At 47.6% G+C, this 268700-nt stretch overlaps 2 protein-coding genes across 4 annotated transcripts; both read left to right on the forward strand.

Moving 5' to 3' along the window:
• The first annotated feature begins 14199 nt into the window (after positions 1-14199).
• On the forward strand, positions 14200-17557 carry LOC144822049 (uncharacterized). The gene has a single exon (XM_078679117.1). The coding sequence runs from the start codon at positions 14690-14692 to the stop codon at positions 16013-16015; it is 1326 nt and encodes a 441-aa protein (XP_078535243.1). The 5' UTR covers positions 14200-14689; the 3' UTR covers positions 16016-17557.
• Positions 17558-125394: 107837 nt separating this feature from the next.
• Positions 125395-243419, forward strand: LOC144822050 (uncharacterized). 3 transcript variants are annotated; one of them, XM_078679119.1, is made up of 7 exons: positions 125395-125517; positions 152893-153019; positions 157295-157405; positions 158066-158179; positions 176223-176330; positions 179586-179690; positions 237527-243419. In XM_078679119.1, exons 1-7 carry the CDS (start codon positions 125500-125502, stop codon positions 238195-238197), a joined length of 1254 nt encoding a protein of 417 aa, XP_078535245.1. In that variant the 5' UTR covers positions 125395-125499; the 3' UTR covers positions 238198-243419. The 3 variants fall into 3 exon arrangements, with proteins under 3 accessions (XP_078535245.1, XP_078535244.1, XP_078535247.1); XM_078679118.1 differs by having other exon boundaries at positions 125396-125517; positions 237524-243419; XM_078679121.1 differs by lacking the exon at positions 125395-125517 and adding an exon at positions 125895-125973 and having other exon boundaries at positions 237524-243419.
• Positions 243420-268700: the final 25281 nt, after the last annotated feature.

Here is a 268700-nt window from a genome sequence, read left to right on the forward strand (position 1 = left end):
CTTTTGACAGAAATAAAGAGCTTATATTTTAGAGTGAAGTGGCACAGAGAGAAAAGACAAATCCAGGACTGATGTGAGTGGAATTCAACTAGTAGTGGAGTAAATGGGAATAGCTTAGGAGTCCCTCAGCGCTGAAAAAGAGCTGTCAGGGAGATAAACGTTTGAGGGCTGAACAAGTCATGGATGTTGGCCAGAATTGATATAATGGCTTTGTCTGAGTAAGTGGAGGGTCAATAATAAAACAATAATGGGTTAGCATGTTGGTTTTTAGTAAAGGTCTAGGGTTTCCCATGATTCTCTGCAGTGAGTGTTGAGCCATGAAAGACCAGAGAAGACCTGGTTTTGTTTAGTTAGATATTGAGGCTCAGACTAAAGTCTGTGAAGGTGGACGAGAAGAGCAGAAGGTTCAGGGACATTTTCAAGGTCATCAAGGATGGTGTCTGGTTTTATAGAGGTCTACAGTGTTAGTCTTGATGGGGTGTCATAGATTGCTATTCGAATGGAGATGGGAAAGTGGTTGCTATTGGAGTAGGGATGACTGTGACTGATTTGTTGAGAATAATTTTTCTCCTCCGCAATTCTGGTTAATGCGAGGTGTGTGCTTTAGAGGGTGGTATATCGGTGGTCAGAGCTGCGTGTGTAGAGGAGTCTTTGAGATCTATCATTGTCTCATTGAAAGCTGTGGAGTGTACTGGAGGGCTCTGAGAGTCGAGGTGGTCAGTGAAGATGGGCGGTTGTTGCAGACAGAGGAGACGGTCCGTTGACCGAGAGAAACAGAGACCTCACTGGGGTTAAGGTACATATAGCCTGAGGCTTCTTTAGTATTTAGTTTAAGGTGCCAGACACGGTAATGGCAGGGTTATAAGAGAGGGTGCCAATGGTTTGTGAATAGTTGAACTGGAGAAAATATGGCTTCACGAACGCACAAGGACGCCACCCACAGACATCACCACCTCATCAGATTAGCCAAGAGATCCTCCTTCAAAGACCGCTTGGACAACAACGCACACGACAGCAAAGAATTCTTAAGCATCGTAAAGGAACTCTCCAACCCCAACGCCAAAGACATCCCGCCCTCACAAGAACTGTGCGACTCACTAGCCATTTTCTTCCACCGCAAGATCGCTGACATCCACTACAGCTTCAACACCACAACCGCCCCGACTACGCCAGACTCCACCTTCCCTGTGAACACCACCAGCGCCATCCGCCTGACCTCCTGGTCCAACGTCAACAATGAGACACGCAAGGTCATGAACTCCATCCACTCAGGATCTCCGTCAGACCCGTGCCCACACCACGTATTCAACAAGCAGATGCAGCCATCGCACCCCAACTATGGAAGGTCATCAACATCTCCTTCAAAACAGCGACATTCCCGGAAAGCTGGAAGCACACCGAAATCAACGCCCTCCTCAAGAAGCCCAAGGTGGACCCCAAGGACCTCAAGAACTTCCGGCCCATCTCCCTGCACCCGTTCCCGGCAAAGATCATCGAGAAAATCATCAACAGGCAATTGGCCCGCCACCTGGAAGTCAACAACATCCTGGACCTATCCCAGTCCGGATTCAGACGAAACCACAGCACCGAGACAGCCCTCATCGCCACCACAGACGACATCAGGCGCCAACTAGACAACGGCGAAACATCAGCCCTCATCCTCCTGGACCTGTCGGCCGCCATCGACACGGTCTGCCATCGCACTCTAAAGACACGCCTCCTAGAAGCCGGAATCCAAGAGAAGGCCCTTGACTGGACCACGTCCTTCCTCTCGGCAGAACCCAGAGCGTCCGCCTCCCACCCTTCCGATCCCAAGCCACCGACATCATCTGCGGCATCCCCCAGGGCTCATCCCTCAGCCCAACGCTGTTCAACATCTACATGGCCCCCCTCGCACAAGTGGCCCGCCATCACGACCTCAACATCATCTCCTATGCCGACGACACCTAGCTCATCATCTCCCTCACCAAGGACCCACACACCGCCAAAACCAACCTCCACAAGGGAATGAAGGCCGTCACCAACTGGATGAGGAGCAACCGTCTGAAGCTGAACGCGGACAAGACGGAGGTACTCCTCCTCAGACCCACCCCCTCAGCCTGGGACGACTCCTGGTGGCCGACCACACTGGGAACAGCACCAACACCCACCGACTATGCACGCAACCTAGGATTCATCCTCCTCCCTCTCCATGGCTCAGCAGGTCAACGGCGTCTCCTCCTGCTACAACACCCTCCGCATGCTCCGCAGGATCTACAAGTGGATCCCGACCGAAACAAGAAGAACGGTGACACAGTCCCTTGTCAGCAGCCGACTGGACTACGGCAACGCACTCTACGTAGGAATCCCAGCTAAACACCTACGACGACTACAACGCATCCAAAATGCCTCTGCCCGATTGATCTTCAACATCCCCCGCCGCAGTCACATCACCCCCCTGAGAGACGTACACTGGCTCCCCGTCAACAAGAGGATCACCTTCAAGCTCCTCACCCACGCACATAAAGCAAAACGCCTCTGCCCGATTGATCGTCAACATCCCCCGCCGCAGCCACATCACCCCCCTGAGAGACGTACACTGGCTCCCCGTCAACAAGAGGATCACCTTCAAGCTCCTCACCCACGCACATAAAGCACTACACAACACCAGACCAACCTACCTGAACAGCAGACTCCGCTTCCACACCCCCACCCGCCAGCTCCGCTCCGCCAGCCTCGCCGCTGTCCCCCGCATCCAACGACCGACCTCCGGTGGCAGATCCTTCTCCTACCTCGCCGCCAAGACCTGGAACAACCTCCCTACCCACCTACGGCAGACCCAAGACCTACCGGCCTTCAGAAGACTCCTCAAGACCTGGCTCTTCGAGCAGTAGCAGCACCACCCTGCCCCCCTCCCCTCAGCGCCTTGAGACCCTCACGGGTAAGTAGCGCGCTTTACAAGTACTCTGATTGATTGATTGATTGATTGATTGATTGAAGTTGAGTAGGTGTGGTTATGTCACTATATGCAGCACTGGATATTGAGAGTGCCTGTAGAGGCCTGTGGTTTTAGGGTGTGCAAGACAGATATAATTAACAGCATCAACACCGTGGATATGGTATGGTTATCAGAAAGCTTATGACTAGCTACACTTGGGTGAATGGTCTTAGTTTTGTCAAAACTAATTGAACTGTTAGGTTTTACTGAGAAGTGTAAAACCAGTCACTCTTAATCATTAGAGTACTATTGTGCAGCAGGCAATGTGACATTTGTCACACATGTTTAAGCGCTACATGAGTAAAGTAAATCTTTGTAAATATGGATATTTGGTACTGATGAAATATTATAGCATCACCTCCTGGAGACGCCTTGTGAACATGTTCAGTCAGTAAACCGTTCAGCTTTGTGCGATGAGTAGAAACAAACAAAGGCTAAATGAATCATGATAATAAAGTAGGGGGCATTTCCAGAGCATATTCGCTATTAAGAGAGCAAGGATGGGTGGACTCTCCTTCAGCCTGCTGGCTGCCCAGCACTGGAACAGACTCCCTTTGTGTCTCCGGATGGAGGCCCGGGAGGGCATATTTAGGATTAAAAAATGTTTTGCGTTTCCCCACGAGCCAGGTACATTTTTAAATCACTCACACATAACCCCACCACTCACTCACATCCAACCCTCACACACACCACACATAGTCTTTGGTAAAGTGCTCCCGCGTAGCAGTAGGTAGTAGCACGCCGCATCCCGTAGCGGGGCGAAGACCCCAATGATGAAGCATGACACCAAGGGTCCTTTTGGTGTGTGAGGGGTATTTTAACAACACTGTGTGTTCCCCACCACTGTAGAGAACACTTGTCACTTACTTGTGGATTCTTTTTGTTTATACATATTGACTAGGGAGAACGAGTCCGCGTGATATTTCTCTCTCTCTCCCCCCTCTGTTATTTATTTCAAACACAACAACATCACAAGGGACAAGACTATTTCAACCCAGATGCAACTGTTGCTTAATGAGACCCTTCTGTATAATGAGACCCTCATGTATAATGAGACCCTTATGTATAATGAGACCCTTCTGTATAATGAGACCCTTCTGTATAATGAGACCTTCTGTATAATGAGACCCTTCTGTATAATGAGACCTTATGTATAATGAGACCCTTCTGTATAATGAGACCCTTCTGTATAATGAGACCCTTCTGTATAATGAGACCCTTCTGTATAATGAGACCCTTCTGTATAATGAGACCCTTATGTATAATGAGACCCTTCTGTATAATGAGACCCTTCTGTATAATGAGACCCTTCTGTATAATGAGACCTTATGTATAATGAGACCCTTCTGTATAATGAGACCTTATGTATAATGAGACCCTTCTGTATAATGAGACCCTTCTGTATAATGAGACCCTTCTGTATAATGAGACCCTTCTGTATAATGAGACCCTTATGTATAATGAGACCCTTCTGTATAATGAGACCCTTCTGTATAATGAGACCCTTATGTATCCTGCATGCCTGTGTAATCATGGGAATTATTTTTGAAATTTCTTTTTCATGTGTCTTTCGCTCTGCAAAACATTAGAAATTCTTTTGTTGATTGGAAACACCTATCTTTGGCGGGTATTAATTCTAATGAGACTTTCAAAGGGGTCTTTTATGCAGGTTTCTGTGAATAAGGTAATTACTTGGCTGGTTGGGTGGCAACTCTGTGCTTTTTAGTATATTTTTATATACTTTATTATTTCATGTACTTTTTATATTATTTTATTATGGAATTAGCTGATAAAATAAATAACTGGCCACAGAAATAGGATTCATTTGTCTGATAAAGAAAGGGCTTAACAGCAATTTCCAAAAATTACAGAAAGTTGGACAAATGACTACAAAGTATATTAAATCATGTAAAAGACAGGAGCATAATTTGTAACTTTTGTCTTAAATAATACCACATGGAGATAAGTTCGTTATTTCTCCAGCTGGTAATCCCCTGTTCTGAAGCTACCATAAAAACAACATTCAGCAGGGTGTAAATTTGCTGTAGAAGAAACGTTCCTCTCATGCAGGGATGAACAACATACTTAGTCAACTGTGTAAACGTACGTAATGTGCTATTTCTGATTCCTAGCTCAGGACTCTCGTATTGCGTTTTACCTGAGTCTTTAGTAGTCATTGATAAGACATTAGATTCAGAAATATCCAACGTTTGCTGAGCAAACTGCAACATTTGGGAAAATGCAATCTATCTTCCTTATCCTGTATAAGAGTTTGGGAGATAACCACTTCTAACCATCCCAAAGGGGTGGGATTAAGGGTAATCAATTATCATATTATCGCTATGCATCCTTTAACTTTTATACCCATCACCGCCAAGTGCAAAGTATGTTCTCAGACAAAACACCTCGCTGTAGTGCTAAGTCGACTTTATGTAGTCAACCCTCCCGGTACTCACGGTCTCTAGAATATCTTTCACCGATGTTCAAGACCGTATAACACCACCACTGGAATCTTGGAGGCATACACCCCGACTAGCAATGCGCTGTGACACGTGCCCAGAGAAATGGAATCGTTCCACTCTGTTAGAATCAGCTCTAGCCCTCTGTGAACATTAGAGCAAAGCGTGCTCACAAATGTGACCTCAAGAAAATACTCTAAACAGGCTTCACTTTGACATCAGTAGGCTACCAGTCCCTTGAAGTCACATGAATCCAACCTCCAAAAGTCATGGTTTCAATTATTTCTTCTAGATTTATTTGCATATTGTGCATAATCTGCCAGTGCAAGTAAGTCTTTTCAGGCCAATTTGTGTTAATGCTTTAGGAAAACTGGAAGTGTAACGAACCAGAAATGTCTGGGTTTGGAAGTTTCTGGAAGCCGCTAACTCTAGTCAGAAGAGACGGCCAATGGGCTCACTTTGATAAATAAGAGCCTAAAATAGTGCTCAGGAATTTCTGTGAATGTGTTGGTAGTTTTTATTGATATTTTTCAGATTCCAAACAACAATATGAAGTGTTATGCATAGATTTATTTTATAATATTAAGGTAAAATGTAAAAATAATTTTACTTACAATTCAGTGTTGTGTGGATGAACTGAGGGTAAATTTTCCAAAGGTGGTGATTCTTCTGGTTGGAAATGTAAACACAAATATTTTAAAATCAAAATACAAGAATATATGATGTTAGAATCATCCACGCCGAAGTGTCTCAACAATGCAGACCCATCTGGTGAGTTTTAGTGGGCGGAAGATATTTGAGGACTGTTTTCATAAGGTAATGTTAAGTGATAGTTTTAAAGGTTAACTTTAGTTAGTAGCAAAATGAATCCTCCCGATAGAATATTTGTAGGCAGATGTCTGGGTGTTCGCTTAGTAAATCATAAAGTTTAATGTTTTATTGCAAGAGTAGCAATCACGGCCATATAAAGTTATTTTTGGTACAACTCAGGAAGTTAGACATTGATGTGTGTATCTCTCCACATAGGGAACAGTCCACTAAAGGAATTTCTGTCAGAGATAATGGAGACATTTTCCCCTATCTTCTATTATTTTCCAGTTATCTGAACACTGTTCTCAGGAAGAGGGAAATACCTCCATTTGAAATGAAGATGAACCTTATGTGGTAAAGGGCGCTGTCGTAAAAGGCGGCAACTCCTGCAAGCCCTTAGAAGTATTTACATTGGGATTCCTTCCCTAAATTAATAGACTGAAGAACATTGTGGAATGAGTTTAAAAGAATCTGTCAAAAAGCAACGAGAAAGAAGCCAGAATGCAGGCGTGGGAACGTATGGTCCGGGTAAATAAGGCGAACAATAGAAAGCATTTCTTGCTAATGGTAACTGAAGGAGGGGTGCAGGCTGAGGGCTGTGTTGATTTGCATATTACAGCTAATTAGTGGAAAGACCATCTTACCAATTTATATGGCCTCACAATTTTGCAAAGAGATTATCCTTACTTAGCCAGTGCCCTTATACCGGAACCAGTATTGAGGCTATGAGTTAGGCCTGAGCTTATTACAGTACAAAAGCGGTGCCACATGGATTTTTTTTTAGCATCTCTGGCAAACGAAGGCAATGTTAATATGATGATAGGCACTCACCTTTTCCTGTAAGGATGTTTACGGATGAGTCAGTTTGAAAACCAGTAAATATCCTGGACCACGTATGGTTAGAAGCATCGGTTATGTAAAGGAAACCCCTGTGGTGTAGGCAGAAGTTCTCCACCCAAATTTAGGGCCTGAGTTAGATCTGGGGGGATGGGTTACTCCGTCACAACGGGGATGGATATTTCTTCCATTAAATCTAAATCCCATTATATCCTAAGGGATTTATATGTGGGTGGACGCCAAGGTCTAAATCAGGGCCGTAGTTTATTATGAAACAAATGTGAATGATCTATTAGTCGGAAGGGCTCACTGATCATGCCTATGCAGGTGGCCCGTTGAGGCACACCGAATCCCCCTATTGTGTGACTGGGAGGAATTCACACAGTCTATCAGCTACACCTAGTCACGTGGCCAAGTCAGGCTATAGGCACAAAAGGGCGAAGAGCAGAAAATGCCAACTTTCTAAAAGTGCAAGAAGAACAGATGGTGGGCGGAATGCTGAATTGTTTAAACATTCACCCCCAGTCACAGATCTGGGTTAAATCCATCTTTTTTTGGTATGCCACGCCATTCCACTTTAGACACAGTTGTATGCAAATCAGTCTTGTTCCTGTTCCGCATGGGAACAGTCCAGCCTGAACTGCCAGTCCAGGTCTTCCTTTGACCAGAAACAAGCAACCTGGGACTGCTTTTGGGGTAACACCCCATATCAGCCAGGCTAGCTTGAATCTGGTTAGCGTAGCGAGCACGCGACCCACGTCTGGGCATACCCTTCTTACTTAGGACGACAAATGCTAAAAAAACAGATGATGGGCGGAATGCTGAATTAATGAAACATTCACCCCCAGTCACAGATCAGGGTTAAATCCATCATTGTTTGCACACCACGCAATTCCAGTTTAGACCCAGCCATATGCAAATCAGTCTTGACCCTGCGCCCAATGGGAACTGTCTAGCCCAAACTGCCAGGCCTGGTCTTCCCTGGATCAGAAACAAGCATCCTTCAATTTTCTTGATAGCTGTTTGCAGTGTTGTTTGGAGACTAAAAGTTCCTCTGAGTACCAGCTGTCCTACTTGTTGCTTTTTCTTCTTTGTCTTTTGGGTGCGAGAATGTCTGCACAGTTCTTGATCCAGTTGTTGAAGTTGGTGATGTCCTCGTTGAGGTGGTCTGTGGGGTTAGGTTGATTCGTGCTGAGGGCGTTGAGCCAGCATGCTTCAGAGATTTTGCCTCTGCTGCGGCTGGATAGGCTGACACTTGTGTTTTGTTTTTTACTAGCAGTGTGTTGATTTGAAAGTGAATGATGAAGTGGTCGATCCATGTGATGAAATCCATGATGAGATTAGTAAAAGTAGCTTGTGGTCCTGGTGGTCAGAAGATGAAAGTTCTGTTCAGGGTGAAGTTTTTGGAGATTTGCAGTTTGAGTTGCAGATGCTTCATAATCGGGTGGTTCGCTTTGCGGACGCAGAGCACTTGACAGAGTCTTTGTAGATGACTGTGAGTCCTCCTCCTCCTGGCTTGTGAAGGTGGTCTTGTTGTGCAATCCTGTAGCCCACTGGGATTCCCGTGGTGATTGTGGGTGCTGATCTGAGGTGAGCCAGGTTTCCATCAGGAACAGGACGTTTGCTGCATCAAAGCTTTAGGAGCACTAGAGTACCAGGTGCATAAGATAGTACTCAAACTTTTTTAATGTGCACAAGAAGGCCAATACAGATGTTAGGAAATACATATTAAAGTGAGAAACCCTGAACCAGTGAACCTGGAATGGTTTAGAACAATAAAGAGGATGAAAAAAGGGACTATTTTCTATCTGGGGGAAAAGATGTGACACAGCCTCGGGCAATTCTTAAAATACCCACGTCTTTGATTTGGTTGGCTAGAGTACAGGGATCGACTGTATGAAATGTGGCCAACAGGTCAAGTAAAATGAGACAGGTGGTGGTAACTACATCAAAGTCTTTTCTGAGATTCTTCTGGGCAGAGATCAAAGCGGTCTCTGTTCTGAGAAGAAATGTAACTGGAACAAAGGTTGGGGGTTTGGGTCTGACTTTTAAACTCTTTTAGCCAATAGGGCATCTGAATTCTCGTTCAAATGCCTAGAACCGGGATAAGCTTGTTTTCATATATCCTTTTGTTGCTGCAGTGCAGATACAGCCTTTGTGCGAGATGTTGGCTCTACAGTAGGTACTGTACGAGCTGGCTCCCTGCAGAAGTATGCAAAATATGGCCAAAATGAAGTTTAAATACAATATACCTTCTTGGTTACACAGTCCATATTATTCCTTGGGCAGAACTCAAGCATAGGTGGATTGCTTTCTCTTTGCTCTTTGTCCAAACTCACTGAAACAAGTTAATTGTTTTGTTGCTTGCTGGTTCTATTGTGCTTTTGCCACCTTCTTCTTCATGGCTTTCCTTCAATTTAGAAGCATTTCTCATTGAAACCTAAAATCCCAGCACTGGGTTTAACTTGCTAACGGTCGGCAAAATTCGATCCAGATTCATCAAACTTGTCAGCAAGCGAGCACTTTAGTGACTCCTCCCACCCCCTTTTTAGGTCTTGCCTAGGCAGCGCGCATGCGCTGTCTCTTCAAGACATAAAGTAATGTATAATATTGGGAGAAACTCCACCTATTGCCGGGTAATTTGTCCCGCCGCTTGGGATTAGTTAACTCAGGCATTACTTTTGTTACCATGCTTATTACTGGCTGTGCATACGATGCGTCACTTCTGTTTATTCCAGAAGCAGCACCGCCTAACTTCAGTGTCCTTCCCTTTTCCAGCAGTGCTTGAAGCTTGTTGTATTTTTAGGTCGAGGATCAAACACACACATGCATACATAATCAGCACAGCGCCCTTTTACGAGCGCCGTGCTGATAATGGTTTCATTGTTTCCTCCACCATGCTCTTCGCTCTCACTCCTTGTTTTTCACCATGGTGCGAGCTTCACAGGACGCCATGCACATAAGTGAAACATGAACGGGCGCCGCGCTTCATATTTGAGTGCAGCCCCTTATTTCATTGTTATTCTTTTTATTATAACCACGGCACCCATTTTACTGAGCCCCCGGTGCCACCCGGCAGGTCCCACGGCACGTCATGGATCAAGGGCCTATCATAACTTGTAGCTTCTGCTCGCCATTGATCTGCTCCGTTCTGCGCTGGCGGTGTGGCCCTGAAAGCAGCAACGGAAGCAGGAGGCTTGGGCGAAGCTGCTCTCTTCTGCCCCTGCTATCGATGGGCTGAGCAGTCACCCTACAGCGGCAACGGAAGTGGGAGGCTCGGGCGGAGATGCTCTCTGCGGCCCATGTCATTGCCGCGCAGAGCAGTCACCCTAGGCGCCACATCATGAGCAGGTGAGGGACCCGTAGGTTTGAGAGCGAGCGAGTCTTTGTCCCTGTGTTGGCCTTATATTTGACCTTTGTGCTGGTGTAAGTTTTGCACATATGTTAGCTTGCTAGGGGCAGTTCAATCTTCCTTTCACTCCCGGTGAGTACAACTCCGGTTCCTCATCCCTTTAAACATTTCAAAATGTACACATTTGCTGAAATCACTTGACTAAGCAACATCTTTAAAATGCACAGTACTGTCTTATTTTTCTCTTTACCGCCAGGTTGCCAACCTCCTCGGTGCCTCTCTCCTTAGTGGAACGCCTTTTGTTAGTTTACCCCTCCCGCTTCGCCTTAAGAGCCCTCCCCACTTGGGAAACACTCAAACCTTCCCCTCTGCTGTATCCGCTGCGGGGAACATCGTTTACAACGCGGTGTTTACACCACGTTGCCTTTACAACGATGCCATTACAACGCAAGTCGTTACTACGACTTGCGCTGGATGGCGCTGTTGTATAAGGAATATTGTAATTTTATATTCCAACACCTTCCCTACTGTTACGTGGACTGGTGTTGGAATATAAAATTATAATATTCCACAATCCACGCCCTACAACGCAAGTCGTTGTAATGGCAGCGTTGTCATGTACCGCGATCTAAAAGATCGCGTTGTACTGACATACATCCATTTGCTGCTCTGGTCGACCGCCTCCCTTCGTCCCGCGGGTCTCCTCAAATGTTACATAAGTATGTAAGAATGCAAGTCTAGGACGGTTTGCAAATGTAGCAACAATAGTTTGAAAACTGCCTTTACGAACGATGCATCTAATGTCCAGAAACTTGTGTTTGTATATTTCTTTTTGGTGTTTCCGATCTATAAATATTGCCTTGAACACATTTATACATTAAAAGGCAGGGATCGACAAAATAAAGTTTGTTACAGTGCAGTTGAGCCAACTAATGAAGTTATTAGCAAGCTGTTTTCCTCTGCCCCCCCCCCACCCTGTAGCCCTCTGAATTCGGACTTTCAGGTTTTAAATGTTCTGTGCGTGATAACAAAGTTGTAGACAAATATTTTTTGAAAGCGTTGTAAATGTTTTGGAAACATCTGCCTGATCCACGTTTTAAAAGTCGGGGTAGTAAGGCGAGAGAAAAAATGCTTTAAATAATTGCAGAGATGTTTGTACAGATTCAGTTGTTTGCTTTTGCACTAAACACTTCCGCTCCCCCTCTTTAAATGGTTGTTTGACCAGATCAGAGTAAATCAATTTGATCAGCACCTGTTGGCGTCTCATTGACATTTATTAACGATGTCCTTCTGGCACGCAGCTGTCAAGGGCTCCAGATGCTTTGCAGGGACAGAACCGATGCTAATCCCAATCACCCGCCGATTGGTGTCACAGCATTAAGCTACTAGACCAACCGAAGGGAAAAGGGGAAGTGGATTGAGAGAAGAGACACTCCGACTGCTGGCACCCTGGTCTGATTATGGAATCTTCTATACTGCTTCTTCTGACTGCTACGAGGGTGTCTAATGCACAGAAGAGGGGTAGGGTTGAGAACACAGAAAATACAATGCTGCTGGATACTACATTCTAATAAGCTTTTATCCTACCAGCTATCTTCGGAGCCTTCGCCTCTCTTCTATTAGTTTTCTTTCTTAACTGGGAAGTTCTATCTAAAAGAGAGGTAACACATTATAGAAACTACCTAAATAGCAGTTAGTTCTTAAGCGTCTAATTACTTCTCTAAATACCTCTTGGACTTCCTAGTTCAGCCTTTCATTAATCTCTCTTTCAGCTGTCCAGGATGTTTCCAAGAAGAATGTGCAAGAATGTCTTGGCATAAATGTCTCCTTCTGTAGCGCGCAAAAAAGGAAAGAGGAAGGAACAGAGGGAAGGGATAGGCAGGGAGAAGCGCAAGAAGGGAGGAATTGCCAAATGCCAACAGTTTAGATTAACGCGGCAGCAAGAGTCTTACTGTTCTCTGAATTGCTGAGAATTCTCGCAGGAACTCTTCGTTTTCCAAGGCGGAGTGCAAGTTGGGCTCTTTCTAGAAAGTCTATTGCACTGAACCAATGTGCTGCTGACGGTGCGCTATTCTCTGCTCTCAGGAACTGCAAACGCTGTCTGGATTTATGACGAACTTGGTAGCGTTCTCTGCAATCCCGCTCTCTCTCTCTCCAGGAGCTGGAATTACACCCCACAAAGCGTATGCAGAGTTTCGTGACAGGAGGATAGACGAACTCTGTAACTCACTCGAAACGCTGCTAAACTACTTTCAAACTGATGAACTGAATTTCGCTAACAAGGATGTGGCAACTTCAATTCGCCACTCGGAACTCCAGGAAAGTATTTCCGATGTCCGTCTCCTCCCGTTATGAAAATAAACGCGGAGGAACGAACATTGCTTCTTTACCTAAGAAAATGTTTGTTGAAGTGCGCAGCTTGAAGGGCTCGCGCTCCCCATGCAAACTATACCGCCCAGAGCGCAACCTCGAACCTAAAACAGACCACAACGGTGGCCATCTTGGGGAGGTTGCGTTACTGGTTACAGTAATGCCAGATATTAACAGTCTTTGGTTTCACCAGGACTCTTGAGCGCTTATGCCCAAGGGAGCCATTAATCATGGCCACAATATGTTTCCTGACAGCAGCTTCCAGTGTGGAACAAACTCCTGATCCCAGACCTGCAGTCGAGCTTCAGAGGCGGGTTAGTTCTTGCCTTTCTGTCCCCCCTAATCGGCCTGCCTTCATCAAGTCTCTTCTGTGTTGCTTCTTTCTAATGTTTTCTACAACCCTTTTCCGCTGTGAACTTTCAACACTTCCTATTTTGCCAGTTTCACCTATCGTCCCGCCTTAGAGTTGCTCCTTCCCTTTTCAAGTAGCGCTCTTTCACCTGGGCCCCTTCTCTGTTTAGAGCTAGTGGGCTCTAGTGTGTTGCAGAACCCCTATAACTATGGTTGTCCACCCTTCTCGGGAACTATTAGTGTGCATCCATCCCTTTTGTTTTCCTATAGAGGTGCCATCCAATACAAACCACATACATCCACCCCACACGAAACAAACATTTGCAATGCAATAGTTCTCACATTTACGAAAGTTTGAGATATTAGCATTGTAAATTACAATGCATTTTATTTTATGTTTTGGTTTTTAAAAGCCAATACCTTAAACTCTTTCAAATGCGCAACCTATTGCATTGCAAATGCTTGTTTATCTATGCCCTCCTTTGATGGAGCTGTACAAATTTAAGTATACCAAGCGTAAGATAAACATGTTAATTATCAGCAAATTGTGCGTGAAAACAAAGAACAAACCTTTTGAATTTCAAGAGAGCTCTACCTTTTATTCCTTTGAAGCCCATCCAACATATTTTTTGTAATGATAACTTCTCATAAACTACTGAGTGGACTTACACGAAACCAGGCAAAGGCACTCCTTTGAGGAAAGTTCTAGTTTTATGCCAAGTTTGATGATGTTTTTTCTGTAGCAGAGTAAAGCTCATATGGGAGTTGTAATGAGAAAATGTGCTTTTTTGTGAGGCCCCTTGTTCTTATGTCCACCCCAGTACCAACCCCGCATCTCCATTGTCAAATGTATATTCTTGCTAATTTTCTAGGACTTTATAGCAGATCTTGTTTAACAGCTAAAGAAAGTTTGATAACTAATGATTTTTTTTCCAGTAGTAGCCAAGACTGTAAGTTGTTTTTTTATCCCTTCTTCTGCCACTGCGCAACCACTTGTATCTAAATACTAAATGACTGATTTTTCATCTCTTTCCATCCAACAGATTGGACCCATGAATATTTCTACCAATGGTGAATTATGAAGCAAACCTATCGGACATCTACGGGAACAAGTAAGGACAACACATTCAGCTGTGAGAAGGAGAAGACTCTGTTGACATCAAAACATTTCCATTCGAGGAGGAGACCACAGCTGGAAGCAAGGAAAAACAATATAGTGGCTATAGGAGTCGGAGTACAGCATCCCTTGGACTTGTGAAAGACCTACACAATACAAACAAGGCAATAACGGGGATGGGGCTCATGCAGTATGAGAAGTTGCCCAACACCAATCTTGGTCCCAAGATCTGTAGAAAGTGGTAATTTCTAAAAATATTCATAACCCTATGCCTGGCCACATTTACAACGCATAATAATAGCCTTGCATGCACTGGCTCTGCAGCAAATTCCTTCATCGCTCACATGACATAGGTTTGGTAAGAATTTGAGTGACTATTAACCAATAATGTTAAGTTACTGAAAGCACATCATAAAATGGCAGGCACGTGCAGCGAATGGGAAAATGTTTTCAGAGTTTCACCAACCTTGATGGTCCATCAGCAAACAGAGCCCTGGGATGTATACAAAGACATACTTGACCACAAGGTTCTACTTCCAAAAGAAAAGCCATATGCCTGTAGTGAATGCGGCAAGAGATTTGGGTGTCCATCAAATCTAAAACGCCACCAGGACACACATACCGGAGAAAAACCTTACAGTTGCAGTGATTGTGGGAAGAGATTTAATCAACCATCGTATCTGAAGGCACACCAGCGAAGACACACAGAAGACAAGCCCCATATATGCAATGAATGTAATAAGGCATTTAGGTCTTTATCACATCTTAAAGTTCATCAGCGAGTACATACTGGAGAAAAGCGTTACGTATGCGGCGAATGTGGAAAGGGCTTTAGTCGGTCTTCAAGCCTATTGCACCATCAGCGAGTACATAGTGGAGAAGAACTTTACTGGTGCTTTAAGTGTGGGCTAGGTTTCAGTGACTCGATAACACTGAAGTTCCATCGACAAACACATGCACAAGAAAATAAATATAGGTGCGGTGAGTGTGAGAAGACCTTTGATCTTCCTTCAAAATTGAGACTGCATCAGTATATACACACAGGAGAAAAACCATACCGATGCAGTGAATGTGGGAAGAGCTTCAGTCAGCCATCCTATCTGAAGGCCCACCAGAGAACACACACCGAAGAAAAAACCCACATCTGCAGTGAGTGTAAGAAGGCGTTCGGATGCTTATCACATCTTAAAGCTCATCAGCGTGTACACACAGGAGAAAAGCGATACATATGCAACGAATGTGGGAAGAGCTTTAGTCGATCTTCAAGCCTATTACATCATCAGCGAATACATAGGGGAGAAAAGATGTACAGGTGCTTTAAGTGTGGTATAAGTTTCAGTGACTCAACAATCCTAAAATACCATCGACAAGAACATGCTCGTGAAAAAAAATACAGGTGCAGTGAGTGTGGGAAGAGCTTTGATCAATCTTCAAAATTGAGGACACATCAGTTTATACACACAGGAGAAAAACCATACGTGTGCAGTGAATGTGGGAAGAGCTTTAAAGTCCCAGCCTATCTGAGTGCACATCAGCGTATACACACAGAGGAAAGACCGTATAGATGCAGCGAATGTGGGAAGGGCTTTAAACTGCCATCCAGTCTTGGGGTGCATCAGAGAATACACACTGGGGAAAAACCATACAGGTGCAGTGAGTGTGGCAAGGGTTTTAAACGAGTAGCCAGTCTAAATGTGCACCGCCGACTACACAGAAGGGAAACAACTAGACCAGTACAGTGATTGTGGTTGCTGTAATCAATCTTCATAGCTACATCGGCACCAACAGCCTCATTCGCATTAGGTCATCTCAGTACCAGACCAACCTCAGGACGTAGAACCAGCCAGTTATTTAAGAAACGCAAGATGTTCCACTAAAATGGAGTAGTGTAACCCATCTGATGAAAGATTGTTATTGATAAACCAGTATGTTATACTAACAGAGGCTCATAAGTTTCTATAATTATCAATTTCAGCCAATTGCTCTGTCATGTGAAGGGAAAGCCCAAGTTAATAACATAAGCAAATAAGGAAAAAAAATCACAATGATGTAGCAGAACCAGAACAGCACAGGAAAATTAAGATGCTAATACTGACAAATGTTGGCACCCAGGTGATAAAAGAGTAAATCCACGTTTTGCCATTATGGTAAATAGTTCGGTGTAAAAGCCAATGATTGTTATTTTGATTGCATATTCCTTCCCAGTGCTTCATTGGAGCCAAAGGAAAAGAGCCATATTAACTTTATGGGATGACACAAACTTAGTTCACAGTATTACCATGCACCCAAGAGGACCAACACATTTTTTTTACTGAGTTTTATGTAGCGCAAACTTTACCCGAAGGTATTGGGTATCAGAGCGCTCTTCATGAGCAACAGTTGCGTTACATGAGGACACATTCATTTTTGTTAGGCACCGGGAGATTAAGTGATTTGCCCAGAATCACAGGATGTTGCAAGTCCTAGCTGAGACCCGAACCTGGTTCCTCAGATTCGATGTCTATCGCCCTAGACATTAGGCCACCTCCTCTCCCCTAATTGACACAGCTATCACGGGTGAGGCAGGAAGTCAAGGACCAGGACCCCTCTGGGACTGGGGTCGAGCTGGAGGTTGCAATGCCTTTCAGCTTCCCCTCCAAAACACAACCATAGCCAAAAGCCCAGCATCCAGCACACTCCCTGCATTGGATGTGGTATGTCCTTCGACAACCCCTCCCCTCCTTTGCGCCTCCCACAGATAATCCTCTTTGACGCCTCCCTTGGATGAACCTCTTGCAGACCCACAACCGCAGACACATAGTCTGCAAATCAAAGAGCCAAGTGTTTGAGTAATGTACTGTTGCAGGCAAAATAAAAACTGCATTACATTTCATTGAAAAGTATATGCAGTAATAATTTGCATCGCTTGTGCATTAAAAAAAAATAGGTAGCCAAGTATGGTCACCTTCGGCATGATATGAGTAGGGAACATTTGATTTAATATACATTTGAGAGATTGTGGAGTATTATTTAAACATATTATGACTTTGGAAAGAAGTTCATTATTGTTAAGGCCTGTCTTAATGTAGTTTTATATATAGTAATTATATGGTGCCAATGTAGCCTGAAGGTAGCAAAGTGCTCTACGGGGAGGCATAAGCAAAGATAAAGTCAGTGAGTAAGTGGAGAGGTACCTGGGTTCTGAGTGTAGAGGTGGACTGTTACTTCGTTGTGATTAGTGCTCTTCGAAAAGGTATGTCTTCTGTTAATTCCTAAATTGTAGCAGGGTAGGGGCGGTTCTGAGGGATGCAAGAAGGTTGTTCCTGATCCTGTGCTTAAATAGAGAAGTGTAACGATATCCTGGCTGCCAATGTGCTCAGAGTCACAGGGTGCGGTGAACGTGTCCGCAAGATAGACAGGGTGCCGATTGTTCTGGGTTGTCGATGGTGCAGTTGGTATTGTACATGGTGCAAGTTGACAAGGCTAGCGAGTGGAGTTCCATCAGGGTTGAGGTTTTGTACTCCTATTTCTTCATGTCCTTCTGAAGCCTGTTGTGGCATCCAGGATGCTTTTAAAGGGAGAAGTGTGGAATCTGAGCGGTATGGATCAGAGCTTGAAAAGCAATTCCGGAGCCACTTTCTGTGACAAGCGGTTTCAATTTGTTTTGCTGGTACTCGGCTGTCTTGGTTTTCTTTGAGATTGAGGCTACTGTCAGGGTAAATCCAAATGAAATGGCATTGAGTGAAAGTTGGGCTTCAAAGTCCAGGAAGGTTAATGTCATTGTGTCAGGCTTGCAGTATAATGTATCTTTAATTTCAGAGCTAAGAAATATTAACACTACATTTGAAAGGGATATAGAGGAACCCAGGAGAAGGCCATCTTTGGTGCAGTGTGAGTACACAGATTAGTACCACCAAACAATGCGCCCAGCCCACCTCACAGTATCACTGATTTGCAGATAGAGTGAGACCAGGGTTTGAATCCTTCACAGTTTCCCTAATCTTGGCGGGCTCATCCATCCTTTGAGCTCTCCTGCTGTACATGATTGATATTTACTGCGGTGGACGGGTGCGTGGCAGTGATGGTCACAACAGGAGATGTGAAAGGAGGCACACGCTGTGGGGCTCCTGGCTTTTGTGACCACCTGTGTCTCCCATGAGCTTTATTAGTACAATCTGCACTCATGACCAGAATAATCTAACAGCTTCACTGTGTCAGTAGTTCTTTATTCCATCCATTAAAGTCTTGATTCCTTTTTTATTGGCCCTCCCGTTTGCGACAGGCCTTTAATGCTGGGGCGGAGGTTTAATGGCTATTATGAGCCGTCCGCAGCAGGTTAAAAGACTGTAACAGATGCATCCTGGAGAGATACAACTCTGTTTGTACTCAAATAATGTATTGATGAAAAGCAATAAATAGAACCAGACTTTGTAGTATTGTAAAATGGCTAATAAAAATATAAAACCTTTTTAATGTGGTATGATAGACACCATTAAAATATTTATTGGGTTGATATCCTTGTAGTTTTAACCCATCATAAGCCCTATTGACAGCCCCACAACAGCTACAGAAGAAGTGCATTAATCACAGTAGTTAAGTGGTACAAATAAGTTGTTCTGAACAATTCAGACTATTATTCTAAGGTTAGTATGTTCTTTACTCAGAATGGGATTTTAATACCCCACACCAGCTAGAATGGAGGGTATAATTTCATTTAACAACTGCATATCTGTAAAAAAAATGAACTTGCTAGTTGCCAAGTAATGTATTAGTAGCAGCGATCCTGAGAACTGCAATAGCAGAGGATCTGTAGTTAGTGGCAGCGATCCTGAGATCTGGGATACTTGAGGATCTGTCATAAGTGTTGCATCGATACTAAGAATTTGATAGGAAGAGGATCTGTAAGAAGTGTGGCATACCTTCAGTTGCAGACCTAAAGCCTCATTCATGGATTTTATGTAAAATATGTTGGATAGGGAAAAAGGAGTTGATGTTGCCGGGTGAAACGTTATTTGAAACTTGTTTTATTGAAAAACTGTCAGAGACATTTGCTTTTGGAAAATTATGACTGAAAATCTATGCTGGCCGCAAATGACTGTTACAGGACATCATAGTTAATTTGGGAAATTAGGATTAAGAGAGCGGTATCAGTGGCACACTTCCTGTAGAATTGTTTGCTAGGTAAACTGATAATCAGGCATTTTTGCATCAGTGAGCATTACAGGTGAGTTTACCCAGAGGAGCAAAAATGAACTAAACTATTGTAAAATATGTGTTGAATATGAATTCTTTCTGTGGACCGAGCAGTATTAATAAAGTTTTATTTAAAATCTCTGTACAATAAAGTAAATAGAAAATAATGTTGTGCAAATTCAAAATGCAAAGTTTTGATTTTGCTAATGTATCTGAGAAAATCAAGTGGGATCCTTTTTCAGATCCAGCAGTGATTGGGGCAACGTTGTAGAACTGGTGCGGTGCAGTCAAATTGCGACAAACACAATCATTAAATCTTTTGTCCTTTAATATCAAAATGCTTAAAAATCTGATCCTATGAAATAACACAGAAATGTATAATTTGCTGCATTTTGCACCAACTACTGTAGGTTTCAGGTCTGTGCTTCCTTGTGGTGCAGAAAGGACAATCCGAATGGATGGAAACTTTAGCATCCTGTCCTAAAATCTCTACTGAATGGTGGTTTTGGGGACTCTGCACATTTTCCCAGTCACACCGGGTGGCATCCTTAGTAGAAGGCATGTGTTTGTTCTGGATATTTCATCTGTTGTGCCCCAGGGGAGAAATCAGCCTCAGGATGCAGCAGACATATTTACTTTATTGTTTTTAGATGGACACTCTTGGCGAAGCTCTAGGAGTTTGCTGTGTAGCACTTTGAGCTGTGAAATGTTGTGCTCATGGACACTTTATCCATAAAGATTTCGCCTGAAGAGGATGTTCCGGCCATCTACACCTCCTCTCTCATCTTCATCGTCCTGCAGTTGTATCAAGCCCAAACCATGGATTAGAACTTCCCATGGACAGTCCACACAAAACTGCACTTTTCCAGAGTGGAGCGTCCACATGGCGACATTGACTGGTCCTTTCGACATACGCTGCAGTGCTCATACTGGGTGTCGTGGGAGACGTTTCAGAGACTGTTGAATCCTCTGAAGATGTGCAAAGGACTCCTCAAGCAGACAAAGGGCTTATGAGCCCGAGCACCATTTAGATGGCAAAATAATGACAGAAAGCCTGAAATCATTCCTCTGGGAGGATAGCCCAGACTCTGAGAGAAAAGGATGAACTGGTTATTTATGTACATTGGTGTTACAAGTTGATATGCTATAGACTGACAGCACTTTTCCATTATTTATGGGTTTTTCATTTCATAAATATACAAAACAGAGGTAAACATGAGGGTGATTCCCACCACTTGGGGGGTTGGGGGGTTGGTGTCTGTGTATTTCGAGTAGATATTTGACCCTGGAGAAGAGGTGCTGAGCGTGAAATTGTGGCTGTTGCTTTTGATGCTGAGACCATTGTTTTTACATAAATAGAATTGTTGACTATCCCGCATCCCTCTGCTCTCTCGTCTTTTATCCTTGCCATCTTCAACGATGCTCTCTCTGCACCTCCCCCCCTGGTCTTCATCTACCACATGCCCCCTCCCTCTCAAGCTCTTTGTCTGTTACTCCTGCTTGCTTTCCGAACCCTCATTTCTCGCTTCCTCCCTCAATTTCTCTCACTTTTTCTCTTTAAATTATTTTTTATGCTATGTTGTTCAGTTTGGAAATATTCCTGTTTTTAAGTTGAACATTGTGGTTCAGTAGGTCTCATGCTTTTGTTAGACAGATAAGTATTTGTTACGCTTTGTGACTCATGTTTTGTTCTGTTTATTCTTTAAAAATTACATCATTTGTTCTTGGCAGTAATTTGTATACTCACAGTCTCCTAATTAAATTCTAAGTTGAGAATGAGGCCAAACATATTTTCCTTGCTGTAATAATGATGTTAAAATTCTCACTTTCCAGAATTTCCATCAAGATTTCTTTCAAGAGCCCATTTTCTATCAAACAGATTAATAAAATATAAAGAATTTCTTTTGGTTTGAATACCCTGAATGGACACTGTCGCTCACCTTTGTATCTACCTCCTAATGATTACTTTATTTAAAGCAGAACATGGGACTGTGTATCGTTCAAGAGCTCCTCGACAGAATCCTATCACCGGTTCCTATTCATGTTCCCAAGTGGCTCTGTTCTTGCTGTGTCTTCTTTGGTTCAGGATTGTTCTCTTCTATGCATACTCTTGATATCTTGTTCTTTAATTCAGGGCCTGCTTTTCTCTATCACGCTTGGTTCTCTCTTTTGATTCAGGACTGGCTTTCTGCTTTATTGGGTCTCTGTGTCGCTCCACCTTTGGCAACTCTCCTTTGATTTAATATAGGCCTCACATTTGAGTTTTTTTACATCTCTTGTTTGGTTATGGTAATGGTTCTCTGCTCTCTGTATCTGTCCTCTGGTTCAGAGCTCGCTCTGTGCCGTATGTGCTCTCTGTATCTCTCCTCTGGTTCAGAGCTAGCTCTGTGCTGTATGTGTTCTCTGTATCTCTTCTCTGGTTCAGAGCTAGCTCTGTGCTGTATGTGTTCTAAGTATCTCTTCACTGGTTCAGAGCTAGCTCTGTGCTGTATGTGTTCTCTGTATCTCTCCTCTGGTTCAGAGCTCGCTCTGTGCTGTATATGTCTGTATCTCCTCTGGTTCAGAGCTCGCTCTGTGCTGTATGTGTTCTCTGTATCTCTCTGGTTCAGAGCTAGCTCTGTGCTGTATGTGTTCTCAGTATCTCTTCTCTGGTTCAGAGCTAGCTCTGTGCTGTATGTGTTCTCTGTATCTCTCCTCTGGTTCAGAGCTCGCGCTGTGCTGTATGTGTTCTCTGTATCTCTCCTCTGGTTCAGAGCTCGCTCTGTGCTGTGTGTGTCCTCTGTATCTCTCCTCTGGTTCAGACCTAGCTCTGTGCTGTATGTGCTCTCTGTATCTCTCCTCTGGTTCAGAGCTCGTCCTGTGCTGTATGTCTTCTCTGTATCGCTCCTCACGTTCAGAGCTAGCTCTGTGCTGTATGTGTTCTCTGTATCTCTCCTCTGGTTCAGAGCTCGCTCTGTGCTGTATGTGTTCTCTGTATCTCTCCTCTGGTTCAGAGCTCGTCCTGTGCTGTATGTCTTCTCTGTATCTCTCCTCTAGTTCAGAGCTTGCCCTGTGCTGTATGTCTTCTCTGTATCGCTCCTCACGTTCAGAGCTAGCTCTGTGCTGTATGTGTTCTCTGTATCTCTCCTCTGGTTCAGAGCTCGCTCTGTGCTGTATGTGTTCTCTGTATCTCTCCTCTGGTTCAGAGCTCGCTCTGTGCTGTATGTGTTCTCTGTATCTCTCCTCTGGTTCAGAGCTGGCTCAGTGCTGTATGTGTTCTCTGTATCTCTCCTCTGGTTCAGAGCTAGCTCTGTGCTGTATGTGTTCTCAGTATCTCTTCTCTGGTTCAGAGCTAGCTCTGTGCTATATGTCTTCTCTGTATCGCTCCTCACGTTCAGAGCTAGCTCTGTGCTGTATGTGTTCTCTGTATCTCTCCTCTGGTTCAGAGCTCGCTCTGTGCAGTATGTGTTCTCTGTATCTCTCCTCTGGTTCAGAGCTCGCTCTGTGCTGTATGTGTTCTCTGTATCTCTCCTCTGGTTCAGAGCTAGCTCTGTGCTGTATGTGTTCTCAGTATCTCTTCTCTGGTTCAGAGCTAGCTCTGTGCTGTATGTGTTCTCTGTATCTCTCCTCTGGTTCAGAGCTCGCGCTGTGCTGTATGTGTTCTCTGTATCTCTCCTCTGGTTCAGAGCTCGCTCTGTGCTGTATGTGTTCTCTGTATCTCTCCTCTGGTTCAGAGCTTGTCCTGTGCTGTATGTCTTCTCTGTATCTCTCCTCTGGTTCAGAGCTTGCCCTGTGCTGTATGTCTTCTCTGTATCTCTCTGGTTCAGAGCTAGCTCTGTGCTGTATGTGTTCTCTGTATGTCTCCTCTGGTTCAGAGCTCGCTCTGTGCTGTATGTGTTCTCTGTATCTCTCCTCTGGTTCAGAGCTAGCTTTGTGCTGTATGTGTTCTCTGTATCTCTCCTCTGGTTTAGAGCTTGCTCTGGGCTGTATGTGTTCTCTGTATCTCTCCTCTGGTTCAGAGCTAGCTTTGTGCTGTATGTGTTCTCTGTATCTCTCCTCTGGTTCAGAGCTGACTCTGTGCTGTGTGTGTTCTCTGTATCTCTCCTCTGGTTCAGGGCTAGCTCTGTGATGTATGTGTTCTCTGTATCTCTCCTCTGGTTCAGGGCTAGCTCTGTGCTGTATGTGTTCTCTGTATCTCTCCTCTGGTTCAGAGCTAGCTTTGTGCTGTATGTGTTCTCTGTATCTCTCCTCTGGTTCAGAGCTGGCTCTGTGCTGTGTGTGTTCTCTGTATCTCTCCTCTGGTTCAGAGCTAGCTCTGTGCTGTATGTGTTCTCTGTATCTCTCCTCTGGTTCAGAGCTAGCTTTGTGCTGTATGTGTTCTCTGTATCTCTCCTCTGGTTCAGAGCTTGCTCTGGGCTGTATGTGTTCTCTGTATCTCTCCTCTGGTTCAGGGCTAGCTCTGTGCTGTATGTGTCTATATCTCTCCTCTGGTTCAGAGCTAGCTCTGTGCTGTATGTGTCTGTATCTCTCCTCTGGTTCAGAGCTAGCTTTGTGCTGTGTGTGTTCTCTGTATCTCTCCTCTGGTTCAGGGCTAGCTCTGTGCTGTATGTGTTCTCTGTATCTCTCCTCTGGTTCAGAGCTAGCTCTGTGCTGTAGGTGTCTGTATCTCTCCTCTGGTTCAGAGCTAGCTCTGTGCTGTAATTGTGTTCTCTGTATCTCTCCTCTGGTTCAGAGCTACCTCTGTGCTGTATGTGTTCTCTGTATCTCTCCTCTGGTTTAGAGCTCGCTCTGGGCTGTATGTTTTCTCTGTATCTCTCCTCTGGTTCAGAGCTAGCTCTGTGCTGTGTGTGTCATCTGTATCTCTCCTCTGGTTCAGACCTAGCTCTGTGCTGTATGTGCTCTCTGTATCTCTCCTCTGGTTCAGAGCTTGCTCTGTGCTGTGTGTGTCCTCTGTATCTCTCCTCTGGTTCAGAGCTTGCTCTGTGCTGTATGTGTTCTCTGTATCTCTCCTCTGGTTCAGAGCTAGCTCTGTGCTGTGTGTGTCCTCTGTATCTCTCCTCTGGTTCAGACCTAGCTCTGTGCTGTATGTGCTCTCTGTATCTCTCCTCTGGTTCAGAGCTAGCTCTGTGCTGTATGTGTTCTCTGTATCTCTCCTCTGGCTCAGAGCTAGCTCTGTGCTGTATGTGCTCTCTGTATCTCTCCTCTGGTTCAGACCTAGCTCTGTGCTGTATGTGCTCTCTGTATCTCTCCTCTGGTTCAGAGCTCGCTCTGTGCTGTATGTGTTCTCTGTATCTCTCCTCTGGTTCAGAGCTAGCTCTGTGCTGTGTGTGTCCTCTGTATCTCTCCTCTGGTTCAGACCTAGCTCTGTGCTGTATGTGCTCTCTGTATCTCTCCTCTGGTTCAGAGCTCGCTCTGTGCTGTATGTGTTCTCTGTATCTCTCCTCTGGTTCAGAGCTTGCTCTGTGCTGTATGTGTTCTCTGTATCTCTCCTCTGGTTCAGACCTAGCTCTGTGCTGTATGTGCTCTCTGTATCTCTCCTCTGGTTCAGAGCTCGCTCTGTGCTGTATGTGTTCTCTGTATCTCTCCTCTGGTTCAGAGCTAGCTCTGTGCTGTGTGTGTCCTCTGTATCTCTCCTCGGTTCAGACCTAGCTCTGTGCTGTATGTGCTCTCTGTATCTCTCCTCTGGTTCAGAGCTCGCTATGTGCTGTATGTGTTCTCTGTATCTCCTCTGGTTCAGAGCTCGCTCTGTGCTGTATGTGTTCTCTGTATCTCTCCTCTGGTTCAGAGCTCGCTCTGTGCTGTGTGTGTCCTCTGTATCTCTCCTCTGGTTCAGAGCTAGCGCTGTGCTGTATGTGTTCTCTGTATCTCTCCTCTGGTTCAGAGCTAGCTCTATGCTGTATGTGTTCTCTGTATCTCTCCTCTGGTTCAGAGCTAGCTCTGTGCTGTATGTGTTCTCTGTATCTCTCCTCTGGTTCAGAGCTCGCTCTGGGCTGTATGTGTTCTCTGTATCTCTCCTCTGGTTCAGAGCTAGCTCTGTGCTGTATGTGTTCTCTGTATCTCTCCTCTGGTTCAGAGCTCGCTCTGTGCTGTGTGTGTCCTCTGTATCTCTCCTCTGGTTCAGAGCTAGCTCTGTGCTGTATGTGTTCTCTGTATCTCTCCTCTGGTTCAGAGCTAGCTCTATGCTGTATGTGTTCTCTGTATCTCTCCTCTGGTTCAGAGCTCGCTCTGTGCTGTATGTGTTCTCTGTATCTCTCCTCTGGTTCAGAGCTCGCTCTGTGCTGTGTGTGTCCTCTGTATCTCTCCTCTGGTTCAGAGCTAGCTCTATGCTGTATGTGTTCTCTGTATCTCTCCTCTGGTTCAGAGCTAGCTCTGTGCTGTATGTGTTCTCTGTATCTCTCCTCTGGTTCAGAGCTCGCTCTGTGCTGTATGTGTTCTCTGTATCTCTCCTCTGGTTCAGAGCTAGCTCTGTGCTGCATGTGTCTGTATCTCTCCTCTGGTTCAGAGCTAGCTCTGTGCTGTGTGTGTCCTCTGTATCTCTCCTCTGGTTCAGACCTAGCTCTGTGCTGTATGTGCTCTCTGTATCTCTCCTCTGGTTCAGAGCTAGCTCTGTGCTGTATGTGTTCTCTGTATCTCTCCTCTGGTTCAGAGCTAGCTCTGTGCTGTATGTGTTCTCTGTATCTCTCCTCTGGTTCAGAGCTCACTCTGGGCTGTATGTGTTCTCTGTATCTCTCCTCTGGTTCAGAGCTCGCTCTGTGCTGTATGTGTTCTCTGTATCTCTCCTCTGGTTCAGAGCTTGCTCTGTGCTGTATGTGTTCTCTTTATCTCTCCTCTGGTTCAGAGCTAGCTCTGTGCTGTGTGTGTCCTCTGTATCTCTCCTCTGGTTCAGACCTAGCTCTGTGCTGTATGTGCTCTCTGTATCTCTCTTCTGGTTCAGAGCTCGCTCTGTGCTGTATGTGTTCTCTGTATCTCTCCTCTGGTTCAGAGCTAGCTCTGTGCTGTGTGTGTCCTCTGTATCTCTCCTCTGGTTCAGACCTAGCTCTGTGCTGTATGTGCTCTCTGTATCTCTCCTCTGGTTCAGAGCTCGCTCTGTGCTGTATGTGTTCTCTGTATCTCTCCTCTGGTTCAGAGCTTGCTCTGTGCTGTATGTGTTCTCTGTATCTCTCCTCTGGTTCAGACCTAGCTCTGTGCTGTATGTGCTCTCTGTATCTCTCCTCTGGTTCAGAGCTCGCTCTGTGCTGTATGTGTTCTCTGGTTCAGAGCTAGCTCTATGCTGTATGTGTCTGTATCTCTCCTCTGGTTCAGAGCTAGCTCTATGCTGTATGTGTTGGATCTCTGCTGTTGCTGCTTTCTCAATCTCTCCTTTGGTTCAGCACGGAGTCGCTGATGTAGCTGTTCTCTATCTCTCCTCTGGCTCAGTGCTGGCTCTATGCTCTATCTATCTATGTATCTATCTGGGGCTAGCTTGCCCCCAAGGTCCCATGGGGGGACCCAGAGGGACCACCCCAACCCCACATTCTAAAAAATAAAAAAGGCAATGTTTGCCGCTATCAGATGATAACTTAAAACAAAATGGTGGTTTGGGCTGTATTCTTCAACTAAGGAGAGTGGGGCGCATGGCCACCCTCCCCAAGCCGTTAATGGCCCCAGGGATCCCATTTCCCAGGGCCAGCTCACCTGCTGTGTCCCTGCAGAGCCCAGCCCACTAGCAGAGAAACATGTGTTTGCTCCTACTTGGCAGGAACATTTCTGAATCACCTGCCAAACTGGAGCAAACCCAAAGTCAGTGCCCAGCGGGTAGGCGCTTTAAAAATGCTCCTGCCAGCTGGAAGCAGACTTGTATTCTCTTTCAACAGGGAAACAGAACAACTTATTTCTCCCGCCCGGAAGGAGCAGCACAAATAGCTGCTCCCTGAAGTGGGCTGGGGCCGCATGGGCCCTGGGGCTCCCCCAGCAGTCCCCAACGTGTGCCTGGTGGAATCCCTGTGTGGGCATCGGGGCAGCCACTTGTAATAAAGGCAGGCCCCAAAGGCTGGGTTACCGGCTGCCATAATAAGTTTGGGGAGTGGGACTACACGGCCCCCTCCTTGCCTTTAGAAAATATATTGCCCTGGGGATGGGGTCGCCGGGGCCTAATAAGCCTCAGGAAGAGGGGCCCTTAGGAAGAGGGCGTGGCCCCTCTCCCCTTTAAAATAATTAGACGCTTTGGGGTTCCTAGGGAGTCATGAGGCTCAGGAAGCGAAGCCGCACAGCCTCTTCCTCTTTAAAAGAAAAAGATTGGGTTGGCTATGGGGCCCCTGAAGCCTGAGAAGGCTCGGAGATATCGGCTGTGTTGCTCCCCCTCCTCTTTGCAAAACAACACATGGCTAAGGGGGATAGGGACCCCTGTCCTAGTAAAGGTTTGGGGAAGGGGCCGCAGAGCTCCCATCCACTTTTAAATAATGCGCGGGCCTGGAGGATGGGGTCTCACGGCCATAAAGGATCGGGGGGGGAGGCCCCCTCCGACTCCTCCCTTTTTAAAATTGTTTTAGTCCCAGGGGATGGAGTCCCCGAAAGGTCGTGTGCATGATGAGGTGGCTGTCTGCGGTGAGATTGGCTGTCTCTTGGTGCGTTGGCTGCAACCAGGCTCTCTGGCCAACCCCAGCTGTGCATAGCCAAAGGCTGTGCGCAGTGTGGGGTTGGCTGCCTGTAGACATTTTGCTGCAGGCCCTGGCCTTCGGACACCCCTCTGCAGCGCAAGCCTACAGGCCATGATCTGCGGACGCTTGGCTCTGTTTATGGTAATAAAACTTTACTTTATCTTTATAAAAAACAGAAATTCACTGAAAAAGTTCAAAGATTAAAATAACTGTAGTTTATTTAAAAGTGGTCTCACATATCCGCTAGACCACACTTCCATTGTATTATAAATGGTCTCGCCTCCTCGCGTGACCACACTGTTTCTTGCCGACATGCACATGTGTATGTTTAAGTTGTGTTCCACGCTCGGGCAGGATCAAGAGCTGCGATGCTCCTTGCAGACGACACTCGCCGCTGCTGGATGTTCCCGCTCATGGGCGTACATTCACATTTGGCAATAAACCCACCTTTCTATCTTACTCTCACCTTTCCTCTTGCTTCATCTTGGCGAGAATAAGATTCTTGATACACCCGCCCCCGAAGATTGGATTTTCCAGGTGTTCCCCATTTCACACTGACATTTCGTGTTTCCCATTCCTGCTTGTTTGCTGTTTTGTCCCCTACGAACCTGTTTCCTGGTCAGACTGGGCGGCTCCTTCAATTAAAGTTACTGTTTTGGGCCCCTCTTTCTTGCCATTACTGAGTGGGCGCTGTCTGTAAGCAACGCGTGCTAGAGCTGACGCGCTCTGGCTTCACCTTCACCTTGACTCTGGGAGGGTTTCATGGCAACCAGTAACGCGCGTTTGAGCTGAGATGCTCCTGCATGGGTCTCAATTTATTTGTGAAGGTTTCCATGACCACGAGTCGGCTATGGCTTGCGGACTGATTTTTTTCGCATGAAAAACTCTTCAGGCCAGCATTTTATGAACAGTACTGTGATTTTGTGTCTACTCTTTACCTTTGTCCAATGCATGTGCTTTGAGAATAAGTTGTTTCCAGAGCCTTCTCTTCAAGTTCCTTTTATACGAAGTTTACCATCTTTATGTTAGTTTTTTAAATGTCTTCCACTCGACGGTTTCAACAGCCACCTCCATTTTCACGAACACTTGGCAAACTTTTAATTAAGTGGCATCAGTGGTAAAGGATCTTTGAAAACTATCTTGTTGCAATGGATGCAGTGAAATTTCCACCAGCACGCAAAGTTGTCATTTTGCCGTTGATTTGGACTTCTTACAAAGAAGCTTTAGCGCGCATAAGCAAGCAGTTCTCTGAAGAACCTGGCATTATGCTTGAGCGCCACAACTTTTCAAATGTAAACAAAGTGCTGATGAGGGTGTGGAGGAATATATTGCCGCTCTGAGGATTTTAGCTGTAACTTGTGATTGTGGCGCAACCACAGACATTTGCGTTCGAGACCAATTTGTTTTTTTCTTGTTTCTCGAAGACAATTCAAGAACGGTAGCTCAGCTGCAGGAATCCTACTTTATTAGAAACTATTGACATAGCTAAAAGATTTGAACGTGCCATGATTTCTTCTAGAGCCCTCCATGAAGGTCAAACACTTCATAGTGTACACATGGTTGAGGGTGAATCTCTGTGCCAGTGAACATTGGCAACAAGTCTTCCAAGCAGCCTGTTAGGAAGTCTCTGGTGTGCTTCAGTTGTGGTCATTAGCAGTGTTTCCAATTGTTCTGCAGTTGGCATAAGATGCATGTCATGTAAGAAAATTGGCCATTTGCGGATGCGGGAAAAAAATTCACAAAGGTCAACAGCATTGAAGTCACTGAAGACATAAGCAGTTGTTCCGAAAAATGTAGTAATGTTGTTCTAACTATGAGAGACAATTCGGTTCATGTATGCAAGGTCAAAGGACCTTGGTGAAAGATGATTTTTGAGGATGTCCCTATTCAGGTTATGGCTGAATCAGGCTCTTCAATAACCATTTTGTCAGATGTTCCCTTACATCAAAATTGGAAGAGTGGAATTGTTCTTACGCAATCTGATGTCAGCCTTTAAGCATTTGGGGAGACGCGGATTTATATGCTTGGGTATTTTCATTCCCCAGATCACAATATTTAGGCAGGCATACAGTCAGCAAAGTATATGTTGGTCTCAGAGGGAGAAACATTATCAGTTGGCAAGATTGGGCCAAAATGGGCGGGTGAACCTGTAGTTGTTGATGAACTTCGGGCTCAATCAATCTATCAATCAGGACATTTGTAAAGCGTGCTACTCACCCGTGAGGGTCTCAAGGCGCTGGGGGAGGTGGGAGGGGGATGCTGCTACAACTCGAACAGCCAGGTCTTGAGTAGCCGCCTGAAGGTTAGTAGGTCTTCAGTCTGCCGTAGGAGGATGGGGAGGGTGTTCAGGACTTGGCGGCGAGGTAGAAGAATGATCTGCCGCCGGTGGTCACTCTCCTGATGTGGGGGACGGTGGCGAAGGCGAGGTTGGCGGAGCAGAGCTGGCGGTCCAGGGTGTAGAAGGTGAGCTGTTTGTTGAGGTATGCTGGTCCGGAGTTGTGTAGTGTTTTGTGTGTGTGGGTGAGGAGCTTGAAGGTGATCCTCTTGTTGACGAGAAGCCAGTGTAGGTCTCTCAGGTGGGGTGTGATGTGGCTGTGGCGAGGGATGTCGAGGATTAGGCGTGGAGAGGCGATCTTTATGCATTGCAGTCGCTTCAGCTGTTTGGCCGGGGCTCCTGCGTAGAGGGCGTTTCCATAGTCCAATCTGCTGCTGACGAGGGCCTTGGTGACCGTTCTTCTAGTGTCGGTGGGGATCCACCTGTAGATCTTTCGGAGCATGCGGAGAGTGTTGAAACAGGTGGTTGAGATGGCATTGACTTGCTTGGTCATGGAGAGTGTGGAATCGAGGATGAATCCCAGGTTGCGTGTATGGTTGGTGGGTTTTGGTGCTGCTCCCAGGGCGGGCGGCCACCAGGAGTCGTCCAAGGCAGAAGGGGTGGAGCCGAGGATGAGGACCGCCGTCTTGTCCGAGTTCAGCTTCAGGCAGCTGTTCTTCATCCATTCGGCGACGGCTTTCATTCCTTCGTGGAGGTTGGTTTTGGCGGTGAGAGGGTCCTTGGTGAATGAGCCGATCAGTTGTGTGTCGTCAGCGTAGGAGATGATGTTGAGGTTGTGCAGTCTGGCGACGTGGGCGAGTGGGGCCATGTAGATGTTGAACAACGTCGGGCTGAGGGAGAATCCCTAGGGTACGCCGCTGGTGATCTTGGTGGCTTCGGATCGGAAAAGAGGGAGGGGATGCTCTGTGTTCTGCCGGTGAGGAAGAAGGTGGTCCAGTCCAATGCTTTGCTTTGGATTCCTGCGTCGTGGAGGTGAGTGCGCAGTGGTGCGGTGGCAGACTGTGTCGAAAGCGGCTGATAGGTCCAGGAGGATGGGGGTCGCGGTCTCGCCGTTGTCCAGCAGGGCCCTAATGTCATCGGTGGTGGCGATTAGGGCCGTTTTGGTGCTGTAGTTGCTGCGGAACCCGGACTGTGACAGGTCCAGGATGTTGTTCTCCTCGAGGTGGCAGGTCAGCTGTTTGTTGACGGTTTTCTCAATGACCTTCGCCGGGAACAGGAGCAGGGAGATGGGCCGGAAGTTCTTGAGGTCCTTGGGGTCTGCTTTGGGTTTCTTGAGCAGGGTGTTGATCTCGGCGTGCTTCCAGCTCTCCGGGAACGTCGTGGTCTCGAAGGAGCTGTAGATGGCTTTGCGGAGGTGGGGTGTGATGGTGGTGCTGGCTTTATTGAAGATGTGGTTAATGGACAGGTCTGATTGGGAGCCAAAGTGGATGGTGCTCATGGTTTTGATGGTATTGTTGTCATTGATGTTGGTCCAAGTGAGAAGGGTGTCGTCGTGGGTGGTGGTCGTGGGGTATGAGGTGTCGTTGGCTGCAGTGGTGGCCTGGTTGGTGAAGCTGTCGTGGATGTCTGCGATTTGCGGTGGAAGAAGGAGGCCAGGGAGTTGCACAGGTCTTGCGTAGGTGGGATGTCGTTGGTGCTGGAGCTTAGGTTGGAGAGTTACTTCACAATATTGAAGAGCTCTTTGCTGTTGTGTGCGTTGTTGTCGAGGCGGTCTTTGAAGGAGGTCTTTTTGGCGGATCTGATGAGGTGATGATGTTGGCACGTAGCGTTCTTGTGCGCTGCTAGGTTCTCCGGTGTCTGTTCGTGGTACCATTTCTTCTCCAGCTTTCGGGAGTTTTGCTTGGAGGTCTGAAGGTCCCCGGTGAACCAGCTGGAGGGTGTTGGCGCAGTCTTCAATCCAGCGTCTGTGGTTGCTGGCGGCGGCGGCGGAGTCGGTGGGGTCTGTGGGTGGGATGCGGGCGAGGGCGGTGTGTAGCTGGTCTTCGGTGATTTTGCTCCAGCAGCGGCTGGGGAACTGGTGGGTGTGGTGGTGTGTGGTAGGCTTCTCGTAGGTGAAGTGGACGCAGCGATAATCAGTCGGTGATGTGGCTGAAGGAGACATGGGAGCTTGCGGAGAAGATGGGATCAAGTGTGTGGCCAGCGGAGTGGGTGGGAGTCGTGATGAGTTGTTTGAGTCTGAGGTTGGCGAGGTTGTCGAGCAGGGTGGTGGAGTTGGTGTTGTTGTTTTTCTCGAGGTGGAAGTTCAGGTTCCCGAGGAGGATGTAGTCCATGGACGCAAGGGCGTGCGTGCTGACGAAGTCGGCGATGGAGTCGCTGAACTGTGGGCGGTGTCAGGGGGGGCCTGTAGATCAGAGTTCCTCTGAGGGTGGTGTTGGGATCAGTGTGGATCTGGAAGTGCAGGTGTCCGGCGGTGTTGAGGGTGCCGTCGGAGTTGGTTGAGACCTTGAGGGAGGATTTGTGGATGATGGCGATTCCACCACCTACTCCATTGGTGCAGTCTCTGTGGGTGCTCTTGTAACAGTCTGGGATGGCTATGGCGATGTCGGGTGCCGAGGAGTCGTTCATCCAGGTCTCTGTCAGGAAGGCGACGTCCAGGGAGGATGTGTCGAGCAGGTCCCAGAGTTTGATGCTGTGTTTGAGTGCGGAGCGGGTGTTCAGGAGTATGCATTTGAGGTGGTTGCATGTTGTCCTGGTGGGTGGATTGGCGGGTCTGCTGCTGGTGAAGCTGCACTTCGACAGGAGATGGGTCCTTTGGTGGGCTTCGGGGCGGCCTGGAAGCAGGAATGTGCTTGTCCGGTGTTGAGAGCGTGGAGGGTGGTGGCATTGTATCAGAGTCGGGTGTTGTGGCGTTTGCGGGGGCCAAGGTTCTGGCGCTGGGCGCGGTCCTGACTGACTATTTACACGATGTAGAGTATAATGTGAATATGGTGACCAACTCTTTCTTTTCAGACATTGATGTTAATAGTATCCTTAAACAGTTTTATTCAGTGTTCAGTGGGAACTGTCATTGGTTGTGAGCATCAGATTTGTCTCAAGCCAAGAACCCAACCTGTGGTGCATAAAGTGCGCCTTTACCCTTGAGCGCCAGGGAGGAGTCGAAAGGTGTTCTAAAGGGCTTGTGTTCTGAGGGCATCATTACACCTTGCAGTTAATCAGAATGGGTTTCTCCCATTGTTTTGGCCCGGAAGAGGTCAGATTGTGTGCTGACTTGCGCTCACTTAATTGCAACATACTAGTGGATTGCCATCCCCTTCCTAAGATTCGTGACCTGGCTAACTTGGGAAGAGCAATATTTTTCTCCATCATAGACCGGGAGTCAGCATACCACCAAATGCCCCCCAGCATTGAGTTCCAGGAATTCACCACTTTCGTGCCTCCTTTTGGTTCATACAAGTACCGTAGGCTACCCTTTGGATTGGCATCCACTGCCAGTGTATTCCAGAAGCTGATGGACATCCCTGGAGTACAAGCTTACCAGGATGATATCAGGTATGTGTTGGCTGTTGGGTAGAACATGATCATACTCTTGTCGGAGTCCTAACTAAACTTACTAAGTCTGGTATGACTGTCTGGCGTGAGAAATGCAAGTTTGCGGTTAAGGAGATTGAGTATCTAGGCCATACGCTTTCCTCTGAGGGTACCAAACCCAAATTCTCGCTTATTAAAGGCATTACGGATTCTGCGCCACCTACAGACAGAGTGGCTATGAGTTCTTTTTTAGGTCTCCCAGAATACTATGCCCTTCTGAGCGTGGTTATGCAGAAACTATAGAACCTCTGCAAGCCCTAAGAAAAAGATCCACGTTTGTATGGACAGATGATCCACTTGTTACTTTAAACGGTGTCAAGAAGCTCATTGAAGACTCTACGGCCTTAAATTCATTTCAAGATCGTCACAAATGTTTTGTGACTGTTGATGCCAGTCTCACTGGTCTTGGGGTGGTCTTATGGCAATGGGTGCAGGTAAAGAACACACAGTCACTTTTGCCTCCAGATCCCTGCAACCAGCAGAAACACACTACAGCACCATTGACCACCAAGCCATTGCAGGTGTTTCAACCTTACATTTGAGGGCGAGAAATATACACTGACCTCAAGTCACTCGTGCACATGCTTAGTAGCAGTGGTGCGAACAAAGCCTCTGCCAGATCAGTTTGTCTGCTGTCTAAACGGCAATAGTATAATTTCATTATCAAACACTTACTTGGCGCAGTGAGCACAGTGGGGGGCATGTCTGTTCTACTCTTCATAGCGTGGGGACACGCCGGTGTGCGTAACCAGGCGCTTTATAAGATTCCCTATTATTATTATTACCTGGTGGAAATAATTTTAGGTCAAACTGTTTGTCTAGGATGGTGTGAAATGAAGAGCAGATGAAACTTAAGATTTGGAGTGTGTGGCAGCAGCTGTTGATGCTGCGTTGGAGTGCGCACCTATATCAGAGAGTGAATTGTGTGATACTTACGCTAAGGATGTGACTCTCTTCCAGGTCAAGAAATTCATTACCAGTTGCTTCTCTTACTGCAAAACTCTTTCTGGAGAAGTAAGAAATTTTGCACATGTGGCTGATGAATTGTCTGTAGTTGAAGGCCTGGTCATGCGCCATGATCTCGTTCTCCCCCCGAGCTTCTACGTACGACAATTATTCGGGAAGCCCACCAGGTACATTAAGGTGCCACCAAACCTTGTCAATGCCTAAAACGGTGCTATTGGTGGCCATCTCTGGAATCTCAAGCTAGAGCTGCCATTGAAAAATGTGCGGAATGTTTCTTGTCTGAACCTTGGTTACCCCACTGCATCCTGTCCCATTTCCTCAGAATCCTTGGGACAAAGTTGGTCGGATTTTTCAGGCCCAAATGAAATGTTGCCATCTGGTAGTAGGTACATGATTCTTTTAGTGGATTACTATGCCAAGTGGATGTACTGCTGTTTTTGTGATGGGGCAACTACTGACAATGCTACTGAGTTTCCGCAAGATGTATTTGTGGTGGAGGGTTCACCTGAGGTCATTGTCACTGATAATGGCACCCACTTTGTATCACAGCGTATGTGTTTATTTCCTGGGCCCGGTCCGTTAGCGTCCGTCCGTGCCTGGACTGGACCCAGGGCCACCCCCCGGTCCCTCACAACCAAAACCCCACACCAACTTCATATCATATACAGCTAACCAACTGAAATACATATCCAACAATTTCTATAACAAACAGACATGTCCCCTCTTCATTCTGGAAGTCTTTCCCACCCAAACTTCAACACACGGCCCTAACGGTCCTTTTACCGTAAATACCGCACAAAGACATCCCTCCACAGGCCCCCCGTCCCCCCCAGCAATCATACTACAATCATATCAGCTCTCATTAACGCTCGCTCCCTACCCAAACACAAATATGAACTATTAAATCTCCTACAAAACCTTAAACTCAATCTCCTTTTTCTAACAGAAACTTGGGGAGACCTATCATCAGGAGCGGTCTTTGCCACAGTAACCCCAGACGGGTTCTCTGTCAGTCGACTCGATAGAACCTCAAAAAAGGGCGGTGGATTGGCCCTTATTTATCGTGAACACTATGCAATAAGAACTGAATGAACCCTATCAAAACCTGTGAAGCTTTTTCCTTCTCAATATCACTTACACACGCATACTCCTTCGGAGGCAAGGAAGAGATATGGTCATTGGACTGGTGGGCTCCTGCTCTTGGAGTTTGTCCTAAGCCCTCCCAGTCCGCTCGAAATCTGGGTGTCATTTTCCATAATAAACTCTCTTTCGACAAACAGGTCAGCAGGACGATCTCCACCTGTTGTGCAGCCCTTAGAACCCTGAGGAAGTTGGTGCATTATCTTTCCCCAGGGGCCCGGAAAACTGTTACAGTAGCACTAATCTCCTCTAGGTTAGATTATTGTAATGCACTGTACCTGGGTATCAATAAACAGCAGGTACAACGCCTGCAAGTGGTACAAAATGCAGCTGCTCGGTTTGTCGCTGACGCCCCCAGACTCTTATCAGCAACCTCCATCAGGAGGGATCTTCATTGGCTCCCTATGCAGGCCAGGATAGAGTTCAAGATTCTTTGTCTTACTCACCGTGCCTTGTATGCCGGTGGATCGGAAGATCTCAAATCCTTGTTAATACCCTATACCCCTGGTAGGGTCCTTCGATCTGCCAACAAAAATCTTCTTGTGATCCCCAGAATCTACAAAGCCAGATGGGGCGGGAGGTCTTTCCACTCCCTTGTCCCCATGATCTGGAATACCCTTCCGGCGGATATTAAAGGTCAGTCGGCTTACTCTCTCTTTCGAAAGGCCTTGAAGACTTGGCTCTTCAGGGAGACTTATCTGTAATTCCTTCCCCCTACCTCACAGCCTATACCATCGTTAGCACCTTGACGCCTATGGGCAATGTCGCGCTGGATAAATCCCTTTTCAATTTCAATTCAAAGGCAATCTCCTTTCCTGCCCACCGGGGCCTCGTGCCAAGTTCCTCTCTTCTATAAGGCATCTCCTAGAACCCTTATCTGGAGTAAGCAACTTCACCATTCTAGGGGACTTCAACTTCCACCTGGAAGCACACAATGAATGTGACACATCACCCTTCTTAGCAGAACTAGAAGCAATGGGACTCTCTCAATTACTAACAAAACCCAGCCACTCAGCAGGCCACACTCTGGACGGTCTAATCACTAACAATAAGCAAATCACTCTAGGAAAAATTCTCCCCTTCCCCTGGACAGATCATTGTGCAATCTTTTTCAATATTCACATAACAAATCACACCTCTAATCAACCAATTCACCCTCCCACAAACAATTCAAGGCCTGGAAAAGCATCTCCCCTACTGCCCTCAAATCACATCTCCTATCCTCCCAACAAGATTCACTGCATGAACCTGAGACAGCAGCTCTGTAATACACTCAATGGCTCCACTCAGCCTTCAATACCTTAGTCCCGCAGAAAAACACCTCGAAAAACACCTTCAGCCCCATGGTTTTCAGAAGCCCTCAGGCTCGAAAAACAAGCATGCAGAAACCTAGAAAGACAGTGGCGTCGGAACTACGACCAAACCGAGAAAACACTATACAAGTTAGCACTTACCAAATACAAACACCTCATAATCACTGAAAAAAGTAAGTACTACCTTAATCAAATCGAAGCAGCACAAGATTCCACCAAACAGCTGTTTCAGGTCGTCACTAGACTATCCGGCCCCAAACCCGTCCCATCCATAAATCTCACTCAACCACACTGCGACTCTAACCACATTCTTTCAAGAAAAAGTTAGTCATATCTATACTAACTTTGCCGCCAATTCTTCTACCAACAAACAGAATATTGATCCTACCGATAACACCAACACATTCCTCTTCTCTCATTCTGGCCTCTCCAAGAGCAGCACTCTTCCTTCCCTTCAGGAATTCACCCAAGTCACACCGGACAGAATCCTAGGTCACATCACCTCCATCAAATCAGGATCCCCCAATAACTCATGCCCCCCCACCATACTAAATATGATACCTGAGATCATTGCCCCAGTACTAGCCAATATCTGTAACTCTATCTTCACCACGGAAACCTATCCATCCATTTGAAAAAAACTGTTATTAAACCACTACTAAAGAAACATAACCTCGACCCCACAGAAACCAAAAACTATAGACCCATAGCCTGTCTTCCCTTCCCTGCAAAAATCTTTGAAAAAATAATCAATTTCCAGATGTCTCAGTTTATTAACGAAAACCATCTCCTAGACAACACCCAATTCAGATTCAGAAAGGGCCACGGTACCAAAACAGCCCTCATCAGAGCCTCCGACGAGATCAGAATGATACTTGATTAGGGAGGATACTTGACCTATCAGCAGCATTTGACACGGTCGATCATACCACACTTATCGACCGTGTCTCATCCACAGGGATTACAAATAAAGCCAAAGCCTTCCTAACATACTTTCTCTCCAATCGCTCCCATTCAGTAATGCTAGGCGACTTCATATCCACACCCTTCACCTTCCCTTGCGGTGTTCCTCCGGGATCCTCGCTAAGCCCAACCTTATTTAACATATATGTGTCCGACTTAGCGAGGGTCATCAAGTCTCACGGCATGTGTATGACTACATACGCCGACGATACACAACTAGTAATAGAGACCCACAATGATGGAGAAAAAGTCGCAGCAAATTTCCAAACTGTAATGATCGCAATAAGCACATGGATGGCAAATAATTGCCTCATACTAAACTCCGAAAAAACAGACGTGATGATCTTTGGAAACTTTTCACCCAGCTGGTCTCCATCCTGGTGGCCAGCAGAACTGGGTCCACCCCCAACACCCGTGCCAAAAGTCATAAACTTGGGTGTCATCTTTGTCTCCTCTACATTTTATACTATCAAAATGATAAAGAAACTCCTATCCTACCTTCCCCCAAATGCCGGAAGAACTCTCATGAGCACGTTAGTCATGTCCAGGGTAGATTATTGTTATGGTCTTTTTCTCAGTGCCCAGGAAAGAGTCCATAACAAACTGCAAATGGTCCAAAACGCAGCAGCAAGGATCCTGGCCAACACTCCGAAATTTAAACCTACATTCAGTCTAATACTTCAACTCGGCTGGCTGCCCATCAGAAGCCGAACAAAGTTCAAGGCCTATATATCGCCTATAAGGCAGTAAACAACACAGGACCAGAATTCCTAAAAAAAACACTATGCCCCTACAAACCTATCAGACACCTTTGCTCTTCTGCAGCAAATCTGATAAATGTTCCCAGAACCAATAAAATCTTCCTGGGGCGACAGAAGATTCATAGTCCCCACAGCCAGACTATGGAACGCACTTCCCCCTCACATCAAAAACGCCCCTAAGGTTGCATCTTATTCTCCCAGTTCCAACAGCCTGAGGAGTCCACCGGTCCTGGAGGGCACTAAGCTCTCCAGGCTCCATGACCCACACCTTCTGTCCAGCATCCAACTCCACCGTCCGAGCATTGGGCTCATACCACTCCTTCATGACGGCTTGACTAGTCTCCAGGTTGTCTGAGGCTTCCTTCCACAACGTGGCCATCAGGCTGCGGAATGCCAGCATGTAGTTGACCCCGTCACGAGGAAGCTTCTTCGAAGTCTTCTCCCACCCCTCCTTCACAAGGCTGAGGGGCCCTCTAACGGGGTGGCCCTAGAGCAGCTCAAAGGGGCTGAACCCGACTCCCTTCTGCGGCACCTCGCGGTAGGAAAACAGCAGGCAAGGGAGGAGGACGTCCCATTTCCGCCTCAAGTCCTCTGGCATGCTCCGGATCATCCCCTTCAGGTCTTGTTAAAGCGCTCTACGAGCCCGTTAGTCTGGGGGTGGTAAGGAGTGGAGAACCGGTAGGTCACTCTGCACTCCTTCCACATGACCTGCATGTAGGCCGACATGAAATTTGTGCCCCTATCTGACACCATGACCTTGGGGAATCCCACTCGGATAAAAATTCCTATCAAGGCCCGTGCCACCACAGGTGCAGCGATGGTCCTCAGAGGTATGGCCTCTGGGTACCGGGTGGCGTGGTCCACCAACACCAAAATGAACCAGTGTCCCGAAGAAGTCGGAGGGTCCATCGGCCCGACAATGTCAATACTGACCCGCTCAAAAGGGGTCCCGACAACCGGGAGCGGTTCCAAAGGGATCTTCACTTTAGTCCCAGTCTTGCCACTCGCCTGGCAAGTCTTACAGGTCTTACAATAGGTGTCAGAGGCAACTCGCATCCTGGGCCAATAGAAATGCGGGACCAACCGTGCAAAGGTTTTGTCCTGACCCAGGTGTCCAGCTAGTGGTATTTCATGTGCTAATTCCAGTAGGAAGGCCCGGTAGCACTGGGGGACCACAAAGGCCCTTGAGGATCCATGCACCGGAGCCTTAGGCTCACTCTAGAGGAGGCCATTCTCCCAGTACACATGGTAATTGCCAGCCTCCTGGTTGGTCGCTTGGGCTTCGGCCTGCTGCCGCATGATTTCAAGCGTGGGGCACTCTCTCTGCGCCCGACAGAATTCCTCTCGGGTAGGCCCTCCTTCCACATGCCACTCAGCAGGGGTCGGCAAGTCCCCCACGGGAACAACATCCACCTCTGTGGACTCCGGGGTTACCTCCGTGGGCTCCCCATTCATCCCATGGGGGTGTCCTCCACAACATCCTCTTCTTGACCAGCATTGGGTTGGGCCTTAGTATCAGGCTTCAACCCGGGTTGAGTTCCTTGCCGGGCAGCCATGGACCTCGTGACCATGCAAGTCCATCCTGGTAACCCCAGCATTTCAGTGTGGGCTTGGAACTCCACTTCCTTCCAGGCGGTAAACTCCAGATCGTTTCCGAGCAGACACTCAACTGGCAAGGCAGGGCTTACAGCAACTCTCAATGGGCCCTTGACTCTTCCCCACTCAAAGGGAACCTGAGCCACAGGATAGTGACTCAGACTGCCGTCAGCCAGTATGGCCGGATGGAATACGTCAGGGATCACTTGCTCCGGGGACACCAGCTGCCTCAACACCGTCGTCATGCTGGCACCTGTGTCCCTCAGAGCCTCCACCTCCTGTCCGTTAACCTGCACTCTCTGCCGGTATTTGGCAGTGTTTGATGGCAAGGGTGTCACTGGGACCATCTCTCTGTCCCCGAGTGAGACCAGGGTCAGGCCTGTTCACTCCCCTCCCTTATCTAGGGACAACTCCTTCCCCAGTGCTACCCTAGCCACCCCGGGGCTCTTACCTCCTGTGGGGGCTGGGGATCTCTTGCGACACTAGGGATCCCCCTTGTAGTGTTCAACCTCCCCACACTCATAGCACCGGACAGTTCTTGGCTGCTGACTCTTGTCAGGGTAAGTGGGCTTTGGGGATCCAGATTGAAGTGGGGAACATACTCCTTTCCCAGGCTGTCTATTTTGTGGGCCTTGAGAGAACTCCTTTCTTTTATCTCCCCCCTCTCTCTTCTGGGGAAAACCCTGTCCACCTTTCGGGCCATCTCCCCCGGGTCCCTTGTGGGACACCCCAAGTGCTAACCCAGGTATCCGCCTCTTCTGTAAGCTCATGAGGGTCAGTCAGCTTGCGGTGCACCAGATGTTGGCGCAGCCATGCACCCAACCATCTAAACCCTTCCGGGCATAGTCAAAGAAATACACCCAGTCCTGTGTGTGCAGCTTATGGCTGCTGCGGAACCTCTGGCGATACCGTTCAGGGGTGAGGCCAAACTTCTTAAGTTGCGCCTCCTTCATGGGGGGGGGGGAGTTGACTTGGTCCGCTTTCTCTGAGGTCTGGAGTGTGTCCCTTACTATGGGAGGTATGTATCGGCACAGGCCACCCCCCTCCCAGTAACTCTCGGGCACCCCATGGGCTACTAAGGACACCTCATACGTCTCCAACCACTTGTCAATATCATCTCCCACACTGTAACTAGCTATCACGTCCTTTGGTAGATAGAACTTAGGCTCTCGTGGAACCTCTGGTACGCTGCCACCATTTGTATTCCCTTGCGCACCTATCTGCAATGCTCGCAGCTCCAACTTTTTTAGGTGAAGCTTGTGCACAAGCTTCTTCTCTTCCATTGCCAATCTCCTTCCTTCCCTCTCCTTCTCCATCTTAGCAAGCTCCCATCTCAATTGCCTCTCCTTCCTCCTGTCCTCATACTCCTCTGGCGACGCACTCCTCCTAGACACCATACTGCCTGCCCAGGAACGTCTTCCTGGCAACATATTTTCACTCATATCAATATTCAGTAGGTCTAGCTCTTCTGGTGTGCCCGCCTCCTCTTGTGCGTCCTGCCCCTCCTGTCCCCATCCCCTCTCCCCTCCGGGTGGGCCATTAACCATGCCCTCAAGGCTTTCCGAAGCTCCTCTCCCTTGGCTCTTAGCCCAACAGACACCCCCATTCCCTGACAGAAGTCCCTCAGCTGCACCACAGTATACGCTTCAAGGTTGGCCAGGTCAAACTCCATCTTGACAGATGGGGACCCGGATAATTTAAAGGAGAGACACTAGGACATAGGTAACAGGTCAAAACAGGAATCTGCGCACTCACTTTCGACAATGGAGGTCAATTTGGTAAGCTTGCATACACAACAGGTGTCAAATTGCGGCGCACACTGACTCAGTGGAGGGTGCTGCACAGCCAAAGGTCCTTATCCTGCCGCTGAACACCAATGTGAGAACTGGGGTCCCCAATTCCACGGGGGAAGCTTGGCGTGAGCAGGAAGGCACCCGAAAGCTTAGGTGTGAAGTAGCAGAGCAGCACACACACCCACTGAGACAGGAAACACACGCAATAATTGACACCACACCAGCTGCTCTGTTAAAATCAATATACTTTTATCTAGATCAAATTCAGGGCTGGCAAATCATTCAGGGTAATCAATTCAGCATTAACTCATTAGCAACATTTCAATGTAAGCACATGTACATCCATTTCATGAGGACTCAGGCAACATTTCATTATAAACGCACAGGTAAGGAATTCATTCAAGGAGAACTCAATCAACATTTCATTAAGCAGGTTTCGGTATCAACGTGGGACCTCAGCAGGATTGATAAAGCAGGGTCTCATAAGCAATTACCACAATACCCTCTGCGGCATAACCTCAGCATGGGCCTAGGCAAGTTCAATAAAACAGTATGGCCTATTCAGCATTTACCTCTCAGCTCCTACTTAAGGGCAGGTTGTTTAGAACAGTCCCCTACCGAGGGGTTAACTCTATGACCAATGCAGTCACCAAATGCCCAAATAGTGTTCTGGCCCAGTTCAGGGGGTTTGTAGGCCTTTGCCCGCTCACCTTTCTGTTCGTGGGCCCACAGGGGGTTAAGCGGGGTTAAGCAGGGCCAACAGGGCACAGGTCCCGCTTTCCTCGGGGGAGGGGCGGTCACGGGACTCCCTCCCGGCTCCTGGGAGGCCCCGCTACCACTCGTGCCTGCCGCCCTCCTCCCCCGGCAGTGCGGAGCAAAGTGGGCCTCTTGCGGCGGGCGCGGCTGGTGAGGGAAGGGCTTCGGCCCTCCGGCAACCCGCGCATGCACAGGGGCACCAGTCCAGGGCCTTCAGGCAGCTCCTGCGGTCGCGGGACCAGTCGGGACGCGGCGGTGGAGGGGAGCGGTTCCTACAGCCAATGGCGGGCCAGTGTTGATGTGGGCCAGGCCCCAGAGCCAATCCGAGGCTGGCTTGCGAGGGGCTCGGCCAGGCAACCAATCAAGACGCAGCGCTGGCGGGGTCTGTGACAACGCCCCCGTCACGTGATGTTGGTGGCGGCTTCGGGGCCTAGCACGGCCTAGCGCTGCCCTACGGCGGCCCTCTCCTGACTCCGGGGGCCTCCCCAGGCAAGCGCCGGGCCGCGGCGGTGACAGTGAGGCCCAGACTGCTTCCCGACGACAAGGGGGCAGCGCCAGCAATCCCTGGACGGAAGCGGTGACAGCAGCAACTTCTCGACCTGGCACCCGGGCTGCGGCTGTGTTCCGTGGCCCCCAGAGGACTTCCAGACAGCGCGGGGCAGTGCAGGTAACCCCGGGCCGCAGCGGTGAAGAAATAGCGCTTTAAGGGGCACGGCGCTTTAGGGGTGCCGTGCCCTGGAGCCACAGCACTCTCACAGGCACAGTTCTCGGCAGGGCGGCGCTCAGGGATCACAGCAGCGCTTATAGCGCTTAGGCCTGCAGCAGTTCTGAGGGGTACAGCGCTTCTCAGGGACACAGCAAGAGAGCGCTTGGAAGGCAGTATCTGGCAGTTAGGCAGTTTAGCAACACAACTGTGGCAGGACAGCACAGGGGGGGCACAGGCTGAGCAGGGGAGCGCGTGGATGATACAGCGCTAATACCTGGTTGATCCCCCAGCAGTCCTTCTTGTAAATAGGTGTTCTCTTGGCGCTTGATGGCTTCTGCGCCCTTCTCAGGTAGCTCCTTGCGGGGATAGATAATAATGGGGGACAGAGTTGGTGGCGTAGGGTCAGGCTGGTTCCCTTAAATCACTGCAGGTGGTTCCCCCCACGCTGGGCCAGATCAGTGGATTTGGTAGAGTCCCTTACTCAACTTAGAAGGCAGTGCCTGGGCCCTGTCACTTCCAGTGGTATAGGTTCCTCCCCTAGGCCCTACCGCCTAAGACTCCTGCGCAGGTTCCCCCAGGTCCAGTGATGCCCCTACTGACAAAAAGGTACAAAAAGGGGGGTGGCGATGGACGGAGCATCTGAACCAATCAAACACTCACACCCAGTCAAAAGATCTGGGTTTGATCCATCACCGTTCTTTAGCCCACTCTGCCACCCCAGTTGTAGCGATTGCTGGGTCCAAGGGGCGGGGTACAGGTCAGCTTGGAAAGTCCCGTCGCTGGTGTGTGCCTGGGAGCGTGTGCAGGACAGGCCGAACGAACTACAAGAACCAGCATGCCAAGGGACAGGTCAGAGGAGTCACGGGACCTAGCTCATTTAAGCACCTCCCTTCCTCCAGAAGGGTGCTTGTCAATCAATCCGGAGGCTGTAGGAATGGCGGATGGTGTTCCCCGCCGGATTTCAGCTAGAAGCCTGAAGACTACCGAAGAGCCGAAGCCGTCTTGAAACCTGTTGTCTGCATTACCGATAAGTACGGAGGCGATTGGAAGCGGGCTCGCTTCCGTTGCAAAAACTGTGTTCGCGTTGTACCATAGTTAGTTAGGGAGTTATTTGGTACAGTGCGACTGACTGTGTCTGGACCTTGTTTATACCTAGGAGGTCTTTGTGGGCGAACGCGTCTGCAGTTAAGACGGGGATTTGCCTTCATTCATTGCGCTTCTCTCCTGAGAGGTATTCTGGGAGACGTGGTTTCCTGTTGTGTCCCGGACGGGATTGCATTGCAAAAGAGACAGAGACTCTTTTCTTCTTTGTTTTTGTTTACACTCACACTTCCTTGGACAACGGTCGTGTTCGGCTTGTGCAGTAACAGCCGTCACGGTATCTGTACTATTTACCGCTGCAGGCAACGGTCCGGAACTCCATAGCTAAAGGGAAATCAGCCATTCTCCGGATTCATTCATGCCTGTGCAGTCAGAGAGCTATCTGTCCCGCAGGAGTTCCGTTGTTTGTTCCTAACCAGCCTGGGTGGTGTGTGATTCTGGTGAGTGTCAACACCAATGGGGGGTTAGCGGTATTCATAAGCACAGAGGGAGTGGTGATAACTATATTCCTTACTCTTCCTCGAACAGGTGGGATGCCCTTGTCTATTCTCTACCACCGCTTGACCAGACCCAGAGGGATCCTGAAGATTCATCACTACCTGTTTTTTATTTTATCCACTTACCCTTTCCCGGCTGGGTACGTGTTCACACAGTGAGTGTTCCTTTCGCTGTGAGATCCGTAGCTGGTAGGGACTGGGGAACTTAGCGTCAGACGTCGTTTCTGCCGGACATCCTGAGCAAAGGTTAGTGGCGATTTTATGCTTGCGCTGCTGCCAATCCACGACACCAGTTCAGACATGGCTACATCCAAATCAGTCTGACCCTGTGCCTCATGGGAACAGTCCAACCCGAACTGCCAAGCTATGCCTTCCCTGGACCGGAAACAAGCTTCCGAGGACCGGTTTCTGGCATTACAGCCGTCCTCAGCCCGGCCCGCTTGAATCCAGAGGCAAAGTGAGCAAGGGACTCACGTCTGAGCATACCCTGCCACCTCTATGGCGGCCAAAGCGGTACAAAAAGGGGGTGGCGATGAACAGAGCATCTGAACCAATCAAACACTCACACCCAGTCAAAAGATCTGGGTTTGATCCATCACCGTTCTTTAGCCCACTCTGCCACCCCAGTTCAGACATGGCTACATGCAAATCAGTCTGACCCTGTGCCTCATGGGAACAGTCCAGCTCGAACTGCCAAGCCATGCCTTCCCTGGACCGGAAACAAGGTTCCGAGGACCGGTTTCTGGCATTACAGCCGTCCTCAGCCCGGCCCGCTTGAATCCAGTGGCAAAGTGAGCAAGGGACTCACGTCTGAGCATACCCTGCCACACTTATGGCGGCCAAAGCAAGTGTTTTTTAGGGCAGGTCCACGGCCCGCCTCTCACATTAGCCGAGCAGTACCACTGGGACCTGTTCTGCATTGAGAGCTCCTCACCCCCAGCGTCGTGACTAAGGACAGACTGACTTGGCTACTGTACAGCAGCTGAGTGTATGCAGCCGGCTGAGCCAGAGAGTGTAACTGACACAGAGAGACTTCTGAAGGACATCGGCAGCTGCATTATTTTTTCCCCACCTAGTCGCATCAGTGTAGTGTTGTGACTTTACTAGACACAAGGTATTATTAAATTAAGGATACCGCAATAAGGTCACACTGAGCAGGGGTTAAATATCCCTGTTAAAAGTACTTGATTGTACCAATGATGCAACCCATATTCCCAAAACTACCATTCATTTACAAGGGCACTAGGTTAGTTCTCTTGGATTTCTGGTGATATGTAGCAGGTTTAAGAATTTCTTAGAGTTTCCTGTTGCTCAAATGGGTGTCATTTCTGATATATATATGTTTCCTTTGTCTTCAGTGCTTGATTTCATTGCTTGATTTTGCTCGTGAAAAAAGTGTCACTCACAGTGGTTGAAATGTCACTCATGATTACATCAATTTTAAGAAAGTGTCACACATAGCAATCTGAAACCTTGGCAGCTATGGTGCCTCTCTCTGTCAGTATCTCTGTCAGGCTCTCTCTCTCAGCCGCTTTCTCTCAGTCAGTCAGTCTTCCAGACAGTCTCTCTCTCCCTCTGTCAGTCGTTCTCTCTCTCTTGCAGTCAGCCAGTCTCTCTCTCTCTCAGTCAGTGACTCTGTCTGTCTGTCAGTCTCTCTCTCTCTGTCAGTCAGTCCCTCTGTCAGTCAGTCGCTCTCTGTGAGTCTCTCACTCTCTCAGTCAGTCTCTCTCTGTCAGTCAGTCTCTCGCTCTCTGTCGGTCAGTCTCTCTTTCTCTGTCAGTCTCTCAGTCTCTCTCTCTCTCTTAGTCTCTCTCTCTCCCAGTCAGTCTCTCTCTCTCCCAGTCAGTCAGTCTCTCTCAGTCAGTCATTCTCTAACTACCTCAGTCAATCAGTCTCTCTCTCTCTGTCAGTCAGTCTCTCTCAGTCAGTCAGTCTCTCTCTCTCTCTGTCAGTCTCTCTCTGTCAGTCTCTCTCCCAGTCAGTCTCTCTCAGTCAGCCAGTCTCTCTCAGTCAGTCAGTCTCTCTCTCTCTCTGTCAGTCTCTCTCTGTCAGTCTCTCTCTTAGTCAGTCTCTCTCGCAGTCAATCAGTCTATCTCTCTGTCAGTCAGTCTCTGCCTCTCTCTCTCAGTCTCTCTCTCTGTCAGTCAATATCTCTCTACCTCAGTCAGTCAGTCTCTGTCAGTCAGTCAGTCTCTCTCTCTCTGTCAGTCAGTCTCACTCTCAATCAGTCTCTCTATCAGTCAGTCAGTCACTCTCTCAGTCAGCCAGTCTCTCTCTCAGTTTCTCAGTCAGTCAGTCTCTGTCAGTCAGTATTCAGTCTCTGAGTCAGTCAGTCAGTCAGTCTCTACTCTCTCTCCACTCTCTCCATTCTCTCTCTCAACTATGTCCACTCTCTCTCTACTGTCTCTCTCTCCACTCTCTCACTATCTCTCTCTCTCTTCTCTCTCTCCACTCCCTTGCTCCACCCTCACTCCCTTCTCTCTCTCTCTCCTCTATCGCCACTCTCTCGATCCACCCTCTCGCCCTTCTCTCTCTCTCTCTCTCTACTCTCTCTCCACTCTCTATCTCTACTGTCTCTCTCCACTGTCTCTTTCCACTCTGTCTCTACTCTCTGTCCACTTTCTCTCTCTCCACTCTCCCCACTCTCTCCACTGTCTCTCTCCACTCTCTCCACTCTCTCTCTCCACTCTCCCTCCACTCTATCTCTCTCCACTCTCTCTCCACTCTCTCTCCGCTCTCTCCACTCTCTCTCTCCACTCTCTCTCCCTCCACTCTTTCTCCACTCTCTCTCCACTCGATAAAGCGCCGGGACACTCCTTTGGAGTAGCCGTGCGCTATAGAAATAAATATATAACATAACATAACACTCTCTCTCTCCGCTGTCTATCTCCCCACTCTCTCTCTCTCCACTCTCTCTCGCTCACTCTCTCCACTGTCTCTCCACTCTCTCTCCACTCTCTCGCTCTCCACTGTCTCTCTCTCTCTCTCTCTCTCTCTCTCTCTCTCTCTTCTCTCTCTCTTTCTCTCTCTCTCTCTCTCTCTCTCTCTCTCTCTCCACTCTCTCTCTCTCCACTCGCTCTCTCTCCACTCTCTCCCACTCTCCCTCACAAAGTAGTATGCGATCCATGGGCGTCCGCAGAAATGTTTCCAGGGGGGGCACATTTTTAACTTCATCACCATCCCCCTTGCACCCTTCTCGCCCTCCCTCTTGCACCCTTCTCACCCTCCCCCTTGCACCCTTCTCCCCCTCCCCCTTGCACCCTTCTCCCCCTCCCCCTTGTACCCTACTCCACCTCCGCCTTGTACCCTTTTCTACCTTGCACCCTTCTCACCTCTGCCTTGAACCCTTCTCCCCTCTGCCTTGCACCCTTCTCCCCTCTGCCTTGCACCCTTCTCCTGTCTGCCTTTCACCCTACTCCACCTCCGCCTTGCACCCTTTTCTACCTTGCAGCATTCTCCCCTCTGCCTTGCACCCTTCTCCCCTCTGCCTTGCACCCTTCTCCCCTCTGCCTTGCACCCTTCGCCTCTCTGCCTTGCACCCTACTCCACCTCCGCCTTGCACCCTTTTGTACCTTGCACCATTCTCCCCTCTGCCTTGCACCATTCTCCCCTCCCCCTTGCACCCTTTTCCCCCTCCCCCTTGTACCCTACTCCACCACCGCCTTGCACCCTTTTCTACCTTGCACCATTCTCCCCTCTGCCTTGCACCCTTCTCCCCTCTGCCTTGCGCCATTCTCTCCTCTGCCTTGCACCATTCTCCCCTCTGCCTTGCACACTTCTCCCCTCTGCCTTGCAACCTTCTCCCCTCTGCCTTGCGCCCTTCCCCTCTCTGCCTTGCACCCGTCTCCTGTCTGCATTGCACCCTTCTCTTCTCTGTCATGCACCCTTCTCCCCACTGCCTTTCACACTTCTCCCCCTCTGCCTTGCACCCTTCTCTACCTTGAACCCTTCTCCTCTCTGCCTTGCACCCTTCTCCCCTCTGCCTTGCACCCTTCTCCCCTCTTCCTTGCACCCCTCTCCCCTCTACCTTGCACCCTTCTCCCCTCTGCCTTGCACCATTCTCTCCTCTGCCTTGCACCATTCTCCCCTCTGCCTTGCACCATTCTCCCCTCTGCCTTGCACCATTCTCTCCTCTGCCTTGCACACTTCTCCTCTCTGCATTGCACCCTTCTCTTCACTACCTTGCACCCTTCTCCTCTCTGCCTTGCACCCTTTTCCCCTCTACCTTGCACCCTTCTCCCCTCTGCCTTGCACCCTTCTCCTCTCTTCCTTGCACCCTTCTCCTCTCTGCCTTGCACCCTTCTCCCCTCTACCTTGCACCCTTCTCCCCTCTGCCTTGCACCATTCTCAACCTTGCATCCTTCTCCTCTCTATCTTGCGCCCTTCTCCTCTCTGCCTTACACCCTTCTCCCCTCTGTCTTGCACCCTTCTCCCCTCTGCCTTGCACCCTTCTCCCCTCTGCCTTGCACCCTTCTCCCCTCTGCCTTGCACCCTTCTCCCCTCTGCCTTGCACCCTTCTCCTCTCTGCCTTGCACCCTTCTCCTCTCTTCCTTGCACAGACGGAGAGAGGCTTGCTTTAGCACAAGCCTCTCTCACAGCTCTCAGAAGAGCTGAGGGGGCCGGGGCATAGACCAACACACATACATTGAATTTCCTTTATACACATACATACAGGGATGCACTACTCCCATGCACAAAGAGAGACACATACAACTACATGCAGACATAGACACAATTCCATACTGAGAGACACACACAGCCACACAGCCACACACCCTCACATATTCAATCTCACGCACATTTACACAGACCAGAACACATACTGTCTTCCACATATGGATACACTTTCCTACACACTCCTCCAGACACACACTTGTAAAGCAACAAATATGCATATTTTTCATATTCAATTAGATCCGCAGATCCACAGCAAGCCTTTATTTAGCCACAATCCTGCCAAAGCACCGGTAACTGGCCTTGTGGCGCATCCGTGGATCGGGTTAATACATAAAAGAAATTGTTGAAAAATAAAAAATATAGTTAGTGTGTTGTGCACACTTCTCGGTTAAACCGGATACAATAATTGATGTTGTTAACAAAGATCTGGCTTCCTTCTGCTGTGACATAAACTCATTCCTTTTGGTACACTCCTGGCATGTTAAAGCGGATATTATTATTGTAAATGGAGCCCAGCATATGGTCACAGAGAAATGCTGAAATTGTTGACATGTCTCCTAGATTTCTCAATCTCAATCTCTGGATAAAACTCCAGACCATCCAGAACTCTGCAGCCAGACTAGATCCTTAGCACCCCACGGCATAAGCACATGACCCAACACCTGCGAGACCTCCACTGGCTCCCTGTAGAGAAGACAATAACCTTCAAACTACTCACCCACGGGGGCGTGGCTACGAGCGCGGCAATGGCGGTCGCAGCTTCCTAGAGCTCCCGCTTGCCCGAGCCTTATCCGTCCACTTATCCTGTCCCCGAGCCTCTGCCACACTCCCTGAGCGAGGCGATTGCTGCGGAGAGCTCTGGCCATCCTCCGGTGCGGTCACTGGAGACGTAGGCGCCTTGACTGCTGCGGGGCGCTTGGCGACGGAGAGCGGCCTGGTGCGGCGCTGAAGCCGGGACCTCAATTTTGGCGCCCCCCGCCCGGGAGACACCTGAGTGGCGCGGCGGCCTTGCCGCATTCCCTGGGCTGCTACCGACCCAGCAAGACAAGCGGGGGCGGGATCAGTCCCCCCCCGTGACCTGACTGCAGTGCCACTGCCTTGAGGGGGCGAGGGTCGCCCACAGCCTACGAGGGGCCTAGCGGACCCGGCGAAGCCGGGGCCTCAATTTTCGCGACTCCCGCCCGAGGATGGCTGGGTGCAGCTCCTGACCGTGGAGGACGCCTGGCTGCTGCCTCTCTGCATTGGAGGCCCACTTCACGGCGGGGTGTCAGTCGGCAGACCCTGTGGAGGGCGGCGAGTTGTGGACGCCCCCTCCTGGACCCCCAGACACCGCTGGCGGGGACGACAGGCCCACGGGTGGGCAGCAAGTGGACGGGCCCCATCGATCGCCCTGAGGCCACGAGTGGTGAGGGGGTGTTTCCCGGTGCCTGCTATACCTTGCCTGGACCGTGACGTGAAGGGGGACGCCGGCTGCCCGCTTCTGGTGGAGGGTCGTGCCTGGCGGACGGAGTCCCCACTGGAGTGGACGAAGGGCGTGGGGATCCCCATTGCCACGGCTGTGTTGATTGTTGGAGGCCCGTGGACAGGCGGCGATCATGACCCGAGGTGGGGGCGGCAGCCAATCCAAGCAACCGACCATCGACAAATACACGGGGCCAACTGGGGGACTGGGCCCGTCGGGTGGGGGTCAGCATCCACCACCCCCCCCGGATAATACCGCGCTCATGGCCGCCATCACCCAATCCCGGGACATGCTGGACGCTAAAATTGGCGCGGTGGGCGCAGATGTTACCCTGATCCGCCAAGACCTGCGGAATGCGGTGCGCGGATTACTGAGGCAGAGTCCAGAATATCTGTCGTGGAGGACGATGTTGGGTCCTTGAAGAAACGGCTGGCGGTGGTGGAATCGGTGCAGAAGAATCTGGCGCTGCGGGCTGAGGATGCTGAAGGTCGCGCCCGCCGCAACAACCTCCGATTTGTTGGTTTTCCGGAACGGTGCGAGAAGGGGGACATGGCGCAATTCCTTACCCAGTGGCTGCTGAGCTGGATGCCTCCGGAGGGCCTGTCCTCGTGCTTCATCATTGAGCGCGCCCATCGCGCCTTGACCCAACGGCCGCCGGAGGGTGAGCGGCCCAGGGCGGTGATCGCTCGGATACTGAACTACCATGATCGCGACGTTATCCTGAGGGAGGCGAGGTCCAAGGATGCCATCCTCTATGAAAATCACAAGATCATGGTGTTCCCCGACTATACCAGAATCGTGCAGCAGAAACGACAATCCTTCATGAATGCCAAGGCGAAGCTCCGCGGTCTGGGTCTCCAATACTCCCTGCTGTACCCGGCTCGTCTGAGAGTGATTTTCCAGTCCAAGACATTGTTTTTTGATACTCCGGAGGAGTTGTTTCGTTGGACGGATGAAACTGTGGCGCTGCGGCCGCATGACCAGCCGGGATTGAATCCCGGGTCCTCGAGGGGTTCCTCACCGGAACGCAGAGATCACCCATCCAAGGGTAAGAGAAACCGGAGATCTAGATCGCGGAAGCGTTCGGCCTCTGCCGCTGGTGCGCCGGGAGGCCACGGACCCGAGGACTCTGACATGTCCGGGAAGTGACACTGCTGCTTTCAGGTACTCTGTGCTCCTGGCTGGGTAGCGTGGCTACTGAGACTGAGTGGAATGGGGGCGGTGGCCCGGCGCCTTGGACGCTTTCCTGATGCCTCGATGTCTTCTTGTTACTATGTTCGTGGAAGTTGAGTGGGGTGGTGGGTACTGGCTCGGGTACAGCCGATTGGGGGCTGTCCCACTCCTACCTTGTAGGAGTTTGTTTTTGGGGGGGGGGTAGTGAGGATGGGCCTAAGGGAGTTGGGATCCATTGGCATGGTAGGTCCTGTGCCCTCTGTTTTGGGCTTGGGATCGCCCATGCCGCGACAGATGCTTCATGGTTCTATGAGGTGTAGGGGAGGGGGGTTGGGGGTGTGGGGAGTTGGAATGGGACTGGCTTTAGCAGCCCCTACAGTTTTTGGGTGTTTGGGTGGCAAGGGGGGGATGCACATGCTTTTTATGAATATGCGGCTGTTGTTGAGTGGTGGGTGGTGTGGACACGAGGGGCCTTCCTGGCGGACTCCATCTGACTATGGTTGATACTACGCACAGGCTCCCAGTGGAGTCCCTAAGAGTAGTCACGTGGAATGTCAGGGGGTTGTTAGACAAGGTGAAACGTGGGGCGGTCTTGCGCTGGGGGAAGAGGGCCACTGCCGATGTGCTTCTGCTTCAGGAGACACATATGATGGGGTCGAAAGCACTCAGTTTGCAGCGAATGGGTTATCACCAGGTGTACCATGCCGGCTTTACCAGGGGGTCCAGAGGTGTGGCTGTGCTGATCCACCGTAGGGTGCACTTCGTACATGTGAAGACGTGGGCGGACCCGCAGGGTCGCTATTTGTTTGTCAGGGGCACGGTGGGTACAGAGCCCGTAGTTCTTGGGAGTGTTTATGCCCCCCCCCCCCTGCAATGGGCCCTGGCTGAGAGGATTTTCCAGGTATGGGGGGATGTCCAAGAGTCCCTGGCGGTGGTTGGGGGTGACTGGAACGAGGTGATGGATGCTTGCATGGACCGCAGGGGGCGCCGAGGGCCGGGAGGGCTAGACCCCCCTCTTCCCCTCTCCCCTCCTTCTACGAAGCTGCGAGCGATGTGTGATGCCCTGGGCTGGATGGATGCTTGGCGACATATGCACCCTACTTCACGTGAATATACGTTTGTGTCTGCGGTACATGGTTCCTTTTCTCGCCTGGATTACTTGTTTGTTCCCCGAGTGTGCATGAGCAGAGTGCGTGCGGTGGAGATTTTGCCTAGGGGGCTGTCTGATCATTCCCCAGTTTCGCTCGACGTAGAACTTTTCAAGACACGACAGCCCTTTCGATGGAGGATGTCCTCATGGCATCTCCAGCAACCTGGCTATGTTAAGCACCTCCGGGAAGCCATTGATCACTACTGGCGGGAGAACCTTGTTGATAATATCGACGCGGTCGTGGTGTGGGAGGCTTTGAAGCCCACGATGAGAGGGGTGGATATCGCTTGGGCCTCTGCGGCTCGTCGGGATCGTCGAGAGGCGATCGTGGCAGCTGCGGCACAAGTGGAGACATTGGAGCGGCGGAGTCGTGGGGGGGGTGACGATATTGGTGTGCGACTGCTACTCCAAGCGCAGCAGTCCTACGCGTCAGTCCTGCTGGACGAGGCCAGACAGGCGTGGCTGGCCACACGGAGCAGAATTTGCCAGTGGGGTGACAAGTCGAGTTCTATGCTTTATAGACTCTGCCAATATAGCATCAACCCTGTCACCCTGCCCGGTCTTCTGGCGGAAGATGGCACAGCCATTACTGACCCTGTCCGCCTAGCGGCGAGCTTTGCCGCCTACTTCGGAGCGCAATATGCCCCATGTGATAATCTGACGGGTGAGGATGTTGCCAAGTTCATCGATGACCTGCCCCCTAAAATGGTGTCTGATGATGTCAGGGAATCTCTGGATGCTCCTCTCACGGCGGAGGAACTTGGGGAGGCCCTGGGACAGCTCAATGCGGGTAAAGCCCCCGGGCCAAGCGGTTATCCCTGTGAATTTTATAAGAAATTCTACACGCAATTGGGACCCCATTTTCGGTGTGCTCTGGAAGCGGCGCGTACTCGGGGCAGGCTGCCGCCTGATTGGCGCCATGCTGAAATCGTGGTTTTTCCGAAGCCGGGTAAGCCCCCTGATAGTCACGACTCGTATCGCCCCATCTCGCTGCTCAATATAGAAGCCAAGATACTGGCTAAGGCCCTGGCAAATCGGTCGCTTCCTTACATAGTGGACCTGGTACAGCCCGACCAATCGGGCTTCATGCCCGGCAGGGCTACACGCCATAATATTCGGCGTGCGTGGGCTGCGATCGGGGCCATGGGAGCCATGGGTGAGCAGGCTGCTCTGTTGCTTGCAGACATTAATAAGGCGTTCGACTCGGTGAGCTGGACTTACCTGTTTGCGCTCCTACCCCGTCTCAACCTCGGCCCTGTTTTTATATCCTATATTAAACTACTGTACACAGACATCACGGCCGCTGTGCGTGTTGCCGGGGCTGTGTCGGAGACATTCCGTATTGGCCGAGGTACCCGACAGGGATGCCCTCTCTCCCCTTATCTTTTCGCCCTGGCTATGGAGCCGTTGGCCGCCTGGGTGCGTATAGATGCGCAACTCCGAGGATTTGTATGGCCCCAGGGTCTCTCCGATAGGATCGCGTTGTACGCGGATGACGTCCTTTTCTTCCTGACCGACCTGCGTCGCTCTGGGCCGCGGGTATTGGAAATAATGCGGGTCTTTGGTGACGTATCCGGCTTATACCTCAACCTCAGCAAATCCACCTTGTGGGTCCTGGGTGGCGGTGCAGTGTCGGACCCCTGGACGCTGGACCTGCGAGTGGCGACTGGTGGCCTGCAGTACCTAGGGGTGTTCCTGTCTGAGTCCGCGACCCTCGCGTGGGAACGCTCGGTGCTGCCGGTGTGGGAACGGGTGCAGACCGACGTTAAAACATGGTCCCGGATGCCTCTTAACATCTTTGGCCGGTCCGCCATCTTTAAGATGGTGGCGCTTCCACGCCTTCTATACCAATTGCAAAATTATCCCCACTCGGTTCCGGCTTCCTGGTTTCGGCGAGTGAACTCGGTCCTGGGGCAATTCCTGTGGGCCGGGGGTTCGGCCAGGGTGGCGTTACGCACATGCTTCCTCTCTACATACTGTGGGGGACTCGCCACCTCGGACCTTCTGTCCTACTACCAAGCAGCTCACCTACTCGTCCTTAATGACTGGTGGTATGGTGATAGAGGCGACCCGGCATATGCATTAGAGCGCGCACTTATGGGCGATAATACCCTCCATATGCTTCTCTACTCCGCCCGGCTGCGTCGGGGCTTGCCTAGTGTTACGAAGACAGTCTTCCTTGTTTGGCGTCAGGCATTGCGACGCATGGGCTGGTGGGGTAGGCTGACGGCGGAAACGCCGCTGTGGCGCAATGGCAGATTGCCTGCCCTGGCCTCCTTGCCGGGTTTTGGTGGCTGGGATGCAATCGGGATATCGTCGCTGGGTGATGTGCTGTCTGGTGCTGCTCTTAAATCGTTCCAGGTCCTGAGTGAGGAGTTCCACTTGCCGCGGACTCAGTTCTTCCGTTACCTACAGCTGCGGCATGCGCTCACACCGTACATTGCCGACCTGGAGTCGCTCCCCGACTTTAGCCCTATTGAGGCGAAGCTGTTCATGGGGGAGCTTGGGGACAAAAAGGTGTCCCGCATTTACCAGACGATGGTCACCCACTGCGCCTCCGACCTTCTTCCCCTGCGGACGGCATGGGAGGCTGATGTCGGGTCTCTGGACGAGGATGACTGGCGAGAGGCCCTGGAATCCCCGCGGGGGACGGCAATCGCGATGAGGCTCAGGTTCATCCAATTTAAGGTCCTCCACAGGGCCTATTTTACGCGTGAACGCCTCTGGAAAGCGGGACTGATTGCATCGCCGGAATGCTTGCGTTGTGGTGCAGAGGTTGGCTCGCTGCTCCATACCCCGTGGCTGTGTCCTAGGCTTGCTGGCTTTTGGAGGGGTGTGTGGAGTTGTTTGTCTGAAGTGTTAGGATGGGACCTGCCCCGAACACATCGCTTAGGTTTGCTTCATATTCTCGAGGGGGTGGGAGGGAATCGCTATAAGCGCCACCTACTGCTGTTGGGGTTGGTACTGGCCAAGAGAGACCTGGCGCCAGCGTGGAAGGATGAACGGGCTCCCCCCCTGTGTGTTTGGAGGGCGGGTCTGGACTTTTGCATGGGCCTGGAGCGCCCTATCTTTGAAGCACGTGGGTGCCCCCGCAAACACTTTCGGATATGGAAAAGGTGGGCTGAGTATAGAGACTTGCCGCTTGACCCCCCCGTTGACCCCGAGGAAGAACTCTGAGCTTCCCCCTTGGTGTAGGCCTGTGTCTGGTGCCAGACCGACCACTCTATACGTATTTACAGCTGCTTCTTCTTCGCATGTGCATGGGGTTAGGGAGGGATTGCGGGGTGGGATTGGTTGAGGGTGGTTGGGTGTTGGGGACGGGAATGGGTGGGGGTAGGTTGCTTAAAAGTGATTTGCAATATGTTTGATTCAGATTCCAATCCTATTTTATGTGATGTCTTCATCTGCGTGGTGGTTTCTCCTGACTGTGGGGTACCACACTCATTGTCTTGCTTGATTATTCAATAAAATTTGTTGTGAAAAAAAAAACTACTCACCCACGCCTACAAATCCCTCCACAACATCGGACCCAAATACCTCAACGGAAGAATCTTTTTCCGCGTACCCAAAAGAAACCTGCACTCCGCCGACCTCGCCCTGGCACCGAACATCCGCAGAACCAGAGCTGGGGGAAGAGCCTAAAAATACGCACCCTGCCGGGAGGATGATGGACCCGGAGAAAATTGTGATACGGTTGTCCCGAATTCTGACCATGAAGGCGGGTTTTCCTTTGAAGGGGAGGGTGTGTCGGAGGGAGATCCCTCCTCCGACGAGGATAAAGACTCGGGTCACCCCTGGCGTCCAGGTTCCAACTCCTCTGAGTCCCCAGAAAGGGATGGGGCCACTCAGATATGTTCGACCCTACTCAGATTTACCACCCTAGGTCGGCAGAGTGGATCCCTGATGCCAAAGTGGTGGAGTATGTAGCGGAAAAAATCTGTCAACCCCTAGAGAAGGAAGTCCGGTCTAAGCTCAGTGGATAATGCCCCAGACCCTCGCCTAAGGGGAAGGTGGCGAACATACCAGACATAGATGAGAAACTTTTCATGTTTTTTTCAAAATACATGAGGGAGCCCAAAAAAGGAATAGATGGGTGCTGGACAAATTGCCAAAACAAGCTACTGGACGGGGGGAGACCCTTGACTTAAATTATACAATTGGCAGAACACTCAAAGGCCTCTGGTTCCCCCTTGTCTACGGTCATAGTTGCTGATTGGTCGCAAAGGGAAATATGCCTCCTCTGCAATGCAAACTGTGCCCTGGCAGCTGAAAGAAGAAGGTCTCTCCTTATTTAGAATGACCCCAAATTCGGATACCTAGCTACCTCTGAGGCGGGGCCCATAGCTCAGGGTAAGATGTTTGGCAAGCCTTTCGTTAAGGAACTTAACAAGTTCATTACCACTTTTTCAGCCCTGGATAAGGCTCAGGCCTCCATAAAAAAGATTTTTCCAGAGCGGGTTTTTGTCGGGGCTGGAAGATCAGGGATCGTTCCTCCGGCTGCATCCACCAGCTAGGCACCTCCAACAGAGGTCAACAACGAAGGAATAATGGCTGGAACGATGGCCGCCAAGGGACCTTCTACCCCAACAGAGGTTCCGGCAGAGGAAAAGGACGGAGTATCAGAGGAGGCGCCAACGCTTCAAGGGAACCTTCCGGTAAGAATTAACCTTTCTTCCCCACAAGATCTAGGGGGGAGACTCCTACACTTCTCACACAATTGGGGAAGGATCACATCAGACTTGTGGGTGTTGCAGGCTGTAAGGGGCTTCCACATAGATTTTTATGGGCCCCCACTCAGGTGGTACGCCCCAGACCCTTAGTCTTTTCAGCAGAAGAAGAGGGCTCGTAGAATCCGAGATTTCGTAACTCCTAAAGAAAGGTGCTATTTGCAGGTTGGTACTCTACCCAAATGGGTTTCTAAGCAATCTCTTCCTAGTATAGAAGAAGGAAAAGGACTTCCGACCTGTCATCAATTTGAGGGAATTCAAAGAGTAGCTGGTCTATCGCCACTTCAAGATGGAGAAGATACACCTGCTCCGGGGCATCCGCCTATCAGGGGATTGGATGGTCAGAATAGACCTAAAGGATGCTTACCTAACAGTCCCCATTTTCCCTCCTCACCAGAGATTTCTCCAGTTCGCTTGGATGGGCCAAATTCTTGAATTTCGGGCTCTGTCCTTCGGCCTCTCTTCAGCCCCATGGTGCTTCACAAAGCTGCACCCAGTGGTGGAGATTCTCCCCGAGAGGGGGGTGAGAATGATCATGATATCCTTTTTACGGATCAGGCTTTGGTACATCTTACCCGCAATGTGAACATGACTATTGCACTGCTCCAGGATATGGGCTTTGTCATCAATGGACAAAAGTCGGACCTACGCCCAGCGCAGCATATGATCTTCCCGGGATTTCTCATTGATTCAGTCTCAGTGTCCCTGAGCTTGCCAACTTCAAAGGTGACCAAGATAAGGAAGGAACTCTCGCAAGTCTTCCGGAGGGACAGAATCTCGTTACGTCAGTTTGCGAGGATAGTGGGTCTTCTCTCCTCTTCGATCCAGGCCTTTTTCCCAGGCACATTACACTACAGGACCCTACAGAGACTGAAAGCTCAGCATCTACGGAGTAGTCTTACCTATTCGGAAATCATATCCCTAACAGAGGAAGCCAGGACGGAACTCCAATGGTGGATCAACCACATGGAAGCCTGGAATGGGAGGGCGATCTTCGATTCGACCCCGGATATGATGATAGAGTCGGACGCCAGCAGACTGGGTTGGGGAGCCCGATGAAGAGAAGTCTCGATGGGAGGCAGATGGTCAGAGGAGGAGTTACAATTACACATCAACTGTCTGAAGTTGCTGGCGGGATCCTTTGCGGTGAAATCCCTCACCAAGGATAGAGTCTCTTGTTGCATCCAGTTGAGGACGGACAACATCTTGGCGGTCCAATATCTCAACTGTCTGGGTGGTCCTTGATCGAAGGTCTTATCCAACCTGTCAAAAGACTTTTGGCACTATTGCCTTTAGAAACAGATCTCAGTAGCAGCGGAGTACCTTCCCAGCCTGCAGAACATGGTAGCGGATTGGAACTCCAGGAACTTCTCAGACTACAGCGATTGCCAACTGGATTGTGCGGGCTTCCTGGCTTTGATGGACAGATGGGGCCCCTGCAATCTGGACCTTTTTGCCTCACAATTGAACTAGCAACTACCATGATTTGTGAGTTGGAGACCAGATCCGGAAGCCACTGCAGTGGACGCCTTTCTCCAAGACTGGTCAATGGAGTACCCTTATGCGTTTCCCCCGTTCATGATTATACCCAGAGTAGCAGCCCAAGTTTGGCGGCAGTCAGGGGAAACACCCTTTAGCACGGAACCATTACAACGCGTAATGGTTACACCGTGGTTTTAACAACGCAAGTTGTTACATCGACTTGCACCGTAGGGCGCTATAGATTAAGGAATATTGTGAATTACTATTTTAACACCTTCCCTACTGTACGTAGTCTGGAGTTGGAATAGTAATTCACACTATTCCTAAATCCAGTGCCGTCCAGCGCAAGCCGATGTAATGACTTGCGTTGTTAAAACCGCTATGTAAAATACTGTGTTGTGATGGTATGCATGGTATCATCATATATTCAGCAGGCAGCGTCCTTAGTTTTGATCACGCCAATTTGGAGAGCACAAGCCTGGTTCCCAACGTTGATGGAGCTGTCTTGGGATTGCCTGATTCAGCTGCCTTCATTCCCTTCAATTCTCAAGGACCCCCATGGTGGCCTTCATACATTGGTCCTTCATGGCATGGAGGATTTCAAGGGGACAATGGAAGGACGAACAACTTTCGTCAGACACTGCAAACCTCATCCAGCAGGCGTGGGCAACAGGTATAGCCATGAGGTATCGCTCGGCTTGGAGACGATGGCACCGTTGGCGTCTGGACAGACATGTGGATTCCATGGGGGCACATTCTAAACTTCCTAGAGGAATTGTCCCAAGCTGGTCTGGCCTATCGAACAGTTAACACTTTTAGTTCGGCCATCTCAGCAGGACACTGCGAGATTGATGGTAAACCGGCAGGTGAAAATCCCTGGGTTTGTAAGTTGATGCAAGGCATCCGGCTGTCCAAGTCCCCAGAGCATAGATATTCGGGCCTGTGGGACGTTAATCTAGTGCTGAGACTTTTTCTTGGCTGGCAGGATAACAAATATCTGTCTCGCAAGGAACTTTTGGCTAAACTAGCCACCCTGCTATGTCTCATTTCATGTAAGTGGGTTTCAGATGTCAGAGCACTGGACATCCCAGCGAGAGTTTTTACTCCGGAGGGGTTCACCTTTACCATATCAAGGAATACAAAGACCAATACCAGGTCGTTCTCTTATCCTTCCTTCCTGGAACATCCGAAGTTGTGTGTGGTGAGGTGCATTAAGGCATATGAGGAGATGAACTTAGAGGAGACAAGCTGGCGGATTAACCCTGTCTCGGCGCACCAGTACACGGAAGAGCTCCCGAGGGTTATGGAAATTAGAATCTGGCATTGATACGAGAAACACGAGAAATACGAAATGAAATGCTGTGAAACGGAGACATTTTTGAATGAATCGCCCTTCAAGCCCTTAGAATCCTCTACTATTGAAAAAAAAGGGAAAGCATCTAACACTAGGATGATTGATAACTTGCTACTACTGGCTATTGGTTATTGGTTGGAAGAGACTCACCACGCCCTATCGTTGAACTGAATGCAGGCGGTTACGCAAATTGGCCTCCAGTGCTTGCCGTCCCCGCGGGTGGCTCTGTGCTTAGCTTCTAGGTGGATTTCACTGGGATTGTATTACCGGTTCACACTTAGCCCGCAATCGTGTGTGACTTGTCTGGGATCTACGATTATGGCCCCTCCAAAGAGCATGTTGAGGTGTACCCTAGCGACTAAATGCCTACTGGCAAGTGCCGCAGGGACCACGCAGGGCGACCCAAAGGCTGAGGCACAGAAGCCCGGCCAAACTACAGGGGAAGGGAGGCTCCGAAAGCCGGTACTACGCTTCTTGCAATCAAAGCAATCCGCTGAGCTATTTTCACCTGAAGGTGCAATTGAGGCAAATGCTGGCAACAGATTAGCAGAGATCGTGACACATGCTATAGGCGAGCAACAAAGTACCGCAGCACCCATGTCTGAAGGCCCATACGAATGAATGGGAAGCCATTGACTATTACTGATTCGGTAAATTTCGAATCGGTAATTTATTTATTTATTTATTTATTTATTTATTTTAAGATTTGTAGAGCGCAACAAATACCACAAGTGGTGTCTCGGCGCTGAGTTAGCAGAGAAAAAGGCAGCACTCCCTGTAAATTATTGAGTAAATAGCCATGTCTTCAGTTTCTTTCTGAAAATCATCAAAGATGGGCTGCCTTTTATGTGGGTAGGCAAAGAGTTCCAGAGTTTAGATGCGGCCACAAGGAAGCGTCTGTCTCCCCATGTGACCGTTCTCACCCGTTGAATACATAGAGCCGCAGAAGAGGCTGATCTTAAGACTCTGTTAGGGACATATCTACACAGAGATTCCCTGAAAAACTCAGGTCCCAAGCTGTTTAATGCTTTGTAGGTTATACATAAAGCTTTAAATTTAGTTCTCTTTCTGACCGGGAGCCAATGAAGTTGGTGTATAATGGGGGAAATGGAAGCAAACCTTGGGGTTTTGGTCAGAATTCGTGCGGCTGCGTTCTGTACCATTTGTAGTTTGTTAAAAACCTGCTCCTGGGCATTCAACAGAAGCCCATTACAGTAGTCCACCTTGGACAACACCAAGGAGGACATGAGGGTTTTTCCAGCCGATAGAGGAAGGAATGGTAACAACTTTTTCACTTTACGAAGCGTAAAAAAGGATGAGGATACCACCGCGTTGGCGTGACTGGTAAAGTTTAACTTGTTATCAAACAACACTCCCAGATTTCTGACCTTCGGAACCGGGATAGGTGGATTACCCATCTCCGAAGGCCACCAAGTTGGAGACCAAGATGGCTGTAGATCTCCAAACACCATTACCTCAGTCTTATCAGTGTTTAGTTTTAAGCAGTTCCTATCCATCCATTGACTAATTGCTCTCCTGCCTGACTGGAAGTTAGCTGCGACCTCCCTCCCGTTTTTTCTCACTGCCAGCACCAGTTGAGTGTCGTCCGCATACGAAGTCACTCCTATCCCAAAAGTTTTGATGACCCTCGCCAAGTCCGACACATAGATGTTGAAGAGTGTCGGACTTAGCGAGGATCCCTGGGGGACTCCGCAGGGCAACATAAAGGTCGGCGAATAGAAACTTCCCATCTTTACCGAATGCTCCCTGTTCGACAGAAAAGAAGCCAGGAGTTCGACAGCTTTGCCCTGTATGCCCATGGCGGTGACACGGTCGATCAGAGTGTTATGATCGACCGTGTCAAAGGCCGCTGAGAGATCCAGCAGAATCAGGACTTCCGTGCCACCCTGGTCCATGATCTGTCTGATCTCCTCAGAGGCCTTTATAAGCGCTGTCTCCGTGCCATGGCCTCCTCTGAACCCAAACTGGGTGTTGTCAAGCATGTTGTTCTGGTCAATGTAGCTCGCTAGCTGTTTATTTATTACCTTTTCAAGTATTTTGGCAGGGAAAGGCAACGCTGCTATCGGACGATAGCTTTTTAGTTCTGAGGTATCAAGAGTAGGTTTCTTCAGAAGTGGCTTTATTATAGCTGATTTCCAGCTTTGAGGGTAATTCCCTGATTTACAGGTAGTATTGAAAATATTTTCCAATATTGGGGCCACCACGTCGATGGATGATTTTATAATGTCCGGTGGACAGGGGTCCAGAGGAGAACCCGACATGGTGGCTTTAATGAGATCCTTTATTTCTAGCAGGGATGGAGGGTTAAATTCAACCAAAGAGGGAGTAGTGGGTGATATGTTGTTCAGTGAGCTCGAGGGTTCCACTTCTGTAATGTTATTAAATTTGTCAAAGATTTCTGTGACCTTAGTCCTGAAAAAATCAGCCATTTTGTCATAGAATTCTTGATTCGTATCTAAGGTTGTGGGAGTTGGAGTGTTTGATAATATTGCCACTACCTGGTATAGTTGTTTGCTGGAGTTCTGGGCCAACTCTATTTGTTCGCAGAAGTATCTGCTTTTTTCCGTTCTTAATGTCTTTCGATAGCCTGACCATGCTCGTTTATATCTTTCTTTATCATTGTTGTCATAGCTGACTCGCCAGCATCTTTCAAGATTGCGGCATTTCTGCCTCTCCAGTCTTAAAGATTCTGAGAACCAAGGGGCCGATGGTGTTACGCGATTCGGGCGCAATTTCTTTAAGGGCGCTACTTGGTTAATAGTGTCTGTGAGCCATTGATTGTAATTATTGACTGCTAGATGAGAATCTGACACTATAGGTGGTTTGTTGTTTTCAAGCTTCTCAGCTAAAGCTTTGGTATTTATGTTTTTCCAGTCCCTACATAGCCTATGACTACTTTTAGCCGTCTGTACATTTTTGTGTTGTTTAACGGGGATGTAGAAGACCACTACTGCATGGTCTGACCACACAACTGGGACAACCGTGGGGGGGTGATAGCTGGATTGCTCGTAAATAGGCCATCAAGAATATGGCCTGCTATATGCGTGGCTGAGGTGACTAGCTGATTTAGCCCAGCTGCCTTAAAATCATCAATGAGATTTGATGTGTCTTTATCTGCTGTATTTTCCAAATGAAAATTAAAATCTCCGAGTACTGTAAAATCTGGGGCTACTAATGCCAGTTCCTGTAGTGTGCCTATCGATTGGAGAAAAGGCGTTCTGGCTGCCGGGGGACGGTATAGGAGAATACCATTAAACGTTTGAATAGGGGATAGAGTGATAGCAAAGCCTAATACTTCAGCAGAAATGTTGTCTGGTATTACTGTTTTCAATGCTAGCTCTAGCCGTAGGATTATAGCGAGGCCGCCCCCCTTTTTTCCCTGCGGTCTATCCTGTCTTACAATATAGTAGCCCTCTGGAATGGCTGCTACCAGGTCTGGGCCCGAAGCCAGATCGGCCCATGTCTCTGTAACGAAGAGGATGTCAAGTTTGTGAGCCGAAATGAATTCGGACACGTCCTCTCTGTGTTTGCGCAATGATCTCGCATTCACGAGTGCACATTTGATAGTTTTTGCCTCTTTAGCAAGCCTTTCAGGGGCAAATGGGTTTTGTGTGTTTGTACGCATAAATTTATACTTGCAGCAGGGACAGATAGCATGGGATAAGTTGGAGTGTGCATCTAAACTAAGGTGTGGGCAATTTTTCAGTCCCAGTGTATTTTTTATATCTAACAGATCCGATTTGGTATATTTTAAAAACTTACTGGTTAAGAATGATGTCGGGCCAGTATTCAGGGCACTTGGCACGCCCTGGGCGCGGACTGGCGCAGACTGGCACCCCTTAGGCGCGGCTTCGGCGCGCTGAAGGCGCGCCCGCTGCGCTTGGTGAAGCGCATTATAATGACGGAGCGAAGCCCCGCCTCCAACTCGAACGCTAACTCGTTCGGTTGAAGCGGGAGCCTGCAAGCTGAGTATCCGCCCTTGCCCGCCACTCAAACGGCACACGCCGCGGTGGATCGGTGCAAGGTAACACAGAGAAAATTACACAGTGATAAAAACGATGCTTCGTGATTTTTTAAAATATTTCTAAAAAGATCTCTCTGTTAGGTACAATTCTCAGTAAAGTCAGGCAAATAGTATTTATATGGTGAATATCCAAGGCAGAGGAGGAGCCCCTCGCAATCTGCCGTTCACCAAGCGTTTACAATGGATCTGCCACCACCCTGCTAACGTTAATATGGGGCACATAGTCAAGGGTGGCAGGGTGTCACATTGACACCCTGTTGCACCCCTGAATCGTGCATGTGTCCACATGTGGCACACATACATGCCCTAAGGGCAGGTATGTCTGCCACATGGCACTGTTACAAAAGCACAAAATTGCTTTTGTTAAGGTATTCGATATTTACCACCAACTTGTAGCTGGTGGTAAATAACGAATCCCTAAAGCACATAAGCACTCTTAAATGTGCTTCATACATACCATTTACCGATTCGGTAATGATTCGGTAAATACAGAATCGGTAAATACAGATTCTGTATTTACCGAATCATCACTTACATCAGAAATGGCTCAATACCGGTCGGTAAGCCTGAAATTTACAGAATTTCGGGTTTACCGACCGGTAATTAGCCACCTACATCGGGCCCTTAGTCTTTAAAAAAAATGGCATAAGCTGCCTATAGGTATTATTGGTAGAATTAATATCATTAAAATGAAGATTCTGCCTAAGTTTCTTTATCTTTTTCGTTCCATTCCATTACGTGTTCCGAACTCATTTTTCAAACGGCTAGGTGGAACGTTAAGTAGTTTTATATGGGGATATAAGAAAGCAAGACGTGCGATAGATCGGCTGAAACTTCCTTTCAGTCAAGGAGGTCTAGAGTTTCCAGATTTTAAAACATACTTCTGGTCAGCTTGTTTTATTCATCTCCACAGTCTTATCAATCCTGCTAGCACCATCTTTTGTCATGAGTTTATGTTAGGGGGTGAAAGCAATGTGTTTCTGTATAGAATCAACAACCCAAACTACTTTAAAAGGGTAACATTTAAGACTATACGGGACGGTATATTCATCTGGCGTGCTATCTTGCTTAGCAATAATATTTCTCTATATCATGATAAATTCCCGCTATGGCATGATCCAGGATTGCCAGAGACATTTCATGATGCTGTGGGTAGAAATTGGGCAAGTTGTGGAGTTACAAGCTTAGGGGATTTGTATGACTACAGTGGTTTTGTCTCATTTGAGAGACTGCAGATCAAGCATAAATTACCAGACCATATGCTGTTTAAATACTATCAGACTCTGGATTATTTTTTAATAGATATAAATTTGGTAAACATAACTGGCTCCGAGATATGGGATTTTTTTGTATGTAGTAGAGCCGAAAACATTGGTCAGTAGGGTGTACAAATGGTTAAGCAGTTATAGATCAGATGACTGTGGGAGATTAGCCGATCATTGGAGTAAGGGATGGAGGTGCCAGTAGCGGCTAGTACTATTGTGATGGGGCGTGCGGACCGAATATGACTATCCCAACGGACTGGTGGTCCGCCACCCCACTCTCACCTTGCCCCTTTTCCCCACAGCTACCACCTTGTCCTTGGAACGAGGAACCTGAGTCGGGCTGGCCGGATGACAACAACACGTTTGGCCCCTTTAAGACCCCGGACCAAGAAGAAGAGGCCCCGCCCCTCGACAGCGTCAACACGTCAAAAGGAGGAAGTAGGAGAGACGAGGAGAACGGCGTTTCCCTGGAGGTAGCTGACAACGAGGACGAAGGACGGCGGTATCCAGAACCAAAAGAGACCGGGAGCGACACGCCAGGAGGCCAACATTTCTACGCTTCGCCCTGCCACGTTCCCACGGGAGGAGCGTGGCTACAAGAGGTACGGGGCCGGGTAGCGGGTTGGGTCGGGCGGAGTAGTCAGCCGCGTGTATAGATATTGTACAGCCCTTTGTAAAGTACCCTGTCCGTTCACGTGCACTCCTACCACACCCTTTGTTTTGGGAAGCGGGCACCTTATCACCGTTGGCTTCCCTCACTCCCGGCCCTTAAGAGTGTTCCCTGGACCACGCAATTATCTGACTCAGACTAGTGGAGAAGCGTGGCTCAGTGGTTAGAGGCGGCAGACCCGGAAGCTGAGATCGGCTGTGGACCAGGGTTCGATTCCCCGCCTCGGCGGGTCTCGGGCTCAAAAATTCCACAGACTCGACAATTCTCGCTCCAGTGCCTACTCAACTCACGGGGTCACACTCTGCGACTCTGGGCAATAGCTTGCTTAATCTCCACTACGGCCCCTCGTGGCGGGATGCCTGGCTTTCACCTTGTGAATACTCTGCCGGGGTATCTCACAGAGGAATACCAGGACGGGTTCCCTAAGCAAGCGCCTTGAGACCCCTGGGTGATTAGTGCGCTATATAAATCGAAATACATTTACATTTACATTTACTCAAGTTTCCTTTATTTTCGGTACCGGAGCGGAAAACTGAGCGGAGAGACGTCCCCTTCTGGAGCGCAACGGCCCCTGTCCTCTTACCGGGAATAGCCAAGCTGGAGCAAGCTACTTTTCCTTTGGACCCTGCAGTGCATACAAGAGAACGAGCAATCCCCTTGATGAAAAAGACATATATATCAATAAAGCCTTCCCTGAAACCTTTACTCAAGGCGCCAGTGTTTCTCTTTACCCCGACACCTCCAGTCAGTCCCAGTTAAGTAGCTGAAACCCCGAACGTCCCGACCCCCTCGGGACAACTATATAACAAGCTCTTAGCACTACAGATAAGGCTGTGCACTGTACTAATTTGCGACTGCAGCAACATAGTATGATATGTCTTTTATATTATACTCCTGAAAGAATAGTTAAGTGGTCATCTGATAATACTACGACTAGTGATCGAACCAAAATGCCCAAGATGTCACTTGCGGCTGACATAAACCACATGTTTGTAACATGTCCGGAACTGGCTATATTTTGGCAGAAGGTTGGGAGTGTTTGTGGAGTGAATTACAGCTGTGGAGAGCATATGCCAAACCAAATTCTCGCAGTGTTCTCCTTCAGAAGCTGGGGATAGGAGCACCTCTCTCAATTAATGAAATCATGATGGGAAATAGTTCTGAGAGTCTTAAATGCAATAGCTTGCTTGGTATTTTACTAGTCTCTGCAAAATTAACTATAGCTAGCGAGTGGATATCATCAAAACCCCCATCTGTCATGGATTGGTGGCTGCTAGCATGGCAAACATATGATATGGAACAGGCGTTGGCTAAGGCAAGAGGTATTCGCTCTATTGCTAAATTTACGGCAATCTGGGGATCTTTGTTTTAGGTGGTATAAACAGCAGGATAGGTAATATTGGAGGTTTAGACTGGTTTAATCAATTATCTTCTCCCCGGCTTACGTATTGGTTCTATAAAATTCTTTTGAGTTTTTTTCTCTTCTTTTGATTCATGTGCTAGCCCTGTGTAATACTGTTCTTTTGTTATGTGTACAATCACTGTGTTAGATAGTGTTGCCTGTATACATTTTTACTGTGTATATTATTTCATATCTGTGCATTGCCCTATCGTTGACAAATAAAAGAATTTAAAAAAAGAAAAAGAGGAGATGAGAGATGACCTCAGAGCTTCGCCCCATGGGGAAAAGCAGTGACTTATCATCATGCAAAAACCTTACAAAGCGGTTTCCTCTCCTTCGATTGCCAGGTGGGTACGATGGATCATGTCTGGGGCAGGTGTGGATGTGAGTAAATATGGCACACACTCTACAAGAGGAGCTATGGCATCAAACGCCATTCAGGTAGTATGAATGTGGCTGACTGGTCGTCTGATTCTACCTTTAAGAGGTTCTACTTCAAGCCCATTTCGGAGGCGGCGGCCCTGGTCGTAAGTAAGCTTTGAACATGCGTAACCCTTGCCTCCGTCCTGACATAGAATGAAACATTTCCCAGCGAACGAGAAGGAAAGTCTCCATTCTATTAAGGACTAGGAGGCGAGGATTATCCCACCCCAAGGTTACTCTCGATCTCAATCCGCCCAAGATGATTCGTTATCAGTAAGTACTTTTCTTCCATGCTGATGCCTTTCATGAAATGTTAATGTCATTAAAATTGTATACAGTTGAGATTTTGCACTCTGAATGGTTTTCCATGAATACTGTTGACATCCCAGTATACTGAAGAATTTGATATCGAGACTCTCTCTGTATTGCAGGGAATGACCAAAAGTTGAAATAAGTCAGCATCCCAGCTTAACATCCTCCAGTGAAGAAGAGGAAGTGGAAGGGACGTCAAATGATTATATGTTATGGACTGTTACATGATTGGAATATGGTTACCGTGGAGACTGCTCCCCTATGGTTCATTTGATGTGTAGTCTGTAACGTTTTAACTGTTTTTTATTTAATGTTCCTTAAATTCTGCGATGCAAATAAAGTGAAGAAAGATATGCATAAACCTCGCCTCCTAGTCCTTAATAGAATTGAAACTTTCCTTCTTGTTAGCTAGGAAAATGTTCATTCTTTGTCAGGAAATAAAATACTAGAACTTGTAAAGTGCACAGCTACCTCAGGAGAGGTGTCCTGGCGCTGGGGGCCGTCGAGAAGATTAAGTGAGCTACTGCCCAGAGTCCCACTGTGCTGGGCGAACCTGCTTCTGGTGCCGGGGATCGAACCGTGAACCCCGTGGTCTGGAGTCAGGCACCCTGGCCGCTGCGCCACCCCTCTTCCAGGACTGGAGGTGAGGATTATGCATAACTTTCTTCACTCTTTATTCATAGCAAGTTCAAAGGTAAAAAGTTTTTTAAAAAGTTAAAAAAACAGCAGCCATACTATAATTCTATTACAGGACCGGAGAAAACGTTTTAACATGTAAATAAACTACATTTCCCATGATGCTTCACTTTAATCATGTCCCATCAGACCCTATAAGAGCCACCATCTACTTCCCAAAAGCCTCTTTCTTTACTGCTCATGTTGGAGATACGTGCTTTCCATATTACTATTATTCAATCAATCAATCGGGGGATTTTAAGCGCGCTACTCATCCGTGAGGATCTCAAGGCACTGGAGGGGAGGGGGAAGAGAGTCACCGAACAGCAAGATCTTAAGTCTCTTCCTGAAAGTGTGCAGGGTAGGGGAGCGTCTGATGGTGGCTGGGAGCTCATTCCAGGCTTTGACTGCGACATCCTTTATATTTGTTGGGCAGCCCCCTCACCAGTGCTCTAGAAGCTGATTTGAAAACTGCCTCAGAAAACTGTCAGAATATACTGGGTGCAATTATGGCAGTCAGCACCAGATGACGCTGCTGTCACCGATCGTGACCGTGCGAGGAAAGGATTCACTGCTTGTGGTGTCAGTGCGACGAGGGTTGGATAGGGATAGGACCGGCCACAGGCTCAGAGTCTTAATTTATTTTATTTTATTTTAAAAGTTTTATATAGCGCTAGCTTGACCCGTAGGTATCAGAGCACTTTACATACGCACTGTAAAAAAGCAGACGGAAATGGCATTACATAGTAGGCAGGCAGTAAGGAAGCAAACCAAAGATAAAAAAATACAGCATGAAAAATAAGGTGGTTAACACAGTCCGGTCACCAACTATCCTTGAATGTGAAGAGAGAGGAGTAAACTTGGATATTGAAGTCTAGGTTAGTTGACGTTGGTCAGGAAAGTATTTGTTAAGGAGATGGAGTTTGAGGTCCCTCGTGAAACAGGAGAAGGAGGGGTTGCATCTGAGGACTCCAGGGAGAGTGTTCACATCCTGGGAGCGTTGCCAGAAATAGATCGGTACTGGGTGTTTTTCTTTTTTAGTTTTGAAGGAATAAGAAGGAGTGAGTTGGAGCTTCTCAGTGTTCTGGATTGACCTGCTCTTACCAGTTTGTTGTACAGGTAGTTGGGGGCCGGAGAGTGAAGGGTTTTGTGTGTGATGCGGGCCAGCTTGTAAATACACCTCCCTTCCATGGGAAGCTAGTTGAGGCCGTTGAGAGCTGGAGTGATGTGTTCAAATCTTTTTACTCCAGATACGAGTTCAGCACTGCCCTCAGAGGGGCTAGGTGAGCTTTTGGAGTCCCTGTTAGGATGGCGTTTCCGTAGTCGATTTTAGAGAGAACTAGGGATTGGACTACTGTCTTGAGGTCATCGTGGGGTAGAAAAGGTTTCAATTTCTTGAGGTGTTTTAGAGAGAAAAGAGCTCTTTTTGCAGAGTTTTTGATGTGGGCCTCCATTGATAAGTTCTTGTCAAGGGTGATGCCTAGAGACTTAACTGAGTCGGATAGGGTAAGGGGGCCGTTTAGGGCGACCAGATTCTAGAGCCACTCTTGGATTGGACGATGGTTGCTTTTTGGAGAGAATAGGATTAGTTCTGTTTTATCTGGGTTGAGCTTTAAGAGGTTAGCATTGAACCAAGTTTGGATCTCGGTTAGAGTGGCATCGAGGTGTCGGATGTCGCTGGGAGACTTGATTTTGAAATAGATTTGGGTGTCATCAGCGTAAAGGTGGTAATTCACTCCAGCTTTTTTCAAGATGATTGTGAGGGGCTCCATGAAGAGATTGAAGAGGGACGGGGAGAGGATCGAGCCTTGCAGGACCCAAAGTGTGACTTTTGTTGGCTTCGAGAGACAGGAGTTGATTTAAATTCGTTGCGAGCAATGTTGAAGGGAGGAGGTGAAACATTTTAGTACTGTGCCATTGATGCTGGAGCGCTTCGACAGGGTCTCCAGAAGAGCTGGATGATTTACTGTGTCGAATGCCGCAGATAGGTCAATGAGGATGAGTAGGCAGGCATCCCCTTCGTCTAGGGCCTTCTGAATGTCGTCGGCGACGTTGAGCATAGCTGTTTCCGTGCTACAGCCTTTCCTGAATCCAGATTGAAAGGCGTTGAGGAGGTTTAACTCATCAATGTGTTTGTTGAGTTGGTGGAGAACGCATTTCTCCAATGTTTTTGCAAGGAACGGGAGGTTGGAGATAGGTCTGAGGTTGTTAATATCATTAGGGTCAGCCCCTGGTTTCTTGAGAATGGGCGTGATTTGTCCTTGTTGAAGGGAGTCTGGGACACAGCCTGAGGTGAGAGCGGTGTTGATGATTTTTGTCCAGAAAGGGGAAATGGTGTGGTTGAGTTATTTTATAATTGTGGATAGGATGGGGTCCATAGTGTGGGAGGAAGGTTTTAGGTTAGAAATTATACTGAAGTCCGACTCATGCGCATTGGTTTTTAGCTGGAGGCAGGCCTGATTGTCCTCGGTAAGAACTCTTTCTGAATGGTTGAGGTGGTTAAAGTCGGTCAGGTTAAGAGGGAAGGAGGGTTAGCGGTTTGGATGAAAGATTGATAAATTTTTTAGACTTTATTTGTGAGGAAGGTGGCAATTTCTTCACATCACTCATTGGTGGCTTCGAATTCTTTAGAGGGAGTGCAGTTTGTTTGGCTTTTGACAATGTTGAAGAGTTCTCTCGGTCTGTTTTTCGCCAGATGTAATTGGCTGCGGAAGAAAGACGCCTTGTCACTAAAAATTTGTTTTTGTATGCCTGCCAAGCAGATCTAAGTTGTGCTAGTTGTAAGGTCGAGAGGTTTAGTCTCCAAGACCTTTCCGTTTGTCTGAGCTGACGCCGTTAATCATTCAGCTCCACGTTAAACCAGGGTTTAGATTTGGATCGCTTCAATTGTTTGAGTTTGAGGGGAGCTACTTGGTCTAAAACCTCTGTCATTTTCGAGTTGAAGTGAGGTCATCGGCCGTCCATGATGAGGGTTGGAGTTGAAGAGGGGCATGAATCCTGGATTCAAGTTCGGATAAAGGGACTGTCACGAGGACCTGCTCTCTATCACGGACGGGCGCGGGGTACCTGTTAACGTCTATCCCTTTCCGCCCCGTCCGCAGGATCCCTTGGACGTTTCCTGGGTGTCCTCGGCTCCACCTTCGCTGACCCCGTCACCGGACCAGCCTTTCTTGACATCAGGGGGAAGTTCCCTGGCGGTCCCGACGCTCCACCAATCAGGAAGGAGATCGTCATTGGCCCTGAACCAATCATGGGCGCTAGGGGCGTTTAAGGAAGTCCCGTTCTCATCCACCGGTGCGGAATCTCCAGGCGAGAAGCTGACCCACGAGGAGGAGAACGCCAAAGAAGAAGAAGACGGAAGGACCATCGCGCCACTGCAGGTTTTGCCGGAGCAGAGACTCGACAAGCCAGTAGGCCAACGGTCCCACGAGCCGCCCTGCCACACTTCCAGGGGAGAAGTGTGGCTTCACAAGGTACGAGGGCGATTCCAAGGGCTGTTTAGTTCACGGGGTGGGACGGGGTAGGAAGAGGGTGGTCATGGGCCGTGTAATGTTCCCAGCGTCACTGTGATTTAGCGACCTAAATCGGTGGTGGAACCCTGGTGACCCCTCACTCCCCTGCCCCCCTCACATGCCTTGACCCCGGACCAGCCAGTAATACGGCTGTTTGTTTCTTTCTTTCCTGAGCCACATCAGACCCGAGAAGAACCGGAGGGAGAGCCGAGACGGGAACTCAAGAAGCAGGAGCCCAAGTCAGGAAGGAACCGTACCTATTGGACTGTTTGCCGAACTGTATGCATTTCTACTCTCGTGGCCCACTGAAACAAGTGTAACTGTCAATAAACACAGATTATTCAGGTATCCCCGGGTCGTGGTGTCCATCCTTCCCCAGCCCCACCCTGACAATTGGCGAGCCAGATAGGAGCCCACGGGAACCACGCCATCCGATAAAGAATGGAAAATATACTGACCCAAATGGAGGCAGACCGGACTGCCTTTACTCAAGCCATCCAAAGTCAGTCCGACAATATACTGAAGCTTGCTGAAGGACAAACACAATTAATGACGGTCCTGGGTCAAGGAAGGGCTACAGCCCCACCCCCAGGCACGGTAGTACCGCTGCAGAAATTCACCCCCGTAGAAGACCCCCTGGCTTTCTTTCTCAACTTTGAGAGGGCCGCAAGAGCCAGTTCGTGGCCTGGGGATAGATGGCCCTTTTACCTGGCTCCTCTATTGATAGGGGAAGCTCAGGCAGCTTACCAGACGGTGAATCGAGATGGTACCACAGCATACGCAGTGGTGAAACAATACATCCTCGATCGATTGGGGGTAGACGAAGAAACCCATCGACTACGGTTCCGCCAGGAAAGAGGGACTCCTGGGGATCTACCTAAGACTCTGTTTTTTAAGTTGAAGGAAGCTGCTGATCTATGGCTAAAACCCCAGGAAGGTAACATCGACGCCATCATGAACAAAATATATCTTGAACAATTTATCGAATCACTCCCGTATAGCACTCAAAGGTGGCTCAAACAGCATGCAGGGTTGACCTTAGAACACGCCATAGAAATGGCCACTTGTTATGCCCGGGCTCCAGGCAAACCGTATATGAGGGAACCAGACAAACCAAATAAGATCATAGCGCCCCTCAAAGCGGAAAAGAAACCCCAAAAACCCGTGCCGGAACCCCCACGGATACGCTTCCAACGACCTGAATTGCCAAACTCCGGACCTCAATGTTTCGAATGCGGAGAGTGGGGTCATATAGCCCGGTACTGTCGGAAAAAAAAAGAAAAAGAAGACGAACCCATGAATGTGAGCTATGCCCCCAGGTCCATCTTATACGCCCAAGAAACAGGAACAACTTTCTATGTAAGGGTTTCTCTTAACGGTACCTTTGTAAGAGCGTTGTTGGATTCCGGCTGTAAACACTCTGTTATAAGAAAAGAGCTTGTGGATCACTCTTCCATCATCCCGGGGAAACAGGTCAACATTCGGTGTGTCCATGGGGACGTTAGAGAATACCCTGTAGCCAGAGTTACACTATACACCCCCTCAGGGAAAGTTATGGAAGTCACTGTGGGGGTTATGTCCAGATTACCAGAGCCCATTATCATTGGAACAGATAATCCCTCCTTTAATGCACTACTGTTAGACACCCTCCAAAACCTGTCTCTCCCCCATGACTCCTTGTTAGTGTCAGAACCGTGGGCCAGAGATACTCACTTTAGAACTGCTCAGTTGAACGATGCAAGTCTCACGAATGCCTGGCAGGTCGCACGAGACGGACGAGATCCATCCACTAAAAGTTACCCAACTTTTATCGAGAAAAATGGCCTGCTGTATAGACTCGCGAAAGCCGACGCAGAGCCCCAACTGTTGGTTCCGAATGACTTTCGTGACCAGATATTGTTTTTTGGGCATGCCCATCTTTTGGCGGGTCACTCAGGGCTAGAGAAGACGGGGCAGTTCATACTGCGACATTTTTTTGGGCCAGGGATTTACGCTCAAGTCCAAAAATACTGTCAGGAGTGTAGAATTTGTCAAAAACTGAATCCTTACACTCCTCCTCCGGTCCCTTTGGTTCCTATGCCCATTATAGGAGTCCCCTTTGACCGCATTGGAATGGACTTGATCGGCCCGTTACCTAAGTCCTCTAGAGGTCATCAATACGCCCTTGTATTGGTTGATTATGCTACACGATACCCAGAGGCTTTTCCTCTTAAAGCAGCTACTTCGGCAGCCATAGCCCAGAGGTTAGTAGAGGTGTTCTCTCGTATGGGTTTTCCAAGGGAAATAGTTACCGACCAGGGTACCCCTTTTGTTTCCCGTTTGATGCAACAAAAATGTGTGCAATTAAACATTAAACACATCAAAACATCTGTGTATCACCCCCAGACGGATGGTTTGGTTGAGCGGTACAACGGCTCCCTGAAACTAACCCTGAAAAAGCTCCTGTCTGGGGATGGGAAGAACTGGGACCAGTTGCTCCCTCTTGCCCTCTTTGTACTTCGTAGCCAAAAACAGTCCAGCTTAGGTACCTCTCCCTTTGAGTTGTTGTTCAGGAGGCCTCCAAGAACACTGCTAGAAATAACGAGAGACAGTTGGGAAGCTGACAGAGCCCATGAGGCCGAGGCCTTATTGGATTATACACGTCAGCTCCAGACCAGGCTGCATAAACTCAGAACACTTGCCCACGATCATTTGGCCATAGCCCAAGCCAAACAGAAATCCTTCTATGATCGCGGTAAGAAGTGGAGGGAACTGGATGTCGGGGACTGGGTCCTGATTTTGTTACCTTCCTCAACACATAAAATGAAAAAAGAATGGCAGGGACCCTTTAAAATCATTAGGAAAATAGGGCGCACTACCTATCTAGTACAATTGGGAAGAGGAAAATCACAGATGTATCACATTAATCTTCTCAAAAAGTGGCTAGGTAAACCTCCACAAGCAGTTAATGTGGTTTCACCAGTAACAGAAACAAACCATACTGTCGGGGATACTCCTATAAACAAGGATCTTTCTCCCGAACATCAAGACGAAATCAGGTCTCTTCTTTTGTCACATTCGGAAGTGTTCTCTGACCAGCCTGGGCGCACACATTTGGCAGAACACTTCATACCCACTTTACCTAACACAGTGGTAAAACAAAAACCTTACCGAATTCCAGAGGCAAGGCGTCAAGCATTTCAGACTGAGGTACAAAACATGTTGAAGTCCGGGATCACAGTACCCTCCCACAGCAACTGGTGCTCGCCGGTGGTTTTAGTACCAAAACCTGATGGCAGCATCCGTTTTTGTATAGACTTTAGGGCTGTTAACAGGGTGTCTAAACAGGATGCTTATCCCTTACCTAGAGTTGATGGACTCCTGGAACGCCTTGGTGAGGCCCATTACATTACCACCATTGACCTCACCAAGGGATATTGGCAGATACCCCTTGCAATGAAGGATAGGGAAAAAACAGCCTTCTCGACCCCCTCTGGGCATTACCACTTCACAGTGCTACCCTTTGGGTTGCATGGGGCACCTGCAACGTTTCAGAGAGTCATGGATACACTACTGGCACCTCACTTGTCATATGCATCGGCTTATTTAGACGACATAGTAGTGTTTAGTAAGACCTGGGACGACCACCTGGTACATCTTGGAAACGTATTGTCCAGTCTGAAAGAAGCCAATTTGCATATCAACGCAAAAAAATCTCGAGTTGCTTTTCAGCAAGTCAAGTACCTGGGTTATCTGCTAGGGGATGGTCAGATCAAACCTCAGACCGAGAAACTCGAAGCTATCAAGGCGTTGCCCTATCCATCCACTAAAAAAGAGCTCCGGGCTTTCTTGGGACTGGTGGGATATTACCGCCGGTTTATTCCTCAGTTTGCCAACCTGGCGGCTCCTCTTACTGACCTCCTTGGTAAAGCTGTTAAGTCCTCATCTCTACCGACCCCTTCTGTCATGCACACCTCGGCTTTCCGGGCTTTGAAAGACGCCCTGACCTCTTCCCCTGTCCTCGTTTCCCCTGATTTCCTTAAGCCTTTCATCCTGCAGACAGATGCTTCTGGGGTTGGCATAGGGGCTATTCTTTCTCAGGAAGATGACCAAGGTGCTGAGAGGCCTGTGCTCTTTATCAGTCGGAAACTGTTTCCTAGGGAGCGAGCTTATTCTACAATCGAAAAGGAGTGCCTCGCTGTACGGTGGGGGGTGGAAAAGCTGAGGTACTACCTCGAGGGGAGACCCTTCGTATTGTATACCGATCATGCCCCCTTGACCTGGCTCCAACGTAACCGGGGGAACAATGATCGTATCCTGCGGTGGTTCTTGGCGCTGCAACCTTTCCAGATTGACGTCAGGCATCGGAAGGGTTCTCTACAGGGGAATGTTGACTTTCTCTCCCGCTTTCCTATTTCCCCCGATCGGGTCAATAGTGGGGGTGGGATGTGTCACGAGGACCTGCTCTCTATCACGGACGGGCGCGGGGTACCTGTTAACGTCTATCCCTATCCGCCCCGTCCGCAGGATCCCTTGGACGTTTCCTGGGTGTCCTCGGCTCCACCTTCGCTGACCACGTCACCGGACCAGCCTTTCTTGACGTCAGGGGGAAGTTCCCTGGCGGTCCCGATGCTCCACCAATCAGGAAGGAGATCGTCATTGGCCCTGAACCAATCATGGGCGCTAGGGGCGTTTAAGGAAGTCCCGTCCTCATCCACCGGCGCGGAATCTCCAGGCGAGAAGCTGACTCACGAGGAGGAGAACGCCAAAGAAGAAGAAGACGGAAGGACCATCGCGCCACTGCAGGTTTTGCCGGAGCAGAGACTCAACAAGCCAGGAGGCCAACGGTCCCACGAGCCGCCCTGCCACACTTCCAGGGGAGAAGTGTGGCTTCACAAGCTACGAGGGCGATTCCAAGGGCTGTTTAGTTCACGGGGTGGGACGGGGTAGGAAGAGGGTGGTCACGGGCCGTGTAATGTTCCCAGCGTCACTGTGATTTAGCGACCTAAATCGGTGGTGGAACCCTGGTGACCCCTCACTCCCCTGTCCCCCTCACATGCCTTGACTCCGGACCAGCCAGTAATACGGCTGTTTGTTTCTTTCTTTCCTGAGCCACATCAGACCCGAGAAGAACCGGAGGGAGAGCCGAGACGGGAACTCAAGAAGCAGGAGCCCAAGTCAGGAAGGAACCGTACCTATTGGACTGTTTGCCGAACTTTATGCATTTCTACTCTCGTGACCCACTGAAACAAGTGTAACTGTCAATAAACACAGATTATTCAGGTATCCCCGGGTCGTGGTGTCCATCCTTCCCCAGCCCCACCCTGACAGGGACTTCTTTGATGTTTCTGGTCCAGTGTTTAGGTTCGTCAACACAAATAGGTTGGTGGCTGACAAGTGCATCAATCTTCAACATAATGAGGTGATGGTCGCACCAGTCAATGGGAGAAATCTCTCTCAGAGAGACCAGTTCATTGTTGGTTATGATCGCATCCAGTGTTGCACCTTTGATGTGAGTTGGTTTATTGCAGAGTTGTTTGAGGTTATATATTTCAAGTAGGTTGGAAATGTTCTGGACAGTGGAGTCTTCTGGGTCGTTCCAGTGGATATTAATGTCACCCAGGAAAACGTCTTTAGTGTCTGTCATGGAGAACCGTGATATTAGGTCTGTTAGTTCTTCAGTGAAAAGGGTACGCTCTCCAGGAGGATGGTAGATGTTGTGGAATTTGATGGGTGAGGTGCCCTTGGCAGTCAGTTCGACACCCAGGTATTCAAACGATAGGTATTCTGCAGGTTTAAGTTTGGTAATCGGTATTCCAGCTTTGTGAATGATGGCTAGTCCCCCACCCAGTTTTGATTGGTCTGTCTTGTGTGATGATGTTGTACCCTGGAGGGGTGAAAATGTCAAGAATGGGGATGGAGTGGACATTGAGCCAGAATTCGGTCAGGAAAGCAATGTCAATTTCTTTAGTGAGTAGAGCTTCAGCAATGTCTGTGGCATGTTGTACTGCTGTTATGCAGTAGAGGAGCATGCAAGAGAGAGAACGGGGAGCCTTGATGATGGGGAAGTTAGGTAGATAGAGGAGTATTGAGTGGGAGGTCTAGGCGAGTGGACAGTTTTAGGGATTCTGTTAGTGCCGATAATAACAGGGATGAAAGGGGCAGACTTCTAGCTCAAAGCGAGGTAAGAATCGTTGTTCTCATTAGGTTTTGTTATCGAAAATGGTTGGCTATCCCGGTTGGGTTGAAGTGCCTGACTTACTGATAGACTGGAGGATCGAGGGGTGCTTTCTCTCCCTACACACGCACCGAGTGCTGGAGAGAGCGCTCAACGGAGCTGCCACGTTCGGGCTATGCATGCCTGACAGAGTCTCCTCATCGCACACGGGGGGGTCCGCGATTGTGGGGCAAAGTGCTCGGGTGAAAGCGCAATGAATACAACACAATAACTATTAGCACAAAGCAAAAAAACGCGACACAAATATAATGAAATACTTCAGCTAAGAGAAGAATGGTAGGAATGTCACTTAACTGATGAGCAGTGAAGAAAGAGGATGAGAAAGGGACATCACAAGATTATATGTTATTGACTGTTGGGACTATGGTTACCATGGAGACTGCTCCCCTACGGTTCATAGGATGTGTAGTCTGTAATGTTTTAACTGGTTTTTATTTAATGTTTTTTAAATTCTGCAATGCAAATAAAGTGAAGAAAGATATGCATAATCTTCGCCGCTGTCCTGACATAGAATTGGGTCTTTGTTTGTGGGCCTGCTCAGAAAGATACCAGAGCTGACACCTACCGTAAGCGGCGACTACCGCTTATGCTCGAAATGTTTCAAGTAGTTGTTTGTTAGTACGCATGCTCAAAAGGACTGATTTCTCCTCTTTTGGACTCGGCTGCGTCCAGTCCAAGATTACGTCACTTGGAATGTTGATGCGGTGGTGTTCGAGCGGCGACAGTTGGTGTGAGGCTGGCGTGAGGTGACACGCTCTCTTGCTGCTGTTACGATCGTTCTTAAGTTTATGGAAATAAACCTTTCCTGTCATATATCGTGAGTCCGGTGTCATCACTACATTTTTGCGGCGACGAGCGCCAGCCATTGTAGTGACACCCGTGTGGCAAGAGGCGTGTGAAGTAGACGTGTCTGCCGCCTGTGTCAAAGGAAACGTCTACTGTGGCGCAGCGCGGGTCTGCGCAAGAAGAATTGTTGACAGGAGGGTCATCGGCAGGTCAGCCAAAGACGGTAAAAGTGAGAAACAGAACTCTTCAGACTGAAGTAAGTCTACGAGTGGCGTTTGAAAAGTAATCGCCTGTCATCTCCTCATGTAATGAGGGAGGAACGCATGAGTGCACATCATAGCCAGAGTATGGTCGGTGAGGGTTGTGATGTGATGCAAGAAGTAAGCATTGTATGCTTTACCAGCATGTGATTGACAGTGGACTTTAACGCGTGAAGAGGAAACAATATTAGCGCATTAAACAGCTGTGTGGTGAGGAAAGCGGAGAAACACTAACAGAAGCAGAGAAACGTTGTTCATGATGTGGGAGCGATTTTAACAAAGCTATTCTTTTAACCATTAATGAACAGCTGTCTATTGTGTTTATTTTACAGGGGACATCAGGAGTGTAACATGTTCTACGCATTGTGAGCCCTCTACTGGTTGCTGGAGGTATTGCATGCACAAAGAATAACAGCATATAAAGAGGTTTTAAGTTATCCTTTGGGGGAAATCTGCAAAATCACTGTTTGTAATGGCTGAATACTCAATTGTAATTCCACCTTCCTTTCTGGCACAACCTGGACAACCTTCCATGCCATGGGAGGAGTGGATTGACTTGTTTGAAAATTACATCGTAGCTTTAGATGGTCTGGAATTCTCTGCAGGGAGGAAAAAAGCACTTCTTTTGGGCACTTTAGGAAAGGAAGCACATCGCATTTTCAAGTATTTGCCACAGATGCTTGGAAGTGGAAATCGGGCTGTTGAGGATGAATACCAGGAAGCCATGGTAAGGTTGAAGAAAAGGTTTGCAAAAGAAGAGAATGTCGTCCTCTCACGATACGAGTTCTACACTACACTAGGCCACAAAAACCAGAGTAATCTGTGGAAGATTTCATTTCAGTTCTGCGCGAGTTATCAATCAAATGCAATTTTGGTAAAAATGGCAGAATAACTTATTCGTGATCAATTCATTGTCCAATGCCACAGTAAAAAGACACAAGAGCGCTTATGGGCAGCTAAGAACCCAACACTGAAAGATGCAATTTCCATCGCAAAAGTTGTAGAAGAGTCTGAGCGATGTATGAAGGTCATGAAAAAGAAAGAGGAGGTTGCAGAGGAAGTGGCAGTTGTGGGAAGGAAGGATTACCCTGCAAAGTCTCAGAGTGAAAAGTCCAGTTTGAGAGCGCAGAAAGGCAAAAAGTAAAGGGGATGTGCAAGATGTGGGAGTTCTGTACATAACAGCGATTCAAAATGGTGTTTCGCTAGCAAACAAGATTGCAGAAAGTGTGGGTGCAGAGTTCACTTACGCAAGAATGTGTAAGACACAGGGCTGGTCAAGGGTTGCGGTTGCAGAAGAATCGAGTTTGGATGGAGACAATGAAGAACGCGTCCTGATGGTACTTCCAGGCAATGCAATTGAAGGGAAAAGGCAACGTCCGAAAGCAACATTTGACATCCAAGGCAAACAGGTGGAACTGACGGTGGATTGTGGATCTTTGTGGACAATTGTGCCTAAGTGGATGTGGGAAAAAGAGTGGCAGCATGTCCCTCTTTTACCAAAGCACATTGATCCAAGAGGATATCAAGGAGAGACAATCAATGTTTTAGGCTTCTTCACTGCTTCCATCAATTTCAAATCAAGAAAAACTATGGGGAAGATCTACGTTGCAGAGGTTGGACCTCCCATTTTGGTGTTGGGTCATCAGTTTGATCTACATATCATCATATATCCGCATGCTGAGGGACAAGTTCTCAGTTTGTCGGATGCGTCCACAGAGGAAGGACTGAGAGAAATGGAGGGAGTCTTCGCTGGGAGACTGGGAGAATTGAAGGGGTACACCCACAAACTTATTTTGAGGAACGTCACGGTCCCCGTGAAACATAAGATGAGGAGGGTTCCAGTTGTGGTGAGAGACAAGGTCAAAAAAATGTTACAGGAAATGTAGGAAGAGGGAGTCATAGAACCGGTCGAGACCTCAGAATGGGTCTCTTCCGTAGTTATCAGCAAAAAAAGTGAAAGGAGGTTGAGATTTTGTGTGGACTTGCGCAGTCTGAACCAGCATATCGTAACTGACACATTTCCTCTTCCTTAATATTAATGAAATGTTTTTATTGCTTGAGGGTGGTAAGTACTTTTCAAAACTTGATTTGAAAAGTGCTTACCACCAGATCAGGTTGCAAATTTGCTTAGTATTAGTCAACATACTTTTCATTCCTGTCTTATTAACATTTTTCAAGTAAAATATTTCCAGATTTGAGACAGTAAACCCTGAGAAGCATGGACATTTTTCATAGAATGTTTTTGAACTGCCTTTTGGTGGCGTTGGACAGTTTTCCCATTGATTGAAAGTATAAACATTTCTAGGGTTTGCAGATTTGTGCAAATAATGATGACCATAGTGATTATAACAGTACATTTGTTCATAATCTGATGAACCTTCTAAGTATTCATGTTTTGTAAATTTTGCAGACATCTTTAAGTCTGACATCATATTATTAACCGTCTCAAAGTCCCAATCATCAGAAAATGTGATGGGTGAAAGAAAGTCACTCAAGGAAACCTTGAATTGATGTAGAATCTTCAACAGCTCTGCAGGGCCAAAGATGTCATAAGCAGTTCGGTCCCAAGCTATACCACCAGGTATAGAAACGGCTGTGATGTTCACTGATGTCAAGTCTCTTTGTTCACGATGAGATGATTTGTGTGGCTTTAGGAGTAAGTTGATGTTCTTACTTGCTGTGTCCATTTTACTATATCTTCCATTTATCAGCATTCCCAAACTTAATACACGAATTAGCCAAAGTAGGAGAAAAAGTAGACCTTGCGCAATCCAAAGTTCAATCCATGGTGAAACCGGATACGTTTTTTCAAGTTGATGAAAAAGTTCTGTTGCTTGGTCTTTAAAAGTTTTATTTGCTGGCGTTGTTTCAGGCTCACTGAGATCCTCGGAAAACGTATCAAAGTTAATGAAATAGCCAGATGCAGTTCTGTCGATTGTAGGTATTGCATCAGGATTACTTGAAATCACTGAAGCTACTGGATCCTTTGTCATATTAGTATAGTCAGATGCTATATCATCGTAGACAGGAGTTTCTTGACAAACTGTTATTTAGGTCTCAAGAGGCACAAGTTCCATGGCTTTATTGCTTAGTCCTTTTTTTCACACTGCAGATTCTTCAAAGGTGATGAGTCTCTCAGTTTGAACCTCTTGGATAGTAGCCAGATTTGGTTGTCAGCTACATCTTTGGAGTCCACTTGGCCTACTACTTATGATTGGCCACATGATGTGGTTTTACCAGGTCGATGGATACGAACCTGTTCTCCTTTCTTCCAGCAAGGGGCGGCAGTAACACTGTTCTTGATCCGTGGATTGCTAGCACAGGTACTGGCTGTCTGTAAGAAGGCCCAAATTTCTTCTTATCCGCGATCTTTTCTCTGCTTAGATCCCCAATCTTTTGAATCCAGGCAGGTCTTGCTGGACGGGAGGTTCCCCTTCAGTGGTCGTTGCCTTCTGTAATGTGTTGCTTTGACTTCTCCTTGTTTCATTTAAGTCCTGCAAAACAGCCAAACGGTCTTTGATATCAAAGGGTTTCTGTTCTATCACTGAAGTGTGACGATCAAGGTCCTGGACAATCATTCTAGTACCAAAAAATGTTTCATATGGAGTGATTCCACCCAGAGAATTTCTTGGCAGATTATTTAGACTACGTTGGACACTTATTAAATGTTTGACCCACCCGTCACCCGAGCCTAATACCCTAGCTGTTATAGATTGCTTTATGTCCTGTTTTTTTTCTCTCCACTACAGAATTTCCCGAAGGATGGAATGGACTAGAATAAAGCAATGCAACACCCAGATTGGCCATGGCCTACTTGTAAGCTTTGGAGCTAAACGCAGGACCCTGGTCAGAATGTAGCATGCCGACTGCGTATGTGCCGATAAAGACGTGTAAATCTTTTATAACAGTTCGGGAGTCAAACGAGCGCTGAGGCCACATCCAAATGAATCTTGAGCATAAATCCACTGCGACCATGATATATTTGTAGTTACCATCCCTCTGTAAGGGATCACAGTGGTCCAGATAAACGCAAACTAATAGTTTATCAGAAATTAAAAGGGGTGTCTGCGCCGGGGGTTTCACTGTTGAAACCTTCATTTTTTGGCAGATTTCACATTCCAAAACATAGTTTCCTCATGCGTGGCCACCAGTATCTTTGTTTTAATAACGACACTGTGGCGGAAACACCGGCGTGTGCAGAGGCGAGCTCTTCATGTGCTGCTAAAATTAGTCCTAATCTATGTTCCATGTTTGGAATTACTCTATCCCCCACTCCAGGGATTGAAGCAAAAGAAACATTATTTACATCAGTTATATATGAGTATTTGAGTGGAAAGCCTTTTGGTAACGCTGCACCGCTGCCTTTGCTTGTGGCATTGACAGTTAGCATTATTTTGCCGTCTATTTTTGTTTTCGAATAAGTGATTGCAGCTACGGAAGCTGTTTGCACAGCTGCCTTCGCGGCTTAATCAGCCAATGAATTCCCTGCAACGTGAACGCCATCACGCTGATGACTCAGTGTATGAATCACGTGAGTCTTTTGTAGTTCTTTCTGTAATTAAACTACTTGTTCTCAAAGCAACTTATGCTTAATTGTGCCACCTTTTGCGTCTCTGAAAACTTCTAGACAAGAACATAATAGTTTGCATCCCAATTGGACTATTTTGTTTTAGCACGGCACCCAACCCTTTTTCCCTTCCATCAGTGAGTAAACTTGATTTATATCTAGGGTTGAAACTTTTCAGAGAAGGAGCGTGACTTAACTTCTCCTTAATGGCAATAAATTCTTTCTCACAGAGACTAGACCACAAAAAATCTTCTCCTTTTCGTAATAAACACCTCATATTGACAGTTAAATCTGCAAATCCCTTTACAAATTTTGCATAGTACTCAATCATTCCTAAGAATTTCATCAATTCTGCCTTATTTTCGGGAGTACTCATTTTAGTTATAGTATCAATCAAATCTGACTTAGGTCTTACACCATCACCTGAAATGTTATGCCCCAAGTAATTTATTGAGCTAGACCTAAAGCTACACTTCCCCACTTTCACAGTAAGATTATGTTTACTAAACCTTTCCAACACCCTCTTTAATCTTCAATCATGTTCCAACTCATCCTTTGCAAAAATTAAAACATCATCCTGATATATGCATACACCAGGAACATCTTTTAGAACTCTTTCCATCACCCGTTGAAATACGGAAGAGGCAGATACTAAGCCAAAAGGCATCCTCTTGAACCTAAAGGTACCGAATGGTGTGATAAAAGATGTATAATCGCTGCATAACTCCTCTAACTCAATCTGATGGTACGCAGAAGTGAGGTCAATCGTGCTAAATACCTTCGCATCATCGAGTAACACCAACAATTCAGCAATGTTGGGCAAAGGATATCTGTCAACAACCACACATCTGTTAAGTTGTCTCAGGTCAATGCAGAGGCGCAAATCACCATTCGGTTTTTGTGCTGCGACGACCGGAGCGATCTACTCACAACCTTCAATCTCTGCAATTATTCCACTATCTTTTAATTTTTCAATCTCCTTTTTCATATCATCTTTGACAGATAACGGCACACTTCGCACTTTGCAACTCACTGGAACAACATGACTTTTTAATTAAATCTTATGTTGATATCCCCTTAGATACCCTAGACTTTCTTTAAATACATTGGGAAACTCCCTCTTCAATTCTGATACAAATTTGTCCTAATCGTTTCTTTCAACAGTTTGTACATTATCTCTTAATTGTATAGGTGCATTAGCATTGGGATCTAAAAATACCCCGAAATCTCCTTACTGTATCCAGCTCATAATGATATCTCCCTTTTTTGAGACATATACTTTACCAGATACTAATCTACTTTCATACTCTATAAGTCCCATGAAATAACCATGCAACTTTATAGGCTCTCCACCATACGCTAATGGAATGATATCCGCTTTTAAAAGAGAGACCTTTCCCTTCAATTTAGAATTGTAAAATTTGTTGGAGATAATAATGATCTTAGCGCCAGAGTAAAATAATACTCTGATCTTTTCTCCTTCAACTAAAATGTCATCTATAAGACTGGATTTATTGTTTGAACTGTTTGAACTGTTCTCTACCTGAATTATAGTCTGAACACATTCTAAATCATCACCAGATACTACTGTGGATCCTTCATAAATATCCACTTCCTTGACTTTAGATTTAAGTTTAGTTTTGCACAGTGCCGTGAACTGTCCTTTTAATTTGCACCTAGAACATGTTTGGCTGAGAGCCGGACACTTTTTATCATTAGCAAGATGTCCAGACTTGCCACACCTAAAACACACCTAAAACACTTTCGCTCTGTCCATGTCTTTGACAGTATCTTTTTTTTCTGTCAATATGTGTTTGTCAGGTTTATCTTTTTCGGTTTGGATTTTAGCATCTTTTTCTGTGTCCTTTTTTATAATAGCTACACACGAGTGAATGTTCAATACGTTTTGCAACAGACAAAACTTCATCGAGATGGCTCATCTTTTAACCACAATTCTTCCCTGACTTTTTCTATACAACACCCAAACATAAACTGATCTTGAATAGGTTCATCAGTGAGATTTTCAAATTTGCACGATGATGCAAGTTTCCTTAGGTGAGTTACATACGTTTCTATAGTCTCATCTGTGCTTTGCATGCATTTTGCAAATTGATATCTTTCAAGAATCGTACTGATTTTAGGTAGATAATGTTTATCCAATGTTCTTATACATATTTCATAATCATTTAATGTATCTGCCTCTGAGGAAGATAAGTCAGGCAAGTTGTCAAAAACATCCTGACTTTCAGATCCTAAGCAATGGAGTAATAAAGAACACTTCCTCTCAGCACCTCAACCTTGTCCAAGGGCCGGGTCGCTCCCCCTGCCGCCAACAGCTCCCTCTGTTCGCGCTCTCCCCCGCTGCTGCCACCAACAGGGTTCAAGCCTCCTGTGCCTCGACCAGCACTCTGACTGCGGTTTGTTCTGACACTTGCTTTTCCTAATCACTGTGTAAACTTGCCACTTGTATTTTTGCCTGCTTATTTCTCCGGTTTTCAGCCCTCTCCCCCCCCCCGCCACCTCCTCCACCCTCCCTTGCCTTCTGTGTCATCGTTTTCCCGCTGCTTCCCTCGCGGCCATGCCCCCTCGCGGCCCCGCTCCCGCCTCTGCCGCTCCTCCTCCCTCCCCGCCTAAATGGCGACCGCCGCCCGACCACGCAGCGGACGCGCCCAGCGGGTGCGCCAAAGGCAAGCCCGTCTACGCCCGTCCGCACCTGGACCGCGCAGAGCGCCAGAACCCCTGGACCCCTTAGTCGCCACGACACCAGACTGCACTACGATTCCAGCACCCTCACGGCACTCAACGCCGGACGAGACCACTCCTGCTACCAGGCCATCCCGAAGAACACCCAAGGGCCCTTCTCCTGTCGGAACTGCAGCTTCATCAGCATCTGGCCCGCCAAACCATCAACCAGAGACCAAACCACCTCAGATGCATCCTCCTCAACACCCGCTCCGCTCGCAAGCACGCTATCGAACTCTGGGACCTTCTAGACTCAACCACCCCCGACGTCGCCTTCCTGACGTAGACCTGGCTGAACGCCACCTCTGCACCAGACATCGCCATAGCCATCCCAGAGTGGTACAAGATCTCCCGCAGAGACCGCACCAATGGAGTGGGAGGGGGGATAGCCATCATCCACAAGGACACACTCAGAATCTCGACCAACACCGACGACACCCTCACCTCCGCTGAGCACATGCACTTCCAGATCCACACCGACCTCAATATCTCCCTCAGAAGAACACTCGTCTACAGACCACCCGGACCACGACCACAGTTCAGCGACTCCATCACCGACCTCATCAGCACCCACGCCCTCGCCTCCACGGACTACATCCTTCTCGGGGACCTGAACTTCCACCTCGAGAACAACAACGACGCCAACTCCTCCGCCCTGATCGACAACCTCGCCAACCTCGGACTCAAACAGCTCGTGACAACACCCACCCATGCAGCCAGACACACACTGGACCCCATCTTCTCCGCAAGCCCCCACGACTCCTTCAACCACACCACCGAACCCCACTGGACCGACCACAGATGCGTCCACTTCATCTTCAGGAAACCCACCATACACCACCGCACCCAACAGTTGCCACGTCGCTGCTGGGGCAAAGTCACCAAGGACCAACTGACCACCACCCGCCGACCCCACCGACCCCGACACCGCCGCCATCAAGCTCAAACAGTGGATCAACGACTGCACCAACACCTTCGCCCCACTCAAGACCTCCGCAACCAATCACACCAACAAGAAAGCCGCATGGTTCCCCGAAGACCCCCGGACCTCCAAGCACACCTGTCGGAAGTTGGAGAATAAATGGCTCCACGACCGTACTCCAGACAGCCACACAGCCCACAGGAACGCCACCCGCAGACACCACCAACTCATCAGGACCGCCAAGGGGACCGCTTTCAAGGACCGCCTAGACAACAACGCACACAACTCCAAAGAACTCTTCAGCATCGTGAAAGAACTCTCCAACCCCAGCTCCAACACCAACGACATCCTACCTTCACAAGACCTGTGCGACTCACTGGCCACCTTCTTTCACCACAAGATCACCGACATCCACGACAGCTTCAACTCCAACACCCCCACATCCACCACCGAGACCACCACCCCTGCGACCTCCACCTCCACCCGCACCAGTCGCCTGACCTCCTGGTCCAAGGTCAGCGACGAAGACACCATCAAGACCATGAACTCCATCCACTCCGGATCCCCATCCGACCCATGCCCTCACCACGTTTTCAACAAAGCCAGCGCAGCCATCGCACCCCTTCTCCGGAAAACAATCAACACCTCCTTCGAGGCAGCAACCTTCCAGGAGAGCTGGAAGCACACCGAGATCCACGCCCTACTGAAGAAACCCAAGGCGGACCCCAAGGACGTCAAGAACTTCCGGCCCATCTCCCTGCTCCCCTTCCCGGCGAAAGTCACTGAGAAGATTGTCAACAGACAGCTGACCCGCTACCTTGAAGACAACAACATCCTGGACCCATCCTAGTCCGGCTTCCGCAGCAACCACAGCACTGAGACCGCCCTCATCGCCACCACCAACGACATCAGGATCCTGATGGACAAAGGAGAAACAGCCGCCCTCATCCTTCTGGACCTATCAGCAGCCTTCGACACGGTCTGCCACCGCACCCTAATAGCACGCCTCCATGACGCCGGAATCCAAGAGAAGGCCCTAGCATGGACCACATCCTTCCTCTCCAGTAGAACCCAGAGTGTCCGCCTCCCACACTTCTGCTCCTAGACCACCGAGATCATCTGCGGCGTCCCACAGGGATCCTCCCTCAGCCCGACGCTGTTCAACATCTACATGGCACCACTCGCCCGCGTTGCACGACAACATAACCTCAACATCATCTCCTATGCCGAAAACACCCAGCTGATCATATCCCTCACTGAAGACCCCCACACCGCCAAAGCCAACCTCCACAGAGGAATGAAGGCCGTCGCCGAATGGATGAAGCACAGCAGACTGAAGCTGAATTCAGACAAGACGGAGGTCCTCATCCTCGGCTCCACCCCCTCAGCCTGGGACGAATCCTGGTGGCCAACATCGCTAGGAATAGCCACAGAACCCACCGACCACGCACGCAACCTGGGGATCATCCTAGACTCCGCCCTCTCCATGACCAAACAAGTCAACGCAGTCTCCACGTCCTGCGTCAACACCCTCCGTATGCTCCGCAGGATCTTCAAATGGATCCCCTTCGACACGAGAAAGACCGTCACCCATGCCCTCATCTCCAGCAGACTGAACTACGGGAACGCCCTCTACGCAGGAATAACAACCAAGCTCCTGAGGCGGCTGCAACGCATCCAGAACGCCGCGGCATGACTGATCCTCGACGTCCCACGACGCAGCCACATCACACCCCACCTGAGAGACCTGCACTGGCTCCCCGTCGACAAGAGGATCACCATCAAACTCCTCACCCACGCACACAAGGCCCTCCACAACGCCAGACCAGGATACCTCAACGACCGACTCAGCTTGTACACCCCCACCCGCAGCCTCCGCTCTGCCAACCTCGCCCTCGCCACAGTTCCTCACATCCAGAAAACCACCGCCGGCGGCAGATCCTTCTCCTATCTCGCCGCCAAGACCTGGAACACTCTCCCCACCAACCTACGACAGACCCAGGACCTGCTGGCCTTCAGAACACTTCTCAAGACCTGGCTGTTCGATCAGTAGCAGCCCCCCCCCCCCCCAGCGCCTTGAGACCCTCACCGGTATGTTGCGCGCTTTACAAATGTATTTGTGTTGTATTGTAGCACTAAGCGAGGGACCACAGACTCTGGCATACCGTTCACTGACGACCTTTCACTTTTTCCATTTAATTGGAGGGTCACCAGGACAAGAAGAATGGTGCAGCTATAACATTTTGCATTGTTAAATACTATTAACACGGAATTATAATTTATTACCTTGAATTAAAACAGACCAATGCCAATAACAGAATGATCAGAAACTGAAAGCTCGAGGGTTTCAGCGATCTGTATATTTTCAAAATTGCTCACCACCTCGACGAATGACACGATCCATGTACTTTCTAACAGCACGAGGATTCAGTTAATCAGCTCTACAGTCAGACGCGATCTGTTTACTTTTAATTTCACATAGATTTACAACATCAGGAACACTATGGAAACTGACGCAACTACTTGTTAAAAGTAATTATTTTATTTATTTTGAAAGTTTTATATAGCGCGAACAAGATCTTTGCAGATATCAGAGCGCTTTACAAATACAGGAGGTAAGGAAACAAGAAACATGGGAGAGATTAACAGACTTTTAAGCATAGAATACTTGTAGGTAAAAAATGAAAAGCAAAATAGGGTGGGTACATGGGGTAGCATAATAATTTACTATAACCAATGATACAAATCGACAATCAGACAAACAATAGTGCAGATAGGTGTAGATCCTCAAATAGATCCAGAGTACAAGTTCAGGTGAATTTAGTCATGAGAATAGCTTTTACTTCTTTTTTAAAGAATGCAGAGGAGGAGATAAGTCTGGTTTCAGGAGGGAGTGAGTTCCAGATCCTGGGTGCCATTCCTGAAGAAGAGCGTTTATATGTTTTTTCCTTCCGGAATCTACGAGGTTTCAGGAGAAGATTCTCTGTGCTTCTAGTGGTTCTTGAGCCACCAGATATTGTCAGTTTCTGAGTGAGGTAGCCGGGTGAGTTGTGGTGTACAGCTCTGTGCGTCATGCAGGCAATTTTCAGATGTATTCTGGCTTCAAAAGGCAGCCAGTTCAGGGATTTTAAGTCAGGGGAAATATGCGAGTGTTTTTTTGATCCAGTGATGAGTCTTGCTGCAGAAAGAGGCTCTCAGGGGTGCAGTAGTAGATAGAGGGAGTCTGCAAAGGGCGACGCTACCGTAGTCTAAGCGAGGAATGACTAGGGCTTGTACAGCAGTTTGGAAGTCCTTGGCTGGGAGGAAGGGTTTAAGTTTCCTCAAGGTATTGATTTGGAAATTAGCTCCCATAGTTGCTTTGCTGATATGCTGCTGCATGTTGAGATTGGTGTCAAGTGTAATGCCTAAGGATTTCGCTGAGTTCACGATGGTAGGTTGGACATTGAGTGCAGATAGGTGTTTAAGCCAAGTTTGGGTGGTGGAGATTTTCGCGGGAGGTGAGATCAGAAGGAACTCAGTTTTCAGAGCATTGAGTTTGAGGTGATTATCGGCAAGCCATGATTGGGTGTTTCTGAGCGTTGAGTTCAGAAGTTTGATGTCTTTGGGGGATTGTAATTTGAGATATAGTTGGGTGTCGTTGGCGTACATGTGAAAGTGTACATTAGATGCTTGTAACAAGGTGGTGAGAGGTTCCATGACCAGATTGAACAATGTTGGGGATAAAGAAGATCCTTGTGGGACGCCTAAAGTTACAGGCACTGGTAGAGACATCAAGTTGTTGCTCTTGAATTTCTGAGCCCTGTTATGCAGAAAGGAGGTGAACCATTTGAGAACAGTCCCTGATAGGCCCATTCTGGTGTTTAACAGCTCGAGTAAGTTCTCGTGTTTGACAGTGTCAAATGCTGAGGAGAGATCAAGAGGATGAGAAGGCAGGTATCGTTTGATCTAGGATTTGGAGTGCGTCATCAATTATGTGTGTCATAGCAGTTTCAGTACTGTGCCCTGCTCGGAACCCTGATTGATGAGAGTTGACGAGGTCAAACTAGGGTGACCAACTGGCATTGGTGCAAATTCAGGACGGTGAGTGTAAACATTCAGGACAAAGGGTCAAAATTCAGGACACAAATTCAGGACAGGAGGTCAAAATTCAGGACAAAACTCCAGGACAATAGGTAAAATTTACAGACACGTCAGAGGTCGCGCAATAGTATATAAATAAGCCCAGCCATTTCCAAACATATTCAACTATTTGCAAACCTATCCATCATGTATCCTTCCATCTATCATTTCACTCATCCATCCCTTCATCCATCCCTTCATCCATCCTTTCACTCATCCATCCATTATCCATCCATCCACCCTTTCACCCTATCCATCTGTACACTTATCCATCCACTCTTCATCCCATCCATCCATTCACTCATCCATCCAGCCATTTACCCTTTCACTAATCCAGCCATCCTTTCACTTACTAATCCTTTCACCTATCCACACTTAGTCATCCATCCATCCTCCCTTTCTCTCTCCACCGACCCTTTCACTTAGCCATCCTTCCATTCATCCATCCACCCACCCATCCATTCATCTACTCATCCACTCATGAATCCATCCATTGACCCTATCATGGACCCTATCACTCATCCATCTATCATTTCACTCCTTCACACATCTATTTATTCATTATTTTGTCAATCTACCCTCCCTTTCACTCACTCATCCATCCTTACATCCACCCTTTCACTCATACGTACATTCATTCACCCTTGCACTTATCAATCCATCCATCATTTCACTCATCCACCCAACCACCCCTTATCCACCCAACCATCCACCCACCCACCATCCACCCACCCACTCTTCTATTTTTTCACTCACCCACCCAGCATCCAATCCACTCATCTATCCTTTCACCCACCCATCATCCATCCATCCATCCTTCCCCTCATCTATCCTTACCCTCATCAATCCATCCATCCTTCCCGTCACCCATCCATCCCCTCATCCATCCATCCTATCCCTCATCCATCCTTCCCCTCATCAATCAATCCTTCATTCCTTCCCCTCATCCATCCTTCCTTCCCCTCATCCATCCATCCTTCCCCTCATCCATCCATCCATCCATCCTTCCCTCATCATCCATCCTTCCCCTCATCATCCATCCTTCCCCTCATCCATCCTTCCCCTCACCCATCCATCCCCTCATCCATCCATCCTATCCCTCATCCATCCTTCCTCATCAATCCATCCATCCTTCCCCTCATCCATCCATCCTTCCCCTCATCCATCCTTCCTTTCATCCATCATCCATCCTTCCCCTCCATCCATCCATCCTTCCCCTCATCCATCCTTCCCCTCATCCATCCTTCCCCTCACCCATCCATCCCCTCATCCATCCATCCTATCCCTCATCCATCCTTCCTCATCAATCCATCCATCCTTCCCCTCATCCATCCATCCTTCCCCTCATCCATCCTTCCTTTCATCCATCATCCATCCTTCCCCTCCATCCATCCATCCTTCCCCTCATCCATCCATCCATCCCACTCATCCATCCATCCATCCATCCCACTCATCCATCCATCCATCCCACTCATCCATCCATCCTTCCACTCATCCATCCATCCTTCCTCTCATCCATCCTTCCCTCGTCCATCCATCCCCTCATCCATCCATCCCCTCATCCATCCTTCCCCTCATCCATCCTTCCCCTCATCCATCCTTCCACTCATCAATCCATCCATCCTTCCCCTCACCCATCCATCCCCTCATCCATCCATCCTATCCCTCATCCATCCTTCCCCCTCATCAATCCATCCTTCCTTCCCCTCATCCATCCTTCCTTCCCCTCATCCATCCATCCTTCCCCTCATCCATCCATCCTTACCCTCATCCATCCTTCCTTTCATCCATCATCCATCCTTCCCTTCCATACATCCATCCATCCCCTCATCCATTCATCCTTCCACTCATCCAACATCCAGCTACCCTTCCACCCATACATTCAGCTATTTACATTTTCTCTCATCCCTCCTTCCCCTCACTCATCAATACATCCATCCTCTCTCATTTTCCATGTATTCAATCTTTCATTCATCCATTCACCCTTTCACTAATTCATCCAGCCATTCACCCATCCCTTCACTTACTTACTCGCCCACCTTTCCATATTAATGTGAGCTGAGCCCTTTTGAGAAGAGGCCCATCAGGAACTTCACCCTCGCTGCAAAAGCCATTCCAGGACGGGGGGGGGGGGAGACAGGATCCACCACAGTGGGGGGACAGAAGCCATCACAGGGGGGGGGACGGGAGCCATCACTGGAGGGGGAACAGGATCCACCACAGGACGGGGGAACAGGATCCACCAGGGTGGGCACAGGGGTTGGCATGCAGTATTCTAGTATCATCTTGGGCTCCTCACCCCCTCCTGCACAAGACAGGCTCTCTGTCCAAAATGCCACCCCCCACTGTGATGTACAGTACTTACAGGAGATACTCTAAGAGAACTGATTGAACTGATTGTCCTCCATACTTTGTTAATCAGTGTGGGTGCGATTGTGCAATTTCTTAATTGTATTACATTATAGACTGCATGTTTGAAGAACCGAGGTCGGAGTAATCTGGCTCAGCAGAGTCTAGGATGTTTGGGGCCCTGGGTAGTAATGGAATGTGTGAGGCCCCTCTAAATTGCAGAGACTTGACGCATTCAGTGCTGTTTGAATGTGAATAGACGCCCCTGCTCCTGAAGCTGCAGCCCCTCCCTCTCAGTCACCTTCAAGCACCTCTTAACAGCTCATCACGGGCTAAAGGTGTGAGGCGTTGCCATCCCGCTGTGCCTCCAATGCTAGGTGTCTGAGCTTTGGAACAGCCTCGGAGTCAAAGAGGGAGGTGGGTGGAAGCTGGGCCCAGTTAAAATTACGGACAAATGGCGTCCGTTAAAGAATCCTTCACGGACAACGGACAGACGGCCAAAATTACGGACTGTCCGTGAAATTTACGGACGGTTGGTCACCCTAGGTCAAACTGATCAATGTGTTTTGTTAATTGTAGTTGTACTCATTTTTCCAAAAGTTTTGAAAGTGTGGGAATATTGGTAATAGGACGGTAATTGTTTAGGTCAGTAGGGCCCGCTGTTGGTTTCTTGAGTATAGGTGTAACTTGTCCAATTTTGAGTGAGTCTGGGATGAGTCCTTGTTGAACTGAACTGTTAATAATTTTGGTCCAGAGTGGGAGGAGTAATGGGATGAAGTATTTTACAGCGTTGGCAGGAAGAGGGTCTGTGAGGTGATTAGAGGGTTTCAATGTGCTGAGCAGTTTTAGAATTGTTTCTTCTGAGTAGGTGTCAAAGGATGACCAAGCAGCATTGTTTTTTGGTTCAGTGGGTGTTATGCTGCGGGGGTTGGAGTGAAGGATTACGTCATTGCGAAGTTCGCTCCTTATGTTATCAGTCTTTAGTTTGAAGAAAGCAGAGAAGTCTTCACATGATGGTAAATCGCCTATTGTGCTATGTGTAAGTTGGGGATGTTCCTTGGATTGTGTTTTGATTAGTTCAAATAGTTTTCTTGGCCGGTTTTTTGCTTGATCGAGCTGAAGGCTGAAGAAATCTGATTTGGTTCGCTTAATTTTCCTGAAGTAGGCGTTTCTCTTTTTCTTCAGAGTTTTAAGGTGCACTGCCGAAGGGGCTGATCTCCAGGTGCGCTCTGCTATTCGCATGGCTCGTCTGTCTTCGTTGAGTCTACCATCGTACCATGGGTTGGAGTTCTTAGTGGAGACTTTTTTCAATTGCAAGGGGCGGTCTCATTGATTATTGAAGTCATAGAGTTGAGGTAGTGGTCGGTCAAAGATTGAACATCATGAGCGCCGGTAGGGGGAAGGAGGAGATTGCAGCTGTGGGAAGGTAAAGAATTTGGGTTGAGTTTCTTCAGGTCCCTTTTCCAGACCTTGGATTTAGTGGCTTGAACCGGGTTAAGTTTAACTTTTTCATTGATGAAGAATGTGATAATGTGGTGGTCTGACCAGTCACAGGGTTGGATTGACTCAAGCTGGTAGAGTTCTCTTTGGAGATGATAAGGTCGAGGATAGAGCCTTTATCGTGGGTCGGGCTGTTGCAGATTTGGGTGAGGTCAAGAGCATTGAGGTAGTTTTTGAGACTATTTACCACGCCGTCATTGTGATCGTTCCAATGGAGATTGAAGTCACCAAGGAAATTTTGAGTGTTTTGTCGTCCGGAAAAGGGTGATATTGTGTCCATGAGTTGTTGGGTGAAGATGAGGTTGTCTCCAGGTGGGTGGTAGATGACGTGTAGAGAGCATACAGGTTTGTTCTCGCTGATGACATCAAGGCAAATGTATTCGCAGGAGGTAAGTGGGGGGAAGGTGATTCTGGTAATTGAGAGGTTGCTCCTGTAAATACATGCGATTCCACCGCCTGTCTTGCTGGACCTGTCAAGTCTAATGATGAGGTAGTTGGGTGGAACTAGAATATTCATGATAGGTGTAGAAGATTCAGTTAACCAAGTTTCAGTCAGAATGGTTAAATCAAGGTCCAGTGTCTTGATGAGATCGGCGATGTCGGAGGAGTGTCTAGGGGCCGATCTGCAGTTGAGAAGTATGCATTTGAGTCTGGGGGTGTAGAGGGTGGAGGAGGGTTCTAGAGTGAGGGGGACTTTTTTATGGTTATTAGGGACGGATCCTCTGTTGTTGTTTTGAGTGGAGTGCCTAAGGAGATTAGAGTGAATCGTGGGGATGGAAAGGTGTGTGGTGGCTAAGTGTTTTTGGGGAACTGGGTCATATGAGCGGAGGAGGGTGCGTATGTCGTGGTCCGAGAGTGGATTGATGGTGCGTCGGGAGCGGTTGGTGGGATTGCAAGCGGGGATAGAGGACCAGTGTGGGGAGTTTTGTGTGAGAGGGTGAGTAGGATGGGTGGGGGATTTGTTAGGAGTGGGAGTGGTGATGGGTAAGGGGTGTCTGGATTGTGTGAGGAGTAACTCTTTGAGGGTGTGTAGATCTTCTTTGACTTGGAGAGGGTGGACATAATCATGTCCAGTGTGGCATTGGGAAAGGGGTTGGGGATGGGCACTAGAGGTGAGTAAGAGACTAGTTTACTGTAGTGGGGGGGAGGGGAGTGGTGTTATTGCAGGGGTTGATGGTATTAATGGGTGGGTTGTTATTCGGGAGTATAGGGAGGTTGGGGGGGAAAGGTGTCGTTGAGTTAGTGTTAGGGGGGAGGTTAGTGGTATAGGTGGGGGTGTTGGTGGTAGAAGGGGTAGGAGAGATGGAGGGGAGTGGTGTGAGAGGATTAGTAAGGGGGTTGGTGTTATTGGGCCGGGAGTAAGTGGTTGGAGGGGGAGAGACTATGAGGGATGAGTGTAGGCTGGGTGTTGTGGGGGTGCAGGTGAGGTAGTGAGGGCTGAGAGTGGGGGGGGATAAGTTGAGGGATGAGTGAGAGCTAGGGGTTTCTAGGATGCAGGTGGAGTAGTGGGGACTGAGAATGGGGGGGAGAGGTTGATGGATGATTGAGGGCTAGGAGTGGAGGGGGTGCAGGTGAGGTAGTGGGGACTGGGAATGGGGGGGGAGGTGGAATGAGAGAAGGACCTGTTGTGGGGAGGGGGGGTGCAGTTAAGGGAGGTGGGGTGTTCTGAGCGACTAGTTGGAAGTGGGAGGGGAGGGTTGTGTTGGGGTGTAGAGGGGGTGGGGAGGATGTAAGAGGAGGAGTGATCTACGCCTGTGATTGAGGGATGTGAGGTGACAGGAGCGGGTGGGTGATGGAGTAGAGTGCTGGGGGGATGGGGGAGGTGTGTGTTAGTTGTAGGAGGCGCTGTGGAGTCAAGTTTGTTAGGATCGGATGCCAGATGGATTTGAGTCTGAGGTGTTGGAGATATAGTCTTTAAAAGTGGGGAACAGGTTGTCAAATAGGTCGAGGTTCCTGTCTGTGGATTGAATTAAGATAGTGCCATTGTTGTAGATGGTGATGGTTGCTCTAGCTGGGAAGAGTTGGGATGGAATGGTGGACAGTGTTAAGCCATGGGCGGATTTCCTGGTGGTGGAGATAGTGAGTAAGGTGAGGAACGCTTTTCTCCATTGTACTCTACATGTAGTGTAAAAGATGATATCGGTGCTCTTGGCTCCATTGTTTAGAGAGTGGTAGGTGTCTACAAAGGGTGTTTCAGGGTGGGACTTCAGGAAGTTGTGTTTAAAACGTTTGGCGTTTTTTTTAGAGACCTCGGTGGGTAATTTTTTTTTTTTTTTTTTTGGTGTAAAGTATTTATTGAAGACATATTATAGTTACACAGCGTCACGCCGACATCCCAGAGGCTGGCCGCTATCAGATCGTATAGCATCATAAATGACGTGACACACTAGATAGCATGCAGTGGAAGAACAGCAGTAGCATCTTAGGTACATCGACAGTGAGCATATGCAACAGCAATAAATCAATAGTGCTCACAATTTTCAGATCGATAGACATGCAGCGCACAATTGGTGAGGAAAGGAAGATGGATCGAATGTACAAATGCGTATACTCTAGAAGCGGAAAACAAACATTCCAAATCAAGCAATGTCTACCAGCCATTTCTCCCCCCCCCCCCCAAAAAACAACAACAGAACCCAACTCTGGTGCAGAGGAAAAAAAGGCACAAACGGGCAGAAGGTCAATTGTAAGAAAAGATCAATGTCTCTGGGCAGGGCGTAACAGAGCGAACACATAGGCATCAGCAGAAATCATGCTAGCATAGGGGATCATGTCAGCGCGAAAGAATGAGGGAAGTCTACACGTGCCGGGGGGAGGGGGCACAGACTACAGGAGAGACTGAACAGAACTTGCATATGCACAGGCGCAAAGCCACACGCAGAACCCCATCACATCTAAAGCGCTCACTTGGATTGCAGCCACCTCACAGGGCCCATCGCCGCAGTAGAATACAAGCACAGGACAAAGTGGGATCAGCCCATATCATCAGATATCGCACCTGGTATCGATTGTTCAGAGTCAGGGGAGGTTGCGCGCTCTCGTGTCCACTGCATGAAGGGCTCCCAGATGTCTCTAGGTCGGGAAGCGGTAGGCATCAGTTCCCAGTAGCGTTCAAGTTGTGTGTTGCCGTACGTCACATCTCTAACCCATGCAGCAAACGTAGGTAGGGCACGCCTACCCCAGTGCACCGCCACCTGTCTCTTGGCGTAAAGGAGCAGTAGCGCATGTAACTTTCTGTGTTTGGGCAATGTGTCATGAACCCAACCCAGCAGCCCCAGGAGAGGGGACGGTGCGTCTGACCTGTGAAGTATCTGATTAATAGCAGTGAAAATGTCCAGCCAGTACTCCTCCAATTTAGGGCAGCTCCATGCCACATGTAGAAAAGAGGCATTCTCGCAGCCGCATTTCCAACACGCAGAGTCCTCTCTAAGACCCATCCGGTGGAGTGATATCGGCGTGCGATAGTATCTGTGCAGAAACTTAAAATGTACCAATCTTAGCCTGTAATTGGGTGATAACATCATAAGTTGCCTGCAGCAGAACTCCCACTGCTCCTCCGTCAGTGGCTCCTCCAGGTCCGCATTCCATGCCTGCAGTGAAGAAGGCACAGTGATAGGGGATTGATCCTGCATACAGGTGTACAGGCGGGACACAAGCTTCTTTGGGGAGGGTTTCGAAAGTAAATTCTGAAGAGCTAGGAGCTGCGGCGGCTCTTCGGGGAACTGGGGCCACAGTGCCCTACAGGACGCCTTAAGTGAGTGATACAGAAAGAGATCAGAAAACGACTCAGGATGTCCCTCCTCGCGCAAACCTAGGTCCCGAAAGGTGCCATCAGGGTAAAGGTCAGCAAATGTGTGTAAGGGCTGCCCACGAAGCGCAACGGTGCCACCACCGTCACGCAAACAGGGCATCATAGGATTGCCTCGCAGCGGAATTGCTGGCGCATACAGCAGGGGGAGTCTCGCTCTGTTCAGCAATTCGCGCCATGTCCAGCGCAGCATCTCCACCGTGTCTACATCTTTTGATGGGCGAGACACCTTGCCATAGAGCGCCACGTTCAAAGGGGAGGGGGCCGCCGCAGCCAGCTCCACCGCAACATGCGGCTGGTAGGGAGTGGGAAAAGCCCAGAAGTGTAAGAACTGTGCCTGCGCACATAATGAGTATAGTTTCATGTCAGGAGCCCCCAAACCGCCCTGCCGCAGTGGAAGTGTGAGCAACGCCCAAGATGTCCTCGCCTGGCCACCAGCCCACACAAGTGCCAGCAATAGCGACCGCACCCGTGCGTGAAAGTGTGCAGTCAGTGGTATGGGAATATTGATAAATAAATAGAGAAATTTAGGGAGGATCACCATTTTCGCCAGAGCTATCCTCGCGACCAGCGAAAGAGGGAGTTTGTTCCAGATTTCCACCTTTCCCTCCAGCCAGTCTACTGCCCTGCCAAAATTTAGAGACCACAACTCTTGTAAATCGCGGCTTATCCAGACCCCCAGGTATTTTACTGCGTCCAATTCCCAGCGCAGTGGGTAGTCAGAGGACGACTCTCGCGTGGAATCGGTTAGAGGAAAAACTACAGACTTGGACCAATTAATTGATATCCCAGCTAAGCCCTCAAAGCGAACAAATTCCCGCAACAGGGGGTTTAGGTTTACAGCAGGATTGAGGACATATAGCGTGACATCATCTGCATACAGGGATATCAGTAGGCTTCGTGAACTGAATCCTATCCCCCTTGCTGTGTGATGTTGTCGAATTCGAGGGGCAAGGGGCTCCATTGCTATCGCAAATAGTAACGGGGATAAAGGACAGCCCTGTCTGGTCCCACGGGATATGGCAAATGGCTGGGATATAAGCCCATTCACGCTTACTCGAGCTCTGGGCGCAACGTACAGCAACTTAATCAAATTTATGAAGAGTGGACTGAAACCCATCCTACCTAAAATCCTAAAGAGGTAGGGCCATTCGAGCGAATCAAACGCTTTGGTAGCGTCCAAAAAAACGACTGCGGCCTGTATAGAGGGATGCAAGTAGTGTAGAACGGAAAATATCGTCCTGAGATTATGAGACGTCGCTCGGCCAGGTATAAATCCAGATTGATCTGGGAGTGCCACCATCGGTAACAAAGGCTGTAGCCTGTCCGCAATGATTTTGGCATATATCTTCGCATCAACATTGATTAAGGAGAGGGGTCGGTAAGAGTCGAGGGCCTGGCAGTCTTTATCTGGTTTGAGCAGTGTTATAATTAAAGCTTCGCGCATCGACTCAGGCAGGGAACCTATCTCCAGAGCCTCAACAAAAACTGAGTGGAGTTTGGGGGCTAATTCTTCGGCGTATGTTTCGTAAAAGGCCGTAGTCAGGCCATCCGGGCCCGGGGCTTTGCTCGCAGGCATGCTTTTAATCACCTGAGCTATATCCCGAACAGTGATGGGGACATCCATATATTGGCAGTGAAAGGCATTAAACCAAACGATGGCAATGGAGTCTAGGAAACTCTCCAGGGAATCAGGGACCAAGGGTTGTCTAGTGGTGTATAGGGACTCGTAGAATTCAGCAAATGTGTTTAGTACAGCTTCCTGGCCAACAACCGTCTTTCCCTCACGATTTTTGACAGAGTGTATGTAGTGCGAGTGTGTGCGAGGAGCTATCAGTCGCGCCAGGGTCCTGCTCGGTCTGTCCCCTTCTCCGTACCTACGGGCCTCTGCCTGCTTCCCCAGGAAGGCAACCTCTCGTTGCGCCTACTCATTAAAGGCAAGTATTTTGGTTTTCATTTGACCTGCCATCTCCGGAGAAGGATCCCGGCAGAATGCCAGGTCCAGCTCCCTCAGCTCCAATTCAAGTTGAGTCAGAGTTAGACGTATAGCCCGTAACACCCCAGCTTGCCTAGCAATACATTGGCCACGAATGACCGCCTTAAACGCGTCCCACACTGTAGCCACCGTGGACGCCGAACCCTCATTTTCTGCAAAATAGTTCACAATATCTGTTCTAATTTCTTCAGTGAAAACAGTGTCCGTGAGTGCATGGGGGGGCAGGCGCCAGGAAAACGCTCTTTTGGGGACCCCGGGTATCCTCAATTCCAACATGCAGGGGGCATGGTCAGAGAGAGATCTGGCCTGTATGGTCGTGTCCAACGTCCACGATGCCACAGCAGGCGACACCAGCCAATAATCCAGGCGGGACCAGGCCGCATGATGGCTTGTTATGCATGTCCCCACGGTTTCCATTGGATGTCTAGCCCTCCACACGTCCGATAAATGCCCCTCCTCCATCACATCTAGAATCGACTTCCGAGCACTCGTGTGTGTAGGCCTGCCCACACCCCAGCGATCTAAATCATCATTAAGTGTAACATTAAAATCGCCCCCTAGGACAATGTGCGAACAATCTAACAGCATGATCCGGGCCCAGACAGTTCTAAAAAACTCCGGATCATCGACATTCGGGCCATAAATGGCCGCAAGTATTAGTGGTCTGCCTTGTAGTGATCCATGCGCAATTACATATCTGCCCTCCCCATCCAAGATAATGTCATGTTCTTGCCAGTCCAGGCCTCTGCGGATGAGTATTGCTACACCCCTAGCATAGTTGGAATAAATCGCAGAATACACCTGTGACCATCTCGAGTGTTTCAATCTAGTCGAAGGAGTGGAGTTAACATGAGTCTCCTGCAAGAAACATATGTCGACATTATGTCTAGCAAGCATACCATGCATCAATCTGGCTTTCTTATGGTCCCCCAAACCTCTAATGTTCCAAGTCCACAGCTTAACACTCCCCATGTCGCATTACGTTGAGAACAACAAGTGCCAGCCCAATGGCCGCTCCAGCCCCTCCAAACGCCCCGGCCCAATTTGAGTATAGCAATATTGCATGTGTTTCATCCATCTGACAGTATCCTCCATAGCACCAACTTCGAACAATCAGCAAACAATTCAACCCCCCCGCCACCCCCTCCCTCACCAACCCCCCAATCAGGTTGTGACAAAGCCCAATGACAGAAACCCATATCGTGTCGACAAACTATAAACACAAACAGTGGGAGACACCCCATGGGGCGTGGTGCTCCTGGCTTACACCCCCTGCTTACACAGGGTGGCTACATTCAAGTCAAATACTCCATGTCCTAAACGGTCATCCCAACATAGGGCCGTCTCACGACCCATCAGCAGAACATAAGAAACGGTGAGCGCACCAGCAGTTTCACCTATGGAACAGGGCAATAACCCAGATCCCACCCACATCTCCAGGTAAGGCACGCGGAGCAATAGAATATGCGGGGGGGACTTGATCAGTTAAGCAAGATATGAGGTAAGGAACTAGTTAGTGCCACAATTCAATCATCGCCAAAATATTAATCATTATCACTAAGCCGGTCAGAGTCATTGTCTCGTCTAGGCGACTTACGCCTTGCCCCAGGTCCGCTAATATGTTTTGCAAACTTAAGCGCGGATTTCGCATCAGTAAAGAAGTGTGTGGTGTGTTCATGGACTACCTTCAGTTTAGCTGGATACAAGAGTGCGTATTGAATACCAGCTTGCATCAGTACCTTCTTAGCTGGCAGGAACTCTCTTCGAGCCGCTTGTACCAGGGGGGGTAAAGTCAGGGTAAAAGGAGATGTTGTTCCCTTTATGCGTGATCCCACCTTTCTCCCTAGCGAGGCGTAGGATGAGGTCCCTGTCTTGAAAATTCAGCAGTTTAGCAAGAATGGGACGGGCGGTGTGCCCGGCGGCGGAACCTTCCCAAGAGATCTGTGCGCTCTTTCAACCGTGAATACCTGGGAGAGGTGCGGGTCGAAGAGTTCATGCAGGAGGTCCGCCACAAACACCTCCATCTTGCCAGTGTTCGCCGACTCAGGAATTCCCGTGATGCGAATATTCGATCTCCTGGAGCGCGCCTCCAAATCGTCTGCCTTGGCTCGGAGGGACTCCAGTTCCTTTTCGATATTGGTGATGTGTTGTTTGGTTTGTTGTTGGAATTCGCAGCACTCAGTTTGCCTGTTTTCCAAGCAGTCCAGTCTCGTTTCATGGGCATCCACTTTGGTTTTAACTGATTCCAATTGAGAGGACATTGCATCCAATTTAGTGTCAATACTTTTCAGGCTCGACCGGACCTCCATCATCAGTGCCCCAAAGTTCACGTCCGCAGTAGCACCCTGCGACGAGGACTCGTCCACATCTTGATCCGCCACATTTTGCCTGTTAAGGCGCTTCTGTTCAAAATGAATCTTAGACTGCTTCGCATTATTTTTCCCCATCTTGAAGCTAACAGTATGGCGCGTGAGGTGCCGCACAGCAGAGAGGGCCTCGTGGTATCACTCACAGCGACAAACAGGGCAGCCCACCAGCTCCAGATGCACACGGGGCGTCGTGCATGCAGCCCAGCCAGGCGCCTGTCCACAGCACCGCACGGGCAGACAGGGGGGAGGCAAGCTGCAGTCCGGATCCAGGCGAGTGCACCTAGATCTCGAGATGTCGCGACAGCCGGACCCCTGCGCGTCAGAGCAGTCCAAAGGCCGCAAGTAGTGAAGCGCCGAGCAGGCACACCTCACCAGGCAGCGAGCAGCCACAGGTATTCGGGCACTGCCTTAGATAGGAGGAACACTCTGCATGTGCGCGGGTGCAAATCAGTAGTCAGGAGTTTTGCGTGTCAGTTCAGGGGACTGCATCTGGAAGACAATTAATTGCACAGGCCCGTTCCTCACCTAACCACCGCCAGGCAGCGGGAGCAGGCCCAGTCCTCAGCAGCCGTCAAGCCCACGAGCAAAATGGCGGGCTCGTCTCGGGCGCGATCCCTCCGTCAGCCCCGGGAGCCCAGCGACAGGTTTCAAGGGCCAGCGGGGAGATTGTATGTGTCGATCCTCGCAGTAGCTCAGCAGTGACTCACCGGCGGCTCCCGAGAAGGACAGCGCACAATCACCGGGGCCCACACTCCGCCTCCTCCAGGGTCTCGGAGGCCCGCTGATCACCGGCCTGCAGTAGGAAGCGGCGCCCGGCGTAGGCTCCGCAGCAGCGGGTCTTCCACGTCGCACAGGCCGCCCAGATCGCGAGAGGCTGTAGCTGTGCTTGTCGGTGTTCAGTGCGCTTAAAACTTAGGTCGGAGGTGTAGCTCTGCCTCCGCCACCGATTCTCGGCTAGAAACAAGGCACCGTTAGGTCATGGAGAAGGATAGTGAAGGATTTCTATGTGTAGCTGGCGGAGCACACTCACAGAGCGGCCATTTCGCTGCCCGGTTGGCCACGCCCCCGAGCTCGGTGGGTAATTAATTTTATATGTGTGGTTGCCCGTGCATTCCATGTTGGGAGTAGAGGTGTAGGTAGGTGTAGGAGGTTGTGTGGGTAAAAGAAGGCTATGGTACGTGCGAGTAAGGTGGTTAGTCTAAAAAGTGGGCATGCAAGAGTGGAGGATGTGACTAGGTTAAAATGGCCACTTCCTTAGGCAAGGTAAAGTAGAGAGGAATGACTAGTCTAAGATGGCCGCCAAGTAGGGGAGATAGAGCCAAGTCTTGTAGTCCTTTTTAGGTCTCGCACCTGCGAACCGGATCGCGAAAGCGATCCGTCGCTGCGAGACTTATTGTGATCATTTCAGTTTTCAAGGGCTCAAGGGGAACAGACAAGAGACAAGAGATGTGAACGCGCAGATCTTCGACTTGGATTAGGTCGCGCGCGCTAACTGTGAAGAGCATGTCAGTTTCAGTTTTACACGAGCAGTTCTACATTTTGTTACTTTGTTGCAGGCTGGTTTGTGAAGAACATGTCAGTTTCAGTTTCCCCTTGCCGACTGTGTGCAAACAGCTTCTGCATACAATTTTTTTTAATGGTTTTTTTAATATAATGTGCGTGTTTTAATACAAGTGTGTTGAAAAGTGGGTGTTTTCGATAATTAGTCCGTAAAAAAGTGTTTGTGTTTAACTACAATAATAATGTGTGTGTTTTCAATACAATGAGCATGTTAGGAACTGTTTGTGCTGTACAGTGGAGTGCTGCGTTGTAGAGTGCAGCGCTGTATAGTGGGGTGGTGTGTTGTAGAGTGGAGCACTGCGCTGTAGAGTAGAGCGCTGCGCTGTAGAGTGGAGCGCTGCGCTGTAGAGTGGAGCGCTGTAGAGTGGAGCGCTGCGCTGTAGAGTGAATCCGGCACTGTAGAGTGGATGCTGCGCTGTAGAGTGAATGCCGCGCTGTAGAGTGGAGCGCTGCGCTGTAGAGCAGAATGCTGCGTTGTGTAGTGTTGCGCTGTAGAGTGGAGTGCTGCGCTGTAGAGTGGAGTGTTGCGCTGTAGAGGGGAGTGTTGCGCTGGAGAGTGGCGCGCTGCGCTGTAGAGTGGCGCGCTGCACTGCAGACTGGACCGCTGCGCTGTAGAGTGAGTGCTGCTTTGTAGAGTGGAATGCTGCGCTGTACAGTGGTGTGCTAAATTGGGAAGGTCTGCGCTGTAAAGTGGAGTGTTGTGTTGTGCTGCGCTGTAGAGTGGAGTGTTGCGCTGTAGAGTGGAGTGTTGCGCTGTAGAGTGGAGTGTTGCGCTGTAGAGTGGAGTGTTGCGCTGTAGAGTGGAGTGTTGCGCTGTAGAGTGGCGTGTTGCGCTGTAGAGTGGCGTGTTGCGCTGTAGAGTGGCGTGCTGCGCTGTAGAGTGGCGTGCTGCGCTGTAGAGTGGAGCACTGCGCTGTGGAGTGGAGCGCTGTAGAGTGGAGCACTGCACTGTAGAATGGAGCGCTGCGCTGTGAAGTGGAGCGCTGCGCTGTAGAGTGGAGCGCTGCGCTGTAGAGTGGAGCGCTGCGATGTAGAGTGGAGCGCTGCGATGTAGAGTGGAGCGCTGCGATGTAGAGTGGAGCGCTGCGCTGTAGAGTGGAGCGCTGCGCTGTAGAGTGGAGCGCTGCGCTGTAGAGTGGAGCGCTGCGCTGTAGAGTGGAGCGCTGCGCTGTAGAGTGGAGCGCTGCGCTGTAGAGTGGAGCGCTGTGCTGTAGAGTGGAGCGCTGTACAGTGGAGCCCTGCACTGTAGAGTGGAGCGCTGCGCTGTAGAGTGAATGCTGCACTGTAGAGTGAATGCTGCACTGTAGAGTGGAGCGCTGCGCTGTACAGCAGAATGCTGCGTTGTCTAGTGTTGCGCTGTAGAGTGGAGCGCTGCGCTGTAGAGTGGAGCGCTGCGCTGTAGAGTGGAGTGTTGCGCTGTAGAGTGGAGCGCTGCTTTGTAGAGTGGAGTGCTGCGCTGTAGAGTGGAATGCTATACTGGGGAGTTCTGTGCTGTAGAGTGGAGTGCTGCATTGTGTAGTGCTGCACTGTAGAGTGGAGCGCTGCGCTATAGAGTGCTGCGCTGTAGAGTGGAGCGCTGCGCTGTAGAGTGGAGCGCTGCGCTGTAGAGTGGAGTGCTGCGCTGTAGAGTGGAGCGCTGCGCTGTAGAGTGGAGCGCTGCGCTGTAGAGTGGAGCGCTGCGCTGTAGAGTGGAGCGCTGCGCTGTAGAGTGGAGTGTTATACTGGGAAGTTCTGTGCTGTAGAGTGGACTGCTGCGTTGTAGAGTGGAGTGTTGCGCTGTAGAGTGGAGTGTTGCGCTGTAGAGTGGAGCGCTGTGCTGTAGAGTAGAGCGCTGTAGAGTGGAGCGCAGCGCTGTAGAGTGGAGCGCTGCGCTGTAGAGTGAATGCTGCGCTGTAGAGTGGAGCGCTGCGCTGTAGAGCAGAATGCTGCTTTGTGTAGTGTTGTGCTGTAGAGTGGAGCGCTGCGCTGTAGAGTGGAGCGCTGCGCTGTAGAGTGAAGCGCTGCGCTGTAGAGTGGAGCGTTGCGCTGTAGAGTGGAGCGTTGCGCTGTAGAGTGGAGCGTTGCGCTGTAGAGTGGAGCGTTGCGCTGTAGAGTGGAGCATTGCGCTGTAGAGTGAGTGCTGCTCTGTAGAGTGGAATGCTGCGCTGTACAGTGGTGTGCTAAATTGGGAAGGTCTGCGCTGTAAAGTGGAGTGTTGTGTTGTGTAGTGCTGCGCTGTAGAGTGGAGCACTGCGCTGTGGCGCGCTGCGCTGTAGAGTGGCGCGCTGTGCTGCAGACTGGAACGCTGCGCTGTAGAGTGGAGTGTTGCGCTGTAGAGTGGAGTGTTGTGCTACGCTGTAGAGTGGAGTGTTGCGCTGTAGAGCGGCGTGCTGCGCTGTAGAGGAGCGCTGCGCTGTGGAGTGGAGCGCTATAGAGTGGAGCACTGCGCTGTAGAGTGGAGCGCTGCGCTGTAGAGTGGAGCGCTGCGCTGTAGAGTGGAGCGCTGCGCTGTAGAGTGGAGCGCTGCGCTGTAGAGTGAATGCTGCACTGTAGAGTGAATGCTGCGCTGTAGAGTGGAGCGCTGCGCTGTAAAGCAGAATGCTGCGTTGTCTAGTGTTGCGCTGTAGAGTGGAGCGCTGCGCTGTAGAGTGGAGCGCTGCGCTGTAGAGTGGAGCGTTGCGCTGTAGAGTGGAGCGCTGCTTTGTAGAGTGGAGTGCTGCGCTGTAGAGTGGAATGCTATACTGGGGAGTTCTGTGCTGTAGAGTGGAGTGCTGCGTTGTGTAGTGCTGCACTGTAGAGTGGAGCGCTGCGCTGTAGAGTGGAGCGCTGCGCTGTAGAGTGGAGCGCTGCGCTGTAGAGTGGAGCGTTGCGCTGTAGAGTGGAGCGCTGCTTTGTAGAGTGGAGTGCTGCGCTGTAGAGTGGAATGCTATACTGGGGAGTTCTGTGCTGTAGAGTGGAGTGCTGCGTTGTGGAGCGCTGCGCTGTAGAGTGGAGCGCTGCGCTGTAGAGTGAATGCTGCACTGTAGAGTGAATGCTGCGCTGTAGAGTGGAGCGCTGCGCTGTAAAGCAGAATGCTGCGTTGTGTAGTGTTGCGCTGTAGAATGGAGCGCTGCGCTGTAGAGTGGAGCGCTGCGCTGTAGAGTGGAGCGCTGCGCTGTAGAGTGGAGCGCTGCACTGTAGAGTGGAGCGCTGCGCTATAGAGTGGAGCGCTGCGCTATAGAGTGGAGCGCTGCGCTGTAGAGTGGAGCGCTGCGCTGTAGAGTGGAGCGTTGCGCTGTAGAGTGGAGTGCTGCTCTGTAGAGTGGAATGCTGCGCTGTACAGTGGTGGGCTAAATTGGGAAGGTCTGCGCTGTAAAGTGGAGTGTTGTGTAGTGCTGCGCTGTAGAGTGGAGCATGGCGCTGTGGCGCACCGCGCTGTAGAGTGGCGCGCTGTGCTGCAGACTGGAACGTTGCGCTGTAGAGTGGAGTGTTGCGCTGTAGAGTGGAGTGTTGCGCTGTAGAGTGGAGTGTTGCGCTGTAAAGTGGAGTGTTGCGCTGTAGAGCGGCGTGCTGCGCTGTAGAGTGGAGCGCTGCGCTGTGGAGTGGAGCGCTGCGCTGTAGAGTGGAGCGCTGCGCTGTAGAGTGGAGCGCTGCGCTGTAGAGTGGAGTGCTGCGCTGTAGAGTGGAGTGCTGTAGAGTGGAGCGCTGCGCTGTAGAGTGAATGCTGCACTGTAGAGTGAATGCTGCACTGTAGAGTGGAGCGCTGCGCTGTACAGCAGAATGCTGCGTTGTCTAGTGTTGCGCTGTAGAGTGGAGCGCTGCGCTGTAGAGTGGAGCGCTGCGCTGTAGAGTGGAGCGCTGCGCTGTAGAGTGGAGCGCTGCGCTGTAGAGTGGAGTGCTGCGCTGTAGAGTGGAGTGCTATACTGGGGAGTTCTGTGCTGTAAAGTGGAGTGCTGCGTTGTGTAGTGCTGCGTTGTAGCGTGGAGCGCTGCGCTGTAGAGTGGAGCGCTGCGCTGTAGAGTGGAGCGCTGCGCTATAGAGTGGTGCGCTGCGCTGTAGAGTGGAGCTCTGCGCTGTAGAGTGGAGTGCTGCATTGTATAGTGCTGCGCTGTAGAGTGGAGTGCTGGGCTATGAAGTGCTACACTGTAGACTGGGTTCTGCGTTTTGTAATGCTGCGCTGTAGAGTGGAGCGTTGCGCTGTAGAGTGAATGCTGCACTGTAGAGTGAATGCTGCGCTGTAGAGTGGAGCGCTGCGCTGTAGAGTGAATGCTGCACTGTAGAGTGAATGCTGCGCTGTAGAGTGGAGTGCTGCGCTGTACAGCAGAATGCTGCGTTGTGTAGTGTTGCGTTGTAGAGTGGCGCGCTGCGCTGTAGAGTGGTGCGCTGCTCTGTAGAGTGGAGCGTTGCGCTGTAGAGTGGAGTGCTATACTGGGAAATTCTGCGCTGTAGAGTGGACTGCTGCGTTGTAGAATGGAGCGCTGCGCTGTGAAGTGGAGTGCTGTAGAGTGGAGCACTGTACTGTAGAGTGGAGCGCTGCGCTGTAAAGTGGAGCGCTGCGCTGTAAAGTGGAGTGCTGCGCTGTAGAGTGGAGCGCTGCACTGTAGAGTGAATGCTGCACTGTAGAGTGAATGCAGCTCTGTAGAGTGGAGCGCTGCGCTGTAGAGCAGAATGCTGCGTTGTGTAGTGTTGCGCTGTAGAGTGGAGCGCTGCGCTGTAGAGTGGAGCACTGCGCTGTAGAGTGGAGCGTTGCGCTGTAGCACTCTGCACTCAGCAACAATTTGCACCTTGCATTCAGTAACAATCTGCTGTCTGCGCTTAACAACAATATGCACTGTGCATTTAACATTGTACACTTAATAGCGATCTGCACCCTGCACTCATTAACAATTTGCACTTTGCACTCAGAAACAATCTGTGCCCTGCACTTAGCAGCAAACTGCTCTCTGCACTTAACAATAGGCACTCTGCACTTAACAACAATGTGCATTTTGCATTCAATACCAGTCTGCAGTTTACACTACTATGTACTTTGCCCTTAACAATACATATCGCTCTATTACATACAACTCAACAGCAGACATCCACTACAACACATACCATCTATTACAGCATACACCACACTACAAGCTAATTCTTGAGACAATAAAAAAGCTTTCTAAAACAACAATACGTTTGTTAAGTAAGGCACATATAGCTTCAATGAAGGGCAAATGCTTAAACAATTGTAAGGCATACAGCTATTTACATCGAGATGGCACTTCCCTGTTGTTGCAAAATATGTTTTTGCTTAGACATTTAGTTTCGTTCTTAGCCGTGCTTACACATTTAGTTTCATTTTCAGTCATGCATGGACAGCTGGCTTCAATTTGGACACACGAAACTGTTTCAAACGACAACATTTGCCCATTTAGATGCTATATATTCGTAGAAACTTTCTTATAACATAAAAGCCATTTTAGCACAAACAAAGCGTTTTTAAACTGCGTACATGTAACTCAGACATTAATTTTTCTTTAAAAGGACTTAGAACATTAGGTGTGTTTTAAATAGCCTTTAAAAATAACTACAATTCTTCTGAACAAAAAATGTTAAGATATCATTCTCTTTATGTGTTGCAGTTTACGCTTTCACGGCTGCAAAATACATAAAGAAACACAAAATAAAAGCTCAAACAACTGAAAGGTATATTAGCAATTCCATCCTATTCATTAAGTGCTTTTGCAATCTCACTTAAACAAAATAACTTCACATTCTCATTATTATTCTGTATTGCAGTCTATGACCACGCAGTTTTTAAATCACAAACAGTCTTACAAACCAACTAATGCTCAAATTAATATGCCATATTGTTAGAAAAGTACAATTCATTTACACGTTATTAATACTTATTACGTATACACTGTTCTATAACTAATCTACATTGCACATTCCTTTACAGTGTGCGCGCATCTTACTACAGCATGCGCCCTCACAGCGTGCACCTCTAGACAGTGTGCACCACTTTATAGTGGAAATTTCCTACAATGCCCACCCCTCTACAATGCGCACCTTACTACAATACTTATTCCTCTACAGCGTACATCCTGTTACAGTGCGCAACATTATAGCACGCACCCCTTTGCAGTGTGCACCTCTCTACAGCTTAGGCGCTTCTACAGCATGCACTACTCTACAGCGCATGCCCTTCTACACTGCATGCCTTTTGAAGCGTATGGTGTTTTACAGCGTGTACTACTGTACAGTGCACAACGCCTGCAACACCTACTCCTCTACAGCAGGCACCTTACTACATTGCGCATCTCTCTACACCATACATCCCATTACAGCGCACATCCCGGTACAATGCACATTCCTGTACAGCGTGTAACACTATAGCGTGCATCACTGTACAGCGCGCAGCCCTTTACAGCACAGACGCCTCTACCACCACTGTAAAATGCACACTCCTGTACAGCATGACACACTTCAGCGCGCACCCCTCTATAGCACAGACGTCTCTACAGGGCGCATTTCTTTACAGCATGCACCCTTCTACAGGGTGCACTTGGGTACTGCATGCATCTTTATACTGCATGCGCCTCTATACTGCGTGCGCCCCTTTACAGTGTACATTGCTCTAAAGCACACGCCATTGTACAGTGCACACCACTCTACAACGCATAGTATTGTACATCGCACATTTTCTACAATGCACAGCATTCTACAATGGACACCACTCTACAAAATGCGCACCTGTAGAATGCATAGCACTCGACAACGCACAGCACTCTACAATGCACACTTTAAAGCGCACATTGTTCTACGACGCACCTAATTGTACAATGAGCACTACTCTACAACATACACTACTCTACAACACACACCTATTTACAGCGCACACCACTCTAGCACGCACACTAATCTACAGCACATATCACTTTACAATGCATACCAATCTAAAGCACATATTAATTTACAGCGCATATCGCTCTGCAACATGCAGTCCTCTACAACACATAGCCCTTTACAGCGCACAATGCTGTACAGTGCAAATCCCTGTATAGTGCATAAACTTCTACAGCATATAGCCTTTTACAGCGCATACCATTGTACAATGCATGTTGTACTACAGTACACGTCATTTTACAGCGCACGCTCCTCTACAATGCATGCTCCTTTACAGCGCATGCCCCTTGACAGCGCATGCCTAATTACAGCATATGCCCGTTTACAAAACATGCCCTTCTACAGCACACATTGTTTTGCAGTGCATACTACTATACAGTACATACAATTCAATAGCACATACTGCTCTACAGTATGCAACACTACAGTGCAAAACATTCTACAGTGTGCAACATTTTACGCACATATCAATCTACAAAGCACTACTCTACAACGTACACCGCTCTACAGCACATTCTACTGTACAGCATACATCACTCTATAATACACATCACTCTATAACATACAGTACTTTACAGTACATATTACTGTACAATGCACCACAGCTCATGGTACAAAGAGCCAAAGGTTTGGGTGCCCATCAGGTATTGCAGCGCCGACCTGACAAGGGGAAGGCTCATATGATGAAGCATGACACCTAGCTTTGGGTGTGTAAGAGCCCTAGTTACGATAAGGGAATCCCCCCTCCCTTGTCCCTGCAAACACGAAGTGGTCCAGTTGGACTCACTATGCTTTGGCCCCTCTTGGTCCTCTACCAACCACACACAGAGGAACTTCTTACTCTCTTTGCTTACTAGTCATTTTGGGGCTTGTACATGGACGTCGTTAAACACGCCCCCCCAGTCCCTCCTTTTGTTGAATAAATTATTAAAGAGATATCCCTCAACAACATAGGTAGCTGCTTATTCAGTATACCCAAAGACATGCCGCGCACTGCTCCAAGCATACGTGCCCGTGTTTCTAAAACTAAAATGCTGTAAAATATGTGTGTGACGTGCAGCCTCACATACAGACAGTTGCACACTGTACTATCTATGTAATGTGCTTAGTGCAGCAATATAGAAATAAATAAGGAAGTCAGCCACACAGACTGAAAATCGTTCCCTTATTAGTTATATGTATCATGTGTTTGGGGTACGCAAGATTCAGAGCTAACAGTGCACTATTAATGCATTTTTTTTAACATAACTGTCCCTTCCATACCTGGTATGGGGTAGTAACGGCTATATATATATATATATATATATATATATATATATATATATATATACACTTACAATTAAAAGCACACACTTACTTTACAGCTCAGTTGTCAACTCTTTGCACTGATGCTCAAAAACAATAAATATTTGCCACAAACCTTGGAGTGATTTGATCAATAAATGCCAATTTCCCAATACCCAGCTCCCAACCACCCTTTACACTTGCAGATTAGCCTTAACAATTGCAGATTAACTTGTTGTAGTACATTTGAATTTCTTTCAGTGTTCCCATACAACAGCACTCAACCTCTACACAGCACATTCAAAGCACGGCAGCGAGAACATTACTTAAGTTGCAAAAGTGTATAAGTGTTAGGAGTTGCAGTTCGCCTCCGTTCTGCAATAAAACCGGTTAGCTGAGCTCGAATCTGGAATTATTCTCAGGGTCTGAAGATATCATGGAGGTGATTTATCTCAGCCTTTCATCATTTTGTGTTCCATACATTCCGCTCAGTATAGTGTCAGAAAAAGGGGTTCATTTCAGATCCCTGTGTGCAAGCAGCTGTTAGGAGCGCACTTGTGCGTGCTCGGAGTTCACTAGTCTATGCTGAACAATCTGCATCTGTTCACGCCAGAAGTGCGTGCGTGTTTTCGGTATTACCCCCTGGCTGATAACTGAATCCATGTGAGTCTGTCATGACTAGGAAAAGTGGACGGCAGTCAGCCATGTTTGAACTGGAAGCAAACCACCAGTCTCTGTGCCCTTTCATCATTCAGAACTCTTGTTCCGCACACCCTTTGTTCCATTGTCCTTACCCTTCTGCCCTCTTTCGTACTGTTTCCTCCCTGTGCTTTTCTCTGCGCTATTCGCTTCTCTTCGCCCTTTATGCTTCAGTTCTCTGTGCCCCTCTACACCCTCGGATTCTCCTGACCTCTGTAACCTTCTATTCTCAGCGTCCTTGTACCTCTTCCTGCACCATGCGATGCTCTGGGTCTCTGGGCCCTTCAGTTCTCCTAGCCCCTGCGCCTTCCTTCTTGGGACCCTTTGGGCCTCTCTCCCTGGGGCCTCCAGTTCGGTCTCCCTCCTGTACTCTCTATTTCTCTGTGCCCACGACCCATTCGTCTCACTCTCTCTTTCCTTGCATCCTCTGGTACGCTAGGCCCCTCCTCCACCCTTGGCCTTGGGTTCTCTCACCCCCTCCCTCTGGTTCCTCTGCATCTTGCAGTTCTCTTACTTGAGCCTTCGGATCTTCAGTCCCTTTCTTTCTCTGTGGCCCCACTCCCTTCAGTACAGTGGGCCTATGCAGCTTTCGCCCCCCCCACCCCTACAACTTTTGGTTCCATTTGCTCTCTTTGAAGTTTTCTAAACACCTCCACCCTTCTGTTCTCTGCTCCTTGCACCCTTCGGTTCTCTGGCCCCTCCACCCTTCGGTTCTCTGGCCCCTCCTCCCTTCGGTTCTCTGCTCCTTGCACCCTTCGGTTCTCTGGCCCCTCCACCCTTCGGTTCTCTGGGCCCCTCCACCCTTCGGTTCTCTGCTCCTTGCACCCTTCGGTTCTCTGGCCCCTCCACCCTTCGGTTCTCTGCTCCTTGCACCCTTCGGTTCTCTGGCCCCTCCACCCTTCGGTTCTCTGCTCCTTGCACCCTTCGGTTCTCTGGCCCCTCCACCCTTCGGTTCTCTGGCCCCTCCACCCTTCGGTTCTCTGGGCCCCTCCACCCTTCGGTTCTCTGCTCCTTGCACCCTTCGGTTCTCTGGCCCCTCCACCCTTCGGTTCTCTGGCCCCTCTACCCTTCGGTTCTCTGGCCCCTCCTCCCTTCGGTTCTCTGCTCCTTGCACCCTTCGGTTCTCTGGCCCCTCCACCCTTCGGTTCTCTGGGCCCCTCCACCCTTCGGTTCTCTGCTCCTTGCACCCTTCGGTTCTCTGGCCCCTCCACCCTTCGGTTCTCTGCTCCTTGCACCCTTCGGTTCTCTGGCCCCTCCACCCTTCGGTTCTCTGCTCCTTGCACCCTTCGGTTCTCTGGCCCCTCCACCCTTCGGTTCTCTGGCCCCTCCACCCTTCGGTTCTCTGGCCCCTCCACCCTTCGGTTCTCTGGGCCCCTCCACCCTTCGGTTCTCTGCTCCTTGCACCCTTCGGTTCTCTGGCCCCTCCACCCTTCGGTTCTCTGGCCCCTCCTCCCTTCGGTTCTCTGCTCCTTGCACCCTTCGGTTCTCTGGCCCCTCCACCCTTCGGTTCTCTGCTCCTTGCACCCTTCGGTTCTCTGGCCCCTCCACCCTTCGGTTCTCTGCTCCTTGCACTCTTCGGTTCTCTGGCCCCTCCACCCTTCGGTTCTCTGGCCCCTCCACCCTTCGGTTCTCTGGCCCCTCCACCCTTCGGTTCTCTGCTCCTTGCACCCTTCGGTTCTCTGCTCCTTGCACCCTTCGGTTCTCTGCTCCTTGCACCCTTCGGTTCTCTGGCCCCTCCACCCTTCGGTTCTCTGCTCCTTGCACCCTTCGGTTCTCTGGCCCCTCCACCCTTCGGTTCTCTGGCCCCTCCACCCTTCGGTTCTCTGCTCCTTGCACCCTTCGGTTCTCTGGCCCCTCCACCCTTCGGTTCTCTGCTCCTTGCACCCTTCGGTTCTCTGCTCCTTGCACCCTTCGGTTCTCTGCTCCTTGCACCCTTCGGTTCTCTGCTCCTTGCACCCTTCGGTTCTCTGGCCCCTCCACCCTTCGGTTCTCTGCTCCTTGCACCCTTCGGTTCTCTGGCCCCTCCACCCTTCGGTTCTCTGCTCCTTGCACCCTTCGGTTCTCTGCTCCTTGCACCCTTCGGTTCTCTGCTCCTTGCACCCTTCGGTTCTCTGCTCCTTGCACCCTTCGGTTCTCTGGCCCCTCCACCCTTCGGTTCTCTGCTCCTTGCACCCTTCGGTTCTCTGCTCCTTGCACCCTTCGGTTCTCTGGCCCCTCCACCCTTCGGTTCTCTGCTCCTTGCACCCTTCGGTTCTCTGGCCCCTCCACCCTTCGGTTCTCTGCTCCTTGCACCCTTCGGTTCTCTGCTCCTTGCACCCTTCGGTTCTCTGGCCCCTCCACCCTTTGGTTCTCTGCTCCTTGCACCCTTCGGTTCTCTGCTCCTTGCACCCTTCGGTTCTCTGGCCCCTCCACCCTTCGGTTCTCTGCTCCTTGCACCCTTCGGTTCTCTGCTCCTTGCACCCTTCGGTTCTCTGCTCCTTGCACCCTTCGGTTCTCTGCTCCTTGCACCCTTCGGTTCTCTGGCCCCTCCACCCTTCGGTTCTCTGCTCCTTGCACCCTTCGGTTCTCTGCTCCTTGCACCCTTCGGTTCTCTGCTCCTTGCACCCTTCGGTTCTCTGCTCCTTGCACCCTTCGGTTCTCTGCTCCTTGCACCCTTCGGTTCTCTGGCCCCTCCACCCTTCGGTTCTCTGCTCCTTGCACCCTTCGGTTCTCTGCTCCTTGCACCCTTCGGTTCTCTGGCCCCTCCACCCTTCGGTTCTCTGCTCCTTGCACCCTTCGGTTCTCTGGCCCCTCCACCCTTCGGTTCTCTGCTCCTTGCACCCTTCGGTTCTCTGCTCCTTGCACCCTTCGGTTCTCTGGCCCCTCCACCCTTCGGTTCTCTGCTCCTTGCACCCTTCGGTTCTCTGCTCCTTGCACCCTTCGGTTCTCTGGCCCCTCCACCCTTCGGTTCTCTGCTCCTTGCACCCTTCGGTTCTCTGCTCCTTGCACCCTTCGGTTCTCTGCTCCTTGCACCCTTCGGTTCTCTGCTCCTTGCACCCTTCGGTTCTCTGGCCCCTCCACCCTTCGGTTCTCTGCTCCTTGCACCCTTCGGTTCTCTGGCCCCTCCACCCTTCGGTTCTCTGCTCCTTGCACCCTTCGGTTCTCTGCTCCTTGCACCCTTCGGTTCTCTGCTCCTTGCACCCTTCGGTTCTCTGCTCCTTGCACCCTTCGGTTCTCTGGCCCCTCCACCCTTCGGTTCTCTGCTCCTTGCACCCTTCGGTTCTCTGCTCCTTGCACCCTTCGGTTCTCTGGCCCCTCCACCCTTCGGTTCTCTGCTCCTTGCACCCTTCGGTTCTCTGGCCCCTCCACCCTTCGGTTCTCTGCTCCTTGCACCCTTCGGTTCTCTGCTCCTTGCACCCTTCGGTTCTCTGGCCCCTCCACCCTTTGGTTCTCTGCTCCTTGCACCCTTCGGTTCTCTGCTCCTTGCACCCTTCGGTTCTCTGGCCCCTCCACCCTTCGGTTCTCTGCTCCTTGCACCCTTCGGTTCTCTGCTCCTTGCACCCTTCGGTTCTCTGCTCCTTGCACCCTTCGGTTCTCTGCTCCTTGCACCCTTCGGTTCTCTGGCCCCTCCACCCTTCGGTTCTCTGCTCCTTGCACCCTTCGGTTCTCTGCTCCTTGCACCCTTCGGTTCTCTGCTCCTTGCACCCTTCGGTTCTCTGCTCCTTGCACCCTTCGGTTCTCTGCTCCTTGCACCCTTCGGTTCTCTGGCCCCTCCACCCTTCGGTTCTCTGCTCCTTGCACCCTTCGGTTCTCTGCTCCTTGCACCCTTCGGTTCTCTGGCCCCTCCACCCTTCGGTTCTCTGCTCCTTGCACCCTTCGGTTCTCTGGCCCCTCCACCCTTCGGTTCTCTGCTCCTTGCACCCTTCGGTTCTCTGCTCCTTGCACCCTTCGGTTCTCTGGCCCCTCCACCCTTCGGTTCTCTGCTCCTTGCACCCTTCGGTTCTCTGCTCCTTGCACCCTTCGGTTCTCTGGCCCCTCCACCCTTCGGTTCTCTGCTCCTTGCACCCTTCGGTTCTCTGCTCCTTGCACCCTTCGGTTCTCTGGCCCCTCCACCCTTCGGTTCTCTGCTCCTTGCACCCTTCGGTTCTCTGCTCCTTGCACCCTTCGGTTCTCTGCTCCTTGCACCCTTCGGTTCTCTGGCCCCTCCACCCTTCGGTTCTCTGCTCCTTGCACCCTTCGGTTCTCTGCTCCTTGCACCCTTCGGTTCTCTGGCCCCTCCACCCTTCGGTTCTCTGCTCCTTGCACCCTTCGGTTCTCTGCTCCTTGCACCCTTCGGTTCTCTGCTCCTTGCACCCTTCGGTTCTCTGCTCCTTGCACCCTTCGGTTCTCTGGCCCCTCCACCCTTCGGTTCTCTGCTCCTTGCACCCTTCGGTTCTCTGCTCCTTGCACCCTTCGGTTCTCTGGCCCCTCCACCCTTCGGTTCTCTGCTCCTTGCACCCTTCGGTTCTCTGGCCCCTCCACCCTTCGGTTCTCTGCTCCTTGCACCCTTCGGTTCTCTGCTCCTTGCACCCTTCGGTTCTCTGGCCCCTCCACCCTTCGGTTCTCTGCTCCTTGCACCCTTCGGTTCTCTGCTCCTTGCACCCTTCGGTTCTCTGGCCCCTCCACCCTTCGGTTCTCTGGCCCCTCCACCCTTCGGTTCTCTGCTCCTTGCACCCTTCGGTTCTCTGGCCCCTCCACCCTTCGGTTCTCTGCTCCTTGCACCCTTCGGTTCTCTGCTCCTTGCACCCTTCGGTTCTCTGGCCCCTCCACCCTTCGGTTCTCTGCTCCTTGCACCCTTCGGTTCTCTGCTCCTTGCACCCTTCGGTTCTCTGCTCCTTGCACCCTTCGGTTCTCTGCTCCTTGCACCCTTCGGTTTTCCTCACCACTGGGCCCTTCAGTTCTCTTGGCCCTTGCACTCTTTGGATCTCGAGGCCCTTGCGGCTTTCGGTTCTCTCTCTCCCAGCGCCATGCGCTTCTTTGGGCCTCTCTTCTCCTGCACCCATCGGTCCTGGGACCTGTTATGGCTGTCTGTCTATCTCTGCTCCCGCCGGCCCTGGGTCCCTTCTTGCACCCTATGGTTCTATGGCCCTCCTGTACCCTACGGTTCACTCTCTCTTCGCCTCTCTCAGCGCATCCACTCTTCCGTTCTCTTGCTCTCCTTGCAACCTTTGGTTCTCCCCCCTGCATCTTTCGTTTATCTTGCTACATATTTCGGTTCTCACGTCCGTTTGGGTCTATAATAATAAGAAATAAATGGGGTCTCTCTTTTTCTCTCCTTCCATCCTTCGGTTCTCTGGGCCTCGGAGTTCTTCCGTTCCAGGAGTCCCGTCGCGGCCGGCAAGAGGGGGTAAAGGGGGGGGGAGGGAGCTCGGCGCGAGTGTGGAGGGAGCGACAGAGTCATGTAAATAAAATTTCAACTAAACTTACCTTAACACCTTCCTCCAACTGCGTCCTTCGGATCACGTGCCACCGCTCCTGCTGCTCCTAGGCAGCCTCCCTCCCGCTCCCCTAAGCCACACTCACTGCATGTGGGGGGCGTGGGGCCCCTCAAGAGATTCATTCCCGGTCTGATCTGGGCGGCGCGAAGAGGGGCCCAGTCCTGAGTTAGAAATGGCATCTGTTACGCCAGGGCCCGGGCGTGCGCATGCGCACCAACCATTTCATTAATGAAGAGGCCATGGCATGCGCGCACTGAAGAGGCTTGGTTGCTACCTTTGCTGAGTGAGGGGCCCCCTGAAGCGCGAGGCCCCCGGGGCCCCCCCACACTGCGGGGGCCTGTGTTACGCCCCTGTGGAGAAGGGGCAAAGTCAGCCACTGTCCGATGGCAGAACACAGAGGGACATATTCAGAAAGGCATATTGGAATATATGAAGCAGGTAATTACTTTTACATGCCATTGTGAACTGTCTCCAAAAGATTAAAAAAAATAATAATGATACACACTTGGTGCACATAAAAAGCTCTGCACTCTGTGTGTGCACTTTCACTAATATGGAATTGGACGTTTGGGGCCGTTTCACAAAAGTGCAATAGCATGTGAAAGAGCATTCGTGCATTACTACTTCCTGGCCTCATAAATGCCTTTGTAAACAGACCTCTCTATCCTGTAGTATGTGCCTCCCAACAGCCTACACCGAAAATCAATTGGTGCTGGGGTGCGTGCAGGGCGGCTGGGGCCTCTCAAAGTATAAAGTCCACTCTGTCGAGCAACTGTTGGATGAAAAGTCCCATGCACAACCAGAAAGAAGCATCTCTTATTAGGGCTCCAAAAGTTAACGTTAAAAATCTTTATTCATGCCATTTTCACTTCATTCTTTTTCTTGAAATTATCAATATCAGGATTTCCGTCCTTTTACAGCATTCTTTCCATTTAACAATAATTTCAGCTCTAGCTCCTCCCCAGACTCTTGACAGGCATCCCTTCCACAGAAGTTTAAGTGAGTCATGCATTAAACTGAGGCAACGCCCTCCACAGACTTTTAAATCACTCATATTAAAGAAGCATTTGCAATGCAATAGATCTCGCGTTTACGCAAGTTTAAGCCATTGGCATTGTAAATGACAATGCCTTTTATGTTTTAAAACCAAAACATAAATAAAAAGCATTGTCATTTATAATGCCAATAGCATAAACTAGTGTAAATATGAGACCTATCCTCTCCATCCATCCATCCCCTCCACTCCACTCCATCCATCCATCCATCCATCCATCCCCCCACTCCATCCATCCATCCATCCCCTCCACTCCATCCATCCATCCATCCCTCACTCCATCCATCCATCCCCCACTCCATCCATCCATCCATCCCCTCCACTCCATCCATTCATCAATCCATCCATCCATCCCCACTCCATCGCTATCATCTTGCAAATCATCTTTATACACCAATACAGACTTTGTTAAAAATTTAATGCAACACATTGTCATATACAATGCCAATAACTCAAACTTTAATGCTGCGAGACCTATTGCATTGCAAATGCTTGTTTGATATTGATCTTTAAGACCAGTTTCAGTTTCTATTCCAGGACTGAGGAAGTCCAGTTTCTAGCTTGCTGAGTGGGGAGAGGGGAGTCCTATGTCTATTTTAAGGATTACAGTGCCAGGCAAAGTTATAAGCTTTGTGAGGGTCTGGTAGAAATGGAGGCTGTTTGTTGTTTCAGTTTTATGACCCCAGCCATTTTGGGCAACATGACTCAGAGGAGTAAATTGTTGATAAACTGAATTAAAAGCGCAATAGAAACAAATACCTTGCCATAGTCTTGTACAATAGATGTGCTGGTGATCTCTGCAGTTTATTCCAATCGTCGTGGGAAACAGCGTTGTGTGCAGTGTCTTCTGGGACGATCTGCGAGTCTGCTCTGGACGATCGCTGGAGCAGCAGGGGGGGCTTCGTGAGCGTCGAGATGAGAAGAGGACGATCAGGAGCGGAAGCATGAGTCATCAATGCCGCGATGAGAAGAGGACGATCAGGAGCGGAAACATGAGTCATCAATGTTGCCACTGGGAGCCGGTGCTGCCGTGTAGCAACCGGCGGGAACAAGGGCTGCCATGTGATAGATAGGGGGGCACGTCGGGTCAAGAGCCCATCCCGCCTCGATGGCCGCCGTCGTGTGCCGCTCAGGGGCAAGAGCCCAGCCCGTCCCGATGGCCGCTGTCGTGTGCCGCACAGGGGCGCTCCGCGAGGCAATGCGGAGTGCCGTGCAAACAATCCGGCAGCGGGTCGGGAGCTCAGGAAACGCCGCAAGCAGTCTGTGAACTGCCCAGTCTGGGATAGACAGGGGCGGCACGGGGTCAAGAGCCCGGCCCGCCTCGATGGCTGCCGTTGTGTGTTGCTCAGAGACGCTCCCTGAGGTAATGCTGAGTGCCGAGCAACAATCCGGGCAGCAGGTCGGGTGCCCAGCAGACGCCGCAAGTAATCTGCCCAGTCTGCCAGGACCGCAAATCATCTGCTCAGCTCGGGTAACGGCGTGATCAATCCAGTCGTAGGCACCGTCACCAGCAGATCGGTGGGGATGACCCCAAATGAGCCGGACAGCTCCGATGACCAGATCAGCTCCCACGCGTGCACAGGCTTATCGATGTCCCGCAGGTCTCAGCAGGCTCCAGCCATCAGTCGGTGTCTTCAATGGTGGGGATGTGGATTCATCCGTTGATCTCAGCTCCAGGATTCTTAGCAGGCTCCAGATATCATTCAGTCAAGTAAGAATACGATCCAGTTACTTGTTTTTGTAGAATTCTCCACAAGAGTTGGTGCTAACAGGGATAAATCCACATTGGATCCCAAGCACTAGGAGCTCTTAACAGGTGCTCCTACCAGTCGGCCATCTTGCAGCCTTCATCTTTATCTGAGAAATGTTCCGTTTGAAGCTATTTGTATGTCTTCTTAGAGAAAGTTTAAAAATACAATTAATCTCTTCTTCCTGTTAAATAGATAATTAGTGTAATGACTAATTCATTAAGTTCCAACTCTGTATAATTAACACAGAAAAAAGGATCTCAACATAAGTCTACTGTTACGAACTTTTCCTCCTCCATTATTGTCTTTCGATGATCGCCTTTATTTGTTACGTGCCTTTTTGTTCACCTTTTCATTCCTTTTACTGTAAAGCGCTCTGCTACCTTCGGGTCTAGTTAGCGCTATAGAAAACTTCTAAATAAATAAATAATAAATAAGTTTTAGGCTTGAAACTGCACATTTCTGGGATAAAATAATTACTTTTAACAAGTATCAAAATACTTTTTTTTTTTTAAAAGAACTCAACATAAATTTTAGGTGAGATTTCCTCATATTTATCCCTCACTTAACTAACAAGCAAAGACCTTTTTTAAAAAAAAAATGTAAAAAAATTAAAATTATTTTGAAATCTTTTCTTCCTTGGTTCCTCAATTTTTCTCTGCTGATTATGTCAGTGAAGTATGCTCAATAATGAATCCAGGGCACAGGAAAGTCTTAAAATTAAGTTTAATCCAAGAGTAAAAGATCCCATCCATGAAGAAGCAGACAAGAAATAAGCTGACTCAAAATAGAATGTTTCTATGCAAAGATCGACAGTTACATACTTAAGATTGTACATCTAGAAATATCAAAGCTACAGTACAATGAATAAATATTACATACAGGCAGTCTTGGAGATAGATCTTTGGAAATAGTTTATGGAAATAAACCTTTCCTGTTATATCTTGAGTCCTGTGTCATCACTATAGACTCCTTAGTCCTTTGGCGGGTGTTTTGTGCGCATGCTCAGAAGGACCGCGAACTTCGTATTAAGTGGGCCCAGTGTTTGTGCGCATGCTCCTAAGGGCTTCATAAGTGACACGAGCGTTGCTCTGACATTTTTCTCAACGACGCTGCCGCGTGGCAATAGTGTCTGCTGCCTACGCATGCGCAGATGACAAACGAGGCGTAAGTGGGTTCAGCTCAGCGGTGCGTGACGAACCATTACGTCTCCTTCCGGGCGCCGTCCGTTCGCGCATGCGCGGTGACGTACCCGCGGTCCCGTGTGGTGTGCGCATGCGCAGTCCGAGCTGTAGTGCCTAGAGTCCTGCTTCAGCGAGCGAGCAGGGTCAGGAGCCGGTGACCCCCTGTGAACCCTGACCCCGCGGAGACCCGCCATGGAGCGACCGGAGAAGGTGAGGCCCCTCCCTGGGCTGCGGGCCGGAGGCGGCTGTCGCGAGAGCGGGGCCCCTCGGGTGGGGCCCTCCAGGCAGGCTCGGGGGGAGGGGAGGGTCATAGTGTACGGGCAGGGCCGCGGGGCTGGAGCCTTCGGTCTGTGTGCAACCCCGGCCCCTTCAGTACACGAGCAGCAAGCACTGGCAAAGACAGGAGCCCCCGGCGTCTGATCCGCGCCCTCGACGGGTCTGAGCACCAGTGACCGACCGCACGTGCACCCACCGCCCCGCCGCCTCACCCCCTCCCTGCTGCACCCACCGCTGACACGACCACCACCAAACACACCGGCTCGACCACAGGTGCAGAAGACATTAAAAGAACGCAAGTAGAGAAGATCACCTGCAGCTGTCTCTGCCCAGCTGGTGCTTGCAATAACAATAATACTCTCAGCACCATGAGTCCATCTTGCAAAGCTGGTAAACATTGTCTGTTTTTGTTTTAAGGTTGAAGCTTGGCCCCCACACTCACGAGCAATGCGCTGGCCAAGTTGGAGTGGTAGAACAATATTATAAGCACGTCCCTTGACTTCAATCCAGTCATTTACCTATGAGAATTGTCACCCAATCACAGAACATGTAATGCAACCAGCCCACCCACTCTCTACCAAGCACTAAAATAGAAACACACTAAAAGCACTCAAACAGCATTTCTTCAGCGCTAACTTTTTTATTTTCCCCTCATGCGGGTCGATCCAGGAAACACTGTTGTCTTTGTCGGACATAGGCTTCCAGCAGGGATCAGGGTGGTTGATTCTCCCTACCAGTCTTGGAGAAAACACCACTACCAGCCTTGGAGCACCGTCCAAGGGAGACTTGGATTGGGTCCCCAAACACTAATGCCAGACAAGGCAGAATCACACTACTGCAGACTTCACTTTGAGGCTTTTCAAAGTCTCTTATCAATCTTGTGGGACATAGGACTCAGTTCGGGTAGACTCTGGTGTTCCAGGATTTCATGAGCACCGAGGGATATTCATTACTCTTCCTCAATTCGCAATCAGCAAGATAAGAGTGCTCATGCATGCTCAATACATCGCTTATATTATCTCTGCTGTGTGCATGCACAGTTACTCTCGGACCACTTTCAAGTTGAAGTTTTGACAAGAGGTTAATCTCTCGTTTATCTTCCTTAGGACATCGAAGGTAAGTGCTGCCTGAGAGTTGTATTTGGAGATCCTTGCTGACTAATTTGAGTAGCTGTTTTGGCAACTATGAAATCATCTTTAATTATGGGGAAACTGAAGATAAAACTGTAAAGGGAAGTTATAGAAGCCTTTTATTCACACTATAACACTGGGATTATGGTGTCGCCTGGCAGGGTTTATGGTATCAACTGGCGGTGTTTATGGTATCGACTGGCGGTGTTTATGGTATCGACTGGCGGTGTTTATGGTATCGACTGGCGGTGTTTATGGTATCGACTGGCGGGGTTTACGGTATCGACTGGCGGGGTTTACGGTATCGACTGGCGGGGTTTATGGTATCGACTGGCAGGGTTTATGGTATCGACTGGCAGGGTTTATGGTATCGCCTGGCGGGGTTTATGGTATCGCCTGGCAGGGTTTACGGTATCGACTGGCAGGGTTTATGGTATCGACTGGCAGGGTTTATGGTATCGACTGGCAGGGTTTATGGTATCGACTGGCAGGGTTTATGGTATCGACTGGCAGGGTTTATGGTATCGACTGGCAGGGTTTATGGTATCACCTGGCGGGGTTTATGGTATCGCCTGGCAGGGTTTACGGTATCGACTGGCGGGGTTTACGGTATCGACTGGCGGGGTTTACGGTATCGACTGGCGGGGTTTACGGTATCGACTGGCGGGGTTTACGGTATCGACTGGTGGGGTTTACGGTATTGACTGGCGGGGTTTATGGTATCGACTGGCAGGGTTTATGGTATCAACTGGCAGGGTTTATGGTATCACCTGGCGGGGTTTATGGTATCGCCTGGCGGGGTTTACGGTATCGACTGGCGGGGTTTACGGTATCGACTGGCGGGGTTTACGGTATCGACTGGCGGGGTTTACGGTATCGACTGGCGGGGTTTACGGAATCGACTGGCGGGGTTTACGGTATCGACTGGCAGGGTTTATGGTAGCGACTGGCGGGGTTTATGGTATCGACTGGCGGGGTTTATGGTATCGACTGGCGGGGTTTACGGTATCGACTGGCGGGGTTTACGGTATCGACTGGTGGGGTTTACGGTATCGACTGGCGGGGTTTACGGTATCGACTGGCGGGGTTTACGGTATCGACTGGTGGGGTTTATGGTATCGACTGGCAGGGTTTATGGTATCGACTGGCAGGGTTTATGGTATCGACTGGCGGGGTTTATGGTATCGACTGGCGGGGTTTATGGTATTGCCTGGCGAGGTTTATGGTATCGACTGGCAGGGTTTATGGTATCGACTGGCAGGGTTTATGGTATCGACTGGCGGGGTTTACGGTATCGACTGGCGGGGTTTACGGTATCGACTGGCGGGGTTTACGGTATCGACTGGCGGGGTTTACGGTATCGACTGGCGGGGTTTACGGCGTCTCCTGGCGGGGTTTACGGCGTCTCCTGGCAGGGTTTACGGCGTCTCCTGGCGGGGTTTACGGCGTCTCCTGGTAGGTTATATATTTGTTAACTTACAAATCTATTTCTCTGTGTAAGAAGGGAGTTGTGGACTAGGAGTGGTGGGGCCTTGTGCCCGAAGGCACTCTTTCATCCCCACTCCTCCAAACCCACTTTTCCCCTAAAAATTATAGCAAAATGTTCCTGGCGCCGATGTCCTGGTGTGTTTTCCCACCTCTTAATAGACACATGCAGACCAGAGCCTCCAAAAACGAGCCAGAAAACCCCTCTATGTAGAATTTATCAGTTAGTCTTTTCTACCACCATGTAATATCAGCTCCTCACTGGGTGGCCACGTGAAGGTTGCTGATATCGTGTGACACACGGTGGCACAGTGTTTGTTGGCAGGTCTGAGGTTTCTAGGTAGCCACATGACCGGACTCTGAGCGCCATGTGGTTTGTATTCTGGACTTCTCCTTCCACTGCATTTGAGCAATGCTTCCCAACTTATCAGGCTCTGCTTGGCACGGCATTCATGGTCTTCCTGGCACTGTAGCTTGGCATTTCTAGGCACAGTGTACAGCATCTCAGTTTCAGCTGGGGTGGCATTTGAAAATTACGTGGCAGCGTCTTCAGGCAAGGCATTGCGTGGGAGGAAGGCTTTGCCTGGCACAATAGCTTGACGTTTCATGCAACAGACAGTAGCTCAATGCTTTGCACAATATTTGGCCAGAGCATGACAGTATCAGACCATAACTTCGCACCTTATCTAATCAGCTTGTTGCCATTTCTACGTAACCTGTTGTTAGAATAAGACCCATTCTCTATAAATACTACAATAAATACAAATATATAAATCCCCACCATTGTAGCTGGGCAACTCCTGGTACATACCCATTCGTTCACAATAGTCTGATCATCTCCTTGGATAGTATCTGATACATCTCTTACGGGTCAGTTTCTGGGGGCCCTTTAATTAATCAGTAAAAGTATATTTCATGTCTCCGTATCCCATGTAGAAAGGCTTAGCAGCTAATGGGTAGTGTATTATTTATGTTTGCCTTATAATCCCGGTCTCTCTCGCACCCTCTTTTTCCACTCCGTTTCTCTTCATTCTTCCTTCCTTCCTTGCTGTCTCACTCTCTTTCTCACCCTGGGGATCTTTGGAAAAACCAAAAGGGATTGAAGGGCCACTGTGGCCTGGCAGACCTGAGATCCCATTTTTTTCTCTCTAAACATCTCACACCACATCCATAAAATAGGAAATGCCTAGGAGAAAAAATTGCCATCTGGTTGGCAAACTAGATTTAGAAGGTGCCACCATCGTTCATAATGGTAATTTCCTGGTGCAGTGCCTGAATTAAATATTTTGGCTGTGTTGATGAACAATTTCAAAGGTTCTGTGTCTGAGCATTTTCTGTTTGTGTAATATTCCCTTGGAATATAATGTAAATGCCATGGTTTAGTACTTTGTCGGATGCCACTTAGTGAATACATGTTGTATGTTTTCTAGTAGTGAGCATGACCTCAATGTCGAGGCACACTATCTCCTAAACTAGTACTCGCTGATGTTTGCAGCTTGCATTCTCTGTTGCTCATTCTCTCTGAGGAGTACTGACTGAGTGGCAATTTGTTTGAGATAATCCGTTTTAAAAAACATTTTTACTGTTTTATGTAGCACAATTTTGGCCTTGACTGGAGCAATAAAATATGTTGCACTTTTGTTTGGGTTTTTTGTCTGTGTGGATGTTTTTCTTTTGCTATTTGGGTTTGGGGAGTGTGGGAGGGCAGGTCGGATAAACAGACGCGGAGGTTGAATGTATTTTCCAAAGGTGCGCTTTTTATTAACAGTGATTGTAGAAGTTGATGTTACGGCGATGGTCTCTTCTCCCTCTTCTCTTTGGTCCGTTCCCGATGAGCTGGGTTGGGGATCATAGGTGGATGGATTCAGCTCTTCTGTTTCCTTGGTGTTACTCCTGAGGCTTATAAGAGAGGAGAGAAGACAGCCGCCAGTCACTGCTGTGAGGAGGGGATAGTGTGATTTCTAGGTATACCCGTCACCACACCCGGTGAGTAGTGGTTTCTTTGTTCAGAACACGTAGATGCGGGCAACTCTTTAACGAAACGATAGGGAGGGGTAGGGGAAAACCAATGGAAGGGAGTGTGTGGAAGTCTAGACACGAGTATTCCAGCAAGATCAATGTTCACAAAGAAGGATAGCCGGTGCTCACAAATAATACAAAGGGCATCAAGGAATAGAATGGAGATTGTGCCCTACACGAGGATTCGATATTGTAATGTCTCCCCTTATTCTCCGTATCCGCTAGCTCTCCCACCGCCCTCTAACCCTCCCGGAATGACCCCAGAGACGCAGTTACTCACCGGCTCTGCCGCAATTCTCCAGCCTCCTCCGGTGGAAACCACCACTCCTCGCTCCACCGCTCGTCCGGTTCCTCGTCTTCTCTACAGACATCCTCGTCCCGCGGTTCCTCCTTCACGTGGTTGCTTTCTTCACCTCTCCGTTCTTCCTCGTCCTGCTTCCCGCTGTTCGCCCCTCCATTGTTGGTCCAAGACAAACTTCCTTTGAGTTGCTCCTCTTTCATTGGACATTGGAAACACCTTCCGGGGTTATTTCCTCCTACTTCCGGGTTCAGCTCTTGGTCCCGCTGTATGGAAATAGGAGAGTTGGGTGCGTTTTGTGGCCTTATTTCCGCCTTCGTATAATCAAGTTTCGGGCAGCTGACTCCTAGAGAAACTGCAAACACAACAATGATGGACAGAATGTGGATCAATGTCACACATTCACCCCAATCCAAAGATCTGGGCCCAAATCCATCGTTTTTCCACTCCACACCACCCTGGGTTAGACAATGGCGATATGCAAATCAGCGCTGACCCTGTGCCCCATGGGAACAGTCCAGTCCGAACTACAAAAGCCATGTCCTTCCCAGAACGGAAACAAGCATCCGAGGACCGGCCCGGTTTCGAGGTAACACCTCTCATCAGCCCGGCTAGCTTGATTCCAGTGGTGTGGAGTGCCTGGGACTCACGTCTGAGCATCCCCAGTACACTTAGAGCGGTACCTGCAAACACAACAATGATGGACAGAATGTGGATCAATGTCACACATTCACCCCAGTCCAAAGATCTGGGCCCAAATCCATCGTTTTTCCACTCCACACCACCCTGGGTTAGACAATGGCGATATGCAAATCAGCGCTGACCCTGTGCCCCATGGGAACAGTCCAGTCCGAACTACAAAAGCCATGTCCTTCCCAGAACGGAAACAAGCATCCGAGGACCGGCCCGGTTTCGAGGTAACACCTCTCATCAGCCCGGCTAGCTTGATTCCAGTGGTGTGGAGTGCCTGGGACTCACGTCTGAGCATCCCCAGTACACTTAGAGCGGTACCTGCAAACACAACAATGATGGACAGAATGTAGATCAATGTCACACATTCACCCCAGTCCAAAGATTTGGGCCCAAATCCATCGTTTTTCCTCTCCACACCACCCTGGGTTAGACAATGGCGATATGCAAATCAGCGCTGACCCTGTGCCCCATGGGAACAGTCCAGTCCGAACTACAAAAGCCATGTCCTTCCCAGAACGGAAACAAGCATCCGAGGACCGGCCCGGTTTCGAGGTAACACCTCTCATCAGCCCGGCTAGCTTGATTCCAGTGGTGTGGAGTGCCTGGGACTCACGTCTGAGCATCCCCAGTACACTTAGAGCGGTACCTGCAAACACAACCATGATGGACAGAATGTGGATCAATGTCACACATTCACCCCAGTCCAAAGATCTGGGCCCAAATCTATCGTTTTTCCACTCCACACCACCCTGGGTTAGACAATGGCGATATGCAAATCGGCGCTGACCCTGTGCCCCATGGGAACAGTCCAGTCCGAACTACAATCAATCAATCAATCAATCAATCAAGACATTTATATAGCGCACTACTCACCCGTAGGGTCTCAAGGCGCTAGGAGGGGAGGGTGCCGTTACTGCTCGAACAGCCAGGTCTTGAGCTTCTTCCTGAAGGAGAGGTGGTCTTGGGTCATGCGCAGGTCGGTCGGGAGGGAGTTCCAGGTCTTGGCGGCCAAGTAGGAGAAGGACCTTCCTCCTGTTGTCGCTCTTCGGATGCGCGGGACGGCGGCGAGGGCGTGGTTGGTTGATCTGAGGTGGCGCTTGGGAGCGTAGAAGTTGATTCGGTTGTTGAGGTAGCTCGGGCCTTGGTCGTGTAGGGCTTTGTGTGCGTGGGTGAGGAGACGGAAGGTGATCCTTTTGTTGACGGGGAGCCAGTGCAGGTCTCTCAGATGTCCGGAGATGTGGCTGTTTCGTGGGATGTCGAGGATGAGTCTGGCTGAGGCGTTCTGGATCCGCTGGAGTCTCTTCTGGAGCTTGGCGGTTGTTCCGGCGTAGAGGGCGTTGCCGTAGTCCAGTCGGCTGGTGACGAGGGCCTGAGTGACAGTCTTCCTGGTCTCGGTGGGGATCCACCAGAAGATCTTCCGTAGCATGCGCAGGATGTTGAAGCATGACGAGGAGACGGCGTTGACTTGTCTGGTCATGGAGAGGGAGGAGTCCAGGATGAAGCCCAGGTTGCGTGCGTGGTCCGTCGGTTTGGGTGCGGTGCCCAGGGCGGGGGGCCACCAGGAGTCGTCCCAGGCGGAGGGCGAGGAGCCCAGGATGAGGACCTCCGTCTTGTCTGAGTTCAGTTTCAGGCGGCTGGTCGTCATCCACTCGGCTACATCTCTCATCCCTTCGTGCAGGTTGGCTCTGGCGGCGGCGGGGTCGTTGGTCAGGGAGAGGATCAGCTGGGTGTCGTCGGCGTAGGAGATTATGTTGAGGTTGTGTTGGCGTGCGATGGCCGCGAGGGGGCTCATGTAGACGTTGAAGAGGGTGGGGCTCAGCGAGGATCCTTGAGGGACGCCGCAGATGACTTCGGTGGCCTCTGACTTGTACGGTGGTAGGCGGACTCTCTGTGTTCTTCCGTCGAGGAAGGAGGTGATCCATTCCAGTGCCTTCTCCTGGATTCCGATGTTGCCGAGGCGCTGCACTAGGGTGCGGTGGCAGACAGTGTCGAATGCCGCGGAGAGGTCCAGGAGGATGAGGGCCGCTGTTTCTCCGTTGTCCATCAGGGTTCGGATGTCATCGGTGGCAGCGATGAGGGCGGTCTCGGTGCTGTGGTTGGCTCGGAAGCCAGACTGTGAGGGGTCGAGGGATCCATTTGTCTCGAGGAAGGCGGCCAGCTGTTTGTTGACGGTCTTTTCGATGACTTTGGCCGGGAACGGGAGGAGCGAGATGGGACGGTAATTCTTGAGTTCGGTGGGGTCCGCTGTAGGTTTCTTGAGTAGAGCGCTGAGTTCGGCGTGCTTCCAGCTCTCAGGGAAGGTGGCGGTGTTGAAGGAGGTGTTGATGATGTCCCGCAGGTGGGGTGCGATGACAACGTCGGCCTCGTTGAAGACGTGGTGAGGGCAGGGGTCGGTCGGAGATCCGGAGTGGACGGAGTTCATTGTGCGGACGGTGTCTTCGGTGCTGATCGGAGTCCAGGCGCGGAGGGTGGTGGTGGGTGGCGTTGTTGCAGTTGTGGCGTGCGTCGGTTGGAAGCTGAAGCTGTTGTGTATGTCCGCGATCTTGTTGTGGAAGTAGGAGGCGAGGGAGTTGCAGAGGTCTTGCGATGGGGTGATGTCGTTGTTTCCGGCGTTGGGGTTGGAGAGCTCTTTCACGATGTTGAAGAGTTCCTTGCAGTTGTGTGCGTTGTTGTCCAGCCGGTCCTTGTATGCATTTTTCTTGGTGGCGCGGATCAGTTGGTGGTGTTTCCGGGTGGCGAGCTTGAGGGTGGTCATGTTGTCCATTGTTGGTTCCCTTCTCCATACTTTCTCGAGGGCTCGGCAGTTCTTCTTGGAGCTCTTTAGTTCGTCGGTGAACCATGGGGCTTTTCTGCTGCCGGGTCTGCTGGGCGGGGTCCTCAGAGGGGCGAGTTCATCCGCGCAGTTGCTGATCCACTTCGTGAGGTTGTCGGCGGCCTGGCTGGGGTTCGCTGAGCCGGCCGGAGGGTGCTGGCTCAGGGAGGCGGTGAGCTGGTCGGCTGTGATCTTGTTCCAGCTTCTTCGGGCAACCTGTTGCTGGTGGTGGATCGTCGTTCTCTTGAAGGTGAAGTGGACGCAGCTGTGGTCCGTCCAGTGGAGTCCTGTTGCGTGGCTGAAGGCGATGTCTTTGCTGGATGAGAAGACGGCGTCGAGTGTGTGTCCGGCGAGGTGGGTGGGGGTGGACACCAGCTGCTTGAGTCCGAGGTTGTCGAGCAGGGTGATGGTGTTCCGGTCGTTGTTGTTCTCCAGGTGGAAGTTGAGGTCCCCCAGGAGGATGTAGTCGGCGGAGGGGAGGGCATGCGGGCTGATGAAGTCGGCGATGTCCTCGCTGAATCGTGTGCGTGGTCCCGGGGGTCGGTAAATCAGGGTGCCTCTGAGGGTGGTCTTCGGGTCGGTGTGGATCTGGAAGTGCAGGTGTTCGGCGGTGGTTAGGGTGTCGTCGGTGTTGGTCGTGATGCGGATGGTGTCCCTGTGGATGATGGCGATGCCTCCTCCCATCTGGTTGGCGGGGCGGTCCCTCCGAGTGATCTTGTAGCCCTCTGGGACGGCGATGGCGATGTCGGGCGCTGAGGAGGCGTTCATCCAGGTTTCCGTGAGGAAGGCGACGTCTGGTGAAGTTGTGTCGAGGAGGTTCCAGAGTTCGACGGCGTGTCTGTGGACGGAGCGGGTGTTGAGCAGGATGCACTTGAGGTGGTTGCTGCTGGTGTTCGGCTTGGCGGGTGCTGGTGCAGGGTAGGTCCGGATGCAGGTGAACTTGCAGGCGTGGCAGCTGAAGGGTCCGTGGGTGTGCCTCGGGGTGGCTCGGTGGCATCCCGGGGTGCCGCCAGTGTTGAGTGCGATGAGTTCGGCGGCGTTGTAGGATCGTCGGGTCGTCTTCCGTCGGTGGGGGCCAGGGGTCCTGGCGCTGGGCGCGGTCCAGGCGCAGACGGGCTTACCTTTGGCGCGCCTTCGGCGCACAATCGGCGCGCCCGCTGCGCGTGACTGCGGTCGCCATATATGGCGAAGTGCGAGGGGGGGCGGAGCAGCTGGGAGGCGGGAGCGGGGAGGGTACAGAAGGAAAAAGGGGGCGGGGTAAGCGGTGGTGGCGGGAAGCGGGGAGGGAGAGACGAAGGGGATTGCAGTCAGGAAAACAGGGAAACAGACACAGATGTACAAACCTAATAAAACAAATACTACAATGCACAAGCCAGGGGCACAGGGCAAGAAGCGGCGCCCAGGAGCCTGCAGGACAGGCGAGCACGGACCACGCTGCTCACAGGCAGGGGGCGTGGTCCGCGGCGGCAACCGGGCAGCGAGGCAGACAGGCGGGGGTGGCACACGCAGCAGCTGGTGGCCGTGCGGCGCGGGGGTGTCCTACAAAAGCCATGTCCTTCCCAGAACGGAAACAAGCATCCGAGGACCGGCCCGGTTTCGAGGTAACACCTCTCATCAGCCCGGCTAGCTTGATTCCAGTGGTGTGGAGTGCCTGGGACTCACGTCTGAGCATCCCCAGTACACTTAGAGCGGTACCTGCAAACACAACAATGATGGACAGAATGTGGATCAATGTCACACATTCACCCCAGTCCAAAGATCTGGGCCCAAATCCATCGTTTTTCCACTCCACACCACCCTGGGTTAGACAATGGCAATATGCAAATCAGCGCTGACCCTGTGCCCCATGGGAACAGTCCAGTCCGAACTACAAAAGCCATGTCCTTCCCAGAACGGAAACAAGCATCCGAGGACCAGCCCGGTTTCGAGGTAACACCTCTCATCAGCCCGGCTAGATTGATTCCAGTGGTGTGGAGTGCCTGGGACTCACGTCTGAGCATCCCCAGTACACTTAGAGCGGTACCTGCAAACACAACAATGATGGACAGAATGTGGATCAATGTCACACATTCACCCCAGTCCTCGAAACCGGGCCGGTCCTCGGATGCTTGTTTCCGTTCTGGGAAGGACATGGCTTTTGTAGTTCGGACTGGACTGTTCCCATGGGGCACAGGGTCAGCGCTGATTTGCATATCGCCATTGTCTAACCCAGGGTGGTGTGGAGTGGAAAAACGATGGATTTGGGCCCAGATCTTTGGACTGGGGTGAATGTGTGACATTGATCCACATTCTGTCCATCACTGTTGTGTTTGCAATTACCGCTCTAAGTGTACTGGGGATGCTCAGACGTGAGTCCCAGGCACTCCACACCACTGGAATCAAGCTAGCCGGGCTGATGAGAGGTGTTACCTCGAAACCGGGCCGGTCCTCGGATGCTTGTTTCCGTTCTGGGAAGGACATGGCTTTTGTAGTTCGGACTGGACTGTTCCCATGGGGCACAGGGTCAGCGCTGATTTGCATATCGCCATTGTCTAACCCAGGGTGGTGTGGAGTGGAAAAACGATGGATTTGGGCCCAGATCTTTGGACTGGGGTGAATGTGTGACATTGATCCACATTCTGTCCATCATTGTTGTGTTTGCAATTACGACTCCTAGAGAAACAGCACGTCTGTATCAGGATTCTGGTAAGAGTCCGGTTCTAGCGCTCACTTTCTCACATGGAGATTATGATTTGCTCAAAATCATAGCCCGTTGAGCCAAGGCTGGAATCAAACCTGTTTCAAAGTTCCAAGGTGGACAATTCCAGCCCCTAGGCCAATCTGCTTTCTAAAGGTGCTTTTATTGTAGGATGTTGATATCTCTCCCACCATGATTGCAAGGGTGTGCTCTTGGCACAGCTTAGTTCATGTTTCCGGTCCCACAAAGTCTCCCATAAGTACCTTTTCTCATAATATTCCATCCATGATGCGAACAAGAAATGGCAAAGCCAGAACTGCTTACCTTTTGAAAGGCAGAGACATTTGCTTTGCCAGTGCTTGGTTGTATCAGCATATGGGCGGATCAAAAGAGGTAATCCTCAAAATCCATACTCTTGGGCCGACACTGGCCATCACACGTTTCCAAAAATGACAAGTGGACATGCAACAGGTGTTCCCAGAAATGTATAAAGTTGGGAGACAGGCAGATGACTTGAGTGAGGGCTACCCACTTGCCATATAGCTTACATTTTAAAACGAACGGAATGACCCCAGATGACCACAACAATGTATATTACAGAGCAAGTTTAGCAGGGGCGGCCGGTGAGGTTTGTAAGTGGAGATGCTGGGTTTGGTCTGGGGTGGGGGGCTTCGCGGGGGCCAGTCTTTTGTTTGGGAGGTTAGTCGCCATTTGCTGTGCAATCCTATTTAAGAACAATAAGACAAAAAGCTGACCAAAAAGCAATATCTTTCATAGGCCTGGCTTAGTAGGTAACCTGGACTTCCTTCTTTAGCGATGTCTGCAACAGTCAAGAAGTTTGTGAGTAAGTCAGGCTGATATATTGAGGATAATAGGATGGGTATGGGTTGATCGCAATTTTCATGATGTCTTACGTATAGAACAGTTAATAAACTTTACAAAATTTGCAGAGAAACAACAATTCTGTTTTCTGTAAAAAAAAAAAAGAGATTTGTTTTGCCATTTAACTAGTCCATAACAAGGTGTATTTCTAAAGCACACATTCACTCATTGGCATAGTGGCACTGAATGACTGATGTTTATTGGTTCACAACTCATTTTAATGGTACTCATTTTATGAACCTCAGTAGGATGAAAGGCGGAGTGAACCCAGCAGGATTTGTACCTGTGACCATGAGGTCGAATACAGGCCCCTACAGTGGACGCATTAGTCCACTAAGCCACCAGCTGCTCTCGCCTCTTCAGTGTCGCCCTCATGCCCTGATGCCACAGATTGAAAACATCATTTGTATATTTACACACATAGCTGAGAGCCTTGGGCTCCCGGGCATAGTTACAAAATGCCATAGTTCTCCGATTGCGTATGTAAATTACAAATATAGTCTGACATTCTTGAACTATTCGGGCATGAATTGGGACGAGGGCATGATTCGGGACATGGCGGAGACACGAAAGAGGTGAGAGCAGCTGCACTGGCGGCAGGGTTAGTGTAGTAGGGTTAGCATAGACGCTGTGAGACTGCAGGGGACAGAGAGATGTGCCCAGACCCGGAGGCAAACACAGCCCGCCTGGTCTGGTTAACTGCAGATGCACGGACATGGAAAGGAGAAGGGTGCGCCCCTCATGGGAGCCCAGCTGCCCGGGGTTGTGAAGAGAGATGCTAATCCCAGCAAGGGAATGAGAGCACTGCGCACAGACATGCCAAATGAGGAATGTGCCCTGCTTCCTTCACTTGCACGTTTGAGGAACAACCTAGGGCTCTAATGTATGATATTTAAAAATGCCCTGACACCCATAGTTGTGCCTCATACACGCAGGTGAAAGTGGAAAAAGCAGGGCACATTCATTAGGCTCGCTTCGCTAGTCTCTGCACAGCACTCACTCAGCTCTAGGCTAACTGGCTATCCCAGGGCCAGCAGCAGGACCACCACCAGACCCTGAGACGGGCCCAATTACACGTTATTACACAATAGGCCTGGGCCCGGCAAATCACACTTTTTTTTACCTTGCTCTACTGAGATGCCTGTCCGGTTTGCCGAGTCCTTCACACTCGGACACGACGTCGACGAGTCGGTGTTTAGTCACCACACGAACCTGCAGTGTTGTGCCTGTGCACAAGGACACTACTGGCACTAATGCGGCCATAAATGAAATCAAGACTTATGTGAACAACACTCAGCAGCACACTAGGGCTAAAAATGGCGCTGAGATCCAAATCGGGCATGCAGCCAGTGTGTCGCAGTCACACCACAGTTGACTCGAGTCAGTTGGGAAAGGGTGTGGTGGCAATGCTCTCCACGCCCTCATTGACCTGGAGGCTTAATGCTACAGGGCTTCCATCTGGAACGCCCATGGCTAACTATACCCCCAGGTCATCAGGGGGTGGCGACTTGGCCTGGATGCTCAGTCTTTGCTGAGCTGATGACCTCACAGGCCTCAGGTCTGTGAGATGGTCAGACTGGCAAATACTTTGATTTTGGGCCCATCCAGGGGGAGCAACGCTCTGAGTCACCTCTTCTTCCACTTCCACGACGTTCCATGCAACAACGCAGTTAGTGGGGCAGATAGTGCCCCAAGTTCTAACAACTAGATTGCATCAAAACAGATTTTTAGTATTGCTATGGTTGCAATGTTTTTACTATAAATGTAAAGGGGGCAGAGCTCCGACGTCCTTGGAGAGAAACCGCAGCTGAAGTTTAGAAACCTCGAACAGAGGCCTTTCCCTTGTAGGCTGACGTGAGCGCTGAAGAATCATGGCCACTAAACCGCTTCTGGTTAATTCTCTGTTTTGATGCCGTTTTATTTGTCTGGAGAAGGCAAATGTCTTACACCGTCCCAGACTACCTGAAAGGCCACATCACATCCTCCTGGATGAAGAAAGCTTCCATTTGAGGTGGAGAAGCGTGGCTCAGTGGTTAGAGGCGGCAGACCCGGAAGCTGAGATCGGCCGTGGACCAGGGTTCGATTCCCCGCCTCGGCGGGTCTCAGGCTCAAAAATTCCACGGACTCGACAATTCTCGCTCCGGTGCCTACTCGACTCACGGGGTCACACTCTGCGACTCTGGGCAATAGCTTGCTTAATCTCCACTACGGCCCCTCGCGGCGGGATGCCTGGCTTTCACCTTGTGGATACCCTGCCGGGGTATCTCACAGGGGAATACCAGGACGGGTTCCCTAAGCAAGCGCTTAGATACTGGGTCGGTGATATGCGCTATATAAATACATGTACATTTACATTTACATTTTACATTTGACATAGGAGTCACCTGATCCTCACAAAGGACGCTAACCTCACGCACCACGCATACCCTACTAATAGCAGGTGCTATCACTGATTCAAAGGCTCCAGTGGACCCCATTAAAAATGTTACCTGCGCCTTCCAGCATGTGTTCTACCTCTGACGCGGCCATCCTCTCCATAGCCTGGGTGAAAGGAGTTTCTATACTCTCCTGTGTGTTACACCTTGCAGTGGATCAATCCACTATCCTCTCCAATCAATCAATCAATCAATCAAAGCATTTGTAAAGCACACTACTTACCAGTGAGGGCCTCAAGGCGCTGGGGGTGGGGGGTGCTGCTATTGCTCGAAGAGCCAGGTCTTGAGGAGTCTCCTGAATGCCGGCAGGTTTTGGGTCTGCCGTAAGTGGGTGGGGAGGGTGTTCCAGGTCTTGGCGGCGAGTTGGGAGAAAGATCTGCCGCTGGAGGTCATTCTTTGGATGCGGGGACTGCGACGAGGGCGAGGCGGGCTGAGCAGAGTCATCTGTTGAGGTATGCTGGTCCGGTGTTGTGGAGTGCTTTGTGTGCATGGTTGAGGAGCTTGAAGGTTATCCTCTTGTTGATGGGGAGCCAGTGCAGGTTTTTCAGGTGGAGTGTGACATGGCTGCGGCGGGGGATGTCGAGGATCAGATGTGCCACAGCCAAACTTCAGAAACGACTCCAGCGCATACAGAACGCCTCCGCATGACTCATCCTCAATATCCCCCGCCACAGCCACATATCCACCCACCTGAGAAACCTCCACTGGCTCCCCGTTAGCAAGAGGATCACGTTCAGGCTCCTCACTCACGCAAACAAAGCACTCCACGACAATGGCCCCGAATACCTCAACAAACGCCTCTCGTTCTACACCCTCACCCGCCAGCTATGCTCCGCCAGCCTCGCCCTCACCACCATCCCACGGATCCGCAGAAGCACCACCGGAGGAAGATCGTTCTCCTACCTGGCAGCCAAAACATTGAACTCCCTCCCCGCACACCTACAACTGACCGAGGACCATCTTACCTTCAGAAAACACCTCAAGACCTGGCTTTTCGAGCAGTAGCGACACCCCCCCCTCCCTCCAGCGCCTTGAGACCCTCACGGGTGAGTAGCGCGCTCTATACATGTACTGATTGATTGATGTGCGGAGGCTTTCTGGATGTGTTGCAGCCGTCTCAGGAGTTTGGCCGAGGCTCCTACGTAGAGTGCGTTTCTGTAGTCCAGCCTGCTGCTGACGAGGGCCTGGGTAACTGTTCTCGTCGCAGTGGGGATCCACTTGTAGATCCTGAGGAGCAAGCGGAGGGTGTTGAAGCAGGAGAAGCAGACTGCGTTAACCTGCTTAGTCATGGAGAGGGTGGAGTCGAGGATGACCACTAGGTTGCGTGCGTGGTCGGTGGGTGTTGGAGCTGTTCCTAGTGTGGTTGGCCACCAGGAGTCGTCCCAGGCCGTAGGGGTGGATCCGAGAATGAGGACTTCCGTCTTGTCCGACTTCAGCTTCAGCCGGCTGTTCCTCATCCATTCGTCGACAGCCTTCATTCCTTCGTGTAGGTTGGTTTTGGCAGTGTGGGGGTCTTTGGTGAGCGAGAGGATCAGCTGGGTGTCATTGGCGTACGAGATAATGTTGAGGTTGTGCTGTCGTGCGATGTGGGCAATATGTGCCATGTAGATGTTGAACAGCGTTGGGCTGAGGGATGAGCCCTGGGGTACGCTGCAGATGATCCCGGTGGCCTCGGAGCGGAAGGGGGGAGGCGGATGCTCTGTGTTCTGCTGGCGAGAAAGGAGGTGGTCCAGTCCAGGGCCTTCTCTTGGATCCCAGCATCGTGGAGGCGTGTTTGTGGTGTGCGGTGGCAGACCGCGTCGAAGGCGGCTGACAGGTCCAGGAGGATGAGGGTTGCTGTTTCTCTGTTATCCAGTAGGGTCCTGATGTCATCGGTGGCAGCGATGAGGGCGGTTTTGGTGCTGTTCTCCTTGAGGTGAGAGAAAAAGAGAGTGTACCTCCACCACCAAGTTTTTGAAAAATTATTTGAAAAGAATAAACGGAAATCAATACGTTTATCCTAGCCGTCGATTTAGGCTAATTAGTTTTAATTATTCAACATATTTAAAACAAGAGGGACATGTAGTCTACTCAACAGAGAATCCATTTTAGTGAAGTTACACTAACAATACATACAGAAAAAAACAATTACCACAAATCAATTACACAAATACATAAACTAATATTACAAAAAAATCACTAATCATTTTCACAAAATTAATCAAACATGTAATCACAATAATGTTGAAACTACAATAAACAGTGAGACAATTGAAATATGAAAAAATAGAATCAGTTTTGCATAATTAAACAATTCGTCATTTAGCAAAAAAATGCAGCTATGAAAAATAGCAATTGCGAATTTACGCAGAATATCCTATATATCAGGATTCAGGCTATACTCAATATAGTGGCCGACGCGTTTCAAGTCCCGGTTTTTTGAATTGCCGGACTCTCATCCGGGCTGGATGAGTCTTTTCGTGGTAAGCCAACTGTTTATGATAAAAAGACAAAAACTGATTCGAACTGGACTTCCTCAAACGTCTTTACACAATAAAACGCATACATTTAGGCAAAAAAACTTTTTCATACCTGGCCTTTAACCAGCGGAAAAATAAGGGCCTTCTGATGTGCGTTCAAGCGGTACTCGCCTAAAAATGACAAGGCAACAAAGGCTAAGTCAGGTTGTTTGTGACCCGGGAATTCAATAGGCCTTAGTGAAGGAAAACAAAGTTTTTACCTACAAGGGGCTCCAATTGGGCGTGTGCTCTCAACTCTTCTAATGCATGTAAATGCAGTCGTGGCGTATTTAAAATCTAGCAAAGGATAAATAATCCAAGAAATCGCAATGAGACATTTGTTCGTCAAGTGTTACATGAACGCAAGTAGCGCTCACCAGAAATGAACTTACGTGAAACTATTTCAGATTTCTGCAGAGGTGCCACAGTTTGAATATGCGCGGTTCAGCGCCGGTAGGAAGTTCTGAAAAACGGAAGGTTCGGAATAATTACAAGTCAGGTCCCTGAGTAATGCGGAATAAAAAACTTCAACGCGACGGCCTCTCGACCGGAATACAGGGACCCGCTTACCTTCAGATTCAATTTTCGGAAAGGAATGATTCACATACGGACAGCGTGAGGACGAGCCTCCAGATTATCGTCTCCATTGCCAAGTAAAGACAAAATCACATGATCATGACAAAGGCGGAGCTGACACCGCTGTTCAGCAAATTGCATTCTGGGATTTGTATTTTGTCTCATTGCATGGTCATTAACCACTGTTAGTCAAGGCTTGGAAAGCGGAGTTAAAAGAGTGAAAATTAACAGATTAAGCCCTGGTGAGCTCACTCATGCAGTTTAATCCTTTGTTTATACTATCAAATTTCATAATCAAATATGCTTCCTTGCGCAATAAGGCACTATCAACGCAAAGAGAGCCATTTTTTGAGTCAATTACTGCCAAGACAGTCCATTTGAATTGATTTTCACTGTGATCTAAGGCCAAAAAATGTTCGACCATGGGTGCCGATTGAACCCTTTTCTTAATTCTTGATCTGTGCTGGGTTATTCTTATGTTTATTTGTTGACTCGTTTTGCCGATGTAAACCTTATCACATGGGCAGAGCACCGCATAAACCACATTTTTCGTTTTACAATTAGTAAACTTTGTGTGTTTCCATGAAATTCCGTTGTGATCAAACACATCCCCCTCCAGTGTTGTAGGGCAGGCAACGCAATTCCCACATCTATGATGTCCAACAATCTGCGGCAAGTTCCATTGCGTTAGTAGATTGCTTCTGGGTTTCGGAATGTAACTGTCAGCATGTATCAACTGCTGACCGATACTTAGGTTTTTCTTCATTGCGAAGATAGGTTTGGACATAGGACAGGTAAGATTCTCTAACAAATGCCAATTTTTTAAGACAATTTGTCGAAACTTATTGGTGTGGGGGCCAAAAGTAGTGACACAGACAAGTTTGTCTAAATCTGACTTGATCTTTTTCTCTAATAGAGTCTCTCTGGGTGTGAACCTTGCTCTTTTTTTAGAGTGCTTCAATAATTTTTTGGGGTATCCCCTCCCTTCCATTTCTCTACAAAAAGACTCGGCATGCATATCAAAATCCCTGAGCTCAGTGCAATTCCTTCTGATTCTTAATAATTGTCCATAAGGCAGATTTTGTTTTAAACACTGAGGGTGTGAACTTTTGTAATGCAAAATCGTATTTCTGTCTGTCTCTTTTTTTGTACAGCGATGTGGTGAGTTGTTCATCTTGGCAACTGATTAAGACATCTAGAAATGTCATTTCACTGTTACTTGATTGTATTGAAAATTTGATGTCAGAATGCCGTGAGTTTACCCAATTGTGGAATAGGTCCAACTCGGTCTGGCTCCCCTGCCACAGGAGCCAGACGTCGTCTATATATCTCCACCACTGCAGTATCTTATCAAGGAACGGATTATTATTGAAAATGAATTTCTCCTCATATTGGGCCATATAAAGTACGGCCATTTCCGGCGCATAAGGACAGCCCATGGCTGTCCCTTTGACCTGTACAAAGAACTCATTTTCAAACTTAAAGTAATTCATACGGAGGGAAATTTCAGCCAATGAAATTATGAAAGATGTGGGCACCCTATGTGGTCTTTCCCTAGATTCAAGATATACTTCAATCACCTCAAGCGCCTCGTCCTGAGGGATTTGGGTATATAACGATGTTACGTCCATTGTGGCCATGATTTGGGTCTCTTTATTAAACTGTATGCCCTCTACCTTCGTAATAAAATCAGTTGTATCTCTGAGATAAGATGTTACATGACATAGAAACGGTTTCAGGAAAAAATCGATATATTTAGATACTGGTTCTAATACTGAGTCACAGCCTGAGACTATAGGTATTCCAGGGGGGTCTATGCTGTTCTTATGTATTTTGGGCAAAAAATACAAGACCGGTGTTCGCGGATGTTTTTTATTTAGAAACTCAAATTCTTTGGGACCAAGATAACCTTGTGCAAGAGCATCTTTAGTCAGTGTATCAATTTTACTCTGAATCTCATGGACAGGATCTTCTTTGACTGGTCGGTACCATTCAAGGTTCTTAACATGTGAATCACCAACAGCCAGGTACATAGGGCGGGGCCAAATGACTACTGCACCGCCCTTGTCAGCTTGTTTGATGACAATTGAATTATCTGCTTTAAGATTATGAATAGCAGCTGATTGTCCCTTCGTGATGTTATTTTTGACATAACATTTAGCTTTTTCCAATTTCGTTATGGACGAAAGAACTGCCTGCTCAAAGGCGTAGATCTGTTTGGGTATATTCATAGTGGGAGTGAATTTCGACTTTACTCTTAGACCAGTTATTTCTAGGTTTTTAACCACATCAGAGCCCAAAAAATAAGACTTAAGTCTAATCTTGCGGCAAAATTCAAGTGCCTCTAGCTTCATTTTAGTAAAATCTGTACGTCTATTGGGGACGAATTTAAGACCCAAAGTCAGGACGCTTCTTTCGTCCACTGACAATTGTCTGTCCGAGAGATTGACTATTGTGGATTGCTCTAGTTGTTGTACTGCCTGTTTCTTGTTCGCATTTCCCAGGGTTGTTTGAAACGAACCCGGTTTTGTTGTCCCCTGCCTAAAAAAGGCTGATTGGAATTACCCTGTTTGTTTTGTTGCCCAGGTCGCGAGTCAGGAGAAGAGTCAGAAGATGACGTATCAGAGAAACCAATAAATCGATTTCTTGAGCGTCCTTGTAAGGAAGTCAATGCTCTTCTAGAGTCAGTTGTTGTATAGAAATCCTCTTTAAGGAATGGATATACCTGCTCTATTTTGAAAGCTTTAGAGTCTCTCTCAAACTGTGTAGTTTTTACATTAATTGTGTGATCTTTAAAGGTTATGATCTCTTTTTCCACCTTCTCAATTAATGCTTTGGCATCAGATATTGTGGGATTTTCAGAAATTGCTTTCAACAAATCCTCAATCTCCTTTTCCTCTTCACTACACAATCTTTGTGCCGTTTCTATGGTATGCACCATCAAATCCCTGCTACATTTCGTATTAATGTAGCTGAAACCTTTTTTGTAAGCTGAATCTTCCGTGAAGATCACAGGGATATTCTTTATCTGTAATCCCCAAGGAATAGTGCCTGCCTGTAAATGCTGGAGGAGAAAATACCCATGAAGTTCAGTCCTAATGTGTTTTTTGCGTAACCTTGTTAGTTTGTCTACCTCATTCTGTTGTTTAGCTGAGGTGCTTAAAGATAAAGACGAGAAAGGGGAAGATGCAATTAAGTTCCGAATGTGATCCTCTGTAAAGGATAACGTGTCCTTCTCTGCCATATTCCGCAGTTGACAAGTCCACTGCTGTCGATGTAATCGTGGAAAAGACACCTCGGTGTCCCGCTCCCACTCGAGTGAAAACTCGCTCTACAAATTGTACAAAGAAGGGGTTTGGCCCAGCAAAATTAAGGAGGGAAGGTAGGGCCGATTAACAAGAGAAAAAGAGAGTGTACCTCCACCACCAAGTTTTTGAAAAATTATTTGAAAAGAATAATCGGAAATCAATACGTTTATCCTAGCCGTCGATTTAGGCTAATTAGTTTTAATTATTCAACATATTTAAAACAAGAGGGACATGTAGTCTACTCAACAGAGAATCCATTTTAGTGAAGTTACACTAACAATACATACAGAAAAAAACAATTACCACAAATCAATTACACAAATACATACAACTAATATTACAAAAAAATCACTAATCATTTTCACAAAATTAATCAAACATGTAATCACAATAATGTTGAAACTACAATAAACAGTGAGACAATTGAAATATGAAAAAATAGAATCAGTTTTGCATAATTAAACAATTCGTCATTTAGCAAAAAAATGCAGCTATGAAAAATAGCAATTGCGAATTTACGCAGAATATCCTATATATCAGGATTCAGGCTATACTCAATATAGTGGCCGACGCGTTTCAAGTCCCGGTTTTTTGAATTGCCGGACTCTCATCAGGGCTGGATGAGTCTTTTCGTGGTAAGCCAACTGTTTATGATAAAAAGACAAAAACTGATTCGAACTGGACTTCCTCAAACGTCTTTACACATTTACTAAAATGAAGCTAGAGGCACTTGAATTTTGCTGCAAGATTAGACTTAAGTCTTATTTTTTGGGCTCTGAGGTGGTTAAAAACCTAGAAATAACTGGTCTAAGAGTAAAGTCGAAATTCACTCCCACTATGAATATACCCAAACAGATCTACGCCTTTGAGCAGGCAGTTCTTTCGTCCATAACGAAATTGGAAAAAGCTAAATGTTATGTCAAAAATAACATTACGAAGGGACAATCGGCTGCTATTCATAATCTTAAAGCAGATAATTCAATTGTCATCAAACAAGCTGACAAGGGCGGTGCAGTAGTCATTTGGCCCCGCCCTATGTACCTGGCTGTTGGTGATTCACATGTTAAGAACCTTGAATGGTACCGACCAGTCAAAGAAGATCCTGTCCATGAGATTCAGAGTAAAATTGATACACTGACTAAAGATGCTCTTGCACAAGGTTATCTTGGTCCCAAAGAATTTGAGTTTCTAAATAAAAAACATCCGCGAACACCGGTCTTGTATTTTTTGCCCAAAATACATAAGAACAGCGTAGACCCCCCTGGAAGACCTATAGTCTCAGGCTGTGACTCAGTATCTAAATATATCGATTTTTTCCTGAAACCGTTTCTATGTCATGTAACATCTTATCTCAGAGATACAACTGATTTTATTACGAAGGTAGAGGGCATACAGTTTAATAAAGAGACCCAAATCATGGCCACAATGGACGTAACATCGTTATATACCCAAATCCCTCAGGACGAGGCGCTTGAGGTGATTGAAGTATATCTTGAATCTAGGGAAAGACCACATAGGGTGCCCACATCTTTCATAATTTCATTGGCTGAAATTTCCCTCCGTATGAATTACTTTAAGTTTGAAAATGAGTTCTTTGTACAGGTCAAAGGGACAGCCATGGGCTGTCCTTATGCGCCGGAAATGGCCGTACTTTATATGGCCCAATATGAGGAGAAATTCATTTTCAATAATAATCCGTTCCTTGATAAGATACTGCAGTGGTGGAGATATATAGACGACGTCTGGCTCCTGTGGCAGGGGAGCCAGACCGAGTTGGACCTATTCCACAATTGGGTAAACTCACGGCATTCTGACATCAAATTTTCAATACAATCAAGTAACAGTGAAATGACATTTCTAGATGTCTTAATCAGTTGCCAAGATGAACAACTCACCACATCGCTGTACAAAAAAGAGACAGACAGAAATACGATTTTGCATTACAAAAGTTCACACCCTCAGTGTTTAAAACAAAATCTGCCTTATGGACAATTATTAAGAATCAGAAGGAATTGCACTGAGCTCAGGGATTTTGATATGCATGCCGAGTCTTTTTGTAGAGAAATGGAAGGGAGGGGATACCCCAAAAAATTATTGAAGCACTCTAAAAAAAGAGCAAGGTTCACACCCAGAGAGACTCTATTAGAGAAAAAGATCAAGTCAGATTTAGACAAACTTGTCTGTGTCACTACTTTTGGCCCCCACACCAATAAGTTTCGACAAATTGTCTTAAAAAATTGGCATTTGTTAGAGAATCTTACCTGTCCTATGTCCAAACCTATCTTTGCAATGAAGAAAAACCTAAGTATCGGTCAGCAGTTGATACGTGCTGACAGTTACATTCCGAAACCCAGAAGCAATCTACTAACGCAATGGAACTTGCCGCAGATTGTTGGACATCATAGATGTGGGAATTGCGTTGCCTGCCCTACAACACTGGAGGGGGATGTGTTTGATCACAACGGAATTTCATGGAAACACAAAGTTTACTAATTGTAAAACGAAAAATGTGGTTTATGCGGTGCTCTGCCCATGTGATAAGGTTTACATCGGCAAAACGAGTCAACAAATAAACATAAGAATAACCCAGCACAGATCAAGAATTAAGAAAAGGGTTCAATCGGCACCCATGGTCGAACATTTTTTGGCCTTAGATCACAGTGAAAATCAATTCAAATGGACTGTCTTGGCAGTAATTGACTCAAAAAATGGCTCTCTTTGCGTTGATAGTGCCTTATTGCGCAAGGAAGCATATTTGATTATGAAATTTGATAGTATAAACAAAGGATTAAACTGCATGAGTGAGCTCACCAGGGCTTAATCTGTTAATTTTCACTCTTTTAACTCCGCTTTCCAAGCCTTGACTAACAGTGGTTAATGACCATGCAATGAGACAAAATACAAATCCCAGAATGCAATTTGCTGAACAGCGGTGTCAGCTCCCGCCTTTGTCATGATCATGTGATTTTGTCTTTACTTGGCAATGGAGACGATAATTTGGAGGCTCGTCCTCACGCTGTCCGTGTGTGAATCATTCCTTTCCGAAAATTGAATCTGAAGGTAAGCGGGTCCCTGTATTCCGGTCGAGAGACCGTCGCGTTGACGTTTTTTATTCCGCATTACTCAGGGACCTGACTTGTAATTATTCCGAACCTTCCGTTTTTCAGAACTTCCTACCGGCGCTGAACCGTGCATATTCAAACTGTGGCACCTCTGCAGAAATCTGAAATAGTTTCACGTAAGTTCATTTCTGGTGAGCGCTACTTGCGTTCATGTAACACTTGACGAACAAATGTCTCATTGCGATTTCTTGGATTATTTATCCTTTGCTAGATTTTAAATACGCCACGACTGCATTTACATGCATTAGAAGAGTTGAGAGCACACGCCCAATTGGAGCCCCTTGTAGGTAAAAACTTTGTTTTCTTTCACTAAGGCCTATTGAATTCCCGGGTCACAAACAACCTGACTTAGCCTTTGTTGCCTTGTCATTTTTAGGCGAGTACCGCTTGAACGCACATCAGAAGGCCCTTATTTTTCCGCTGGTTAAAGGCCAGGTATGAAAAAGTTTTTTTGCCTAAATGTATGCGTTTTATTGTGTAAAGACGTTTGAGGAAGTCCAGTTCGAATCAGTTTTTGTCTTTTTATCATAAACAGTTGGCTTACCACGAAAAGACTCATCCAGCCCTGATGAGAGTCCGGCAATTAAAAAAACCGGGACTTGAAACGCGTCGGCCACTATATTGAGTATAGCCTGAATCCTGATATATAGGATATTCTGCGTAAATTCGCAATTGCTATTTTTCATAGCTGCATTTTTTTGCTAAATGACGAATTGTTTAATTATGCAAAACTGATTCTATTTTTTCATATTTCAATTGTCTCACTGTTTATTGTAGTTTCAACATTATTGTGATTACATGTTTGATTAATTTTGTGAAAATGATTAGTGATTTTTTTGTAATATTAGTTGTATGTATTTGTGTAATTGATTTGTGGTAATTGTTTTTTTCTGTATGTATTGTTAGTGTAACTTCACTAAAATGGATTCTCTGTTGAGTAGACTACATGTCCCTCTTGTTTTAAATATGTTGAATAATTAAAACTAATTAGCCTAAATCGACGGCTAGGATAAACGTATTGATTTCCGTTTATTCTTTTCAAATAATTTTTCCAAAAACTTGGTGGTGGAGGTACACTCTCTTTTTCTCTTGTTAATCGGCCCTACCTTCCCTCCTTAATTTTGCTGGGCCAAACCCCTTCTTTGTACAAGTTCTCCTTGAGGTAGCAGGTCGGTTGTATGTTGACGATTTTTGTCGATGACCTTCGCCAGGAACGGGAGCAGGGAGATGGGTCGGAAGTTCTTGAGGTCCTTGGGGTCTGCCTTGGGTTTCTTGAGTAAGGCGTTGATCTTGGCGTGCTTCAAGCTTTCCGGGAAGGTTGCTGTCTTGAAGGAGATGTTGATTACTTTCCGGAGATGGGGTGCGATGGTTGTGCTGGCTATGTTGAAGATGTGGTGTGGGCATGGGTCTGACAGTGATCCGGAGTGGATGGTGTTCAGGAACTTGCAGTTTCGACGTCATTGATGTTGGTCCAGTGGTTGGTGCGGGTGGTAGTTGGGGATGGGGCGGGTGGAGGTCTCAGTGGTTGTCAGGGTGATCGTGGCGTTGAAGCTGTCGTGGATGTCGGCGATCTTGCGGTGGATGAAGGTGGCCAACGAGTCGCACAGGTCTTGCGAGGGTGGGATGTCGTTGGTGTTGGAGAGTTCCTTCACGATGTTGAAGAGCTTTGCTGTTGTGTGCGTTGTTGCCTAGGCGGTCTTTGAATGAGGCCTTTTTGGCGGCCCTGATGAGGTGATGGTGTCTGTGGGTGGCGTTCTTGTGGGCTGCGTAGCTGTCCTGTGTTTGTTCGCAGAGCCAGCTCTTCTCCAGTTTTCGGCATGTCCATTTGAAGGCCTGAAGGTCTTCGGTGAACCAGCTGGCTTTCTTGATGGTGTTACTGTAGGAGGGTTTCTTGAGCGGGGCGAGGGTGTTGGCGCAGTCGTGCATCCCTTGTCTGAGGTCGCGGGCGGCGGTGTTGGTGGGGTTGGCAAGTGTGCTCTGGGCGAGGGTGGTGGTTAGCTAGTCATCTGTGACTTTGCTCCAGCTGCGGCGAGGCATCTGTTGGATGTGGTGGTGCATTGTGGGCTTCCTGAAGGTGAAGTGGATGCAACAATGGTCGGTCCAGTGGAGTTCGGTGGTGTGGCTGGAAGGAGACGTGGGGGCTTGTGGAGAAGATGGGGTCGAGCGTGTGGCCGGTGGCGTGGGTGGGTGTTGTGACGAGTTGTTTGAGTCAGAGGTTGGCGAACTTGTCAATTAGGGTGGTGGAGTTGGTGTTGTTGTTGTTTTCGAGGTGGAAGTTCAGGTCCACGAGGAGGATGTAGTCCTTGGAGGCGAGGGCGTGTGTGCTGATGAACTGTGGTCAAGGTCCAGGGGGTCTGTAGATGAGGGTTCCTCTGAGGGTGCTGTTGGGGTTGGTGTGAATCTGGAAGTGCAGGTGTTCGGCGGTGCGGCAGTGCTGAGGGTGTCGTCTGTGCTGGTCGAGACTCTGAGGGTGTTCCTGTGGACAATGGCAATTCCTCCTCCTACTTCGTTGGTGCCTTCCCTGTCTGTAATCTTGTAGCCTTCCGGGATGGCTATGGCGATGTCGGATGCCGAGGTGGGGGTTCAGCCAGGTCTCCGCCAGGAAGGCGACGTCTGGGGAGGCAGAGTTGAGTAGGTCCCAAAGTTCAACGCCTTGTTTGCGGGAGGAGCCGGTGTTGAGGAGGACGCATCTGAGGTTGTTTGGTTCATTCCTGGGTGGTTGTTTGGCAGGGCGTATGGTGGTGAAGCTGCAGGTCCGACAGGTGAAGGGTCCTTGGGTGCGCTTCGGGGTGGCCTTGTAGCAGGTGTGTTCTCCTGCGTACAGGGTGCTGGCATTGTAGCGGAGACGAGCGTCGTGGCCAGGGGTTCTGGCACTGGGCGCGGTCCAGGCGTGGACGGACGCAGACGGGCTTGCCTTAGGGCCGCCATATAAGGGGAGGGAGGAGCAGCTGGGAGGCGGTAGCGGGCGGCGAATGGGCGCGCAGGGGTGCGGGGCCGCAGGAGAGGGAGCGGCGGGAACGAGCGGGACATCGGCAAAATCAGCTGAAACAGTAAACAATTACACAATTGGGGCACAAATACAGAACAACAAAATGAGTTAATGTGTTACACCTTGAGTTAGATCAGTCCACATAGCCACTACCAACCTTGAAAATAATTCACAAATGACTGTATTCAGGCTCTGGAGTCAGTGACCACATCACTGCTCCCTTTTAGACACACCAGCTGCACACACCGCGACAACTTACATAACGTTTAGAAATGTAAAGACCGCTGGGGTGGTTGATAGGGATGGCATGTATCATTTACAAGAATGTAACTCCTCTTTCGCCGCCCTGGCTCCTGACCGGGTCATGTACATTGTTCTCTTGCAGGTCCCGGTTACAATGCTTGATGTCTCTGCATATTTCTCCGGGGAGGAGTGGAAGCTCTTGCACGATTGGCAGAAGGACCTTTACAAGAACGTGATGAAGGAAATCCACCAGGCCTTGGTCTCCCTGGGTAATGTAAACAGCTTTAAACGTGGTAAAATGTTCCAGAAGTTTGACATAGATAGGTTGGGAGGGTTGAGTCAGTTAGATTGGGAGGGTTGAGTCAGTTAGATTGGGAGGGTTGAGTCAGTTAGATTGGGAGGGTTGAGTCAGTTAGATTGGGAGGGTTGAGTCAGTTAGATTGGGAGGGTTGAGTCAGTTAGATTGGGAGGGTTGAGTCAGTTAGATTGGGAGGGTTGAGTCAGTTAGATTGGGAGGGTTGAGTCAGTTAGATTGGGAGGGTTGAGTCAGTTAGATTGGGAGGGTTGAGTCCGTTACATCGGGAGGGTTGAGTCCGTTACATCGGGAGGGTTGAGTCCGTTACATCGGGAGGGTTGAGTCCGTTAGATTGGGAGGGTTGAGTCCGTTAGATTGGGAGGGTTGAGTCCGTTAGATTGGGAGGGTTGAGTCCGTTAGATTGGGAGGGTTGAGTCCGTTAGATTGGGAGGGTTGAGTCCGTTAGATTGGGAGGGTTGAGTCCGTTAGATTGGGAGGGTTGAGTCCGTTAGATTGGGAGGGTTGAGTCTGTTAGATTGGGAGGGTTGAGTCCGTTAGATTGGGAGGGTTGAGTCCGTTAGATTGGGAGGGTTGAGTCCGTTAGATTGGGAGGGTTGAGTCCGTTAGATTGGGAGGGTTGAGTCCGTTAGATTGGGAGGGTTGAGTCCGTTAGATTGGGAGGGTTGAGTCCGTTAGATTGGGAGGGTTGAGTCCGTTAGATTGGGAGGGTTGAGTCCGTTAGATTGGGAGGGTTGAGTCCGTTAGATTGGGAGGGTTGAGTCCAGGGTTGAGTCAGTTAGATTGGGAGGGTTGAGTCCGTTAGATTGGGAGGGTTGAGTCCGTTAGATTGGGAGGGTTGAGTCCGTTAGATTGGGAGGGTTGAGTCCGTTACATCGGGAGGGTGAAGATGGAGTCAGTAACATTGGGAGGGTGAAGATGGAGTCAGTAACATTGGGAGGGTGAAGATTGAGTCAGTTACATTGGGAGGGTGAAGATTGAGTCAGTTACATTGGGAGGGTGAAGATGGAGTCAGTTACATTGGGAGGGAGGCAATAGTTACATTGGGAAGATTGAGATAGAATCAGTTACTTTAGAAGTATTGGGATAGAGTCAGTTACTTTAGAAGTATTGGGATAGAGTCAGTTACTTTAGAAGTATTGGGATAGAGTCAGTTACTTTGGGAGGGTTGAGATAGTGTTGGCTACTTTGCAAGTTTTGGGATAGTCCGTTAATTTGGGAAAGTGCAGATAGTTACATTGGAAAGATTGAGATAGTCAATTAAATTGGTAGGATTGAGATGGAGTCAGTTACTTTGGAAGTATTGCGATAGAGTCAGTTACTTTGGAAGTATTGCGATAGAGTCAGTTACTTTGGAAGTATTGGGATAGAGCTAGTTACTTTGGAAGTATTGAGATAGAGTCAGTTACTTTGAATTATTGGGATATAGTCAGTTACTTTGGAAGTATTGGGATAGAGTCAGTTACTTTGGAAGTATTGGGATAGAGTCAGTTACTTTGCAAGATTTGGGATAGAGTCCGGATAGAGTCAGTTAATTTGCAAGATTTGGGATAGAGTCAGTTACTTTACAAGATTTGGGAGAGAGTCCGGATAGAGTCAGTTAATTTGCAAGATTTGGGATAGAGTCAGTTACTTTACAAGATTTGGGATAGAGTCCGGATAGAGTCAGTTAATTTGCAAGATTTGGGATAGAGTCAGTTACTTTACAAGATTTGGGAGAGAGTCCGGATAGAGTCAGTTAATTTGCAAGATTTGGGATAGAGTCAGTTACTTTACAAGATTTGGGAGAGAGTCCGGATAGAGTCAGTTAATTTGCAAGATTTGGGATAGAGTCAGTTACTTTACAAGATTTGGGAGAGAGTCCGGATAGAGTCAGTTAATTTGCAAGATTTGGGATAGAGTCAGTTACTTTACAAGATTTGGGATAGAGTCCGGATAGAGTCAGTTAATTTGCAAGATTTGGGATAGAGTCAGTTACTTTGCAAGATTTGGGATAGAGTCAGTTACTATGCAAGATTTGGGATAGAGTCCGGATAGAGTCAGTTACTTTGCAAGATTTGGGATAGAGTCAGTTACTTCGCAAGATTTGGGATAGAGTCAGTTACTTTGCAAGATTTGGGATAGAGTCGAGTACTTTGGGAAAGTGGAGATAGTTATATTGGAAAGATTGTGATAGTCAATTAAATTGGTAGGATTGAGATGGAGTCAGTTACTTTGCAAGTATTGGGATAGTCAATTACTTCGGGAGGGTTGAGATAGTTTCAATGGGAGGCGCCATTCGGTGTCCAGGGAATGACCAACAATATGTGTTTGTGCTGTAATTAACTGTTGTAGCCGCAATCCAGGGTTTGTAATTGAAAGTCATTTTGTGCTGTTGAGTTTCAAGATGTAAATGGATATTACTGAGTTTTATGCAATGTCTATTGTTTATGGCACCAGATGTAACACTGTCGATGAATTTGTTCTAAAGGTGGTGGGAGGGATCGATGGGCGAAAACTAAGCGCTCTCGATATGGTGGGTTTTGAAGATACTGATAAATGTGGTAGTTAGAATTGCAGCTTCTTCTCCAGACACATCTTGCCCACTAAATCCTCTATAGCAGGTTTTGAAAGTAATGTCTACTCTAAAGCCTTCTTTGTTCCAGCATGGTCGAGTTTTAGAAAAGCGTAACACTGAAGGATAAACTCTAGTACCTGGACCTTTTTTGCGCTCGGTATACATGAGACATGGCAAGTGATATGAATTTGGGGCTAATAAGTCAGATTTTATGGGCATGCTTAGCCTAGGAGTGGGAATTAATTAGACTGACCTCACTGGCTGAGTTGGAGTTAGAAAGGATGCAGGGGAGTGTGGGAGATGGGCACGAAGGGTTAGCACTCCAGTTCTGCTGCTCTAACGTTTGTGGATTGATTTGAGAAGCTGTTGAGAGGCGAGTGTACTCCCCAGATCGGAAGGCAGAAGAGCTTGTGGCACTCAGTGTTCCTGAAGAATTGAACAAGCATGGAAGGAATATTTAGGAGCTGAATGAAACCATCATGGGCCCAGACAAGTTCACCTTTGACACAGATGTACAAGATGAGTGTTTTAAACAGTGTGGTCTACAAATAGATTCCAACAGCTTGAGCGCTGATCTTGGTGCTCTTGCCAGCGCTCCTACTGTGACCATGGAAGCAACGCTACAAGAGAGCGAGAACCGACTGTGAGATTTAGAATGGAAAGGGATGAGTGGCTGGAACAATCCCCCGGGGTAAGAAACTATTTCGCAACCCATAGAGTGAGCAAAATGGGGAAAGTGAACAGTGAAAGGTTATTAAAAGACTATACAAAAACCAATTGGGTCCAGAAATAACAATAAGATGAATAAAAATACTATTTTAAACAACAAAATTACAATGATTTGCACTTTCATCACCAAGAGGAATACAATGGGCGGAAAATAAACGGGTCAGGCAGGAAAGGAAATCTTTTAAAATCTGATGTCATAAATAAAAGAATTAAAAGTGCACAGCAACAGTGACGGCGAGCATTTCCTGCGAGAGTTCAGTGTTTAAACAGCATGAATTACACATAGATTATTTAATAGACATAGGGCCTTATTTTGAGTTTGGCAGATAGGATACTCCGTCAGAAACGTGGTGGATGTCCCGTCTGCCGTATTACCAAGAGCATCACACCTATGACACTTGTCCCACAATGGACAGGGCATTTTTCACATTCTGACAGAGTATCCCGTCCACCCAACTCTACATAAGGCCTGTAGATGGTAGACATTGTTTGAGTTAGTTGATAACCTAATGTGGGGAAGTGTGGCTCAATGGTTAGAGCGGCAGACCCTGATGCAGAGGTCTAGCCCGGGACCAGGGTTCAATTCCCCGCCTCGACGGGTCTTGGGCTAAAAAATTCCACGGACCCGATAATTCTCGCCTCTGTGCCTATTCTAATCATGAGTCCCACTCTGCAACTCTGGGCAATAGCTTGCTTAATCTCCACAACGGCCCCCACAACGCTAAGGATGCCTGGCCTCCACCTTGGGGGTGCCCAGGAGTGGACACCTCACAGGGAAAGCCAGGATGGGTTCCTCAGCGGTATTCGTACAAGCGCCTTGTGGCCCTTGCGGGTGAGTAGTGCGCTATATAAGTATCAATTTACATTTATACGTCATACTTGTTATTAATCCATTAACTGTCACAATGATGTAAATTACGAATTCCTTTTCATTTGTTATACTAGGACCTCTTATTGCTAGTACACTCTTTTCATTACGAGCCCATGAGAAGGAAAGTTTGTGTCCTGTTGACCAACCAGACCTCACGAGAATACACGTGGGTGACCATTCCCATGGTGAGTAATCCTGGGCTGCCAGGGCTCTGTCGAAGGGGAAGAGTTATTTACTACTGCTTGGAGAGTGAATGTGTTATGTTAGTTTAACTTTAGGCGTTTTACTGTTGAGTGAGAAACCATGTTCAGAAGAGGAACCGACTGCAAAGGCTGAACTGTTCGCCATTAAAACCACTGAACGTGTTGTCTTTTGCATGTCTCACCCTCCTTAGGATGTGAGCTTCTGTGGTTAACTGTGAACGACCATCGTAAGACACTGGCTGCTGTGGATTGTGACTGACCATTTTAAGACACTAGCCACTGTGGCTTCTGATTGTTCATCTTAAGGCACTGACAACTGTGGTTTGTTGTGAATGACCATCATATCCAGAGCGGCCAGTAATGCGCTCTTTTTAGAAAAGAAATTACAAAAACATAATCATCCTCCTTAGATTCTTCTGTCTGTGCTGGGAAAATGAAAATGAGTATGTAATATAACAAGCATAATGATGAAACATAACCTTTCCACAGTTGTATCTGGCAAGGTCTAAAGGAGCCTAAAACATCTTCTATAGTATTCATAATTATGTTTGTAAAATAGCTAGCATTCCTTGTTTATGGGAAGCGTGCAGCTAAAGGGACCATTTTTTTGTGTAAGTAAACCACTAGTTTCTTTGATAACAGGTTGCGTGAGGGATAGCTCCGCTTCGTCCCTGGGAATAAAAGGAGAAGAAAGCCACCATGCACAGGATCCCCACAGCACAAGCAGAAGAAGAAACCGAGAGAATCTCAGCGCAGGTCAGGCACAGGGAGGGGTATCTCTTGGTTTAAAGTTAAATTGCGAGGTATATTGGCTGTAATCAAGAGTCACCGGGAGCAGTGTCCGCAGGAGGGTGGGGGAAGGGCAATACCACCTCAGGACATTGTAGTATTTTTGGGCCTGGGATTATCAGGTCCCAAATACCAGAACCAGTGATCCTCGAGGGACCAGACCAGACCTGGATTTAAAGTTACGGGGTAGCTGCAGCGCCTGGTCCACCACCCAGCCTGCGTCTGCACAACAGGGAGCGCAGCAGCTACTGACACAGCCCCACCGTCACCTGCTCCGTCACCTTTCTAAATCCACACATAGCACGATACTCGATCTAGGTCGGGGGACTCCCACTTTTGGCTTTCTCTCACCTGAAATTGCTTTAAAAAAATACATTCTTAAGTTGTGGGTGCATCATGTTCTAAGTATAGCTAAAGTTGCAATGCTAACATCCGCACAGTAGTGCACAGAATGACACCAGGGGCAAAGAGGACCGTTTGTTAAAAATGGTGAAACAGTTGTCTAGGTAGGGAATATGTTATCAATCCAAGTGAAACCTAACAGATATTGTAACTTTCTCTGGGATATCTGAACACAAATTACTTTTATTGAAAATCTATTTATTTTCCCACAAAAGTTATGAAATTGTGAAAGAGATTTGTTTTATTATCTTTTTCACATGTTGTGTCCCTACCAGCTCAGCCTCTGAATTTGACAAAATGTATATTTATTGTGGATGGAAAAGATATGTGTATTTCATGGCGGCAATCCAGTTATCCACCAAAGAAATGCTACTGATGGCTGGAAACCCTTTTTATCAATATTTTGCCTCGGGCAGTGTTTTCTTGGTTGATACATCAGCAACAGGACCCCCTGGCCCTGGCTGCACATATGCTTATTGACTTAAAATAGGGACAAATCAATACATTCATTCTATTGTGAATAATATATACAGCATTAAAAGGGGATCTCCAATGCTGGTGCTAGCAGTGAATCAACCAACGCCTCGCCTTTGGGGTCGACGCTATTCTGAGATGAATGCAGGTCCTTTTGTTCAAACAAAGGTAAAGCCACACAAACCGCTGGATTCTTGTAAAACACTCACCAATGAATCCCCGTCTCCTTGTCCAGTCTTTACTTGTTCTAGTCTTATTGTAGCGTGGTGACGATTCCAGTCGCACCTGTTAGAGTCCCTTGGCCCACAGGTAGTGATGGTGTATCTGCCTGCCATGCAGAGAGGAGTAAACTTGAGCCCTGAGACCCCTCGCGCTCATCTAACCCGAAGAAGGAACCATTGAGAGACGGCCCTTGAGCCCTGAGACCCCTCACGCTCATCTAACCTGAAGAAGGAACCATTGAGAGTCGGTCATTTGGTCCTGCCAGAAACTGGGCAGCTTGTTGGTGAGCTTCCCTCATCCTAACCCCATTGTGAATATCCCGCTAACACTTCCTTCGTGGCCCCTGGTAGCATAATTTATTGCTTCTTAACAGATCCCATATCATACAGCAGCTCGCTTTTAAACTACTGATTATATTCTTGGAAGCCAATCGATTTTCTTGTTGCTGGCATGGGTCATACCTTTTTGGTGTAAATCCTTGTGGATGATAAATCCTTGTGGATGATAGTCTTCGGTTGGCTTGTTCCACTAGCTAGAATTCTAAACCAGAGTAAAATGTCTCTGTTTTCCAGAGGGGACCAGCAGAAAACAATATTACATCTATTCTTTTGAGTGGCATCCTTGTGACATCAGATGGTCAGTCGATGCACTTTGCACGCTAGTCCCATCTAATCAATGACTTCCTTTTAAAAGCTTAAGGAGTCCCTTAAAGAAGTACGGGCTCCTCTCGAATTCGAGAGAGGAAGTTTTGCCACCGTTAACTGAACCAATTTAGTATTGTCTGTGGCTATTTTGGGGTTTTTGGTCCTCTGCGGCTGTAGAATAATCATACTTGCATGAACTCATGTTGCTTGGAAGCCAGTGTTAAATGCCAAAGATTTCAGTCGCATTGTAGATTGAGCTTGGTTCCCTCAACAGTAATAGTCTACCTACCTCTTGTTAGAGGCGGATGAAACTGATCGGTGACCTGCCACCCCTCCTTCATATATTACTTCAAAAACAATCCATGTTTGGATAATACATGGTAGAAATTGGATTTTTGACAGGCTAGGGCATGTGCCAAAGCCCGGCAGAAACCACCACTCTAGTCAGGATAAGGGAGTTACACTCCTAAAATAACCCCTGTGCACCTCCTCTGTAGCTTGGCACGAGCAGTCAGGCTTATCTTAGAGGCAGTGTGTAAAGCATTTGCACATAACCAACAGTAATGCAGTGTAAGCACTACAAAAGGACACCACACCACTGAAGAAAAATATCCAATATTTTGATATACTTAAGACATGACCAAAAACGATAAAAATCCACAATACAGTACTTTAAATCTTTACTTATCAAAATATGCTTTAAAAAGCTACGGTGTCGGGAAGACCCGCAAACAGTACCTTTTAGAAATGCAGGGTGTCGGCAACCTCTTGTTGAGCTTCCGAAAACACGGCGTCCACAGGCGTCGGACCTGGAGGTCTGTGCAGGAGTCGTCAGGCCCTCAAAGTCAAATGCGTTGCAGGTCGATCTCCTTTATTGTGGAGTTAGGAGCGCTGGCGTTGGCAGGCGTCAGGTACGAAGTGCACCAGTGCGGTGTGTGGTGCCCTCAGGTCGCAGTGCGAGCAGTGGCTCGGTGGCGGCGTCAGATGGTGGCGTTAGTGAGACCAGGGTCGCGGTTCGAGATGAAGGCTGTGCCCACAGGTCACAGTGCGAGCAGCGGCTCGGTGGCAGAGTCAGCAGGCATCATCGGTGACAAGGTGTTGTCGTGAAGTGAAGCGGTGCGGAGTGCGGTGCCCACAGGTTGCGGTGCGAGCAGCGGCTCCGTGGCTGCGCCAGCAGGCGGTGCCGGTGAGAACAGGGCGGCATTGCGGTGGTGCCCTCTGTAATGCCTTCAGGACACGCAGTCGGCAGCGGCGTTGTAGGCTTCTTCAGGTTGCTTTTCTTCTGTTGCAGCACAAAACACACAGTCCCCAGTGCTGAGGGCTGAAGAGCTTGAAGTCTTTGTTGTTCATGAGACTTCTTTAACAGGGGGCAAGCTCTACCTCAAGCCCTTGGAGAAACTCATAAAGTAGATTGCAGAAAGTTCAGTCCAGTCCTTTCACTGCCCAAGACAGAAGCAGCCACTGCAGGCCAACACAGCAAAGCACACAGCAAAGTGGTAGTCCCTCCTCACAGCTTCTCCAGCTCTTCTTCTTGGCAGTCTTCTTGATCCAAATGAGTTCTAAAGTTCAGGAGTCTGGGCCCCAGTATTTTTATCCAAAATTCTTTGATCCTCTAGGCAGAGGGTGTCTCTGCCCAGCGAGAACCAGTTCTGCCTTCTCTGGTGTGAATTCCTGGCAGGAGGTAGAGACGCCTTTGTCAGAGGCAGACCAGACCCTTTGAGGTGCAAGGAAATCTCCTCTCCCCCTTCCCCCATTGCAGCCCAGGTCTATTCAGCCCTTTCCTGACCCTACCTAGACTATCTGGAGCCCTCCTGCTCCCCAGCCTTCTGTCATCCAAAACTCAGACAGGCAATCCACATTCCAGTAGAGGCACACGGGTTGACTGAGCAAGAAAATACTTACTTCCTAAAAGAGGTATTTTCAAACACAGAATGTAAAAATCACCTTCGCTAAAAGATGTATTTTAACACTCTGAGTTCAGGCATACTAAACTCGAATTTCCACCTTGTTCCCTGGGTCAGTTTAGGATGATAAATGTTATAATCAAACTGCCCATTCTGGCCTATGGTGAACAGATAGCCTTGCAATAGTGAAAACCGAAATTTGCTGTTATTCACTTTCAGGACATGCCACACACACTTGTCCTACTTTTCACATACACTGCACCCTGCCCACAGGGCCGGGTGGGCCTTCCTTCAGGGTGACTGACATGTAGAAAAGGGAAGGTTTAGGACTTGGCAAGTGTGTGCACAGGCCAAGTCGACATGGCAGTTACCAACTGCACGCTGACTCTGCAATGGCAGGTCTGAGTTACCTTTTTAAGGCTACTCACGTGGGTGGCACAATCAGTGCTGCAGGCCCACTAGTAGCCTTTGATTTACAGGCCCTGGGCACACCCAGTGCACTTTACTAGAGACTAACAAGTAAATCAAATATCCAGTCATGGAAAGACCAATCCATAAACTAATTTACACAGAGAGCATAGGCACTTTAGCACTGATTAGCAGTGGTAAAGTGCCCAGAGTGCTAAAACCAACACATACAAGTCAGGAAAAAAAATAGGAGGAAGAAGCAAAAAGTGTGGGGATAACCCTGCAAAAAGGGCCGTTTCCAACAATACCCCTGCCAGGGACTGGACATTTATTGTCAAGTTCCCCCTCGGGTGCCTTCCCCCGACCGTTCGAGGTTAGCACACACAAACATTTTTATTCTTGAGCTAAAGGCTTCTATTATATACCAACCTAGTACAAAATTTAAATCGCAAAGTGATTAGGACAATTACAAGTGTATTGAGAGCATTAAATATAACAAGTATTTGTAATGCAATAGGTCGCCCATTTGCAAGAGTTTGAGCTATTGGCATTGTAAATGCCAATGCCTTTTATTTATGTGTTTTGAAAACCTACAAGCGGTGCGTAAACACACATTTTGTACTTCTAGTCCTTGCTTACGAGAAGCAAGGCTGGCAGTAAAAGAGGCAGTTTCTCCCAGCCTTCTATAAGTACAAAGTGTGTGTTTATGTACCTCTTTTAAAACACATAAATAAAAAGCATTGTCATTTAAAATGCCAATATTTAAACACTCGCAAATGCGAGACCTATTGCATTGCAATTGCTTGTTTAATATTTTTTAGAGGACAGGGGACTGAGTCTCAGAGTCCTAAAATGGCTGTCACCTGTCTTCTCGGGTCTTGTGCATGACGTGGTTCAGTACTATCGTAGGACTAAAATAAATGGAACAAAACTAAAGATGTGGCATGGAGTCAAAATGTTGAATTTTTAAAATCGACTCTACAATTTCACTTACCAACATATTGCCAAAGTAAGGTGATGCTGACTTAGAACAGTCAATGTATTGTTTCTTATATATGCTTGCCTTGAGCGGTATACTGGTAAGGTAGCCGTGAACACTCCACCTTTTCAATGTGTTCCTAGGGCCGGGGTCTATGTAGACAAGAGGTTTGCACACCCATGTTCTTCTCCTTGCATTGAGTAAACGTGAGTGAGTGCTGCTATGTGTTTGAAGTTTTATTGAGTACCTATGAGAGTGTGACATTTGTAACCATATGTTTTGTTTCTGTGCAATAGTGTCTGCAAAACTGCATTTTTTGTTCCCTTTATTGTGCAGGATTTTTACTGGGTGGGTATAAGCAACAGGAGTTTATTGTTCTCCATCATTTTTTAATTCTTTGAGCATCATCATTGGAAAATATTGGTTAGCAGGGTGGTGGCAGCTCTCTGTGTGGTTTGCTGAAGAGCTCGTGCAGATTGCGAGGGGATCCTCCTCTGCACGCTATTGAAGCCCATTGTGAAATGCTTACTGATAGAAATCTGTCTTAATTTTTAAAACTCACTTATCACCTGATGCGATTGATTTACTAATTGTACGTTTTTAAACTTCTTTTTAAACTCACCATTGTTATTGTATCATCAGCACCCTTAGCCCCGTTCCATCGCGGCTCTGTGCCGTTTGTGTGGAGGGCAGGGTGAGCTCCATTGTGCCTCAGCGCTGGTTCACCAATCCGAACGGAGGTAGTGTTACAGCTGGGGGCGGGGCTTAGGACATAAAATGGCCACCCGGAAGCGCAGCGGTAGAGCGCAGCGGGAGCGCCGTCTCCGCGCCGAAGCCGCGCCAAAGGGGTGTCAGTCTGCGCCAGTCCGCGCTGGGACTGCGCTGTGTGCCAGATCCCCTGGCCGTTATAGAACCCATCAAACGCCGAAGGTAATTACTTACCCTAGAACACAGCTTTTGAGCATAGGAAACACCTTACATGACAGGACTTGCACTCATTTTGATTTGTGCTCACTGTATAATCTTCCTTATAATGTCTGTCCAAACTGCGCATTTACGATTGTATCACCCTACTTCCAACACCCTTCATTCTTACCTTCTGGAAACAATAATGAAAAACACATAAACTGCGTACTCATAAATACACGCTCTCTTATAAAACATAGGAATGATGTCGCAGAATTAATAATCAGTCAAAACATTGACGTTATGTTTATTACTGAGACCTGGGCAGATCTTGCATCTGGCCCGGATTTTAATATCGCCACGCCAGATGGCTACCATGTAATAAGATTAGACAGATCTTCGGGAAAAAGAGGGGGGGGTCTAGCTATCATACACCGAGCTAAGCTAGCCATCAAAACTGAACCTCTTGACTATAATTTTGTGGAAGCCCTCGCCTTCACTATTACTCTTTCCCCTACACAAACTTTTAAGGGAACTCTGCTTTACCGACCACCTACCTTACGTACATCCTTTCTGAAATCCCTCAATCACCTATTAGAACCAGTAGCTGCTAACCAGGACTATACCATACTGGGAGATTTTAATTTTCATTTAGAGAACTTTAATGATAAAGACTCCCACACTCTGATCTCTGACTTCTCAGCCGCTGGCTTAGAACAGCAGGTTAACGTAGCCACCCATCAAGCAGGACACACCTTGGATGGTTTATTTACTAACAATGCCCATATCACGAACCCTACAGTGTTTCCGCTCATATGGACGGATCACTCAGCTGTCAAATTTACAATTCTAGTTAGGAATCATAAGCACTCCTCTACTAGTACATGCCCTCAGATTATATGTCGTAATTGGAAAAATATTGACTTCATTGCCTTACACAACATTCTGGAATCTGCGATACCTAAAGATATATCCGATTCACATGAAGCATCCCATAATTATGAACATTGGCTACATAAGGCATTTGACCACTTAGCACCCAATAAAAAAATGCAGCCAAATCGCACCAAACCTTCTGCAGCTTGGTTTTCGGAGTCATTAAGGCTCGAAAGACAACGCTGCAGAAACCTGGAGCGGCGTTGGCGCAGGAATTACGGCAACAACGACAGAGACACATACAAGAAAGCGTTGTTGAGCTACAGAAAGCTGATTATTGCAGAAAAACGTACTTTTTATAGCACACAAATAGAACGAGCTCATAACTCGAGCAAACAGCTATAACAGGTGGTTAAAAAGCTAGCCAATCCTCCTGCCCCCCCACCCCCCCAATTGAACCATCCCAAATATTCTGCAATAAAGTAGCGGACTTCTTTCAGGCTAAGGTTAGGGATATTTTTGACAACTTCACCAAAATAACGATCACTGATTCTGCCACTCTGGAGATTCCTCCCATGTCACCAAAACCAAGCTTTGAGGTTTTTTCTCCACTATCCCAATCGTCTATGGTAGATCTTATGAACACTGTCAAATCAGGATCACCACTGGACCCATGTCCTCCACTTATCCTTAAATCAGTATCCAACTTAATAGCCCCAGTACTTACCAACATCTGTAACACCATATTTCAGATAGGTGATTATCCCCCAATCTGAAAAAGGCAATTGTAAAACCTCTTTTAAAAAAAACCTACATTAAATCCTTTAGAGCCCAAAAACTATTGTCCTATTGCCTCACTCCCTTATCCTTCAAAAATAATTGAAAAGGCAATGAACCAACAGTTGTCGAATTACATTGATCAGAACGATCTACTTGACAACACACAGTTTGGTTTCAGGAAGGGCCATGGGACGGAGACTGCTCTGATAAAAGCTGCAGAGGAGGTTAGGATAATCATGGACAGGGGTGGTGCAGCGATCCTGATACTTTTGGATCTGTCTGCGGCCTTCGACACGGTCGATCACACCATCCTGATCGACCGTGTCGCCGCCATTGGCATCCAGGGTAGGGCTAGAGCAACTCTGGCATCCTTCCTGGCCAAGAGAGTGCAGTCCGTGAAGATGGGGTGCTATTGTTCTCCTGACTTCACTCTCCCTTGTGGTGTTCCTCAGGGCTCCTCGCTAAGTCCGACACTTTTTAACATCTATGTGTCGGACTTGGCGAGGGTAATTAAGTCATTCGGTATAGGTTTAACATCATATGCCGATGACACACAACTGGTCCTGGAGATACACAAAAATGGAGAAGCAGTGGCAGCGAACTTTCAGGAGGGCATGAAGGCCATCAGTATCTGTGTGAATCAGAATTGCTTAAAGCTAAATTCTGACAAGACGGCGGTGATGCTATTTGGTGAACTGACCCCGTCTTGGTCCCCAGTCTGGTGGCCTTCGGAACTGGGAATTCCTCCACTACCAGTAGCCAAAGTGAAAAACCTGGGCGTGCTTTTCGACAATAGGCTAACGTTTGTCAGCCATGCTAATGCAGTGGTCTCAGCCTCTTTCTTCACCCTAAGAATGGTGAAGAAATTGCTCCCATTTCTTCCCCCAACTGCAGGTAAAACCCTAATGTCCTCCCTGGTACTATCTAAGGTGGACTACTGCAATGGCCTATTGCTTAACGCACAGGAGCAAGTTTTGAGCAAATTACAGCTTGTTGAAAATGCTGCTGCAAGGATTCTTACGGGTACACTTAAGTACTCATCCATTTCCCCCATCATTCGCGAGCTTCATTAGTTACCGATAAGAAGCCGGATAAAGTTTAAGGCCATGTGTATTATTCACAAGGCCTTGAACAATAATGGACCAGAATTCTTCAAAAAGCAATTAAAGTGTATAAACCTAGTCGAACATAACGTTCATCTTCAGCCCAACAGCTCCAAATTCCATGTACAAAAAAGGTAACATGGGGAGATAAACGTTTTGTAGTGGCTGCCTCAAAACTATGGAATCAGGTCCCTTCCCATATCAAATTTAACTCTTCACTACTATCATTTCGAAAACATCTCAAGACCTGGCTTTTCAATCAGTAAGTTGTCATTGGAATCCCTGCAATCTGCGAACTCTAGCGCCGAGACACCGGAAGGTATTTGTGCGCTTTAGAAATTTTATAAATAAATAAATTAGTGCGGTCAATTTTCGCATTGTGTGCCCGGCACCTCAGTGGTTTATAAACAAGGATCCGTGCAGTGGATGCAATGATGGTGAGCTGAAAGCAAGTTCGTCTGTTCTCATCTGCGACCCACGAGGACTAGGAGCTAGCTACTCTTCTGGGCTTTGTTAAATGTACAGGGGCCACAGTGTGTCCCTGCAAGGTATCAGTTGATCGATTTTAGGAATACATCAAAGTGCTGTGAAAGAACATAGTTTAGAGCATAACGAACTGTCCGCAGTCTCTCTGCCCAATGTAAGGTTAATGGCATTGGCCCGATACAAAAATATTTTTAGACGAAGCGACCGCTATTGTCCCGCGAGTGCTGTGTGGGGGCAGCGACTGTTAAAGTGAAAGCATGAATAGCGGGCTCCATATAGAAGAAGCGGCTGATATTGTCCCACGAGTGCGGTGTGGGTGTGCTGCGAACGCGAGAAGCTGCCGCTATTGTCCCGCATTATTCATGAAAGAAAATAGTGCTCAATGACTTTTAAAGTAGACCGTGTAACAACACAAGTAAAAAGTCCAGTCATTATAGGAGGTTTCAAATGCAGAAAGGTGGTACCAAGGAGGGACTGCTAAGCCTATTCACGAATGAAAAGGAACGATTTCGCAAGGACAGTAATGGGAGCCATTTGAAAAGATGGGCAGAGCTTCTATGGCATAACTCAATATAGCATGCATCGCAGATCAGCGCATGCGCTGCCCAGGCCAGACCTAAAAACTGTGTTCAGAACGAAGAAAGTGAGCACTATATTAAACTGTATATATTTTTCCTTTAAATAGCCCATCATTAATTTCCAGTAGCTGTGAAATCTGCTATCATAAGAATGAGATACAGGTTCTGAAACGAAGGCTTAGCGCGGGCCATCCCGACAGACTCTGATTGTTTGAGGCTGAGGGTGGCGTGGCCGCCAAATGTGCTGTTCCAAGACCGAGCATGCTATCTCATTTATAGCTATGCACATCAGGATTCATGCAAAAATGCTCTTGTGAACAACAAAATGAGCTAGGAAGTCAGATTGAAAGGAGTCGTGGCTTGCAGCGATAAGAAGATGGCCGCGTAGCTCAACTACTCCCACCCGTGCAAACGCTCTTAAGCCGATAGTGATTACAAAATGGTCTAATTCTTGTTATAGAAGGCGGGTGGTGGTAGCCCAGGATATCCTGCCGAAGGCTTCTCCCAAAATGTGCTGCTCCTGCCCACCGGTATACAGCATAGGTGAGGGGACGAGCCCTGAGACCGGAGCTACTACACCCATATGCAGCGGATCCACCGAAACTCAACAGTGAAGGAAATAGGTGATGGCTCCAGAGGGGACTGATTCACTCACCTGACCAGTTCTCTTTGGATGGGGCGTCTGCCGTATTTCTGCGGTTCTGCATTTAACGGACCGCATCAGTCACACGTGCTAGTCTCAAAATGGCAGCTATGGTTATCCTCTGAGCATAATACTAAGGTTTCAGGACTATTTTTTGGCCCTCTTCTACCTAGATTTCTTTTGATCAGCACCATCGCATGGCATATATAATCCTAAAAGGCCACTACATATTTTAAGAATCAAGCGGTTGTCTCCCTCTATGCCGACTTAATCTCGCCTCACCCTAATATAGTTGTGTCATTGTTTCACTCAACGTGAAGGTCCGCTCCTAATGTTGCAACCGTTGTCCTTGATTCCATTTCTGTACTGCACCACGTTTACTAGTGTTATTCTTATCAAGGGATTTGGAGTGTTACAACCCTTTGGTCTGACTGATTTTACAATGGTGCCCATCAACCTAACCTACAGCTATTAGGAAGGGAAACCTCGTTACACCCCTCATAAGCAAACCTTAACGTGCCTTGTGTAGTACACCTGTTCGACGCTTCCTTCAAGCAAGATCATCTTCAGTCTGCTGTCGGCCCCACACAAAAGGAAGTCTGCCAATTACTAATACCCGTACTCACGCTTGCACTTGCATGTGTATACTATCAATCATCCGCACTGGCATTGTTTAGGCGTCTCTAATCTCTATGTCAGAAGTGTCAACCCTATGTATGAAATGTCTGGGAAGGAATCTGAAGTTAACTTGAAGAGATGCAAGGTTGATCCACCATTACCAGATTCACCTATAAAAAGGAAAACTGACTTGAACTTTAAAATGGGTATAATTCATAAGAACTTAGCAGAGGTGAGCGACCTGGCAAAATCAACCAAAGCAAACACTGACGTCATGCAAACCGAGATTGCTGCTATCAAATCCAAAATAAAGTCTATCAAAAGTAGAACCATGGAGGCGGAGTCTCGAATCCGCCCAGTTGAAGATGTAACCAACAGCTTTTCTAAGGATTTGGCCTCCCTCCAGTCATTACCATGATTCCTTTGAAGAGACATATCGTAGCTGGAGGATCGCAACAGGAGAGGGAATTTTTGTATTTTTGTTCTACAAGTGGGGTTGGAAGGCTTTGTAGGTAGAAAAATGGTTTCAACACATCACTGATATAACGTTCACCAAAGGCTTCAAATTGAAACACGCCCATCGCGTACCATCCTATAAACCAACAAATGTGAAGTTCTCACGCCCTGTAGTATGGAATTCCCCACGCTTCCAACACCCAGGGATGATCCTGAACTTTAGGAGGAAAAATAATATTAGGTGGAACGGCCATAAATCTGCCCATCTCAGGAGTGTTATAAGATGACTGTTGATATCTGGAAGGGCTTCCAGGGTCTTATTCAAAGACTAAAAGACAGTAATATTCCTTCTGCAGCCACATTTAGGATCACAATAGATGGCCTTCAAGGATCACAAGGTTTTGTGCTCTTTTCTTAATTGGCTTGACTCTCAAAAAATGGAGAATCTTTGATCTCGTACAAACGGAAGGCATCATTTGGGCATCAGGACGTACAATGTGACTATTCTGCTTCTAGATCCAGCTCCATTTGTTCATGTTGTGGTACAATTAATTGTTCTTTTGTTCTAGCTTCACTGTGGTCCCTTTAGCGAGCCTATGTCTCGTCTTGACATAGTACATATGGTTTGGTAGGCTCCGACTCAAGGAAGTCATCTGCTTTGACAGCAGTGTTTTTGCTGCTGGAAAGGGCCATGTGATTTAAAATAGCAGGATGTTATGGCTCTGAATGTTCAAATAATTTGCAAGCTTATCACATATGTACCCATAGTGATTGTGACAGTTCCATACCACTTTGTCAGTATATGATTGACAGGCATTTTGGGTCGATCACGTTATTGTATAATGGTTACCCTCCAGCACGGTATATGATATTAAGATTTAAGTTCAGTCCACCAATATTTTTTCTTGTGATTCAATATAAGGTTGCAGTAAGAATGCGTAGAGGAGAGAATTCTACTTCTCTGTTGCCACCCTTACATGTGTACTTACAGGAAGTGGGGAGGGGCAGGTTGGGGGTGATTGGAGGGGTATTCAGGGGTTTTCTCAGTTTGTTTTCTACTTACAAACAACACTGTTATTATCTTTAGTATATTGCCTATGTTTCTAAATTGCATTACACGTTATTACTCTTTGTCTTCTAGTGCTCTTACACCATCCATTTATGTGAAGACTCGTACGCTGTCCCCTCTCAGCACATTGCCTCGATCATTCCCATTCCACAAATATACGACAGCCTCAGTGATGGATATCTTTGTTGGCACCATAATTACCTGGAAACTAAAGACTTCTAATCTGAAAATCGTCTCATTCAATGCTAAAGAATTGCATATAAAAGCAATTTAAAAACACACAAAGCCAGAGCAAATTTAAACAGACAATTCATACGAAAACGGGTACAAAAGTAGCTTACTTTTGATTCTGGCAACGACTGAGTTGATTTGCTTCGTGGTCAAGTAGCAGCAACCGAGGTAGGATTAGGACTAGCCGGTTCATGAGGGAAATGGAAGTGGAAAACAGGAAAAAAAGGTATGTTTCTACCTCATATCCCTTCGTTTACGCCTACTCAGGTTTGGAGGTTTACCCGCCACATTTTCCTTGATGGAAAGGCACATTGTGATTGGGCCGGAGGTAATATTGGCTGGACTCCCTCTGTCGGCCGCTTCTGCCAATGTCAACGTGAGAGGAAAGTTCTGCTGGAGTTGGCCGGATTCCGACAGACTATCGTCCATGGACCCGCCAGCATTTAAATAGCGCAGGCGGACCCCCTAGTCAGAGGTAAGAGAATGCCACGATAAAGTAATGGCGGGACCTGATCCACCAAGATCTAAATCCGGCACTAAGAATCTTATTAGATTACTCCTGTATCAGTGAGCCACTCATGGAATCCAACTCAAAACCAGCTGACAAAATCTAGAGGTTTAATGACGGCCTCATGTAAAAGGCAGAGACTGTGGCTGTGATAAAAGAAGCAATATCTAATTAGTTATCTGATAATGCACCGTAGGACTCGTCACCACATGTAAGAATGGAAGCACTCAGAGCTACACTTAGGGGGAATGTCATCAAACTGTCCTCAATCGAACAACACATTTACAAATTCACTTATAACAGGAAATCAAACTTTTAGAATCCCGCCAATTGGTGCACAGACCAAAAAACATTATCAATGCTCATATCCAAGAAATATGAATATAATAAATTACTTAGTGTATGAGTCAGTACTTGGATCAATAAATATGAGTCTAAATGTATGCAACCCCAACTCAGCTAATAAAATATTAGCCTCATATTTAAAGCATAAACAAAACTCCCTAAATATATCAGTCCTGAAAGATGAGGGCACACTCGTACATCCCCTTCAAAAAATAATTCAAGTATTTAAGGATTTTTACCAAAAATGATAGGCAGGCGAACAGTATTTCTGTAGAGAAGACCGTGATAAATGTTATGCAAATCTAGAGCTCCCACATCTAAGCGAAGCTGATATCACATCTCCCAACAAACCTATCTCCAAAGAAAAAATGAAACTGACCATTTAGACACTTATAACAGATAAATCCCTGGGCCAAGATGGGTTCTAAGACAGATTCTATAAAGTTTTCTCAGATCAGACAGTGGAAAATCATTTTAATCAGTTCTCCTCCACTAGCTCGAAACAGGGCACTTTGGCCGAAGCCTAAATAGTATTTCTCCCAAAGGTAGGTAAGGACCTTTCTCTAGCGAATAATAACAGACCGATATCCCAAATCCATATCCACTGTAAAATGTATGTGAAAATACTTGGTAAAAGACGTGAACCTCTCATCAACATCCTGATCAGTCCATCTCCTATAAGTTTCTTGAAATGCCGTTTTTTGCCAGTGATAACACTTGGTTATTGTGTCACATGAGTGAGAAAGTCAAATCAACAACTTCTCCAACATTTGCGGTGGTGTATGTAGAGTCATCCAATCCAGTTGTTGCATATTCATCCCTGATAACGCACCGACAGTATACCAGGCCATCTCCAAACTACACAAAATATCTGGTTCCCTTCACGTTGAGAAAGGGGATTGGTCCCTGCTGGGGTGGTTCTGGGAGCTGATCACTGCCTGGGGATGGAAAATTTTGATCTTCATTGGGATGACCTTGGCACTTCTGTTCATGTTTTGCCTATGTATACAGTGTGCTCCTGCACTATGTGGCCTCTGTGCTACCTCGTGTGTACGGAAGCCTGTGTCACGGGACGAGCTGAGTAACAGAATGATGCTACAGCAACATCTCCACGAATTTCTTCATACCGATTTGGACTCAGATTAGCTTGAGTTATTGCCTTATATGAGGGCAAAAGGAGGGTCTGTGGTTCTCAAAAATCCGGACCCTGGTGTTTTCCCGATATCGAGGTCCAATACCCGTGTCACAAAACCTCAACGCACCAAGACGATTTTGGTATCTATGAACCGATAATAATTAGGACATCATTCCTATGTATTTGCGTCACAATCGAGGGTTGCCAACACCCCAAAATCGTAGTTTCCGTCCCCATCCCTTAAACTCCATTTTGTGAACGGCATCCATCTTGCATCTTGCCCTCCTGTTAAGTCAATTAAAGGTCGAGCTTGATCAAAAGGGACACGTCCACCTTTTCGTGACTTCCCCCTGACCTGTCCCAACTGACTCCATGGCCTTCGGCCAAACCTGTTTGGGCAGCTCCTCGCCCAGTGGCCGAATACGATAGCATCAATACATAACATTCCACAAACCATTCACACATACAGACCATGCTTTCTGCAAACATGCACCTGTCCACGTTCCTTGTTTATGGCCAGTTTTATGACTGGGTTGTGCCTTCCTTTATTAAGGTTTCATCGATATCTGATGGGAGTTCCAGGCCTAACTGGGTAATCTATCAACAAACTGGACATCTAAAATATGGGCTTGCTTACATGACTCTGCTCTTTGTATTATTGTAGAAATATGCGTATAGCCATATCATAAACTCAGGAATTCTTGCTTGCAGCTATTATTTTTGTAAATAAGGAGACGGCTGGTTCTGTAAAAACGAACAGTCTCCCGAGAACCTACTCTCCGTGCAGTGTACTTCTGGGACACGTGTTACTTGGTAGCTACCAATAAAACTTGATCTTTGACGGTGACTAGAAGACTCCGTGTTTCTGTGGTCCGGAACAAGGGAGAACTCAGAGGTCCTCGGGTGCTACCCCCTGGCACCACCGGGTTCCTAAAAACCCGGCACCTCAAAGGCTCGGAAAAAGCGTTCAATAGGGTGTCCTGAACCTTTATCGAGGCCATCCTCCATAAATACATTCTAGGTTCATATTTTTAAAAAATGGTGTTGTCAATCTACTTTAATCCTCAAGCGGGGGTCCGAGCGGGAGGATACATCTCAGGTTACTTTAAATTAGGACAAGGGACAAGACAAGGGTGTCTCCTGTCCCCATCAGTGTTTCTACTGGCATTATAACCACTTTTGCTTAATATTTAAAACAATACAGATATATAAAAGGTGTCCCTTTCAATAACTTCACAGCCAAATTAGCCACATGTGCAGACGATATCTTAGTAATCACAGATGATTCACAACCTTCTATTCTAGTCCTTAAGGATACAATAGAAAAATACTCCTCTAAGTTTCAGGTTACAAGCTAAATAGAGATAGGTCTGAGGTCAAATTACTGAATAGGCTAGGTTCTAAGTATATGTTGGGGTCTGCTGGATTAGCTTGGCAACCCCGGTATCGTAAGTACCCAGGTCTAGATTTCAGAGATAATCTCCTAGACACGGTGAAACATAATGAAGAAATCACTATCAAAAAAGTGTGGATATTTTAGATGGTTGGGCCCCTAAAATTCATGAATTTGTGGGAAAGAATAAAATCCATAAAAATGATGGTTACTCCGCTTATAAGTTACCTCTTAAGCATGTTCAGTCGATTTCATCTACAGGGTAAACAAGATGCAAAATAAAGTTTAATGGTCGGGCAAATGAGCACGAATTGCTTTAAAAAACTCTGTCTCCCAAAAGAGCTTGGAGGGGTAAGGGTGGAGAATTTTAGGAAATACCAACTAGCCATCCTGGCTAAGCAAGGACTACAATAGGTCCTACCATCGAACGTATACCTACCAACATGGCTTCTAGTGGGACAGTATTACTCAGTAGGAGCATACCCTGTTCAAGGCGCATCCTCATTAACGCTAAAAAGACCCTTCAGGAGTTTAGATTCTCTTTCCGAGGTTAGGATTAAAGACGCTAAAATGGCATCCTTATGGTACAGTGCAAAATTCAAATTAAAAGGCAAGCCTATTCAATGGGAACATTGGATTTCCAAAGGTATCTTGTTTGTTAAACATTTAGACTTTCCATCTCACCCTATTTCATTTGAAAATCTCCAAACACATTTTGGTCTAAATAGCATAGAATTTTATAACTTCTTGAAACTAAAATCTTTTATTAAAAAAATGCCTACCCCATTTAAAGACCCATCAATTACTCATTTATTTTCGAAATTCAACTCAAAAGGGCATCATGTATTAAAATTTTAGGACATGTTCTTACCAAAATCCTCGAACCTTTTAAAACGCCCGATATCCAAATGGGAAAATCATGTCCTCAGTTTAACCCCTGGGATAAAGATGGGAGTTCAGTATTTGCAGATAAGATAGCTCCACTTCTTTCGCAAACCAAGGACTAACTCCTTCATAGAGGATACTGTGGACCTGATTGTCGATACAAAATGAAACTAGAAGAGGGCCAGCCTTGGTGGGATTGTGGAGAAGGATTTGGGGATCTCACACATATCCTGTTTCACTGCAGGCCAGTTAAACTCTTCTGGACAAAGATATCTAGTTGTATCACATCGGTTCTAGGTTTCCATCCCTAAGAAGAATTTACCTACATTATTCTGGGGTATTTGACCCAAACATTAAAAATTCAAATGATAGCGCCCGTTTGGGCCCACCTTTGACTACCGCCTGCAAATTAGTTTGAAATAATTGGAAAGACTGCAGAAACTTCCTATAAAGCATGCAAAAATTGGATAATCATCTTAGAGGTGCTGATAACGTCTGTTTGAAGAATTCAGCATGAAAACCACAGTACAAGGAATTGTGGAAGTCACTTGATACCCACCATGAACCCTATACATGCCATCAGCACCACGTTGTGCTTCTTAATCTTTTCACGCCCACTATTGCAGTATTTCTTAGTATGGTGATGTGCTATTGTGGTGATATTGTCTCCAGTCAATTTCATTGGAGACAGTTTTCTCTTTCACTATATGGCAAGCTATAATTGTGTGCGTCTCTCCTCGGAGTATGTACCCACATGTTAGAAATGTAGCAAAATACCAACAGTCCAGGTGTTATAATGTAAACGCACTCTGATAACCCTCTTTACTTTTCTTACTATTGTACGTTTATATAGTACTGTCATTTTCTTTCTAGTTTTGGAAAACATAAATGAAGATTTGAATTTTTAAAAAATAAGACTGAAAAATGTCTTCAAAATTTCTAAAACTTTATATGTTGGCCAGCAGGATTTCCACTTCTCTGTGATGAAGTGCATTATAGGGAAAATGACGAGTCAGAAACGTTGTCGATGCATCACCCTTGTGAAGAAGAATACAGTCCCAGCCTTGGCACAGGTGAGTGGGAGGCGCTTATCACGCGGTCACTTACATCATGTTATGTTATTAAATTTATAAAACGCGCGCAGCTGCCCCAGCAAAGGGGCGTCCTGGCGCGTGAACAGGTACAAAACATAACAGAGAATAAGAGAAAGAAATCCTAGTCAGAAGCAGGGAACAGGAAAGTTTTAATCATGCGTCTAAAAACAGTAAGATTATTCAGCGCACGGATATGCACCGGGAGAGCATTCCACAGACCAGCGGCGAGTACTCGATAAGAACGGCCACCCATCCGACTGAGTTTAAAACGGGGGCACGACGCCAGATAAAGCGCCTCCGATCTTAGAGACCTCAGTGGGACATATGGAGTTAACAAATTCACTAGCGCCGGTGGCGAGGAGGACTTCATGATTTTAAACGCCAGGCATAGGGATTTAAACTGAATTCTTTGCCTAACCGGCAGCCAGTGAAGGGCGGAAATCGTACTTGAAACCGCGCAGAATTTAGGAAGGCCAACGATCGCCCTTGCTGCGGCATTCTGCACCCTCTGGAGCCTAGAATCTTCGGCTTGATTGACCCCCAACAGCAGCACACTGCCGTAGTCCAGCCGAGATAGAACAGTGGCTTGGACCACGATTTGTCGAGTAGAGGAGTCAAAAAACTTGAGGATAGGTCTGAGGCCCCGCAAGATGCCAAAGCAGGTGGCTGCAACCTTCTTCGTATGACTCGAGAAGGATAAGGCTGAGTCCACCCAGACTCCCAGGTTCTTCACCTCGGTGACAGGGACAGGAGTAACGCCCAATTCCGGCGGCCACCACTGATCACCCCAAAGCTCCGCATGTTTCCCTACCACCATAACTTCAGTTTTTTTGGCATTCAATTGTAGGCAGTTAGATCTTAACCAATCTGCCACTGCCAAAAGTCCTGCTCGGAATCTGGGGGCATCTGTCTCAGGGTCACTGCTCAGAGTCACCGCCAGCTGCGTATCGTCAGCATATGAGGTCATAGTCAGACCCCATTGTTTGACGATCACAGCTAGCGGCTGCACATATAGATTGAACAATGTGGGGCTCAACGAGGAACCCTGAGGGACCCCCAGTTCCAACGAGTGAAAGGTGGACTGGCCAGGTGGTATAGCCACTTTGAAGGACCGGCCGGAAAGGAAGGAGCGGAACCACTGAAGGGCAGTCCCTGAAATACCCGCCTCTTCCAGACGTAGAGCCAGAATGCGGTGAGACACAGTATCGAACGCGGCGCTCAGATCAAGTAAAAGGAGCGCCGCCGTTCGTCCCGCATCAAGTACTCCACGTAGATGCTCGATCATGTAGAGCAACGCGGTTTCAGTACTGTGTCCCGACCGAAACCCATTCTGACTCGGGTCCAGGATGTCATTCCGGGCAAGATGATCAGTCAGTATGGAATTGACATGTGCCTCAGTGATTTTGGCTATCCAGGGAAGAAGGGATATGGGGCGGTAGTTCTCAGGTAGAGCCGGATCCAAAGTGGCCTTCTTTAACACCGGAGTGACTACCGCCTGCTTCCATAAGGGAGGGACCGTTCCTGATGTTAACGACAGATTAATCAGGGACAACATCGAGGCCCGACAAGAATGGGGAAGAATCCTGATAAGATCAGGCTTCAACGGATCAAGCGGAGATCCAGATTTAATCCTCAGGCCCAAGGTGTCAAAGGCCTCCATAGACAATGCCGGTAAACAGGACAAAGTATCCGTCTCAGATGACTTAAGACTCCCTGACTCCAAGTCATGCACTGAACAGTTAAATCCTCGATAGATAACCTGCACTTTATCTAAAAAGAAGGATGCCAGGTCTTCGCAGTGAGCATCAGTTCAGATAGCAGCCAAGGTGGTCCTCTTATTCAGAAGATTCTTGATGACCTTGAAGATTAGTTTAGAGGGGTTAGTACTGATTTGGAATTCCTGGGCATAGAATGTGGCACGGGTTCTGCAAATCGCTCTGTGATAGTTCTTGAGTTTTGAAAAATAGATGGACTTCAGGATCGGGTCGTAAGTCTTCCTCCATTCCCTCTCAGCTTTCCGGCAGGTTCTTTTAAGCTCGGCAAGTGAGTCGTTATACCATGGGCTTAGTACTTTAGAGTGGCATTTAGACCAGCGCCTAGGTATGAGGGAATCCAGGGCATCCGAGATCCATTTACAGAACGACTCATACCCTTGTTCCACATTCTGAATAAAACCCAGGGGATCGTTCTCCAGTATCCCAAAAAACTCCTCCAATTTCAGCTTGTGCCATTGTCTCGTGAAGACCACTCTTTCTGCCGCTTTAAATGGCAGATCATCAATGGTACAGAGGACTTCCACCAACAAGTGGTCAGTCCAACCCACCAGAATAGGATTGGTCATCTCCACCCCGTTAAGAGTAGTAAAAAAAGGGTCCAAAATATGGCCCCCAGAGTGAGTGGGCAGGGCAACGAGTTGAACAAGTTGTAAGGCTTCAAGGTCCGCGAGCAGAGAATCTATGCCCGTGGAGGACTTGCAGTCAAAATGGATGTTACGGTCCCCTGTGATGTTAAAATTAGCACAACTAGGTACAAGAGAGCTTACCATATCTGCCAGAGCAGCCTTAAAGACTGAGTCACTGCCTGGTGGGCGGTAGATGAGAATACCGCTAAAGGTGAAATGATGGCTGAAGGTCACTTTGAAGAGGGCACTCTCGCAGGCTGACAAAGCCAGAGGTTTCCAAACCGACGGAAAACAGGATTTTACAGCCATGGCGATGCCGCCCCCTCTCGTAGGCCGATTCAAAGTGAAAACCGTATACTCAGGTGGAAATGTCAGGTTAAGGATGGCGGCATCAGAATCTTGTAGCCAGGTTTCGGTAAGGAAGAGTATATCTGGCGAGTCCTTAATTAAAAGGTCGTGTACGTGTTGATGATGTTTAACCAACGACCTTACGTTCAGATTCCAGATACGTAGTACACGTCCCGCGATGTTCCTATGTATGGTTTTGACACTCTCTTCCAGTGACCGTATCATATCATCTATCTTGCCTTTTTATAAGCCCTTTGTAGCTTCACATATGACCTGGTTCCACACGATTACAGAGCCCCTGCATCCTTCCGTTGGCTGTCATCTGCTCATATGCCCCTTTTGCCTGTCCTGTGAAGGGCTCTCTGGACTTCCCCTGTTCTTCTTCTTTTTTTCACAAAGAAAACATAACTTTATATGTGAGATCATAGATGACTTACCTCTTGTATGCTACACATGATTCTGAACTTTGATGTTTCTTCCAACAGCAGAACATAATGGCCTTTCCATCATTATAAAAGAGGAGGAGGAGGAAGCGTGTTCATTGGACCGGCAAGATGTTCGGAATAGAGCAAGCGGCTATAGATCAACAGGTGAGTGAAGTGCACTTACCTGCATCTAATGGTTGTATTAAGACACTGTTGGCCTTCTAACCATTCGTACCCGGTGCCATAAGTCCAGTTCCTGGTAACGTACTGCAGCCGGATCATTAATTAGACATTTCTCTTATTGTAAATTTGACTTGAGAAGAAGAAAGGTAAATTGGGCCATCTCTGTCCCCACATATTCTCAGAAGCTCTCTACATATTATTGATCACTTGGCCGGATTTGGGTCAGAGAAGATAAATACACTAAAAGACCCCTTCTACCGGTCTTGATTCACCCAGTGGAGTACGGTTAGAAAATCATCGTCCTGTGTATAGTGGAAGTGCCGTACCATCTCCCTGCGCCTAGAATAGCCACCCAGATTAGGTGCAGCAAAGAAATGTCTTCCTTCTTAGCGGCGCTGAATATTAGCAAAGGGCCTGGCTCCAGGCAGATGAGTCCTGTAGGATGAATAGGACAAGTGTAGGGTAGATCTCTGGAAGGACTGATCTGTAGGTGCAGCACACCTGCGTACTCCAGTAAACATGTAAAGCACAGTCCTGCACACCAGTAGTGACTGCCCATTACAATACCACGTCTCAGCATCTCAGGAGGGGTCATTCTGGGCGCTTTGAGTCAAGTTCTTAGGACCTGATTTAGAGTTTAGAGGATAGATTACTCGATCACCAACGTGACAAACACGCTGTCCACCTTATTACAAGGCCACAAGAAGGGGGGAGTAAGAGGAATATAGACTAGGTCGTCCTCCAGTCATGTAGATCTAAAAGAAAACCCAAAGTGTTGGGTATAGAGACCTAGTCCGCAGACTAAAGGCTCTTGACTCGTTAAAGTTAGAGAAGTGCCTTGCAGAAATATTTTTTTTTCTTTCTTGGCCTTATTACAAGAGCATTATACGCTATGGCACTTTGAGTCAAGGACTTAGGACCTGATTTAGAGTTTAGCAGATGGATTACTCGATCACCAATGTGACCAATATCCTGTCCACCTTAATACAAGAGCATTATACGTTGCGGCACTTTAAGTCAAAGACTTAGGACCTGATTTAGAGTTTGGCTGAGTTTGCATTATTTTGTATTTGTATTTTATGTATTTCTAAAGCGCAAACAATCGCTCCGAAAGGAGCATCCTGGCGCTAAATAGACAGTGTGCAAAAATTCGAAAATTAGGAGACTAGATGAAGGTCATTACATGATCATCAGGGAGAGAATAAATCCATGTTTTGAGCTGCTTTCTGAAATGGTTTTCCTGAGTTAGGGATCTGAGATTGTTGGGAATTGAATTCCAAGCTTTGGAAGACAAAAAGGATAAAGACTTGCCTCCTTTAGTTTTGTATTTGAATTTTGGCAGCTTAATCAGGTTTTGACCTGAGGATCTTAAGGTCCTTGCAGGATTGTAGTGGGGGAATCGTTTAATAAGGTAGGTCGGGCCGGTGCGATTGAATGCACGGGAGGCTATGTTTAAGATTTTAAACAATATTCTTTTGGGGAGTGGCAGCCAATGGAGGGTTTTGAGGGCGGCCGAGGCTGATGATCTCCTGGGTAACTTGAGAAGAAGTCTAGCCGCTGCGTGCTGCACCACGCCTTGGAGCTTTTTGAGAGTGGTTTTCTTTGTAACACCTGCCATCAGACCATTGCAGTAATCAAGACGTGCAAGGATTGTGGAAAAGTAAATTTTGCCATGTTCTGTGTCCCTACGCCTCATCCATCATATGTTATGTGTGCATGACTAATATGCATATGTTATTCCCCATGTCCGATTAATGACGCAATTCCAGTTGTGTCCACCTTTAGTATGTTAGTTTCCAGTCCTCGTGAATACTACGAATATCAGGCCTATGTAAAGTTACGTTGCCACGTTTCTCAGTGTGCACGTTATTCCATTATAAAGTCCCCGTTTCCAGGCCTCAACAGGGCCCGGACATCAAATTAAGCTCCTGTCTCCTGAAGCCTCGCTGAGGAGCGATATAGCCCCCACCTGTATCCTCGACCCTTCACTTACTTCCTGCTTCGCAGAGCCCGGTGCAGCTTGGCTCTGCCTCTGAGTCTGCCAAAAGTATGTTATAGTTCCAGCTATCAGTTCAGTCCTCCTTCTCTGCATTCCTAAGCTACTGAACTGCATCAATAGTTTCCGTCATTGTCTAGCCTTCTCGTCTCCATGTTAGAGAAATACTGCATTTACTGGTCATTTAATATTCCTCATCACGCATTTCATGTAGAATAATGTATGGTCCAGTCTTAGAATCAAGTTAGCTTTTCCCCTCATGACTCCTAGTTTATATCAACATGTTCCCTAAACATCAGATACCAGATAGGGTTTAGGTACATGTCGCTCCGACCCTCCAGACTCTAGTCTCTGCTCCTAGCACAGAGTTCATAGCCCCCAGCTTCTCCTAGTAACACGTCATTGCCAGTTTTCGCGCACCATTAGGTTAGAGGTCCCGGCTCCTTAGGTAGCCCCCTCCTATGTTTCCGCCCCATTCATGACATATTCTGTTACGTTTGCATCACATGTCTATGTATACGCCCAGTTACACCTACTTTTACTCTTATCTCTCGCGACTGCTACGCGTCACGCCTTCTGCTCCACCCACTGCTACGCCTACTGCAATGTAATGCTATGTGTTTGCGCTATGTATATAAGTTGATGTATTGTTATTAAAAGTTAGCGCGCTCATCCCAGACCAAGCCCCAGCAGCTGCTGGGTCATTCTATGCAGGTTGTCCTGATCCTGTCCTTATGCTGTAATAAACCTGCAGAAACTCCTACTACCTCGAATCTTGACTCTTATTTTATTGAGCTATCTGTTATTCATTCATTCATTCAAAAATAGATCCGGTATTATTTATTTATATACCACATAATGGCGCCCGAATAGGGACTTGCCCTTTCCCCACGCGTCGGTGAAGCCACGCCGACCCCCTGACCCTCTGCAGTCGTGACGGAACCATACCGTGCACTGGCAGATATTTCTGCTCCAAGTATCCCTCAGGCCCACGGAGGAGACGGAGGAGGCGGTCCAGCATCCAAACGAGACGGTGGAGGAACGCGGCGAGTCCCGACCAGAGCCCAAGCCGAGAGTCCAAGGTCCGAGGTATCCGGAGGCCCACCTGTAACTGAAGTCGTTCGTCGTCCGTCGTCCAGTCCCGTCCGAGGCCTTCCGTTCCGTGCTGCCCGGTGAGTACCATTGCTGGGGTAGTATCTAGACAGGACCAATCTAAATTGACTCCTGGTCCGTGGGTTGGTGGTGCCCAGACTCACAAACGAAGTGTTCACCTAGGTGGATACGGGTCTTGATGCGTCCCTTTATGGGACCGGTATGTTCCGTACTGTTACAGCAGTGCATCCAGTAATTCTAGTCTGTTCCGTTCTCGAGAAATTCTGTTCTGTTTCTGTTCTCAGTATTTCAGGTAATATTCTGTTCGAACTGTTATTTATAATGTTCTTTATGTATTTTACTGTTGTGGTATGAGTGCGACGTGATTTTGTGTTTTCATTGTGTATTGTATTGTGTCCAGATTACAGTTCAGTCATGCCGCTCTTTTCCAAGTTACGTCAGTTAAAAACTAGAAAGGGTTTATTAGAAGAAGCAGTTCCTGTCCCGCCCAGGGACAGTCCAGGTCATTTTATGTATCAGAAACATGGCATAAGTGCCATAATGTATCTAGATTTAGGGGTAGAGTATACCAAACAGTTAGAAGAAAAGTATAGATGGCCCGTATCGGGTACATGGGATGCCGAATGTATCATGCGAGTAGAAGAAGCATTATGGAAAAAGAAAGCCAGACAGTCACAGAAAGATGCCATCGAGTTATGGCGTAAAGAAGCTCATAAAAGAACTGAAAAGGAAGTCAGAAAGTCGGAGTTAAGTAGAGAATCCCAGGAACGAGCCCAAGAAAGAGAATTAATCGAGATAGGTGAACAAGTCAAAACCGAACAGTCAGACAGACAGAGGCATGCCCTCATTAAGGGTATGTATCCTCTCCTTGCCGAAGGTTTGCCAAAAGCGACCCCAGAGGCATCCAGTAATTTCCCGCCACCATTAGTTCCGACTAAGTTACGTCACAAACAGACCGCAGCTGATATTTTTATTTCGTCCTACTTGGACGACACAGTCCCAGAATATGCAAATCCTGTTCGCGCTCCGCCAGTTCCTGTAAATCAGGCACTTCCTGCTCCTTCAGACACCGGGGTGCCCTTAACAGCTCCCCCGGTCCAGTCCGCCATACAAGTCCAGCCCACGTTACAATTACCGACCTTGCCAGCACGAAAGGCATCAGTCGACGATTCCGGTTTAGGGGCCACAGGAGGAGGTCTTCCTCAAACCCCGCCGCCACACAAGCGTTTAACATTACTCGAATTACATGCTCAAGCGTTACAGCGCACGCCCAAACATCAGTCTGTTACAGAAATCAGGCAAACCCTTACCGAATGTGTCTATGATCCAGTTCCAGGCGAATATAATATGGTTTTATATTCCTTACGTGTAAGGAGAGTGACCGAGTATCTAGTCACCTTGCAGAATATGAAAGAAGATCTAGACAGAATATATCGTTTCATCCGTACAGGGGATGATCCAGAAAGTATTGGCGAGATTATGTCTCAAAGGAAAGCCGAGATTCAGCTCATGATATTAAAGTTCCTGATCAATTGTCTAATAAGAGAACAAGATTATCCGTCTAAAGATTCCGCCGAAATGAGAATCCTGACAAGGTGGAGTGATAATATAGCCGAGGGTAAGCACAAGACCGTCGGTGCCATGGAGAGTATGTACAAGAAAATTCGTAAAGAAATAATAAAGATACACGATCAACGTAAAGCAGCACAAGTAAGCGAGAAAGAAAGTATCTCTGATCCTGAAGAGGAAGACGAGAATTCCGCCAGAATAGCGTATGTAGGAAAATCTAGATTTCCAGATCGCCATTTACGCCTAGAACCCAAGTCTATTTTTCATCTAGCACCAGAACAAGGTTCTCTAGAACAAGTATTTCAAGCTACCGATCACATTTTGAAATCACGAGTCGGTTACAGTGAGTTAAGTACCATGCATGAACAAGAACTAGCCCGATCAGCAGTCCGATGGATTACTGATTCTACCACTTTTCCAGACGAAATAGTGGCACAAATGTTTCTGAAACTGCCCCCAGCCGAGCAACGACTGGTGGGTATGTATATGATCCAGTACCTCATTACTCTGTATGAGGGTCAACACTCTGATCCAGGCCCGTTACACGATATCCTGAACGAGTTACTCCAGTATAAATGGAGAGGTCTAGGTACCGATTTAATTAGTGTCATTCTAGAACAGCGCCACAAATATAGAACGTTCCTGAACCCGCATTTTGTTCATGTCTCACCCCCAGAAAGTAAATCATTCTACATAGACAGACAGAATCCGTTACGAGAAGTCCACCCAGTCCAAGGGGCGGGTGGCGTAATGCAACGAGTGTTTGTATACACTCCGATTTCAAAGATGGAACTTCTTGAAATGAAGAAATTAATTCCCTGTCATGACAAAGATCCAGCAGGGTTCCATAGAGAATTAAAAGACATGCTCCGTATGGGAGAATACACTTACCCAGATATCATTAAAATGTTAAAGGTCCTGTTACCCGCAGGGGTGTATGAAAAGTTAAAGGAAAAAGAATGGGAGGTGGGAGAGAAAAAGATCGATTGGACAGCTCTAGAAGCTGAAGACAAGGCACGAGTACCAGGTACCGGTCTTGGAGATAGATGTAAAGAATTACCAGAATTATTGATTCAAGTTTTACCCAGATTATTGACAACTAGGAAGGAAGACTGGGATGCAATCTCAGCCTGTAAACAGAAACAAGATGAAGATATTAGTGATTTTTATTCTAGATTTGAAAAATGTTTTAGTATTAACAGTGGTCTCAAGACAAGTAGTGAGTCATACCCTCACCTTTTCGTTACCAAATTAGTCGAGAATTCAAGTCCACAAATTAAAAATCGAGTTTTTGAAAGTCGAAAGCACCTGGCAAGCGAATACTCCGTCCCAGATGCTCCAGATGCTCCAGTATCACCAGAATAGAATCAGGGAAGAGCAAGAACACGAGAGAAAACGTATGAAAGACACGAAAATGAAAGTGCTGGTTGCACAATCTGTTCCTCAAGACAGTCAGAAGAGGGGTCCGAATCAAGCCAGTCATCCTGCAGCTCCCGTTAAAGGGAACTGCAATTATTGTAAACAGCCAGGTCATTTTATAAACGAGTGTGCAGTTCTGAAACACAACATAGCTACTGGTAAGACTAAAGAAAGACCACGTCCGCCTAGACAAGAACAAGTTTCACAGATTCCTCAGCCACAGAATGCACCACAGACAGTTACAGCTCCGCAGCCTATTGCTGCAACACAGCACGTTACATCGCAGATGTACCAGTATGCACAGTCTGAGTATCCAGAGTACCAGCCATATTCATGAAACAGCCTAGAGAGGGAGGTAGGCTTGCCTCTCATCGAGATACCTGTAGATCAAGAAGGTCCCTATGTTCACAGTCAAGTATTAGGGAAAGACAGAAAGTTTTTGATCGATACAGGGGCAAGTAGGACCACAATTAGTCATGCCGAAGTTCCAGGGGCTCCGCTCTCAGGCTCAAGAAATGTTTCCCTTGGATTTTCAGGAAAGCCAATAGTTAATGAGATATCAAAGCCAGTCACTCTAGAAGTAGGTCCATTGTCCCGCACTACTGATCTGTTACTTACTAAGTCATGTCCAGAAAACCTATTAGGCATCAAGACACTGAAAGAATTAGGTGCAGTTATTTGCTGTTCCCCAGAGGGAATACGTCTGTTCCTACGTGACTTTAAGGGTCACTATGTATTACGAGATTTTGATTCAAGATTGTCTAATGTTCCACAGCACTTATGGGCGCAAGGTCCAACTGATGTAGGTTACATGCAAATCACACCCCATCGTGTGACTCTCAAGCCAGGTGTAGTGTTACCCCGAATCAGACAGTACAGATTGCCATCTGAGGCTGTAGCAGCCTTATCCAAAATTATTGACGAGCTCATGGCTCAAGGAGTAGTTGTAGAAACTGACTCCAATGTATGCAATTCTCCGATCATTCCAGTCATGAAACGTACTGATCCAAATGCACCCCCAGTATATCGATTAGTGATTGATTTACGAGAACTTAATAAATGTATTATTCCTCAGTACCCAGTTGTTCCAGACATCTCTTCCCTATTAACAGCCATTGATTCCGAAGCCACGTTCTTCACTGTCATAGACCTCAAGAATGCATTTTTTAGTGTTCCTATTCATCCAGACAGCCAGTTTCTTTTCGGATTCTGTTTAAATGGAAGGAGCTATATGTTTACACGCGCTCCTCAAGGTTTCACAGAAAGCCCTAGTATTTACAGTCAAGCACTTAAGAGACAACTAGACAACATTCACATGCCAACTGACACTGCCCTGCTCCAGTATGTCGATGATCTCCTGATCACAGCCCGTTCTGAACGTGACTGCGAACGAGCGTCACTTACAGTTTTGTATTTCCTTGCCGAGATGGGGCACAAGGTGTCACCTTCGAAGCTTCAATTCTGTGTCCAGCAAGTGGTATACTTAGGACACTTGCTGTCCAAGAGGGGTAGGCAGTTGACACCCGACCGTATCCAGTTAATAGCGAGTCTTCCCCAGCCCAGAACCCAGAAGGAGGTACGTGCCTTTATCGGCCTTACTTCTTATTGTAGACAATGGATTCCCCAGTATGCATTTCTAGCCAAGCCACTGATACAGTTAACGACACAGGAGGCAGCCGTATCGACTGTCCTCCCTTGGACATCTGACCATACACTTAGTTTCAATGAGTTAAAGAAAGCCCTATGTCAAGCTCCAGTTCTAGCTACACCGAACTACAGTAAGCCTTTTACACTTTTCGTTACTGAACGCGAAGGTACAGCATTATCTGTTCTTACACAAGATCAAGCAGGACAATACAAGCCCTGTGCTTATTTTTCGAGCACATTAGATCCAGTCGCCCAGGCGTTGCCTGCGTGCCTCAAGTCAGTTGCAGCCACAGCTCTAGCTATCAGACAAAGTGATTCCATAGTTTTAGGACACTCCCTGACAGTACAAGTCCCACATTCAGTAGAAGTTCTTTTAAACCGAACACAAACACAGCACTTGACAATTGCACGTTTAACAGGTTATGAATTGACACTGTTCCAGCCACACATAGAAATTAGACGCTGCAATGTCCTGAATCCTGCTACACTGTTACCATCAGTTAGTTCAAATCCTGACCCACATGACTGTGTGGAAGTAGTTAATATTACGACAAAGCCAAGACAAGACCTGACAGACATTCCGTTACCAGATCCTGACCTGACACTTTATGTGGATGGTTCATGTATGAGAACTAGTACAGGAGAACTAGTCGCTGCGTATGCAGTGACTTCTGACACCGAAGTTATTGAAACACACCGTATTGATACCCTGTCCGCTCAAGCAGCAGAGCTAGTCGCTCTGACACAAGCCTGTATACACGCCAAGAACCTGAAAGTTAATGTTTACACAGATTCACGTTACGCATTCGGAGTTGTACACGACTTCGGAGTGCTCTGGCAGGAGAGAGGTTTCATGACTTCTCATGGAACCAAGATTCAGCATGGTCTCCTTATTCAAGCCCTGTTAGATGCCATACATTTACCGACATCCATTGCTATTATGAAATGCAAAGCACATACGAAAGTTACTGACATTATTTCCCAAGGTAATGATCTAGCAGACCGCACAGCCAAGCTTACAGCACAGACTCCAGACATTCCAGTTAACATGACACATACTCCAGATCCGACTACATGTATGACAGTTAAGGACCCTACTCAAGATGTCATAGATATCCAGTTACATGCTACTCCCGATGAAATCAAGAAATGGTCTGAACAAGGAGGGGTCCAGACAGATCAAGGATGGTTAACGAAGGGTAGAGCCACATGGTTTCTCCCCGACTCTATGGTTCAAGTCATTATCAATACCGCACATAGTCCAGCACCTTTAGGAGAAAAAGCTATGTTAGACAGTATCCAGAACATTTGGTTCAACAAGCATTTACGAGCTGCAGCCAAACAGAAAGTCCGTACCTGTATGATATGTTGTCAGTTTAATCCAGGTAAAAGTGTCCCGGTGGAACAAGGTGGTTTCCAGCCCCCTGACCACCCTTTTGAGGTCCTCCAGATGGATTATATTCAGATGGAGCGATGTCGAGGTTTCAAGTATGTCCTTGTAGTTGTATGCGCTTTGTCCAGGTGGACAGAGGCATATCCAGTCCCAGATTACACAGCCGCGACCACTGCCAAGCAGTTGGTTCGTGAATTTTTCCCTAGGTATGGACTCCCTAGAGTCGTATATTCTGATAACGGTCAGCCATTCTCCTCAGAGTTAATGAAGCATGTTTCCCTGTTGTTAGGGTACCAGTGGAAGTTCCATTGTGTACGCCATCCTGAAGCAGCCGGTCTGGTCGAGAGACATAATCAGACTCTGAAAATCCGCATTGCAAAAGTCTGTCAAGAAAAAGGTGTGGACTGGCTAGTAGCTCTGCCAGTCGCTTTATTTTATATGCGCATGGTCGCACATTCCAGATCAGGTCTGTCCCCGTATGAGGTCGTATTCGGCCGCCCCCCTAACATGTGGGGTACTCCTAGACCCCGAAGTATTACCGATGTTTCATGTAATATGCTGACAGATTACCTAGCTTCCTTGATGTCTGCCCTCAACTCATGTCGTTCACAGGTTGCTGCCGCATTTCCAGACAATACCGAGGTGGCACCGCATGAAATCGTTCCAGGTTCCCTAGTGATGGTCCGGAATTTCGACAGATCAAGTCCGCTGGAGCCTCGTTGGAAGGAGCCACGTCAGGTCCTCTTGACCACCCGTACAGCCGTGAAGTTGGAAGGCAGAAAAGGATGGATCCACCTGTCTCATGTTAAACTTTTTAAAGGACTGAAATCTGTTTCTAAAAACATTTCCCAGGATTCGAAGGACTGCCAAAATATTGCTCTTAAGGACTGTCCCGCAAAAGACATTATTACAACCTCTCCCTTGTTAGAGAAAACTCCGCAACAGGAGTATAAGTTAAAGCTCAGGTCTAGCAAAATAAGTCAGTCAGTTTGATTGTATAAGTCCTCCCCTAGGTGAAACGGTTAGACTGTTTCTGACATGTATAACATAGACCCCCATAGTGAGAGAGTCAGTCGAAGTTCAATTCAATGTATCGTTTTTCTGAGTTTCATATTATTCATCAGCATAATGATTTCCTGCACCAGCTATGCGTTCTATCTGTATTTTCCAGTTCCTCATGTAAATATGTCTGCTAATGCTACAGTAGAGCACACGTTTAGTGATCTGCCTCCTCACGAATATTCTTACCGCCTCGCTATGCGCAACAACTCATTTATCCGTATGTTACATTACTCACACCAGACCAGCAATGCCACTAATTGTTGGGTGTGTGGTCGACTCCCCCCTTTCCAGACACCGAAGGGAGTTCTGCCACTCTTTCCTTATCCATTTTCTCATAATGGTTCATGTGGAGCATGGTCCACGTTAACGTCATCCGCAACAGATATGTCTTTTCTTAACAGTACATGTTTTCCAGACAAGAAAGGTCTCCCCCACAGAACAGGTTTAGATCTAGAAAATGAAGTATATAATTTAGGTAATTATTCGTCGAATTTCATGGTCCTGAATGTTCAGTCTGATACTACTCCAGACTTACCTGCTATTTCAGTTCTACCTGTCAAAGGCGAATTATGTGTCCGTAGTTATGGTTCCATACATGTAGGTCATAGTGAATGTACTGCTGTTATCCAGTATAGTGACAGTGGGAAATCTGTTTTCAAAGCTTCACGTCATTCTTATTTTATTTGTGGTCAAACTGCATATGTTCGTCTGCCCCTCGATTGGGAGGGAACCTGTTACATTGCCTTCCTACTGCCACCTGTTTTCCTAGCCCCATCTGATTATCACAGAAACACACATCTAGTACACATTAGACATAGAAGGGAGTCCCCAATTGTCGATTATACTGAAACTACTCTAGAACAGTATACAGATTTCAATAAAGGTTTCTTCTTCTTTGTAGGACCTGTCCAGAATAGTAAACTGATCCGTAGGTTAACAAGAACCCTTGAAGCTGTAGTAAATGAGACTGCCTCTGCTCTAGGTAACTTAACCGAAGAACAATCTGCTATGAGATTTGTCGTTTTGCAAAATCGTCTCGTCCTTGACGTCATACTGGCCGATAGGGGCGGGGCCTGTAGAGTCATCGGATCTAGTTGCTGCATTTTCATTCCAAATAACGCGCCGTCTGTCTATTCAGCTATAACCAGACTCCATAAAATTGCCCATCTGTTACACCAAGATCCAGGCACCTGGACATGGTCCGGTTGGTTCTGGAATATAATTTCCGCATGGGGATGGAAAGTCCTGTCCTTTCTAGGTATTGCAGTAGCGATCATATTTAGCTGCTGCCTCTGTATACAATGTGGCCCTGCGATTTGCGGCATTTGTGCTACCTCTTGTATTCCTAGTCCCAAGCCCCGTTCTAAATCCCGTTCCAAGACAATTCGAGACGAGCAAATGGTACTGTATGAAATGATAGATGGTATCATGAATATTGATGTTTCCTGATGGAAACGTAGTGACAAGGAGGGAATGTGGAAAAGTAAATTTTGCCATGTTCTGTGTCCCTACGCCTCATCCATCATATGTTATGTGTGCATGACTAATATGCATATGTTATTCCCCATGTCCGATTAATGACGCAATTCCAGTTGTGTCCACCTTTAGTATGTTAGTTTCCAGTCCTCGTGAATACTACGAATATCAGGCCTATGTAAAGTTACGTTGCCACGTTTCTCAGTGTGCACGTTATTCCATTATAAAGTCCCCGTTTCCAGGCCTCAACAGGGCCCGGACATCAGATTCAGCTCCTGTCTCCTGAAGCCTCGCTGAGGAGCGATATAGCCCCCACCTGTATCCTCGACCCTTCACTTACTTCCTGCTTCGCAGAGCCCGGTGCAGCTTGGCTCTGCCTCTGAGTCTGCCAAAAGTATGTTATAGTTCCAGCTATCAGTTCAGTCCTCCTTCTCTGCATTCCTAAGCTACTGAACTGCATCAATAGTTTCCGTCATTGTCTAGCCTTCTCGTCTCCATGTTAGAGAAATACTGCATTTACTGGTCATTTAATATTCCTCATCACGCATTTCATGTAGAATAATGTATGGTCCAGTCTTAGAATCAAGTTAGCTTTTCCCCTCATGACTCCTAGTTTATATCAACATGTTCCCTAAACATCAGATACCAGATAGGGTTTAGGTACATGTCGCTCCGACCCTCCAGACTCTAGTCTCTGCTCCTAGCACAGAGTTCATAGCCCCCAGCTTCTCCTAGTAACACGTCATTGCCAGTTTTCGCGCACCATTAGGTTAGAGGTCCCGGCTCCTTAGGTAGCCCCCTCCTATGTTTCCGCCCCATTCATGACATATTCTGTTACGTTTGCATCACATGTCTATGTATACGCCCAGTTACACCTACTTTTACTCTTATCTCTCGCGACTGCTACGCGTCACGCCTTCTGCTCCACCCACTGCTACGCCTACTGCAATGTAATGCTATGTGTTTGCGCTATGTATATAAGTTGATGTATTGTTATTAAAAGTTAGCGCGCTCATCCCAGACCAAGCCCCAGCAGCTGCTGGGTCATTCTATGCAGGTTGTCCTGATCCTGTCCTTATGCTGTAATAAACCTGCAGAAACTCCTACTACCTCGAATCTTGACTCTTATTTTATTGAGCTATCTGTTATTCATTCATTCATTCAAAAATAGATCCGGTATTATTTATTTATATACCACATAATTAAGGCCACTGCCACTGCCTTTCTTGAATCTATGGGTAGAAAGTCGAAAAACTTTTTCAGTGATTTAATGATATTAAAGCAGCTTCCTGCAACATTCCTGACATGCTGGTCAAAGGATAATTCGGGGTCAAATAGAACGCCCAGATTCCTCGCTGATACCACTGCTTGAGGCGGTGCAGGGGTGTCCTCAGGCCACCATTGCTGGGACAGAATTGGTTTTTTTTCCCCATAGGGAGAATTTCTGTCTTATTGGTGTTGCATTTGAGATGGTTTTGATCCATCCAGCAGAAGACATCTCTTAAACACTTTTTTAAATTATTATTATTATAATTACACTTGTTAAGCGCGCAGCTACCCGGAGGTTTCCCGGCGCTAAGGCAGACAGAAAGGCATACAAGATGAGAGGAGCCTCAGACCAACAGACTACGTATTAAAGAGCCAAGTCTTGATTCCTTTACGGAAAGTCAAGAAGCACATTTCAGAACGCAAAGGTAAGGGTAAGGAGTTCCAAAGAGAGGGTGCTAACAGGGAGAACGAGCGGCCTCCCATTTTAGCTCTCTTAACACGCGGTATCTTAAATTTATTCTGGGTGGATGACCTAAGTGTGCGAGGGGGGACATAGTGCTGCACTAGAACAGATAGGTAGTGCGTGGCTCTTCTAGTCATGATTTTGTGCATGAGACATAAAGCCTTGAATTTGACCCTACTCTCAATTCGCAGCCAATGCAATTTGCGCATGTGAGACGTGGCCGATGTTCTAGCAGGGAGGTTACAAATTAGGCGAACAGCCATATTTTGTACCACCTGGTACTTCCTAATTACCTCCTTACAGGCACCCAAGAGTAAGATGTTCCCGTAGTCCAGGCGTGAGATGACAAGAGCCTGGACTACAGTCCTGAGGGTGTCGGCAGGCAGCATCCACGTGATTTTCCTCAGCCACCTGATGATGGTAGTACAGGTGGCGGAAACTTTCACGACGTGTTGCTTAAAGGACAGTTGATTGTCAAGGAGGACCCCAAGATTACGAGCAGTCGTAGTTGGGGTAGGAAGAGGACCCATCTCCGGCGGCCAATGTTGTGGGCCCCATAGCGAGGTGTCAGAGCCAAATAGGAGCAGTTCTGTTTTGTCCCCATTCAGTTTTAATTTGTGCTCAAGCATCCATGCAGATATTTGTCGAAGTCCAATTTGAAGAGAAGAAGAAGGAGAATTTTTGTTGGTGGAGAGTGAATAGATGACTTGGGTGTCATCGGCATATGAGTAAATTGTGAGACCTGCCTGTTCCGCCAGAAAAGCAAGAGGTCTCACATACAAATTAAAAAAGAGGGGACTAAGGATAGACCCTTGTGGAACACCGTGTTTAGAGGGAAAGATTGATGAAACAGAAGTAGAAGAAAAAACTTGAAACGTGCGATCAGAAAGGAAATTAGCAATCCAGGCCAGGGCGGAGCCACCGACACCCACAGATTTTAGGGTAGACAACAGGATGGAGTGGGAGACGGTGTCGAATGCGGCACTCAAATCAAGTAATATGAGCGCCACTGTCTCCCCTCAGCTCAGCATCTGTAGAATTGTTCTCCAAAGGAACAATAAGCTGAGTGTCATCGGCATATGATGTCACTAATATGCCGTATGACTCAATTAAAGAGATGAGAGGGACCATATAGATGTTGAACAATAATGGGCTTAATGTTGAGCCCTGAGGGACTCAAGAGTGTACCTTTTTCTCTTTAGAAAGAAAAGGGCCCAAGGAGATGGTTTGGGATCTGTCTGCCAAGAAGGAGATTATCCAATCCAATGCAACATCTGTAATTCCTATATCTCTAAGTCTGTCTATCAGTAGGGAGTGGAAGATGGTATCGAACGCCGCCGTTAGATCTAATAAAATCAAGACGGCGTTCTTCCCTTCATCCTGTAATAGTTTTATTGAATCGGTGAGTTCGATCAAGGCAGTTTCCGTAGAATGGTGTGAACGGAAACCCGATTGCTGAGGATGGAGGATATGGTGTGTATCTACGTAATTTTTTAATTCTTTGTGGACCATTTGTTCAGTAATCTTACCCAGGACGGGGAGGAGTGAGATCGGGCGTAAATTTGCAAGGTCTGTGGGGGATTTTTTTGATTTTTTTCATGAGAGGTTTCACGATTGCATGTTTCCATTCGCTAGGCACAACGCCTGAACTCAGGGAAGCATTAACAATCTCATTTATGATGGGATTGACAACCTCAATTAATTGATGAAGGATTCGAGGGGGGCAGGAATCCGAGGGGGCACCAGATTTACATGTCAGGATTGCCTCCCGGGTCTGGAGGAGCGTAGCCGGGGTAAAGGTTCTAAGGCAGCCCTTCGGGTTCTCTCCACAGTCCGATGGAATAGGGGACAAGGCTCGACAAGGTGATTGGAAGTCCTTTTGTATTAATAAGATTTTTTTCCTCAAAGAAGTCCGCAATCTGGTTGCAGAACTCTAAGGATGGTGGGATTTCCGGTTGTAAGGCTCTTGGATGGGTAAATGACTTAACGATGGAGAATACCGTTTTTTGTTTTTGCTTGGCTGTATTGATGGCATTAATGTAGAAGTTCTTCTTAGCTATTTTGATAGCATTGAGGTAAGTTTTCCTCTGCTGAGTATATAGGCTTCTATCTATCGGGTCGTAGGTTTTTCGCCAGCTATGTTCTCTTATTTTGCATAGTAGATGGACTTTTGCTAGCTCAGGTGTGAACCAGGGGGCATTTATCTTCCCGTTTTTCCCTTTTCCCTGGGGGCGGTTCTGTGGTACCCGATCCTTGATCTCCTGTCGCATCCAAGTGTGAAAACATTTTGAGCCCTGAACAGCATCTCCAGGCATAATAGGGATAAGTGCATCAACGATGGGGTTGAGCTTAAAATTAGCCTCTACTCGTGTCCAGTTGACATGGTTCACTAAATTATGGGTAAGTTTCACTGGTGGTTGAGGCCGTGGAAGCTTAATGTGAAAGGGAATCAAGCAGTGGTCTGACCAAATTTGAGGGACGGGAGTCTGGGTCTCCAGAAGAGGAAATTTAGTGCATATTCCGTCCAGGGGGTGACCGGCTTGATGAGTGGGCTGTGTAACTATTTGTTGAAGGTTGAAAATCTCTAAAGTTTGGAGAAAATTCAATGCATATGTGTCAGATGTGGATTCTAATTGTAAATTAAAATCGCCCAAAAGTGTAAAATGTGGGTAGCGAACTAGAAGTTGTCCCAAGGAGTCACTAAGTGAATCTAAAAACGCCACGGCACTACCTGGGGGGCGATAAATCAAGCCACCTGAAAAGGAGGAGGATTCATTTAACTTGATAGAGAAACCCAGTCCTTCCACCCCTTTTAGGGGAGCTAAATTAAAGGTGTGACATTTTATGTGGTTTTTGAGCACCACCGCTACTCCTCCTCCCTTTCCTTTCAGTCTATCCTGTCGAAAGACGGTATAGCCAGGTGGAAGAGCAACTGTTAAGTCAGGGTTACTGTTCTCTGTCAGCCATGTCTCGGTTATGAAGAGACAGTCTAACTTTGAATCTACAATAAGATCGTTTAAATCTTGACTATGACAGCCCATAGAGCGTGCGTTTATCAACCCCCCTTTGAAGTGTGATGTGATCGCAATAGTGTTATTGGGAGGGGTTTGTGTCTTAACTGGGGCCCAGGGTGAATACCAATGACAGGACCAGCACGAGAATGGTCCTCTGATTTTATCCATGTCGATCCTACAGGGACAGCCTGTGGGCATGTTGAGACTCTTAAGCTCGCTCACCTGGTAAGGTCGGGCAGAATGAAATTGACCAGCCCTTCCTGCGCCTGGCGCGAACTTGGCGCGGACGGGCGCAGACGGGCTTTCCTTTGGCGCGCCTTCGGCGCGCCGTCGTCGCACCCGCCCGCTGCGCGGACGGGGACTGTTGTTCTTCATATACTGGTGGAGGAGGGCGGGAGGCGTCGCAAGACTGGAGCGCTACCCTTAGTCGGAAGGACCGGTGTGCACTATATATCTGGCTGAGCCCATCAAGTGAACCCCCCTTTAGTACAGGGTGCTTCCTGCGAAAACCGACAGGCCGGATGGTGGTTTTCACTGCAGGCAGCGGGGAGTAGCGGCTGCACCCTTGTCCACTGGGGATGATTCTGCAACAATCGGACAATGGCATCCGGCCGTACTAATCGGACGGTTACCCAGTCCAAGCTGGAGATATTCACCTGGCAGAAGCAGCAGGTTGAAGATCGAACGCAGGGGGGGGACACCGGGGGACGCTGAGGAACCGTCGAATAAGGACCTCCTCGAAGCGATCGCGGCCATATGGACCTCCCTTGAGGTGTGGATTGACTCAGTGGCAACAGATGTAGCTCTGATCAGAGAGAACGTAAAGAAAATGGCTGAGAGGGTAGGAACCGTGGAGAACACCACTAAGGAACTAGGTACTGACACCGCTCTGCTCAAGAAACAGATCACTGACCTCCGCTGATGAAGCGATGACCCTGCAGCTGGACTATTACGAAGGTCGAATGGGGAGGAACAACATTCGCATTATTGGCGTGCCGAAACGAGCGGAGGGGCAGGTGGTAAACCTTTTTGTGAAGAAACTGGTCCTTAAGCATTTACAACCCAGAGGACTCTCCAAATGCTTCACGATGGAGAGAGCTCAACGGGTGCCTGGGGGCCGTCCGAGGCCAGGGGCACAACTCGGCCGTTGCTAGCGCGGGTGTTTAATTCCGAGACCGCAATGTTATTCTGCAAACGGCGAGGGCGGTCCCACCACTTACCCTGGAGAACAGTAAGATCATGTTCTTTCCAGATTTTACTTTGAGAGTGCAGAAACAACGCCGAAGTTTCCTGGAGGTGAAGCGGGCTCTCCGAGACCGAGAGGTCAAGAATGCAATGATGTTCCCTGCTAAACTATGAGTGGAAGCCAATGGGAAATCCTGGTTCTTTACTCGGCCTGAGGAGGCCTGGGACTGGCTTGATGGCGGCGCAAGGTTGAGAAAAAAGGAAAGCAGGCTTTCTCGGCGGCGGATGATAACGCAGACTGGTGCCAGCAGCGGCGCTCTCCTCCACACTCTGACTCCCAGGCACACACAGGAGGGCACTGATCCAGTGATTGGTAAGACTGTGTGGGGTTGTCGGGGGCCCTCGGGTACCCTTTGATAGCGTGGTGTTGACGCCACGATCTCCCGCACGTGAGATTACATATGTCTAGTGTTGGGGAGGATGCTTGCTCGGATTTCTGATACTTATGTGAGGTGGATGGCCCTGGTTTTTATAACTGTTCTAATGTTTGACTAATTTACTTGTGTCACTGGTTGATATATTTGGTCAACATGTTTGGCTGTTCTTAGAGGGACTGATTTTTCTTTGGGGCTCGTTGCTGCACTATGATTACCCATGTGGGTGCCACAAAATGACTAATGAAGACCATGTCGGGCCTCTGTACTGTAAATGGTTTGGGAGGGTGGGGGTCGCGTCTGGGAGCGAAGCATCATCTGTATACTAGTGGACGAAATGGGAGTGGTGTTGCGCGCGTTCCCTGGAATTGTTTATGGGTGGGTGACAGGCACTCTGCATGTTGGGGATGGCTGGCGGTGTTAGTCCCGTTAAGCAGGGAGACAGGAAGGGGGGTGAGTTTTTTGGGTTAGGGGTACTCTTGAGTTTAATCTGTTGGGGGGACCGGGGGATACATGTCGCAGTTGGACAAAATGGCATCTTGTATAAGTACATCTTCACTAGTTTCAATATTCAAAATGCTGACTCCATGCTTAAAAACGTTGTATTGTCCTGTCACACTCCTGGAGCCACTCGTAAGGACGTAGGTGAGGGTTTCACTTGGCCTAAACACCTTGCATATTTCATGATACCTACGGTAGAGACCAATGGCTGGTGGTAAAGGTCTTGGACTCATGACATGGAACGTCAACGGCTTGAGGGACAAAATAAAGAGAAGTATAGTGCTACAATACATCCACCGCCAGGGGCTTGACATGGTGTTGTTCAAAGAAACCCATCTAATAGGCAACTCCTGTATGGCCTTTAACATGAAAGGATATCGCATGGTGACACACTCAGGCTTCACAACAGGGTCCCATGGGGTGGGCATCCTCCTCCGTAAAGGCTGCCCTTATGTGATACAAAACACGTGGACTGATCCGCAGGGTAGATACACCGCTTGCACGGGCATTTGGGAGGGCAGATTCCTCAATGTTGCCTCGGTGTATGCCCCACCGGGTCTCCAACTCATGACACTAACTGATGTAGGAGCGATGTTACTGCACTTACCTGTAGGTACACTGGTGATGGGGGGTGACTTTAACCTGACAATGAACTACCAAGTAGACTGATCCCCGCCCAGGCGAGACTCGACACATGGTTCACAATTATATGACTTGCCCTGGGGATGGTAGATATCTGGAGGTGGACACACCCCCACGACGCACTCTTCACGTTCCCATCCGGTGTGCACGGCAGTCAATCACATATTGACTACCTGTTTACTCACGCACAACATAGTCTCGCACTGGGTCCAGTCCCGGGGGCACTGCCCCATCCCTTTCCCTGTCCCCAGAAGAATGGGTAGATAGGAGAGAAGTAAGGGAGTATCAGCTGGCGCTGGCAAAGCTCAGGCATGCCGAGGGCTTAGCGCAGCTGAGGGTAGAAGAGCAGCGACTAGAGACTGAAAAAGTCCTAGCCCAGGAGAGGATGGCGGAGGCGGAGAGGGCCTTCGCCAGAGAGAGATCAGCTCAGGTGGGTAGGTTGTCCCCTGAGAGTGGTTTTAGGAGTCTGGATTCACCGAAGAGGGTGGGATCCAGTGGTGGCAGCGAGTGTAGGTCCAGTGCAAGGAGTCCCACTCCCGAAACCCAAGAGGCTGTGCCTGATTCCCCGGAAGAGGAGGACGGGTTAGTATTTAGGGGCAGGGGAAAGCTGTTCCATCAGTCCTGGGGAGAATTCGAGGAGGAGTGTTGGACTGTACTGGAGGATTGGGTGGTGAGGAGAGCAGTGGAGGATTGGGAAGGGCTGTGCCATGCCGTTATCCGGGAGCACATGCTGAGGAGTTGTTTCCCAAGACTGCGTCACCATCTGGTGCGGTGTGGGTTCTCAGACCCCAGGGAACTTGCACGGGAGGCAGACCTCTGGGTAAGTGCCAGAGCGTCTGGGAAGGCTGAGGGGAGTGATCCTGAAGGGAGTGAGACCGGGGGGGTGTCCCGAGGTGCCCCAGCTGTGGTCACCGGGCCTGGAGTGTTCTTTAAGAGAACCCCAGGTTGGGAGACTAGGCTGTCCCGATGTGTCATCCAGAGGAAGGGATCCCCTCATGTCAGGAGGACCCGGAGCATCAATAATCGGAGCTCCAGTGGTTCGGGGGTCTGACCAGTCACAGGGTTTAGATCCTGGACTGGGGTTCCAGGTTAAGGGGTTGCCTGACCTGGAGGGTGGGGTACCTGTAATTCAGGTCCCTACCAATTTGACTCCCAGGGGTACTACTCCCAGTGGGAGGGTGCGGAACTCTGGGAGGGGGTGCAGAGGGAGGAAGGTCTCTTCTCTGTCACCAGCTCAGCCACAGGGCGCAGATCCTGGGTTGGGTGGCCAGGGACAGGGGTTGCCTGCCCTGGTGGGAGGGACCTCTGTAACCAGAGTCCCCCCAGAAGTGACTCCCAGGGGTACTTCTCCGGGCAGGAGGGTGCGGAACTCTGGGAGGGGGTGCAGGGAGAGGGAGGACTCGCCCCTGTCACCAGTTCAGCCTGTGGGTTTCGACTCCAGGTTGGGGAGAGAGTTGTGTGAGGGTGTCCCCAGGCGTAGGAGATGGAGGAACCCTAGGAGGAGAAGTAGGGGGAGGAGAGCCTCGCCCCTAAGGGCTGGTCAGTCTGAGGGTGTAGACCCCAGATGGGTGGACCAGTGGCAATTTGGAGAGAAGAGAGTGGTCCAGGAGAATTACAAGCCTGAGGCTAGAGCCTCCCACTCTAGGAAGGAGAAACATCCCACTAGGGAACACCAGTGGGGTGGTTTTGTTGGTGAAGGGAGGGTTGCGAAAGATAACCATTGGGTTCCAGAGTGGAGGAGAGACTGCAGGTGCTCCTGTAGTTGCAGGCCTGCGTCCACCTTTTTCCGCCCCAAGCAGGGAAGCCCATCAAGGCATTGATCAGTCTACCCTGGCTTTTGGCTGGGGGGGAGTTGTGTTGGACTTGGCCTTTTCCCCCCAAATTTTTCGCTTTTGACCCCCTTATCTAGATTGTCTCCCCCATGGGATTAAACCTGTATAGGCCATGAGTGGTGTGAGACACCTTTGTGTAAATGTAATTACATGTAATAATATGAGCACTTGTAAAATCCCCCATTTTAAAACTGCACCTGATTGAAATGTATTGTATTTAAAATGGATGCCATGGCCCTGGGTTTTGCCACTGGACTGCCATAGGTCAGCGGTCTAGATAATATTACCCAGCTACCCCTAGTTTTTGGAGGGAAAGCCTGGCACCCAGGGTGCTCACCCCCTCCCCTAGAACCAGTTTAGGCTAGATGTGCCAACATTCTAGAAGGTCCTGGCACTGCCTGGGAGGAGGGTATAAATGGGGAGAAGTGTCACCAGAGGGTCAGTCAGCGCAGGGACAAGGAAGAGAGGGGACCTGCTGTGAGGTGCTACCGCCACATGGGCCTGTGAGCTGGGCCCTGCACCCCTAGAACCCCCCCCTCTGCTGACCCCATGGGCCCCTGACAAGGGAGGGCCCCTGACTAGGTCCCTGTCACAGTTGGGATCTTGAACCATGCCAGCGCCGCGCTGAAAGAGCACTGGGAAGGGAAGGAGCTAATTGGATTCCCCCCAGGAGGTGAGGAGTTTGCCCCTGAGGAACTGCAGTGGGACTGTCTACCCCCTCTGGAGGAGCTGTGGCCCCCCTTGGAAGCGCTGGGCCGTGTGGAGCCGCCTGGGGAGGATTGGGCCCCTGTGAGGGACTGTGGCTGTTGTGGCCCCCGGAGTGCTGGTTGCCCAGGAGGGTGAAGAATGGCCGCCTGAGACATGTCTGGAAGACCTGTCTGCCCCTCGGGAGTGCTGTACACCGAAGTGCTGTGAGGCCTGAGCTGGCTGTGCTTCCCGCGACTCAAACGCTGTAGCCTCCCGGGAAGCACTGGAATCAAAAGGCACTCTTCTCTTCAAGCACCATCCTACTCTGCAAGGTGCTGCATTTTGCCCCCAAGTGCTCACCTGCTGTCTCCGGTGAAGCGCGTCTCGTGTGGTGCCGCCGAGCGCCCCAGTTCCCCGAGGCGCTGTAATTTCCCGGCGCTGTCTGCCGCCGTAGCGCTGTGCCTGGAAGCGCTAGCAGTCCCCCTCATCGCAGCTGAGTTCGCCCTGTCAGGCGCGGTGATCTGTCCTGGGCGGCCCCCAGTGTGAGGAGAGGGCTGCCGGAGTTCGAAGTGGGCCGCGCTAGGCCCGAGAAGCCAGCCTCGACCTGCCCACGTGACGGGGGCGTCCGGCCGCGTCATCGGCCCGCCCCCGCCAACGCCACGCAGGGATTGGTCGCCTGTCCGGGCGGCCGGGAAGACAGGAGGAAGCGGAGAAAAAGCCCCGGGTCCCCGTGAGGGAGGGAGGACCCGGGTGAAGCTTCGGTGCAGGGCCCCCGTGGTCAGGAGGGAGCCCTGTGAAGGACGACCGGAGCGGGAGGCCACCCCGCCGGTCTGTGCCCTATGCGAGGGGCCGGTAATGGTAGGCGGGGCCGGGGCGCATTGCCGGTGCCAGCCCCGCCTCCCGACCTGTGGGAAAGCAGGGAGAGGGCCCAGACGGAGCCCGCAAAGGAGGAACCAGAGTATCTCCGCCGGTGAGGAAGTGCCCTGAGGGCTGCTGCGAGTCCTGCGGCTGGTTGCAAGGCCACAGAGGGGGGGCCTCGAGGCACATTGTCGGTGCTTGCCCCCCCCTTATCTCGGAAGCCCCGGGAGACGGCCGTGTGGAGCCTCCTGACCGCCCCCCCCTTGACAAAGGGGCCAGCAGTGTGGTGGGAGCCCGGAGCCAGAACCCAGGAGCAGCCGGTGAGTGGGGCCTTAAGCAAATGGTGTCGGGAGCATAGAGGACAACGGGACACAGTTCCGGTGTCCGCCCCCCCCCCCCCCCCCCCCACCCCCACCACCCCCACCCTGTCCACTGATAAGGGCCCGAGTGCCCAGAGCCCGGGTAAAGGCCGATAGTGACTGCTGGGGGACTAGTCAATCCCGGGATACCGGTTAGGCCCTTTTGAACTGCCGACAGAGACCTCTGTTTACCAGGAAGGCGAAGGGGCAATACAAGATGACCTAGTGGCCCCCAAGGAACAGTTGCACATTCATCAGCCAAGGGTGATAGGCCTAACGAGAAGCACGTGTTTACCGGGTGCCTCATTCCCTGTGCCTAAGGAGATGGTTACTCCCTCTTAGTAGGTTAATTGGCCACCAGTAGATGATAAAATGTTCTACGCTAGTCTCTGTTATACTAAACCACCTATTAGAAGGTAATGGAGGGCTAATTTTTTATTGAGATGTGTTGCATTGTTGACTTGCTCCCTTGACCCTACTCTAAGGAAATGTAATGCTGAAATGTTTTACTCCTGACCCAGGGAAGAGAAATTCCAACTTGATGCTACGGCTACTGAGGGGTGTTTCATTTGGGAAAGTGTTTACATCTAATGAGATGCTTTACAAGGAAAGAAATGATATGTCCTCATTCAATGAACTGCTTATTCCTGCTGACAGAAAGGGGTTATTCTGGCATAAGTAATTTTATCCCTGCCTAGATCCTTACTGGCATATCCAGTCCTGCGTCAGGAATTGTCGGGGTATGCCCCATGTTAATGAGCAAGCCTCGCGGATTTATTCCAGGTGTTCCTGTATATTGTATACTGTGATAACCTGTGGTTATTCCCTTACAGGGGTTGGGTTGGTGTTGTCACGCATAAGGTGTACTTACGCTAATGTTGCAACTTACACTTTCAGCAACCCCCTAAGGATGAGAGCCTGAGTTGGCCCCGCCAGACTGGCCCCAGGTCTACTGATAACTTAATCACAATTTTCTTTATTGCAGCATGGACTTATGGACTCATCCCTTTTGTCCCATGTAAATAATTCCCCATGATGTATTTGGCTCTGGCGCCAGTTGGCGCCTTGTTGTGATTACCAGTGTATTTTTCCTTTTTACCTTGCAGGTTGGAGATATCACTAAATTTATTCTTTTTCCAACCAAAGGTGGTGTTGTGACTCTTTTGTAGTGTGATTGGTGTGTCGTCTGTGGGTACTGCGGGAATGCTTCACATGTCCTCGAAGTTTGGCCTGCCCGCTTGATGCCATGCTACCCCCTTGGAGATTTGGGCAACCCCCATTTCCAACAAACACCATAGCATGGGATTATCTATTCGCGGTTCTGAATCGCAATGGGCTCAGGCCCAAGTTACTTGGGTGGATCAAACTATTGTATGCGCTTCCCATTGCCCACGTCTCAGTCTACAACTATCGCTCCAAATCTTTCCCCCTCTACCGTGGTATCAGACAGGCTTGCCCATTGTCGCCGCTCCTTTTTGCCCTGGTCCTTGAGCCTTTGGCGGTCTGGATTAGGGGAGACCCAGGTATCAGAAGCATTAAATGGACAGACGACCATGAAGACCGTATATCAAATGTACGCAGACGACATTCTGCTTTATCAAGCCTCACCAGTGCACTCACTCCACCGCGTTCTCCATATTTTCCACATATTTGGGGCTAACTCTGGCTATCAGATACACTGGTCCAAATCCCAAATGTATTCCCTCTGGGGTCCTCGCGGATATTGCATTCCAGTAGCGACCCAAGGACTCAAATATATGGGCATTTTTATAACCACTGACGCATTTTTTTATGACCAGAATCTACTGGGACCGTTGCAGAGGTTTTAATCAGATGTTACCCACTAGAAGACACTCCCCCCTTACTCTTCTGGGACGGGCGTCTCTTTTCAAGATGCTCGCCCTACCACCCTTCCTATATGCCCCTTCAGAATACTCCCATCCCGGTCCCTGAATCCTATTTCTTGCTAATAGAGGCAACAGTCAGAGACTTACTTTAAGACAACAGGTCGCCTCGGATAGCTATAAACAAACTCACCATGGGGTGGTAAGATGGGGGTATCGGACTGCCAGATATACGTCTCTATTACCCGGCTTCGCAATTAATTGCCATCAACAAATGGGTGTTTGGGTCGCATACCGACCCCCACTTCCGGCACTAATCTTTATTAATGAGAAAGGGAGGTTTCAACAGAGCACTATATGCTAACCACAAGAAACTACGTTTAACAGGCCCCACGGCCCTTGCAATAGAATTGTGGCACGGAGTACAGCGGAGGATGGGGTGGCGAGGACGCCTACCGAAGGCTACCCCCCTGTGGGAGTCTGATATCCTGGGACAACTGAGCGCTTGTGCAGGGTTCGACAAGTGGGACATGATCGGAATATCTACAGTGGGAGATATGTGGATCAAAGGTAAAAAGGCGTCTTTCGATGAGCTTCAAACTAAATATCAATTAACACCATCAGAACATTTCCGGTATCTCCAAATCAGTCACGCCATAGACTCTGGCCTCCCTAAAGACACCCCCCTCCCTGACACCTCTCCCCTCGAGGTTAGATTATTGCTAGACCCAATGGACCGTAAAGCCATCTCCCCCACTTACAAGAAACTGATCAATAACCAGACTGACCCAATTCAGAAGCTACGAATAAGCTGGGAGGTGAACTAGGGGCCGATAGCTGACAAGGACTGGATGGAGGCCCTGGCATTCCCCCCGAGAGGTGGCTATTCCGATGCGTTTCCGACTGGTTCATCTTAAGATCCTCCATCGGGTGTACTTTGATGCCAAACTGTTATTTAAACTAGGTAGGAGACCAGACACACACTGCCTTCGACACTGTAACCAAACTGGCTCATTCATACACATCCTATGGGAATGCCCCCATATTCAAAAATATTGGACAGACGTCACCCGACAATTGGTAAGGACTTGTGACAAACCCATACATCCATCCCTCAAATTATGTCTCTTCAACATCTGGGAGGCAACAGACCTCACCCAAGCTGAACAATCATGGGCCACCATGGGGTGGAGTATAGCGAAACAAAATATTGCCCAAAAGTGGGGGGGGCGGACACGGTACCACAACTACGTGACTGGGCTAAAGACATGGACCATGCAATGGTAGCGAAAATAACCGTATATAAAGAGAGAGGCTGCTAACGTAAATGGGATCACAAGTGGGGACATTGGAATAAATACAGGGGTGAAATTTGCATCTCCCTCACGATAGAACTCAGAAGGGAGAGACTAGCAAGGTTAGAGGGGACGGGCGATGACATGGTAACGTAAACCCCGATCTACCAATATTCTGTGTGCAGATGGCGTCCTCTAACGTTAAGATTCTTGCACTGTTTATTAGGGTGGGCTCAGGGTGGACTGCAGACTGTAATATAATGCCAAAAGCTTGTACCTCCTGCCGAGATGTCTAATGTATTGTCAATAATGCTGCTATTTGTTTCTAATAAAAAGTTTTTTTTTTAAAAAACGATGACATTTCATAGTCTAGCCCTAAGCCAAACCACAAGAGAATATGCACAACTGACCGGCAAAGTGCGCACTTTAATATCCCAGTAACAAGTCACTCCAGAAAGTACCTCAGATTTCTTGTAGGCGAAAGATAATATCAATATACATTGCTTCCCTTTGGCCTGAAATCAGCCCTTCGGACACTCTAGAAAGGTGTAAGTTGTTTTCTCATCTGAGGAGAAGAGAAGTTTCAGGCACCCTTGGACGACTGGCGCATAGTCACTCAGTCATCTAAGGGCTGTACAAGACTTCAGAACAAGAACAAAGCTACTGAAGAAGCTGGGATTTCAATTCAACCTAGAAAATCAACCTCAAACCCAATTCAGCATCTGTCTTACCTTTGGAACGACAAAAGACACAAATGAAGGAAGAATGTATCCGTTGGAGGCGAGATTATCACCTATCTGAGACTAGCGTCACATCATGAAATTTGCCAGCAACCTGACAGCTCATCATATCTCCTTTTTAGGTTCTATAGCACCATGTACTTGCATTGTCCCAGACGCCAGGCTGCACATGAGTCCTGTGCAGTGATGCGTAGAGGATCAATGGTTGCCGAAGACAGACAAATGGGAATATAAACTGCAACTAACCCCAGTAGCAAAGCAGTCCCTGACATGGTGATGCAAGAGACAGAACATGCTCAAAGGAGTATCTTTTAAGTTGCTAGCAAAGGCCTTAGCTAATCGTCTGCTCCCCTACATAGCGGACCTGATCCACCCGGACCAGGCCGGATTCATGCCCGGTAGGGCAACACGCCATAATATCAGGCGGGCTCAGGTGGTGGTGGAGGCGGCCCGAGCGGCCGGGATTCCGGCGGCGCTTCTCCTGGCGGACATTGACAGGGCGTTTGACTCCCTGAGTTGGGTCTATCTACGTGCCCTCCTGTCTCGCCTGAACCTGGGGCCCCGTTTTCTTTCCTACGTTCAGCTATTATACACTGACTTAACTGCATCCGTGAGAGTAGCAGGAGCGGTGTCCAACCCCTTCCCTATAGGCCGGGGCACCCGCCAGGGCTGCCCTCTCTCACCCTATCTATTCGCCCTCGCGATGGAACCACTGGCGGCATGGGTGCGAATTGATGCGCAAATGCGAGGTGTGGAATGGGTGGCGGGACCTTCTGACAGAATAGCGCTTTACGCCGATGACGTCCTTTTCTTCCTTACGGATTTAAACAGGTCGGGACCAAGAGTCCTTGAAATTATGCGTATTTTTGGGGAGGTGTCGGGCCTTTGCCTGAACCTGCGGAAGTCTGCGCTATGGACGCTGGGAGATCGCGGGAGTCTGGGGCCCTGGGCGGATGTCTTGCAGGAGGCTGCTGGAGGAATCAAATACCTGGGGGTCTTCCTCACGGACGTCCCGGGGGTCTCGTGGGCTCGAAATGTACTGCCTGTGTGGGACCGCGTGCGCTCGGACATGACGACTTGGTCCAGAATGCCCTTGAATATCTACGGCCGCTCTGCCATTTTTAAAATGGTGGCTCTCCCGCGCCTACTGTACCAATTACAGAACCATCCGTACCCTATTCCACTGCAATGGTTTCGTCGATTGAACTCGGCGCTGAGTCAGTTTCTTTGGGTGGGTGGGGTAGCAAGAGTAGCGCTCCGCACCTGTTTTCTTTCCACTTACTGCGGGGGGCTAGCCACCTCGGACATGCTGTCCTACTACCAAGCGTCCCACCTGTTGATACTCAACGAATGGTGGTATGGTGATCGGAGCGATCCGGCTTATGCGCTTGAGAGGTTTTTGATGGACCCAGCAACGTTACATACCATCCTGTACTCAGCGGCGGCGCGAAAGAGGCTTCCGGAGGTCACCCAGGTGGTCTTTCGGGTTTGGCGCGGGGCCCTGCGTCGCATGGGGTGGTGGAACAAACTAACGAGAGAGACTCCCCTATGGCACAATGGGCGACTGCCGGCGCTGGCATCCCTAAGGGGTTTTAATGGCTGGGATGCAATAGGTATATCAGCCCTAGGCCACGTAATGAAAGGTACGACTCTAAAGACGTTCCAAGTTCCCAGTTCTTTCGCTATCTGCAGCTCCGGCACGCCTTGTCTCCATCCCTGGTTGGCCTAGACTCATTGCCTGAGTTCAGCCCGCTGGAAGCTAAGGTCTTTATGGGTGAGATAGACACGAAGAAAATTTCCAGTATATATCAAACACTGGTCACGCATTGCTCTTCTTCTCTGGATGGCCTGAGGTCTGTTTGGGAGAGGGATATAGGAGACCTAGAAGAAGAGGACTGGAGGGAAGCCTTGGAAGCCCCGAGGGGGGCAGCAATAGCGGTCCGTCTGCGCTTTATCCAGTTTAAATATTTACACAGGGCCTACTATACTAGAGACAGATTGTGGAGGGCGGGCCTGATAGCCTCCCCGGATTGCTTGCGGTGTGGCCGTGAGGTTGGCACCTTTGTGCATACGGTGTGGGTGTGTGATAAACTTGTGAGATTCTGGACTGGTGTCTGGGAGTGCCTGTCTGAAGTGCTGGGATGGGACCTCCCCCGCTCCCCACAACTGGGCCTTTTGCATGTTATGGAACGAGTGGGAGGCAACATCTACAAACGCCACTTATTGCTTTTGGGCCTTACGGTGCCCAAACGTGATATCGCCCGAGCCTGGAAGGATCCGAGGGCTCCCCTGCTAGAGGTATGGAAGAGGGGATTAGACTTCTGTATGGGGCTGGAGCGTCTGGTATTTGTTGCCAGGGGCTGCCCCCAAAAGCATTTTAAAATTTGGAAAAGGTGGGCAGAATATAGAGGGCTGTGGCTGGAACCGCCAGCGTGTCAGGATGTTGATGCAGGATATTCACTTGTGGACCTGGGGTGAACGGATCCACACACGGACATGGATATTGTATTATGTTTAGCTGTCGGACTATGCTGACACTGAGGGGTTAGGGGTGGGATCCGGGCGGGAGTATACTGGGATGGGAGTTGGGGGGTAGGGAGTTCGGGAGTGGGTGTTCCTACTGCATATTGCTTATACTGCTAGATGATGATGGTTATTGTGTGTACACTATATCTCTGGGGCTCAGAGTGTAGTGCCGTCTATGCAATGTCTTAACACCCAAATTGAAAATAATAAACAAAAATTGAAAAAAAAAGGAGTATCTTTTCAAAAGGAGATTCTGTCGCAAATGACAGACTTTGGAGCCCGTCTGAGCCAACGACACTGGAGTGATAAGGAAACATCATATCACATGAGCTACCGGACCTGAGACTTGTCTATCTGCCTCTGCAGGCTTTCCTTCCATATCTGATGACAAAGAACACTCTACGCCAAAAAACAATACCATAGAATCAGACAGCGGAAAGTAAGCAATCTAACAATAGAGTCGATGCCCATGGACGTTATCACCAAGATGAGTAATCGCTCTACCTGTGACTTGATAAACTTCTTCGTAGAAACAGAACTTGCACATATCAGGACCCAACACCAGATGGCAGGAGTATGCAAAGGATGCAAATCTACAGCTCTACGTGCCAAAAACAGAGGCTTACAGGGGAAGTAACATAGGGGCATATGTAGGTAATTTACATTTTGCGATTCTCAAATATCGATATTTAAGGAATCGCTAATTGAGAATTGCAAAATGGTATGTATGTAATAATTCACAATTTTATTGCGAATCTCTAAAATTCCTTAATTGCGATTAGCAAATTGCGAATCGCAATTAAGGAATGAGTGTCCCATTCATTCCTATGGGCCAAGAGGCCCATAGGAATGAATGGGGATACATTCTCAAATTGCGATTTTCTCTGAGAAAATCGCGATTTGAGAATCGCAATTCCAAGGGAGCCAGGGTGTCCAAAGGACACCTGTTGCACCCCTGGAATGTGCCTGTAAGTACATGTGGCGCACATACATGCCCTAAGGGCATGTCTGTGCGCCACATGGCACTTGGTTTTGTTTTAAAAAAATGCATTTTGTCAGGAAATTGCAAAATACCATCTACTTGGAGTAGGCGGTATTTTGTGATTCCTTAAGCCAAAATCGCAATTTGAAAGGCACCCCTACATAGCATTTAAGGAATCGCAAAATTGCGATTCCTTAAACGCTTGAGCAAAATAAGGAATCGCAATTTCTGTGATTCCTTATTTTGCTATGTGGCCCATACATACCAAAAGGCCGTGTGAGATTCGCAAATACCGGAATTCTGCGAATTCCGGCGTTTGCGAATCGCAAACGGCTTCCTATGTATGCCCCATTATCCATACTTTAACAAACAGGGAGGGGCAGTATCAAGATCACGGTCAGTGGAAGCACAAGTCTCTGGCATTTGTGTCTAGCCAGAGGCATCTTACCGGCAGCACTGCACATCCTGCCACACAGGAGCATCAGGCAGACTTCCTCCATTAATACTTTGATTAAATACACAAATGGGTCCTAGACAACGGAGTCAAGATGAAGAGTGGGAAAATCCATACCTAGATGTTGCTGCAGTGGTACAAAACAAAAAATGCAGAGACTTCACATCCGGGCGCGAGAAACAAACTCGGTGGCAATCACTTTTGAGCAAAGGGTCCCGGCCATTTGCTTACACTTTTCCATCAATCCCAACAATGCCAACAGTAATAGTGAAGTGGTGCAAAATCTCAAACCAAAATGACTCTGATAGCACTGGAGTGGCTGAGACAGCAGAGCTACCCAGACCTTCTACAGATGTTCATCACACAAGAAACTGCCCGCAGACCCAACTCGTAATACAGGCTTCTGGGGCAAGTTCAGCATTTGAACTTTAAATCTTTTGCAGCCCGGCACCTAAGGTTGTAGTGTAGTTCCTATTATCCCAATAGGCTCTGCGCATTGGAATAATACCTTCAATAGTATAGGCCTAGACCAGACGTTAACTAGGTCTACTACTGTCGATATTAGACTTAAAGTTTTGGGTTTGCCAGCTAGCTCAGAGTTCACTAGAAACTTTCTCGAATAGGCAAGGAGGAATTGAACCTCCCTGGATAGACAAGAAGGGATTTAGTTTCTGACAACCATAGAACATGACAACTTTGCTCTCCCCTAATCAAGAGTGTATCTCGAGAGTCGTGTGAACAAAAGGCAATTTATTTTACTCAGTCAGTACGTGCATTCTTAGTCTCATCAGATTGTAGAGAAAAGGAAGAGACGGGCGTGTTCAATAAAAGATGTTATTTATTGATCAGTCTCTTTTCTCATACAAGAGAAATGGATCGATATTATTGCAATACTTATGGTTAAGTAAAGTGCATACATTAAAAGCAGAAGTATAAAATAATACTGTAAAAACATTGATATGGTTTCTAAGCCATATGAAGGTTTAAAATGAATAAAATATATTACATACACATATACATTTGACTAATCGTACTCAACTGGTGTTTCTAACTACGCCTACCCCGTGTACCTGACCTAAGCCTAATACGTGGGCGGGAATAGAAAGTTACAGTTTAAGTTAAGTTTGTTTTTGCCAAGTGACTGACTAAAGAATTCTCTGCGAGGGGTTATTCAGTTCTGTACCTGGAGTCTAGGATGGATGAGGGATGGTATCTCTCGTCTCTGGTCTCGATATTCCAGGCTGCCTGCGAGGGCTACCCGGAAGCGCCGGAGCTGGATTTCTCGGCAGGAGAAAGCAGCGTCTCGTTCTCAGCGCGTCAAGAAGGCGGGGCTGCGCCAGCGGGGTCTGCTCTGCTCTGGGCTTCGGCAAGTCTGGCTGCTCCGATCTCGTCACCACCGCGTGTGTTTGCATAGGGCAATATCGGTAATATTTATACCTTTAAGGTGCCGAGATTGACGTAAGGATGGACATAGATACGTCAATAAGGATGTCATACGACCAGGTCGTTAGCACATTCTTTTGCTGAAGTTCTCGGTGAAATCAAAACAATGGCCGCAGGGTTTTTCCCAGGTTGTCATAGGTTTGATTTGTGTTGAGAACTCCGTATGCCTTATCAGGGGCTGGAGGAATCTCGCTTGTCTAATTAGATGGCAAGCGTTATGACCTAATCAGATAACACGTTCCTGTGCCGTAGTGTGGCTTTATCAGATAACGGTTCCTGCATCATGGGGGTTTTCTGCCTCATGGGATGGCTGCTAGTTAACTTGTTAGTTTGTTAACCAGAATAGGGTCAGGAATAGGGGGATCGATACAGAACCTATAGGAATACATCACACCCACTCCACGCTAACTATGGACATATTTACTAATCTATGCATAGTAAAACATACTGTAGAGTATCGTGTGTACCTTACCACCCCAAAATACATAAATGCATTTTGAAATTATCAAAGATACGGAAAAAACAGTCATATGTAATATATGCACTCAAGCTGTAGAATAATGCTAAAGTAATCACGCATATCTATACATTATCACTAATTCGTATACGAGAATTTACACATGAAATGGCTCTTAATACAGAAAAAAGGTTCGAGACCATTCCATCACAGAATAAAATAATTATGAACATACCAGCGGGCAGCTAATGTCTATAAGCTATTTAAAATTAGAAATTTTTAGTTCTCTAAGAATAGTTCTTACTTTAAGCAGAAGATAGTGTCCCGAAAAATATGAAAAAATATTTTGGGGCTGCTGAAAAAATTGCTGTCCGTGAACTGGAGGGAAAATTGTTCATGGTATTTTGCTATTCTAGTTGAAGGTCAAATTCAGGGAACGCCGTGTACGAGCTTGCTCAAAAGTCTCTATTTCTGCTCTGGTGAGAACATCATATCATTTAGACTCTCGAAAAAGTTGTCAACAGCTTCCTGGGAGAGTTCCACTAACTCGGAAATAGGTGTAACCATGCATTCGTGCGCATGATTGTCTCCATTGACATTTTGATTTGGATTGCTGACAGAAGGTCGTACCTGATCGATGCTGCTTTCATCTTGAACTTCGCTACCCCTTAATCGTAGTGGTGAAGCTTCCACGAATGCCGTCATCAGGATTGGTAGCCGTTGAGGGCAGCACAAAGCATGAGCCTTTGTTGGACTCAACAATGTTTCTGCATCCATTGGCGCATCCGATTGTAGCGTCAGACAGGTGTCTAACACGCATTCTTCTCCGCATAGCAGGCACCTTAATACAGGTAAAACACATCGTTGCCACATTGGTCGAAATGATAGAAACCAAGTCATGTTCAGGTCTCTAAGCCGGGATAGTCCCAGGATTTTTGATATCCGGTCCCGGTATCCAATGGCTAGGATTGTTTCTTCCCTTGTCGCAGGTGTTTTGTCTGTGAAATGGTTTGCCATAACGAAATATAAGGACTAGGAATAGGATTCCTGCAATTAGTCCCAAAATGAGGGGAAGTCCGCCAAAAATCGAATGGACGAAATCTGGAAAAATACCCAGTATGGCTTTGAATGGTGTTAATGCCATCGAAAATACTGTCTTAAATACTTTTGAGACTCCACTGGTATCAGAAATATTTAAGATTTCATTCGGGATTTCTGCGAAATGTATGGGGGAATTAGTTGATAACAATGAATGTATCTCTGCAGTCGTCCTTGCGACTTGGAGATCATACGTTTCTTTTGATGACGTGAGCCTTGTCTGCGTCTGAAGAAGCACTGTTTTCATTCTGCTTAAAGTATCTATTCGAATAGAAGTAATTTTCAAGTTGGGCCATGCCCTTGCCTCCCTATCTGGAAAGGCGCTGGGGAACAATGAGTGTCCACAGCACTTGACCTTCGCAGTCGTAGTTACGAGATAAGGAGTCCCGGGCATAAGACTACAGCATCTGCGGTCCACAATTAGAATGTAACTCCCATTATAGAGTCTTTGAAAGAATGGTTCTATCTCTGTTGCAGGTGCGCCTAGCTGGTGACATGAAAGGTTATTTGAGTTCCCTTCACAGGCTCCATGCAAACTAATTCCGTTACACAGAAGTGTACCGCTTAGTGACATTGCACAATTATTGCCACTAAGAAACACTTTCTGTCCTTTATTACTGACACATGCATGTGAATAGGGCAAGTTCCATGTTGTTTTAATGTACCCGTTTCCCAATTTTTTGTACATGCCAGCCTGTATATATTTTTGGCAGTATTGAAACCTGAAGGTTGATATTGGAATATTAATTATCCCATGAATTATCCATTCACTGACAGGTCGTTCTGACATTGTCACTGGTAATCTTTCGAGTTTCTCAATGCTCAGGATTGTATAATCAGCACCCTTCTGGGCCCTACTGATTTGTCTATCAGTAAGGTTAAAGATATTGAAAAGTGACGTCGTGTTCATTAAACGCCAAGGCACATAGCCTGAACGCAGATTTTGTAACGTCCAGCCAAGCTGTACAATAGAACGCAATTGGGACTGACCGTGTTGTAATAACAGTAAGTCTTGCGATAATATGTCGATTGCTGAAGACACAATGCTGTCCAAAGAAAAAATTCTGGAGGACAGAGTCATTAACCCATTGTCCACTACAGAAAGTGATTTTTCCAAATTAATACGGTCAATTTCCCGTATTCTTTCTGCTGTCTCAATTTGAGTAACCTTCCAGGCCTCGTTGTATGCTGCGTATACAGAGGCTGCTATGAAACCCTTTTGACGCCGTTTGCGCGGTCCCATAATGAAATCACGCAAGTCAGCACCATCAGTAAGTAAAGTTAGGTGTTGCTTAATTTCTGCCAGTGTGGAAGTTTGCAGCCATTGAAGGCATAATTTGACCACACTGTAGGTGGTTATTATCCCTGGGTGATGTCTTTGGGGATATCTAGGGTCTGGCCTGGTCATTTTGAACCCCTGTGTTTTGTTCAGGAATCTGTTTTGACAGTTATTAGTATCTGTGGGCCAGATCAACCACTGTTTCCAATCAGGATGTGTTCTGTTTTGGTTTAATACATAATTTACTTCTATCTCTTCATCTGTAGAGCTATTGCTGTTCATTGTTGGTTTTGGAATAGACGGTTTATTTAAGTCTTTGATTTTGGCTAGGCCAAGACAGGTAGTTTGTTGAACAGTGTCATTTAAAAATATAATTTGTTCTGGGATCATGCAGGCTCTAAACAAAGATTCTATACCCTGTACTTGCCATTCTTTTGTGCCCCAAACACTTTTCAATTCAACATTTTTGTCCCAATAATCAAAACCAAAAGTATTCATTTGTTCAAAGAATGAGTCTGAATATATCAATTTCGTGTTTGTTATCATGGTCTTTGTCCCTGTCTTATTTGACAATTTGAAATAAAATGTTTCAGCATTACTTATGTTAAAACCTGAAAAGTATGAATATTTGTCGTAAACGGTTCTTGAGCTTCCTTTTGGAGGGGTTGCACAATGTTCCCATTGATTATAATTTAAAACATTTCTAGGTTGTGCAGATCTATGTAAAAAATGGTTACCATAGTGGTTATAACAGTACATACTATCATAATTTGTCGAACCCTGCAAATAATCATGTTTGGTAAATTTAGCAGACATTACTAAGTCAGACATCATATTATTTATACTTTCAAAGTCCCAATCATCAGCAAATGAGCTTGGTTTTACAAAGTCACTCAATGAGATCTTAATTTGGTGTGGATATTTCAGGATTTCAACCGGACCATAGATTTCGTAGTCAGTGTTGTCCCATGCTACCCCACCCGGTATAGGATTGGCTGTGAAGTTGACTGAAGAAAGTTCTCTTTTCTCGACGTGTGAAGATGTGTGTGGTTTGAGGATCAAGTTGATTTTCTGACTTGCTGTGTCCATTTTAGCATATTTTCCCTCAATGAAGCGTCCCAATGTTAGTATCATGATGAGCCAAAGTATGAGGATAAATGCACCAAAACCCACCCAAAATTCAATCCATGGAGAAATTAGATATGTTTCTTTCAGTTGTTTCAAAAGTACTTTAACTTTATCTTTAAAGGTTTTTGTTGATGGCTGTGTTTTTGATTCAGTGAAGCCTTCAGAGGAATCATCGAAGTTTATGAAGTAGCCGGATGCAGTTCTGTCAATTGTTCCAATAGCTTCAGGATTACTGTTTCTTGCATAGTCGTTTGTTACTTCATGATAGATTGGTGTGTCTCTGCTAAATGTTTTTATTTGGGTTTTCAGAGGTCTAAGTTCCATTGCATTGTTGCATAGTCCTTGTTGTAGTTCTGTAGGCGTTTCGAATGTGATTAGCCTCTTAGATTGAACCTCTGTGTTAGTAGCAAATCTTGGTGTTCTACTACTTCTCGGGAGTCCACTTGGCCTACTGTTTGTTATCGGCCACATGTTGTGGTTTTACCAGGTCGATGGATACAACTCGGTTCTCCTTTTTACCAGCAAGCGGCGGTAGTACAACTGATCTTGTCCCGTTGACAGACAAGACAGGAACTGCTTTTCTGTAAGAAGGCCCAAATTCCTTCTTTACCGCGATCTTTTCTCTGACTAGTTCCCCGACTTTTGGAATCCAGACAGGTCTTGCTGGGACAGGTGGTGGTTCTTCAGTGGTTGTTGGCTGCTGTTTCAACTTTATGTTGCTCAGGTCTTTTCTTGTTTCGTTTAAGTCCTGTAAAATAGCCAAACGGTCTTTGATATCAAAGCTTTTTTCCTTCACCACTGAAGTTTGACTGTCAAGGTCAGAGATTAACATCCTAGTTCCAAATAATAATTCGTACGGACTTAATCCCTTCAGAGAATTTCTTGGCAAGTTATTTAGACTACGTTGGACACTTATTAGATGTTTGACCCACCCAGCTCCCGAACCTAATACCTTTGCCGTTATAGATTGCTTTATGTCACGGTTTTTTCTTTCAACAATTCCGTTCTCCTCAGGGTGAAATGGACAAGAGTACCGCAATGTCACGCCCATGCTGACCATGGCCTCCTTATAAGCTCTAGAGCTAAAAGCAGGACCGTGGTCCGAATGCAGCATGCCAATTGCGTATGTGCCGATAAAGACTCGCAAATCTTTTATAACAGTTCTGGCGTCAGCCGTTCGCTGGGGCCACATCCATATGAATCTCGTGCATGAGTCCACTGCAACCAAGATATATTTATAGTTACCATCCCTTTGTAAGGGACCACAGTGGTCTAGGTAAACACAGGCTAATGGTTTATCCGAGATTAGAAGGGGCGTCCGCGCTGGGCGTCTCACCGTTGATACTTTCATTCTTTGACATATTTCACATTCTAAAACATAGTTCCTTGTTTGTCTTCTCATTTGTGGCCACCAGTATCTCTGTTTTAACAATGATACTGTGGCTGAGACGCCAGCATGTACAGAAGCAAGCCCTTCGTGTGCCGCTATGATTAGTCCTAACCTATGTTCCATGTTTGGAATTGCCCTATCCCCCACTCCAGGGATTCGAGCAAAAGGAACATTGTTTGCATCAGTTATGTATGAGTATTTTACTGGAAAGCCTTTCGGGAGTGTTTCTATCGAATCCTTTTCTGTAGCGCTGACAGCCTGTAATATTTCGCTGTCTATTTTTGTTTTTGACCGTGTGATGGCAGCTACGGAAGCCGTTTGCACAGCTGCCTTCGTGGCCTCATCAGCCAATGAATTCCCTGCAACGTGAACGCCATCACGTTGATGACTCAGTGTATGTATCACGTGAGTCTTTGGTAGTTCTTTTTGTAAAATAACTACTTGTTCCCAGAGCATTTTATGCTTGATTGTGCCACCTTTCGCATCCTTGAAACCATTCTGAAGCCAAATCTGCAAGTATTTATTGTAAGACTGAACGCAATAATACGAATCGCACACTATGAGTGTGGGGAATTCTCGATCGGTATTTTCAAGCGCCATCTTAAACGCCAGTAGTTCAGCTCGCTGAGCTGTACAATCTCCTAAAGATTGTGTTTTAGTGATAGCTGGTTTAAATTTCCCTTCGTGCCAGCGACCTTTAACGATCGCGCACGCAGCACTGTAGGCTTGTTTACCCCCTACTGCGGGTTGTGCTGATCCGTCTGTATATATTTTACAGCCGTAATGTTCTAGAGGCAGAATTTCGGTCGGCGGAGGACATTCAAATTCATATTGGAGAAATTCTTGTGTTTTTAAGTTAGGATCAAATTCGTATGCCACGTCTGTTGCAGCAAGAGAATTAGCCCATTGTATCCATCTCGGATGGAGCGCTTTATCATTTGGAATGCTTGCCTTTGTTACCGCCTCTAGGGCTGGTATCGGTGTCACGATTATTATTCGTTTACCTTGTGCCAGGGCCCGTTCTTTTGCTATAGCTGTCTGTGTTGCAGTTAGAATTTTTTCCGTTGGGCTGAATTTCATTTCAGCCTTAGTGTACAAGTGTGATTTGAATGCAATTGGTACCTTTTCTCCCTCGTTAGAGGTCAGGTATGTGAATCCGCATCTCCCTGGGATGACTCGAATCACAAGATTGCGTGTGTTATCACGTGTTTCTAATTTTGTTTTAATTAGCATGTCTGTTTGTAAGGATCTCAGAATTTCCGTGTGTATTTGAGTCCAATTGGTTCTTTTAAAATCTGGTTTTATTAGATCATAAAGGGGTTTGACCCTTTCTGCGTAATTTGCAATGTATGTTCTTCCGAAATTTAGGAAGCCTAGAATTGACTGTAGGTTTTTTAGTGTTCTAGGTGCTTGGAGTATGGCACATTTCTCCAGGAAATTGTCTGCCAGGCTTTTGCCTTCACTTGATAATTCATATCCTAAGAACAGGACTGTCAGATGGGCAATTCTGGATTTTTTAAAGTTGAATTTGTAACCTTCTGCTGCGAACCCAAGTATTATGGTGTTCACTCTCTTCAAGTGAGTCTCCAAGTCATCATCTGTTAAGTATATGTCGTCGACATAAGAGAATGCTTCGTCGTCATATGTTTGTAGTAATTCTGTTACTCTCGCTGAGAATACTCCCGGGCTGTTTTTGTACCCCTGGGCTAACCGACAGAATTGTTTTTGAGTGCCATTTATTGAGAACGCAGACAAATATCTGCTCTCTGGTGCTATATTTTGACAAAAGAATCCATTAGAGATGTCTAATGTTGTTTTGTATTTTTTGCGCACTATGTTATTCATTAGTGCAGCACTATGCGAGTTTTGCACTGCAAAAGTTTTGCAACATGAGTTAAGGTGTCGGTAATCCAAAACTAGACTATATGAATTGTCTGGTTTGGAGACCGGAAACAAAGGGTTGTTCATTTGTGAGGTGCAAGTTTCAATCACCCCCTGGTATTCTAGCTGATCTAGGATTTCTTTTACCTGTTTTTTAGCTTCTTGCTTAATTGGGGACTGCCTTTGTGCAGTAGGTTGTGATTTTAACAGGATTTTGTGAGGAGGAGAGTCCTCATCCCATCCTACATGATTTTTATATAAAGCAGGAGCTAGAGCTACTGCCCACTTTCTAGCAAGTGTGTATTTTTTATGAATTGGGATATGATTTGAGAAGGCAGGCATAATTATTTCTTCGCCATGAGGGCACTCCCTGACAAACTCTGGTGGCCAGTCTTTTTCAGCTAGAAGGATGTCATAGCCCTTGGAGAGATTATCCCAAAATAGTCCCCTTATCTTATCCCCCTCTATACGTAATGTTATTTCATATATTTTGTGAGGTTTGCTAACTCTGGTGTCTGCAGTTTCCACTTGAAGATATTCATTCGTGTCCACTGTCTCCAGATGATTCATAAGGACTTTGCGAGCTATGCTCACTTCTGCTGCGCTGTCTAGCATTGTCTGAGCCCACTCTCCGTTTTTCAGCTGTGTCCTCAGTATTCTCGGCATTGTTAACTACCTTGATACTGGCTACCTTCTTTTTGGGAATTGTAGTTTCTTTTTTAGATGAGCAGGTTCCTTGTCTTTGGACTTGGCGTGCTCTTCTCTTTGTTCTGATCGTCCTCTTCTTTCCGATTTCTACAAGGAAGTCTGAAAAGATTGAGAGGGACGTGTATCAATTTCTTGATATCTATCAGGCTTCTTTATATTATCCCTATTTCTAAGGTTATATCTTTTCCCAGAGGGTTCACTCTGGGGTGACCTGTGTCTTTGGTTCGGAGATTTTTCTCTTCGCCTAGGAGACCTTCCTCTGGACTGGAATTTCTTTTCTTTAGGATTGGATTGTTTGTTTCCATCCCAGCTCTTTTTCTGTGATGTAGAATTATTATTAAAAAATATTTTTTCAGGACTTTCAATCAGTTGTGGTTTTACTGGTATTCCACCTAAACTATCTCTACCTAGTTCCTCATAGGATTTTTCTATGATTCTGGCAATTTCAGCTGGTTGGTCTGCTATATCTGTCTCTTTTAACCTCTGGCAGATCGCCACGTTTGCTGCTTCTCCCTTTATGTTGGCTAATAATATAGCCGAGACCTGCTTGAAGTCTTTCAGTAATTTCATACCAAGAGTTAAAGCGGGTTCTGGACCGTATTCGTCTTGAATTTGTTTTAGCACATCTGATATTACCGAAATGGATGGAACACCGTGCGTTTTTGTGTAGATGGAAGCAAAGACTGTACCCCAAGTGTCACAGTCCTCAATGTGTGGTGCGATTCCCATTGGAAGACAGATAGTCAGAATCCTGTGTTTTTCTAACGGGGTGGTGTCTGGAAACACCGCCTCTATTTGGGTGATTTTTTGTGCTATAAACAAAATTGGACACTTGTTACACTGTTTGACTGTTGGTTCAGTGCAAAGTAAGGAAACCCTCAGAGAAGTCAGTGTATAGTTAGGTTAGCGGTATATTTGCTTCATCCGCCCCACACTGTCATTCATGCAGTTATCATCGGGTTTTTCCTCTTGGTGTGTACTGCTAGCCTCATCCAGAGGCACCTCTAGTCTCGAGTGCAGTGTCCAGAGACAAAAAGGATTTTTCCCAAAAGGATAGGATAAAAATGAAAAGGATTACCCACGAAAAATTTAATATTACCCAAAAGAACCAGTGAAAGACTTAACCACGTGTGTGACTACCTACAATCCGGCAACATATGCTGTTCAAAAACTAATCAAGAAGAACTGGCACATAGTCAACACGGGCAAATTCGACTGGCCAAGACCGAGATTCGCTAACAAGAAGACTAAGAATCTAAAAGACACCCTTGTACATACGCGCCCCAGGCTGCGAGTTGCAGCCCCTGTAACCATCAACGTGAATATGACACCGCTTTCAGGACACTTCCCATGTGGAACATGCACAGCTTGCAAGACAACAAAAGCAACAAAAAGTCTGCAATTGGGAGAGGACTTCGTATGGACGCAAAAACAATTTACAAACTGTAATTCCTCCCATGTTATCTACATGATCCAGTGCCCGTGTCTAAAGAAATACATCGGGATGACCTGCCGTAAAGTTAAACTCAGGATAGGAGAACACAGGAGCAACATTAAGCTGAAAAAGAATACCACCAAGCTATGTGCCCACTTCACTGAAAGTAACCACACGCATGAAGAAATGCAATGGACAGTAATAGAAATGCTGACCAATAGAGCTGGCAATTCAGAAAAAATCCTGTATGAAAAGGAGCAGAGATGGGTGGACCGTCTCCGTACTTATGATTCCGGGCTGAATGACCATGTGGCTTGGCATCACTTTGCAAGGTAAAATTCTGAATTTCCAAAACATTCTCCCTGGCCTTTAAAACAATTTCTATCTAATCATGATTAAAACTATGATCTGAATAGTACTCTGTATATCGTACATATCAATACAATGGTCCCCAACCGGCCTGTAACCGATAGGGGTTTGGTAATCACATCACGCTTTTCATTAAAATTCCTAAAATTTGAGGCGCAATACCCTTCAAATAACAGAAATTGCAATCCCCTCGGAAAATGTGCCAGTAACCATGACGACGTCGGGCTGCCTTAACTACGAGGGGCCGACTTCCTTTAAAAAGAAACTACAACCCGGCTCCCAGCACTCCGGGGGCAGAGTCAGCACAAGACAGGAGGAAGGACTCCATGCGGGTAATGGCGAAGTAATATTTTTCCGTCCTATCTGCCTGGGTAAGCATTTCAACCTAACCGATACTGACAGTGGTCCCTGTCTCCGCTTCAGCTCTGTGGCGACTTCAGGTACCCCTGCAGGAAGTAGAAGTTGTAACTACAACAGGTAAGAATCCGCACAAACCCGCAGTAGCCGGTTTGTTTGTTTCTTCAATCTTGCCGGAGCGCTGTGTATGACCTAAAAATGTAAATAATAGATACAGCGTTAGTTCAGCCCTATGCGAACAAGAATAACACCTATTGGCCTCTTAATAAAAAACACACCTGAAAGTTTGATCAAGTTAAATATGAATTGATCGGCACTATAAATATGATAACTTTCCGAGGCGGAAAAAGGACATTATTTACTAGTGATATTCCAGTTGAGCCACAATTTGATCAGCGCTTGCACACAAAAACGTCTTTGCATCAATAACGACAGCCACTTTTCCTGCATCAGTGTTCACGAGCGATTTACAATGGAAATTAATTATTTCTTGTAATTTTTAATGCTCTTCACCATGAAAATAATTTTCTTCATGTTTTGCACTAGTGTAATTATTAGCACTTTATGTTGTTACTGCACTCCCCCCCCGTCTAGGATCTACTACACCACAGCTAATTCTAGCCTTTTTATGTATATTCTTCCATAGATCGAGAAGAATACCATACTCATATCAATGCATAGAGTTGTGGGAATACCGCACAATTCGTGTGAGTAGCTTTATATGTGTTTGTTCGTACCTACCCTTTGTAAGTCCTGACGAAAGCTCTACAGACCGCCTGGCCCAATAGAGCTGAAACATGTCGACTATTTTTCTTGAGTAATACCATACAGTCCCGTAACTTGGCCTACTTATGAGTATTCGCTATTTTTAATTAATGAAAACTTGCCCAAATATTAAATTTTTCGTGGGTAATCCTTTTCATTTTTATCCTATCCTTTTGGGAAAAATCCTTTTTGTCTCTGGACACTGCACTCGAGACTAGAGGTGCCTCTGGATGAGGCTAGCAGTACACACCAAGAGGAAAAACCCGATGATAACTGCATGAATGACAGTGTGGGGCGGATGAAGCAAATATACCGCTAACCTAACTATACACTGACTTCTCTGAGGGTTTCCTTACTTTGCACTGAACCAACAGTCAAACCATGTAACAAGTGTCCAATTTTGTTGATTGCTACTGAATATTTCCGGGGAAAGAAACGGACACTGTTAATTCCTCATCCCTCCCAGTTGATTAATTGCGATTTTTTGTGCTAACCAGAATGGTATTTGTTCCCGTTTAGCTGGTACTTTACCTAGGCAGGATTGTATGTTCTGAGGTGTAATTTTATTTGTGTTCCCCTGGTGAGGGGTCAGCTGTGGAATTTTAATTGCTGGTTGAATTGTTGAAGTCCGCATCACATATTGGACTAATTGTCTATGTAATTTTATTAATTGTTTTAGCTGTGTTAAAAGGTTTGCTGCAGACATCCCATCGATGTCTGGATGTGGTGTGTATCCGGCTAGAACCGGCCACGTTGCTCCTGGTCTACCTAAGGGACCGAGCCTGGTGATGTGATTATTGTGTTTTAGGGCGCCATTAAATAAGAGCAGGTGCTCTTGAAATGTAAGTGGTACTTCCACCTCCTCTAAAGGAGTGTACTCATTAGGAGGGTCCTCTGTTTTGTAATAGTGGAAGTACTTTGTTACAGCATTTGCTGCTGGAAAATGTATCCATGAATAGTATACCTCTGTCTGCCGATATTCGTGTGCCTCAATTACGAATATGACTGTGCCACCTCTAGGTGTCAGTCCATTTTCTATAAGTTTTAAGGTTATAGATTTCCTTTTGATGACCGGGATGAGTATTATATCCTGGTCTGCTTCTTGCAGTGCAGTATCAGCTGCTGCGAGTTCAGTTGCTAATCTAACTGCCTCTCTTTCATCATCACTGTCTACCATTTTACCGACAGGAAGCTTATTTTGTTTGTTTGCAGATCAGGTTTCTTATGGAAACAAGGATTAGATGCACAATATTTTGGAACGGTTTATCCTTCAACGTTGACTAAACCAAGTACCATACATAGGAGTTTGCTCCTGCGAGGTTTGGCGGATATTACCTTTCACCCACTCCAGACGTCTTTGGAGTATTATGGGAAAAAAGGGGTCTGAGTGAGAAAGCACGACTGAGTTACTCTAAATGTCTTACGTTAGTTTTATCGCCCTTCCAAACGCGTTGGGCGCCATGTAGTGTAGTTCCTATTATCCCAATAGGCTCTGCGCATTGGAATAATACCTTCAATAGTATAGGCCTAGACCAGACGTTAACTAGGTCTACTACTGTCGATATTAGACTTAAAGTTTTGGGTTTGCCAGCTAGCTCAGAGTTCACTAGAAACTTTCTCGAATAGGCAAGGAGGAATTGAACCTCCCTGGATAGACAAGAAGGGATTTAGTTTCTGACAACCATAGAACATGACAACTTTGCTCTCCCCTAATCAAGAGTGTATCTCGAGAGTCGTGTGAACAAAAGGCAATTTATTTTACTCAGTCAGTACGTGCATTCTTAGTCTCATCAGATTGTAGAGAAAAGGAAGAGACGGGCGTGTTAAATAAAAGATGTTATTTATTGATCAGTCTCTTTTCTCATACAAGAGAAATGGATCGATATTATTGCAATACTTATGGTTAAGTAAAGTGCATACATTAAAAGCAGAAGTATAAAATAATACTGTAAAAACATTGATATGGTTTCTAAGCCATATGAAGGTTTAAAATGAATAAAATATATTACATACACATATACATTTGACTAATCGTACTCAACTGGTGTTTCTAACTACGCCTACCCCTTGTACCTGACCTAAGCCTAATACGTGGGCGGGAATAGAAAGTTACAGTTTAAGTTAAGTTTGTTTTTGCCAAGTGACTGACTAAAGAATTCTCTGCGAGGGGTTATTCAGTTCTGTACCTGGAGTCTAGGATGGATGAGGGATGGTATCTCTCGTCTCTGGTCTCGATATTCCAGGCTGCCTGCGAGGGCTACCCGGAAGCGCCGGAGCTGGATTTCTCGGCAGGAGAAAGCAGCGTCTCGTTCTCAGCGCGTCAAGAAGGCGGGGCTGCGCCAGCGGGGTCTGCTCTGCTCTGGGCTTCGGCAAGTCTGGCTGCTCCGATCTCGTCACCACCGTGTGTGTTTGCATAGGGCAATATCGGTAATATTTATACCTTTAAGGTGCCGAGATTGACGTAAGGATGGACATAGATACGTCAATAAGGATGTCATACGACCAGGTCGTTAGCACATTCTTTTGCTGAAGTTCTCGGTGAAATCAAAACAATGGCCGCAGGGTTTTTCCCAGGTTGTCATAGGTTTGATTTGTGTTGAGAACTCCGTATGCCTTATCAGGGGCTGGAGGAATCTCGCTTGTCTAATTAGATGGCAAGCGTTATGACCTAATCAGATAACACGTTCCTGTGCCGTAGTGTGGCTTTATCAGATAACGGTTCCTGCATCATGGGGGTTTTCTGCCTCATGGGATGGCTGCTAGTTAACTTGTTAGTTTGTTAACCAGAATAGGGTCAGGAATAGGGGGATCGATACAGAACCTATAGGAATACATCACACGGTAAGACAGTGCGGTCATTTAAACCTACCCTCTACGTATTTGAAGATATTGAGAGAAGCCAAGTGTCCTTCAACAGGGCCTGATATGCATTAAAATGTAAAGGTTTTTGCATCTCATGCTGGAATAAGACACAACCCAATACTCATGTTTGACCCAAACTACAATTTTCTTCTATAAAACACCATATAGCAGCAATAATCTATAGAAAAAACTCTGGATCGTATTTATTTTTTAGAATACCTGTATTTCTTAGAATAACAAAATTAAGTTTTCTCTCTGATCCAGAAATCTTCTCCCTTATGGAAGGCCTAGTCACTTAGTTTTAGCTAAGTTGATGAGTCTTCTGTTTGAACCTATTTAGAGTATCATAGTTTTTCTAAATTAGACTATTGCACATTCTACCTTTTTACCCAATCCATCCTCTTCAGCACAAGTCCTGTACAAGTAATACATCTACAGTTGTATTTTGTTGCCCATTGTAGCACTTAACTCTCTCAGGGCAGCAAAGCAGGGCAGTCTAAGTTCTTTAATGGAGTACTTGGACCAGGGCCATCCTGTCCTTTTCTATACCAACACTACACACAGTGCTTGTGTCGGAGGGTGCTTCTTTATAGATTTAGAGATGAATGGGGGCTCCAAGAACTTCTGTGGCTTGTCATGTGCACAGCAGATTTTCCACAATGGAACCCACATTGAGTCATTCCTTTAGCAGAGAGTTTCCAGCCATTGGCGCAGGCCACAGTTACCAGAATGGTAGGGCGGGAGAGATCCCAGAAGTTAGAGGCACCCATAGGGCTTCCCAGATGCAGAAAAAGTTGTGGTCTCTATAGGTTATCCTTTGGGGGAGGGGAGCTGTCCAAGGGCGACCCTTGGTAGTTGGTGGCCCAATAAAGGATGGTTCCAGCGGTAGGAGGTGTAGTGGGAGTCAGTGAGGAGAAATAGGATGGAAAGTGAGTGCCCTCATTTTCCGAGGTAGGCCAGTGACTGACCCCGAGTAGGTCTGAGAGGCAGTGGTGAACTCCCTAGATTCCAAGGATGGGTTACTGGTGGACTCAGAGATGTCAGGGTAGGGAAGTCGACTGTCCCCGTACAGTGAAGGATGTCATCCTAGAGACTGCTCTGCCTGGAACCAGAGGAGGATGCTTGGGCGAGGCCCAACCTAGTGTCCATTCAGATAGGTCCTGTGGTGTCAAAACCCAGGACACGGGGAGGAGGCCCTGTAGACTGATGGTGTACAGGAGGTGGATTAGCCCGCTGTGACCCAACTAAGTGGCTGGGTGGTGCCTGCTCCTGAAGGTCTGGACGACAAGCATCAGTCTAGTGGGAGGAAACCTCATCTGTTAGGGATTGTCTCTGAGCTGTCAGAAGGACAAGCTGCAGAGGCACTGCCTTTGCAGACTCCTGCTTGTGCACTTGTTGTACCAGCCCTGGGGTGTGTTCCTGAGGCCCCTCGGAAGCCCTGGGTTGCTAGGCGTGGGCCAGCAGGTGGGGTCGCCCTTCAGCAGAGTGAGGTGGATGGCAGAAGTGTGTGCCCACAGGTTGATTCTTTGCCTTTCTGCCGCTCGAGGCCAGGAAAACGGTGGCAGTGGCCTTAATACTTTCTCGTTTAGACTACTGCAATATCCTCCTAGTAGGGGCCAATAAATTTAGCCTGAAGAAACTGCAGGTGGTTCAACATGCAGCAGCCAGACTGGTATTGAATCTCCCTCGCAGGGCATCGGCATCCGCTGCTATGAAAAGTCTTCATTGGCTTCCGCTTCACAAAAGAATCTTATTCAAACTTCTCCTTACAGTCTTCAGAGCTGTGCGCCGACTAGGCCCAGTCTACCTTTCGGCAAGATTTAGGCCTTACACGACAAGGAGGATACTTAGATCCACCTCCTCTAACCTCCTAAAAATACCGGACTTCAAACTTAAAACAAGGGGAGGGAAGTTGGCGACTGTGTTAGGGGCAAAGGCCTGGAACATAATGCCTTGTATGTTGAGATCAATAGAATTAAAAGAACAGTTCAGAAAGGCACTAAAAACATGGTGGTATGGAACAGCTGACGAATCATGTCTTGCGCTTATTTACTGCCCAATCAATATCTGCTATAGCACGTTATCTGGTAGTGCCAGGAGGCTCCCTTGGGAGCGACAGTTTGCGCTTTAAAAAACTTTAATTTCATTTCAAATTTCATTGAGGGATATTTAGGGTTCATGGCTGGTTTCCAGCTTGGCTGCTTGGGGGCTGGGAAGTGGCCTGACATTAGGCTTGGGTGAGGGGTGGCCTAGACAGTGTCCATTGTCACTTCCTGCTGATCCGGTGGGGCTTGTGAGGCCGAGGTTGGGGGACATGGACCCTGTTCTTGGGGAGAACAGTTGGGCCAGTGATCCCTTGGTGGATCCCATGGGTGGAGCTGCCCAAGTGTGACTCCCTCACTCAGCGGGGAACTCATTTTTAGGTTTCCACCTGCGACACGATCGCAAAGCGATCGTCGCTGCGAAACTCTTTTGCAATCATTTCTGCTTTCAAGGAGTCAAGGGAGACAGGAGACAAGTGATGTGCACACGCAACCTTGCGAACAGGGATCAGGTCGCGCGCGCTTCCGGTCTCCCATGGCTCCTTGGAAGCAGACTCACACGCACTCACACACACATACAGACCGCCGCGCATACACACACACACACATAGAGAACCCCCCCTCCCCGCAGCCACGCATACACACACGCACGTACACACGCACACACATACATACAGAACCCCCCGCCTCCCCCCCCCCTGCGCTTACACACACACATCCCCTACCTCAGCTTGGCGTGTCTTCTCAGCACAGCTTGCGCAGGGACAGCCAACGTGCACGACGGCGTCTCCTGCACTACACCGTAGTTTCAGTTTCGCAGCCTAACCTTGTTATTTTCTGTAACCGTTTCCTGCCTTTTTAGTTGGGAGAGGCGGTGATATTCCTTTGCCCATATTTCTGGATTCGAACGTGTTCTGTGAGCAGAAACACATCCGCACAAACGCCACACTGTGCCCTCATGGAGATTTCCACGTCGTCTGTTGTGTTCCTTGGCTCCCAGGGAAGGTTTCACCTGCTTTTGGAGTTTCTCAAACTGTGACATTTACTTCTTCGTTCCATTACAGAGTGCCAGAAATAACTTTACATACTCCGCCTGGTTCAGTTTGCAGACTTACCGTATAGCACTTTTTTTTCCGGCTTTTTCATCCACATGTCGTGGTTTTCCCGCTTTCACTCTGATGGACAGAGAGGGCGAAATGTCTACCATGGTTCGTGTGTACCCTTTAACAAATGCTAGCTACTGTAGCATGGCATGGTAGCTCAGTTGGTTATGCAAAGCGGCAGGCGTCTAGTACTTCCCCCTTTTACCTTCTTTTAGATTACGTGCCAGCAATTTGGGTAATAACGTCCGCCTCTTGAGTGTTTTACTTAGAAAGAACAAACCCTGCATTATGAGAAGCGTTATATAAACACTTTATTTTTATGTTGTTTTAAATGTCATTCCAAATCCGGCTGCGAGACCTCTCTGCCTTACCAACAGTCATTGGAATGTAACAGGGCATACGTGTTCAGTCCGGGTATCGCAAGGTTGACTTGGCATTTTATTGCTTAGAGGAGGCTGGTGTTGCTGGCACCAGAGGATTGCGGTTGGGTGGCAGGCAGCCGTTTGTGTGTATGTGCATGTTATATGTAAGAACCTGCTGCACGTGTGAGGTAAGTAGACAGGAGGTGTAGGCAGGGGCGGCTGGTGACATTTGAAAGTGGTAGGGCGTAACATTGTCGTACTGCACTGCGTCGAAGGAGCGTAGTGCGACTACTGTCCTCAAAGTGAAAGTAGATACCCACTGTAAGCAGGTCCGAGGTTCATAGGCCACCCTGGGTCCCGGCATGGTTCACCTGAACCAGAGAGATTAGGTCATGTCCCTCTGCAAGTTTCCAGATCACATCTGCAAACTCCCATGGCATATTCTCGGGATATTTCCAGCAGTTATTATTTACTTACAGACCCGGGAGACCCCAACATGTTTTGCAATGCCCTGAATTTAATTTGTTGCCGGTCAAATATTCTTTTTGTTTTGATTTTTACCCGTTATACGATGTTGCAAAATAACTGCATGCCCGAACTTCGGATGTTTTGTTTGAAACTGCATTTTTTTTCTCCGATGTAACTTAACAAGCGTTCATTGCGTTTGGAACAGTAGATGATAGATCAACTTACTCACTATGTTCATCCAAGCCAATAAAATGGTGCGCAGTCCCCGGCCCCCAACCACAATACGCAGGGTCGGAGCTGTCCTTAGCGCTTCAAGTGCAGTGACCTCGGGATCCAGGGATGACAGGTGGCCATTGCAGCCATATCATAGCCCAAACCAATGCCAGACAGGAATAGTTGGGGAATTTTCAATGCACACATTGAACTCGCATTGCTCCCTTACCCATCATCTGACAAAACCCGAGGGTATCTATCAATGCCAAGAGGTAACATAGATTCTATAATTACTGTAGTAGTGGTCCATGTGTACCGCGCCCACTTTACCGTGCACTGTGTAAACGGGTATCTGAAGCAAACTGGTGCTGTCCGCCGCGGTTCTCCTTTATCTGTTAATGTGCCTCTTGGTGACAGTGTTTTCTAACGTAAAAATCCTACATTTCAAGCTAAGCGCTTGAAATATGATTCCATTTCTTAAAGGGACAATTGAAAACGTGAAATGAACTTTCCACATTCTCACCAAAATGGGTAAGGTCCTCAGAACGGCAACTAAGAAACAGTCGCGGCTCGAGGGGGGAGGGGGTGTCACGCGAAGGGGAGGGGGGACGGAATTAAATATAATAAAACAATAAACAAAACTTACCTCAGTCACTGCCGGTCTGGGTCCCCGCCAACTCTGCTCCCCTTGGCGCCTCACGTCATGAATGACACTGGTCGTGACTGGCAGCCCCCCTCAGCCAATCCTGGCGCTGCTGAAGCACCAGGATTGGCTTGGGCACAGGTTACTCTTCGCCCGCAGCACGCCCATTAGGAGCCCAAAGGGCTCCTAATGGGCATGCGCAAAAAGTGCAAACACAAGTGCGCATGAGTGGGCAGGGGTAAAAAATTCACCCTCCGTCCCCACTCATGCGCACTTGTGTTGCTGTCTGTTCCCTGTGACAATCATGTCGATCAACATGACGTCAGACCACCCACCCCCTTTAGACTCTGAAGGGGGTGTGCGGTCTGACGTCATGCTTATTGTCATGATTGTCAGTTCTCCCGCATTGGCTCGCGTCTTTGAACTTAAGTAAACTCAGTTTACTTAAGTTCAGATAAACTCCGAGGGAGCTACGGGTGGCTGCGTGCGGGGGGGGGGGCTACGCCCCCACGCCCCAACGGACGCACCGCGCTTGGGTGTAGGGTTGTGGAAGAAAGAGCATACGGTGGAATAAAAAATATTAGGTCGAGGTGTTGGGCACCCCGTCATTCGGTAGAACCGCCCCCCAACCCCCCTCCCAACAACTGTTCTTTAAAAAAAAAAATAGCACCGCCACCAGCAATGTTGCTGTGGTCTGACGTGACCTGAACAGGATGTTTGCAAAGGATGGGATGCTGGCAAGTCTGGCACACTCACAAAAAGTGCACTGCTGAAAGACCTTAAGAGCATCCGTCCACTGGTGGAGAAGGGAGAAGGGGTGTGGTCAGGTGTGCCGAGGAAGACCGCACGAGCTGACCGGGCCCAGGCATAGCCCTCTTGTTGCAGCATGCGCTGCTGTAGAGCGCGTGATCCATGAGGGAGCCCGGCTGGAACCTTATTGTGCAAAGTCGCTTTTGTTCGGTTTTCAAAAAGCGCACACATGGTGCTGGAGGGCTACCCCGCCGCTGCCTAGGCGACGGCTTTCAAGAGGTCTTTGTCAAAAAGGATGTGCTGGGTCCCCACTGTGAGATTTCAAGGCAGTCGTATGTTTGATTAAAGCCTCGTGTTCAGTGCACCACAAACTGGCACACATCCTTATCCAGAACAGCATTGCACTAGAGCATGGTGCACTGGAGACCCGTCTACTTCTATGCACTGTTTGACGAGAAAGTACAAAAGTAGCTTTTTTGAGTTTCACCTGCTGTATGCAATAGTATTCCCAGTTCTTGCTGGTCTATGCCTGATGACATCACAGCCACAAAGGTGATGGGAAGAATGCTTGCATTTTTTCTGACCACTGGCAATCACTTTGTATATAATTCCAACTCACCATGCCACCTCAAATTAGACCCAGCCATGTGGAAATCAGTATTTGTCCTGCTCTAACAGGAACACTCCTGCTCTAACTTGCAAGCCAGATTCTCTCTGAACAGGAACAGAACCGACGACGCAAGATGGGTTTCAGCCTGACCTTTTCAGTTGAGTGCAGCTTGGTTCCAGTGGTGCAGTGAGCAAGGGACTTATGCTTGGGCATACACTTGGCCATCTAGGGCGTTATGCCCCAGGTTGCCAGAACTCCGGTCTCAAAGCCCCCTATGCGCAAAAGTCTGACATTGACTCGCATAGGTTTCCTTCTACATTTGAAAGACATTTCTGACGTCTTGAGCAATCATAAAGAATCGTAGCAGTATTTCTGGAAATGTCAGTAGTCGTAGATTTCATGGAGTACTTTTACTTCCCAAAATGTACTCCTACTTTCTGCTAGATGAAACATTTACATAAGTAAATCATGTGGAAATTAGCTCTTGTAAAGTTTCCTAAAATATTGTCTCCAAGGGGAAATTAGTTTCTTTCTGTAGCAGTGCGTAATTTGTAAAAATATAGGGGCCAGGACCCAAAGTATTCTGCAGGAGTGCACTGCAGCGAACACCACCACAGCTCCTGCCACTGCTGCAGATTACCAGTGCAAGAATTAGCTTTCTATCTATTTTGGACTAGCATTATCAGTATTGATCGACTGGATATGCTAGTTCTATCATTTTAAAAGTATGTTCAGGTGTTTAATGTTCTTCTAAAATGCTCTGGTAAAGAAATGGGGTAGGCATCTTCTCCATGTGGTCGACTGGTTAATATGGGTAGGTGTTTAGAAATAAGTGCCAGTGCTGTGCACTGGTAAACACCAACACAAATTAAGTACGATTCTGTAGAAAGCCCCCCTATACATTCTCATGAAATTAGTGTTTCTTTCCCTTTCTTCCCTTTTTTAGGTCGCGCACCTGCGAACCGACCGCGAAGCGATCGTCGCTGCGAGACTCGATTGTAATCATTTCTGCTTACAGGGAGTCAAGAGACAGGAGACAAGTGATGTGCACGCGCAACCTTGCGGAATAGGATCAGGTCGCGGGCGCGTTCACAAACTCCTTTCTCCCTTGGCTCCTTGTAAGCAGACACACACGCACGCACACACCCACACACATAGAGAACCTCCCCCCCACCGCGTGCGCGCATACATACATAGAGACCCCCTCCTCGTGGACCTGAAACGACTGGTGGTACTACCGTTGGAGTCCCTCACGGGGAACTCGATATCTTCAGAATGCCCCCCGGATCCCTCGCAGGAAGAAGGCCCCCACTCACCGGTACTTGTCTCCGGCTCTCCAGGCGGGGCTCTTTGTAGGCACCGGCGGTCTCTTCCTTCGGTGCGGAGCTCTCTCACCTCACGGGAGCCAAACTAGCGCCGGCCACCCTTCACCTCCTGCCCCCACGTCCCAGTGCGGGTTAGGCTCCCGCCTGGGCTTCCGGTTGGTCTTGTCGTCCCGCCCCCGGCCTGCCTGACTTCCGGCCGGGCGGCGGCGGCGATTCTTTCTTTCTTTCTTTTCACAGGGTGAGCTCCCGTCCAGGGGAGCGGCAATATTATTACATTGCAAATTTGACTAATTTATGTATCAAGATAAGTTTATTTATGTGGCATAATGTGTCACATTTCGTAATAGTATCTGTTCATTATTTCGTTTTTTTTAACACATTAACACTGTCAGGAGAAGAGTTTCACCTTGTAAGTACTCGTTTGATTCAGAAAAACAGCAACACGCCACTGAAAGTTGAACAGTCAACTTTTGCAAAGTGTCTTCTGCTGCACGCAACACCACTGCGCATTTTTAATACCTTTTCTTTTGTGGTTAGTACTAAACTGATGATAATCAGTCTAATATCTGTTTTATCAGTTCTGATCCACAGCAGGTTAATGTTAGCTATGCATCCCAAGGTAGTCAGCTGATTACGTTTTATGCCTGCCCTATCTCCCAAGCCATTACACGGTGCTGTTCGAGGTTATGAAACAAATATTCCTTGTATTAATTTTAAATCGGTAAAGTGCTCAACTATGGCTTGGTGCACCTGTTCAATATAAAAATGACAAATGCTTGGCTTCTTCTGTCTGTGTATTTTCTCTGAATTTCAGAATGTTGATAGTTTTTTTTTTTTTTGGTTGCTACTTCGGTATGGCTGTGGGCTTAGCTGGTCGTGTGCAAAGGACTCGTGTTTTCTACTTCAGCTGCTTTCTCATTAAGATCGTTTTGGGGTGATTATGCCTTGAATCACAGTTGTGTCACTAGTGATATCCGAATATCTGTTGGATAACGTTTATCATAAATATACGGGCGGCTTCTTGCATTACATGTATCCAGGTATTCCAGTTTATGCTGGTATATATTTATTTTTTCTGTTTTAAGGACTGTGAATTGTTAGATCTGTTTCTTCTCGGTGCATGTATAACGACTACAGTGCTAGTAAAATGTTTGCGTTGAACACAATCTGAAGTGCGATTTGCTTTACATTGAAACTGACGATTCAGTGAAAGGTGGGGTTAAAACATTTCTTTGAAAGCTTGTATTCGGTCATACCCACGAAAATACTTCAGTTTTATCAATCGACATTGTTTCTTAGAAATAACGTGAAAAACCTAACCCTCCTCTTAACCCCACACTTTGAGCCTGGCCCTAATATTTAATCTTGCATAATTGCAAATTTAAAAAAAAAAATGTATGCAAAGCATTGTCATTTACAATGCCAGTAACTCAAACTTTAATGCTGCGAAACCTATTGCATTGTAAATGCTTGTTAGGAATATCAGTCATCCCTCAAGGGTAGAGGTAGCTATAGACCCCAGCGTAAGTGCTTTGGGTGAGGGTCAGAGGTCTTGCAATTAATAGCAATAGCAAAGCAGCCACTTGCCGTGGACGTGTGTGTGTGTCACCCCTCTGGCAATCCAGCAGAGTCCTAAAGGCAGAGTGCAACATATGACACATGTCCTGACAGTAAAACACGCAAAACTACAGTTTTTACTTTGAAAGACTTAGTCGCGTGATTGGCAAGGACAGCGTTACACGCTGACCCCTCAGCTGTGCTAACTTCTGAGTGGTGCAACTTGTTACACTAAGCCAAATCTCAAGTCAAAATGAATGTAACGTGTTGCAGTGTGCAGCTGTAGCAAAGCTGCCACTGTGTTGCCTTTTAAACTCCTGTGACTTTTCAGGCACAAATGGAGCCTGCTGTACGAGTCTGCTTTCTTCCCTCCTGGAGAGACGTGCCAACAACTCTCCGGAAGGAGAATAATGAGGCATTGCAGGCCAGGGAGGGGGCACCTCCCTCCTGCAGGAATGAACATTGGCGTTAGCCCCAAAAGGCAGACTTGAAAGGTGAAGCCACTTTTGAAGGGCAGGTTTGTAACACCAGGTGTGAGGGCTGCTCCATTGATGAAGTAGATAGGCTGGCATGGGAGGCAGAGAAGGGACTTCAGTTGCCAAACCGGGTTTCCTAGGAGCATGTAGTCCTGGGGTAGCCACACCCTGGTGGCGTGCCACTGAGGTCAAAGTTTGCTGAGCCCGAAAGTGCAGTCAGAGAGTTGCTGAGACCTTCAAAAGGGAAGTTATTGACTCTGTAAGGATTGGACTGTGACCGCAACTGGTAGTCCAGTGGCGACTGGACGTTGGCCGGACCGTAGAGGACTGCGCTGGATTTTGACCCTGCAACCAGGACTCCCTCGCCATCTTCATGGACCGAGCAGTCCCTGCATGGCATCCGCAGCATCCTTCATCCCTTTTATCAGGACCTCTCCCTAGGTATTAATTCCTATGCGTATCAAATGCCTGGAACTGCTGAAGAATTGCTTCTTCTGAGAAGGTAACTGTTCTTGAGGACCTTGCTGGTCCCCCTGAGTAGCTCCTGCTAGAGTTGGCCGCCTCAAGTGCTTCTAACCAACTGTATTGACTCTTACCTATGTTTTTCTTGAAAAAGTTACGCTGCTGACATAGGGTGAATCTACACTGCTGAGATGTCCCAGCAGCGCTCACACAGGGTTACTCGACCCTGCTGAGATGTTACAGTAGCGCTCACACAGGGTTACTCGACCCTGCTGAGATGTTACAGTAGCGCTCACACTGGGTTACTCGACCCTGCTGAGATGTTACAGCAGCGCTCACACAGGGTTACTCGACCCTGCTGAGATGTTACAGTAGCGCTCACACAGGGTCACTCGACCCTGCTGAGATGTTACAGCAGCGCACACACAGTGTGACTCTACACTGCTGAGATGTCCCAGCAGCGCTCACACAGGGTTACTCGACCCTGCTGAGATGTTACAGCAGCGCACACACAGGGTTACTCGACTCTGCTGAGATGTTACAGCAGCGCACACACAGTGTGACTCTACACTGCTGAGATGTCCCAGCAGCGCTCACACAGGGTTACTCGACCCTGCTGAGATGTTACAGTAGCGCTCACACAGGGTTACTCGACCCTGCTGAGATGTTACAGCAGCGCACACACAGTGTGACTCTACACTGCTGAGATGTCCCAGCAGCGCTCACACAGGGTTACTCGACCCTGCTGAGATGTTACAGTAGCGCTCACACAGGGTTAGTCGACCCTGCTGAGATGTTACAGTAGCGCTCACACAGGGTTACTCGACCCTGCTGAGATGTTACAGTAGCGCTCACACAGGGTTACTCGACCCTGCTGAGATGTTACAGCAGCGCACACACAGTCTGACTCTACACTGCTGAGATGTCCCAGCAGCGCTCACACAGGGTTACTCGACCCTGCTGAGATGTTACAGTAGCGCTCACACAGGGTTACTCGACCCTGCTGAGATGTTACAGTAGCGCTCACACAGGGTTACTCGACCCTGCTGAGATGTTACAGTAGCGCTCACACAGGGTTACTCGACCCTGCTGAGATGTTACAGCAGCGCACACACAGTGTGACTCTACACTGCTGAGATGTCCCAGCAGCGCTCACACGGTTACTCGACCCTGCTGAGATGTTACAGCAGCGCACACACAGTGTGACTCTACACTGCTGAGCTGTCCCAGCAGTGCTCACACAGGGTTACTCGACCCTGCGGAGATGTTACAGTAGCGCTCACACAGGGTTACTCGACCCTGCTGAGATGTTACAGCAGCGCACACACAGTGTGACTCTACACTGCTGAGATGTTACAGCAGCGCACGCACAGGGTGACTCTACCCTGCTGAGATGTCACAGCAGCGCACACTCAGGGTGACTCTACACTGCTGAGATGTCACAGCAGCGCTCACACAGGGTGACTCTACACTGCTGAGATGTCACAGCAGCACACACTGCAGGCATGGTGCATGCTTGGCATTGTGGTCACAAAATAAGATAAATTGACCTATAACCTGTAAGGGGGATCCTCAAAATGATCGGTATGTTGTGTACTAAAATATATGTGATGGGCTAGAAGTGCTGTGTTTATGGCTTTTGATAGTTTTAAGGTACAGTCATATGTTAGAGGAAAGTATACGCGACATGATTATCAGAATACGCCTCTAAAATGTAATTATCACTACCTGTTTCTTTGCATTTTACGCCGGTCATATTCCCGGCATTCAATGCAATTCTGTTTTTCTACTCTCATTTACATCGTGAAAATAATTGTTCTATGGAATTTTTATAATAACTAATTGTAATATATAACTTTTACTTAAATCCAGCAGGTGATAGGAGTGTGAACAGGAAAAGAAAAATGGGAGAGTCTATAAAGTGGACCAAACGAAAGCCGCTGTGTAGAGCTTTAGTTCGGAAGACCACCACCAAGGTGCTGGAGAGCTTCCACAGGGACATAAACCCTAGAAGCCAGCTGTTGTCAGACGGTTACCAGGAGCAGAGAGGCGATGAAGCTACTCCCGGTGTAAATGGATCCAGCACTTCTCAGCCCGTCGGTTCATTTCCCGGAGTTCCAATGGGACAGTTAACCCAGGCATATAACGATTTTGAAATTCTTCCAAGCAATTCACAATTACTCAATGATCTTTCAAATAGACAAGAACACCAGGCACCCTACGCATACACTACATGTGATAACAGCGGCAGTCTCAAGGAGAGGTTTGTTGGACATAAAGGACCACATTCCCGAATAAGACCCTATGCCTGCACTGACTGCGGAAAAAGCTTTCTTCATAAGGGAAATCTTATAAACCATTATAGAATACACACCGGGGAAAAACCGTATACATGCACATTCTGTTACAGAAGCTTCAGTCGTAAAGATTATCTTAACGGACATATTAGAACACACACTGGAGAGCGACCATACAAATGTACTGAATGTGAGAAATGCTTCACTCAGAAGGGCGAGTTAAATCAACATCGAAAAAAGCATCTTTGATGAGAGTTCCACCCTAGCAGTCAATCGATTCATATATTTTATAAATAAAAATAGAACAAAGAAAACATCACAACAAAAGATTTAATGTTTGTAAACTACTATGAAGCGCTTATACAGGTATAGTTTGAACAAAAGTTAGTGAATCGTGAGAACGGCAGGGACAACACTCTGAGATTCAATAGATACCATTCCAAACAGAAAGATAACTCCCATGATTAGAAATCTATAGATATTTTTTTACTTTTCTTTTTAAACACAGCCCCATCTTTAAAGGAAATGGGTTGCATTAAAAAAGTTTGCTTTATTAGAAAGCAATCACAGACATGGTAGTCTGCTTACCACAGCTGTCCACCATGTCTGTGATTACCTCCAATCGTACTAATATCCATGAGGTTGGTTGTATTGTGCCACTACGATTTAGTATTTTGCGAACCTACCTATTGGTACATAGGTTTGTTTGCAAAAAAACACATTTGTCACAAAAATACTGGTTGCAAATTTCGACCAGTATTTTGCGACCAGTGTTTAGTACAGCTGGTGCTTAGTACCAACATGTAAAAGGGTACAGGGAGTAACCTCAGTGTATACAACATAATCATCATATCCAGAAAGTGTGATACCATAAATATAAATGACACTTAAATATTACGGTCCCGGCAACCAAAATAATTAGAAGCATGGCCCAAACCGGTGCATGCCAGGGGAATACAACCTTATCCAGTAGCTCCAAATAGACAAACATCCAAATAAACAAACACACATGGCTATCAAAACCCCAAAATCATATAAAAGTTAAACTTCTAATGGCCTTCTAGTTTCTCAATCTCTCCCCTGTTCCCCTCTGCTTTTCTGTGTTTCAAATTTCTGTGCTCAGTATATGCCTCTGTCTCTGCTTGTGATGTTACCTCAGAGTATCTTCAGTTGGTCTCTTATTCTCTCTGTGTATATTTCAGTTCTCCTCTGTTTGTATAGCTGTCTTTTTCTGTCTCCTCCCTCGCCATCATTTCTTATTTGCTCTTGTCACTCTCTTTCTCTGTGGTAATCACAGTGTGTATGTCAGTCTCTTGTTACGATTTTATGTGTATTTTACAAACTTATGCCCTTATGTAGAGTTTGGCGTATGGGACATCACAAACGTAACGGATATCCTGTCTGCCACATTACAAGTGCATTTTAGCTTGTAGCAGTTGTAGTACGTTGGATGTAACCTCTGCCATGTTTTGACTAAGTATCTTGTCCGTCAGACTATAAACAAGGGTGTTGGTGTTCCTGTTACTCTAGCGCACCCTCCTCTGTGCATCTCTATGCCTCTCTGTCACTCACTTTCTCTCTTACTATGTTGCTGGTTATATCCGTTAGTCTTTCCTTCTTTTTGCAGGTGGGTCTAATAGTTTTCTTTTTGCAAATGTTGCCTTGAGCCTGTTTGTCTCTTCATTAGCATGCTGCCTCTGTGCACTTCAGTCTATTATTATGTTTGTGATTGTTTGGTAAGCAGTTTTAGAACGAGGATTGCCTTGGCATCGTCCAAAGGCACAGTGGAAATGAACACAAGCATTGCTTTCTCCACACGTCCACATTAAAGTCCTTTTCCAGTTTAAGAGGTTTTCCACCATGTGAGAGACCAGTCTAGCTGTTGCTTTGAAAATATTTAAAATACTTTTTTCTTTATGCAGACTACTGTTGAGCTATTTTACTTCCTCTTTGCCTTGTTTTGCATACTCCCTTCCTCCATCTCCTGAGCATTCAAGTCCTGCTTCTGTTCTGGACATTCTGTTTGTTTATTTTTCGTTAACACGTTTCCTTGACATAAGGGACCTATCAAACGTTTATCTGGCCATTGTCTATCACGGTCTTCTCCTGAGAATGTAAAGGATAGATCAGGTGTCTGAACTAGTAATTTTTTCCAAAGGAGAAAGCTACCCTTCCCACATTTTGTTTGGAGCTCCGTCAACGCGGTCTTTGTGGTGTAGCCATTCGTTAGTGCTCCCATGATGAACTGTCTGCATCCTCTTCCGTTCTATTGCGTTTATGATTCTCTTGAGGACCAGTGATGAGAAGGTGAAGACATGCCAAATCTCTTATTTTCGCCCTTGTGCCCTCTTATGACCCTCTTGCATACCTCCTCTTTTCTCTGATGCTTTCTCTAAACTCTGGTTTTCCCTGGACATTTCACAGTGGTGTGAATGTTAACAGGATACGGTTGCAATAGGAATGACTGTTCATGGGAAGTTGCAACTGAAACACGAGAATCGCGCCAGCCAGTCACTATTGCAGCTTTTGTACAGTACCGGTGACTCTTCTTCATGTTGTGTTTTTACCAAAGATGTAGCAACCGGTTTTCTTTCTAAGTGCTTTGAGAGATGATTTTCTACTTGCCTACTCTGTGTTCCTGCTGAGGGGGGGGGGTCTGTGGGCAGTGATGAAAGCCCTTTCAAAAGTATGAGTCAGCTGTTTCATCATTGGAGCCACTTGCAGCAAAATTCCTAAAATGTTTGATCACCACGAGGGTCGTTACCCTATCTTCAGTCTCTTTCCAACGATGCTGTAAGTCCTACAGGCTCCACCCATTCAGCTTTTATTTTGCGTTCCAGTTTGACTTTTCGTCAGCCAAAATGATTTTTTGAGTGTAATTAAGATGAGTTATAGGAGAACTAGATGGTCTCGTATAGCAGTGTTCATTCTTGAAGTTCTTGCCAGATGGGTGGGAGGGGGGGATTTGGTGCAGTCAGAGCTAGAGTTTCACCACAAAGTACCTATTTCCAACAGTACATTATCTCCCTGAAATAAAATTCAATTCCTATTGTGCCAGAAGATGCAATTTGTGAGATGTAATCTGGATAAAAACACTTTCTGCTCACATGTGACTCTCTTTTTTGCTAATTGTGATCTGTCCAGGAAAGTTATGTGAATTGCTGGTACATAACTGTTTATTTATTTTCTTAGTAGTTGACTCTCCTAGCAATTTTCAATGATTACAAGGCAGAAGCTGTGCCTCTACTGGCTTCTGTCCAGGAAAGGTCACCTCAAGGCATGATTCTTCCCTATGTTAATGATCGCAGTGTTGTTAATAGACCTCTATAATGTTCACACTTGGGCACACACAGACCTGCACCCAACATGATCGATTGTGGGTTATATTGTGCAAATCTGTGCATTTGGCACTGGTGTATTCCTGTAGGTTTCACATTGAAAGGAGTGTGAATTCCTTTGTTTGGTCTTTGAACAGGACGTGAAGTCTGTTTTTTGGTCTTCCATTGCTTTGGACATCCTCACCTAGAGAAGTGCAGACGAGCACTGCGACTAGGGAGCAGGATGAGGAGTTTATCAACCAGGAATTTATTCATTCACAAAAGTACAGACCTTCTCATCCCTGTCCTACAGTCCCCACATCTTCCCACACCCAATTTACCCCCACAGCAGTCGCTTTCCTTCTGTGTCATTAGTCCTGTCTGCCCAGATCTGCTGCTGTCCAATAAAACAGGGTTTCTGTCAGAAGACATGGTGAGGAGATTGTGAGGGGTGGGGAAGACGTTGGGACCAAAGTATCCTTGTAGTCTGCATAAGGAATAAGGGCCAGAGGTATCGTTAACTGGCTTTAAAAAATGGTCTCAATCTGCAACCAGTGTGGAATTTTGTGAATTTGGTGGTTCCCAAAATTCCAGTTCAGAGTGGGTTGCAGTCTGACCAGCCTTATTAGTATTCAAGAAGCAGGTCGCAAGTTTAGAATCTCGTTGGATGCAATCCCAGGGACAGTGGCCTGCCACGGTCTGTAGACCACTATATCTGTCATTTATTTGACATAACGTTTTTTTTATTATAAAAGAAGCTGCACATTTTCACTTAGGATTAAGAAATACTTTAAAAAAAAAGTTGAATTCAGAATTGGCAGAAATCTGACCCAAGATATTTTAAAAGCCTGCCTAGGGGGCAGTGAGGTTATCCTGTCTAGGTCGGAGGGGCTCAGGCCAAGGGACCCATTGACTTATGAGCACTACAAATATCATGGTTCATTCCTAGAAAAGGAGTTTGAGAGAGTATCCCTCGGAGTAATCTGACATTTTTTCTTTTGGGCTGAAAGAAGTGCTTTGAGATCTAGCGTGTTGTAGTCACACTCTATCTGTCTGTGTGTCTGTCCATCTGTCCCCTTCAGAGAGTTATGGTGCATCACTTCCTCAATCTCTTTAGCTGTATATCTGTCATTTTGTCACCTTCAGAGAGTTACGGTGCAACACTCCCTCACTCTCTCTAGCTGTCAGTGTGTCTGTCCTTCTGTCCCATTCAAATAGTTATGATGCATCACTCCCACATCCTCTCTTGCTGTCCGTCTGTCCCCTTCAGAGAGGTACGGTACATTACTCGCTCACTCTCTAGCTATCTGTGTGTCTGTCCGTCTATCAGCTGCAGCATGTTACCGTGCATTCCTCCCTCAATCTCTCTTTGGTATCAGTGTGGCCCTTCTGCCATTTCTATTTCGCAAGCACTGACATGAGGCTTAATTTATATAACGTAAATGGCACTATCCAGAAACAGGAAGTGGATATGTGAGTGCATCAAGTTGTCACAATACGATATGTTTAGGTATACTGATATTTGTAGGTCTAAGAAAGTCTCTTACAGAAATGTTCAAATGTTTTTTTCTCTATTGCATTTTGACCATGTAATTATATTTTATTGCTCAAAACAATTCTTTGCTTTTCTCCATGAAGGTAATTATCTCCGTCAGATTCAGGGCAAATGCACAAGTCTGTGATAAGATGTGTTCTGTGATAACAAGAGGGTTTGAAGGTTATGAGCAAAGTGTTTACAATAATATGTGATATAAATATGCCTGCTAGCTCACATTCTGCACAGTAATAGCAATCGTTGCCTTTGCACGTATTCTGAGCTGGGCAAAAAAAGGGTTTCACAGCTATCGGTGCCAGCTGAACCATCAAGAAATGACCTGCTTATGCTCGATATGTCATTTTTCAGAGAAAGTGTCCTGTTTCAAATAAATACAAATAATTGGTACTTAAACTTAACTGATACCAGAACTGGCAAAATATTTGACACCAGAATCCCAATAGGGAGTTAAACTCTACGATATGTTATTATCCGATGATGATTGTGCTTCACAAAGTGAAACATCAGGGTGTGCTGGACACATGGAATTCAATGTTGCATGGTTAAAACACAACCATAACTGCTTTATTGTTACAAAAATAAAGAATTACAACAGTGAATTGAATTTCCTTGTTACCCTTCCAGACAGGTTGTGGTGGTGAGCCTCAGCAAGACCTACCAGTGCAAGGGGTTCGCCTTTCTCTTCACTAGTCCTCAGACCAATAGGATAGAAGTTGGCACAGAAACTGGAATAGAAAATACAAACTTTATTAACCTCATGAGGTGGATCTACATTCACACAACACCCTTCGGCAATGTATGAAGTAGCACACTGAATGGAAGGAGCTTGGTCCTTTTATACCCACACAGGGGCCCAAAAGAAGGCGGTACAAGTACAAGAAGTAGGTTTTAGGCACATATAAGGTCATACAGAAAATGCACAGTCAACAAGTGGGAGGAGCTAACAGTTGCTAATTCTGGTGAACACATCCTGACATTTACGGACTAACAGCAGCTGCATGGACAGCTGCAAGCTCAACTGAGCATGTGCAAAGTGGAAGAAGCTAAATATAACCTGTCTCTGGGCAGATTTCAAGAGCAGACAACAGCAAGGTAGGACAGAGCACATGGCATACACGAGGTAGCACATGGCAAACAAAATGGCTGCCAGCAATACAAAATGGATTCCACAAAACGGACAAGATACCCTCTAAATACAGGATGGCTTCTGCTAATGCTAACCCAATCGTTGCCAAATTACAACAGACGACCCTTTTAGCATTAGCTGGTAATCTAGATATGCATCCTGTACATTGATGCTCATCAGTTAAGTGACCTCTTTATTTAGCATTTGTTGTGCTTTCATTTCTGCAACATTTCTTTTAACAGGTGTACAAGCAGTGATGCAAATAGAGCAAAGCATGGGACCACATTGTATACATATACAGCATGTAAATAGTATCCCCAATAGTATACATAGCATAGTCAGTAGCTTCCAGCCCCAAGCAACAAAGAGTGCCCACAACCAGTTCGAAAAAGTCCATGTAGCAGTCTCTGGGTGAATCTCCACAGCAATCTTATGTAGTTTAGAGATTGCATCATATACTGAAGGCGAGTGATCCGGAATGAAAACACAGCAGCTGCAGCCGATGATACGACATGCACCACCTCGATCAGCCAAAATCACATCAAGTACCATACGATTCTGGAGTGCTACAATCCTAGCAACTTGTAGCATTTCTGTAATGTTCCCAAGTGCCATTGCTGTCTGATTGGTAACAGCTTCCACAACACGAGTTAATCGCCTTATCTTTCTGCTGTTCAATGCAGCACCCACAAAAAAGAATAAACCCAAGTTAAAGTCGACATATTGTTGCAAAGCAGTGTCAGTTTGGTCAACTTCATCCATACTTATTGTCCTCTTATTTCTGTTCTTGGAAATGTCATTGTATAACTTGAAGTTGAGATAAGATGCAGGTGCCAGAAATACAGGGGGCAACAGAAAGGACACGTAACAGACCCCAGACCACCCCACAGGTAGTTGGTAGTATCCCTTATTACCACAAATTAAGTATGCATTATGCGAAGATGTAAAACTGCTGTTATTGGTACCTTCAATTGTCAGAATTACAGTACATTCACTTCTCCCCACTGGATTTCTCCCAACACTACTAATACATAAGTCTGCTTTAGCTCTTGTCACAGAAATCACAAAAGGTCCATTGTTCTTCATAGTCCTTGTATTTGTGAAGACATGTGGCATAGAAATATTGTCAGGTTGGTACTCCTCCCATTCCCATGTTGTTCCTCTAGCTTGAGGGTAACTATTCCCATCAGGATAACATTCTTTATTAAGATGATAATTGATCTGTCCTACTGTCATCTCTGTAATGTTGGCCCTTTCAGAGGCAAACAAAAGTGCAAACCAGGCTTGACAAGAACCGTTATGAGAGAACGGAAGAGGAATAAAAGGTGTTCCTCCTTTCTTTTGGTGCGCGGATATCATCCAACACACCCAACAGTCTGTAGTATTCGTGGCATTATATGTGTATGATGCAACATCTGGATAAATGTATTGTTTAGGTAGGATTGTCGATGCTTCTGCTCATGAAAGGGAAGCGTGAAAGAGTGCTCAACTGGTGCAGAATTAGTAGCAATCAGCAATTGTCGAGCAGGAACCACTTCCTCAACAAACCAAGTTATTGCTGCCATAGCCACCATAGCAACAACAAACCCTATAGCACAAATGATTTTCTTATTGGAGATCTTAGCCACTTTTGATCTTTCAGCAGACATGATTATTTTGTCGTAAAAAAAAACATTCGTTGGAGCTCTTATCCCTGGGCAGCTATTGATTTCTTCACCGAGGTTCAAGACAGGTGTCACTTCGCAAGACTGATCGCCCTTGCCACATCGGCACTCCGTTTCAGCAACCCAGGGCGGTAGCTCAACCAGTCCTTTTCGAAAATGCAGGCCCTTTCCTTGGTGTCAGTTGGTATTGCAGTGCTCCAGAAATCGTGTGGTTTGGAAAGACTCCCTCAGATTCGTCAGGTGAGATAGCGTGGCCCTTCTCCGTTTCCAAGATCTCTCGATGATCAGTCAGCACAGCAGGCGACACTCGCTTACAGTGAGTGCTACGGACCCAGTTCTTCCTGTTCGTCACTCGAACTGCTGTCCTCGTCGCAAGGAGCACTTGCTCTGGTCCTCGCCACCTCGGCTCCAAACTGTTCGACAGCTCGAAGACCTTGACCATCACATGTTCTCCAGGACGGAGTTCGTGGGCCTCACCTGTAGATCTGTCTGGAAGAGCTTCTCGAACCTGTTGATGAATAGAGATCAAACTTTCGGTTAACTGTGCCAAATAATCATTCATCAGAACACATGGTACATCATGTACAGGGCGTGGCTTAGGAACTCCCCAAATGTTCAACGGTCTCCTAAATTCTACTTCATATGGTGTGAGTCCAGATCGTGAATGTGGCACCGATCTTATGGACAACAATGCCAAGGGTAGTGCGTCTGGCCATTTCAAAGACGTGGAAGCAAGTATTTTTGCTAATTTCAGCTATAGTGAAGCGTTGTACCTCTCCACTAATCCTGCTGATTGCGGGTGGAAGACTGCATGGAATTTCCATTTGATCCCTAATCCTTTTAGGACATGCTCAACAACTTTCCCAATAAAATGAGGTCCGTTGTCACCCCACAAAAGTTTGCAAACACCATATCTAGGGGAAAACTCCTTTAGAAGCACCTTCGCTGTAGTGAGAGCTGTATTGTCCTTTGTAGGGTATGCCTCTATCCATTTACTGAAGGCACATACCACCACTAGGACATGCTTTAATTTATGGCAGCATTCACGTTGGATGTAATCCATCTGCAAAACTTCAAAAGGTGCAGTCGGCGTAGCAAACCCTCCTGTAGGAGTTTGTGTCCCTTTACCAGGATTATACTGCCAACAGATCAAACTGGACTGTACTATACTTTTAGCTGTACTGGCAATCTCTGGATGCTCCCAGACTAGTGTGAGCAATTTCGTTATTGCTAGAGCTCCAACCTGTGCCGGCCCATGTGCCATTTGAACCATTGGCTGTAAATAAGCAGCAGGCAATTTCCACTTATCCATTTCTTTGTTACACCAACAGCCCTCATCGTCTAACATTCCTTCATTAGACCATTGCTCCAGCTCTTTCACAGAGGCAGATCTCTGTATATCTAATACTACTTCTCTAGCATCATGTCAACGTTCAGCTTGTGATTTCACTACGTACATGGATGTAGTGCTACGTTGCATCGCAGTCTCATGAGCTACGCGATCTGCAAAGGCGTTGCCTTGTCCTATCTTATCAATGACGTTCTTGTGCGCGCTACACTTAATAATAGCAATTTTTTGGGGGATATGTGAGTGCAGTCAAAATATTATGCACTAGTTCTCCGTGCATTAGCTGCATCCCGTGGGATGTAAGAAAGCCTCTTTCCTTCCAGAGTAGGCCAAAATCATGGACCACTACAAAAGTATAGCTGCTGTCTGTCTAGATGTTCACACGCAAGTCAGTGCTAAGTTCACACGCTCGTGTTAAAGCTATTAGCTCAGCTGCTTGAGACGACTTCTGTGGTATGCGAGCTGTCTCCACTACTGTCTTAAGTGTCGTAATTGCATATGCAGCTGAAGTCGTACCATCTGGTAACTTCAAACAGGACCCATTAACCCACAGTTCCCCATCTACATCTGAAAGGGGCGTATCTTGCAAGGCGACGTGACCCTTTGTCTGTTTCTCAGTAGGGAAGATACAATCGTGAGATTCTTGTGACAGAGCCTGAGTCGCTGGATAGGGCAACAAAGTAGCTGGGGTCAGTGTCGCACATCTCTTTATAGTAATGTGAGGGGCCAACAGTGTCAACTCGTATCCTGTTAAATGATCACTAGTCAAGTGTTGCGTCTTGGTCTGATTCAAAAGCGCATCTACTGCATGGGGTACTAGCACCAACAGTTTATGTGACAAAACTATCCCTTCACTCTGATGTATGGACACAGCTGTTGCTGCAACTGAACTGAAGCACCCAGGCAATGCTCGAGCAACAGGCTCAAGAACTGCTGAAAAATATGCACAGGGACGCTGCTTGTCGCCGTGTGCCTGTATTAAACTGACAATGCACACCCACCTTTCTCATGTACATAGAGTGTAAAAGCCTTTGTGTTATCTGGAGTGCCTAACACTGGTGCCGAACAAAGAGCTTGTCGTAACTGACGAAAAGCATCCTGGCATTCATCTGTCCATGGAAGGGGCATTGGAGTGTCTTTAGTCAAAAGCGCTGGCAGGGGTTTAACAATGTTTGAAAACCCTAATATCCATTGCCTGCAGAACGAAGTCAAAGCAATGAATGCACAGACATTTTTCTGAGTAGAAGGTACTGGTGTATCTAAAATTGCTTGAATGCGATCTGATGTGAGTGCATTGCCCTCCTTAGACAGAAGGTGACCTAAATAGGATACCTTCGGTCTACAATATTGCAATTTCTTCCGTGACACTTTATGGTTGTGTGTAGCAAGAAAAGAAAGTAGAGACAAAGTACATTTTTCACACTGCTCAGGCTTATCTGCTGCCAACAAGGTGTCATCGACATATTGTATGCGAGCCACTCCTTCAGACAAAGTAAAGGAATCAAGTTGTTGTTTCAACGCTTGACTATAAATGCTTGGACTCTCAGTGTATCCTTGAGGAATTCTACAAAATCTGTACGATTTATTATTCAAAGTGAAACCGAACAAATATCGGCTATCAGAATGAATAGGAATCGAGAAGAAAGCATTCTTCAAGTCAATCACAGAAAATGTAGTTGCTGTTGGAGAAACTAGGGTAAGCAATGTCATGTCCGAAACCACAGGGTACTGCGTTACTACAATCTTGTTGACTTCTCGCAAATCAATGATGAATCTGTAAATCCTAGTGTCAGTATCTTTTGTCAAGATAGGAAGAATAGGACTGTTACAAACATTGTAAGGAACTTCCTCCACAACCCCCACTTTAATCAAATCATGAACAATTCATATAAGTGCTTCTTCACCTTCTCGAGAAATTTTATATTGAGGCAATCGTGGCAATGAAGCATCCTCTTTGACACTAATATGCACAGGCGGAATAACCATTTGCCCTACATCGGTGTCTGAAGTAGGCCACAAAGTACTAGGGAGTGAAGCTAATGCAATGTCCTCTTTTACAATGCAGGATCTCTCCATTACAGGATAGTTGTCATTCAAAATAACCCATACTCCTTCTGGAGAACATCGATTCGTAGCCCTGAAATGCTTGAGCATATCAGGTCCCACAATATTATCTGGTGTATTCGGAGAAAGCAAAAATGGCACAGTAAATTTATCAACATGAAATGCAAGCGGTTGTGATAATGGGCTAAGGGAAGGTGTTCCATCGAAACCTATCGATGTAATAGTTAAGCCAGACAGGGGAGCCCTTGGAACCAAGTGTTTAGATAAGGCGCTACGAGTAGCTCCTGTATCAACCAGAAACTGATCAGTAGAACCCAAAACATGTGCTGTAACATAGGGACCCTTCTGATCTACTGGAACTTCAACTGAATCCTTACCTCATCCTAGGCAGTCCTATGCATGAACAGAATCTTTCAAATCAGACAGCACATAATCAGACATTTGATATTGATTTCGTCTATTAAAAGTGTTAAACCCATCCTGTCCACGTGTATTAGCATCAAACCTAGCACGATCATCCGTGCTTCCTCTAGGCCCTGAATATCCTGAACTATTTCTCATTTGTCCCCTACCACGTGGATACTGCTGAGCACATAGTGCCGGACAATCAGAAGCCCAATGTCCAAATTTCTTACAATACGCACACTGGTCAACAGACAAATTCGAACGAGCATAAGAAGAAAAGGACGAACCATAAGATCCACGTCCACCCCTTATCATTGCCTCGAGAAGGCGGACCATAAGCCTGAGCCAACATAAACTTCATTTTTAATTCTTTAGTGTTTTTATCCTCGTTGCCTTTCGCTTCTAATTCCTGTTATTCGTAATACTGAGCCATAGTTAAAAGAGAAACCGGAGAAGAGGTAGTCTATAAACTCTCGCTGGCCTTTAGGCAATTAGCTATTCCTGGCAACAGGTCTGCGACATATTTATTGACGAGCAGATGCCTGCCCGTGTCATCGGTCAATGACTGGCCACTAAAATCGTGGAATGCCTCTACAAAGCACGTGAAGAAGTCAGAAACCGATTCATCTGCCTTTTGCTTACAAGACTAATACAGTCCAATCTATCCTTTTAGGGGGAATAATGTTTTTTAACTTTACTATAATAGCTGCTGGAAGATCTAATATTAACTGACATGGTTTCTGTGCAGGTTCTCTTCATTTAATTGTTCTAAATCTCTCTCCATAATGCCCCAAAAGTCGCACAATCATCAACTTTACGCACAGTTCTCCACATATCAGGGGTAATATCAAACCGAAAAACAGGTCAATATCGGGTAAAGTCATAGTACAAGAGCTAATAGCACCCTCAACTTCCTCATAAAAGGCTGCTGGTTTTTTTTGTGGCTCAGGTAATGCAGTTTTTTAAGAGCCATAACATCCGATCTATTCCAAGGAGTGTAAACCCAATTATAAATAAAATAACCCTTTGCATCAGTAGAAACCTTACCGTCACTTGTACCCGCTCCTTTAGGAGGAACATTCAAAGGTGCGGCTTCCCGCATTCGCATGAACTATCATAGTCTTATCTGTTCTGAAGATAGAAGCTTGGGCCACGCCGGTCTGAGATGTTTGTGCAGCTGCGTCTGCTGCCTTTTTCTCTTCCCACACACGGACTGTTTCAACACGTAATTTAACCAAACGCCTGATTGAGTCAGCCACCTGAGAAAAGACAAAAAGACCATCACGCATTTGCTTACAATCATTTGCTATATCCACAGGCTCCAAATAGTCAGAATGTTTCCTAAACCGTCCAACAACTTCTGCGGCAAACACCTCTGTAAAATATACTTGCTCCCTTTCCTGCCAATCCTTCATGTCATCTAAAAGTTCAGAAGCAGGAGCAATATTACGGGCAGCTTTACGAGCAGCAGATCTAAGCTGAGACGCATGCTCAGCGGACAACATAGAGCGAGTTTCCCGTGCTTTCTCCTGGTCTGCAGGAGAGTCCTCATCTGAGTCATAAGGAGCAGAATGAAGATTATACGGAGGTGGAGAACGATCTAACAAGAGAGAATCATCTTGGGGTTTATTAAGACTAGGATGAAGAGGTCAACGAACAGCATATTGGCCATTTACCTGTAAATGACGCTCCCTATCTTCTCTCTCTTTAAGTTCTTTCATTTCTTTATTTTTCATTTCCAATGCTTTCGCATGAATGCTCTTACGCTGTTCTTTTTCAATCAAGGCTTGCTCACGCTTCATTCGTTCAACGCACTTCTTTCTCCCACATTCGTACACAGTCAAACATGTCTTGTCTAGCCTTTCGCTTAAACATTAATTGTTCCACATACTGAATCGGTCGCAAATCAAATGACCCGGGCATAGGCCAACGCAACTCAGGATCCTTACGAGTATATTTATTCCATAACGTGCTGTACATTATAGAAGAAATACCATATTTAATATACATGTCCCTTTTAGGCGTCCCCTCCGGGGGGGGGGCGGTTGTGCTTCATCGAGTCTCAAATTGGTACCACTACAAAAGCAACACATCCTACAAAGTGTGCTAGAAACAGGAATGCCAAAAATAGTGCAGAATATGCAGTATTATAACCAAAGTAGCACTTAAGGTACTGTAGTACGTTGTGCCATTCAAATCAATTCAAAAATAGAGAAAATTCTCATTACCTGCCTAAATAAATAGCAATTCATATATCAATCACACACAAATCCAAGGTGGCCAACACAAATTCCAAAATTCCAAAGCCACAGTAAGCGTTACTAAACTACCTTACCAATCCCAGGCATCAAAAACCAACAGCAAGTGCCACATAACGACTCTTACCAATCACTTGGTGTCCAGATTTCAACTGCCAGGACCAAAGGGTCACTGCACGGCGAATCAACAAAAGAGATCTCAGTTGAGGACCGGCACCACCTGGAGGGTCAGATCAGAAAGAGAGGAAAAACGCTGTGGTTGCGAAGACGCGGGTCTCCTCGGGCAGTGATCGTCCAAAGCGAGATTCCAATCCCCCATTTCGACCACTCTTTCGGGCATCCGAGTCACTAATGAGCCCCACGTTGGGTGCCAATTTGTGGTGGTGAGCCCCAGCAAGGCCTACCAGTGCAAGGGGTTCGCCCTTCGCTGCACAAATCCTCAGACCAATAGGATAGAAGTTGGCACAGAAACTGGAATAGAAAATACAAAGTTTATTAACCTCATGAGGTGGAACTACGTTCACACAACACCCTTCGGCAATGTATGAAGTAGCACACTGAATGGAAGGAGCTTGGTCGTTTATACCCACACAGGGGCTCAAAAGAAGGCGGTACAAGTACGAGAAGTAGGTTTTAGGCACATATAAGGTCATACAGAATATGCACAGTCAACAAGTGGGAGGAGCTAACAGTTGCTAATTCTGGAGAACACATCCTGACATTTACCGACTAACAGCAGCTGCGGACAGCTGCAAGCTCAACTGAGCATGTGCAAAGTGGAAGAGGCTAAATATAACCTGTCTCTAGGGAGATTTCAAGAGCAGACAACAGCAAGGTAGGACAGAGCACATGGCATACACGTGGTGACACATGGCAAACAAAATGGCTGCCAGAAATACAAAATGGATTCCACAAAACGGACAAGATACCCTCTAAATACAGGATGGCTTCTGCTAGTGCTAACCCAATCACTGCCAAATTACAATAAGGTCAGCTGAGTAAAAAATAAAATACAAATTAATTTCATACACTGCTAATAGCTTGGTCCATGTTCTAGTCCTGTGGTTCTTAACCTTGTGACTTCTGTGGACCCTACTTAATCAGTACTGGAACCCGGGTACTGTCCACAGGATCAATATTGGCTTCTGGGATCTCCCACTGAATCATTACTGAAAGTCGGGGACCCCGCTTTAAGCATTTTTGACAGTTTGAACCGCAGATCAGTAAACAAAAAATATAGAAACAAGCATTCATTAAACAAACACACAAGCGCTGAAATACTTTATTTAATTCACAGACAATTATTTATTTTAAGTTTTTAATTTAAATGGAAATGTTGGAGCTGTTCCTAATTCAATTGAGGCCGTTTATTGTCCATGCTGTATTCTGTTTGATGCACTTGCAGTGCTCCCGCAAATCAACCGGAAGATACTAACCTAATTTTTATCCTCAGATTTGAATTTCCTTCACATTTACAGAACATTTTACAATTTTCAATTTTGCGTCTGTATTAATATACAGTTTATCAATTTCTTAATATTATTTAATTTTGAAATAGGAGCAGACCCCTTGAGTAGGCTTCGCGGACCCTCTAGTTTCCAAGGGCCACAGGTTAAGAACCACTGTTCTAGTCCATCACTTTGTTGCTTCTGCGCCACTCCAGATAGAAACCAACCAACAGCAAATCAGGCTTGGTTCTGCTCCAACTGGAGCAGTCTAGCCAGAACTGCCATGCACTAGACAAGAACACAAGGAATCTTGTAGGTGCACTTCTACAGCATTCTATATGCACCTCAGGTTTTTTGTTAAACTTTGTTGATCGCGCAGCGAGAACAGACAGTAATAGAAATTATTCTCATGTGCTACTGATAATCAGATAAGCACCTCAGTGCAGCTGAAATATCTTCTATCTGCCGAAGTACCACTACCTGGTAAATCAATTCCCTGATCAGAGTAAGGATTTCTACCAGAAAACCAGTGGTGCATGGACTGCCAATCTCACTGAGATGCCTACGCATCACGCTAAGTCCATAGCAACAAAAGTGAACTGCCTCTGGGCCCTGATGCGCAACACCTAATGCTTCTACAAAGGTCACACCTATCAACCATGCACACAAGCCTGGCTTTCAGCCAGATATATCTGGATTAGTATTTGCAAAAATGATACGGGTAAATTGGCACTTTACAATATGATTACGTTGTTTAACGTATTTTATTAAATACTTGAAACAATCTTGGAGTCTCAGTAGTTGTAAATGATTGATTGATTGATAAAGATTGTTGTTGAACCTTGGTGTGCATTATTTCAACCCAAATTCATTTATGAGTGTGAAAGGACTCTTTAGTTCCTGACCAGCCAATGGGAATGTTGTAATATTGAAATAGTGCAAGTGAACATCCAATCCAGTGCCTTCTTTTAATGACCAATCACATGCGCTGTGACTCAGCGGACTGGGCCTAATTATCCGCGTGCTTTATCTCCCCGAATGTGTGCTGAGAGCTGATGAGCTGCTGTGCTTGTGTGATGGTGCGCAACCCTTCGGGAAAGACTTTAACTTTAGTATTGGAAAGAGACCGTAGTTATAGATTCCTTACATTAGAATTACCCCCAGCCGTCAGACTGGATCCGTAGAAAATGTTTTGTAGCAGTACCCCTGTACATCGATAGGCGTCGTGGTCGCCGGGATGACGTCACGGTGTCTACTTAGACGCTGCCCCTAAGCGCTGACGTCAGACGCAGATCCGGAGAGAGCGGGCCCCTTAGTCACCTTTTGATCAACCCATTTTCAAGTTTGGCCACATCTTTTTGAGTCTTCGACTCCTGGTGCACAAGCGATGTCCAGCCATCGGCCCTGTTTCAAGTCCTGTGACTCCTGTCACAAGTTGATGTCGGTCACCGATCAGCACCTTATGTGTCTCTGGTGCCTGGAGGCCACGACCCGAAATCGTGCTCTGAATGCTGGGCCCTAAACCCAAATGTTTTGTGGGAGCAATTCCGAAAGCTTTTGGAGGCCTAGCAGTCCCCTCCATGCTGTTCAAGGTCCAGGTCGAGGGGATGGTCGCAGAGCCACCACCATTCGTCCTCGAAGTCTTCACACTGCTCGGGTACAAGCACAAGAAAAAGGCGAACAAGCAGGGGAAGGTTGCAGGACCAGATGTGGAGCCACCACCATTCGTCCTCAAAGTCTTTGCACTCCTCGGGTACAAGCACTAGAAGAAGGCGCAGAAGCATCGTCTCACTTTGCCTACTCCCCGTCGGCTACGTGGGACCAGGAGCGTCGTCGCTTTCCAAATCCTTCCACGGAGCTCGCTGGGAAGGCTCCGCGCTTCCTTCCTTTTCCCAGAGCCGGAGCATCTCCTGCCCAGCTTCGTGCATTTTACGGAAGTGGTGTGGCGCTGCGGCCAGGGCGACTGACATTGGACGCTGGGGATCACAGTTTGATCCCCGGGTCCGGCGGCAGGTGTCTGCCCAGCACCAAGTGACTCTGGACAGTAGCTCCCTTAATCTACCCAACTGCCCCCAGCGCTGGGATGCCTCCGGATAGCTGTGCACATTACAATTACTGGATTTACGTAGCGCTGTACAGCATCTTTGGGCAGCCCGACTCCGCAGGCGTGCCTTCAGGCCCCACGGACTCGGCTGGGGGCCCTGGACCTTCGATGCCGGCGGCTCCGGCCTCAGCGCCGCAGGGTCCCCAAGTATCCAGGCCTGGATCCAGATTGGTGCCGGTTGACCTCACGGTTCCTTCTTCGACATCGGTTCAAGTGATGACCCCCTCAACGTTGGTTGTGCCCCAACCGACGTCGACCCCAGCCTCACCGCCGATTTGGACACTGCGCCGGATCGACATCGGTACTGGCGCTGGAGGGTACTTTTGTACCGCTATTTGTCCCTGACATTCCCTACCGTCCTGAGTAGAAGCCAGAGGAGTGACCCTCTAGGAGACCAACATGAGGAGTCGGACTGGCGAGAGGAGTTGGGGGATGCCAGTGGTTTGTACACCTCCCCAGACCTTAATATGCTTTCTCTCCCTACCATGGCTACGGAGGAAGGCGCTTCCTACGCTGTGGTGTAACGTAGGGCGGCTGAGGACTTGGGCCTCAAGCTTCCTACGGTAGCTGTAAGGACTAACCACCTGACTGAGTTGCTTCAGCCGGCAGCAGCCTCCTCGGAGCCCCTGCTGCCTTTTAATGAGGGTCTCACTAACATCCTTCTGGGCACTTGGTCCAAGCCCAGTACAAGGGCTCCTGTGGACAGGATGATTGCCCGACGACACTGCACGGCCCCAGGTGACCCACTTTTCCATTCCCAACACCCTGCCCCTGAGAGCATTTGTGGTCTAAGCCTCATCCTCAAAAGGTGCATTCCCTACTGCTCTCCCAGATAGGGAATCCAAGAAGCTGGACCATCTTGGGAAAATGTTTTCTTCCACCAGCTTAGGACTGCGGTCGGTGAACACTGCATGTCTCTTGGGCCGTTATACACACACGGTGTGGGATACGGTCGCGCAAGTGCAGCCGCAGAGCCCGAAGGAGGCCCAGGCTGTGGTCACCTGTGCTATTGCTGAGGGTCAAGACGCAGCTAAGTTCACCATCCGATGTGGGCTGGATACTCTGACTCGCTGTGTAGTACCGGTTTCCACGTCGGTAGCTCTGAGGCGCTACGCCTGCCTGAGCATGTCTGGCATCTCTGGGGATGTCCAATCCACACTTTTGGGCATGCCCTTTGATGGCCATCACCTGTTTGTTGACAAGACGGACAATGCGCTCGAGTGCGTCAAGGACTCTAGGGCCACAGCCAGATTCTTAGGACTCGCAGCAACTTCTCGCCCCATGTAGTCTGCCTTTCGCCCCTTTCATGGCTACGGATGGGGTGCCCGACCACGTTCCACCTAGAGCCACAGGGCCACACAAGCTACCCAGCCTACGCGTGGCCGGGGACATAGGGCCCAGCGTCACTGGTCTGGGGGCCAGCGGGCTGGCCAGTCCAGCAATGCCCCCCCCTGCAGCAGCCTCCAAACCTTCCTAGTCTGACTTTTCAGTGTCCCCAGTTGCCAGTGGGCGGCAGGATCCACCATCGCCTTCCCCACTGGCACAACATCACATCGGACAGGTGGGTTTTGCAGATAGTCCAAAGGGGCTACTCCCTCCCCTTCAATACTACACCTCCCTCCATGCCACCAACACACTATCGCCTGCCAGACGATCACTTGGCCCTTCTCCGCTAGGAAGTTACGGCTCTCTTAGCCAACTGAGCTATCGAACGAGTTCCTGTGCCATAAGTAGGTCGTGGTTGCTACTCCCACTACTTCCTGGTACCCAAGAAGGACAAAGGCCTGTGTCCTATCTTAGACCTCAGGGACGCCAACCGCTTCCACAGGAGAAGTTCAAAATGTTAACCTTTGCTCAGGTCCTGTCTGCCCTCGATCCTGGAGACTGGATGGTAGCGTTGGACTTGCAGGACGCTTATTTTCACATACTCATCTTGCCTTCCCACTTGGGGTTACCTACGGTTCACGGTAGGCCATGAGCATTTTCAGTTTACCGTGCTCCCTTTTGGCCTTACCAGCGCCCCTCGGGTGTTTACGAAAGTGATGGGCATGGTCGCAGCTCCTCTGTGCAGATCAGGGGTTCCAGTCTTCCACTATCTCAACACCTGGCTGTTGAAGGCAGGCTCACCCCAGGCTGTTGTCTCCCACCTCCAGACTACGGCGGATCTCCTGCATTTGCTGGAGTTCACTATCAAAGTGCCAGGATATTCAGGCTATGATAGCGATTTTTCTGCCTCTATCCCGGATTTCGGTGAGAATGACTCTGGCCTCCTGCATCATGCTGGTAGATCATGCCAGATGGCATATGCGGGCTCTGTAGTGGTACCTGAAGTTCCAGTGGGCGCAGCATCAGGGAAGTCTTTCCGATGTCGCACAAATCTCGGAGGGGACTGCAAGTCCATTGCAGTGGTGGCTAACGAACCAGGATTGGGTCAGCGGCAGAACCCTCTCCTTTCCCCAACCAGAGTTCACAGTGGTGACGGATGCGTCACTCCTGGGATGGGGCGGCCACTTGGGAGAGGCGGAGATCAGGGGTCTCTGGTCTCAGGCGGAGTCCGGGCTCCACATCAACCTTCTGGAGCTCCAGGCGATTTGCCTTGCACTGAAGGCATTCCTTCCCTCTATCAAAGGAAGAGCTGTGCAGGTGTTCACGGACAACACCACCGCCATGTGGTACTGCAACAAACAGGGCAGGTGGGGTTGTGGATCCTATGTCAAGAGGCTCTTTGCCTTTGGACATGGCTGGAACATCAGGGCATATCCCTGGTGGTTCAACACCCGCCGGGTTCCCTGAAAGCCAGGGCGGATGAACTCAGCCGCAAGTGCATGATGGATCACGAATGGCGTCCTCACCCGGAGGTGGTGTAAGGTCTCTTTCAGCAGTGGGGAGAGCCTTGGTTAGATCTATCCGCCACCGAAGAGAACGCACAATGTCCGCAGTTCTGTGCATTGGAGTTTCCAAGGCAGCACTCGCTCAGCGACGCCTTTCGTTGCGAGTTGAATTGCAGCCTCCTGTACACCTTTCTGCCTGTACCACTTCTGCCCAGAGTGCTGAAGATGATCAAGCGCGGCCGGGCCCAAGTCATTCTTGTGGCTCCGGACTGGGCATGAAGAGTCTGGTACCTGAGCTCTTGACCATGACCATCGATCCTCCGATCAGACTGCCTCTTCGGGAGCATCTTCTGTCACAGCAGCAGGGGACGGTTCTCCACCCGAACCTGTCCAGTCTCCACCGCCTTGCATGTGAGATTGAGCAGCAACAGTTGACAGCTTTTGACCTTCCTCCCGAAGTCTGTAACGTCATCTTGGCAGCCAGGCATCCCGCCACTAAAACGGTATACGCCTGTAGATGGAACAAATTTGTGGCATGGTGCACAGCAAAGGCTGTGGATTCCCTTTCTGCCCCTCTTTCAGAGGTTCTGCTCTGGGCACTCTTAAAGGCTATCTTTCGGCCTTTCTTCACCTTCCTGGTCAGCCTTGTCTTTTCAAGTCCCCTATCTTTAACAGATTTCTGAAGGGCATTGCTCATCTCTTTCCTCCTCCTTTCTTAATGCCACAGTTGGATTTGAATCTTGTCCTCACTTATCTTATGTGTGCTCCCTTTGAGCCATTACATAATTGTCCTCCTCATCTCCTTACTTCAAAGACTGCTCTCTTGCTTGCCATCATATCTGCATGCAGGGTGAGTGAGCTTCAGGCTCTTTCTTCCAAACCTCCCTTTCTTGCTGTTCATCCGGACAAAGTGATCCTTTTCTGCCCAAAGTGGTTACCTCTTTCCACATAGACCAGACCAACACACTGCCCACCTTCTTCCCGCCTCCGTACCCTTCCAAAGAGGAAGATAGACTCTGTTGTCTGGACCCAAAACATGCGCTGTCCTTCTACCTTGACCGCACTAAAGACTTTCAGGTGGACGATAAACTCTTTGTGGGTTATGCGGGCACCAAGAAAGGTCAGGCACTGCACAAACATACCATCTCTCAATGGGTTGTCCTATGCATCAAAATCTGCTATGTTGTGTCGAAAAAAGAACCTCCAGTAGGTCTGTGCACCCACTCTGCCAGGGCGACGGCAGCCACTACTGCATTGGGACTTGGCGTTCCGTTGGTTGACATCTGCCAGGCAACCACTTGGGCATCCCTGCACACGTTCACAAAACATTACTGCCTGGACAGCCAAGTCTGGAGAGACCGCTTTTTCTGCCATTCTGTTCTCCAAGACTTCCTGGTGTGAACTTAGTTTGCAGACTCACCACTGGGGTTGGCATTGCTAGGGTATCTATTCTAAGGTAAGGAATCTATAACTACGGTCTCTTTCAGATGAACAAGTTACTTACCTTCAGTAACGATGTATCTGTAAGAGACATATGTAGTTATAGATTCCTTACCGCCCCACACATCCTCCCCATTCTGCAAACTGACTTCTAGGCATAGGGTCTCTCTTACAGGCCCTAGTTATGTGCACCAGTGGTCAGTGTCTTGCATGGTTCTGTGCTTCTGGCCTGGAAAGTCGTGTCAGAACTGACGTCCGCACGAAGGGGCGGCGTCTAAGTATAGGCACCACAACGTCGACCAGGTGACGAGGACGACGAACGCGGAGTCGACCAATGCCACTGTAAGAAAGTACCCTCTTTTAGCATGGTTGCCCCCACTTTTTGCTGAACTGCTGATGTACTTTGACGGAGTGTGCTCTGGGTTCCTGCCAAACGGGTACCCAGGGTCTATGTTCTTTCCCTAAAATTGTGTTGAAAACAAAATCCAATTGGCACTCTCTGGCCACAGGTCTGCCCCTGATAAATGGTACCACAGGTACCCAGGGCACACTCAAAGTACATCAACAGTTTGGTAAAAAGTGGGGACAACCACGCAAAAAGGGGGCACTTTCTTACACAAAGCACATATTTTCCTCTACCAGTGTAACACTGCAGTTGGTTAATGCAGTCTGGTTACTGGGCCACTGTACTCCTACCCTGAGGACATGGCCAGTGTGATCTTACTGGCCGTCCCAGAACACTTGAGAGCTTCTTTGGCTAAAACAATTCATGATGTACAATAAGCAGCCAGTGTGTTATCTGCGCTGGTCTATAATCCTATGATTGCCTAGGGAGGGCAGTTGACACCAGTGTTGTGCTGCTTGGACATGCATGGATGCACTTCAAAGGATTGTCCAGCGACGTGCAGGCCTCCCTCATGGAAACGCCCTTTGGGGTGTTACGCCTTCTCAGTGAGAAGGCAGACTCTGCACTCAAGCGAAGACCAGAACATTTTAATTATAAAAGAGGTAACCCTGTATTTCTCGGACCTAAAAATAAAAAAATAATTTCATCAGGCAAAGACAACTAATAGGCCACACAGAGCAATCAATAACTTTTTATGGATTTATTATGCTTTATACATTGATGGTGCTCAAAATATTTCTTTTGAAAAAGGCCCATGCATGGGGGAAGGGACAAACATGATATTCCGAATTGTCTGCTCAATTGGGGGGTAGAATGTGGCTTAATGGCTAGGGCGGTCGACCTCGGAGCTGGAGAATCGAGTTTGAGTGTCGGCAGACATTCTGTGATTCTGGGCAATTTCCCCGTGCCTAAAAAAAAGGCATGTGTCCATCCGTAACGTAACGGGTGCTCATGTAAAGTGCTCTGATACCTTCAGGTCTGGTTAGCGCTATATAAAACAAACCACAACAAAAACAGGATCACACGTGCTGTATGGTACGTTTCAATGAGAAAACTGCATGAAGACTCATTTATCTGCAGTTCACAAATCATATATGTACAGTACAAATATATTCTTGACGTTTCGACCCAATAAACAAATAATTAGGATGTTTTGGTGACTGGGTCTTCATCAGGACTAAAGACAAAGAATGCACCTTCTGATACGTGGAATATGTGGGCACGGAGTCTCAAAAACAGGTGGAAAACGAATTCTAAACTAGGAATGGGTAGAAGACTGATGTCTAAAGTTTATTAAAAAAAACCTGACCAATGGGCTTGCCCGACAGAAGAGGAGATCAAAGAAATTCAACTCACAATGATTAAATTGGAAAGTGGCGTAATCTAATATATAGGAAGCTGGCTCTTTATATAGTGGACTAAAACAAGGTATCCTGTGTAAAGAATCCAGGCAACCCTTATTGGTTTCCAGACAAAACTGATATCCCTAAATGCTATCTTTTGTGGTAGTATCAGAGGGGAGTGCTAAGCATTTGTTGTACTCACAGAGGCACTAAATGAGATTCAGGAATAAATCCAAAACCAATTTAGAAAAATAAGCTGAGAATTGCATTATCAAGTAATTACTTTTTTAAAAATCGATTTTTACAGGTAGGTAAAATGTTCGGTAAAATGTTCACTTGAATTCGTCTTTACGCAGCAATGCTTTTCTATGGGAAAAAGGCATATGTTGCATACACTTATTTAGGGTCGGTTTCTGGGAGTCTCCTTCGGAACATAGGATTGTAGGGGACCAAGGTCCAAATTACCAACAGCAGTTACTTGTTACCTGCCCTGCGGCGTTCGGGTGCAGAAGTGCTGGTTGGGTTGGTAACTTTGCACGCTATGCTGATGGTAAAAGGGGGGGCCACCTGGAAATAGGCTGTAGAGGGAGACTTGGGGACGAGTCCAGGATGCTCCCAATGGGGGCTTGGATCACAAGCGTCCTGGGAACAAGGGGGCACAGCCAGTTCGTTGGTACCCAAGCTGGGGCCCTCACATGCAGTGTGGAAAGGTTGGCTGGGCTATGTGCGTCTAAGCTCCACACGTGGTTCTCGGTTTTTCTAGTTGAAAGTGAAAAAGTCAGAACAGCTGGGCAACTCTGGCAGTGGGTTTCTGCGCCGCTGATGTGCCTTGATGGCAGCTTGGTCTGAGGGTTGTTGGAGTCCGGATTAGACTCTAATGAACTTTGTGTGCTGTAAGGGGTCTGGTACCCTAGGTATTGGTGCTGTGTGGTCTCCGGTCCGTCCTGGTGGGAGGACAGATCTGACCTTCTGGAGCACAGATACCTCTTCCTGGGAAGCTGCTGCGTCGGGCTGGCCAGGGAGCGGCAACACAGTAACCCTGGCAGAATTTCTAGGCATTAACAAAGTATCATGCATCAAATGAGAGACAGGATCCGTGGTGTCCAAGTTAAATGGGCTTTATTCCAATAACTCGAGTCAAAGGGAGAATCAGTTCCATCACCACAGAGGTTCAGGAAGGGTCATCTAACAATTATTTACTGAACATGGGTTATATACATTTTATCTTGTACATAGGACGTAGGAAGGAACGCTCGAGGCAGAGCAGAGAAAGAAAGAGATAAGAACATGTGGGTGTACACTTTGATGAGTCATAGGTAGGTGATAGGTAGGTGTCATAGGTGGGTGGGTACTTAGAGGAGGAGTTTGGATAGCTAGCTGGAACTAAGCCCTAATTGTGCAACTTTGAGCATGACGTGCAATTGACGTGTAACTGGGAGGAAGCTGACTTTCAACCTAGTAGAGAGATCTCTTGTGTCAAGGCGACCAGCACATCTAGTACAACTGATATCTAGAGTCAGGGGATGTATTATCTGATTATTCGTTCATTGCATGAGTTTTCTATGGATGCAAGCACTGTAATCCACTTAAACAGAGACAGAATGGCTGGGCCCTATCTATGCAGATGGGTTCTGTGTACCTTCTTCACCAGACTGTAATGTGATTCTGTAAAGCAACAGATAACTGTTATTCATAATACTGTCTTGGCAGGCCTCTTGCTGGGCTTCTTGCGGCTTTCAGTGTGTCAGGAGTCATGAAATGCAAATACATGGGCCTTATGCTACCTTAACGTTTGGGAGACTTTGATGACTGGCATTTCTAATGCAGGACATGAATGCAGAGGCCTAGTGATTCAGGCCACTACAAGGAAATATGCATGGATGACATGCACACACATGTAACATAGGGTATACGTAGGGGGCATCTTGGTCAGGCAGAATTTCATTTTCCTCATTCCCTCCTTGTCCCCTACGTAACCCTTTAGGATACATCTATATTCATGAGACCGTATAGTTCATCATACAGAATCATTTGTTCATCTTTAACTCTTTGTTTACGTGGATGGGGAATACAGGCAGTGGCACACAGGCCGCAAATCGCCGGGCCACACTGCAGACAGAGACAGCAACCAAATACCATGAGTAGGGCCATTCCTAGGAAGGACATGACCTTCCATCCCCAAGCTGATATTATACCCCAGAACCAACTGGACCAAGTCCATGTGCCTGGGTCTTGATGTATGGCATGAGCAATTTTGTGGAGCCTTGTTATTGCTTCGTACACAGATGGTGCATTATCTGGGATGAAAATGCAACAACTAGATCGGATGACTCTACAAGCTCCGCCCCTATCCGCCAAGATGACGTCTAGAACGAGGCGGTTTTGAAGAACGACAAGTCTAATAGCAGACTGTTCCTGGGTCAAGTTCGCCAGGGCAGATGCAGTTATATTTACAACTGTTTCAAGAGTCCTTGTTAACCTGCGTATCAGTTTACTGTTTTGGACGGGACCTATGAAGAAAAAGAATCCTTTGTTGAAATCTGTATATTGCTCCCAAGTTGTTTCAGTCTGATCGATCCCTGCGGAATCTGTCTCTCTCTTTTGTCTAACATGTTCTAGTCGTGAATCTCTATGATAATTGGATGGGGCTAGAAAAACGGGTGGCAATAAGAATGCTATATAACAAGTCCCACCCCAGTCTAAGGGCAGATGTACATAGGCTGTCTGACCGCAAATGAAATAGGTATGGCGTGATGTTTTGAAAGAAGAAAGTCCTTTATCGTTAAACTCCACTACAGTGTTACACTCGCTGTGTCCCATAAGTACTGAGCCTTTCTTACTAACACATAATTCACCTTTAGCTGGCAGGACTGATATAAACGGTGGACCTGTGTTTTGCTTGGGCTGAACATTTAACATTATAAAATTAACGGATGCATTTCCCTGTTCGTACTCTTCATTCTCTAAATCGGTTCCCTTTCTTTGGGGGAATCCGTCATTGTCTGGAAAGCATGCTTCATTCATTACTTTATTCAGGTTTCCATATATCCAGCCACCTGGATAAGCTATGTATCTATTGAGGTCATTAAAGCAAACCATGCTCCACATGAACCATTGTGTGAGAACGGTAAAGGGTAGAAGGGCAGAACTCCCTTCGTTTCTTGATAAGGAGGCAGTTGGCCACATACCCAGCAATCAGTCGCATTGCTGGTCTGATGAGAATGGTGTAACATACGAATGAAAGTATTGTTACGTAGTGCTAGTCGATATGACAATTCATGAGGTGGCAGTTCACTAAATGTATGCTCTGCGGTGCTATTACTGGAAGAATGTATATGTGAGGAAACGGGAAAGAAAACATGTAGCATTAAACTGATACCAATTATAACAATGCACAGAATAAAAAAAATTATCAAGGTAACTATACATCTACTGCATAATATCTTGCAGTATTTTTCCTTCTTATCTCTCTTCTTGCTATTTTCATATGTGATCTTATACATGTCAGAAATCAAGTCTAACCGATTCACCACCGGGTGGGCTTAAACAATTAAACTACGTCTGACTTACTAGATCGCAACTTAAACCTATACTCCTGCTGTGGAGTCTTTTCTAGCAAAGGTCAGTGTTCTTTATAAAAGTTCCAAAGTTCCAAATAGTCCAAAGTATCTTTTGTAGTGATGAAGGTGAGTTCGGCCTTTACGTCCTTCCACCAACTTCGGCGTCTTCCAACGTGGCTCAAGGGGACTTGAACGATCAAAATTCCGGATGCATACAAAATTCTCGGGGACAATGGCGTGTTCCTTGACCTGGGTGTTGTCAGGGAAGGCAGCAGCAACCTGTGAACAATAAGAGAGTAGTGCAGAAATCAAGGAAGCCAGGTAATCTGTCAGCATGTTACTGTCAACATCAGGTATTTTCTTTGGCATAGGCGTACCTCACATATTTGGCGGTCTACCGAAAACTACTTCATAAGGAGATAGGCCTGTTCTGGAATGAGCTACCATACGCATGTAAAAGAGGGCAACCGGCAAGGCCACCATCCAATCCACGCCTTTTTCTGTACAGATCTTAGCAATTTTTGTCTTAATTGTCTGATTATGTCTTTCTACAAGGCCTGCTGCTTCTGGGTGTCGGACACAATGGAACTTCCAGGTATATCCTAACAGAAGTGACACTTGTTTCATTAATTCAGAAGAAAATGGCTGCCCGTTATCTGAATAGATGACACGGGGCAATATCTGGGGAAGAACTCGCGCACCAATTGCCTGGCTGTTGTCACAGCAGTGTAATCTGGAACTGGATATGCTTCTGTCCATCTAGATAGTGCACACATAACTACTATGACATATTTGTAACCTCTACATCTGTCCATTTGGATATAATCCATCTGGAGAACTTCAAAAGGGTGGTCAGGAGGATGAAATCCGCCTTGATCCACCGGAATGCCTTTACCTGGATTGAACTGACAACAGATCATACATGTTCGCATATTCTGTAAGCTGTCTAACATTGCCTTCTCTCCTAAGTGTGCGGGACTATGTGTTGTGTTTATGATTATTTGTACCATAGAATCTGAAAGAGACCATGTACTTTTTCCCTTAGTCATCCAACCTTGGTCAGTCTGGACCCCTCCTTGTTCAGTCCATTTCTTTATCTCATCTGCAGTGGCATGTGTCTGTATGTCGAGTACATCTTGAGTGGGATCCCTGACTGTCATACTTTTTTTTTTTGTCAGTAACGGTACCTCTGTCCTTGTCGTGTCTGTTGGTGTCTGGGCTGTAAGTTTAGCTGTTCGGTCTGCCAGGTCATTACCCTGGGAAATGATGTCTGTAACTTTGGTGTGAGCTTTGCACTTCAGGATAGAAATGGCTGTAGGTAAATGTATGGCTTCCAACAGGGCTTGAATAAGTTGGCCGTGCTGAATCTTGGTCCCATGGGAGGTCTCAAGAAACCTCTCTCTTCCTCCTCAGGACCCCGAAATCATGAACAACGCCATAGGCATATTGTGAGTCAGTATAAATGTTCACTTTCAAGTGCTTAGCTCTTATGCAGGCTTGTGTCAGAGCAATGAGCTCTGCTGCTTGTGCTGACAGGGTGTCTATATTCTGTGTCTCTATGACTTCTGTGGTCACGGCATACGCTGCTACTAACTCTCCTGCACTCGTTCTCATGCATGATCCATCTACATAGAGTGTCAGGTCGGGGTCTAGAAGTGCAATATCTGTCAGGTCTTGTTTTGGTCTTGTCACTATATTCGTTACTTCCACACAGTCATGTGGTGGTGTATTTACTGTACTTGAGGGCAAAAGTGTTGCAGGATTCAGAATGTTACAACGTCTGATCTCTATGTGTGGCTGAAATAATGTCAGTTCATATCCTGTCAGTCTTGCTACAGTCAAATGTAAAAATAAATAAAAATATAGCGCGTGATATAATGCTCTTATTAATTCCTCAAATGCCAAGGTGTGTTCTTGTGTCCTAGGGACTACAGTCAGAGTGGCTGCCTCCTGTGTAGTTAACTGTATGAGTGGTTGGCTAGATATGCATACTGGGGAATCCATTGCCTACAGTAAGAAGTGAGGCCAATAAAGGCACGTACTTCCTTTTGTGTCTTGGGCTGTGAAAGGTTAGTAATGACCTGTATGTGATCTTGTGTTAGCTGTCCACCCTCCTTGGAAAGCAAGTGTCCTTGCACACCACTTGCTTTTCACAGAATTGCACTGGGGCCTTGTGCCCCTTGTCAGCCAGAAAATGTAGAACCGTCAGTGATGCAGTTTCGCACTCTTTGTCTGATCGTGCTGTAACCAGGATGTCGTCTACGTACTGTATCAGTCCTGTGTTGGCAGGCATGTGAATACTGTCTAGCCTTTCCTTTAGTGTCTGACTGTAGATGCTAGGGCTCACTGTCAACAATCTAGCAAAAATGATTTATATAAAAATAAAAAAATAAATAAAAATGAATTGTCAATTCAAAAGCACAATTTCTATTTTGGGGAAACCTCTTTCCAAAAAGCTCTATAGTTTACAAAAAAATCCTACTCTAAATCTCGGGAATAGTATGACCATACCACCTACAATATGTCCTCTAAATGTATTTGAATAAAATCCAAATTATTCTAGCATAGACAGAAAACTTGGAGCCTCGCTACTCCTCACTCCTATTAGAAGCAGCCCCTCCCTCTAGAAAGATGTCCGCGCTCGGAGTTTTGAATCAACACCAAGCCGGCTTCACTGTGATCTAAAATTGAATGACTGCCAAATGCTGAACTCATTGCAAGAGCAAGACTCCTGCCAATTATTCTGTTTACACGGCTGAGGGACAAACTATTCATTTGCAAGCGTGACTTATCTGAAGTCAATGAAGCTTTTAGTGTTGACTGTAAGGAAGAACAATATTTTGTACACAAGTCAGAGGGGCTGGGGAGGTAACTTCGCTACGAACTCACTCCTTGCTCACCTACCCCTCCCCTCAGAGCCAGGAACTGGCTCAGTGTCAAACATCACTAAGAGGAGACAAGCCTCTCACTCGTCTCCGCTTCTCTAAAATTGGGTCGCTGCCAACGCTGAGCTCATTGAAAGAGCCAAGCGTCTGCCAAGTTTCGTAAGGAGTGAGCTGCAAGCCTCCTCCCTCCACATTCGAAGGAAGCTAGTGTAAGTCGGAGCAGTAGCCCTCCCTTTACATAAACATTTCTCTGCGGCTCATCACGGAGGCTCTGAGAGCTGAGAACAGCTGCCAAGTTACTGAAGACAGAGCTCGGTCTCGTCCGCGGAAAAGAATTGGAGTATGGCCAATAATAACAAGACAGGTACGGCAAGAGGGAAAAACCCTCCCTTTACATAAACATATACTGGAAGCCAGTGTTCAAGGTCAAAAAACACATTCTCTGTAATTCAAAACATATCTGTACCCAGGCCAGAACCATCATTCTCTAATTTCACTGAAGCCAATTTAAAACGTGGTAAAAAGCATTCTAAAATCAGTAATTAATAAGGACATATTTTCTGTAACTAAGTGACATGCTAGCACTTTAAAATAATTCTGTACTGCTACTTAAAAGCTCCACTTTCTAATAAACACTTTTGTCTAACTAATTCAGCTAGAAGGCAAGACATTTGAAACATGGGCATTTGTTTAGCAGGCAAATTAACACACAAATATGGGACAATGTGCTTCTGCACACAAGGCTATGCATTTTGCATTTGAGAAAAAGAAACGAATTATCATGGACTGTTGGGTTGGGACTGTTCTCTGCATACATCAATTGAAGTGTCTCCACTAAATGTTTATCTGTAACCATCTGTGTAAGCATTGCAGCCTAACTGACCTCTGAATCAGACATAATAAATCCTATTTTCCAAGTCTTGTTTAATGAACACTGCTTTTACCGTGCAAGATTATACCTTTCTATCAGCAGCCTGTCAAAGTACATAGGTGAGCCT

Source organism: Lissotriton helveticus, chromosome 3_1 (genome assembly GCF_964261635.1).
Source record: "Lissotriton helveticus chromosome 3_1, aLisHel1.1, whole genome shotgun sequence".
NCBI classification, from domain to species: domain Eukaryota; kingdom Metazoa; phylum Chordata; class Amphibia; order Caudata; family Salamandridae; genus Lissotriton; species Lissotriton helveticus.

Excerpts from the sequence above, each read along its gene's own strand:
- LOC144822049 (XM_078679117.1), top strand. The coding sequence starts at position 14,690 with ATGGCAGGCACGTGCAGCGAATGGGAAAATGTTTTCAGAGTTTCACCA.
- LOC144822050 (XM_078679118.1), top strand. Across the intron at positions 158,180-176,222 it reads CCGAGAGAATCTCAGCGCAG|GATTTCCACTTCTCTGTGAT; the intron begins GTCAGGCACAGG and ends GTTGGCCAGCAG. Across the intron at positions 179,691-237,523 it reads AAGCGGCTATAGATCAACAG|CAGGTGATAGGAGTGTGAAC; the intron begins GTGAGTGAAGTG and ends ACTTAAATCCAG.